This window comes from Sparus aurata, chromosome 10 (genome assembly GCF_900880675.1).
Source record: "Sparus aurata chromosome 10, fSpaAur1.1, whole genome shotgun sequence".
NCBI classification, from domain to species: domain Eukaryota; kingdom Metazoa; phylum Chordata; class Actinopteri; order Spariformes; family Sparidae; genus Sparus; species Sparus aurata.
The window spans coordinates 31,503,520-31,791,877 of NC_044196.1; the positions used below are offsets into that span (position 1 = coordinate 31,503,520).

The 288,358-nt window shown below is 43.6% G+C and overlaps 2 protein-coding genes across 32 annotated transcripts; one reads left to right on the forward strand and one right to left on the reverse strand.

Moving 5' to 3' along the window:
* Positions 1 to 2,739: 2,739 nt before the first annotated feature.
* On the reverse strand, positions 2,740 to 207,615 carry LOC115589634 (adhesion G protein-coupled receptor L3). 20 transcript variants are annotated; one of them, XM_030430645.1, is made up of 25 exons: positions 206,832 to 207,612; positions 183,970 to 184,055; positions 151,283 to 151,502; positions 128,113 to 128,326; positions 99,281 to 99,390; positions 86,705 to 86,719; positions 83,174 to 83,983; positions 69,175 to 69,528; positions 65,879 to 65,982; positions 62,493 to 62,678; positions 60,441 to 60,479; positions 50,133 to 50,316; positions 45,216 to 45,338; positions 43,123 to 43,328; positions 40,630 to 40,806; positions 31,520 to 31,729; positions 29,344 to 29,564; positions 24,887 to 24,953; positions 22,848 to 22,939; positions 14,475 to 14,643; positions 14,172 to 14,297; positions 12,202 to 12,298; positions 8,238 to 8,363; positions 6,857 to 6,874; positions 2,740 to 5,514 (listed from the first exon to the last, which is right to left on the reverse strand). In XM_030430645.1, the coding sequence occupies exons 3-25, from the start codon at positions 151,335 to 151,337 to the stop codon at positions 4,565 to 4,567; spliced, it is 4,653 nt and encodes a 1,550-aa protein (XP_030286505.1). In that variant the 5' UTR covers positions 151,338 to 151,502; positions 183,970 to 184,055; positions 206,832 to 207,612; the 3' UTR covers positions 2,740 to 4,564. The 20 variants fall into 20 exon arrangements, with proteins under 20 accessions (XP_030286505.1, XP_030286507.1, XP_030286509.1 ...); XM_030430647.1 differs by having other exon boundaries at positions 83,174 to 83,974; positions 206,832 to 207,611; XM_030430654.1 differs by having other exon boundaries at positions 5,061 to 5,514; positions 6,823 to 6,874; positions 206,832 to 207,615.
* Positions 207,616 to 222,899: 15,284 nt separating this feature from the next.
* Positions 222,900 to 272,116, forward strand: mpdz (multiple PDZ domain crumbs cell polarity complex component). 12 transcript variants are annotated; one of them, XM_030430866.1, is made up of 49 exons: positions 222,900 to 223,196; positions 226,783 to 226,868; positions 228,537 to 228,703; positions 231,794 to 231,955; positions 232,837 to 232,976; positions 234,694 to 234,907; positions 235,001 to 235,123; positions 235,359 to 235,559; positions 236,187 to 236,289; positions 236,892 to 236,980; positions 237,842 to 238,076; positions 240,281 to 240,367; positions 240,686 to 240,765; positions 240,988 to 241,134; positions 241,829 to 241,999; positions 242,674 to 242,859; positions 243,175 to 243,384; positions 244,426 to 244,584; positions 245,110 to 245,262; positions 246,997 to 247,335; positions 247,698 to 247,809; positions 248,631 to 248,829; positions 249,853 to 249,894; positions 251,252 to 251,365; positions 252,024 to 252,104; positions 252,306 to 252,483; positions 252,648 to 252,758; positions 255,287 to 255,379; positions 256,985 to 257,050; positions 257,307 to 257,378; positions 258,069 to 258,258; positions 260,318 to 260,514; positions 260,615 to 260,706; positions 261,822 to 261,900; positions 262,204 to 262,272; positions 262,909 to 263,004; positions 263,087 to 263,161; positions 263,320 to 263,515; positions 263,614 to 263,759; positions 264,422 to 264,505; positions 265,513 to 265,706; positions 267,519 to 267,666; positions 267,755 to 267,841; positions 267,935 to 268,028; positions 268,330 to 268,493; positions 269,194 to 269,298; positions 269,590 to 269,687; positions 270,126 to 270,249; positions 270,360 to 272,116. In XM_030430866.1, the coding sequence occupies exons 2-49, from the start codon at positions 226,853 to 226,855 to the stop codon at positions 270,504 to 270,506; spliced, it is 6,435 nt and encodes a 2,144-aa protein (XP_030286726.1). In that variant the 5' UTR covers positions 222,900 to 223,196; positions 226,783 to 226,852; the 3' UTR covers positions 270,507 to 272,116. The 12 variants fall into 12 exon arrangements, with proteins under 12 accessions (XP_030286726.1, XP_030286733.1, XP_030286727.1 ...); XM_030430873.1 differs by having other exon boundaries at positions 263,407 to 263,515; XM_030430867.1 differs by having other exon boundaries at positions 256,988 to 257,050.
* Positions 272,117 to 288,358: the final 16,242 nt, after the last annotated feature.

Sequence of the window (288,358 nt, forward strand, 5' to 3'; positions counted from 1 at the left end):
TCACATGCACACAAATACTAGGAATGATCACAACTTTTGCCAAGTTCAGGGAACTTTCTATCGTCAGGTATCTTAACAGCTCTGGCCAAGATTTAATATCTCAAGTCCAAAAGTCTCGAACACGTCGGGCCCCCAAAGTGGCCAACATTGACAAACCCCACCTTCTATCTTAAATCAATGTTATCTTGACTAAAAAAGCCAGAGAGGTATTTTCTGTTATGTGCTAAGGCTGTCAAGTTGTCCCAATACACAAAGCTGTAGATGACATTGATTCACCTTTCATTTGGAATTCTGCCAGGCATTCAGCCATTGATTTTTCACGAGGTGGGCGGGCGGGCGGGTTGGGGCAGGTTGGAGATATGAAATGTGCCATTTTATGTATCACATCTGAGCTGCTCGCACACCGTTGTTCACACGGCGTCTCTCCGCCTGGCCACTTTCTCTAATTCACTTTCAAATACAACACGAGCACCCATACACGAACACACATATTCCAGACAGTGAACGGTAGACGACGGTTTCCCTCCAATTCCATCTCCTCAATCAGTCAGCTTGCAAATGGACGCTGGTCCTGGTCCGGTTTTGGTTAAACTTACAGAAGATAACATTTGCTTGGAGTGCAAAGGAAATTAAAGGTGCAGTATGTAAGAATTGGTCACCTGTCAAATGTATACTGTATACTTTAATGTATACTTTACCAGAGTCACCACCAGCTGCTGCCAACTGTAGCTGCCATTAGCCAGTTAGCTTAGTTAGCTGGGCAGTGTTGGCGTCAACACAGCTAGCGCAGGAGCTTATTTGCAGCAGGTTGGGCCGGGGCTAGCTGGTTAGCATGCTAATATCAGCAGTTATCTTTGCAACACAATATAAAGATGTCATGATGTCACAACTCTTATTTCTGTACATTGATATCTTTATTTGATTTCAACAAACATCCGTACATGTTAAGGTGCCGCGAATGTTAATGAAAATGGACAAAATGATGCTTTTACGCTCGTGATTGATTTAAAGAAAGTGACATTGGATGAGTGAAATATTCGTATATATCGACTGGAAAATGACAGAAGATCAGTTGTGCATTCGGAGACGGTGGAAGTGGAGATTGGTGAGGGGCTGAAGAAGGGATGCGAGGGGGAAACTGACGTCGCCCTTTACTGTCAGCACCAAGGATATCTCCCGTCACGAAACGGCTCGCCAGTGAGAGCTTCCTCCGGGGGCTTGAGGTGTGTCGCTCTTCCTATCAAAAGCATCTGCTCCATCGTCTGTTAAAAGTGTTAATAAGTGTTAATAAATGTACATCTGCCATATGTTTAACATGCTCGCTGCTCCAACAGTATCATCAAATCACCAACACAACACACCTTACGAATGAGACAAAAATAAAAAATAGCAAAAATGCTGTATATCGACCGTGAGTATCTTCAAAGTGCTCTGCTTTCAGAGCATTGAGCACATGTCAACACTTACTTTGTGGTTGGAAAGGTAAGCAGAAAACCTTTAGCAATTAAGGTTTTCAGTCTCAAGTCTGATGGCCCTGGCTAGGAAAATCAATACGCACTGTGCTAGTCAGAAAATATTCTCACTCGGGTGAGCAGCGTGAATAAAGGATCCAGGCTGACTTCAAAATATCATACGCCGACTGCAATCTGTACGCTTTTATGTGCCAGTAAACATCTGAATGGCATTAGAGGGGAGCGAGCCGCAGCACTGCTTATTCACCGTGGCACATTTTTGTGCCGCGCAAGCATGTTCCTGGGCAGCGTCAGGCGCCCGGGCCGCCTTATGAGCTTGCGTAACAACTCATTAATAAAGTGGATAGGGACCAGAGTCACATCTTCAGCACATTTCATGAACTCGCCCGGGTCTGCAAATGCCAGTCAAAGTGATGCAGTGGTGACGGCCGGAGCTCTTTTCTGTCCACCCAAGTCATATCTCTAAGTGAGGAATCCACGCTAAAGCATATGGGGCCCGAGAAAAAAGCCCTGGAGCTCAGACCCCCTGCCCCCCCCCCACCAACGCCTCCGCCTTGTGACGCAAGATCCAGACTGTAATAAGAGAAGCCGAGCATCTCTGGCAATTTTTCACAATGACTCAGCCATCAATCACAGCACCAGCTTCGTGAAAATGGGCTCAATTCTTCCTTTCTTCCTACAATACTTTACATGGAGGATACAGTGGAAATAAAAAGGCGAACATGGCGAGAGAGAACACACTCGTGACTCATCATCACACGGTAATCAAATGACTTTATCGGGCCAGTGGGAAAGTGTAGAGCACTCAGATTGTACATTTAGTTGCCTGTCCGCGTGTGGTTGAAATGCTGGATTCGAAAAGTCACCTGGTGATCACTCGCGTTCCTTTTAGCTCTGTTTTTGGTCTCCACCAACACCTCGAGGGGAAAAACAAGAAAAATATCAGACTCTTCAGCTGCCAAACGCTCGATTATCAGTCTTTTAATCCATTATTATTATAAAAATATTGACGTGTTCAGCTTTAAAGTCAAACAATTTACAAAACGTATCTCTCGGTTCCCGAAGAAGATGTTGATTACACAACAATCAGCACTTACACTGAACAACACTGTGACCGAAGAGGTGACTTAACGGCTGACTTACCTTTTTTCCTCATGTCTTCTGCCTGGATGAATGAGTCCAGGTGACTTTCATGTCTCCCGCTTAGCTTATCAAACCCATGTAAAACATTCAGTATCCGTAAAGAATTCATTGGTTACACCAGCAGTGATATTGAAATATTTATTACAGCTTATGAAATCACTGCTTCTATTGTAAAGCAGACCAGAGCATACAGAGCACATCCACCGTTGCTGGGCCAAAATTCATTTGGCACTAAAATGGACAGAGGGCTAATGAGGGATATTAACTCATAATTAAAAAAAAAAAAAAATTGGATCGTTCCATCATTTGGAGGACCTTCGCTGTTATCCATATAAAAAGTGTTCCAAGACCCAGACAAAACACCAGAACTTTTGTCGTAGCTAAGTGATGAATCTTAATCAGTAATTTATTTGTTGGCAAACAAGTTTCACTGTTACAACAAATATTAGTTATGAGGTCATTCAACTTGGAAACCATTACAAAAAGGAATAAATAAGAAGCCATAATCATAGCCAATAATAAAAACTTATCTGTGCCACTAAACTTACTTCCGTCCTCCGTTTTATTACCGTTTATTTGAACAAATAAATAAATAGACTTTCTCCTCGAGGAAGAAAAAAAGAAAAACACTTCCAGTTTTTCTCACGCCAAAAGCTCTTTCTTTAATAAGTAAAACAACCATCTTTTCTTTTGCATACAAGCGCCGAGTGCTCATCAATGTTCCATTTGTTCTTTTTTCTGAGAAGCACAGGCGTTTCTGAATGTCAGTAAAGAGGCAGAATGCACTATGAACCTTTCTGAGGGACATCTCCTGATTAACTTGGACTTTATTCTGTCTCCTCGACGATCTGTGAACCAGAGCTCAGCCATCGACACAGTTTTAATTTTTTTTTTTAAAAGGGAAAAAAAATCAAACTGGAACAGGAACAAAAAGACCTGAAAACAAAGGTGATTATGTTGCACAAAAATGCCTGTACGATAAGTGTTCTGTTGTGATATATTTTTTTTTGTGTTATTTTGTTTCTGTTGAGATGGTAATTTTCTCGGAAAGTGATAAAAGAGGAAAACAAAAAAACAGACCGGTACCAGAAACCCATAAAGGCCAGCACAACAGAACAGAATTGCTCCTAACCACTACATTTACAGAGACAAAGGGTTTGCTCGGAACAAAAAAAGCATACTATTATGTGCAATGCTAGTTATCTGTACAATTACATAGAAATATCTCATAGTTCTCTTATTAGTTTTTTTCTCCCTCTTTTTAACAACTGTTATTACAGTAAAATGAAAGAAAGAAAGAACAGCTATGCTTGAAAGCATACGATCAATAATTCCTTCATGGTAATTGTTCAAAATGTGTTGTTTTTTGTTGTTTTTTTTTTGTCTTTTTTTTCATTGAAGGGACACTTCAGCAAACAAAATGTGCTGCAACTCACCAAAGAGGAAGAAAATCTTTCAAAAAGTCAATATAGATACAGAAGTATAATAAAATAGTCCTTCTTTTAAATTTTCCCATTTACTCTGGTGAAGTCTATAGTTTAGACTCGTATAGTGTGGGGCTATGCAGCTCCTCTCGACTGTCAGACTACGTCTCTGAGACCAAGAAATCCTGTGTGGGTAATTGTCTCTTTTCACACCGAGACAAAACACACCAAACCACACAGGGTTTGGGAGGAGGGGAGGAGGAGGAGGGGACACACAACATCAACAGATTCCTGCAATGTCTAACCAGATATAGTCGCGTATTAGCCCCCATACGTAGTAATTATCATCCTGTTTGTGTTCAGCAACGGCGGAGAGAACAGTTAATTGCTCCGCGTCAGTCTTCGGGACACAATAAAAAGAAAGGCTACCACTGCCAACGACTGATGGAACGAGGGAACACGGGGAAGAGAAGAGGACTACAGTAATAGGGGGACACTGGAGGAGTGAGGAGGGGGGTGTTGGGCCTATAGGCTGGTGACCAGGTGCGAGGGCTCCTGGTGGGCCTCTTCTGGAGATAGATCCTCTTTGTTTGGGGGCACGATAAAGCCATCACTGCTGCCCCGCCCTAGTTGGTAGTAGGAGTGCAGCTGATGGAGGTGGTTGCGTGAGCCCAAGTTGGGCATGCTCTTGTAGTAAACGTCGTCCAAGCTGGCCTCCGGGCTCTTGGCGTCGCCGCCGTCCTTGGAGCCGTCGGCAGATTCTGCAGACGCGTCGGGCAGGCCGGACAGCATGGGCATGCTGGTATAAAGGGAGTCTCTCTGGTGGCTGTGGCTGGGTGACGAGCTCTCGTCCTCGGTGTGCTCGTTAGTGAGTAAGGGGAAGAAGCTTTCGCTGTTCTCCTGGGGGATCCTCCTCCGGGACGAGGAGGAAGTGGTGGCAGACGAGAAGGGATGGTGGGGCAGTGGGAGGGGTGGGGGCACCGACTGGTGGAGGTGATTGTGAAGGTTGTCCACCGCCTGCAGCGTCGGCGGCGGTCTTTGAGGCAACAGAGGGGCGTTGGACTCCTCGCGGATTAACTCCAGGCCCAGGCCTTCGTCGTGGTGCGGACCAAAGGTGGAATGGTCATCGAGGCTCAGCGCGACATTCATGCCCATGCCCACCCCCAAGCCCATCCCATAGCCGCTGTCCTTGCCACCGTTGCTCACGTTATTGACCAGCTTATTCATTAGGTTCCGGTTCTGCTCGGTGGAGCGCTCGTGGGAATTGTTGAGGTAGGAGGGGATATAATTGGAGGTGAGCTCTTTCAGGATCTTCTTCTCCAGGGTGGTCTCCTTGTGGTTGTAGCCCCGGTCAATGATCTGGACGCAGTCACTCATGTAGTCAGCGCTGGCGATGCTGTAGCTGTTGCCATGGTTACCATTCAGTGGTAGAGTATCCATGACACTTGTATCCCGGGCATTGTTCAGGATTCCCTCTGGAATGACAAACATGGGTTGGGTCGGGGGGTAGAGTGGGCGAATGAGTAGGGTGAAATCTGATGGGATGTAATTGCCAGAGCTAAATGTCAGCAATTTTTACAAACACAAATTACTACAATACTGCAGCGCTTTTATTCTGAAATTTGTCCTGACCCTCAAGCGCTCTCAGCAGGTAATGTCGGCTACAATTCTAATAAGTGCACTTTGTGGGAACAAAGACCCTCAGTATTTGTGTTAGGTAAGACATGAAGCACAATATTTACATTAAAATCCTGTGTAATGCAAATGATGAACATTATACACACTTACCTTGTGTTAAAAGAATACTTTCTACGACTCAATTTCATCTTATAGATTATTCTATGGCGCTGATGAAAACACTGATATATGTGTGACACAACCACGACACAAAGCTCAAGCACAGCACAGAGACACGACACTTAAAGCACAGAATTCAAGCAAAGACAAAAATCACAGCCATGCACTTCACACTTAGAGTGAACACAATCCATAGCACCAGCTGTAAATTTGGACCCCAGCCATATTGTCCCGTATGAGCACTGCATTGTATCATCTAAAGATAATTTAGGGACGTCGGCTCTGTCCGTAAGAACACAGCCAGACGTCTCATGAAACATGAATTAGTTAACATATCTGAGAATCAGCCCACACTGAAGGAGGGAGCCTTTCTGTTCTCTCTGCTGCGTGAACATGTAGATTTCAGATTTTATCAGTCCGGCCGAGTTCGTGCCATCGACATCAAAGCAAATGTTTGACGATAATTCAAACTAGCCCGGACAAGGCCAATCCACGCGGTCAGACCATTTGAAAATTTGACATGACGCATTTTCTGAGACCTTCAAGAAGTGTATTAGCTTGATCAAAGTGAATGGTGGAAAAAAAAAAAAAGCACAAGTGCGTGTACAAAGGCACGGATGTTCAATATTCGCTGGAAAGAATACAGATCAATTCCTATTGATGTGCCTCATGAAATGTTGAGGTGAGTCTGGATGTTGACTGTAATTGGATTGGTTTCTTCGGTGTGTCGTAGCAAAAAAGGGCCGGTGTATATTTTCCCCGTACGGAGCAGCAGATGCACTGAAGTCTACATGGAGTGGTGCACACTACGGTGAGCAGAGGAATTCAGAATGTGATTTTAACTGATTTTAGCAGCAGCTCGATCTAAACTGGCGAGGGCCTTTGTCATAAAATAATGCTATTACTTCCAAAGGGAATGACTTCTTTTTTTCATTAGCCCTTTGTCAGCACTGAGTGAAAAGAAAAGTAAAGCCAAAGTCAATTACATTTGATAAGCAATGTTTAGTTTGACTCCCATACTTGTCTCTCTGTAGGGCTCTTTTAGGGACAGCATGAGGGAAAGGAAAGAAGAAAAGAAAACACAATAAGCATAACAGTGACAGGTAGAAGAGAAATGTGCACATACAGTATGCTGATGACGCATCAAGAAAATGTTTTCTGGGATGCAATTGTTGTCTGTCACCATGCAAGTCTTTGCACAGAGGAAAAACACAAGATATCTACTAAACAAATACAGAAGAGAAGACTTTGTGCTGGATCATCGTGCTAAAACACGGCACTGGTGCTTGTGCATCAAATGCACCAGTAAATCTTTTGACGCATTAGCATTTTCATCCTTTCAGATATTTCTTTTTACATCTACGGCAATGTAAGTGAGTTACAGCCCTCTGTCACGGGCTCCGATGCAGCACTTGTATTGCATACATAAATTATCAGCTGATCAAAGCTCGGTTTTTACACCAGTTTCTCCGTTTTACAGACTCGCAAAGTTACAGCAGCCTCATACTGACTGCCGAGAGTTGGAATAAAAATTGTGCACGGGGGAAAAATAGCAGCCCGACAGTCGAACTGATCCCCGAGTGAAGTGAAATTCTTGTTGGTGGATTAGAGATGGGTGCTAATTTGTATAAATAATATATAAGAATAATAAATTGTAGTTGTGTAATAGTAAAAGATCAATATATAAAATCATGTGTAGATAGATATAATCAATATATTAAAAACTCAAAGAACATCAAAGTAACCGCCGTCCTCATGTTTGTTCTTCAGAATATTCTTTTTTTGCATTTTAAATTGCGATCGATGACATTTATCGTGTACAGCGATGTTTAACGTACAAACAGCAGCATAAAAAAATGGAAGAACTGCTAAAACTAAAAAGAGACACAGAAGAAAACGGCACACAAGCTTCACTGACAACATTAGAGCACATTTAAAGTAATGACTGGGAATGTATCCGGCTCGCGGAGGGCAACCACTCTCGATCATTTTTTTTTTTTTTTTTTTGCAACATTTATGTCGGCCAAATAGCCGTGTCTGAGTGGGACTTATGTAACCGAATTGCATGCCCCGACCCAAAGCCGAGATACACCTCCAATGAAAAACCCCACAGCAAAACAAACCTGCGGGGTTTTTGTGATAAAGCTACAGTTTGTTCAATGCTAACACAGAACATCTAGAGCAGTGTTTTTTTAATCAAAGCCCTGTAAAAACCCTCGAGGGGGGGAAACTGGCATCTCAGCTTAGTGCAAGTCCATTACTTTTAACTCTCCAGTCCTGAAGTTACTCACTGTTCCCGGGTAGGAACAAACATGTGCAGCCTCACAGCTTCTGCAGGACCAGACATTAAAAAAACACTGCCCCAGCCACAATGTAAAAGAATGAAAAGAAGCTAGCACACCTTGTGTGTTGTACATGCCCAGAGGGTTGTTATAGACTGCCGATTCCCCAAGCAATGTATTATAGGGATTGTTAGTGCCATGAGGACGTAGGAGTGCATTAGGTATAAGATGGTTAGCCATAGCCCCTGGAGCAGCCAGAAAGAGACAGAGTGAGACAGAGGAGAAGAAGAGCATAGACAGGAAAAAGGTAGGTGGGCAGATAAATTGAGATATAGACAGATAGAGAGAGAGAGAGAGAGAGAGAGAGAGAGAGAGAGAGAGAACATACATATCAGTTGGGCAGATGCAGCTGAGCAGTGACAGCCATTAACATCCAAATGATCACATGATCATTAATGTGAGGGGTTTTGCTACATGAAAAGTGGCAGAGCTGAACTGACATGGCTAATGGGACCGATGGAAAGTGTGTTAATTGTGTTGTTAATGCCGGCCATTAGTGTTAAGCCTGTTTTTGTGCTCCACATACAGGCAGCGCACTCCTGTTAACAGACATAAATTACAGAGAAGCACCGACAGGGCCGACGCGACACACGTGCTGTTACATTTCTACTCAAACAGGACACGCTGCAATAATGGGATCGCTTTTTAAAGGCAGGGGAAATAAATAAAACACAAGCTCTAAATGCAATGATTAGCAAAGGTAGCTAAGAGGGGTTGGTCCTGTCAAGATCTGATGAAGTGGTATGGTGGGCTGTAGTTTAAGTGAGAGGTTGGGGTCTCTTCTAACCTTTTAAAGACTAAGAACCAAAGCAAAAATTGGTGTAAAGATGCAATTCTTAGCATGTTTGGGTGACCAGCTTGCATCCACAGCTGTAACCTGTGGACTGTATGTAAAGATGGACGCCAGGAAAAATCCCCCAAAGGGAAGCCAAAACATCTCAAACGCCCTCTGGGAGCATGTATGGGATGCTATCAGAGTTGAGGCTAACGTTGGCTAACTTACAAAAGAATGAGATCGCATTAGGTTAAATATGAAGCACAAACACACCGCTCAGAATATGAAGTATTTGGGCAAAGCAGCCAAATGTTGGTCAGTCGCCTCGCTGACCATCGTAATTTCAGCCTACAAAATCACCTTTTTTAGAAATGAAAGTCCTGCTTTTGTCTCCCTCCTCCTGAAACCACGGGTGGTAAATCTGCGGTTTCATTTTTAAACTGCATACTGTACGTGCAGTGTGAGAACGGATAGCTTGAAAGTCATGCAGACATGGTAACAGCCTTGCGAATGGCCACATACTGCACTATTACTATTCCTTTTTTTTTTTGTGCCAATCTTGTGAGCTGGTATTGGTTCCAGTGGTATAATATTTCCTTTTTTCCACAAAGAGCAAAGTTCACATTCTGTCTGATTCTCTTATGTGCCATCGCTGAAATAACCTCTGAATGAAGTGTCACGTCCTCTCTTTAGTCGAGATTGGTCATTACTTTGCTCCAACCTCAGCTCCTTCTGCACAAACAGAACGGAGGCTCATTTTCTCCTTGTGCGTCGCTCGTGCTCAGATACTTGCTGCCAGGATGTTACCCGGGTGATTCATCAGTTTTCCCAACCACATACAAACCCACACCAAAGAAACCTTCACAGACCGAGCCCTGTGATTAGCTTCAGATATGAAGGGCTGCAATCTGAAACATGAATGGCGCAGATTCCCTGATGTTTGTTTTTATTTCTTAGCTGTTGATAAAAAATAATTTATCTCCGAGCGTTTGAATGCATTATGCGGAATTTCAAGTATGCCGAAAATATTTGCGACTCGCGCTCATTTCCTGTTTACAAGTTGTTTTTCCCCCTCCCTGTCAACATGATATGATGCTATTATTTTTAAAGCAGCCAGATTTCAAGATGTCTGAGGGCGGAACATGCATGTGGCTTCCTCCAGTGCAGGTAAACACCTTTTATCTGAGGTAAGAGTACACGGCAATTAGATCCTCTGGCAGAGTGTACTGTTATTTTCTAATGCTCTGAATCTGTCATACCGATAGAGAAAGTTTTTTTTTTATTACCTTGTGATCACCCCGATCTTTTGAAAAGTTCTGCTTTTTCCTTTCACTTTTTGACAACACAACTCTTTTCCGTCCTGAAAGAGTCTCCTTAATAAAATGTTAAAAAGACGCTGTAATCTTTCAGCGTTCTTCACATTTCTCCGCTCGAGTTTCGTATCAATTAGGCGTATTATAATTTTTGCATGGAAATCAATGTTGTTTTGATTTTAAAAAAGCAGTAATTTGTTGCTGCTGCTGCCGCCGCTTCCCCTAATTACAGTGCATTCCATACGCATTCTTGCGACGACTCTTCCCCCACTTATTGTGTCTGCGTTTGATAAATTGGACAATTTCCAAAACCGCACTGATTGTGTGGTGCAATAATCCCGACTGCTGGGATAAATTCAACATGCAAACGCTATCAAGATGATTGCATGACTCTGCTCTCGAGGAGAGCGCAGCCAGAGTGTCAGCTGCGAGCTCACTCTCAGGTGCAAAGCGGTGGTGGCGGAGAGGGGGGGGGAAGCTGGTTGGGAAGGAGGGGTTTTCTTTTTTTTCCAGCAAGAAAAAGTCTCTCCTCAACACATAATTCCTTAATAACAACACAGGAGCAGCCCGGCCACGGGTAAGTGCAGTTCTATTTGCATCTGCTCCTGATGACACTTGTGATGGGGAGACACTCTTGAGCTCTTGCGAGTGTTGTCTCTATCAGATCCAGCCTGGTAAGAAGCCAAGGGGTGTAAAATTAATAATTTCTATCTCCGCCTTTTGCCTTTATGGAAGATCCGTGTAAGCTTTTTTCTCTTCAACGAGCCGACCCACCGCTCCACCTCCCGGCCCAATTCAGCCTCTGTGCGACTGAGAAAGGCTGCGTCTGTTGATGGTGCTGAGCTGAGTGCCTAATTATTGAGATCCTGACACTTCCTCCCTGTGTCGAACATTAATCCATCATTGTAACTATGCATTAGTGTCTATGCAGGCAGGCGCCCGGAGCGAATTTAGCGAGTGAGCAGTGTGGAACTCGAGCCCTCCATCAAGAGATGCGATGAGCGGAGAGAGTGTTAGGGAGGGATGCCAGCCAGGACGGTATTTGCCACTTGATGTTGGATGCAGTCTGCTATCTATTTTCTGTGTAACCTGACTTGGAAGTTAACTCTATTCACTCCGCTGCTGTCAAACGCATTATGGTAAAACACTTTTTATTAACGTGTTCCTGCGAGGGAATCCCACTGAACTGATTTTTTTATTTCCGATTTTTCATCCCACACTTTCCCTCAGAGTACGCCCAGTTTCAGATTCAAGGTTTTTGCAGTCAGCTAACACGACTGCAATTTCCATAAACAAGCTGATGAAATGCATGATGCATCAAAAATAACATTTACTCACTTGGGTTTTTCTGTATTGTTTGGAGTGACAGCCTGTTCTGTAGAGTCCTTTAAATTACCAGACGGTGGAAATGTCTTTTTGATGCCTCAAAATAACAACATAATAAACAATTTTCCTGAGCAGCATGACACCAAAGGAGGATTTTATCCCTTCAATCAATGCCTTGTATTCACAATCACGCTCTCTTTCAACCAGGCAGACATGGCGACAAACACACCCAGCTATGTGAGCGTGACATGGTTATTGACAGCAGTTATGATGCATCTCATTACTCATATTTAAGAACTGGCTTCAGCATTTGGTGATAATTGACAGCTGTGAGGAAGAGTGCCTCTTTTACTTTAACATTTTGACTATTTGGAGCAAACCTTTTGGAAAAACGACTTATTTTGCCTCGAGTTGAGATGTCGCGTCCCACCTTTGAGGGTGAAAGCTTGTCAAAAAAAAAAGAGGATTTTCAAACTCTAAAGCTGTTTGCGTGACATTAAGTGGAAAATGACAATTCAAGAAAAAGCTTTTATGAAGAAAGTGCGGTTGCGGCATTAGTCATGTAGTCTAAGGTTCAGGCCAGTGCAGGGAGGAGTCATTCATTCGTACCTCTGTTGAGTGACGCGGAGCTGTTGATGTCTCCGGTCATGAAAGAGGACTCGGACTGCTTTCTGACCGTGTCGTTCCACATTCGACGGATGCGGCTCTGCGGGGACAAACAACATGTCAAAACACATCATACTCTCACTCTGAAAGCTATCAGTAATACAGCTAAAAAAGTCTGCACATGGAGGTTTAACTGCAAGTATTTCTCCTCGAAAAGGGACATTCACCTACTTTCTAACACAGAAAAGGCGAAGACGTGACGCTTTAAAAGGGACTGTCAGCTTTCTAACCTATTTAAACCATGAAACACGTCAGCTGTGGGGATAAGTAACTCCAATTAAAGATGAGCATTAGTACTGGGATAGGTGAAGTCAATAATAAAGTCATCAGTCAAGCTCTTCGAATCAGTGTCTCAGGGTTGCAAAGGCTCAATCCAAGAGGGTTCATCCTGGTTAATTATGATAGAGTCCCATGGGCTGTTGCACAAGCTAAGGGTCTGGATATCCAACCATGGAGCTGACTGCTTTCTGTCCTGTGCCAGTGGGGTTTGGCAGAAGATGTCAGATTATTGTATAACAGGTTTGGTGACGGTGGGAAGAAAATGCAAGCTGCAGAAAACGCTGTGCAAAATGGATGCTCGGGGCCTTATTCTTGTAGTTTTGGTAATATCAACACTCTGTTAAAGTATCATCCTCATACTGACACAATCAAGTTTGAGTGTAAAGGCAACACTCTTAAGAGCGCTTTTCTTCTGCGACTGCTTTTTCGACACCTCAGACAGATTTCAGCCTAATTAAGTCGTCGCCGCCGCCATTAACTGAACCTGAGGCAGCTGCCGCAGCACCTCACCTCATCGCTCCCTGAGATTCTCCACTGAAGTGTGACATTCAGGCCGTGAACACAAAAGCTTTACTTCTCACAAATGATGTTAGAGAGAACGCGAGACGGACGCGTTGTTTTCGGGCACGTCGTTGTCGACCCCCCCCCTCCCCGGTGACGCGCGGCTCACATATTCTGACAGCAACATATACTGACACAGCTGATCTCATTAACATATTGTACATGGCGCTGTCCCCTCGCACTGGAGGCACAGATGGGTCGAAAATGACACTGCTGTTTTTTCGTGTTTTTTGGACAGATAAAAACCGCTCACAGCCAGCGGCCTCGAATGTACCTCGCTGATTACACATTCATTTAGAAGCCTCGGCGTTAGCAATAAACAACCGCATCTTTCTGAGCGTTTCCATTCCTGTCTGGCTCATACAGAGCGACTGAGGTTAGAGCCGTCTTGTCAAAGCACTGTGTATAATTAAACACTTTGATCTGTCGGCAGAATCCAGCTTGTATCGTGGGCTGCCACTGCATGCTTGACTCTGAGGACTATTTATAATTGAACACTGGAAGGAAATCACTCTCTTTAGAATATGGATATGATGTTCAATTATAGTGTATCATGGCAACACATCTTATACTTCATGTCAATGTGGGAGGAATGCATCAACAGTTGACTTTACAGGGAGCCTCGCCGCATACGCACGGAATTCACATGTTTTGGCAGAGACAGCTAAATCTGCATTCGTGAGCGATCCCTCACAATAAGCTCGAGCCAACGCTTCCGTCAGCGCCACTGTACCAACGTGAAAATCAATCGCAGACCGACTTCAACGTTCAGCTTACCAAGCAGCACATTTCCCCGCTATCGCTTCCAAACAAGGACATATGTTGCGCTCCCTTGAAATCTATCACGCATACCTGCACAGCCACCTTTAAAATCTGTTCTCATCTGTTCCATCAGGAGGTGCGCATCTGTGTAATGTCACAGATTATCACCTACGAATAAGTAACCCGCGCCTCTGATAAAGTTCAGTGGTATTCCAAAACCGAGCAAGCATTAGTTGGTCCAGATTTGCTAAAGAAGACAGACTCAAGGATGTAATGGAAGAAAAGAAAGGGCATTTAAAGTGTCACGCCACCTGAGACCCTGTGGAATAACGTCCCGGAGCACGAGAGGCGGTGCCTTTTCCAGAGCCGATGGAGCTGTCCACACTTTTGCCACTGCAGCAGTGAGTGCGCAGGCACTTCCCATACTCCTTACGCACCTGTATGAATCAAAAGCACAAGTACACGCTGAACATTAGACCAAATCCAAGGCTAATAACCTCATTTCATACTTTTGGAGATGCTCTTCTGGCACACTCACTGAAGCATGAAATGAAGGTAATGATATGTGCAGCCAACTGATGTCGCGTCGCACAATTTCAGGAATGAGTCGGTACCTTTTTCTGCAGCACACAGTGGAAGATGAAGATGAACATCCCCTGCAGGGAGTTGAAGATGGTGAACAGGTAGGCCATGACCACCGTGCTCTCGTTGACATACATGAGGCCAAAGGCCCAGGTCAGGCCCAGCAGGCACAGCAAGGCGATCGCCCCGATCACCCACGATCTGCGAAATAAACAAGCAGCCATCTTACAAACCTGTAGGCAGATTTAATCCTCAGAACGTTAAAACTGATTTTGATGGCGGGATTGAATAGCAGCTACTTTATTTGTAGTGTGTGCTAGCACTCAATAAAAAATAAGGTCATTTAGTCAACAGAGAGTCTAGGTGAGAGGAGGCACCAAACGAATGAGGAGGGAAAAGAATCTGATGAGAAATGACAACGACTTCAGGCTTCATTTTCAGTTTTCTGACGATAGCTTCCCCTCCTCTCTCGAAGCGACGCCGCTGACTGTTTGAAAAGCCATGAATGATAATAAAGCTGCTGATTCATATATACGATAATGGAGGTCTGTATAAATGGGAGGGGTAACAAATATGGCATTTTCATTAGCAGACTATTTACATGAGTACATCACATGTTGGATTCTATCGCCAGAGGGTTGGGGATAAGTGTCTTGTAAATTCTTACTCCAGCTGAAAGGTTGAGCTGAGATAAATGCCCTTGAGCGCGCCGAGTCTATTAAGAATAAAGGGCGCTATCTCTGTGCGGGCGCACTGCGCAGAGAAGTGGCATTTTTTCTTCACCTGCACCCTTTTGGCATTTTGGTGACTCCCTGCGCGCCGCAGTACACGAGGCGGAGTTAAGATTAATATCTGATTCTTGCCAGCATCTGTCATCCACAACAGCCTGCATGTATGAAGAAGATCTTCACTCTGGCTTGATTAAACCCTTCTGATCCAAAGGAGGCTTTTATGTCGTCCTTTTGTGCGGCACGCTTGGTCAAAGCACAATTACACACACCAGAATAATCAACTGACCTTGGTTCAGTATTGCACGAATAATACGCATCATAACACCGTCTAAGATAGAAGCAAACTTCTCTGTTCTTGTGCGTATAAGTGGTTGTAGTTGATCAGAATCATGGCTGTGCAGAGAACTGATGTGGAATCATTTCACAGTAATATAAATATAATCCTGCTCACTGCTAATTTACTTCTAGCATTTACCCATTACACTGAGCTCACTACTACAACCATATATAAAGTACATTACTGGTTGCAAACTCTACTAAAAATGATATTTTAGCTTTAAACTTTTTAATCTGTAAGCTTTTAAGCCATATTTTTAAGAAAGAGCTGTACTTTGTTACCAATTTCAACAATGCATCCATTACTTTTAGCTAACTATGTTACAAATAATCTTTTATCTTACTTTTAGCCAACTATTTTAACCATTTTTTAGCTATATAAATCATTTATACATTACTTTTAGATAACATTTTCCACCATACGTGCATTAGTTTGAACTATTTCAACCATTTAGCCTCACTTTTAGCCACGTCAACCGTTTATTCACGTTAGCTAACTGTTTCCACTGCCCTATATCTTCAAACACAAGTTTCCTTGCCTTTACCTCTTCAGACAAAAGTCCCCGTTATGAGAGGAGGCCTACCTCCGTGTGGGATCCCGTGCCGTTCACTTTTCATTCATGAAGTAAGCTCTTACAGTAAGCACGTATACAGACGGAGCGAAAACCGATTTCTGACTCGCAAATGTGAGTGCTGCGCGGAGATTATAGCACTAATATATCTATAGAGTGTGTGTGAAGACACAGGTGTCATTTAAAACTAATCTTGCTTGTCACATCTGTGGGCTATGTATATCTAAGACGGGAGCGCCGTGTTCACACTAATGCGGCCTTCAACATGACTGAGCACCGCGCGGTAAATCACGGTAATGATTCAGAGAGGCAGCTAGATGGATTTGGGAGCGGATTTGTTAATATGGGGGAGTAAATGAAAGATGGCATTGTGGGAAGAGGGGCCCCCTTCCAAATTTGCCTTACTTGATCTCAGGTTCATAATCCTGATAGCTGAGCAATGCGGCAAGAGCAAAAAATAACAGAATGAAAACAAGGCAGAAATAAATCAAATCACATAACAAGGAGAGGGATAGGTGTAATCCAGAGATGTGTGGCCGTGAATACAATGGACACATTTAGACATTAAGAGGGAAACAATACACCGAGAAGGTAGATGGCTTATTTTGGCAGCGGAGCAGATTAAAGCTACGTTCACAGCATCCAAACATTCGAGGCCAGACATTCAGACATTTTTTGGAAGGGATTTCTTAGTGATTTACAAGCGATAGGCGTAATTATCTCGCCTTACAGAAGTTTCGAGCTTGCCTCATAAATGCTGGCAGACCTTCGCATTTAAGCCGTTATAAATGGGCCAGGTGTGCGGCAAAATAAATGATTTATGAATTCACCAGGGCAACCATTAAACATAATTTTCCCAGGGCTGTCTTAATGACCTGGTGGGAGAGGTACTTCATCAAGGCGATTGCCCCCGGAATGGACACAGAAACACAAGCAGTGGGCACAAAGAGAACAAGATATCGTCCTCTAACTTGTGGCAGCTCTGTTTTCGAAGAATGCCGGATGATAGAGACGCGAGGGGTCATGAGAAATGCGTCGGAGAGGACAGGATATGAAGAGGCTACGACTCGTATCGCGCACGGCTTATCTGCTTCTGGAGTTATCAGATAAATATGTGGATGAATTCCAGAGCCGCGTGGAGGGAGCCTCGAGGCCAAACTTTCTGAGACTGCATAACCGTCACTGAAAAGCATAACGGCTCACTTACAAATGAAGAGGGCACATTTCAGTTCAGCTTTATAACCCTGTCAGTTCATCCTCCTGGTGTCGACAAGTTCAGAACTGTTGATGCGAAGTGCAGCATCAAGTTATTTAGGAATAATTCTAATTAGATGTGTGGTTTAATCTGATTTTAGTATGTCGAATATAGCATCGAGGTAATATAAGTACTTGTGCCCGTCACAAATCTATAGACCCAGCAAAATCGGTTCTGCAATATCTAGATTTTTCATCGGTCGCTGAGGGCTACGGTGGAACGCTTCTAGGCTTTTTGACGTACGAAAAAAAAGTGAGCAGAGCTTTATTGTGCTAATCGTCGAGAACAAACTCCAAAAATGAGCAATTTGGAGCAGAGAACTACTTCAGACCGTGGCATCAAATCACCGTCAATTTCCTTCAAAATGACTTAATTTGAAGAGGTGCCATTCACTGCCGTGTCAGAGATCATTTATGTATGAGACTGAAATTGGTCAATTCAAATTTATATAAAGTCATTTTATAGGCTGGCTCGAGGAGGAGAAGAGGAATAGCTGCGCTCAGCCCGACAGGGTGTTAATTATTTAAGCAAAGGTATGCTTAAAATGCTAATCACCTCAGAGTGTTTAAGACATCAATAGTGCAACGTTTTTGATGTTGGCAGAGACGTTTTTATCTTTGACATCATCCTCGTTAGCATATTTCATTTGAAGTTTCTTATCTGCACAGGGAGGAGGCTGTGCACAGTGCGGGCCCTTCTCTAGAAAGTGCTCAGTCCACCGTGGTCTAAATATGAGAAGCAGGTTCGGTATTTAAAGTCACGATGGTGCTTATTGTAATCAATGAATCACAGGGCGGTGGCAGCCGCTGTCTCCAGCACGCCGTGATGAGGGGAAAAACACATCAAACACAATATCAATTCTATTCTACACCCTCGACTGAGAAATGTTGCGTCTTACCAGTGCCATTCTACAATAACACATCCATCATAATAACGGTAGCTACAACGGAGAGGGAGAAAGAAAGCAACAAAAAAACAAAAAAACGAAGGATGAAAAAACAGAGAGATGTTAAAGATAAACACAGCATAAGATTAAACAAAAAAAAGAAAAACAGGCAGGATGTGAGAGCTAATCAAAAGAGGAAAAGCAGAGAAAGAGATAGAGAGTGAAAGAGAGATGAAACATTCACATTAAAACAAAGCAGCATGATGAAATCTGAACATAAAACGTGACATCAAACCATAAAGAGGAACCGAATGGGGGAAAGATGAGACAAAGGAAGACACACCTCATTACACTAAGCTAAATTGACTTAATTAACCTGCGGTATCATCATCATCAAACCAGTTCACCTTGATGAAAAGCTCACACGAGAAGGAAGGCGACGCCGGATCTGAAAACATTTGCTGTGATGTGTAAAGGCCGTTTTGCTTGAATCAGGTGTGATGGTGAGGGTGACAACAGACTGGTTAAACACATATCTAGATCTCATACTTAGCAGTGTTGAGATGCACACACGGATCAAATGAATTGTATTCGGTGCATGTTAGAGACCGATACTTACCACTGGTGTGTGTGTGATGAAATACCAGTTAATGACTAGTGCGGCTCAGCCAGCGACACTAAAGCCAGTCCTGTGATCGTGGTCGTGCAGTCGAGGACTGAGTAATGGGTCTTGACATAAAAACCGTGTCAGATGAATGAGGGCTGACAAAAGCAGCGCAGCTTCATCCCAGTTTCCCAATGCGCGTCTGAAACACTGCACACTGTTTGGAAAGCCACTAAGACTTCGGGGTCAGGCGGTCAGGTGTTTGTTACATTATGGGAGGCCGGTGTAATAAATCATATGACACTGAGAACTCCAGCGGTCAATATTTTGCTGCAAAACAAACTATGTATCTCGCGGTACCGAAGATGGGTAGCGTCTATAAATGGACTTGGAAAATGCTGACCGAAGCACGGAGTAGTGTGCCAAAGCGAAGAGGTAACTTTGAGGTAACTTAATGTGTTTAATTCAAATGCCAGAACAGGGTGTTTGAATTTTCCCTGATAACAGTACTTTGGATCAGTGTTTTGCTCAATATACCTGCTGTTGTCGTCCAGTTTGGAGCTCCATCACAGTGCTCTTCTAAGCAACACCGAGCCACCGAGTATATAAGCTACAGAGCAAATCAGGTGGTTGCAGGTGGCCTGCCTGTATTTCTGCCAGTGTTTGAACCTTTACTGAGACATGTGCTGTCTGTGCCTATAGAACATATGTCTGAGAACTGTATCTGAGGCTCAGTTGCGTTTCTAAAATAAGATCTGCTTAAAAACACAATCCAAACTGTGAGTCCTGACAGTGTTCTCACAGGATAGGTACAGCATGGGAAAAAGCCACTTGTTTCAATGTTTAAAACTGATCCCCAGGACCCAGACCTGCATTTTGATCACTTAAAAGTCAAGTTGTCGCTGGGCGAACCTCGATGGCTGTGTCAACCCGTCCGGCAGCTGCTCCACAATCCTCAAGCAATAACCCAATCTCAGTTCTTTCACTGCTGCAAAGTGCACGGTACTGAGTCGTGCTTTCTTTGTCACACGCAACAAAGGGAAAAAAAGGGTTGAATGACACGGCCTGTTATTCTCAGAAAATGATGTAAACCCTGGAGAAAACATGTAGCCACTGTAAGGTAGAGGTGTCAAGTTTGGATAACCATATTATTATTAATATTGCAACACAGTATAAGACCTCATTATGGCATAAACAACGGGAGCACATCAGAAATTGACAGGATTGGCTTGCAGCAGCTTTTAGTAATATTTTTTAAGTCTTAAGTTTGATTTAACAACCCTTTAAAATCCCTTATGCTCACTCACCGTTGCAAGGAGGGCAGCAATATGTTAGATTTACCTGCCAATCCTTTGGAACTGTAAGTATAACTTTAACTTAAATGCACATACATGGAAAATTGAGAGTTACCTCCACAGTTTAGAATGAGTCTGCGCAACCCAGTCATGCTAACTAACTTGCTTATTTGGTCTTTGGTGTTTTGTCATTTAGCTGGTCCGCTGAGATGTAATTCAAAATCTTCAAAATGCAAGTGTTGTTATTATATTCAATATTTATATTTATAATTTTGAAACGTAGAGCTGCTAAATGTGTTTCTCAACATCTATCCTATTCTGTTTATTCAGCAATGCACATGTGTAGTCAGTAAACCCGTACGTTATTACTAAGTGTACTTGAGAGCCGATGCAACCAGCAAGTTCACAGGAGGATAACAACAACAACGGCAGAAATATGCCAACTTCTGTGTTTCTTGGGTTGTGACAAATCTAGTTAAAGCTAAACATCCAGTCTGTCTCCCACGACACGTCACCTTGAGATGACTGCCGTGTAAGTACAGGCCACACTCTGGCCCCGCTCAAAAGCAGCACTTAAAAACCATGGCTGTGCTCGGGAACATCCTGCAGTGCATTTGTGATGGAAAAAACACATTGGCACAGTACAGTGTGCCCCGGCGCCGCTAAAGCAGGCTATGTCATGCTCGCAGAAGATTGTTTTTTTATGTGTGTATCACTGTGCTGAGAGGAGCGGGGCAGACGGGGCCACTGTGCTGAGACACAACCAGCGATGTGATGCCACAGAAAAAACAGCCGGAACGTCGGCCATAAAGTAGACTAATGTGTCCAGAGTGGCTTCAAAAAAACAAGGCAGGCTGCGAAAACGGAACAGGGAGCCTTATCCATCATAGCGAACAGGCAGCAAAACAACTTTACACCGGCTATAGAACGAGTCTGCCCTGACACCAGGTTGCCTCAGCTTACGTCAAAGACAATGACAGAAAATGCTGTGTCATTCTCCGGGGTACAGGGACCTCTGAGACTACTTTCTAAAACTCTTTTCATCTGTAGTCAGACCCCTTCTGGATGAAACGTGTACAACTCTAACTCAACCACACATATCTGTCATATTTAAAGGTAGACTACTCGAATGTGAACGGGGTCGCTCGTAGGGGTCAAACCCACCTCAGCTCCTCAAAGCATTTCAGTGTCTTTTAGCTAATTGTTTAGGCTTTGTTAGAAGTTACTTAACAAAAAAAAACACAGATAAATAATTAGCTTGTGACAGTAGTGCAAGCCTTTAGCTGCTAAAGAGGGCGAGAGATTTCCATCAGGAGCTGGTGGAGAACAAAACGGAGGTAAAAGAGGGTGAATACAGGAAGTGTGCTAACAAGTTCGACAGATCGGTTTTGGGGTTCATAACATGTCAGTGTTTGGTTTACTGCTTCTTCAATATTTAATATTTTGCTGTGTACCATTGTTTAATCCATCACAGTGACATCAGGACTCTTATTCTTTTCTTTTTTTAAATTTTTTTTATCAATGTTACGTTAGCGCTCTTATTACCCGACATCTCTAAAGATGGATTACAACACTGACGCAAGTTTTACACAAACATATCGCTCCTCCAAATATCTTTGCCTCGAGCACAGCTATTTCATCTGTAACTTTAAAGGATACGTTCACACGAAAATCATTAGTTGCTCACCCCTCATGCCGGCTGGAAAGTCTAGTGAAGTTTCGCAGCGCACATTATTATTTTTTCGGAGCTTCACATCAAACCGGCGTCCCGCAGCGCTCTCTTAAACAGCCGAAGTAGACGGGGGGGCGGCGTAAACCACTTGGATTAAGCAGGGCGGGATTTTGTTTTTCCCCTTCAGTTGTTTTGTGGACTACAAAACCCGACTTTCTATCGGCATGATGGTGAGTATGTAGTGACTGTACTTTCAATTTTAAGTGAACCTACCCTTTAACAGAAAAAGCTAAAAATGACTTTAACCTTTAAAGTGAATTCATATGTAAATCACGCGGGATTTCAACTTACCAGCAAACCTGTTGAACACCAAGGAAACTTCACGTCTGACTTTTAAGGGTTTATTATTGTCACTTTAGCTTTCGTATCATCTGGGAGCAGCCAGGCGTCGGCAGATAAACAGACACACGCAACACATAAAACACACACACACACACACACGATATGAATATTCATCTGTGGCGTGTTGACACCCAGATAACACCGGGTCAGGTCTCCCAGATTGTCTCCTGGCCCTTTTCTTCCCCGCGCAGACAACAGTGTTCTTCTGATAATGATGGAGACGCCGACGAATACCTGTTTGATTTTAACCCCGCCTGACACAACCTTTCAGCGTAATGGGAGGCGCTTACCTCGCAGGCTCAGACTCCCAAACCCTTGGGTTGAGTGTTCACAACCTTAAGTGCCTTTAATGAGGTTTCAAAATATCAAAAGGGGGAAGGCAGAGATAAAGTGAATTGCTCGGCTTGCATACAGAGTACCTTCCCAAAGAGTGTTCAACATATTTAACCAGGCGTTCGTTAAACTGAGGGGGAACAGGAGCGGAACAGCAGCTCAAACTGACTCATCCTGCATAAAATTCAGCTGTCGGCTGTGGAAAGCGAGGTCCGTCACACTCATGCTGAGACATTTCTTCCTTCTGTAACAAAACGTCACAAGGAGAGCTATTTCTAGGCGGCTTTAATGGATATCTGAGTGATCTGAGTGCTCTTACTTGATGTTGTCCAGGCAACCGGAGTCTGGTTTCAAGATGGCCGTGTGATGGAACATCTTGTAGAGCGCGATGCCCAGGAAGATCACATTGAGCTGAGAGACAGACAGAGATTCACAGAGGCGGAGATAAAAGAAAAGCAAAAAAGAGGGGGAGAGAATGGGAGAGATGATGAAGTTGGGATGTTTCCTGTTTCAGTTCCATTCATTTTAAATCAGAGCACTTTGTAGCACAAAGCTGGAACGCGGCAGACGGACTCGGCTTCCCACTTTGCCAAACAGAGCGCAAAATCCTATGAAACCTCCGTGGTGGTACAACAGACTAAACAGGGGACGGTGAGACAAGACAGCTGCATACTTGTATGAGGGAGCCTTTCCATCTGACTTATTCACACTTGTCTCATCATATTCACACTTAGAGGCAGCCACAGGGAATAACTGCCACTGCTGCAGCATTCGTTTGCTTTTACAGTTCCTGCTACATCTGGGAAAAAGACAAAAAAAAGAATTGGCTTTGGTTGAAATATTTGTCAAACACTTGAAGAACTTCCAGCATTTATAACGTCGCGCCGCCTGCGATTTCACCCGCACTGACAGAATGGGTAGAATGCAATTCTATTGTTGGTGCGCCTTATTTGCCACAAAATAGAAGGCTCACGAGTTCACCTGTGTTCCTCGAGTATTTCTGTGGAATAAAGCTTAAAAACAAGCACGGTTTTGGTGTCAAACTCATCTCAAGGAGTTTGAACTCTTTGACTCATGTTTGACAAACAAATTGTAATAAGTCAGAAAAATTAAAAATGACTGCATGTTTGTTTACTGGATATATAACAAAAAAGAAAAAATTCAAAAGACCCATTTTGGTGTCAAATAAGAAACAAGAATAAAGAGAATGAGTCAGATCTGTTGGCGGCGTGGGGGTCTATTCAAAACAGCAATTATCAAGCTCTGACTTGCTCGACTGCTGTTTACAGGTGACGCTCAGCGAAAATGAGGTGAGCGGAATCTTTTTTTATTCGCCATTTTTAACTGCTTGCGATGCACCCCTGTTCAAACCCTCATCAAACTCCCAGAGGCAGCGTTGGATCGGAGCTCTCGCACTTCTTCCCAACACAGAGATTCTTGTTTTGTAAATCTAAGAAAGAAAAGTCGTGAGTCATGAGACGCACAGAGACGCTTTGTGAATGATTACACCAAACTGGAGCGTGACAGCGCTTTATGCATGTTTCCATTTAGCATCCAGAGTCATCATTAAGATTTGCTGGTAATCCATATTTTGGGTTCTGTGTGACAAGAATATATATTTTTTTTAAGCTATTACGGATATTTAACAACAGCAAAGTTGATTTACCGACTGGCGCGGTATTTATTATGATGGCTGATTGGTGTCCTGGAAAATCAGGAGCACATCTCCTGTGCCAGAGCGATATTTACAGCTTGGCATTAGCTTAAATACTGAGACGAACACACCAGCCTGACACCAGATTTAAAGCGGTTGGATCAATAAATGAGCTGCTCTTTCTTTTTCTTTTTCTTTTTTTTTCTGAGAGAAAATTAGGGCTGTCCTAGTTGGGAAAGAGACAGAAAGTGTGTGCGTCCTCCTCGTGTATCTGCCCCCCTGAGCTGCCTGCGAGCCCGGGAGGGGGAGACGGGAAAAAAAAAAAAAAAAAGGTAGCGGAGTACGAGTTGGAACGGGAACAAAATCAATCATAATCGCAGTGCGGATTACTCCAACACTGCATACTGAGCAGAGTTCACTCTCTTTCTCTCCGTCTCCCACCCCCCTCCACCCTCTCCCTTCCACAAAATTGTCTCAGCCGGTGACTGCAGCGGGGTGACAAACTGCAATATATTCTCTACACCCCTCATTCGTTTTTCTGGACGGCTCCTTGCCCGGCGGTGGCATATATGCTCAACAGGGCAGAGAAAAGAGGGAGGATAGGAGCTGGAAAAAGGGATCTCGGTGGACCATTTAAGCGACGACCCGCAGGCTAAGTAGGGTTAATGAGCAAAAGGGGGGAAAGTAGGGGGTGTCACGCTTACCATAATTATCAAGGTTGCCGGTCCTATGAAACTCCAAATGAAGTAGGTGTCCAGGCGAAGCCAGCAACTGCAACGGAAGAGATAGAGTGAGATGAGAAAGGGGGATAAGAAGTGCAAGAGAGGACAGTGAATGTGAGGGGTGGGGGAGAGAGAGGGATTCGAGGTTATGGCTTCACACTTCTGCTCGGAGGAAATACATCAAGTGGGAGGCCGGAGTGACAGAGAGGAATAGGCACTTCAAAACACAGATCGCCGCGAGGGGCTCGAGAATTATGACCACCGGGAGGAATTTTGGAGGAAAGGCGGCTTTTAGTGTCAATGACAGGCTCTCATAAGCAAAACAGGTGGAGCATCAAAAGGTGCAGATGAAACAGGGGGAGAGGACGCAGCTAAAGAGTGCGAGTGAGCGACCAGACAGCTCAGTTCTGTTTCAATTTGTCGTGGTACGGCGGCAGAATTACCATTACAGATGATAATTTATGGATGATTCAATTAGCGCTCGATTCAGTCCTCACTGTATCACTTCAAAGGAATTGGACTGACCTTGACCCTGACACAGGCAGTCCTTAAGCACTCAACAAAGTGTCTTACATGTCCGTGTTAGCCGCGGTGACACCGCAGGACTGGTATAATTATGTCAATAATTAAATAGGACGCTCCCCCTGACCTCACACTTCATATCCAAACATTACAGATAGTCTGTTCTTCTCCATTGAAGCGGACTAAACACAGAAGAGAGGCAGCGGGGCCAGAGTGGAAGGTGACAGTGCGCCTGAGAAAAAAAAATAAAAAAACTTTGATTCATGACCTGTGGTTGAATTATTAATCTTTTAATCTCCGCTGCTGCAGCAGATAGACGCCTCCATTTTTGGCCACTGGAAAATTATAGTTCACGCGGCCGTGTTGTCATTCAGGCTGACGGAGAGGGGGAAATGGAAGTGGCGGAGAATTAGCTGCGAGCCGGGAGCATTTTAAGGCAAACTGAAGCGTGCGGGGCACTTTAGAGCAGCACAGATAATGACCGTGGTACAAAGTGCTGACGTACAAAAACGCATGCATCAAAAAAAAAAAAAAGTGCTACACTGCGGTAAAACGTGATTTCAGATAAAATGTGAATACCTTCTTTTTTTTTTTTTCATCAAAACCTATTCTTATACTGCGCAGACACAATGGGGTGGCTAAACAAAGCTAGATACAGTGATCCATGATATGATGGATGTTATTCTGGTCCCATTCTCTTGGAGGCAACCCAAAATGAGGCATTCTCGAAAGCCGAAAAATGGAAGAACTCAGACTGAAAAAGCTCAACTGCGACGGACAACTTTGTGCATGTTTCAAGAACTCGCTGACAAACAAGAGATAATACGCTACGAGACGTGACGGGACGAAAAAATTGACTGCTCCTTTGTTGTTCCCGTGCCAGTCAAAACACAAGCCGTGCTCGTGCCAACAGCTTGTGCTGAATTTTCTGGCGTTGGTGCCACCAATCTGCGATCTGACACAGGCTGTCCTTTGAGCCAAGGCGGCTTAATCTGCAAAGACATCTTTGCAGCACAGATAGTCATTTCGCTGGTGTGATAGCGGGCTGATGACCAAGCAAGTTGCTGAGGCAATGTCAAATATTTGGATCAAGGAGATCACCTGGGGCTCTTTCATTTAATCCGAGGCATTAAAGTATGATCTTCGAGACGTGCATTGCGTTTGATAACGCAAATTAAAGGTAACCTGTCAAGTTTTTGACCACTAGCGGTGCTATTGAGCCGGATTTGTTTGGCGCTCTGTTTTGTCCGTATCTTTCGTTACTCAAGCGATGAGAATTCCTTCAATGGGGTCAACAAGGCACCAAGAAATGTAGCGTGAGGCATGAAAGACGACAAAGACAAATGCTGGTGCATGATTCGAGAGAACGCTTCGACATGGATGGCAAGGAACACGTGAAACACAGCTAAGGGCGTCAGTAGGCTACTCTCTGGTGGCCCTGCTAGCCTGTATGTTACAAGACACTAACCAGTGAAGAGGTGCAAAACACAGCTTTCATTCAAAATGCATTGTGGTTTTTTTTTTTAGATTTCAGTAGCTGAAAAAGAAATCACCACAGGGGACTTTTGACAATACCCCCCCATTATTCTGCACGCTCAGTGGAGCAGACTGGACAACAGACTGCTACAACAGCAACTACTGTAGGAAAAAAAAAAAGGGAAAAAAAAAGCCAATTGTATGTCTCGAGTTTACAGGTGGTTTGATGTATTGCTTTCATTAAACCAGAGAAATTACACAGGATCACACCCTTGTTTTGCTGACCTCAAAGCACCGTCACTGGACTCGAGACGAGTACAGACGCCGTGCTCAGGGGGACAATTAGTTTAATCACCGAGACATAATGATCGGAAATCCCACTTGCCTTTTCCGAGGATCCGACATTCCTCTCTGATCCCTGACTTTGAACAGGTGACTTCAACAAGCTCGCCGACCTTCAGGCTGCCGCGGCCCTTTTTAATGTGCTCGATTATCACGAGTCGCCTGGACATCGCTTTAGCCATCTACCAAACCTGGGTCACTTTTGACAACTGCCTGCTGGACATTTCTCCGCTCAAAGCGAGACCACCCATCATAGCGCTGCTTTCGGTCCCCAAATCAATTTGCGCCTTCTGCTATTCACCACGTGTCACGCCTTGTCCCTTCCCTCATCCTTCAAAGGCTGCGTATAATTGTTCCACCGGTGGCAGGCTTTAATTATTCACATGATGCCATGGCTCAGGCGGTGGCAGCTATCACCTCATCCATCACCAAGAACTATGGCTCTGCCAATCTACAAATGCACTGTCTACCAGTTGCGTCGTGTGTGCCATATTTGATAAACATCTCGGAAGCAAACTGCTGATGCTGGCCTTCATTATTTCCAGATGAGGCTGAGATAAACGGAGGGACGGAGGGGGATCCTCTTACACTGGTTTATAGATGACTTTGTGTCTCAGAGTAAAAATATATCAACTTGTATCTCATGAAGCTTCGGTAGGAAATACAAAAAGCCCGTCTCTGCCGCTGCCCGTCTTTTTGTTAATCTCCTGTCACTTTCTTTCCCTTTCATTCTCCGTCATCCTGTTCCTTCTCTCTCCATCCCCGCGCTGTGATTTGAGTGTCCTCAAATGCTCAAGGCGTTACCCACATTTGCAAGACATCCGTCCAGCAATACACTCTCCTGAAGTTAGCATTTTTCACCGTCAAAACACTGTCAATTCAGCAGCGGAGGGGAGTGCACGCAGCTCGAGTAACCGCTCTGCTTCATTAAAAGTTGATGATGAGCAGTAGCTACTGGAGCGTCAGCTGCATGGTTGTTAAAGCCCCTCGAACAACCACGACCAGTTGTCAAGGTGTTTGCAGGGTGTCTGTGTAAGCGAGGAAAGCATATGTCTGTTGGGCCTCCGGGGATCCACGCTGAACGCCACCTCATCGAGGTGCGACGATGTTGAAGTATTATTTTCTTGTCTTGAGGTGAAATATCTACATTAAGTTGCTTTCTGTGGTATACGAGTCAAGTCAAAGGTCATATCTTAATGTATACAAATAATTTAAATAATATAATACATCTACATTGATTTTAGAAAGCTGCTTTATAAACATCTGTTGTCCATAAAACTATATTCTATCATTTTAAAATGTTTGTTGTATCTAAAATGAATGTTGTGTTTATCTCCGAGTAAGACGGTTGGTTCTAGCTTCTAAAAAAGGGGTTTTGTGGAAAAGACAACAACACATTTAAAAATATTCATAGTCTGCGTAAGCCCACACTAGCTCTCTTACAAAAATGTTTGACCCTTGAAAAAGGACAAATAAGTGTTCACACTTTCAAAGTTCCTTTAGTTTGATCTCCATATCCAAACACCTGATGCAACACTTCCTTTCACTTTCAAATGGTTAAGGGGCTCGCAGGAGACAAATTAAAACGAAACCGTCAAAATAAATAGAGAGGAGGTCAGGATATCTCCGCCTTTGGTCATTAATGCGGGTCAAACACCGAAAACAGTTCCGACACTCAGGCTGCCTGGAAAACAAACAGCAGCCTCTCTGGTGTAAGACAAACTGACAAACTCCAGGCTTTTTTTCTTGGGGTTCACAAGGGTTTTTTTTTTTTTACAGTTCTCATCCACAGCAACAGAAGACATTTACAGCTGTTTTTGCAGGCTGACTGAGTGGTACTCTAAGGGCTAGTAAACAGATCTTGGTGTAAATTCAAGATGTAGTGAAAGGATCCGTTGGTTAAGTGGACAAATGCACTTTGCAGAGCCGTCCGTGTACTCTTCAGTTATTTTCAAAAAATGAATGTCAAGGCAATTATCATTATTCTTTTAAATGGACCATCTCAATAAAAGTCCATGATCTTCAAGTATTGCATGCAAAAAAAGATGCTTCTGCAGCATTCACACAGTTTGTGAAGACATGTGTCACAATGCACTCACATTCGGTCGGTGCCGTAGCTGCGGTAGTCCACCGCAGCGGAAACGGCCACGATTAGCGCGGGAACCCCGTAGCCCACCAGGTAGAAGTAGCGTCGGCGCGAGTGCTCGCTCTCAAACACCTCCACCAGCATGATGTAGAGCTGCACGCCCTCCAGGAACATCCACGTGAACGCCGCCAGGAAGAAGAAATGGAGCAGGGCGGCAAATACGGCACAAGCAATCTGTGAAGGGTTTAGAGTGGCAGGAATAAAGAGGGAAGGAAAAAAAAAAAGGCAGATTTGAGAATTCGAAACATATTTTAACCGAACACTTTTGTGCATTTCGCTGATTTCCTGCAGGGCTGTAATGCCTTGCTGAGGAGCATAATATGACTAAGATAATGGCAGAGACGGTCATCCGAGCGGCGTTTTTTCTGACCTCCGCGTGTTTGTATCTGCCCGACAATTAGCATTGCTAAGCTATGTTTGGCTGCGGCGACTGGACGTTTGCCTGTAGCGACTGGCAGAAGAACGCTGCAGCCACTGCGCCCATGTGGTCTTGTTTGCTGTAGCTGGCATGGATGAAAGAGAGATATGAAGAAGTGAAGTCAACAGTCCAAGAGCCATTTGGAGCTCATTGCATTTTATACCGCGGGCCAGGTGCGAGCACATGATGTAGTCGTACACTTCCTGGGCTGATGCAGATACCTGCAGGCGAGACGAGGACGGGAGCAGACTGTGATTAGCATGTAGGCACGTTCCGCGCACACTTTCCAACAATAATAAGATACAGTACTTACGTGGATTGATCTAATTATTGGCACAGTTGAACATAACTGGTGTATTTTGTCACTGAAATGGATTCAATTAAATAACTAAAAGGTTGAGTGGACATTAATTGCGGTCCAGGAGAGTGATCTTAGAGCCGGGCTGTGAATCACACCCATAAAATGTTATGGAAGGGAAAGGTGTAGGCCAAAGCATTATCTTTTAACTTCACAGGGAAGCAGCTCTGCGGATAAACTACGATGTGTGAGTTTTTGGTTCTGGTAGTTCAGGAGATATTTGGAGAACAAAAATAAAGACGTGTTCTTTTACTTCTTGGCGAATTTAGTATTTCTATCAGTCGCAATTCGCCTGCAGTCGTCACCTAAAGGCATGTGTGGGATTATATGATCAAATACCAATCAAGTAAAGACTGAATGTATAGACATAGAGATTATTCCACATCACTCCAGCTAAGAGAGCAAATCTAACTGTGTACTCGGCCTCATTAGTAAGCAGAAACAGCATGATTGCGAGAAGCTGTAGGTGGGGACTTAAAAACAAGAAGAAAAAAAGCCCCTCCACCATCCTGTATACATGTAACGACTCCACATTTGTCTGCTCGAGCGCTGCGCGCTTGAAGCCGACTGCGCGGTGACAGCATGCCTCCTCCACCTGCTGCCACAGCTGAGCTCTCGCGAGGAAAGAGATGCCCTCCAAACTACCGTCATTACACCGGGAGATGGATTAGTGTATTGAACAGCTTAATCCAGATGAAACTTGAAGTGTTTACGAATTGGAAAAGTGCACCGGGAGGAGGTTGGAGGAGGGGCGTGGTGGTGGTGGTGGTGGTTGGGGGGGGGTTAACAGATGAATTCACGGCTTCTTGTGCAGCGTAAGAATGATCTGAGGATGTAACAGTGAGATGGCAGTGTGTGGGTATGTGGGAGCTCTTTCAAGTGTGCGTTTGCGTCTGTGTAACCAAGGGAGCGAGCGTTTGTTGAATGAGGGACATCCAATTCTTTTCTATCAGCGCTTCTTCTCAGTGAAACAGTTCAGGGCTCTCACTGCTTTTGACCGCTCGCAGCACAGCCGGGACACCCAAGGTTACATTTTCGTACAAATTTTTAGGCTCTTCAATCGAGAGACAGGACGGTGAAGAGTCCTCAGCGGAGGTGAACACAAAAGATTTCAGGGAGACGGGCTGGGAGCCATGAGGGACGGAGTTTTGGAAGAAAAGATTACGTTCCAAGTATTTGTGCAAGGGGCAATGAAAGAGACCCTCATTCATTTCCACTTATTCCTTAAGTATTATATTAGTGTAAAATAAAAGACGGATTTTACTGAGCTAAGCCAAAAATACAAGCTACTTCTCAGCATCATCAGTAGCACAACACTGAAGTATCCTGCAGCAGCAGCAGAAGCAGTCTCACCGGCTGGTCCCCCCGATTGATCCCCACCAGGAACAGGGACTCGGCGATGAACAGGCTGATGCAGAGGTTCTTATGGATGGTGTTCCGGTCACTCTGGAGGCCGCGGAAGAAGCAGAAGGTGAAGAGGCTGATGAGCAGGCAGACCAGCGACAGGAGGATGCCGACCCAAGTGATGACGTCAAGAAGCATGTCGTGAACGGGGTCCGTGTTCTGAAAGAGAGGCGGTGAGAGAGAGTGGTCAGCGACACAGGCCTCGTACGGGGCTCGTTTGTAAAGCACAAGGCAAAGCGGTAGTAACACAGAGAGAAAAAAAATGGCTGTAACATTAAATTACCATTTCAGTCCAGCAACAACCCAAAAGCTTTTATTTCCATTGCTATTATTATTTTTTTCTATTTTTTTTTGTGGGAGGGGGGTATAGTGCATTCACTCAACCCTTCAATAAACCAGCACCCTGCGAGCCACAGGTGGTGGATATGAATCATGAATTAGTCGTCATGAATCAATCTAAAATGCCCCCCTATTGTTTTTATTTTGGACAGGCAGCAAAGTGAAACAAAGTGAGCAGTCCGCGGGGCCGCAGGTGTCGGAGACCAGCGCAACGGGAACACAATCAAACCGCAACATGCTCGATAACTTTCACTGTTGCCTTTAGATAATTTCCTCTTTTCAAATAGTAATTTGCCACCACAGCCAGTTTTGGCCACTAAAAAGCCTTTTGCTGACGGTAAATCCGTGGGGCTTTACGGGAGAGATAAGGATCAACGGCGATTCCACCACAGCCATGAAAGAGAATTTACATCAGTCCATAAAAAGCCAAGTGCACATAGGGATTCGACGAGAGCTGCAGGAAAAACGGCAACGCACGCCGAAACAGCGGCGTCTGCAGAATGACTGACTTCTGTGGCCTTAAGCGAAATAAAACAAACACATTAGGAGCAACCTCCTGCCAAAAAGCTGCCACGGGTAAAAATGGGAGCCCGTTTGAATCCGAGCCTAATTAGGAATGTGTAATAGGTGACATCTTGTCAATAAGTTCAGCACAAAATTTTTGTAGGCGTGCTTCTTTCTTGCTCGAGCAGCAAACTTCAAGGTGGCTGTCGTACACCACAGAGTGTATGGAATGACTTACAAGTAGCTCAACAAATACGATAAAATGGAGACTATTCTTTGATTGAAATACATATATATCCACCACATACTAGTTCGCATGTGAGCAGAGAGGCTGAAGCAGCGTATCCATGTTCCAAATGAATCCAATGAACACATTCGGAACATGACAGGTGGAGGCGATGAAGGGTTCCTTTGGGTTCATCTGACGCGGCTGTGAGGGCACATCTGACAGAAAGGGTTGGAAACCACCGCGTTGAAAGATTTAACAAGCGCACGTCACTGAGGCAGATGCCCAGATTCCCTGTAATATCTCACATCTGGTATAAGGAACTGCGCTGTCATCTGACAAATTCTGCATCATGCCACCAGCGGGGAAGGGAAAAGACTTGCCAAAGCATGACACGGCTGTTAAAAAGGCGTCTTCTATATGTAAAACACGGGGACAGCCATCAGAGAGTGACATCTTGATTTATTAACCAAACATAATTACTGCATCCAAACATTTTGGTCAGCTTCTGAGGCTTCCTAATTTCCCAGCGGAGTAGTCTTCTTTTTCAGCCTGCTGGGCATTGATTTAAAAAAAGAGGGAGGAAGAAAGTGGGAGTGGGGGGAGGAGGTGAGTAACTCTTAAAGAAATCTGCCAACGTCCTCACGACTGACTGTCATCCCTACCGGGACTACCTGGGTGGAACTCCTCGGTGTACATATGACAACTACGTCTGAATGCTAATGAAGATTAAAATGAATGATGTTATACACGCTCCCCTTAGCTGGACACACATCAAGCACTGACACCGGATGTTAAGCACCCGACTTGACGCACAGCTTGGCATTGAAACACAGTTAAAAATGAGCACAAAGCCCGAAAACCTCAAGCTAAGCAGATCTCCCTTTAACTGTGTGTACATCAAGCACTGACACTAGATATTAACTACCCGCCTTAAAGCACAGTTTGGTTGTTTGATATCAGAGGACGTGTTCGCAGTCTCAGCCTCTAGGGTTAGACTCTGAGCTATAGTTCAGGACAAACCCCAGAAAAATATTGCTTACGTTGAGAAATGGCTCCTCAAAAGCATACTATATGTCTAATATGTCTCTCAAACAGGCACCTCTTTAAATCATATTTCGACCACAGTCAGTAGGATTTTCCACGAGGGGGGGGAGGGACCATCAACATCCACGGGGGGGTTGTTTTCTTGCTTTTTTCATTTCTTCCCTTCCTTCCCCCCCGAAGTCAAGTTAAAGTGAGAGAACTTGGGGGATGGAGTGTCGCACAAAAGCCTTGTTTAGTGGCAGCTCTGCTAACGCTAGCAGAGAGGGGGAACAGATGCTGATCATTAAGGGGCTCTGGTACAATAACAGCCGCAGTGCTCCTTGAGTCTGGGGAGAGCGCTCTTTTGATTTTCCTGCCTGATGAGCCGTTGTGTATACGTCGGACGAGTTCGGGGGGGGGAGGGAGGAGAGGAGTAGGCTGGCAAGATGTTACATAGAGCAGACGTCTGTATGTGTATGTGTGTCAGTCCGTGTGAAAGTAACTTCAGAGGGGTGCCTATACGTCGTGGGTGGCGACAGATGTTGATGTTTGTGCCTGCGTGCTCTTGTAGGTGTGCGGCGCTAGTGACACAGAAGTCTGTTTTTCAGTCGGCTGCATTACAGAGGCATTGGTGCGGTGGGTGGTGCTGGCTGCGACGCATTGTGAGGGGACCCTAAGGTCTCTCAGGCGAGGGTGATGCGCAGTGGCTGCAGGCTCTATCCATCACAATCTCACCTTCAATTGGAGAGAAGGGGGGGGGGGGGGGAGTCGGGTCAGAGAGAAAGAGATGGTAACAGAGGAAGAGAGAAAAAGAGACAAAGCTGTAGGAATGGAGAGAGAAGGGCAGGGAGTGTATCTACACCTGGGTGATGGATTTACTGTGGAATGATTTCTTTGTTCTGGGAGGTGGATGATGGCTGAGACGTCGCCAGACACAATGTCTCTGCTGAAAAGTTCCCTTTCACTGCGGGCTCTGTCCGGGCAGGATGGCAAATGATGTGATCTGCAGAGCCTCTGCGCCGAACCTCAAGCCGACAAGCCCCCATGATGGGAATCGGTATAGGGGACTCGAAAGTGGGCCGACGTAATTTGCTCTGAAATTCACTCGCCGTGTCGCAAGGGCGGCCGAGTCATATAGCATCCGTGTTACTTAGCGGGGCGAGGCACATTTGTGCACATTCGATTTGTCTTCCAATCTTTCTCTCCTACATTTTTCTCTTATTTCTTAAACACACATATTTTTCATTCCAGACGGATGCCTTAGGAGATTGGCTTTGCCCCTGATCTGCTCCCACGTAGCACAAAATAAGGTTTCTGGGCACTCGAGCAGTCTGACAGGGAGGAGCAGACGTGGCAGCGAGCGGTTTTTTTGCACCGCGCGCCGGTCATCACAGCCAAGCCATCTGAACCTGACATCGCATCATACACACTTAATTACCATAACATCCAGAGCCAAAGTCTCCTGAACCAGTTCTCTGAAATGCTTAGGAGGGTGAAGTAGTGAGGAGAACAGAGCGTCAATCCTTTATACCTCAAAGAACCGCTCTGAGTAAAGGGCCATGAAGCCAATCCAATTAAAATGCATAAATCTCCCTATATGCCTCTGGAGCCAGGCTTTGACTCATGAAATACGGTCAGGCAGGGCAGACAGTTGCGCTAAGGGGTAGTGGCCCACTGCAGGGAGTCATGTGACAAGTTCACCTACGGTATGACCAAGGATTTATGATCTGCACGGGGATGAGGAACAGTTGCAGAGAGGGCACATGAATCAGGGGTCCTGGCAAATTCGTCACATTTAAAAGAGCTGGGAGAGAGGTCCCAGCTTGCGTGGCAGGGGTTGACATTCAGCACATGCACCTAATGTCACACCGTGTTCTAAGCTACAATAACTATGATATAACGGCCGAGCCCGCCTATCGGTTGCTATGGCAGTTAACGTCGTCTCCATCTCCCTTGTCTGTGCCCTTAAACGTATAAATAGATTTGTTTTGAGCCCTCTCGCTCGCTGCGTGCACATGCACCATGCTTATGTGTAGCATCGTACAATACACAACTAACCTTGACCGTCCTTTCTCATCATAGTTACTGTCTGATGGTGCCAGCGTGGAGATGTTCTATGAGGACAGTGATGAATGGTACCCAAATATCACCCTCTCCATCATCCAGTGGGATGCGCCATTGATTTATACTTACTGGTCTGTCGGGAATAGTGCCACTTACCAGTAGCTGAATGCTTCCCTGGGGCCGATCTGAGCACGCACATCTACTACGTAAATAATGGCCTGTAGGTGGAACCAGAGCGGGTCTATATGTCATGAGCTGGGGTTGTGTATTTTAGCCCATATTTAAAAATGATTGTCTTGTTTTTTTACTAATTTCCCATGAGCTTAATTTCAAAGGGAGCCTCAGGAGCGTGAACACGAACCATCAGGGTATCTTGACCCCGATGACAAAGTGGTCCTTCAACTGACCCAGAAAGGTTCCCGCAAGAAAGAGGCTAATCTGCAAATGATCACGTGATTTAATGTGCAATGTTTGCGTCCAAGTTCAACGCCACCAGTCCAAAGGCAAAATCCTGACTTTTCAATATCGAGCCGTATGGAGTGAATCCAGTCCCCAGACATCTCAAGCGTCTTTATTTGCAGCAGATGTCTGAAGGTTCAGTAACAGGACATCTCGAGTTAAAAATCATTAGCGTTCTCTGCAAAGTCACATGAAAGTAAAACCACCCTCACGTCACTTGCTCCGAAAGCTTGCAATCACTCGGAAAAAAAAAAAGATACAAAAGAGAAATAATCTCTCACACGCAGCTGCCATCTGTGAGTACAGTTTAATTTGTTTATGCGGCCAACGGCGCTTCTCGGCTCGGTTTGCAGGATCAGTCAGAGGCATCAGCTCTCTGGCTAGATAGCTCAAAATTTGCAAACAAAGGGCTCGAGTGGCGACGCAGGCGGCGGTGACAGCACTCCATGTCCTTGTGATCATCTAAGTGGCGGTTACCTGAAACAACCCTGTATATGACGGATACTGTTTGGAGTGGGCCTACTCCTGAAACCCAAGAGGCTTGGCTGCAGCTATCTGACATTAATGAGTTCTTGTGAGCCGGCGAGTTGAAAAAAAGGTTTCACATTTGGTTACTGGGCTGAGGACACAGCTTTGGAAACCACCAAGGCTCCAAACGTCTTCAGATAATCACTCCAAAAAAAAAAAATTCTAACGATGTTCAAACATCTACAATATGTGAATTAAAAATTATTCCGAGGAACTAATTGACTTCAAACATAATTAATCCCTGTGAGATACAGTCTGGAGTTCCTCCGCTGCCGAGTGTGTCTAACAATCCTGCATACAGTGCTCTCGAGTTCAAGGGTTTCTTTTAAAGATGAATGTGTGGGCCAGGTTTTTACCTTGCCCACACTCACAATCAATGTCAGGTGGAGCCTGATTACAAGGCACTCGTGGTTAAAAAAGTATTTCAGCACACAGATATTGGGTTTTTATATCAAATGTATGGTCTTACTGTTGAGTCAGTGAGACCGTGGAAATGCAAAAGTTCAAGAAATTGAGTGATATGGTTTGATTTGCTACAATGAATGTATAATGATTGTTACGTCATGATGTATAAAAATCCAGCTCGGAGACAAATCGATGTCCTGAGATCAACTTTCCCAGACAGAGCTGGCTTCTTTCTCGCTGTAACATAAAAACGCGCTTGAATCTCGCTTGTCGAAACCGTTCCGAGCGCAAGCGTCCGCGGAAAACCACGCGGCAACTTCAAAATCGCCGTCGAGGACAAAATGACAGCGTTTGCAATGTCACGAGCGCGAGCGTTTTGCCACTTGTAATTGGCGTGAAGTACGTGGCACTTCGAATGCAATCACGCTTGAAAAAAAAGCAACACTACGAGCGCGACAGGGCTGACATCTTATCGAGCTGAACATAAAGATCTCTGCATGTAGCGCCGTCATTATTCCAAACTAGCGTGCATACGATCCATCGCCCCCCCCCCCCCCCCCTCCACAAAAAAAACCCCAACAAGATGAAAGATGATGGTGTTACTGTAGCGAGCCTCGATCCTCCGAAGCAAAATTGTAATTACAGCATGCCTATCTGTTTTTTTTCTTTTTTTTTTTTCTCTTTCAGAGATGCCACTGAGAAATAAACAAGGTTAGAATATAATCTGTTGCTCTGAGGGTAATGAGTAATAACAATGCAGAGATCAGTGGTGGTATGCGCTGTTGCCATGGATACAAAAACAGATAGTCTCTTCAATTTATGAAATTTTTTCCCCCCTTCTGCTCCTCTCTCTCTCACACACACTCCCACTTTCCCTCCATTCACTGTGTTCTCAGCTACAACACGGTGACAGTTTGTCAAATAAAAAGCCTCCGTATCTCCCATTCAGTGGCACCTTCCAACGAGCTGCCTTTTATAACATCCAAGTGGAAAAGATAAAGAATAAGGGAGGGTGAGAAAAAAAGAAAAAAAAAAGAGAAAAAGGAAAAAGCAAAGCGCTATCACTCAGAGATGGGGTGTAAGTACTGTCCACTTCTTCTCTGCCGAGGAATGTTTGGGATTGACTTGACTGAAAGCGCTCCTTTCACTTGCCTCCTTATTTTTTTCCTTCTCTTCTTCTTCTTCTTTTTTTTTTTTGCTGCTTTGCTTTCATCGCGTGAAGGCTCCCATTCTTCGCGACTCCCTCTCTATTCCAGACTCGGCTTCGGCTCTGCAGAGAGCTTAGCGGGTCCAAAAGTCACGCTGCTCAGTGACAATCAGGGGCTCTCTCTTGCTCGAAGGGAGCCACACAATCCCCGACCCCCCCCCCTGGAGTCGTCTCACTCTGAAAGATTTTTTTTTTTTTTTTATTATTGAATTTTAGATTTCTGTGTGTGATTATTGGGTTAGGTGCATACTGTCTGTGTGTGAAAGATAGAGTCGGACTGGCCATGAGAGGGAGGTGAAAGAAAGTCTAGTGGTTTCATGGAGAAGAGCCAACTGGGACGGAGCTGGAGTGTTATTTTATTTCATTTTTTTGCGACTGATTCAGAAGAAAGGCTCTGGAGACACAGATGCCATACCGGATACCAAGAACTAGTCTGCTCTGTCAGCAGCGAGCTCCTCAAAACTTCTGGTGACAGAAATAATAAAGCCGTCCGTCAGCATCAAAACCACGACGCAACTTCTTCCCCGACTGGCGATATTCTCCGACCTTTCCCTCCTTCAGCTCTCCTGAGTTTTCTGTTCACCCACCTCCTCTCCCTGTCTTTGTTTTTTTTGGTTTTTGTTTTTCCAGTTTTGTAAGTGCTGCCCACAATAATCACTCCACACAAATCTCACAGCCAACTAACAATTTCTTTAACAGGTTTTTTTCTGTGCGAGAACTTCCATTAGCACCTCCCAATCAACTTGCTCTCCAGCACTCCCCACCACGCTCGCTGTGCTCAGTTTCACTTTGCTTTGCTGTGACTCACCTGAAGGCAAAACAGACACTGTGCACGGAGAGAACATAGCGACATGGGGGAATGATTTCTTTGTTCTTCCCTTCTGTCTTTACAAAGCAAATTCGTGAATCAATAAACACGAACCCCTACATTAACAACGTAAGCGGACCGAAAAAGTCCAAGACCCAAAAGAAAATCGGTCTGGCAATCAGTTTCTCTGCCTCCTGTCCTCTTCTCATGCTGATGATGTTTTCACCAAACTCTTGGCAATTCAGCAAATAGACATATATCTGAAAACATCCCTTAAGGAATGACATTTAGAGAGCTTAAAGTCAAATACTGAGGCTTTAAAGTTTTCCTCTAGACTAAACACCTACAGCGGTTGTCCTTTGATTATAAAATAGAAAGAAGAAATAAGAATCTCTGAAAGCTTTCACATTCGTTTGACAAATGTGTTTATAGTACTGACTTGGAATCAGATCTAAAAAATAAAACACCAAAAGTCTCCATCTACATCTCCAGGTCAAGGCTGTTAGCTTAGCACACAAATGAGTATATGTATATTTTGTGTTTGTGAAAGAATAAAATCAGAATCTTCACTACGTCAAAGTTTGTTCACAGTACGGCAGGCTGGCTGAACCTCTCTACTTCTACTCTTCATGATAAGCTAATCGTCTGCACGACCTAGCTCCCTAATTAGCGCACGCGCGAGGTTGGTATAAATCTTCTCCCAGAATGACAACTGATAACTCTTTGTCAGGGATTAGATATTAAACATTTAGCTTAATGACTACCTGCAGTAAATGTTTTGCGCATTAGTCTTCGTTAAGGAGAAAGTGAGATAAGGTAAGATATCGATAAGAGATTAATCGGATTTAGACGTATCTGGTTATTATACAATTTCACCAAAATTCCCACCTTTGGTCGGACAAAGCGAGGCAGCAGCAGTTTAGATAAAGAGATATTGCTGTTGTAGTATAGTAAAGGCCTGTTCTGATGCTTTATGAAGAGTTTCAAAAAGGTTCAAAGGCCAAAACATTTTTTTTTCTCCCATAAAAGCAATGTATAAAATGTGTTTTCAACAGGCATTGTATAGCACACAAAACACCAATCGTATATTTGGGCTCCACATTGGAGGTTTAAAATGGCTGCAATCAATACACGCTTCACACTGACGGGGTCTTTGTCTGACGCTATATGAATAGGGTGTGTACGCTGGCACTTTAAATGTTAGTCTACAAAGTGCTGCGAAGGTCAGAAAACTGCTCCGTCAATTTTCTCCGTCTGAACTAAAAAGCACGGGAAACATCAAACATACATTCACCAAACAGCAACAGAAGGGATGGTTTCTGCTTCACAATGCCTTCCACCGTCTGGACCTTTACTTTTCCTGTCAGCCAATCATCTTGGAATGGACTGGCGGAGTGAACCGTGATGGATTAATGCCTTTTCATTTCTCTCAGCTGCATTTTGGTGAAATTGCACATTTCTGAGGACAAAAAACGCCCCGTCGAGCGGCTCACCTTGACATCCACGTGGGCCATGAGGACTGCAAAATTGGTGAGGTGGGTGCAGGAGCATGTGGTGTGCGTCCTGTTGGTGCCCAGCAAGCGGCAGTCCTGCGTGGACCAGTAACCGGTCATGGTTCTCTTGGAGTAGCTCCAGAACGAACAGTTGGGGTTGAAGTTCTCCTCAGACTGCTGTTGAAGGAGGAAAAAACGATAAATCATGAATAAATCAGTGCAATCAGACCATCCTGGAGTAAATCACACATTAGCTTCGTCTGCTCTACGTTCCTTTGTGTGCACTGTAATCTGTATCCATTCTAAAGTGAATAGCAGGTGGTTTTACGGTCATACGGCATCGAGTGGCCCCATGCCTGTCTTTCATTGTGTTCTCTGACCTTTCTCTTTAACTTTCACTGCGTGAGAATGGACTGCCCCACTGTTTAATGGGCACCACCGCTGTCCGCGCCGGGCTAACGACAAGCACGCCTCCCCGCTATCTCGCCTGCCATTTCATAAAAAGTAATCCGCGACGTTGGGCAACACGCAGGCACGGCGGAACATAACCGCTGATAAATAGATGCCTCTGCCTCTTGAGCCCACTTTTCTTTTGTAGCTCCGGAAAACAAAGCAGAGCACACTCACACCCATCCTTCCCTTTATGACTTACAGCGTCCAAGGTTAAACATATCTGCTTTCTTAACCATAAACACCGCGAGGAGCTGTAGTTGTTTAAGAGTTTCACACTCGCTGTCAGGGTAATTAGCCTAATAAGGTTTATCCTCTGTGAATGTAAATTTGCAGCTGATTGAGTTTACCCTTCACACGAGCGGACCCTGTGTAAAATATTCCACCGCAAAGAGATAAGATGACCCGCTGTCCCATTAATGGCTTTAATTGGTCCCATTAAGTGGTGAGGCAAGGAAGCAAAACAATAACTGGAGGACACATCATCAGCCTAGAAGAGTGGTGATCCAAAACCTCACGGTTGGGAGGGGTACATAAATGTGGGAAGCCATAAAAATAGAGATGTTTAGGGATTATTTTCAAGGGTACAGTTGAAGTCGACTACACATGCCTGAGATAAACAATTACTGTCTGCAGGTACAATACATATTCTACTTTAAACACACTATTTCCTCTATGCATAATCATGTTCAGTTCATCTTGGGCCGCGTTATTGTGTCCAAAACTCAAAACGATTAACGCAATTATTCCATTTTGTCCACATGCAACACCAGAGCAGCATGCACCGAATGAAAAGGCTTTATGCTTTAACAGAAGAGAACAGGGAAAGGTTCTAGCTTGCAGACACAGCTATTCCCTGAGAGGCAGAGAATTCTCTTAATAACACCTCCGACCGCTTTACCAGTTAACCAGAGAACAGGGAGCCCTTGAGATGATGCGCCGGAGAAAGCGCTCTACATGCAAAACATCAATATTGCATCCAATGACGTCGAATTAATTGCAGAAGCCGTGAATTGCAATCATGATTAATAAATGATTAACTGCACGGCCCCATGTGTGCACCAAATGCACTCGGCAGTGTACGGAAATGCCTGTGTGTTTACGGCAACTTCGGCGCGATGAAGCGACAGATCCGGCAGCAGCAGCTCTTCGAGGTGCAATCACAGTGTTATGAGCGAAGGAAGCTGCTGTACAGAAAACACACTCCTTCCAAAAGGGCACTGTTTTATTGAAATGACTCGATCGGAGCAGGGAGAGATTATAAAAGCGCCAGCGCCCCAACATTAGAACAACAGTAAAATTACCGGATGCACAGTCCAAATTACAAATTACACTTAAGGCAGGTGAGTCCCAGCAATAACTGCGCTGACACTGCCCCCTGACATTTTCCCACCATTTCATTCTGACATCCATGAGCTACCGTCCTCTTACTCTCTCATCCCTCTGCGCTCTCTGTGCGTCTTTAAAATTCTGCCGTTGTTGCTTCCTTTCCAGGTCCCTCCTACACATGAGACCCGCTGCAGTTCCCTTATGGATGCTCAGCATCCCTGATAATCGCTGAAGGCGCCGTTCGTAGACAAAACAGGGATATTTCGAGGGTAGCAGAGTGTGGAGAAGATAATGTAGTCAGGAGGGAGAAGTCGCGACTCCCCACAATGACTAAGCGGCCTCCGCTGAGCCTCGATATGACTGATATTTGTTCTGGAGATCTGGCAGGTATTTGTTCAAGCTAATAAACAACAACATGCATCACCTTGTGAGCGATTCCGTTGTCACACCCTTCTCCGAATAAAACTTCTCAACATTAACTTTGTTTTCTTGGTTGGAGATTGGATTTGTACAGTTTTGTTGCACTTCAGGGATGAAAAAATAAAACATAAATATGATGAAAGACTTCCATCACAAAAGTGTGTGCGCCGGTGTGAGTGCGTGTGTACGTACGGGGGAAATAGATAAAAAGCACATTAAATGCAGAGGCAGTAACATCAAAGTAAAAACAAAACACGCCTCGACACAGACTCACATAAAGAGACAGGAAATTACCTGTAGATGTCTGATGGTAAATATGACAGGGTCAGACAGGTAGACTTTGTTGGAGTCCTTGTTGATGGCAGCCGTGATAACCGGTGAGTTGACGATGACAGAGTAATTGGTGGACATGGCTTCGCTACCCAGCTTCATGCTGGCATTCTCCGTCGAAAGGTAGACGCCGATGTGTTTGTACAGGACGAACGCTATCCGGATCTCACCTGCAAGAGGACAGTCGGGGGGGGGGGGAATTGTTCAGTCTTCTACAAGTGACACTTGAGTAAAGAAAATGCCACGCTGCCAGGAGCATGTGGACACCCCGACGCGGCGCGACTGTTCCGACTCATCCCAAAGGTGTTGGCCACTCAGGATGTCCAAAATGACATTTAAACACTAAGCTGCAGCTGCCGACAACGCAGCTGCCATCAAAGGTAATTATGCATCAATGGTTTTCAAAATGTGCTTCATGTTGCTAACCATTACATCAAACCTATTTAAGCCATATCTCGTTATAGGCAGACAGCAGCAACCACATGTAGAAAACCATTTTGGTGACACATTCAATGTCATGTCTACACATTCATACATATTACAATTCAGTTATAAGCTATAACGTATCATAACAGTATAAATCATCAGATTCTGAAATGGAATAATGATTTATAAAACATCAATAATATTTCATAGCCTACTGCTGTATAGGTTTTTAGCAATTGTATGACACTATGACACAATTATGAGGCATCATACATTAAGCAGTGCAGCTGACTGCAAGTTTATTGCAAAACTTAGAACCTTGTAAAAAGTTGTCATGCTCGACTATAAACACTTATAAAGTTTATAATGCCTAATAAATGCATTATGACGTTATCACCGTATGCTGTAGGATTTCCCTTAAATAGAACCAATAATTTCACCTAATCTAGAGACAAATAGGCCTAAATCAAAAAGACAAAATCCACTGCATTTGCACAGTGTCCACACACTTTTGGCCACACAGTGTCGACTAAAGTAATGTGGGTAGAATGTGTAAGATGGTCAATTTGGGACGGTTTCTTCCACGAACAAGCGCAGCTTTGTTATGCTAGTTAAATGGATGATAAACGCTGGTGAACTTCAGAAATGCTGGCGAGAATAACAAAAGCAATGCTTGAAATATTTTCACTCATGACTCAGTAACTGTGCATTGTAAAACTGTCCAGTGTCAAGTCTGCCAAAATATTTCCACAGGAGAGAGAGAAAAAAATAAAGAAGTCTTTTCTGAATTCGACAAACGGTAATTTCAATCCAGCATTCCATATAATGTGGTTAGCGCTCTGCTACTGGCACGGACAAAGACGGGCATTTTCCCTGTTAATAATCTCCTCCTCTCCTTCTCTCTCATACGCATTTCTTTCCCCTCCTGCCGTCTCACTTTTGAGCACTGATATGAAAGAGAGTTCCCTCCCGCCGCGACTGAGATCACTCACTCAGATGAAAAGAAAACAATTTGGGTGCTATAGCGCTGGATGGCGGGAAAATATCCGCCACCCTGCTATAATGATCCGCCCGGGCACGGCTGGACATTGACTTAGTCATCCAGCTGAGAGGCATCGGGCGCAGCTTGAGTCGATTCTGATTTGCATGAGCTGATAATAAAGTCTAAAAACGGGGCTGCATTGCTCCTGACGATAGCTGTGTATTGTGTCTAACTGCCTCATTTACAGTTTAGAGGCAGTGCTCGAGTGTAACTAATTCTACAGCCAGGGTCCTATTTGAAGACTGCAGAACGGTCCCTGTGCTTTTTATGCAGCCCAACAAAGGATTCGAGAAGCAAATTGAAAGTTATTCAAAGGCATCTGTAATGGAATTCCGACAAAACCCCTGCAGTCCCAACGCAATGCCACATCCAGATGTGAAAAAAAAAGGGAATTTTTGATTAATTACAGCGGGTGCCAGAGAGTTTTTCAAGTCCTACACCAGTTTTTCTATTTTAGCCAAGTCACATTTAGTCTATTTTATCACAAGCCTGAATAACACCCTGACTGGAGCTGTGCATGAAACATGATTACACTTCAAATCAACAATAGGGGGCCCATAAAAGCATGTTCAAAGGTTCGACTACTCACCGTTTCTTCCATGCTGCTTCAGCGTGTTAGCTGAGAGGTGGATGGAGTTGCCCTGCCCACCCGTTTGTGGAAACTTCAGATCGGGCAAGTTCCCGTCCGTGCTCATCCTCGCCACCTCCAGCTCTGCACACAGAAGGACAGAGCAAACCCAAGCAAAAACAGCATTAAGAAAACAATAAGGTTGTTTTTTGTTTTTTTTAATGACACACAAGCTCATAGACATTAAAAAGAGCTGCATACTTAATATTCAAGGAACTGGAGGCTCACAACAGGGTGCAATATTCCAACTGAGGTCTTAAAAGAAACATTCAACAACATGAACAATATGGCTGTTAAATTTCATGCTAAGACTCGAGAAGACTGAAAGCACTCTTGTTTTCTGTGCAATGTATATATATAGCCAGAGCCTGGTGGCCATTAGCTTAGCTTAGCATAAAGATTAGAAGAAGAGGGAAACAGCTAGCCTGGCTCTGTTCAAAGCTAAAAACAATATTTAATAAAACACAATGTTTTAATAACTTTAGCGGTCCTGGTTAACACATTTCTAACTATTTCCATAAGCTGTGTCATCAAAAGCAGTTTCCAATGAGGCTCTGTCCACATGTTCACAGGTATTTCCTAAAAAAGGAGTGTTTGTCCCTCCTCTACTCATGTACACGGTACTTTAGGCCTCTGACAGTTAGGGAGATGATGGAGCCTGAGATGTTTGGAATCAATGATGCATTCAACCACGTTAGCTTTAATTAGAGTATTTGAGTTTGTGGACGAACGAAATTGATGTCTGTATTTAGACGGACACGAACGGACATTGATAATACAATCATGGGAAACAGAGACAAAAAACGCCTGTCGACGGTGTTTTATTAAAAACATCACTATCCAGGAGGAGCCTGGTGAGAGCAGTCATTTCCCCGCCTCCTTCGTTGTGTTTTCTGTAACAAAGTATACAATCTGCATCCTCTTTACACAAACTGTTTACACATAAACTCTGAAAACAGCGTTTATGAATGTCTTGTGAGCGGGAGGCAGAAGCACAGAACAAACACATTGTCATGATCTGCTCTTGACCTTTCCGTGACTTATTCCTTATCAGTGCCATTAGGTAAAGCCCTGACGAGTGCAGCACCCAGCAGCCGTATGTAAACCTTCAAACGCATTTCCAATCACTTCACTGATTCCAAAAGCCATTCTCCTCCAGCAGCTGATTTCATTAATCAATGCATCTCCAACGAGCACTAAATGCAACACACCCTTTTCTTGATTCACGCAGCTTTGAAGCGCTGCCTCCCTCTCAGCTCTCCGTGTGCAGTCGTGGTTCGCGTCTCGCTACGGGCCTCTTAATCAAGAGACTATCGAGTGTTCAGGTGACATTGTTTCCTCTCTAAAAACAAAGGGTGCCTTTGCCCTCTGAAAAAAAAAAAACAAGATGCCATCATTTCAAGGAATCTTTCTGCAGAGAAGAGCGAGCGAGCGAGCGAGCAAGAGATGCAAGGAGGAGATAAAGACCAGCCAGGGAAGACAGGCTTGCTTCTGCGGCAGCTCAACAGCTGTTGTGTCTGAAGCAAGCTCCTAATTTATGGTTCAAAGACTCCGGAGCCATACAGCAGAGGGAAATGAGCTGCTGATAGGAGCCGAGCTGGAATAAAAAGCTCATTCCATCAAAGTTATTATAGTGGGATACAATTCAGTTTAATAAAGCGGTCGAGTGTGCTCTCATGTGAAGTGCGGGCGACCTGTGTGAAGTCGAGGAATTCCTAAATGTCACATGAACTCCCAGAGCACGGAGATGAGTCCACTGAATCACCGCTCCGCAGACGCTGCACAAATGTCAACTTCTAAAAGAAGAGGTGAGCAGGACGGACGTATCCAGGAAACAAGCTGCGACTATCAAGGTGGCACCTCAGCCGTAGATTCACACGGACGCGATGCAGTTCATGGGCAGGATGACACAGTTCAACCACAGCCTTTGTGTATACATGGGTGTAGAACTGCTGCTGTAAAGCTATCGAAACAAGAGTTCAACACTTCATCTGTGGGAGGAGGTGACATCCAGCCGTGATCAGTCCGAACATTTACACCTGCACGGTCGATGATGCCACATTCACCCCTGCCACGCCTCTCTGCCGACGGCAGTCACTGTTGATTCAACACATATTAGTCTGCAGCGGACGGCCTTCGACTTGAAACACAATCTCGTCAAGTGTGAGAAACAGAAACTTCATTAAGCCCGTAAAGATATTCAGCTGATGATCTGGTGTCAGTGGACTATGACACGTCTGTCTTTGATAAAGGTTAGTGCCCACGAAAAGATACGAAGAGGCCACATCTAATCCTCCCTTTGTGTCTGTTCTCATACCAAAGCTTCCCATACTTTCTCGTATAAGTAAAAAAAAAAAAAAACCTTTGTATTAACATTCTCTTGTGCTTTTGCAAAGGCCAGGGGGTTTTGGTGATACATTCCTATTCAACTTAGCTAAGACAATACCCCAGATAGCTCCCCATTCCCTGGATTCCAAGCCTGCCTTCGGAATAAAGGAAGCATTTTTCTTCCCCCTCTCTCCCTCTCACTCTCGTTTCCCTGTGTGGTTGTGTAAAAGGGCTTACGACGGGCTTCAGGGAATTTCTTTGATGCCGTAGTGGTAGTCAGACCCAAAGGCTACACCTTCAAAGCCCGTTTAAATAACATGCTAATCGGCAGAAATCTGCTCATAAGATTACCATGCAGAGAGTGAAGCGCGCCCTCGCGCAGACAAAGCTCTGGACGAGCACATGCACTGCGAGGTGTAAACACAAACACAGACACAATGGGCGAGGAAATATCCTTCGTCTTTGAGAGCGAGGAAAATAGATCTCATTATCGGCTCGAGCCTAAAGTTGGAACAAGGCCCTCTGAGTGTTTCCGGATTCACTTTAAAGCCAGAAGAAGCGGCTCGACACTGAGGCGGCGTTACCAGGTGAACTGTGTGCGAGCTAACACTACACCTGCACACACACAACCCTCCACCTCAGATATAAGTCAAAGTGAGGGATCAATAATTAGCTGCTGCAGTGATTACCAATGTTCAAATGGGCCTCCTTGTCCTCATTTAACTACCCTGCATGGCATGAGGGATTGCAGCAGCCAACTGGCTGCAAGAAATAAGCCGCGCAAACAGAGAGATAAGGCCTAGTAAACATGTCACCAGCACATAATTAACCAGGCTACCACTATGAGCTATAAAATCTCACTCGAGTTGAGCAGGCATCGTCTCATTCCCCTCTCCAAACGAGCCCAGAATCTCCTTAATACCCAGATGAATTGTGTGCCAGATACAATAAAATCCTTTTTATTAATTCTCCTTACGCTCGCTTCCTTTTAAGTCAGTAGACCTATATTTTTAGGTTGCCATGGCAGCAGGAGCTTGGGAAAAAAAAACCCCCACTTGTTCAGAGAGGAGGACGATACATCATCACATTATTTTGTTTCCTTAATTCCCCTTGCCCTACTCAACACCATAGCTTATTTCAATCAATTTTTATTTTATGCTTTGTAAATGCTTCTCAGTGTAATAAATTCTACTTTTCTGATGTAACCGATTTAAACAGTTTGGAAAAGCACGACTGGGGAAAATGACAGAACTTCCATTATCTGTGCTCACTTGGTATTTATACACCGAATAATCAGCGCTGCTCCCCGATCTGCACGACTAGTAGTTAATTCCGACTATTAATTGACATTAATATGAACACAATCGTTTGAGATAATTGTCAATTTACAGCTGACTGCCATCAGCCATAAGCAGCCCTGCCAAACTTAACCTCCTGTGAGGGAGAAGGCATTAATCCAGTGACCTTCACACTTGTTCCACAGTCTCAAGAGCTCTGCTGTCAATATGAGAGCACCCTGGATCAATAACAGCACGGTGAACTTTGTAACCCCTGTACAACCGGCAGGACCAGTGAAGGATGAAACACTCGAGCAACACCACCAGAAAACATTATGAAGAGCGAGACCGAACGTTCAGCTCTTCAAACGCGACGCTGCTCTAAATGCCACTATTGCATCTAGTTTTCTGAATATCGTAATTGACAATGTCGAGTCTTCCCCGGCTGAGGTAATCATCGGTTTCCCAGCAGCATTGAGTAAAAAATTAACTTAATTCTGTCCAAGACGGTTTACTCATGCAGACGAAGACAACAATATTATGGTGCAACTTGCTGGCAAACAATTGTCATAGCACAAAAACATGAATCAGGATATCTCAGAACCCCACTCCACACTCATTCAAGTGTTGTGCTTAAGAATATTTGACTTGGATATTTGTATAGAATGATGCATGTGCAGAGTTTGGACTTTTAAGAACTGGTATCTTTGGAAATGAACAACAATGCATATATCATCTGGATCCAAACCGAACCACTCAGAACACCAAAGTCACATATTAACACAAACATGCTGACTGATTAAAGCAGATGTAGATATGTAGATCGCTCTGCGAGGTCAGATTTCTGTTTTTGTCAGCAGAGTCGGGTTGCTTTGAATAGACAGATCTTACTCTTTAACAAAGATGTCTATCTCTGTAGGGGTCCTTTCCATAATGGTGTCAGACACTTAGAATAACAATCTGAGCCTGTCGGTGGCAAAAACAAGCACTTTCAGTGGACCTACTTTGACAAGTGCATTTGTCCTCAAGGATTAAGCTGCAGCCTGACTGTCTTCTGGTGGCTGAGGTGATTTAATCAAACAATTCCAAATTTTGTTCTTCTTATTTACAGTCCAAAATATGAAAAAAACAAGTCCCAAGTTTAAAATGATCAGAATTACCCTGTAATTGGGTAACCTGACCTCTCGTGGGTAGCAGCACTGAGACACCACAGTGGACACGCTTGGTATTGCAGTATCACATTATGCAAGGCACAAGCAGAGGATATACTCACGGATGTTTTCGGTGTTCTCCTGCACGATGTCCGTCTTGAGCAGGTTATCCGCCAGGACGAAGGCCCCTTGCTCCACCGTGTCCAGCAGCATGGTGGCGGCCCTCAGCTGCTCGCCCGTGCTCAGCTCCTTCCACGCTCCCTGGGCCAGCGGCTGCAGCAAATTGTTGACCGTCTCCACCATGGCCTGAGGAGTCCAAATCATCGATTTAGTGAAAAAAGAAGCTTAGCTGGCCCGGGACTGCTTTTCTTTGACACGGTGATTTGGTAAATGGTATGATACGAGCGAGAGCGAGATCAAAGTGGAGCTCGGGACTCGAGAAACAAATCACACAATCCTGCGGGATTGCGCAAAAGACGGAGCGTGAAGCGTCGCCTGTTTCTCATTTGAGCTGGAAATTTCATAATCATCATTCTGCCGAGCAATTTCATGACCCTATTTCCGATTCATTTACAAGTTCTGCTTTTGGACATGGATCATAAACTAGCAGCGGCAACACCTGAATCTGTAATGACACTGGATATGGTCTTAGGTTGCTTTTGTTTCCTTTATATCTAAGTAGAAGAATTAATTATGCAAATGAACCGGAGCCAGTTATTACAAGACTAGAGGCTGCCTCTTACATGACTTGAGGCTAGAGTCCGTAATTGGAGTGATTAATGTTCCTCCATGCAGACAATCCCAATACGCCAAAGAAGTACAAAAAACACTACAACATTGAGACATTCCAATGGATGTACAAGGTGTTTCGCCGGTAGCAACTATCACCCCTGCATATTAATAGCAGAGGACAACTATTATGCCTTCCTTAATCTCCGACACAACAATGCCGAAGCTGGTCTGCATGGAAGAAACAAAGACAAGATGAAAAATTAAGAGCCATTAAAGATTTAAAAATGCCAATGGCAAGATTTATAAGTGGAATACTAATCGGTCAAGCGAGCAATCCCCTCCTGGTGCCTCTGCTCTGAGGCACAAAACGTAAAAAATAAAATAAAAAGGCCATTTTAGTATAGTGCTGCAGGTGGTCAAACACATAATTATTAAAAAGTTCCTTCACTGCTGAATAACAGTGACGCTTCAGAGAGGGAATCACACATCTGACGAGGAACCGCTCAGAATTTTGATATTGCTTTCGCACTTCTTCAAAAGCCGGTTGACACACTCGTAATCCTGAAGATGGAGGCTGTGATGTATGTTAAAGACGGGGTGCGTCACGGCGCAGAACTTCTCCCTGAGCTTCGCTTAGATCCCCCCCTTTTTTTTTTTGATCAACGGATTATGAAAGGGAGTAAGAGTTTTAGCATGACTCCAAAAACAGCACGGGGATAAAGCCGAAAGGCGATAAGAGAAATCATGTGCTCGAGTGCGTCAAATGAATTCCTGAAAAAAAAAAGAAAAGAAAAAAAAGAAAAGGGCTTTACAGTCACAAGTGTGATGTACGACCCAATTACCTTATACTCTTAAGTTGTATGTTTGTTTCAAATGACTGTGATAGCAGGAGAAGACGGAGGACTGATTGTGTTCAACTCACTGGCGCTGGCAGAGAATTTCAAACAGCACCAGCTGGCTTTCCCTCATTCAAAACATACCCTGCACACATTAAGCCGCCCACATCCAGGCACATGCACACACACACACACACACACAAACACACACACACACTGTGGAAGACTGACGCAAGAGTGAACACACACCTCTGCACCTGCTAGTATACGGCACGTAGACAAACTCCTGTGCACAAAAACATCTCCACGTACGCACGCGCAGGCAGCCCCGGCATCTTTGATGTAATTATTCATTATCTGCAGCCAATCTCCAATCACACCTTTTGACATTCAGCTCGAGGCAGAGGTTGATTCACTCTCAATTAAGGAGCTATTTTTCTTCAGGCACTGACATTTCTCTTTTCCCTTTGTTCGCCACCGCTACATTTTTTTCCCCCAACAGTTCTTAAAACACTGAAGTAACGGTTATTCAGAGAAAGGATTGATGGACTCACACAGGCGGCTGTCTTTTTTTTTCTTCTTTTTTTTTTTTGCATGCAGAAAGACAAAGAGCGAAGAATAGCCCCCCCCCCCCAAAGCCACGGGGAGGGGTCAGAAACTTGATGGTGAGGGAGTATACAATGGATAATTGATAAACAAGAGTAAATAAAACAACCGAGGGCAGATACAGTATGCATCAAAAATTAATATTGGAATGGAGATCAGTTTTCTTACTGGCCCCTCTGGCATTTATACGATCATCCGAAGAATGCAATAAAGTGGAAACTCACTCACGGTGCAGCACTTGGACATGCAATAGATTTCTGTGTTGCAAGTTATTCATTACTGTTATTAATATGCGTGCAGCGTGCCAGTTTCCCCTCATTCAAACCGGAGAATGAGATTATGATATAAAGACTGGAGAGTATCGGCTCCATGTTGGAAAGCAGGTGACTCAATGATACAGGCACTACATATCAAGTGTAGGCAAAAAAGTGTCTCATTTAGAGTTATAATCATCAATTGGAAGTATTTATTTAAAACTACTTGTTGCCAACAATGGATACTGCTGTTACCAACAATTTAAAGAAGTAAAATAACTGTAGGCACTGAGGTACTGAGTGAAGAATGGCCTTTTTGTGTTATTAAAGTTTGTCTCGGAGGATTCGTGTGTCTTTCATATCTTTTTTTCTGGGATTTTTCACGAAACACATTAGTGCGAGGTGCTAGTGACATTTTGTGAAATATTTCTACTTTATTTGCAGGTGGTTAAATAACAAAATTGATACCATCATCATCACCAGCATCCAGTTAGCTTAGCTTAGCACTATTTATCCAAGTACAGATCAAACAAACAACTTATCATGTGTTCATTTGTGAGGTTTAGAGGTGCTAGCATACATATTTGAACTTTTAGACACAGAAAAGCAGCTGTTTCCACTGTTTCTAGTTCTGTGCTAAGCTAAGCTAAGCTACATTTAGATTTAGGGCATTTATCAGACACTTTTTGTCCAAAGAGACTTACAGTAATCCATACATACATCCATACACTGATGGCGGCACAAGCAGTTTGGGGTTCAGTATCTTGCTCAAGGACACTTCCAAATGCAGACCAGGGTAATCGGACCAGCGACCTTCTGATAACAGGACGCTGGCTCTCCCCCTGAGCCGCAGCGACCAAGCTAACTGGCTGACAGATGCTGGCTTCTTATTTACTGCACGGACATGAGGGTGGTTTTAATCATGGTTTAATTTCAGCAAAACAAGTGGTCTATTTTCAAAAATGTCAAACTACTTTTTCAAGAACACATTTTGTTGTTTTTTTTGGCCTAATTCATCTGCAAATTCTTCAACCCCCCCCCCCAAAAAGGAGCACAGTCCTGACTTTATCAAAAACATGAGAATCATCCAAAGTGAGGTTGTTTTTTTTGTTTTTTTTTAGCCTGATTCTAATATTTTTCAAATCTCAATATTTTCAAAATCCCACCTCTGGCTCTGATGCCAAATACACGTCAAATCTGCGTATTTACATGTGTTTATACCAAAGCCTCCACTTCCTCTATTTATTAGGCGTCAAATTATTTCTCCTGACAGATTTTGCACCCGGGGGAATATGCTGAGAGCCTTTCCAATAAAATATCATCATAGATTTTGGATTGGTCTGGCCAACCCCTCATTTCGCATCAAACCTCTGGGTAAGTGTTTATCTCTGAGCTCATGAGCAGTGTGAAGTGTGTCAAAGATGTGTTTTTTTTTTTTCTGGCAACAGCATTGCCAAAATATCTGGAGCTGTCAAATGAACACGGTCCGTCATTTCACTCCTCTCCTGCTTCGTCCATGTAGACCGTGACAATAACAATCTAAAAAACTAAAATTGTGCCCCAACCGGCAATTTAAAGGGACTCTGTGTAAATTATTTGTAGCGTTCTACATGTATAATTCACTTTGTTTATGGACACGTGTGGCCAGTCAGAGCAGCGAGCGGATTGTAACAAGATGGGAGAAATGAGACCATCCCCGTCTCGCTCGGTTGCCTTTACGAACCCGAGTAAGTTTAGAAATGGACTGAGCCAACATAAACTAACGGCTAGGACAACACAGAGTTCCACAGAGCCCCTTGAATTGAATAAAACAGAAAGAAAGAAAAAAGATCTAAAAGCCATTTTATGGGACATTAAGGTAATGGATGGGTTTAGCTTAATCCAAGTGGCGACATAGAAATCCAAAAAGCCCTTTTATGTCAGTGCTGGACCAGGTGAATTCTGGAGTGGACTGCTGAAACATAAACACCACATGACAGCTCATGTTTACAGTGTTTTAGTTCAGTTCCAAAGTGGCTCACTCACTCTCTTGGTGAAAGACGGATAGAAAGATTGATACTACTCCCCATTGGCTTGGTTTAAGAAACGGCCTGGAAACACTGGGAAGCGGCTAGCCTAGTGACGCTCACTGACGAGCATGTTATACCTCTATCTGACCTATATAGGCAAACGAGGCCATCAGCAGGAAGATTGGCTATTTCTATATGACTGTTATAGTTATTTTTAATGCCTGTCCCTGGATCGGACTATCCACAAAATAATAAGTCATTACGTTACAGCTTTTGAAAGACGCTGCTCTGTCGTCTGTTGGTACATTAGCAGAATAACTGGTTAATAACGCAACAGTTATGTTGGTATTAATGCCGTGCTTTATCTTTGTGTTGCTTTATTATCATGAAGATGTAATATTACTCAGGAATGTTGATGTTGTGAGCTCAACAAAGCTCAAGCTTACTTTGTTTCACTACCCTCATATTGCAGTTAATACACTTAAACTTTAACTCGTGGTTGTTTGCTTTGGCACACCAGTCATGTTACTATTAGACATTTGACATGGGGGGGAGCAACAGACAGACAAGCAGATCCTAATTCCTCCGGCCACGTTATATTGAAGATGGTGGAAACAATACCGCTTTTGTCCACAGAGGGCGCCAGAATCAACCACCAAAATGGAAGTTCTTCGTGGGTTTAAATCTACGCAAAAAAAGCTAGCTTGACCAAACAGTGATCTCTTGGATATCACGTGACTTAAAGTAATGGGTGGCTGGTTGGTTAATGGTTGAATAATAACATTTTATTTTAGTTTGAATATATTTACATGAACCAGACAGCCATCGCCATGATGAAATTCCATTACCAGAACACTGCCTGTTTCTATTTGTGCTCCCTCCGTGTAATCCGCCGCCATATGGGGAATCGTGTTTCTCTCAGTCTTCACGCACAGAGCAGGATAATTGCATTTTGAAATCGTCGGGCTCATTCTACAAAAATTTCATGAGATCTGTGTGAGAAATGCATCATTTCCAGCCTCAGTGGGGAAAACGCAGATAGAGGGGAGGGGGGGGGGATGTACCCAAGCAGCACACCGCCGCCATCATCATAGTCTGTGCGGTTGAGTCGCAGAGACCTGATGGTGACTCGCTGCTATTTTACTGCTATTAGCACACTGCCACTCCATCTGTCAAATGCGGCAGCTCGCTCTGCTGCTGCTGCAAACTCCCAACCATTTTCTAGCCACTTTATTTTCCTGCACTGAAACAGCGTAAGCCAGCAGTAAAAAGATATAGATATATATATATATCTAGGCTATATTCTGCTTCCTGGTACATCAGGAAATGCTAATCATTAACTGGACTCACTGCTGGAATGTTCCACTTGGAACAAGGATGATGACTGGGCGTGAAAAGCTGCAGTGCACGGGCCATTTGTACCGATGCAGAAGGAAGGAAGGGAGAGGTGGACATCAGCGTGTGCTTGGCAGGAGTCCAAGCCAACCCGCGGTGTGTGTGCTTCTATCTCTGTGCTGATTGATGAAATGAACTCTGGGTCTGGGAAATTGATTCTGGCTGAGGCTGATCTCCCCCTCACCCCCTCTGCTTGCTGGTTTTTCCCCCCTGTGTCCCCTCGCTCCTCGTCACTCCTGCCTTCCCGTTTCCCGGTTTGTTACTTCCCACTTGTTTCCTCTCACTGAAGTTGAAGGCTGATCTCAAAATGTCTGTGTGTGTGTTGGAGGGGGGGGGGGGGACAACACAAACAAGGTGGGATTTCTTGTTCTCGCTGTCCTCTTCTATCCGGCTCGATGTCTCTCGGCACAGGTGAAGCCGTTGCATCATTTTTCTGTACTTCATTCACGGTGTTTTATTGTACCTGCTAGTCAAATCATCTGTCTTCTTTGAGAATCCCTACAACCGTCTTGTTTAATATTTCATGAAACCTCTTCTCTGTCGTAAGCGGGGTGCATGTGAGTTCCTGAGGGATTACCTTTGTGCTCTTTGTCTTATGTCTTCGGTTTAATCCTTCATTTAACTAAACGGCAGAGAGGGGCAGACTTTCATTTGAAATCTGAAGACATGACTTTATTGCAATGTTTCCCTGTTTCATGAGAACATCTTATTTGATTTTCGAAGAAAGCCTTTCCTCAACAGTCATGTTAAACATCAACGGAACTTGACATTTCCTGCAAAGACGTTTCACATTAAAAGCCTTTCACTGCCAAAGGGCATCTCTCTAGTGTCTACAAGGCTTTTTTCTATGAAAAATGACTTTGGAAAGGTATTAATGACTGCACCTCGCTGCGCGTGCACTTTTAAGTTGAAACATGTGAAGGATTTGTCGGGTTAATAACGCTGCTCAATAAAACAGCATCTTAGAGGCGAGTGGATTTAATGAGTGAACGATCATTTTCCGACACACCCGCAGCAGATTGGTGAGTGTCTCATGTCTCTGTAGCCCTGCTCAATATTGTCAACCAGCCAATCACTGTCTGTTTGTTTTTACTGGCCATCTGAGTTTTATTAGAGACGACCATTATTTGAATATTGGCTTTTATTTAGGAATTTACAATATCTATATATGAACTGCGTGAAGACGAACAGATCGTTCAAATATAATGTGAGATTATGTGAAGTTCATGAATGTAAATGTAAATTCCGGAGCGTCTGAGAGATCTTCCCACTCTCCCCACCGGCTCTCACTCCGGCTCACCCGGATTATTCAGGCAGAGCTCTTCTCTGCAGGCGAGATGAGGAGGTCTCTGTTTATGAGGATGTGGTTATCTTCATCTTCTGACAAATTGACTACCAGGGAAATTTTATCATCTCGTTACAACCCCGAACGAGGAGCCTCCCTCCGTTTCGCCTGCTCTAAGGTCATCCCGCGCTGTGACACTCCCCCTAGTCTTCTTTGCATGCAAAGGTGTCATTTTAATGAGGGGTCGGAGCTCAATATCCTCCCTGTATCCTGCAAATTCACTCTCACTTGGCTCCTACTAAAGCACAAGATATTATCTGATCTTTTTATGCGTTGAAAGAGTGGTATTCATGGGATAATTTGCCGTAAATCCTACTATCTTTCGCTCCCCTAAAAACAAAATAAAAGCCAGCAGAAGAAGCCAATCGTGGCTAGCGTGTTTGACTTTAGCCTTGGTAAAATATAGATGGACATAATCACAGTAATTGGACGACCGTAATGTCACTGCCTATGAAAACGCTGCCATTAATACAACCAAAAGGCACAGGAGGCAGGCCGCTATTTTTATCATGTTTGTTCGAAAATCAAAGGGCACAACAGAGAAACATTCCTGCAGGGGAAATGTTGAACACTGCGAGTTGATCATTAGACACTTTGTAGCTTTATCGGGGCCAAATCCTGCTCGCTCGGAATAAACCGGCTATGACACGTGGCGGAGAACGCTGTTTGTGAACCGCCGAGAAAGATTCCGAAGTAGTTAGACTTAATGATTGTTTCATCCGCACAGCATCAACAGAGGCGGGGAGCTTGTGAATATGTAACCGAGACGGCAAAACGAGGCTCTTTGCATTTAAATTCCCTAACGAGATGAAGACCTCAGCACAAGGTGAACTCAAGTGTCATCTACGTGCTAGTTCGCCACTCAGGCGAGCTAAAAGCCCTCAATCTCATTAGACATGAATCTCAAGTGTTGCATTCTGTTTTTTGCAGTACTTCACCACAACCACACCTGCGCTAACACACTCTGCCGCTTCCCAAAGTACCGGCGAAGTCTTTTTGTTCTGCGCCGCGCGTGGTCTCCGAGCAGAGGGACGACAGAGGCAGGTGCACCTCTCATTTGCTTTGTATTCCTCTGATAATCCCACTTATGTCAACCACCAGGGCCCGCTTGGAGAAAACACTGCCAAATTTCCCTAATCAATGAAAGTCCCTGAAAGGCAGGCGGCGCGCACAGTCAATGCCTGTGTTTACCTAAGGCCACAGATGTTGCTCCATTATTCCGGTTCGTCAAGTGAAAGCTCTTCACTGTTGTTTGAATTTGTCGACCCGCCGAGGGAACGGAACGGAGGAGGAGGCGCACGGCTGAGCAAGCGTGTACAGTCATGAATGGTAGTGTACAAAACACAGATGCACACAGTTGCACGCACTGGAAGCAGAGGAGAGGTGTGCATGTTATTTCTCTTTGTTTTTGCCTAAAAACAGCGACTTGTGGTATTCTTATTGCATGTAAATGTTACATCTAATTTGTATTACATGAGTTCAAAGTTAAATTGGAGCACTGTCACTGTCATTAACCTCCTCGCTGTACAACTGTTGTCAATATAAATCCTGCATGCTATACATAATGTATATGTACATATTCCATCCACCCTATGTACACTTTATAATTATTTATTCTTTTGTCATTCTTTTCTTTTCTTGTTTAGTTTTCTTAGCCTTGCTTGTTAAACGTGTGCACGCATACTTGCTCAATAAAAGCCGATCCTCATTCTGATATTAATGAGCTGTTATGAGCGTGTTCGTTTTTAGCAAGCTCTGATTAATTTGGGAATAAGATTGTGATTTGCACCTTTTCAGTGGTTTTTCTATATTTGTATTGCCAAAATATCCCTTGAAATCGCTGAAACCTACAGTACACATACTTCTTTTTAGACTTTAGAAATGTCCCAGCCACGCTTGTATGCAATGACTGATTAAACCTAATGGGTCACAGTTATATATAAATATATAAACTTAATCTTTTAAAAAAAGACCTATTTATTCCTTCAGCTAAAACAGAAGTAAATACTGCAACATGTGTGGAGGATTTCCAGCTGCGGATTGATGAACCTACGCTGCCGTGTTTGTTGTACTGCAGTGACATATCATCCATTTCAATGTGGCAGCTCAATAACATGCTTTTTCTTTCCTTTGGTCTACAACGGAGGCGTAAGGCACAGAAGAATGAGCTGTTTCAGGCTTCGGCTACACAGATAGTCGACAGGTGTCGGTTGATTGTTGCTCTTTCTATTGCATTCACTGACAATAAGAAAAATACAGAATACCATCAGCCTTATCCTTTGAGCATCTCGCCCTCACAAACCCATCTGCACACGTGCAGCACGCTCAGCCGTATACAGACGTGCATTTCATTTGCCTTCCGACATGCCTGAGGGAATCGGGGCAAATGCATGTTGCTCAACACGAGCGCTGCGGAGCATACACATAAAACAACATCTGGCTCTAATGTGCCGCTTTATTGGAGCCATCTGTATGGAAGACAGGGATGTCAACTTCTTGCACAGTTCTCTCGTCAAGGTGGAAATGATTCTGATGACAGCCAAAATGTCACCCCGGGGATGACAAAATCACTCAGTAGCCCGAGAAATAGCTGAGTGAGGGCGATAGAGACCCCCCAAAATTAGGACACGTATGTATTATGCATCAGGGGGAATCATAACATGCCATGACTTTGGCTGACTTAGTAGTTAGAAGCTGACTTGTGAGCATAATGAGGTCACTTCTTTTGGCTCTTAAGCATTTGCTGAGAAATGTAGGAGTGTGTTACACGCCTGAGAGCTCAATTTTTTGACTGATGTTATCCACTTATCAGGGTTATTTCACTGGGAAGCAGTGCTGATGTGATAGTTTTGGGGCATTCTTAACAAAATTGGGAAACCAGAGAACTCCACATTTATAAATTATAGAAATTCTCAGCCTCGTGCTCAGGCCAAACGTGTTAGTAACCGAAGCGGAACACCACAACATCTCCATGCAGGGGAAATCGATGACATATGACACACACATGTAGGTGTAAGGACATGGTGTTATTACTCGGACGCAAATGTATATAATGAAATTTGACCCTTTGATTTAACATGAGCATTACCAGAAATCCGCAGCTCCGCGGCTTTGTATTTCAATACTTCTATTATTTTTTTCAACCTCAAAAGGTCAAACTTCTGACAAATCACTTCACAAATTATGTGGTGAAGGTGAAAATGACGGCACAATGAGGGAGAAAAGGGTATAAGAGAAAATCTGGTCCAAATACCTGAACATAAAAGCGGCAAGAGCGCTCTCTTTTCTGTAGCTGCAACCGAGAGAAAATGCAAAAGTTAGCAAAAGGTCAGCAACTCAAACAATTCCAAATACATGTCAAAACCCAACAGAACAGACTGTTGAGTATACAGCAACAAAATGTGACATACAAGACGTGTGGAGTACACCTGAAATACTCTTACATGTGAGTTCAACACTGAAGCAGAGTTAGAGCCCGCAACATTTTAGCACACCTGAAAAAACGGCAGGTAGCACGGGCACAAAGGAAAGCGAGTGAATCATTTTAATTGAGTTTTGATACAAGCGGCGTGGCCAACGGAACCACCGTGCAGCTAAACAGCTAGGTTCTGGTACCGCGCTCAATCCCATGCAGATTAGCTCCAAAGAGTACCGTCCCCCCCCCCCCAAAAAGGAGCCGCTCGCTCGACATCACAGCCCACTCCTCTGGAAACAGTCCCATCCGTACCGTAAGCCAGCAGCCCCCTTGATCATGAAAACGACACTGATCTCACCGTTTGCCAACTCAATCCTTTCATTGTCTGCTGGCAGAGAGCATTGTGCTTCGCTATCAGAAAAAAAAAATCTTTAATTCGCTTAGCTCTCTGCAGATTGTGTCAAAAAGATTGAACTCGGGAGGTAAACATCAGCCACTGTCGGAGCAGCGGGGGAGAGCTCCGTGGGTCTCGGGGTTTTCCTCGGGGAGGGCTCTCATTAGCAAAGGAAGTCGAACACAAGACAAAGCTGTGAGGCCATTTTTCTCCTAAGATGCACCATGCAGCAAGAACTGAGTGTGTATACGGGGACAGAGAATTATAAATCACAGGTAAGCTGCTGACCTCTTGAATAAATTATCCAGGTTTTAAAAGCTTTTTTTTTTCCATTCCCCTCAACAGCACTGCTTTTATTCTTCATCTTTACAAGGGAAACTTAAGACTACACCGACAATCTCAGCCGCAGCAGCCGCCTCTACGCTGAATGCCTCATTTTATGAGAAAACCCTATTTTTTTTTTTTCATTTTCAAGAGGTATTATAAACTCTAGTTGCTCCTCAATGTGAATTTACTTGCCACGTTCCCTTCTGAGGCCCTTTTGGCCATCTTTACTGCCTCTCCTCTCCATTGGAGAAAACTGGCACTAAAATCTCAATGGGGACATCTGTGTCTGTTGCGGCAATGAAATAAAAAACCCGTCCGGGAAAAAAAAAAAAAAGCTATCTGAGAACAGGTGTTCGTGTTCCTCTACAAGTGAAGCCGCTCCAGCAAATTAACGGCTGACATTTTGAATTTCACTGATGTTTGCTTTTCTGTTGGCTGCTCAGCAGACAGAAAGTATTATTTTAGCTCGCTTTGCCTGAGTGCCCCTCGCTGTGCTCTGCTGTGAATCGGGGAATAAATGCATTAGCTTCAGGTTCAGCAAAAATGAGAAACTCTGCACTCCCGCAGCTTAGATCCAACCCTACCACAAATCTTTACCCTGTCCCATTACTAAAAATCAAGCGGTGCAAGTGTAGTGCTTTTGACAAGCATGACATATGGATAGCATCTTTTAAACGAAATCAAAGTAAAATTGATGGCATAATACATGCTACTAGAGTAAGAGATGTGCCTGAGCTATCCTCTGAAAATCGAAGGTGTGTTTCAGTATGCGTCGGACCACAGGGAAACGCTGGATATCATTTCATCTGACAGCACTGGGCCAAATACTGCATCATTAAAAGAATACCTACTGTTCAGGTCTGACTGGATTGAAGTCTTAAAGGTAGGTAGGTCTCCATTTTGGAAATTCAGAAAGGTTTAGAAGTCAGAATGGAAACGTTGACTTACAAATTGGCACTACTGAGGCAAAGACTTCGCCTTAGATTCCCTACATGTTCTCTTTGTAAAGGCTGATCTGAACAGTGTGGACAAGCAGGGGCGAAGGTCGCCATTCCTGCGGGTCATGGTTATCCAGCCTGTTGCCTAGTCGGGATATTTCTTTTAAAGCGAAGGAGAAGGGAATGAAGCCACAGTTTGGGTATTTCTCATCAAACAGCTTCTTCCTCTACCTTATTGAGGCTCCGTGCTGCGCTATCTTTGCCGCCCGGCGTGAGGTTCCTCAGCTGCACGTCGAGAAGATCCACCAGCTGAACCATGGCCTTCACCGTGTAGGTGATGTCCCCTGCCTGAAGGTTACGCTTGGTTTGCTCCGCCAGTTCCCTTGCGATGACCGCTGCTGTCTCTCCAGCTTTTAGCTGTAAAAGAATGACAAAGACAAAAAAAACAGGGGTGAACAAACATAATATATGTGAACTAGGGATTTAGCTCTCTGCAGCTGAAGGAAAACAAGGCTGGCAAACTTATTACCAGCACCCTACACACCGGAAACATGGAAGTAAACATGACAAATTGCCACGTACAAATGCGTAGACCCTTAAAATGAATGCCGTTTAGCCTATATGCATTTTCACCAACTGCTGCTACATTGCACACAATTAATGTGGCGAGGTGGTACTCAGCTGAGTGTGCACCAGGGCAAATATTGTATCTGGAAGCAATTATGAAATCAACTATTGAGGGAATTTCCCCAGGTAGCATTACAACTTTATGAAACTAATGGGGAGCACTGCAGCATGAGGGAAGCAGTGTGTGTATACGTTGTGCGCAGAGAAAACATCCAGTTGGATATTTGTTACGTCTAAAAGCTTATGTGATTTTTGTCTCTGAGGAATTGTTAAACAAAAAAAAAATTAAGTATATGCCTTTATTGTTTTAAAGACCTAAAATAAGGTTTGCTGATTATCTTACCAAATTAATTTCTGGGGTTTAGAAATTAAGAGGAAAAGAAAAATGTTCAAGACATCTGAGGCGTGGTATTTATTCCCAGTGCAGTGGAGCTGAAAACCATCGTGGTTTAGGCTAACTTTAGCATCTCTCTCTTGTCCATTTTGTGGACTGGGAGATGTTTTGCACTCCAGCAACCCCGTCCAAACACATCCATTAGACCTAATTCTAAAAGCCTTTGAATCATAAACTTGTGAGGGTTATGACTTCTGCCTGTTTTCCTGGAACCTGTTAGCTGAATTCTTCAGGATGTTAGCATCATATGTAGCCATTACATTAGGGTTACATTGTTCTTGTTTTTTTTTTTTTTTTACATTGTTCTCATTCTAAGTGTTTGAAAGTCAGATGTCACACTGCATTTAAAACCACTTCATGGAGCTAAAGGTAGCTTCACTAGCTGATGCAATCTGCCAGCTATGTTTAGCATGTCAGCCGACAAAACCAACAGATACCAGTGACACTCTATGTTTGTCTGAATTGAAGATATGATCATTTTAAAAAGGTGCAATATGTAAGAACTAGGAACCTGCTGAATCCATTCTCAAAACCAACAGGGTGCAGCATGTCACCACAGTAAGCACAAACTGTGGCTAACTATTGTGGTCATTAGCCTGTTAGCTCATGTAGCAGGGCAGCTAACGGTCCAGGCTGTGAGCTTTGCACTGGGGCAGGTCAGGCTAGCTGGTTAGCATGCTAACTTCAGCAGACATCTCTTAACAACAGACGTCATAACGTTAAAACGGTACCAATATAAATGTGCCTCTTACATTTCTTTCACAGGGGAAAGAATATTATCTTTACTTGGGCGCTTTGGAGGAATCTGTTTATTGGCTAATGAGACTTCCCATTACCCAAATTACACTGTACATTTCAACCTCCATCTAGCTAGCTAATTATATAAAGAGATGCCCCTAGATGTCAACCTTTTTCACACTTTTAATTTGCAAGTCTCTACTTGCCACATGTTGGAATAAATGCTCCTTATGCAACAACTCAGGAACAAAATTAACTTTTTCCAGTGATATCTTTTTTTATATTTTCCATGTTGAAAACATATCAATATGCACAGTAATGACATGAAATACGTATAATTGGTCAAGAAAGAATCTTGACCAGCAGTCAACTTGACTAAACGCAGGACACCCTTTTGGTCTGCTGCAGGTCACAGGTCAGCTACCGCCAAGGTTTTAACTAATAGACCAGGCACAGCAAGATGAGCCTCAAAACCGCAGTGACACCAACTAAAACAGGCCAATGCTGATTTACTCTGGCATCACCTGCCATCATCGTCTGTGAGTTTATTAGTCAAGCCAATTACGCTGCTTAAATTGGTCTTCGCAGAGGTGCATGCAGGGGAATGTGTCTTTGGGAGATGTTTTTCTCTTTTCCCTCCCTGCTCTTGTCTCTTAATGAGGGGAGCTGAAGATGCAACATAAATAGCTATGTTTTCTTTCCCTCCCTCTCTTTCTGCTTATCTTGTGTCACGTCTTTCTTTTTTATCCTCTATATCTTCCTTTCTCATTTCGTCCATCGAACCATCTGGTAATGAGCAGTGCCACATACAGGAGGACGGCCCTGGATCTAAAATAATGAAGTGCCAGATGGAGATTTCCAGATCTCTGACACGTTGATCTTCATTAGTCTTCCTCGCTGCTGAAGTGTGATTTGCTTTAAAAAAAACAAAAAAAACTGAGAACACTTTTTTGTTCAGAATACACACACTACTTTTTTTTGTCAAGTACAGGTAACATTCTGTCAGAGCCGCAGTTACTGCTGCATCAACGCAACAACATGGCCACAGCAAAACAGCCCCAGTAGCTAGCTTGAAAACAACAACTTTGCTTTAGTTAATTTCTCAGCAGCCTGTATAAGAGCTTTATTGCGCTGCTCAAATGGTGCTGCACCGCACAGAAATGCACCTGATCATTTCCCCCCCCTTCTATTCAGCCATTCTCCATCCATATCTGCAAGCCGCCGTTTGTTTAATGGGCCGAGCATTGTGCCGTTGAGTACATCATAAGTGTTATAACGTGCACGCCTTAGGCTCCTATGAGTTTAAGGGAGAACATTTTCAACATTGCCCGCAATTCATAACCTGGAACCTCCAATCCCCACTCGCGGTTACCTTCTCCTCTTCTGATTTGATTCTATTACCGATTTAAACATAGAAAGGGTTTTATATGGGGCTTTGCATAATAACCTGCCCGTGGAGGAGGAGATACAAATCGTATGTGCCGGAGAAGGATGGAACGCAACCGACTGCTGTATCATATCGTGGACAGAAAGTGGTCTATATTAGCCGTCCATTAGACTGCGGTGTTGTGGTATTGGTCTTCACTCAGGCACCCTCCAGAAATAAAGCATAACCCTCCAATCAGATAAAACGTGTGGCTATCCATGACTTAGATGGACAAGTTAAGGAGAGACAAATAACAAAAAGAGTAAACACACAATAGCTAAAGCCCTACAAGCAATATGTAAAGAAAATAACATTTAAACTCGGCGCCAAATCCTCCGATGGTAAGAGAAATGTGTGATGATGCAAACACCCCGACTGTGATGTCAGTTCAAGTAGCACAACTTCTGCTCAGGATATCGGGCAGCTTGGTACCTTCTGGCTGATGAGGTTGACCCAGGGGGAGGTGCAGTTGCTAAAGTCGGGTCCTTGGGGGTCCCAGTATCCCTCTGGACCCACGCACGCGTATGAGGCCACACCTACAGAGAGGAGAAAGACAGCAGCTCAGTGAGAACAACGCTACGAAATGTATGTGAGCACAGACAGAAAAGCTACACTGACATGTGTTTGGCAATCTCTCTCGGCGTGTGTCTTTCTTAAAGATCAATTTTGGGACAATCAAGCTTAGCCACATTTCCTCGTTCCTCTTACTCCTGTTTTCCATTACAGAGTGATGAAGCACACGTTGCTATCAGTCTGGTCAACTAATGCCCAAATCTTCTGCGTCTGACTTTTTCTTATTTGCAAAACGCGCCAAAATAAAACCGCAACGTCCTAAGACACACACTTCTTACATGATTAAATTGATGGATGTAGCGAAATGTAATTGGATGGGTTTATCTTATAGCGAATGAAATGAAGTTGCTTCACTCGAGGCCTGCCGAGCTCGTCCCAGACAGCGTCTGTATTTAAATCATTAAAAGTCAGACGGTGTCTGCGTGCGTGTGACAGTTCAACTGCTGCATGAGAAAGAAAATACACCAAAATAGGTGCCAATTAAGTCTGCCATAGCTGAATTCATCACGAAAGGTCAATTAAGCTCGCTCGAGAGGGCTGTCTCTGTGCTGACAGAGATGTGGTTCATGGAGCGACTGTCTTACAATTTTCCATCTTGATTTAAGTGCAAATATACCTCGAGATGTTGAGTCAGATTGAACGGTGTGGCCATCAATTTTTTAAGGGGCCTTTACATATTATGCACAGGTTCATACTTTTATGTTTAACAGAAAATGCTCACGTGCTTTAATGTTCAAAAATCATACTTTTCTCATAGTGGCCATTGCTGCAGCACCTCTATTCACCCTCTCAATGCTCCGTTTTAGTGCCTGTCGCTTGTTGCTCTGATTGGTCAGCTCTTGCAGGCCTGAGCAAGAACCGCCTACCACATTAATGCATGTATATCTATCTATCTATCTATCTATCTATCTATCTATCTATCTATAAGGACCTGTCTGACCTTGCTATATCTACCCAACCTTATTAATCGTAATTAATACATTAAACACTTTTAATCAATGCAGCATAAACCCACACTCTTTGTGGACACCTTATATTTGCATTGAATTCAATATGTCCACAAACAGAGTGTCTTTCGCTTGTTCTTCCAGGTACCTCAAATAACTCGCATCTATATTTTCACGGCTGACATCAGCAGGGCTACGCGCTGACATTAAATCGCCCTTGCTTGTGCTTAGCGGGAGGGTGCGTTAGAGGGCGAGACGAGCAGCATTAACAGATATAAATTTTGATTGACATATAATTTCCTTCCCCGGTCCACCTTGGACAGCCGTATGTTTGATGGGTTTATAAGATAAGGGACTCTGCATTTCCTCCTATACTGAGCGGCAGGAGAAGGAGCATGAAAGAGAGGAGTGAGAGAGGGAGTCGCAGGGGGGGGGAGACGCAATGACAGCGAGCCAAGTGAGGTAGATGGAAGGGGGGAGCTCGAGGAACTTTCAAAGAGTGGCAGAGGAAGCTCACACAGTCGTGTTCTGCTTGGCAGTGTCGTCTGAAGAGCAACGGCTTTGAAGAGCACGCTGAGGGGAGATGGGGTATGTGTTCCTCTTATCTTGCCATATGAGGTCTCGACGGGTGCTGGTGGTGCCCATTAATGAACCCTGTACGTACTGTATCCGTGTGTGTGTGTGTGTGTGTGTGAGTCTGATGGAATGATTTCTTTGGGCTTGGAGCCAGATTTGATTGTATGATGTCACTCCCCATTCTAGGTTTGACTGGCTCCATAAGAAAATCATGATGGGGAAATTTCAACCATCTGATTTGCATGCTCTCTTCTTCTGGGTTAGTAATAATGTATCATCGCCGCTTGTTTTATTTATGCAGCGATATCATCTGACAAAAGAGAGCCCTTCATATCAAGGTTTCCAGGTTATAGCTGGTACAGTTTAAGCACCATTTCTACTCTCATTATTCATCATTTGAGGAACGTAGTGTTATTTTAAACCTTATAACATCAGAGCATAACATCAGGCATTATACTTATCATTATCATGTTATCTATTATAAAGCAGACAGCCTGCCATGCCCTCAGCACAACCCTGGTTGCAAACAAACCGGCAGAACTGATGTGCAAACGCAGTGGGCGGTGCCTGCTCAGGCGTGTGAAAGCTGACCAATGAGAGACAAGGCTTTTCTGTAGGCCTTATAGGGACAGGCACGAAATTTGGGCTTCAGGGAACGGGGTGAATAGAGGTGTTGCAGCAATGGACAGTGTAAGAAAAACATGTGTTTACTGAACATTTAGGCGTGTTTAAGAAACACAATCTTGGAAATAAGCATATTATTTGACCTTCAAAAAGTCTAGACTGAGCGGACAGGCCTCATTACAATAAGAACCGCTGTGAGATCAGCATTGTGCCTTCAGGGGAAAAGCTTCTTTATCTAAAGCAGCCAACATTTTATCTTAATGCACACTTGAATCATTCTCTCAGTATTCATACAAAGTCAGAACTGGAACAACGTTTATTAAAACAAGTGGCCTGACGCCTGGTGAACAACGCTCAACAAGCCGCTTCACATAAATGTGTTTAACCAGTAATTAATTACACCAACTGTGTCCTGAGAGACAGGAAATAAATATGGCGGTGTGTGGTGTATTAGTTAGTAGTTTGCATACAGAGGCAAAGCTAAGCTATCTCTTGGCTCGCTGCATCAGTGAGTCAGGAAGCGGGGCGATGCTGCAGGGATGGAGTAAACATAAACAAAACACACACCGGCGACCAACATCAAGGCGAAGAGCCTCACAGTAGACTGTGTCTCCTAATGAGAGTATTGACATCCTCACAGAGTGAAGGGATAAAAAAACATGTACACTTCAGTAGCAGACTTTTTCATTTGTGAACAGAGGGATGTTTGATGTTTATGGAAGATTAATCAGGTTAACTGCATGCCATTATTTGAACTGACGTGTAATGACACACATTGTTCTGCTCTATTGGCGCTCCACACACTGTAAAGTGGTAGAAACTCCCAACAAAGGAAACGGTGGGCAGAGAATATGATTGAAGCCTGCTGCCACCACAACCTCCAAATACTTTTGGAGAAACTTTTAGGACAAGTAAAATTTAGCTGTATGTTTTTTTTTTTTATGTTAAAATGAAATGTAGTGAAGTACTCCCTTTAAATATTTGTCATGATGGAAGGATCGACTGTACCTATGGTTCCAGGTGGACATGGCATCTTGGACACCATGCCCTGCTTGGTCTTGGGCCAGGAGATGTCCATCATCACCAGGGGATTGCAGTACTCCACCCTGATGGTGGGCAGCTTGGAGGAAGGCGGCGCCCTGTTGTCGTCCTCTGGTACCAATCCCTCCACCAACGTCTGGACAGGGGCCACCACTGTGGACGTGGTCCTGGGCCACTGGGCCATCGCGGTTGTCGTAGCAGGCATCTTGGTAGTGGTGGTCCTGGCTGTTGTGGTCGTCATAGTGAGAGTGGTCGGTCGAGTGGTGGTCCTTGTCGTCATCGTCGTCGTGTCCATGTACACCATGACAGAGGAGGATGTTTCTGTCAAAAGCAGAGAGAAGAGGGTAAACTGATGTACTCACAGAAAAAAAGTAGAGTTTGGAAAAAGAAGACTGAGCGTCAATGCCTTTCTTTTTGCCCAGTCACCCTTCATTAATGTCTGAGAGTGAACTTATTTTGGCGCTGGGGAAAAATAAAAAGACAGAGTGTTCGCAGAGGGGTTTCTGTTCTTGCCTCCTTTCCACGTGTCACTTTAAGAGAGGACGGTTCAAAGAGGATCAATTGGAACTGGCAGGTGTGACTTGCATGGGCATGCGTGGTGTCTGCGATGGGACCCCCACCGGCTGAGCTAACACTCAAACACACACTATCCGTACACACACTTATAGCTGTGCAGTCTAAATAGAGCTGTTGAAGAGGGCATATCTCTGCGAGTCAGACACTGGATGTTGTAGTTACATACTATTTCTGGGTCAGCCAGGATAAACTGAAATACCTATTTCCTCCCTGTGGATACACTCCAGGGGGTGCTTGCTAATGACGCTGTTTACCTGAGCTGTTGGGGACGAGGGCTATCATAACACAAACGCACAAGGAGACATATACTGGCACAGAGATCCTTTTTTCTCAGTGTCTTTGACTCCCTGTCATCAATCATCCCATCGACTCATCCATTCTGTCCCCTTTATATTCCTTCCCCTGCGTCCCCGATTGGAAAATAAGAGCCCCAAATGAATTTAGCGACAGGCTTTTTGTGAATGTGTGGACCCTGTTAACCCACGCCGGGTCAGAGGACACACAGAAAGGTCACACCTCGTTATATATCTTCAGAAAGTGGCAACAAGCTGTTCTCTGTGGAAGATCTTTATCTAAAAAGATTGCTCTGTGCTACTCATTACACATTTGCATCGCATTGGTATTTCGGTGCGATAATTCTTCAGTATGCTACGCTGACATTTCTATATGTCGTGATCTTATTACTCTGTGTGGTTTGGAGGGAGGCAGCTTACTCTAGGCCCTTTAAATAAGTTCCCATGAGAGAGCACTTCCACAAACACTCACACACAAACACTCCTACCCAACCTGGGCCTTTGCAAAAATGCAATTTGGGATAGGCGTCGTTTCCGCCTAATGCGGAGATACAATCAAAATGACAGAAGTGACAAATGGTCCCAATCTCTGTATGAAGGGGGAGCAAAACAAAATTTAATGAGGGTCGATTTTAGGTTGGCAGGTGTAATGGACGTCACACATCCAGAGAGCTCAGATAACAGACATGACTGCAGAAATCCTGTTCAGTGAGTTTCAAATTGCAATCGGACGATTTCTCTGTATGGGGAATTTGAAAAGCGGCGAAATAAGATGGCATAAATTAGTGCCACGGCTAGGGAATCGCAGAGACGCCCGGAGGCTGTAATGACACAAACCAGACCGCTATCAGCAGTCAATGCATTCGACGCTAAGCAGCCTCAGCGACAGCCAAGGTTGATTAAATAGGTTGCAGCCACAGCAAGAGTTCCAGGCTGATTGAGTATTTGTTCTTCAGAAAAACAAAAAGGTTTGTTGTGTTCCTAAGATCCACAGGTATCGTGGACACTCCTGTGGAGGCAGTCCATCAGTAAAGTGGTACTATAACAAGAATCTAATTGAATTGCAATGTGAACTAAACACATGCAGAGCCTTTTTTATCTTTTTTTACTCTCAGCTACCTAGTAATGCCTGCCGTATAACTTCCAAATCTCCCTCACAGACAGGAAAAAAAGAACAAATCGGCAAAGTATAGAGCCGTAAATGTTAAGTGGATGATACAAGAGCTTGGAAAAGACACTGTCACACCGGTGTGTCTGGATGCAAACATTGGAATAAGCAAGAATAAATGCACAGTCACGTGCTCACACACTCTGGCAGCCACACACTCAGTCACAAACCCTCATCGGCCAACATAAACTGACACCACCACCCATCAACAGGGCTTTAAAAAAATCACATGAATGCTCAAATAGGTATTTAACATTTCCACCAGCCACCAAGACATCACCATTTACATTCTATAACCACGATTAGACATCATCATCAATCTGCGCCGCAGCAGCCCAGTGGCTGCAATGATCATGTTAATACGAGGGAGAAATATCTTCAAGGACACCAGCCCATTTATTTGATTATTTATGAGAGAACTTATTTACGCATGTGTGTGTTTGAAGAAAAGTGATGATAACCTTAAATATGTCAGCCGCACTCTCGGTAAAAGGGAAGTAGCATCAATTTTGGTATAATTGAAATCAGCTGGCGGTGCTTAAACAGCATATAGTAAAAGGAGACCATTGGAGTGGCTCATGGAAATCTGATCATGGAAATTCACTGCTCATATTGAGGTCAGCAAAGGTCGCGGTGCACAGGCGCAGATAAGCTGGTGGCTAAAAAGGTGTGCAGACGGGCCCGTTAGGATAAGGCGGTTCTCGTGCTGGTCAGGACGGCTGATGCAGGAGTGATTTTGACTGTGACAGATTTCTGCTGAGGGAGCGTGTTGCTTTGGCGGCCCAGAATGCAGAGTAAGTAGTAAACTGCACAGAGACGTGAGATTCATATAAAAACATAATAGCGGTAAATATATTATATATTAAGTTTTTCAAGTATTTAATTCAAAAATATCAGTGACATCAATTATCAGAATCGAGAAAGGATAATTATGTAATTCTTTTTTACTCACTTATATTAAAAGTTATATTTATTTGTAAGCAAGCTTGACTAGCTTGTGGTGGCTAATGTTAGCAGACTATTCTGCATATTTGGGGGCGGGTGGTTTCCCGAGGAAACTGCATGTAATCAGATACATTTTGCCTCCAGTGATGTCACTCAGTGGCTAAGTTACATAATAGGTAATATAGGCACCATGTTTGTACACCGCTATTTCTGTACTGCACTCAAAAACAAATGATCAAGATTAATAGAGCAGGACCAGAGATAGCAAAACATGTTGCCTACATTACCCATGATGCACCTAAGTCACCCAGCGTAATCACTGGAGGCAATTTATCATATTACATGCTTTACACTGCTTGTTTTTACATATGCAGTAGTCCTCTCCAAGACCGGTCAACACACTTTAATGTGTAAAATTGCCGAAGTTACCCTTTAATATCTCTTCTTGTGTTTCTGTTGAACTAAGAAACTAAGAGGCACAATCACAACATAAAAACACCTCTCCACTTGTGTTCAGGAAAACTTCAACCGATTTGGACTGCACAGAACCAGGCAACAACACAATACTGTCTTAAGTGAGGTGCTTTAAGGCGAGATCACTCATTACCTTCACATCACGTCACTCAGATCCAGATTAGCAGCGGCTGACTTCCAGTACATTACACCGCAAAAGTAGCCAATTTAGTCCAATTTAGATTTTAAATGACGTGACTACAAGACTAACAGCAGGGGCAACCATCTTGAAAATAATACTCCTAAGACAGAACAGAAGCTTTTCCTGTTGCTCCTATTCTGCTGACACTGAACGCGACATGCCAGCACGATGGGACAACAGGCAACAAACATGTTCCTGGTAACATACGGAGAGTTCACTCGTCAAACTGACTCCATGACGTCAGTCAAGTAGCATTACCCATCTTTCTAGGTTTGCTACCATAGGCTAACATTAGCCACCATAAGATACGATGTGCTACGATGTTGTGTTGTATTGAACTTCTCTTAGAGGAAGACTGTGCTATCAATATCCAGATTTGGTTATGATTTCAAAGAAAACTCGATAAATTAGTTTACAGATCCTTTTAAAATAATAATGACAAAGGTCATCATATCACCTTCTTTAATACTGGAGGTAGTATGACAATGCAGCGGAATATAGCTGCAGGAAATCGCCATCGCAGCATGAGGTTAATTCAAAGTCACTAGGAACCATGTCTAGAATGTAATTCCATACTTCCGGATGATCCCGTTGAGCCCACCGTTGAATTATTTTTTCACCACGCAGCATGTTAAATACGCCACCAAAGGCTCACACAAGAGACAGAGAGCAGGAGTGGAAAAAGAAAAAAGTGTCCTTGAGCAAACTTGTATATCTTTTCCATGAGATGAGCACGAAAAAAAAAAAAAAAGGAAAGCCAGCAGCACACAGCAGCCACAGTCTGCAGGCACTATCGCCTTGGAGACAACACAAGGACATTTTGTTTTGCTTTGCCAGCTTTCTCATTCTATCCAAAAGGGATGAAGGGAGGAAGAAACTTTGCTCAAGAGCACCAACGAGGTGAACGAGACTTTGGTTTGCTCCGAGGGACTTGTAGTGACCTCAGAGGAAGATTTCAATGTCTGGTTGTGAGTTTTTTTAGAAATACAACAAAACCATGGTCCCAAATGAAGACGAGGATAGATGAACATAGATGGCTGAACTCTTCTTCAGCTCCTGAGAATCTCGTATTTCAATATCTACTTAACAAGCACTTCCTCGTTTGCAGTATTGTTAATAAGAATTGCCTCCTCGGATGCATTCAGGTATTCCACGATGATACCAGGCCAAGTTTAGAGTCGTAATTCTAAAAACGGCCTCAAACCTCAAAGTAATTTATCTTCTGTGTATTAAAGATTCAATGCTTTCTCAAAGGCATTACAAAGTCGATTAAATATGAATAATGCTAACAGCCAGCGATCAGATATTCATGATTTCTAAGCCAAGGGTTCCTACACCTAAACAGGCGACCTTTACATTAACAAGCCAGGACAAACGTCTGTGGGCACTCCTCCGACTTCCTCTCATCGAGACTCGCTCATCATTTACGCTCAGCCTCTGTTGCACAAAAGTCCCCCTCAACAAAACGCGTGACGTCTGTTTCCACCGCACATAGAGCTTTGTGCTTCATTTCAAAGCATTAATTTCTAACTAATTAGCCTCTCTCTCTGTATCCCAGGGCTCGTGGCTTCCACAATTAGATAAGCCCACTCTACTTCGCTCCAGGAAAAAAACCTGCTATGCCATTATGAAATGAATCCGGTTCATATGACTTGCCATTTCCGCACCGAGAGCGGGCTCGACGGCTCTGAGAAACTTCTGCAGACGCCAGATCAAAGGAGGTGGAGAGGGCTTTCGGGGGGGGGGAAAAAATGAAATGAGCCTCAGACGGTAAAGTGACTCTACCAACCTCGTGCTGAACCCAATTACCTCCTAATTTTAGAAGTCGAACCTTTATGCATGGTTACATCTTCAGTAGGGACTTTCGAAAATATCTGACAGTCTTTGTGTGATGTCACCCATTAACTTTTTCACAAAACGGTTTAAAGCCTGCAAAAAGGGATTTCTGGGTGCTGGGACGTGTATTTTTAGAAATAAATGTTCTTGAAGGCCAAATTCGTGATCACACCCATTAAGGGATGAAAAAAAAGTTCTAACCCTGTTCTTGGTTCACTTGGTCGTTTGGGCCGAGGGTGCTGCTTCCACTCTGTAGCTCAACCTGCTGCTCTTAAAGTTTGCTCTGATGTCGGCACCTCTCTCAGAAACTACCTTCACTGGAATAAACTATATGGCAATGCTGATGTTCCTCTTCATCGCGAGTTTTGACAGATCCAGACACCAGTGCGAACTGGATTTTTGTATGGATTTAATAAATGAGATTGAACTCACATCACTAGGCATCTTTAGAAGTGGGGGTAGGCAGATCTTGTCACTGTTGGGCAGTCCTTATGTTCAGCTAAGCTAATTTGCAGCTCTATATTCATCGTACAAATGTAAAAGTGGTATCAATCTTCTCATCGAGCTTTCACAGTCATGTAAAAACAATGAGATTACATTAAATGTATCCCAATCTGACCCTATTCCTACAAAATAAAAGCAAAAGAAACTGGAGAGAAGCAACTAAGGCTTTGACATGTTAACCAATGAGTTTCTTATATCTCAGCCATCAGCTAATTAAGCATTAATTTATAAGACACCATGTCAAATGTTATCTGTGATGAGAAATACATACATACCTATACAGAACATATATTTTAAGCTATCTCACACAATCAGCAGCCTCTTCACAACGGCATGATTCACTGAGCTCCCAAAGCTTATCAATTCCCCGATGTTTACGTCATACGATCCCGCTGAGAGCTACACATGTCGTAGTTGGCCGAGGAGAATGGTGGGAAAGCAAAAAGAGGATAAAAGTCGCGTCATCTAATGGAGCCTCTTGTGGCAGGGCCCACAAATCCATCAGAGAGTGCAACTGGGATGTGGGCAGTGGAAGGGAGGTGGTGGCGGCGGCGGTGGATGTGGAGGGGGTGCGGTAAATTATGCAGCCAGACATCCGGTAATGCTTCGATATCATCTGACATGATGAGAACCGTAATGGATGGGAGCTATGCATTGTTTGGCAATTAATTTCTCATTCCCCAGCTCTCTTGCCGGGACTTGAGAGGGCATCTATGGAGGTCACACAGCTCTGGGAGAGGCGTATGCGCCGGGGCTGATATATATGCACACGTGGAAACAGGCCCGCAGAGACACTCGCAGCGTTTGAGTTAAATGACAGAGGAGATGTGAGCAAAGCCTGTTCGCACATGCACCACAGTTAAGTACCGTATGTATGAATTCACGACAGGGAAATACATGCAAGACACAAAAACACAAGCGCGTTTTGACTAATGTGTATAAATATTCGCTCATCTGCATTCAGAAAAGAGGATTACACTAATTTGAGATGTATTCATTTATTTTAAATACTCTCAAAACCTCAAAACCCTGAAACCAAATCATACATCATGCAAATTCCTCATGCACCTACATACTATATATATACGCAGTTCGTACATACTGTACTGGTGTGCATAAAAAACACAGAAAATCATATTTAGCAACATCTCTTTGAAGAAAAACTGAGGAATTTTGGATTCCGTTCTAGTCTAATGAGCCAAAACTCAAGTCTCTCAGGCTACTGACGAGGCCAGTCATCGACAAACGTACCAAGAGAAGCAAGAGGAGAAAAGAGTAGAGTGGAAGGACATGAGCACAGGGGATTTCAGACTCACAAAGAGGAAAAGGCACTCTCCTCCAAGGTCTCACCATTTGCCAGGAAAAAAAAAACCGAGAGAGGCTTTTCAAAAGACTGTCAACCAACAGTAGAATGGGCCAAATGGAAAGGGCAAAGCTGTGCAGAGGAACTATGACACTGGTGATAAAGAGAGTTAAAGATGCTTCAGAGGCCTCCAATCAGATTTGGTCGGCTGATTGGCCAAAAGAAATCACTTCGAGCTTGTGTGTCACCGAGCTTAACGGGCTTGGCGACGCAGAGGCACACCCATCTAATGTGGCAATTTCCAGTGGCTCTAGAGAAACTGGTAGCCATATATTCAGACACACTCTCACACACACACTTCAGGAGAGTGGAGGAGAAGACCGACACACTCCAGTGTAACAACCAGCTGAAAAGTGACGAAGCACAATTGTATTTTTTGGCTCTAGACTCTCGAAAGAGTTGGAAAAGCACAGCGACATATGAACAGACGTGGGGAAAATGCACCTCTGTGCACCTAACAATCTCCATAAGTTTCACATTACACAAAAGTCTTTGATTTTGCACTATAAGTATGTTTTTTTTCCCATTTCTGCACATGTCAGGAGAGATGGATAGGGTGTTGGCCTTAACTGAGGGATTGCCTGCCACCGCTCTCACTACACAGGTGATCTGTGTATGATTTCTGGATCAAGGTAGAGCCGCCAAGGCACATGATGGATGGCCAGTCAGGAGGAGGGACGGCAGGCAAAATCATGTGATATATATATATATATATATATATATATATATATATATATATATATATATATATATTTACACATATATATATATATATATATATATATATATATATATATATATATATATATATATACACATATAATGGGGTATCACACAGAGCGAAAGAACGCGCCACATTCTGCACCACTTGAAACGAGCTTGCACGCTCAAAAAGGGTTCATTGAGATTCGACACCAGAAATAAAATAGATGTTTACTCAGATCAGCAAAACACACACATGCACTAATAGGGTAAGAATCATTATGTTTTACAATATACTTCAAATGATTCTTACATGATGAAGGTTCAAAAAAGGCTCTGACGCACCGACAAAGTGCTCCCTGTTTCCATGCAAAAAAAAAAAAAATCTAAAGCTGCATTACTAACAGAGCCCCATTGTGTTGCAGCATTAAAGGGTTTGCAAGAAGAGCGTGCATTTGTGCACGTATGTGCGCGCGCAAGTGCTTTAGCAAAATCATTCTGAACTATAATCCTAAACCTTGCACTTTCCCTCGAAGGAAATTGCCCTATGCAAGAGGTGCACCAGGCATGTGAGGAGTGCGTAGTCTGCAAATAAGCATGTAGCCTACATTTCTAAGCCGCGACATCAAAAGGGCTTCATGCAGCATGCAAAAGACAGTTTTTATGGGAAGAGGAGCATTTAGTTTAAAAATAGTAAGTGTGTTCTCCTTAAAGCTTTGCAATCAAGAAAGACAAGGTTCTGTGACGACACAGGTCATACGATGGAATATCAAAGCATATCAATCAAAAGCAGTGATAGGTACTGGAAAGCTGGTGCGTAATTGGAACCCAAAGGTTCAAACAGATTTTGCCTTTAAGCGCAGAGTGAGTCACACTCTGATCATCTCCACGAGATTCTGCCAGCCTGCATATACTATTTAGACAGTCTTAATCAATTTAGCATGTGTCAGGCAGTTCCAGGCAGAGCCAAGAAAGGCCTGAGAGTCCAAAACAGAGGCTGTTTCTGCATGAAGGTTAGGGCGCCGTGACTGCGGACTCCCTCCGAGCTATCAGGGCTGGCACCGTGCCCCGGCCAGATGGCAACATGTGGCAAAATTACAGGGCTGCCAGACAGCGAATGTATCTATGACACCAACTGTGCTACATCATATGCACAAATCGAGCCAACAAAAGAATGTCTCCCCCGAAGTGGCGCATTCAGAAATCAGAGGTTGCCTGACTGAAATGTGCGACGGGGGGAACACCCCGCGGATACTTGAGTATCAACAGACTAATAGACACTGATTGCTGTATTCTGTAAACAGTACTCAACACACAGCCCTCAGATCACACTTGGATCTGAATATGTTAATTTGAATGATAGAAATCAGTGAAAAGTGAATTACTGTACACAGACAGCAAGCACGTCATTGTAAAGTCCATGAGAAGACTGTAGAATAAAGTGGGGATGAAGCTGAAGAATGCATCCCAGTTAACACAGATATATCGTCAGATACGCGGCATGGATTTCATGCCACAGCAGCATATTAGCACTGCTGCAGCAGGTGTGTGAGACTGTGGCTAATGTTCTCATGTGGCTGCCCTCGTCTTTGCAGTCCTGTGGAGTCGATGCAGCTAGTGACTCATGCTCGCTGTGGCAGACAGCTCAGAGGATATCCAGGTAAAGGTGAGGCTGGGGGTAACGTCTTCAGTCAAGTTTAAGGAAACAACACTGCAAAGAGCTAGTTGCACTCACTGCCAGCACATGAAGCTGATTTGTTTTGAAGTTGGATATTAATACTACCATTTTGTGAGTGACTTGGCAATCAGCACGGAGACAACAATCTCAATCTGACAGGGCGACACCGAGGCTACAATACACAGCATCTATATAAACATCATGATACGAAACTTTAACAATTCCTTTGGTTGAGTCGACAGAAGGAGTTATTTTTGAGTGGCCAAAGACAGCGAAATAATAAGTGAATATCCCAGCCAGTGAAGTTTTAGAGATGAGAATCAACAGAATCGACTGGGTTATTTGAACAGGACTAAGAGCCTACAGCCGTGTTTGGCAGCCCTTTGAGGCAAAGTGGTGCTTAGCTAAATGCTAAAGCCAGCATGCTAAAACACAGTGGTGGTGTTTTGCAGTCATCTCAGTTGTTGGGTAGCACTTGATACAAAGTGCAGCAGAGGCTGATGGGAAAGCGATTGGTTTAACAGGTAAACAAAACGGTTACAGTTAATCCTCTGAAGACCATGAATATCTGTTTAATGTGGACTCAATTTTGAAATGTGTTCACAAATGTTGGAATGCGATAAGCAGAGGATCTAAATTCTGGGATGATTCGTCTGGTTGATACTGTGCCCTGACTGGCTCGTTGATCCGTGACACTGGACAGGATGAGCGTTTAGGAAAATGGATGGATGGTTTGTGGAGCAGTAAGAAATCGTTCGGTTGTTGTGATGTACTGGTTCTGACGGAGCAGTAGTGTTTTCCCAGGGGTGATTGCCGGGCCATAAACAATTACATTACACATTATCTTGACACTGACTTCATGCAACTTATCCGCTCGGAGCTGCTTTGCGAGCCTCTGCATCCTGCTTACAATTCACTACAATTTGTCCTTAGTGGAGGGGACGGCTGAGCTGAACCACACAGTGATGGAAGAGGTGGGAGCACTTCAAACGGCGGATCTGGAGAACTGGGTCACGGACAGTTGGAAGACTATGAATTTCCACCACTCGGAAGATCAACAACCTCCAGAGAGAGGTCATTGTGGCCTTGTGAATGAGTTTGCATAATTAACTGATAGGACACATGTCACATTCTCCATGTTCCTGTATCAATGCGGGCGCTATATGTGCAGCATGTAGTGCTTTGTATCAACCTTAGGTTATTTTCTATTTGATGTTTTTAAGAATGGATCACGGCGCAATTTATTTCCCAGTTGTCCTTGCATATTCAGCAATGAATCTGGCCATGTAGAGGGGGACTAATGGTACAAGAGCTTTTATATCTGCCTGCTATTAGCAGTCTGTGCAGCATATTTTTTATCACCAATTCACAGGATTTAATTATCAATGGAGTTGTCATGGAAGCACTCTTGGGCATAGATCATCTGTCCTTGAAAAAACATCCTCTTTGGGAGAAAAATATCGCTCTGTCTGTTCGAGACACTTCAGCATCTGCGCGGATCAGCTCGGGATTATTGCGGGGAGTGTTCAAAACGGTGGAAAATATTTCATGAATGTCATAAAAAAGCGATTCACTTTTTTTTTTTGTGCTGATGAGATAAAGAAACAACTCAGTCACCTCCATCATTACCCTGCCTCCGCCCTGTAGCATGTGCGGTGTCGCGGCGTATGTGGTTCAGCATACGGCACAGGGCCCCAGCTGTGGACCCGGGCATGTCGCTCCTGCTCCGTTGCCCATGCAGCATGCTCCAGTGGCGTGGCAGGTCATGCATGCTCACGGTGGTGGAAGCACAAGTGGAAATGAGCTCGTGTCAGAGTAATCACAGAATGACACCTTTTCGGGAAGTGTTAACAGGCACTGTGATCATGACGCTGGATCAAATTTCAAAAGCTCATGTTTGCAGAAAAAAGGAGAGTAAAGCACTGGGCTCTACAGAGAGAGCAGACGCAAAGCACCACTGGTCGTTTTTCAGAGCAGCTATTGTTGTTGTTAGTTTCTGTGACTGCTATTTCCAGTTTTCCTTAATCGTATTTAGCTATTTGATTTATCTCGTCCTCACTGGAGCAGTGTGTCACCGTTTGAGACGACAGTATCCAGCAGCAAATACAGACGAATTTGTGTGTGATGAAGGGGTCTACAGTGATGCTTATTTGAAGAATTTAGTGCAACCACAATTATACAAGTGTACAATTGTGCCATCTTAAAATGAGGCACCTTACGAAACAGCTGCGTGGAAAATGTGCACAGCTAAAAATACTTTACCAGAAACAGTCTGCTTCCTCTGTATTGGGTTTGGGAGTTGATCAAATAAAATGGTTTATCACTCCACAGTCCATTCAATCACTCTTTCATCTCTTATCCGTCTGTTTATCTGACATTTATATCTGTTCTTTGACTCCATCCATCCGCTTAATGCAACATTTTATTATCTATATTCATGCAGCAGCCTCTTTGGAGGGCAGCCTGCTCTGCAGAACAGCAGCCAAACATCAAGTCAACATCTCACTGGAAAGTCTAGTGCTAAGAATGTGGGTCTCTGCTTGTGCATGTGTATGTGTGTGTGTGTGTGTGCGTGCAAGTGAGCGTAATCACTGTGTATCACTGTTAAAAACGAGATGGATCATCATTTAATACAGAAAGCAGAGAACACCACCATTTCACTTTCCTTAACTACAATAAATGATACTTCGGGTTGTCGGGTATTATCAGAACCAAAGGCTGTAAGCATGGCCAGTGAATGAGTGAATATATTACAGGGAGTGTTGAAGCAGGACTCGGTGTATAAAAAAGATTTGGGCGCGAGCAGCAGCCAACTGAGGAAAATAAATTAAACTGGCAAGCGGCAGGTAGAGAAAGCTCCCGAGGAGAAAGCAGAGGTAAAGACTTCACAGTCAAATAACTTGTGACATTTTTGACTAGAGCTGTTGATGAGATAGAGCAAAGAATTACCTTGGTGTGTCAAAACAGGTTCTTTTTGCCCGTTTCATGCTTCCCAACAAGCTCCAATTTATGAAAAGAACAATGGAGTGGATAAATTAGACTTTTCAAAAGAGTTTCAGGGAAGTTTAATCCAGACGGTCGCTTGTTCTTTTGTTACAGCAACTGCTAGAGTCGGTAAAAGATTTAGCTTGTGGCTGAAACACACAGTATGAAATATTTAGTGTTCGACACCCAGTGTGCCGTAGACTTCAAGATAATTCAGATTCTCCTTTTTTGTGCCTGACAAATGTTTTCTCATAAAAGTGAGAAAGGATTAAGCTCATTATACACATGCTAGCGATGGTTGTTGCGGTGTTTTTGTTGCCAATCACAGCTGCTGCAGCTTTATGCTACTCATTATTTGTTTTTATCCGTGTACAGCATCTATCAGAGAGTTTAACTTTATTACACTTTCATTTCGGAGACTAATTAAAATACAGAAATAACACATCGAGGTGCATAACATACAGGCAATTATCACCAGCCCACACTGTCTTGGGGTGCTACATTAAAGATATTTTTTCTGTCATATAATGTCACTCTACTTGATCTAAAAATGAAAAGAAAACAAGACTTAAAATATGGGGTGAAGAAACAACATGTGGGGAATATCTCGGTTCTTAGAGCCTTTTCACGTGCCAATGATGAAAATGTAAAACTGTAATTTATTCTGAACGTATGAGAAGATCAAATGGTTCATTATAGGCACACGGATTTATTCTTTTGGAGGCATGAATGTGTCAAGCAAATTTTATGTAAATCTATGCATTAGATTATGAAGATACTTGAGTGCAGAGGGATTTCTGCTGGTGCAAGTGAAAAGCTTTTGGAAGGGACCAGGTTCATCCTCAGGGGAGTGGGAGTTTGCATAGTAATCTGGTAATCTAACAAATACATTCTGATTGTATTTGTTGTGGCTAAACGGAAAGATATCTTTTTAGAAGAAAGGTCGAAATTTTGAGGAATTATCCTCTTGGATCTGTAATTTGCCTCCTCGGAATGAAAGTTCAGGAAGACTGGATGGACCGGCGCCACGATCCAATTATCCTGTTGCATACATGTGAGCTCAGTTCCAAAAAGAATGGGTAAAAATGAAACGTCTGGGATTTCCCGTTGTCTCCGCCCTCTCACCTGCCTCTCTTTTTCACGTTATCCGACAACATTTCAGCTCACTGGACCCACCCTGAAACATTTAACTGCAATGATCACTGAGATCTAAACATGTAACGTGAATAAGAGAACGGAATTTTAAAAAATGTGGTCTTACCGAGCCTGTTGTCCAACGCTCCAAAGTCCAGGGAGTACTTGACGACATGGTAATTGTTCCACACATACAGCAGGTTGTCCCTGGGATTGTAATCCACTGCAGCGATGTACTGATAGGAGTTTGGGAAAGGGATGTCCAGAAACCCGTCTTTACTCAGCTCTGTGTTGTAGATGTAGTCGATCTTGTTTCCCGTTGCCTCGTTGTCGTCGTCCTCGTACACCGACTTCACTACGTAGAGGATTCCACAGATCATGAAGGCGTTGGATGCCGAGCGCTTGTCATAGGCCGTGTCCCAGGTCCCCTCCACGCGCAACGTGTAGGGATTGAGCTGGCTGATGACAATCCGCCCGTTGTTCTGCTCAGTGGCATAAATCACCCAAAGGCCGTTTTCGTCGACCGCCAAGTCAATGTCTGATTTCCCTCCCCAGCGGTACGGAGAGGTGTCGTGGTAGTTGGCGTTGGCAATGATGGCCTCGCCGCTCTTGATACGAGTCCGAAGGTCAAACTTGACGATGTTGCGCGTGCGCTCCTTGTTGAAGAAGAGCGCCCCATCGTACACCACAAAGCCCGTTCCGTCGACACGGTGTGGAAGTTTGTAGGTTGTCGTCGGTCTTCCGGCGATGAAGTCTTCTTTGGAGGAATATTCTGTCAATGTGTCAGTGCGATAAGGTGTCCAGGGCATGTAGTAAATCTTATCGGAGGCTTGGAGAGGGTCTTTGCACCAGGCCCCTGACTGGTGGTCCGATTCAAAGAGGTGCTCGCTCTGGTACACCCTCCGCAGAAGCCCTGGGCACAGGAATACTGAGGAGCCAAAATAGGGGAAAGACAAGCACAGAGTTACATTGGCAGGTATTACAAACCAATAAACACAAACAGCAACTGGATGCAGCTAGAGTTAGATTGAAGTTTGAATCTGCAGCTGAATCTTCTCCACCGTGAAGGACCTAAATATTGAATGAGACCCTCATCATCAGCGTCAGGATGATCAGATGATCAGATTTAGATTAAATGCAGGAAAGATGACAGATTGTCAGACAAAGAATGTAATTAGTAATTTGGGATTAGAAGTTTGGGATTGTACAATGGATGTAAACGAAACAGAGAATAGCAGATGTGCACACACAACCACCATTATTATTAGTTCAAATTCAATAAGTGCTATTTTTGTTTTAGTTATTTATTGCAATTCAAATGTTTTCGCATTAGATACTTCTACTCAGAGCCTGAAGGCAATTATTGTACAATGTCACTGAAGGAATAGACTTTGTAGGGCTGAATAGATGAAATGAAGGTTATCTCTTTGACTTAATGTTGAGCAGAAGTAGTTATTCGAACTTACCGCAGACCGACTCGCCCACGTGCACTTACAAGCACGTTTTCCCATTTTAGTCATGAAATGTCTTCTCTGCAAATATCTTCCAAATTAAATAGAATTGCACTAGGAAAAAAAAAGAAGGCTGTGCTTTGATTTTAACAACCCCGGTGGCAGTTTTTAATGCAACTTAATAACCACACAAATCCAAAGTTAAAAGATTTTGACAAATAGCTGTGCTGTAATTATTGGCTGAGGCAGCAGCCCTTCAGGACGCCGAAAACAAAAAAAAAAGAAATACAGTAATGACATTGTCCATATAATGATTGCCTGTCCATTATTTCATCCACATGACATTTTTAGTCTGCAGCATGATTTACAGCGCCGCACGCGGTAAACTAATTATATGTGAACTGGTTTGTACTCAAATCTGATAAAGCCAGGCCAAGGCAATACAGCCAGAGCAGGTCAATAGTGGGCAGCGTTTGCAAAAGCTCATTTGAGTTCATTATGGATTATCTTGGACTGAGGCTATTATGATGTTCTGTCTCTCCAAAAAGATGACGTCTGAATTCAGGGTTATAAAGAGATCAAAATAAGGGCGGGTTAAACATTCAAACGACAAGTTTAGTCGTAATTCTTCTAAAGAAATTTAAAACAAAGAACAAGAATGACATTTGTTATTTCTATATAGACCAAAAATATCAGCAAAGTCATTAAAATAGCAAATTGTTTGGAGAAGAAAAAGGAAATACCGGTCAAGTCTGACACAAAGGAATGGGAAGGAATGCAGACAGAGCAGTTTTCCCCTCTTTTTTCCACAGGTTTGGGCCCACAGTCCATCACATATAAAAACAAAGTGTGCGTGAAGGCTCCTTTCCCAGTAATGGGCCAGCAGCCTGACACGGCGCTGACAGTTTCTAGCCGCAGATCCGTCGAGAGGTAAAAGCTGCCGCGCTCCGAGGAGAAGGCAGAGAAAAGAGACAGCAGGAACTCGAGCTTCTCTCCCTTGTAATCTCCTAAGATTAAACATGTTGTCTACCTGCAGGTGAAAAATGTGGCGAGATGCGTCCCGTTGACACAGCGCCTGGGCAACACAGCTCAGCGCTTGCTCTGCTAAATGCTAAGAGGGTCTGTTCCTACAGCTGAAAAAGATGAGTTGTGCGAGGGTACGAGGTCAGGGTAGCGTAAGCTTTGTACTGACAGCCCACTGAGCTCTGAGGAGGTTGTAAAATATGCTTTTTAAGGATGTAAGCGCAGAGATGGAGGAGTGAAAGAAATATATTAGCGAAGTGATACAAAAGCAATCATGGCTTTCATGGGGAATTTCACAAAAAAACGGTGAGGCTGCCGCTCTATAAAGTCATCTCTATAAAATGCCATCTCGTTGTTCATTCTCTTTGCCACAGATTTCAGTGGTATGTCATTAATTAATTACAATGGAACTTAAAATGTATTGCATAGCTATTACAGCAGAATGCTCGACTCTTGTTTAATGATTCCATTTCCATATTTGACTCGAATCCAGCTTTATAGTTACCATCTGACATATTTCCAGCTCGTGTTAAAAAGGTAGCTCGGCGAACACAATACTCCTGAGGCACGAGTGAAGATTTGGAATGTGCTCTGCAGCATCATGCAGTGCTGATAAGGTAAGAATATGACTGCTATGATCCGTCTGCAGTATTGACTGGCGAGTCCCTGAAGGTTATGGCCATCATCATGTTAGAGCCATAATCAAAAATGCTGACAGCTTATTGGACAAGCTATTGATCACCTCGTATAGGCCTCTGCTATAATATTATGCAGCTGATAAAGCAGAGCTGGAATAATCTGCAGTTATAACGGGGAATAAAAACATCCCAGGGTCACAGGGTGTCAGGGGAGAGCAGGTCTTTAATGACCTAACCCTGAGAGAATTAGCGTGGATGTGTCAACGTCAGAGGAGCTGTCTGTCTGTAACACTGCTGATAGACATGGATGACAGGAGTGCGGTGCAAAAAAAATCCCCAAATGATGAGGAATTTTGCTCATTACGTTAATACCGTTTCACTAACTGATTTCATTTTCCCCATGAATGACATGTTCGACCTCGGCAATGAACCATACAATGAGCGCGAGTCAGAAAACCTGCTTTAGCAACCCGTCACCCAAAAAATGCAAGCGTACGCCCCAATGAAAATGCAGATGACAAAGAAAAGTTGTTGGCATTTAGTTACCTTTTTGTTCCACTTCTATGATTAGGCATGAAGGGGAGAGAAAGACAGAAAAAAAACAATAAAGAACAGATTATTGATGTGACAACTGGGAAAGTCTTTATTTTTACGTAACAGTATAAGAAGAGCAAGGGGTTAGTGGAACAGACACACAGAACATTCAATCAGTCATAAGCTTTTAGGAAAAAAAAGGCACCGCGTCACACATGAGCCTGCAGGAAAAAGACAGATTAGTCAGGTCTTGTATTGTGCAAAATATTCTTTTTTGTTGGGTGTGTTCAGAACTTGTAAAACAAATACATGTGTGACCTTCTCACAACCATTAAATCATTCAAACATATGGCTGCTTACAGTCAAACCTTTTGAGTTCAGTGAGAAGGAAAAAAACATTTCATTGCTCACATTTCACACTGTACACAGCTGTAGTCTCAAACTGAGAATCACTTATGACCTAAACAGATGGACGAAGCTAGCATACTGTATAGTTACCAACCTAAATCATAGCACACTGCGAACGGTGAAACATAATTTGAAATGTTTTCGATGATGACTGAGATCTTTGTCTAAACCTGCAATCACTAGTATTTGGTCCATATGGGAGCAATGCTAACATGTTAGCAAGCTTTTGCAGGTTTACGCATCTAGCAAATGCTAAAAGACACAAGCGTTACTTTGAAGTCATGGCCACCTGAAGAATCTAAATCTAAAGCTTAATGTTCAATGTTTCAGCTCTGTTTTGGTCTCCACCAGCGTCTACTGTAGAAAAATCTGACTCTTTAGCTGTTAAATTCTAGATTATGTTCACCATTTTTGCTCGTGTGCTGTTTTGTGTTGTGCGTGTAGCGTTCAGTGAGTTTAGTTGAGCTTTTTGTATAAAAAAATCATCCGTCTACTGCTGCTGGAGAAGAGATTTGACCAAAACTGTAATGCTGAGGGATATACATCCAAAACAATGAGCTAAAAGACCCCAAAATGCTGTGCAGATCTAATCAACGTTCTCTTAAAACACTGTCATTTGTTCCATTGTTAACCTGAATATATGGAATAATGTGCTTTAAAAATACAGTGTGCACTTGTGTTTTAGAGTTGACTGGCATGACAATCGCATTTTCTTGATGTATGACCTTTTCTATCAAACACGTACAGCTGCAGGTTTCAGTGAAATGTAAAAGCTTTGATTCTCCAGCTCAACAAGTATCCTGAAAGCCTGTTGAAAACTACTGTGGCTATTACATCTCAACTCCCTCCACACTATACGTATTACTTCCTCTCGCGGACAAGCTTTTTATGTCAGTCATGGCATTTTGCTGGTCCTGTCCCTTCCCCTCCAGTAATCCTGGTTCTAATAAGAGAGGATTAACCTCTGTTACCAGGGCTTACAAGAGTCCTCTCCTCCAAATGGAGAGTGCAACGGAGTGAGGTATGGAGGTCAGTGGGTAGGGGCGGGCGGGGTAAAGTTTGAACGATGGGAAAGTTATTAGAGGAGAACAATATTAATGTGAGGCGGTGAGCCAATGGGGAAAAAAAAAGAAAGCGAGCGAGCGAGGTGGACCACGTCAGGCGGGGGTAAAGAGCTGAAAGAGAGAAAAATAATGGGGAGGGGAGAGGCTTTTCAACAAGTCGTCTGTGTTTGTCAGATCATAAAATTGTACGCTTGGTACGGCGTGGCACCTCATCAACAGCAAACACTCCAGCTGTCACTGAAACACGATAAGTCCACACCGAGACTGAGCTACAATAGCTTTGGGCTACATGTGAATCATCATTACCGGCCACTCAAATTTGCCAATAACTCGCAACTGCACATGGGCCCCATAGATCAAATCAAAGTAAACAGCCAAACGTCTCCAATCGAAGCCTCCTCGCCTCCCATGAGCAACGGCCACACGAGGGGGGACCTCAGGAGGCCGGCGTTTCTGATTGAGCGCTCACCGACGGTGGCGAGGGGGGAGGAGGGTAATGATCTATAGAAAAAGGCATTAGCAGACGGGATGTGAGAAGTGGTATACAACGCAATCGCCGGGGGAGATGGCGTGAGAAGGGGAGTAAAGGATTCGGATGAAATCCCTGACAAGGAAATATGCCACTCCCAGGGCTACTGTACAGTAATGCGGCCCTGTGGCTTGACCAGAGGTGGCCGCTGGACGCAGCAAGGTCACCCCTCAGATCGCTCAAACCAATTTGTTCCCGTGGCGTCGGCTCGTGTTTCACCGCAAACACAGCAAAAGCTGAGGCGCACCTGCGACAGGAGCCTCGGAGAGCCACGTTTACCCCGTCACGGATCCAAGCAGAGGAGCGGGGAGTGGGGGGGGGAAAGCAGAGTGAGACGGAGAATTGATTCATTTGAAAAGCTTCTTTACTCCACCCCACCACCCCCATTGTGACCTTAATACGATTTTGGTCACGGCTGTCATTGAGTCACTAAAAAGCACTTAGCTCCCTCATCCTCTCATCCAATCCCTTTCTCTCCTTTCTCCTCGTCTTTCTCTCCGCCCCCCTCTCTGATGGCTGAGGAGAGGGGAACTATCACGAAACACGCGCACAAAATAATACAAATTAAAAAATGAGGGTCCTTTTCGGAGCTACTCTTACCTCTGTGAAAGTGTTAACACCCTCTTCCATCACACAAAACAGCCCTTTGAGTGCCTTCATGGTAAAAAAAAAAAAGAAAAAGGATCCTATGTCTTTAATTCTGCACCGAAGCACTTGACAAAGCCTCATCCTGATATTCAAGGACACCACATTTATTGGGTTATTTACTGCACACGCTCTTACACGTCCCGCTGGGTTCTTTTCTACTATACATTATGTGTTTTCAGAAGAGCCGAGGGCAAAAAACAACAGCCCATTTCCTCACGATCTGCTCTTTCGGGGGATCGTTTGAAGGTATACTGAAAATACAATTAATGGAGACACTTCACTAAATGGCCTTAATGATGTTGTTAATGGTAATCACGCCGCTCTCCAACACATCGTGCATCAATGATATCAACTTTGAATGATGCAGTGAGCTAATTATGTGAATAAGAGATGATTAGCAATGAGTGGCCATTAAACTCTAAAGATGTGGGATTGAGCAAATGTGAAAAGATATACTTCTATTCAGTGATGGGTCCAGCCGGGTTGGGTTTAAAGTTCTCCACATCTCAGGAACATAAGGGTGGCTTGGATCGCCTCTTGCACTCATAATTTGACGATTTCACTGCACCAATTTTGACTTAAAAAGCAGCATAAGAAAAATAGCTCATCATTCTCCCTTTTGCAAACGGGCAGGACAGTTGGATGTTTCATCAAGAAACACAAGTGTCTGGCACATTTTGCTGGAGGAGAGGGAAAAAAAAAAAAAATGACCAGCTGTAATCACCCTTCCTTGGATGCCAAGGCAAACCAGACGGAGGAAATGCCACCATTGGCTAAGAGATAAAAAAAAAAAAACAGAAAAGAAAAAAGAAAAAAACCCTTAAAGTTAACAAATCTCCTCGGCTTGCCAGTTGACAAATGTTCTGTTATTGTACATCAGTTATCGGGGAGAGATTTGCTCTTTTCCACCAACACCAAGCTTCATAGAGCTGCACACCTGGAAGCAGCCCAGTGCGAGCACTCTTATCTTCTGCCCATTGAGAAAAAGTTTGCTCTAAGGCACTTTGATTCTGCTTATTTTATCTCAGGGTTAGACCAGGGACAGAAAACTGCTGCCCACACACATCTAGGATGCACTTATAAATGGGTACTTTTGTATTTTGAATATATTTCTATCTATTGCGTCAGTTTGCCTTTATGACAATTACAGAAACATCCAATCAGATGAAGATCCCTTGGCGAGGTCGGGGGATGATTCTGGCAACATGTATTCGGGCCAAAACGATAACTCACTGAACCGTGGGCCGGCAGCTTGGAAGGGTTTGGCTGCTGTATGGTCCAACCTGCCAAACACATAAAGCTGGAAAAACTCAACACGGGTGATTCTGCAGCATTCCTAATTGGCCAAGCTGTCGCACCAAATTCAATCAGCAGAACAGGCAACCTACATGTACGGCTTCCCCTTTAAGACAATGAATTTTTTTTCCTGGCGGTAAAATTACGATCTAAATAAAAAGTTAGCGTTTCAGCTCGCGTGCACGTAATTCAGCTCTGACAGGCAGACAATGCTGAGGCGCCACTCAGTTCAGCCGTACCATACCAGCTGTACAATTCAATTATATTGCCACTGCATAATGCAGTCCATACTGTATTTGTTCAGGTAATGCATCATTTCAGAAAATAATTTACACCCGAGAAGTTTCCCTGCATACTCATCCGACTCGACTTCCTGCTCCTGGCGCATGCCGAGCAGCTAACAATGGGGACCTTTGGGCGACTGTGACCCTGTCGTGTGAGCGGCAGCTGTATGGATCTTCATTTGAATAATTAACGCTTCACGATTTCACACTAATGGTTGAGAGGTATCAGAATGGTATCATTAGCGGCTAATAGAGATTCATGGTGGAATGGCTGCAATATCTTTTGCAATATTCCCCCCCCTTCCTCCTCCTCTTTTTTTTCATTCCCTTTCTCTCTCTCTCTCTACCGAGGAGTTGCAGAGTGCAAACCCCTTAACTCCATCCCATCAGCTTTTTAATTAATGACACAAATTACGGGGCTTTGAATAGCATGTGCCTAAGGATGGGGGAGGACACGCCGGCTACCATCTCTCTTTCTCCCTATTCTCTCTTCATCTCCCTCATTTTTTTTCCTCCCCGTCATCTCCCTCGGCTGGCGCTCATGAGTCTCCCATACGATCATTACAGGTTCCATTTCTCAACACCCCTCTTTTTCCTTCAACCACTTGTCTGCTCTTCCTTGTGCTCCCTTCTCGTACTTATTCAATCTCCTCCCCGGCGTCTCCTCTCCGTCTCCGTCGCTTTCTCTCTCCCTCCTACTGGGGAGCTGCTATGCTATCTTATAACCTTGACAGTGCAGGATGTGTGTGAGTGTGTGTTTGTGTGTGTGTGCGTGTGCTTGTTCTCCAGTCTGTGCGCATGTGTGTGTGTGTGTTTGTCTGTCTTTGAGGGACAGGTGCAAGGGCTTGGCGCTGATCCAACCCGCTACCCATGTGGGACCGAGCAACAGAGGGAGAGAAGACAAGTGCAGCCCAGGAAAAAACAAAATTAAATACAATTTTTTTGTGGAACAGAGCGGCAACTAGAGCAGAAATAACCTAACTGCACCTCCTAAAATATGTCTTGATTTTGAAGGACCTTGAAATTATGGGAGAGAACAGAGGGATTGGGGCAAATTGTGGGGGAAAGGAGAAAATGAAATAGAGTGTTTAGTCTGGCGTGTGGCTGGACCTGAACAAAGAAAGACAAGGAAATGGAGAAGGAGCTTTGATTAGTGGGGTGATCATTAAAAGGAGAGACCCCCTGTAGAGACCAATCTCTAATTAGTGCTGTATCCTCGACATTTGGCACCCCGATGAGCCTTTCAGACATGTGTGCCTGAGTGTGTGTGTGTGTGTGTGTGTGGGTAGCAGTCGCAGGAAACACTGAGATAAAAGCTTTTGCTCGCGTTACATAAATGGACGTGTTTATGAACATTATGGGAAGCTTGTTCGGCATGCCAGAGCATTTATTCCAATATGTTGGAGTGTGCACATTGTTGTCGCGCCGGGAAAAACGAGGGATGATCCTGTATGTATGTATAATGGAGGAAAACAGAAAAGCAGAGCAGAACAAGAGGCTGATAGATTACGGCAGCTTATTCAGCTATTAGTGGGGGGGAAACAGTTTCCACATGTCCAGATTCACCCTCTTTCACACCACCATTTATCCACATTGGTAATCACAGCGTCCTCCAGCAATTATCTCGCCACTCGGCTGGGACTTTTTTTTTTCTGCAGAAGGACCATCGTTAATGCTGTCCCCCAAGCTGCTTCTTATTTCTCTTTATTATTTTTACATTACTTATATTGTGAAAACGTAAAAGCAGATATTCAGCTTGTTTGCTATCCATAATCATGTTATTAAATCAGGGAGACTGATCTTTTATGGTCCATGTGATGATGGTAAACATGTAGCGCAGGGCGGTGAGCACCAAGGTGGCTGTGATTCTGCCTGTGCTGGTTGGTTGGTTTGTCGGCAGGATTACACAAAAAACTACAGAGCGGATTTCCGCGAAACTTGGGACGGAGCCATTATTTTTTTCCTCTACTTTCTTTAACATTGCGGGCGTTTTTTGACATTTTTGTTAATTCCTCAGGGAATAATGCATGGATCTTGATGAAAGAAATTGCGAAAAAGGCTTTTGGCCGGTGTCTATGAGTGAGCACACTTTGATGCAGATCCAAATAAAAATACCAACAATCCCCCTTTAATTCATTCAAGCCAAATCAATATCAAATAAAACATTCTTAAATCTGCCACATCCGGATCTTTATAAGGTTTTGTATGACATTTTACTCACTCATAGATACCAGCCACTTAAACATGCCGGATATTTTATCATCAACATCCATGCATCTCAGAACTGAACTAAATTGTCAGCGCTATCTTGCAATGTTAAAGACAGCGAGGAAAACTAAATACCAGAATCCTTCTGTTTATCCAAATCTGCATCAAAAAGTAGTGGGGTGTATTCCAGGCTGAGACCAAAAGGAGCAAAACATCTGTTTGCAGACGCCAGACATCTACCTATCTGCTAAACAGGACAACAGCAACCCACTTCTGCTTTCTAGCTAATGCATCCTTGTAATCTACAATCAAAGACCTGCTTGTTCCTGCACCACAGCTTGTTGAATGGTCTACCAAACAAACATCCACCGCCGGAAAAAAATGCACTGCTAATGTCTGTTTGTAGGCTAAATAGCCAATTAGCTAGTCAGGTGCAACAGAAGCACATTAAACTGTTAAATCCTCTGAAGATCGGCCAGTAGAGAAGCTGCGGTGCCTATTTCTGCGACCGAAATGCTGTCTGTCGTTGGCTTAAAAGCTGCAGATGCCAGCACACGTTGTTTACTTTCCTCTCCTGCAGCAAATGAGCCTTTTAACTAAACTGTCCGTCAAGCGCCGACGAAGACACGCCCACTCAAGGGCTTAAGGGAAAGCATGTTTATCATTTCCGGCAAGACCTCTTTTTTGTTCTTTCTTCAATAAATTGCATAATTTCTTCAATAACGGAGGCCTAATTGTGATTCTAGTTGCACTCCAACATATAAATCCTGGTAAAAGCAGGACTTGTCTGCAAAGCACAGCTTCAAACCAATGCACGGTGACTTGATCAATTCAGGCCACGACAGCAGTGCGAATCTGCTGTGTGAGATATGTGACAGAAAGTCATAGTCATCAGAGCTTGCTGTTTGGGTTAGGGAGTGGTCAGCTGTCACTGAGTGATGCTCTGGCATTACAGGCACCCGTCACACATGGGGGAAAAGTGGAGCTGGTCGCTCAGGTGGGGAGAAGAAGAAGGAGGAGGAGAGAAAAAGGCTGTCTGAACAAGAAAGCTAATGCTCAGTGGCATTTCAGCGGGGAGCGAGGAGGGTGTGGTTGTGTGATGCATCTGCTGTCACGGTGTCGACTCCCACACTAGACCTGATGAGCGGCGGATCGGAGAGCTCAAGGGCAGAAAGCCACTGAACTTGCACACAATCTGCTTAGTAGATTTACCGATAGCATCAGACCGAGTGATCCACTCCTCAAGAAGCTTAAAAGTTGCTGCAAGATTATCAAGAGCAAAGTGAGCTGCCGCGGCGCTCTGAAGGTAGCCGGCCGATGATGCTTGAATATTGAGCAGATCTACAGATCTACACTTTAACATCGGCTACAATAAACGCTAAGAGACAAGAAAACGACGGGCTGCCCTGATGAGACGGCATAACCGATCGCCGCTTCCACATTACAGCCGTTGCGGAGTGCCATCCTGGTCACGCAGGTGGTGTTTACCTTAGGCGTGACCACTGCATAATGGGCCCTGTAATCACACCACATTCTGCCCAAGCTGCATTGTAAGTGATAGCCATGTGTACAGCATCAATTTCACGGTCTCACCTGCCAACGCAGAAGGACAGAGATTGGTAGCAGGTGCTCCGTAAAACATGCCAAAACAATCTACTCCATTATTCGTCGAGGGCCTCCTGAACCCGCTAGGTGTGTTATTATTAGCAAAATGAATTAAAAACCAATTAGGCGAGTTGGAAAACAATAGAACTCGACAAATTACATGGCAAGTTTCTACGAGGTGCGAGCTCGGGATTACGCCAGATCCGTTCAAAATTGGCGAATTGATAGCGTGATTACATGTCCTGGCTTAGCTTCCGAAGTGCGAGAAATATCTGACAGGGCTGAGCCGGATCCCACTGTGCAAGACAGGATTTTACATTGCCCTTATTAGCTACAAACAGTGGGGGGAACTAGTGGCTTATGTATAGCAAAAGACTGCCAGCAGGTTTTCTTCCTTTGTTCTCTCACTCTCTTCTCGTCTGTCGCTCCCTCCAACCTCCATCCCGCCATACACACCGAAGTGTCAATTTTGAGAAGTGAACTGAACAAAAAGGAACGTGTAATTATTCCCTACCTCATCCTTTTTAGGATTAGGGCTATGACAGCTCGCCTGGACCCAATCAGTCAATTTGCCATGGAAACAACACACTGAGGTAGGTCTATTAACTGGAGGGAGGTGGCTGATGCTCGAGACAAGGACAACAACAGGAAGAGTCGTTCGGCGGCGGAGCAGGTCCGAATGCTTTCTCGTGTGACGACTCGGAGAATTTGAGGGGCCACCGAGGGGATGTAAGTGCTTCATTACTGCCGAGGAAGAACACGGGGCGGGCAGGGGAGAGACACGCACTCGCTTTGACCTCTCGTGAGCTCGACCTGTGGGAGAAGCTGTTAAAGCGAAAGCTACACAGAGAGGAAGACGGCGCGGGCGAGGCAGAGCCGTTTTAATAAGGCGCTAAGAGAATAGACGTGCGTCTCTCCGCTGAACCGCGGACAGTCAAGGTGAGAGGGCGGGGCGGAAATGGATGTCAGCCGGTGGAGCACAGTCATGTTTATGAGTCATCATAAGGGGTCAGTGCATCACTTCAGCCGGAGGGTGGCCTTACTAATCTGTAAAGTGCATGTGGGAGCATGCACAAACTGAACCAGCACAAAGACGACAGCGTGCTTTGGCAAATTGAAAAACTTGCCCTGATGTTCACAGGTCTCCTTATGATTTATAGGGTGTAAATACAAAATGAGTATTCAATTCAGCTTCATGAATCCACTATGTATCACTTTCTTTTTTTATTGTCTCACCTCTGATGCCAGATCCCAGAACAAACACAGCTCATATCAAATAATTGTTCAGACGGCGGCTCAAATGAAAAATATGATGGATCGGCTCGCGCTCCGGCACTGCCACACTGTACAGGCAAACACTGGCACACTTAGTGGTAATTGTTGTGACATTCCTTTTTTTCTTTTTCCCATTACTGACTGATGGAGCGGATCAAATCGCAAATTAATAAAATCAATATTGTATCTGCGGCATGTGTCCATCGATTTAGCACACCCCTCCGCCGTTATTAACGGGCGGATCCGATGGTACAATCTCGCCGGCTTACAAAGATATGGAGAAGAGAGCGGTAATTTATCCGAAAAAGAAAAGAAGCTCCCCAAGCAGAATACAGATAAAAGTCGCCAGTGAAGGTGGTCGAGAACGCAGGGAGGGGCAGCTGGGATTGCGAGGTGAGGGAACAGAGGGGGGGGGGGGGATAAAGGGGAGGGCAGTGAGAGACTCTTAAGGACAAAATGTAAAAAGGAAAGTGAGGGAAAGAAAAAAAGAGTGCTAGGATTGAGAGGGAGAACTCTTCTGCCGCATACAGAGTCAAGACTTCACCACTGAGGAGAGCTGGAGTCATGGGTGGCTGCGTTTCTTATTAGACACTCAAATCCTTCAGTCTGTCTCAGGAACTTGGTAAGGAGACTTGTGTTAAAAGCCCATTCACCATCGAGCAGCCACGTCTCAAAGCATTCAGAATGCCGATGTAAACAGCTAATTATTAGTCACAAATTAATGAGCTCAATCAACCCTAACCCTAACCCTGATCAGCCTTCATCATAGGGCGTCGATTGATCTACGCCACTAAGAAACGTACCGAAATGTGTCTCATTCACACCGCAAGGATCCGACTGCTTTATTTGGGCGGTGATAACAAAGTCCACTGGGCTGTCACAGATGAATTGCATTCACACCCTGCAGTAAAAGTCCGTCTCCAGTGACCGTTTGCGATTTCACTTTGCGTCCCCGCTCGATATACAAATAAACGCCTACATGACTTCTGCAATGTTTATGCATTGCCAGCAGGTTTTTCAATCCTACGATGTCTCTGGGCACGATCCATAGTTAACTGTACGCCGCGCACAAGGTGCCCCTGCCTTCCCTCCCTGGTGCACCCCTAATTGTGGCCCTCGTTACCGTTGCTGGAACAAAGCAGCCGGGAGCAGTTTTCCAACAGCTCAGCAGACTGTTTTGTGTTGCAGCTTGGCTTTGGTGAAGAGAGTTGAGTGTATTATTAAAAAAGAAGGCGGGCGGTGTTGAGGCAGACGGCTGACTGTGAATGCCATGGGTCCTGTGAGTCTCATGACATTTCCGTTGGACTATTTGCTATTACGCTGTGGCAAAACCAAGCCTCTGCATTAGACGGGGGGCTTTATATACGGTGTCACAAGATGTCTTTGATATACATGAGTTCATATAAATTCAATTTTGAGCCTTAAAGGTCCAATGTGTAGGACAGTTAATTGTGGAGTGTCACCCCAACTCATCAACCAAACTTTTGGTGTCGATACGAATGGGAACTCTCTTATAAATTGGGACTTTAAGTGAGACCGATGGAATCAGGATATGATGGGACTGGGTTCGAATAGGTGAATTTTCTACCACGGTACTGGCTAAGGTCTGGAGTCAGTCAGCTCAGCTGGCCCACTGCTCCTCCAGGATGAGTTAAATGCAGAGAAGCAGCTTTACTCCATCGTATGATTCTACATGATGAGGATAAAGATTCTTCTCCTGCTTCTAAATCCTGCACGCTGGACCTCTAAAAGGAACAATGTCGGACCAAAGAAGTCCATAAATGGCACGCAAAGCAAAACATAACTTATGTTTAATTCCCTGACAGGAACTCAGAGGGGCACGAAAAAATGGAGGGTTAATTAAAGTTGTGTTACTGCATTAGCTTCAGTCGGGTCACTAGAAAGACAGTGACACCGGGTGGCTGAGATAGCATAATGTGCAAATTGCAAAGAGCGAGGTATAAAAGAGCCATCTGCCGGCTCTGGATCACAGGTAGAAATGGTTTTTACCTCACGACATAAAAGCTCCTGTCAGGCGGAGTAGTGGGGGAGCCATGTGAGGACATCAAATGTTGGAAAGACGGTTTTGATTTGAATTATTAGAGTTCGCTTGAACCCAGCAGCTGCAGACTACACAGATAAAATGACCAAATATTTCCAGCTTCGTATCATGTTGGCAGACTGTAATTATGGCGACTTTGGTGTTCCGATTCAAAAGGTCATCAGAACACAATACCTCGGGTCATACGGCAATGTCCAAGCCACTTCCTCTGACCTCACCTGGACTTCCTCGCTGATGTGCTCATCCTGTCACCCCATGCTGATTCTTCCATTCCCAGCCCAAAAGTCTCCACTCAAGTTATGTGCAGCCTGACCTTGTTTTTTTCACCTGCTGCACTAATTAAATCCGTTTTTTTTATTTTTTTATTTACTCCCTTTAGAGACGCCTCACTGGGCTCGACATTAACTGGCGTCCGCTGAGCTGAACTGAACCGAAAAACAGCAAGTATGTTTTCATTCTGATTAAAGTCAAACGGGCCTTTTTCGCGCCGTTGTGCTAACAGAGACATGACATGATCAGACATGAATCTTCAAAGATATTAGAGTGCTGTGAACTGGGGGAGCTGATGGGGAGCCGGTGACGAGCACCAGCTAGAAATGAAAACAAGCTAACACTGTCTCTGACTGGTGACATTAACAGATATGCCGTTTTACTCTTATTAGCATGTTGCTGACATTATTCTGGAAAACAAATCTACACCGCTTTCCTATTATACTATTTCTAGAGTATATACCTATGAAATTACACCACCAGTATCCCTCAGAGGACTTTATTTGTGAGTGTAAGCCGGCAACACTGTTGACATAATTGCTGCCGTGCGAGATGAAGAAAATGAAGGGAAAAAAGCGTTGTGCTCTTGTCAGTTACAACAAAGACTTTAACGTTTGATAAACAGCGGTATCGCATCGATGGGTGAACATCACTCCACACTGATGTACTGTATCATCCCTCACATGTGCACGACACTCTCAATAATGTGTCTTGTAGTCGCGCAGGGCGCTGTGTTTTCCAGGATCACAGGAATCATCCGCCGCCGCGTCTTAATCTGCTCGACAAAACTGGATGACACCTTCTGAGATATTTTTGAACACTTGGAACATTAAGAGCACGCATGTTGATCGACTTCCTGCGTGAGTCACTGCTGTAAGAGAGGAAATGAGAAGGGCTAAGGAGAGCGTTGGGAGTGTGAGAGAAAGGAGGAGTACATACTGTAGGGTACACATTCATATTGGACTTCCAGGTATTTGTAGGTGCCCGGGCAGGGGTCAGGAAATACGTCTGGTCCAGCCACAACAGCACACTGGGTCCGGTTATTACATCTGAAAACAGAGGAAAGATCATCAGACAATCTTGTTCTTCTGAATGGCCACTTTACACAGCGGCACATTAGTCAGATGTTTAGTGTGTAGTTAATGAGGTTGAAAGTATTTAATTGTGTAGAGGAGATTATGACGATTATGAAGCTCCACTGGTGATGAATCATCAAGTCTCTCTCCTTAAAGAATACACGAACTGGGTATTTTTATATCGGGACACTTTAAAGGGGCACTCTGTCATTTTTAAAACATCAGATGAAGTTTAATCGCAGTCAGGAAATATGAGTCATCTTATGAAAATAGATATAAAACGTCGTCTGCGTCACTGGGCTTAAAGTCGACACATTTACAACAGGAAGCCTGTATTACAAAATGGGATTGTGAGATTTGTCAGACGCCGGCGCTCAGCAGGCCAGGAGGGTCTACTGACAGCCGCTATGACATTGTGTTATGTAAAGTGAAGGATTCAGTGGATAATATAAAAAAAGCCTGGATACTTTGGCGTTTGCTGCTTTAATTTTTTATCATATAACGACATAACTCTTGTGAATCCTGCAACTTTACTGGAGGTTAATCAACCGCTTTGAGTGTTTTATTTTGTACTGACACAGAATTACTTTTGGTGCAGGGTTACACTATTCATTTGCCTGCCGTTTTGTATCGAAAAGTTGTGATTCAATCTGACTGGTTAAGAGGAAGTGTTCCGTTTGAATAATATAGCCTAGCAACTGGTTGGAGTATTGAATGGGTATTTGTATTTTTCATGTGTAATCTTTCTACATGACAGTAAATAAGCAGATAGTTATGGATATAGTTATGGGGTCACATGGCTAAATAAATAAAGGCACAGCGTAAGGAATCAGGCAACGGTCTCACATACTACCCTTGATTAAGTCCGGGGAGTTTGAACATTAAGGCAATGAAAAAAATGATGTATTGGAGCACAGTTACGTAACGTTTCTAATCTTGAGGGATTGCGACGCTCACTCTCCTTTTTTAGGGTCAGGAAGCACTGTCGTTGCAAAATTCATTTCTGTTGAGGAGCGGAGTCGGACGTCACGGCCCTACAACCAGGCTTTAAACCACGTGCGGGTTATATCGTTACCGCATGATGGATGGCGGCGGTGGCGGCGGAGGGGAGGGCGGGGCAGACCCAATCAACTGAGTGCGAAATCATCTCCAACGCGAAATGTAGGTCTTCATTAAAAAACACAATTATGGCTGCCGGTGGCGTTCTCATGTGTCATTTTGTTTTTGGCAGTCATCAATCAAAGCCCCACTTCATATGCACGGAGAGCCTCTCGCCACACATAATAGCAACACTTATCCCACAACATTAACTCTTAAGTGTTCTGACAGGTATTGATCTGTCCGTGCTCTGCATCCGCTCTGCAAAATGCGACGCGGGGAATAAAGGGCGGTCCGGTTTCTGTTTGAGCGCCCCGCTGCGTGTGTGTGCCCTGCTGCTGACGAGCTACAGGATCGCCGGCCATCAAATCTATACTCATTTATGGTCTACCATTATCTGGCAATATAGGGAAAGGTTTTTATTCCCAAGCGTGGCCGTTCACAGTGTAAGTCCCGTGAAGGTCAAGGCGGGGTCTGACACAATGATTCATACGCCACAATTAAAGGATTCTCTACACCTTAATTAACATTGATTGGCTGCCGACTGATCAATCGAACCAGTGAGGGACAAGCAAAGAGGGGCCCATCTCATTTCAAGCCAACCCAGTAATGAGATATGGTCTGCCGAGTCTCTTCCATGCGAGCTTTATGGCTCCGTGAACCCAGCGCCCGCCCTCCCCCATCACCCTCTGCCACTCGCTCACTCACTCAGCTGTCTGCGGCCTGTCCCTGCGCACGAAGAGTTAATTCCCAGGCAGTAAATGCCAGTCAAATAAATAAGGGGTCAAGCCTGTGAAACTGAGAAACAATTACAGAGGCAGGCTCCTCATCTCTACACCCTTCCTCCTTACTACCATTTCTGGTTTAGCTTCGACACCCGGGGAGGGGTTGTAGCCTAATCAGCGAGTGAGAACACAAGTCAGGATTAAGTGTCACACTGAGTTAGGAGTGAGATGGATGGGAGAGATGTAACAAGCTAGAGGTCGGAGCAGAGACACACACCTGCATGAACGGACATGCACTTGTGCTCAACATACAGTTTTCTTTTTTAAGCAATGTAAGATTAAATCGTCGGCTTGTTTCGTGGGCGGACGGCGTGATGTGTTTGATTCAATAATGCTGCCCTGCGGGTCAAACAAGGACCAAATCTGGAAGTTTAATCACGGTTTGTAATAACTTCCTCTTGAGGGATTAACCATCATAATGTGTGTTTAACGTGGATTGCAGACTTAATCCCAGCCTTAACATTTATCTTGACCCATATACAAAAATCCCTTTTTATCACTGCTGTGCTGTGCATTTCCTTGTTTTTACCTCCACAAACACAAAAACCCCCACTGGTCAGTTTTTCCAGCAGCATCCAGGAGAAGAACCCCCCATCTCGAAAGCAGATAAAATAAGGTGGAGGAATAATTACAATTAAATGTATCAAGCGCAAATCAATGGCAGAGTAGGAGGGCGATCGATAGCAGGAGAAGCTGCCCACGCCACGTGCCACAAAGACTTCACAATTACCAATTAGAGGGGTAATTAGGATTTCATCAGACACTTGGCTCTGATGGAGCCCTTTGAACTAACAGGGAGAGCAGGAAATGGATTTACTCTGAGTGATGTATTCAAATATGTATAGAAATATGTGCTTTGCATATTCGCTATAGAGGGTAGAAGACAGCAGGTGGTCGGAAGCAGCCTGAACGCTGTAATTGGGGCCTTGCTGGAAGCTCAGCTTCTAATGGCATATGGTAAACAAAAGGTTGAAATGTCGTCTTTGAAGCACATACAACGGTAACAGATCATGTTGTAGGTGTTATCAGCTCTCTTCGGAACATATAATTACAGATTAGATCTGGATAGAAACCTCTATCAGGGCAAAGATTCTAAAAGAGGACACAAAACTCAAGTCTGCAGTTTGGCCACCGACCGCCCCTTTTTATCCACATTCCCGCTTTTTCCTCCCGTATAGCTTTATTCCTCCTGTTCCCTCGTCTGCTGTTTGTTATAACTGGCAGATTAGAGCTCAGACTGCCAGCTGACGAGGGGAGATGTGGCACAAAGCACAAGAGCCCTATGTAAGCACAAACTGTAATGACTGTAATCGCCGGCTGATCCTGCTGCTGCCTCTGATGTAAGAGGGGCTGAGTCCCCTGCAGTCCACTGACCACCGACATAGGACCAAAATAAATAAATAAACAAATAAATAAACGGGTGAATAAATGAGAAAATGAAAGAAGGAGAAAACTAACCAGTCGTCTAAGACAAGGACGATGCGGCTGCTGACAAATCCAGACAGATATTATGTCCATATTAGAGAGTAATAAAGGAGAAGTGGTGTGCACCACTGTTCCCTCTCAGTGCTACAGTGATTTATATCTAATGGAGAATACCAACCAAGTGAAAGAGGTGCAGAAAGGTAAGTTGGCTATTTAAAAGTTGAGGAGGAAAAAAAGAAAAGAAAATGATGCAATGCTGGCTTGTTGAGTGATTTTCCATAGGAATCATATCAAAGATGTTTGCTTGAGGTGCGTCGAATAAGACCGGAGACGGTTCAGCTGGCGTTCTGCATCGAGGGGAGGTCTCGCCGCAGTTGGTGTATGTTTGACGAGAACGTTCCTGTCAGGGAGCGCAAACTCTCCCATTTGCTTTCAGTTAAAGAGAGCAAACACGTCCAGAGTGCCCCGCCTCCACACACACACACACGCACACACACACACACACATACACACACACACTGGTATTGGTCCATGTGTTAAGATGAGAAAAAGATGCACATGGTGCTTTAGGGAGTGTGTGTGTGTGTGTGCAAAGACAGAGTGCATGTTGTCTGATTCATGTGTACACTGCAGTGTCTGTCTGTGTGTGTGTGTGTGTGGCAGGCTGTGTACACACTTGTGAGGGTTTGTGTTTGTAAGACCAGAAGGGAGGGGAGCCGGTGGGGGGGGGGGGGGGGGGGGTGGGGGGGGGGGGGGGGAGGAGGGGGGGAGTGACGGACGGGTCAATATCCCCGTCTCTCTGTTGGGACCCATTACGCTTTAGTGATGGTCTTCGCCACCCACGGTCGACTTCATTCATTATCTTTCCCAGCTGCACGCCGCAGCATCCATCTTTTCTCATTCAGCCTGTCTCGTGGCGCAGCACAATAAAAAAAAAAAGAAAAACCTTTAAAACTCCCACGAAAAACCTAAAGGAAATGTTACAAGAGGGGAAGCGATGGCCTCGAGCCCGTGCGTTTATCTCCTGAGTAAAACCGAGAAGTATTAAAAGGTAACTGTTGATTATTGATTAGCGTAGCTCTTTTACAGGAAGAGGAATTATCAGTTTAAGCCCGTGTGGAGGCCCTTTGTTCATATAGACAAGCCAGTTAAAGAGCATAATGCATCAAGGGTTCTGTTGTGGAGCTGCTATCATATGTTCTGATAATTTGGCCTTAATTCAAAGATACCCCGAGCTGGGGATTATGAAACAAACCCTAACAACCATGCTAATGCTCTCTAATTGCTGCTTCCACTTCAGCTCGGGAGGCTGGGGTGTGTGTGTGTGTGTGTGATTGAACTCCGTCAAACTACACTGATTTGATTATCTCTTCTGCTGAAGTACAGTGGACCACTACTTAACAGAGAGGTGTTTCAAGCCAGAGGATTATCGCAAACATGTTTTAGGTTTTGTTGCAGGTTGCGACGTGTGGCAAAGCAGGCAACATTATTCAGGTGCTGCAGCAAGAGACAGCATTTCAAAAAAATGAATGTGCTTTTCCGACATTAGAGCACACAAGCAGTAATTAATACATTGTGAATGAAAGTGTTTTGCACAGAAATGTAAATGAAAGGAGAAACACAAAAAAGCAGCCTTGGCGTTACAGCTGTTCCTGCGAGCACCGTTAATCACTGTCCCGATTTAATTCAATGAGGTACCTGTTTACCATCCAGCCTTTGATGCACGAGCTGCCAGTCAGCCGCAAAGACTTAGAATCACTTTTAAAGATTATATGATGGTCCTCTTTTCCAACAAAATGATCTAAAGCCAGGCTGTGAGACTGCTGATTGTATCCAAAACAGTGGTTTCTTTGTCTTTGTAGCATTTGATTGTATCATCACAACAGCAGAGTCACGATATATTCATCATACCAGAATAAATTCGACATCTTCATATGGCGTCTGTGAACTGGGAAAAGGCTGACTTGCTCATTTATTTTGATCCTTATCTTTGTGCGTATGTTTGTATATTCCTGTCACAACCTTCGATATATATACATATGACCTATCTGCACTGAAAGCCCCCTGTGTTACACAGTATACATGCAGTGTCAGGGGTTAAAGGTCAAACTTGGGAGTACACATCGACGTGCTCTGGTGAATCAAAAGCATTCCTTTTAAACCCAGGTTGCATGTGAATCCGCATCGAGGATAGGCGCATATATATTCAGCCGATCTACACACAGATCCCCTGCACTTGTACACAAACACATACCGCATTCTGTACATTCTGAGATGATCTATAATGGCCCCGCTGTTGTTATTACCGCTAAAAGCAAGTAAGTTTTCACACACCGCGAGAGCCGCTTGCCGCTGCTTTAAAAGCAGGAGAGGAAGATTGGGAGTGAATGTATACAACACAAACACAATGACTGAGTGTGGGCGTGGAGTGTTGAAAGGAGCTCACTGTTCTCGAGTAGTTCGCGCAGCACGCCGCAAACACGGATAAACATCTACACTCGAGCGCATAAAAGCACCTACGTATCCAACAGATGTTTGTTGATGCGATTCATCGCATACGGAGGCGATTGAACGTCAGATTAACACATCGTCGGCGTGGCCCGCTTGCTCGGTGGCATTAGCAACGTGCTGCACATAAAAAAAAAAACGAAACATCAAGCTGTATCACACTGTTTGTACACACACCATGGGTGACAAAACATCAGCCATATTCATATTTTCAGAGGATTAACTGTGTGTAACTAAGCAGAAATGAATAAACCGCCAAGCGGCTGTCCGGTATAGAGAAGATGGAGCGTTTATGTGCATGAGCTATATGAATGACCTTTATCAGGCTCTATTAAGTATGGAATAAGAGTTTCATTAGGGCTGGTCAAACAAAGGTCAAGCTTGATCAACTCTCATGAACTACTTCCACTGCTTACATAAATTCATGGCTACTTCTAAAAAAAGAAAAAAAGAGGAAAGAGCATCTCCAGCTTGTTTTTTTCTCCTCCTGACAAGCATAATCCCTCTTAGCCATTCACACAGATTAGCAGCTTTCATAAGATTTTTACATCACACAGTCCCCCCCCCCCTTTCTAATATTGTATTTGGAAGATAAGCCGCACTTCATCCCAACGCAACAACAATCCGAGAAAAATACAGTGGCACTGAGGCACTGCGGCTGGATGTGGAGTGATGATCAACCGCAGTACGGACTTTCTTGAGTATTTTTTTTTTACAAGTTCCTGCTGAGAATTTATGGATGCGGGCTATATGTGGCGGTACCGTGTTTGGAAACGGTCCAAGAGCCCAAAGTGAGGCTTGATAAACACATGCTTTTTGCTGCTTCGCCGCGTGCTCGGACGAGTGGGCACTTCCACCGAGGTGATGACTAAAACAATGTTCTGCAACTGAGAAGGGAGATTGGGCTTGTTTATAGCTCACGATGATGGATGAGACAAATATAAACACCGGTCAAAACATTTCTATCTGTGATTCGTTCTATTTGTACATTTCTGCACTCGCTGCGGCTCAAAGCGTGAGGGAATCCTGCCTCATAATGCATTTTTCTTCATAGTTTATGTGCTATTTATTACCACTTAGTTTGGAGAGGAAATGTATACAGGGTTTGTTTTTGCTAACATATGTGGCTTTGTGGTAACTGTGAATTCTAACAATGTTTACTATATGGTCACAGTCTGTAGGGCAGAGGCTTGCGTCCGCCACTGCTGTCATGACAAGTTCAAGTTGCTGATGTTCAGTCCTCCAGCAGCATCGAGACCCTTAATGCAGCACAGCAGCAAAACCCAGACTTGTTTTTTTCCGTATGTTTGTGTGTATATTTTGCTTAAAACTACCCATTTACGTAAGTTTACCGCTCTCTTATTCGCTGATTTCAAACGCAAACCTGTAATTAAACATGAAACAACAATTAGCAGATCTGAAACAACAAAATGAATCATGTAAAATGTCAATTTACCCCTTGTTTGAAATGGGATCCGTGCACATTTCTCTTGCAGTTGCAAGATAATTGTGTCTTTGGGGCCAAATAAAGAAGGAAAACGGGAGAAAAACTAAGACTCGGCTGCAAAGACTTTTCCGGGCTGTTACTTTGTCAGGCAACACATGGATTTGAGGTCGAGCCAGACAAAGGTTATCACCTCAGGGTACGCGCTCCTCCCGTGATGAGTATTGCTTCCGAGGAGGAATTTATTTACCTCGGGTTAGGCTGCTGTTCTCGCTGAGGCTTGAACCACGGGATGTTTCGTGAGAGCAGAGACATCTGTGCTGACACCAAAGGCTAATCAGCTGTGGTAAACATTTTGTAGTCAGACAACTCGCACTAGTGACTAAATCTAAAAAAAAACCTTAAATCTCAGACATTTTAGACAAACCTTTGTGCTCCTCGGAAAATGTTTTCCTCACCTTTCAGTCACCCTAACAGCTTGCTCCAAACCACACTGTGTGGGAGAGCTCAAACAAAGAGAAGTGTGTTTTAACTGCGTGGTGAATGTGCATTAAAGCAGTTGTTGTAGTAAGAAATTAAGTCTGACGCCACAGCTATATATCTAAACCCTGGGACGCATCAAACTCGAGAGCCGCTGCGATTTCTTTGCTACAGCTTTGAATACGCCTCTTGTTATTTTGGAGGAGAAGTAATCCGGCTGCAGACGGATCAAACTTGCTCAGCTAGCCTCTTTGAAATTAATCCATCTATTTCAGTGCCACAACAGGTATTAGGTGATGCAATTTCTCTCCCCACCTGAAAGGTCAATCCGTGATTCTGCACATGCTGTAGACATCTATCTGGCTGTGCACACCGAAATTCCATTAAAGTTGGAATGTGGCAGGCGCTGGAGGAGCGCGGGGGGAGTTTGACGCTTCCAAATTCAACATTAGGGAAGACGAAAGAAAAAGAATCCAAATAAATCCAGTGGAACTGCTTTTATAGGAAGGGGGCAGCTAGAGTTTATACTGCGTGCATTGTTTAAATTGTACAATGAAAGCTTGGCCCTGTATGGTAATTCATTTAAAATGGGCGACCTCATATTGCCGCTGGTCAATTGTTTTCCTTCACTCAGTGGGAATACAGAACCATTATTTTAAGGACAATAGAGCTTTTGTACTGAATTCCCCTTTGACACCACTGCTAGACCCATTTCATACATGCGTTCACATGTACAGCTTATCTCTGCTTTCAAGGCAGGGACACAGCACACGAGTGTCTGAGTTCTATCTCCAAAAGGGCAAAAGATAAACTCAGCCGAATAATCCTCCTCAGCCGCTCTTCCTTGGATGTCAGGAGATACACATCTTGAAAATTGCGCGGAGCTCGAACGGAGAGCAAAGAACACTGTTTTGTTTAAACTTGATAGTGATTCCAAGTTCTGCCAATATTAGTTTAAATCTCTCTCTCTCTCTCTCTCTCAGACACACACACACGCATAGATTGAACCGCAGCCTTGAAGCCGGAGTGGAGTGTCCGATAAATAATGCATCATCTGCGCTCTGTTTTCTTTGTTTTACACGTTGAGCGAGCTGGATCCACCACAAACGCTCACTGAAAAGATTTTCCATTTATCATTATTGCCCCTTTTCATACTGTGGCCACAAGAGAAAAAGCAGGGGTGTATGCAAATCATATCATCATGCATGCAGAGATATGATTTACATGATGCAGAAGCCACGGCGGCGGTGGCTAATTAAGACACAAGCATGAGCTCTGCTGTCAATATTACCCCCACTTAAACAAGGCAACTGGGATTTCTTTCATGGGGGACTGACAACTCAACATACAATCTGCGACACTTCACGAGATACGGTCTAATGTATGGGGCTGCCGTTTCACTGTATGATCCGTGAGTAACACATCATCTGTCTTAGAGGCTTTCGGGTTGTCCCATTTGGATGGCATTTAATTGCGCAAAACAAATAGTTCTGAGAAACCTTAATAAAAGGCCTCAACCTGGAAACTGATATGAATTTAATTAGCATGCACAAAGTCATTAGAAGCAGCAGGCTTTATTATTTGGAGACTGGTTATTACTAAGTCAAATGGGCTGAACAGAAAAGTTATTTCCCCCTAGCTTGAAGAAAAGAGTTAATTAAGACGTGTTTTGAAATCTGTTGCTGCGAGAAGAATAGGCATTGATTGGAAAAGCACTCCTGCTCCACTCAGACGCACCCACACAGTGAGGACCAACCTGCTGACACTGATAGTCGTTACACAAGCCTAATAACACATTTCTTTTTTTTTTTTTGATGCATTTCCTCCATTACTGGGAAACAAATAAATAAAAAGCCGGGTGTGTGATTTGAATATCTGTCACTCTGTCAAAAAACAAGAAGCCTCTAATCTCCAGGTATGTAAATCACAGACGCCCACGGGGGCTCTCCAGGTGCCTGTAAGGAGGCTGAAGGGAGGATTGAAATGTGCAATAACTTCAAGAATCGATTTGTTTGGTGGCTGAGGCTTATTCACCGGGGCCTGCCTGTCTAATGATTTACGATTTCCGGGATGAATTTTTCTATTCTCGCCAACACATGATGCTGCTCCCCATCTTCCTGGTGATGCTTGATTTATCTTCCGGCGGCGGCACTAGGGACTCTCAGCCCGTAGGCCCATTTTAGGCTAAGCCTCATTCCAGAGGGAACATGTAAAATTGAGGATTGGCTCATATTTTTTTTACAACCGCAGTCATATGAATATTAATGCGTCACATATTGAAGAAAAACGATCATTTGATGTGCGAGCTGCGAGGGGAGATTTCTGATGGGCATGTGCACACGTATGTGCGTCTGTGGCTAAATTGAAGTGATGTATGTATGAGCATCTCTGCAGGCAGGCGGCAGGCACACACTCGATATACCCTTCCTGCAGCATCAAGGAATCCATCCTGAAGGATTTCAGAGACAGGCCCCATTGAATTGCTGACCAGGGTTAGCCTTTTGAACCATTCCTGCTGAGATTCTAAGCCCATCTCAAGAGCATCTCCGCAAGCCTCAGATTCTTCGGCCAGATACCCGGGGGTGCCACTGCTGTGCTGGCCTTCTGACGGACGGACGGGGAATAAAAACAGAGAGACAGAGATGCCGCTTTGACTTTTCAAGGCATCGAGTCCCGTTTGTTGCGCACAAAGAGCGACGTCTGCTGCTGGTTCCAGTCGAAGGAGGGCTTTGAGGGAGGCTTGTGTGGCTGTATGCACCACACGGTGACAACAAAACAGATTCTAATCCTTCGCTTGGACCGTTATTCAATCTCTATTTTGGAAAATTGGAAGAAATTCTGAGGCTTGTCTGGATAAAGAATACAAACCCCACTCACACCAACACACAAAAACTGAATTGCACTCCATTCCCTGTATTTATAATCTACACACCAATCAATAAGCACACTGTATCCCCGATCCGCCAATCTCTCTCTCTCTCTCTCTCCTTTCCACACACACACACACACACACACACACACACACACACCAAGGCCTGCCTTTAAGCACAGATTTTTCATTTCCAGTCGCTGTCACCATGGTAACTTCCAATGTCCGACTTGGGCCAGTATGTGCTTCCAGCACTTTCCTTCTTCAAAGCCCTTTTTTCAAAGCCTCAAACCACATTGCCTCTCCAACGGTCACCCAGAGTGCTTAGCTTCTTGAAGGGGTGTTTGGCTGCTAATTACCTCATGTGACAAAGGGACGCACAGGTGCCTTTAATAACAAACCACTCTATCTATACCAGCCACAAGGTTTACCAATAAATAAACCCTTCTGCACAGCTGCTGTTTCATAATCCTTACAGTGAAAGAACTGAATTAAATAGGCCAAACATGACCTTGCAGGATCTTACCCAGCCATTTCAAACCGGTGTGTTTTTGCTCACTTCAACCTTTTTTCTACATTCAAAATGGCCACCTTTGTTGCCACAAAGAGGAGTGTCTTGGCAGAGCCGCCCGAGCGACAATCAAATATTCCTGTGTTGACCGATCGATGAACGCCACCCCTTGACCTTCCTCATTCATGTCTCAATAATGAACGACGAGCAGGGGTTATGAGTAACTTCAGCGCTCCATACAGGAGGGGTCAGGCGTCGATACCTCGGCAAGGGTCCAGGCGTGCATTGGCATGCAGGAAATCGCCGCGGGTCTTAAGGAATTGTCCTGAAAGAAGCATGGTTGGGATTAAAAGCTTGGGCTTGACTGAACTCTCCTGTCTCCTCTGTGTCAATATGCCCGAGGTACTGTCACTCACGACTTAAGTCTGAGAGGAAAGTAATTTAGTTGCACAAGGGTGCTAATTCAGTACAAGGTGTATCAATTTTGTTGATGGGAGGATGGCAGCAGGGCCAAAACACGACGGTGCTACATTACAATGTGTTGAATTTGCAAATACGTTTTGAAAGGCTGACGTTAATTACAAACCTGTAGAGGCTGATAAAAATCACTGTTTTTTTTATGTTATTTTCAATTAATGAAATAACTCCGTGCCAGATGAAACTAAGAGAACTGCAAACTGACATTTGTCTCTTCTGTGATTTCTACTTAGATGCTTGGCTTTTATTTCAGTACTGATACTGTAGAAAATGATAACTTCGAGAAGTCTAAGTCAGTCTTGATCCGACAATATGTTTGAGTCATAACTGTGAACAGACAGGCATGACAGAGAAAGACGATGAATTTGGATGTGAATCGTGGCTCACGCCTCGTGTTCTTTTTTGTTTCTCAAACACCAAAAGACATTTAATTAACAAAGACACACACGCAAAAAAAGAACAAAGCAAATCTTCAAATCTGAGTTGGGACCAGCAGCAGTAGTTGGCATTTTGGCTTGAAAACAACTTAATCGACTCATCAAATGAATCCCCTCCTTGTCAATGCAAACAGTCAATTTTCTGTTGTAAGAATGTGTGGAATCTTTACAGGTTCTTTACCTTAGTAACATCTACTCTACAGCTTTGATTCAGAAGCCAGGCTTCACCAACATGCTGTGACTGCGTCGGATTTATTCAGAGCTTGTTTTTGACAGACCAGGAGAGCAAGTGAGGTGAAAAAGGAAGGAACAAGAAGTACAAAGACTGATATAGTGCTGGCCCCTTCCTGGACTGGTAGAGGTGACGAGGCGTTCCTTGTATTTCACCCACGCAGCACCGCTGTCCCATTGAATTTGTCAAGGGAAGCCAAGACATTTAGCTGTCTTTTAACTTCTCTTCCATACCAACAGGTCTCCTGAGATACAGCCTGGGGAGGAGAGGAGTCGCATTCTGCTGGAAAACAAAGTCTAGAGTGTGTCATCCTGTCTGTTTGTTTCTGCTCGGCTTGCTTCCCAACTACGGTATGTATTCGGTGTCGACGTCTGTCTGTAGCAGAAGATTTATTGCAAAACACTTTGAAAAATGACAGATTTTTGGAGCGCACTTTGTTGTGCTGTTGTACCGAACATAAAATGTGTTATCCTCACCTAATTCCATCATTTATGGTATCTGTTATGACAAGAGGCCCGTCTCGTAAAAAGGCAGGATTAGCGGGAAGGCGAGCTAACCCTCACTGTTTCTGACAAAGACGCGTCAAGTTCAAACTGAGCTCTGTTGCCATGGTTTCTAAAGCCCCCACACCAAACCTCCAAGTGGCTGCTTTTGTCCCGGCTCGTGGACAGACGCGTAGAAAAAGACCAACTCCTAGCCCGCTGAGCCTCACTTCTACGGGAACAAAAATCCTGCAGTCACGTGGAAGGACAGAGGAGCTGAGAGTGACGCATTTCCTGGTCTTTGACAGAAATGACACAATATTTGGAGAATTCTTGTAGATCGTGTGTTTCCTCAGACTATACTTTTAAATGCTAAAATTGCTCCTCACTTCATAAGTAAAGAGCAGAGCTCTAGGTCTACTTTAAATATTCCATCATCCTGCTTTTAACATTTAAACACTGTATTGTTTTCACCCTTTTTTATTGCTCGTATTCCATGTCTTAACTTCGCAGCATTTTATTATTTTATGCTGCAGCAGCAACCTAATTTCCCAACTGGAGTCAACACTTCCATCATATCTTTTATTAAATATACTGCTGTCAAGCGATTGGCTGTCTGCACAGCCTTCACCTCTTTCATGTGAACTTGCATCACCAGAAACAGGCCCCAGACGCAACGGAGAACGAGGTAATTGGAGTACTTTCTTGAAATGCTTCAGAGAAATGTTACAAAATAATAAGTAAACAGTGGAAGGTCAAAGGTGGACTGGCGAAACTTATAACATCTAAATAAATAGACCGTGACCGAGCTTGTGAGAGAGGATAAGAGACATCCTCGCAAAGGCAAATTCAAATTCTGATCTTGCAACCAATCAAACACCGACAGATGTCCGAGCTGCGAGTCAACAGCGTTGTAAACAACAATTCAACTTCTCAAGGTGACGTGAGAAACTTGATTGTGCGGTGACACTATCAGCAGGCGAAAAAAGGGAGAAAGGGTGCAGCGGAGCCTCAGATGAACCGTCTTTTTATCTCAGCAGCATTCCCCTCTGCCATTCTCCAACTCACGGAAACAGTCGCGGTTTCCCTCCCTCCGTCCCAAACTTTCTGAGCGAGTCCTTGAACCTCTTTGCTCCTCTGACACAAATACAGATTAAAGCCACAGTTTTTAGATTCTTTAACCGTTTTCAAGTTGTTTCATAGTCAAGTCCTCTGAGTAAAAGAAGGCAGATAAAGGATTTTCTACTAGTGAATTGATGGACCAAAATTGCTTCCTTCCATCTATTATATATATTACAGACAAAAATCAAGTCATTTTATGACTCTTCTGGAGCTCGCCAGAACGCAAAAATGGAGATACTAACGAGGCTGACTGGGAGCTCTAACACTTGATGTGGGCAGAGAGGGTTCTGTAAATGTTTTTCAGCCGTTAATTTCAAATATGCAACTTGATTACTTTCCTTGGGGTTTGAAGAGTAGCCTCAAACTGCTTGAACGAATTGTAATTTGAAGGATTATATGATATGAGAATACCTTGATTGAACGCAGGTCATATGAAAATAGCAGCTATAAACCCTTTGGTGCAACTACATGTTTTTTCTCATCCATTTGGTTGAACTTAAGCCTTTTTTTTTTGTTTTTTTGCAGTGTTGATAAGGTACACACACACACACGCCTCAATGAGCATGTACATGAAAAAATTAGGCCCCCACAAAAGCCTCCCTCTGGCTTTATAAGCACCACTTTTCAACATGCTCACAGCAAATGGCGAGAGGGCGGGCCTCGACGCCACACTCCTTTATGGGGATAGCATTTCTCCGCGGCGGCGACAAGCACTTCACTCAAAAACAGACTATAGCGAGGAGCAACCACGGTCCAGTGGCTGAGGAGGCCATTGATGGAATTAAGGCTCATGAATAAGAATGCAGCGCGGGGCGAGTGAGAGCTCTCCCACTGTGTAATATTGACATGCTCCCCAGTCGGAAAATAGCCTGGCATAATTAGCTTTCAAAAGAGGCCAAAAAAAGGAGAGGCCACTCCAGACACAGACGAAGCCCTCGACAGGACGTGTGAGCCACTGAAGATGGGCGAGCAGCGGGGCGAGGCGGTGGAGGACAATCAAAGGCAGTTCTTTGTTGCAAAATTTATGGGGGTCAACTGATTTGCAAATGGGTTTGTAGAAGATTTTTGTGAAAATTACACTGGTACAATTATGATACGAGAAGTAATGACGCTTGAAATAGTTGAGTTTCATCGGAAAAAAAAAAAAAAAAATGGAGATCATGTGTTACGGTGGAAAGCTGGAGAACTGCTACCAAATGAACCTTGAGATGAGATTGTTTTGCCGTTAACAGCGTGGATGACAATCAGTGGGGGAAAAATGGGAATTTGATCTACATTTGCGGGACAACTAGGCAAATTGCACCTGCTGATGAGGACCACGTGCTCCAATCAAAAGCTCTGAAACAGAACAGATAATAAATTGACCGTGAAGTGAAATAATCTGTTGTTAAATGCTTGAAACATTTGAAAATGTAAAAAAGCAGCGTGCTCAAATTCACATTACTGATTTAGAAAACCTTATTCGTCGGGGTCTCAGAATTTTGGAACATAGAAATAAGCCAACGGGCCAGAAAAGGTCGAGGAATGTTGGCTACGACAACAGGTTTATTTTGAGACCGAACATATAGTATTGCTGCCAAACACTGCTTTTAAATTTTATTAAAACTTATTTTTTCCAAATAAAAACAAGAGAAAGTTTTATTTTCAGTTCTGGGAAGAGTTCCAGACTTGACACTTGGTCTTGAGTCAGGCTTAAGAAACTAAATCTGTGGATTTATTTGTTAATATACTTAACTCCCTGAAAATTGAGACAAGACAATAGTATTAAAAGGCTCCAACTAAAGTGAAACTTGTTTTGCAAAGACTTTAGACCCAGGACCTGACCCACAACATGGAAAAACAAAACTAAAAACTCTGGTAGTAGGTTGTGAGAGGCTCCGGTGCTTCTACGACAGTTTCAAAGGCTAAAATAAGGAAAGGAAAGGTGAACAGTATCTCTAAATGCCTTTAAATGAGGACACCCTTGATTATAAATGGCCGACTAGCCTGATGGTTCTTATTAGAACAATTTAGAACACGTCAGTCACTCGAGGCCAAACCAAACGCATTTACTGTCATGAAATCTAAATGCGCTGGAAGTCTCAAATAGCTTAGTATCCCTAAAGATCCCTGCCCGCTAAGTATTTCTATATGGATTACTGGATACGTATAGAGTTCAAGTGGTACAAACTCAATGAATATTCAGCTGCTTGGGCTTGATCAAAGTGAATTATGCAACCGTGCCATGAAACATTGATTACGAGAGTGTCATCAGTTTTAAAGCTTAAAGATCGACGCATTATGTTTTCGTTTTTTTCCGCTGCATATTAACTACGCAGGTGCGTCCAGCAAGCCGAGGATCAAACAGAGGCATAATTGCACCGTTTTAATTGGTTAGGATTTAAAGTTTCAGGCTCAGCCGAAAGTGCTCCTTTTTCTATTTAGCAGAAATACACGAGCACCACGAGCATTTATCAGGAGAGCAACATTTTTCAAACTTACGTCAAACGTAATCCCAGAGATGTACTTGTGGAGAAATGGGGAGCAGTGACCGTGGGTGAATGAGACCGGGCTAGAAAAAACGGTCCTTTGTGAGGTGCTAACCGTGTGTGGCCATCGGAGAGTCACGGAGGAAACAAGGTGAAACCGCTCCTTGTCTCGCTCTCTTGATTTCCAAGGTTAGAGGGCATGTGGCCTGAATGTAGATCCCACTCTCGCCGCCCTCGCGAGTCTCCCAGCGCACGGAGAATTTGGATTTTGTGGCGACTCACTCATGCCCAGCGTAAGCCCATTAGAAAAAAAAAAGGGCTGATGTGACAAAGACACGAAGAAAAAGGGAAACATTAAAGTGAAATAAATCAAACGGAGACATTGGGAAGAGGAACGCTGAGGAGGGCAAAAGGGATTAGGAGTCGAATGGTAATTGAGAGACAGAGAGAGGGGACGATAGCGGGATTAAGAGAGGTAGACGGTGACCTGCGATGCCGGGCTGAGCGACGACGGGAGGAGGTCGAGCCGTCCGCCGTTTCAGGGCGAAGATGAGTCGCTTTCAAGCGATGCTCGACGTCAACCAAGCCAGATGACACACACCACCCCGAACAACACGACGACAAACACAAAGAGCAACCGCACATTATCCGTGACAAACGCTGGGAATCGAGAATTGTTCTGCAGCAGCGAAATACTCGAAAGCCGTGGCCTCTTTTTGTGAGACTGAATAACTTTGACTCTTGAAAGTGTAACAAAGAGCTGCCTCGTGCTTAGAAATGACTCAGTGCCCTAACATCAGTAGCAAATGATGAAGACTAATCGAAATGACAAACAAACAAAACAAACACAATCAAAGGAAAGCATGACTCATCAAAAGGTCACCACATTACAACAAAAAAAAACAAGATCTAATTGATCATTTCATACTGGAAATGCACATTTGACACCGGTCCACTGAGGCCACTCTGGTTGGGGAGTTGGTTCAATGACATTTAAAAGTCACTGACACCAAAGCTCAGGTGAGTCTCACCTCAGGTTCACTGGTCGGGAAGCGGATGCACGTCGGGAAGATCATTTGATTGTCTGGGAGGTTAAGAGTGGCGAGCTGCGACTCAACAACACCCCAGGCAGGTAATGTGCCTTTGTGTTCGCGGAGATACTTAAAGTTTAATTTGGCAACACAATCATCCCCCAGCTGCACGCCGGCTCTGTCGTAAAAACTAAATGAATTATGTATCGCATTATTTTGATGTTTGCCTTTGTTTCACTTAAGTGATTAATAAGGTTGGATTCAATTAGATATGCTTTTATATGCGACGATAACGCCACCGCTGCCAAAACCAGAAGACTGAAGCAGTTTGTTTAAGCTGTTTATATGATTGCATAAACAGACAATTCCGCACAATAATCCTGTTTACATGGCTATCCACAGAGAGTCGTGGATGTTTGTTTTTTTTTTCTCCTCGAAACGATAAATTGTCTGCTCACTCCTATGATATTCCATCAAACGCGTTCCGATCGCGACTCCCCCTGCATGGCATTATTCCGCCGCTTAAAATGCATTTCAGCAATTATAAATGCAAGGATAGTTTTTGCCAGACAAGTTGAAAGGGAGGTGGTGACTCACACAGCTGTGGCCTGTGGGTTTTTTGGATGAGAATATGGAGAGGAGACTGGTGGGAACAAACAGCCTCCAGATCATTCAGCAACGTGGAGGAAGAAGAGAGGAATTTTTAAATTTGACTTAAGAGTTTTCACTTTGAACCGCGTGTCCACTGATGCGTCCCTCAGGAAGTCGTCCTCTCCCTAAGCCGATCGTTTGTGATGCTTAAAATGTGAGAGTGCCGAGTTGGACAGGTGGCACCGAATGATTAACGAGTGGTTCTTCTGTAGCAGCGTGGTGTCGGTTGCGTCTGACTGAATGTTACTGTCGGAGAAAACCGAATCAGAAAAAGGCTGAATGATGTCAAAATGTGTTTGTAAAGGTCTCATACTGAAGAACGTGAGTGACAAAACTCTCAGTCGACGGAGAAACCGCTCAGGCCTGCGGCAGCCGACCAATCAGAGAAAAGTGTGCTTTTAGGGGTCTTAAAAAGACAGAGCATTCAGACAGAGGATGAATAGTGGTGCTGCAGCAATGGAGGGAATGAGAAAACCAATATGTTTTTCAAACATTAAAGCAGTCTGACATTTTCTTGTTGCAACCCAATAAACTACCAAATATGAACCTGCTAATTAACACAATATTGGACGTTAATGTGTATCTAATTGTGACTACATGCCGGAAAATGTCTGATTTATTAAATAAATGATTTAACCAAAATGTTAATTGCATAGAAGTTGAATTGCGCTGCAGCTTTTGTGGTGCACGAGCTGCTCAGAGAACCAAACTACAAAGGAATATTCTTTCCATAAGCAGGTGCTGTACACTGGATATGAATCACATAAAGATTTACTTAAGTTTGTTTACAGTCCTTCACGCTGGCGATATTTCTTACGATAACTTCATGCTGTAAAGTTCCTCAGCTAATACACTGTATCTCCACAATTGCAGATGTTAGGCTGCAGGAAAGTCATCAGAGGGAAGTTGTTTTTAACGGCAACAGTGGTCGGCTGAAGGGATGAAAGAGCCACGAGACGTTTCGGAACTCATTCCAATAATGAGCCATGAATCAGCATGAAAGGATGTTGTTTGTATCTTGAAGGAGAGATGATGAATAGCCGGGAAAGTAATTAAAGGTCAGAAGAAGTTGCATGCCCTCTCTATGTTGGAGAGAGAGAAAAAAAATGGATCCAGCGCTTCGGGGCAGAAGGAAGAGATAGAGCAGTAGACATCAAATGTGTATGATGCCAACTCCCACCTGCCAATTAAAAAAAAAAAAAAAAGACGAAGTAGTGAAAAACTAGAAGAACAAAGATGAAAGACTACGGAGCGCGGAGAAGGGCAAATATCAGATAGAGGGAAGGAAAAAAGCCTTGTGCGCTCCCTGCTCTCTGACTAACCACCTGCTCCTGTCTGAATTAGCCCTTTCTTTACTGTTTGCACTCATCCAAGTGAAACTCAGTCCCCTAGCCGACAAATGGACTGATCCTAAACCCATGTTTAGTGAGCCACCACTGTGACGGCTATTAATCTGACACCAATGACCAGAGCGAGGCTTCCTGAGGGTAATATTAAAAGGGGCACAAAATAACATTTCTTGCGAGAACTCCCAAACTTCTGGATTCTTTGGCAAAGAGCTCAACTTATAGGGCCATAACAAAGTCTATGGGGCATTCAGCTCAGGAATCCAAAAATGGACTGCGTTACGGTCGATTCAAACCACTGGCCTGGTTGGAGCCAATCCGCTCTTCTTTTATCTCTATTTCCTGAGAGGTCCCATCCCATTCGTACAGGGGGGAGATGTCCTTAAACATTTCCCATTTGCCAACTCAGGCTTCCTTTCTCGTCTAATCACCACAGAGGTTTGTATGGCCTCGTCGGGAGGCCCGGGCTGACCGGATAGGCTGCCAGCTCGAAATTTACAGCAACTAATTGGCCAAAATTGAATGCGGCAGGTTCTTATCAAAGAGGATTGGAGTAGGGTTGGAGGCAGAACGGGCTGAAAAATGAGGCAGGATAATGAATGTCAGGTGATGTCATCCAACGCGGGGACAGAATGGAACGAGGAGGAAATAAACCTCTCCGATTTCACGGAGAGACGGGGTGACGTGAGGGCAGGGGGGGAAACGTGCGGAGGAGAGGTCGGATTAAAATCCGCCGGTAATCCAGAAAACTCGGAAAATGTGTTTATTACTTTGCAAGTTTGCTTTACAGCGAGCGGAGGTCTTTATCTTCCCTTTCTGTCAGAGAGCTTTTATTAATACCCTTTTGCATATTAACGCCGGCTGCAAAAAACCACCCACCATTCTCTATTTGTTCATACTATTACAACAGGCAGTTGTCCCCCCGCTGCGCTCATCGGTCATGTTTTTGTTCTGTAATTGTCAGGTGCTCAACACATAATTGTATCATGGAAAAACAGCCTCCAACCAAGAGTAAGCAAGACGAACCAATGAAACGAACGGAGAAAGACTGGTAGGAAAAAAAAAAAACTCTGCTGGGTGATTGATGGACAACATGCACGCGCTATAATCTACTATGCTGTTAAGCGAATGGTTTCAACAAATTGTTCATACATGTGTTTATCCCTGCTTATTGTACTTCCCGGTTGGGTGCCCAGTTGGAATCCATTTGCCTGAAGTAGTGTCAGCGGTGGATCATTCCATATAATAAAGTACTATAAAGTCTCTTAATGCCATCTGCCTCATGGAACCCTCAACATAAAGCAGACCCCGCGTGATATTTGCACCTCAAACATTTAGAGTCGTGAATTCATTTGTCTGAAATCTCTTTGTTTGCGGGGTTAAATGTTTACGCAAACCTCGACTTTAACAAGGAGCCATGCATGAACGACGACGGCACTCCTCTCGCATGTGTTCAGCATGATAAGGTCACTCTTGATGCCAATGGCAGCTTGTATTTAAGACTACATTAAGTATCAAAGGCTAACCTAAGAATACGCACTGATGCCAGCTTTCTTTAATGCATTATGAACCGTTACAGTAATACATTTCTCCGTGTTAACATGGGGCATGCGTGTGTTTATTATAGCGTAGCCTATAACTTCTTTAAGTCTCCGTGTGACTGAAATGAGCTTAATGATGAAGCCTAATCCTCCGAGGGCTCTTGCCCATGGGTTCCTCGTTCTGTGGAATAAGATAAAAGGGATTGAAAAAGAGATTCTTGTCATGTCATTATAAGCTGCATTATAGATGGTATAGGTCGGTTCTGTTTCATATGACTGAGCCTACAATCAGAAATGTTTACTTATCCTTTGTCTGCCTGCTCATCCCTGTGTCCAAGGCCATTTGCTTATTTAAAAAGATCTAGGCTTTTTAATTGATTTATAAAGGCTATTTGGGCATTTACTAATTACTTTTTGCAAAAACAGTTATAGTGAAAGAAAGAAAAGAATGCAAAAAACAGTCTGGAATTGCAAAAAGCTGTGGAGCGAACTTGAAAACGGTCACAACTGAACCACGGTCGCACCAGCATATCCAAACTTTTACCTGGGTCAACCAGAAAATACACCTGATCCTTCGTTTCCCATAATGCAACTTGATAGAGTCTTTCATGAGATGTACGCTGTCTGTTGAGTGCACCTTTAAATTCTCAAACTCCGTTAATGACACGATGCCCTATATTGACATTTCTTTTGTCTTTGATAATAAGTGAAGCTCATCTTTAAGGGCAACGGTTGTTTTAAATGAAAATATGCAAACATCTAAATTATTTTCATGGTGACCTTCTACGAAGTCATTATTCAGTTCTGATGAAACACCGTGATATCGTCTCTGATTTTGAAAATGCCAAAGTAAAATGAGGTATTCTAGGCAAATTTAGGCACTATATAATGCTACATGCTACAACCAGACGGGGGATATGTGAGTATGATCAGTGTTTGTGTTTTAAGTTGTTTAGAATTACATCGTGTTTGCAACTAATATGTTTATTCGTACATCGGCACTGCTGACAATTTGCAGTATTTTTTCCTTTGTTGCTTTAATTTGTTGCTCAACTTTTGATATTAAACCACACAAATTCTAAGTTAATAGGATTTCATAAATGACATTACACATATGTATATCTTCACCTCCTCATGACCGTCGAGCCGTAGTATTTTTGGCAGCAGGCAGTGCACGGACGTCAGAATTTGTTTGCTTCCCCAGAAATCCCGTGACATCCTGATGTTAGATGAGGGGATTTAAATGAAGATGGGCAAAAAAAAAAAAAAAAAACCTGAGGGGATTCTTCAGTTAATCCTCCTCTCCTGCTAAAACAAATATCTCATCAAATCCTTCAACTCTGAAATAAGGTCAAAAGCCAAGGATAATGAGAACTGGAACGTATGGGCAAGATCATCAGCAAAGGAGGAAGGATCCTCCCATCTGCTTCCCTCTTCTTATCCCTCAATCATTCTTGTCCCCTCTGTCGGCACGTGTTTTCATCCATCGGGAGAGGAGCCGTTCGCCTCGTGCATTCCAACCGGAGCGCCGTGGAGTAAACAACGGCCTGGAAGCATTTATTTCCGGCATAAACGTCATTAACAGGGGGGTTTGTCAAATGTCAACTGTCACGAGGCCAGCAGGTTCAGATCACAGGTTGCGCTAATTTAGTTTTATCTTCCTCAAGAGACTCATCAAGCTGTGATATCTATTAACCTTCATCATTAGTGTCATGCCCATTATCACAAAATGCTGGTATACAAAATTATGTTTTGTTCCTTGAAATGACAAGCGTGATGACACAGCAGTGGAAAGAATTTTTAGAAAGGAAATTAAAGTGACACAGAACAGCAGCGTCAGGGCCGACAGGGACAAGGATGTGTGTGTGTGTGTGTGTGTGTGTGTGTGTTTTGGTGTGTGTGTGTGTGTGTTTTGGTGTTGTGTTGGGTGGGATGGGCTGTTTTGCTCCGTGCTGACCTGCTTTTCTCCTTCAGGGGTCATGCACAGGCCTGCCACAATGCTATCAGCTGTCCCTTAAGGTGTCCGCTGAGCTCTACCGAGATATAAGGTGATATATAGCTTTGATATAGCCTGTAATTACTGGCCGTGAAGGCCACACCGCCTTGGGGAAAGGAAAAGGGGAACACAAAAAAGGGAGGAGAAAGACACCGAGGCTCTGATGAGAAAAGGGTCACTGTTGTTTGATAGCACAAGCGCCCGGTCTCTCCAGCGATTCCACTCGATGGGAAATGGCACTAGATCTATACAGGTTTTTTTGGAGAGAGGTAGACTCAAACAGACGCCTCAGCGCCCAAACAATGAGCTCCAAAAATATCCCGCCAGGGAATAGCAACGATTTGCAAAAATCACAGGCTGCAGTGTGCGCACACAGGCAAATGCAAATGGCCTCAAATTGTGCTAAATTAATCCTCGGTAGCATGCTGCAATTACAGCATCATTAGCCTCCGTCGCGCTTGCAATGCGACACCACCTATAGGTGACATGTTTACCCAGAGGCTGGGGATTCGGCACTGCCATGATGTTCACAGCACAAAGGGAGCGATAGCTAATGAAAGAGGGCCATTCATTCCATCCTGTCACAGCGTGGTGCGAGACAACCTTCATTTTGAGACGCATTACAGCACTCACAAGCTCAGCGGCGTGATATCACTCAGGTGCAGGGTGCTATTAGCTCTCGCTTAGAAGACTGTAATGGAACCAAACACCTTGCCGAAGTAGCCCAAGTATACAGCTTTATAAGGGTGCTAAACTGGAAAAGGTAGCACTTGGGTTTGATAGCTGAATACCAATGGAGAGCTCTTAGAGGCTGGGGGAGCAGAGGGATTGAGCCGCCTAAATGTATATTGACAGCTTGCGAGAGCTGGTGACATGGCCGGGCATTTGCCGGTGATGGATGTGAGCCTGGCACGGAGACTAAGCTGGCAGCAGTGTGGCTCATCTTCAGACGGGATGTGAATGCTAACTACCGCGCTTGCCAGTCACCGCGACTTAACCGGTGCCAGCAGGAGAGGCAGGTGGTACACAGGCTAGGGGGGGGAAAGAAAGGGGGCCACAAGTCCCACAAGAGGAAATTACTATCAGTGCATTCAGGAGCATGTTAATTCGATTTTTACGGTAATGCGCAGATTATTACACTTTAACCAGTTTGTCTTTGTTGAATTAAGATTGAAATTTGGGTAAACATAATCAGATTAGATAAATAAACGTCGGCGTGTTTGCTGACCCTGCTGCGTCCCGCGTTTCAGCTTGTGTGCTTTTGGTTTTAGCAGTTAGAATACAAACATGCTCTAATATTCCAGACTCACAGGACATGCACGCGCTGACGCTGATTAAATGGATCAAAAGCGAAGTAAGAAGATGTGGTTACATGTGTGTTTTAAAATGAATATAACGCAGAGATGGCCCTGGCCGACAAATCCAACGTCTTTAAATGTAAGACAAAGTGTTTGTCTGGTACGGATGCCAACAAATGTCACATCGTCATGATTTCAATACTGTTTGTGAGTGAAAATACAAATCCTGATTGATATCGCAATCGTAATCCGTAAAAAAAATAGCAACATAAGTTCTTTTTTACTGTATCGTGCAGCCCAAATAATTAGCATTCTATTTGTTCTTTTTTATTAAGCGGGCAGAAGCGTCTTAATTACCTTGTTTTGACTTGACGTCATATGAACCTGATGCAAAGCAGTGTGTCCGGGCTGATATAAACTGCAGGCACGTAAGAACAAAGTGCTGATCTCTGCTCTGCTTTTTGAACTCAAACGTGTCTTTGTAAGTGTTTATTTTTGCCCCAATCCTTTTAAAAAAAACAGATTTAACCTAAAGTGTCTATACACACACGCACACACACGCGCATGTGGTGGTGTAATTATGCAAATTCGTCGCCACAAAGAACAAAACACATCACTGAATGTGTCTGTTTACTGTCGCCCGTTTGTTTTCTGCAGTCTGAGGCACATTGGCCCTGTAATCAAACATCTCATGGAAACCACCGATTATTGGGGAAATCAGGTTACCGCAAAACCCACTTAAATGCTTTAATCACACTATTACAGTGTTCGGCTTGTTTGATTGGGTTATAGTGCGCATGTAAACATACTGCTTGATCAATAGATGGGGGGGGAGAGAGAGAGAGTATGAGACGAGGGAATAAAATTCGCCTCAAATATTAATGACAGACTGCTGATACTGACTCACAGACGATTACGAAGTAGACAAGAAAAAGAAAACAACTATTTTCTGTGGCGAACGTGATAACGACTTAAAGATTGTGCCGACGGTGGCTTACAGGCTGCGCATCCGATCAAAGCGAGCTAATTGTAAGTCAGAAAAGGGAAAGCAACACTGTAAATCCAGCGTGTGACACTATGAGCCGTTCATTCTATTCAGGCGTCACATTTGCCACATTATCCTCGCTGAAATCATACTGTATGCATCCAGAGACCCAACATATCCAGTCAGCCCTGGGTGCCCCTGCTGTCACCTGGGCCTTATCACACAGCCTTTGAAGACTTTCTCTCTTCAGATTGCTTGTTTTCTGTTTTGTTCTCGTTTTCTTTTTAACCCTAATGAGCTTAGCCGCAGGTTCCTAGCAACGGCGCTGACAGCTCGACAATGAAATAGTCGGGGGTGGCGTTCGTTTGTTGTGCTAACCCTCAGCATGCTAATGCGCGGCTGTGTCTCGGCAGCCACAAATATCATTGAATCCTCTCGCCCCGTCCCTACGTTGGCACCCTCCTTCCCCACCCACCCTCGATTCAAACCGCCCACACCTTTCATCCACTTAGCGACTTCCTCTTCCAAGACAAAGTGCTCTGGCTCTGAAATCGGGTTGTGGTTACCTTTTAGCATAGTTGAAACGCCCCCCAGTAGCGGCGAGATGCTGAAAAGACTCGCTTTTTCCCTGGCACTTTATGGTAGTTTTGTGTTCTTGACAGTGGCAGGACCCGTTGATTCATTCCTGCGGGGATTTTTAGTCTGAGTGGGCGGCTGGAGAACAAGGGAGCCACAGGGTGCATCAATTATCTGACAACATGTTTCAAACTGCCTCTTTTTACCATCAGCTGCTTTTCACACAGCTGATTATCTGAACTCTATGGCACCCGACGAAAAAAAGCCGAGAGCAATTGTTTGATAAAGCCCCGCAGGCCCATCAGTATTCTCAAAGGGGTCCGTCTTATGTGGAACCAAAGCTTTGGACATAAAAAGAGTTGGACAAACGGTAACGCAGGCTCGCTATTTAGATTGAGTCCATGCCTTCTAAGTGCTGCAATAAGTCAACAGAAGAGCTAAAACGGACTGCACATACATTCAGTCCACACTTGTCTTCAACCGTGCATTTTCTTGAATCCAGCCTGCTTGGTTAAAACCCCCAGAAACTTGTGTATATATTACCTTAATGTTAGCAATCCATTACACCGCAAGAGCCACAGCACAGTAAGACTATACTCTGTCTGCCCTGACAAATAGGTCTCCATGTCCCGGTTTCTGCACAACAGGGTCATAACTCTGAAAAGAAGACTCACATATGGCAGCAAAGCTCATCGAGCACATTTTTATTTTGACAAATAGCTGATAATGTTATTCATACCAGTTCAAATGAACATGGATTTGTGTCGGAACGGATTTATGACTAATATAGATTAGGAGCCGGGCGTGGTGAGGTTACGTTTGAACGTGTTAATGGCTTACTGGGACTCTTGACCCAATTAATCAATAACAGGGATATGTTACTAAACCATACACCACCCCACAGGAGGGCTTTTGTATTAATCTTCTGAAACCACTGGAAACTTTAAACATGGCTCTCGTGTTTTCTACTTTTTTACAAACCTCAAGGGCCGGACCTCATATTTATCACACACATAAATCATGGACACACTGAGTGTGATACTCGGCACCAGTTTTCCGCAAAGCCACTAATTTCCATATTCTGAGGCGAGATCAATAAAAACAGTTGTTTCATGGAGGGAAAAACACGTCCCGAGGAAAGCGGCGTGTAATTCCATTTGGGCTGACCTCAGGTGTGAATTACAGCGTCTCTCATTAACTGATAATTATGTTTTCCAGATTTTCTAACAAACACAGCTCCTTGAGTCAATTACTTAGAAGCATGAAGCACAATTTGTTGGTGATAGTGGCTCTATGTGTACATCTGCATACATGCAAATATTCCTTTATTAAAAATGCGGCTAAGAACGAGCCCTTTTCATCACGAAATCTGTTTTTATTATCTGTAGAGCTTTAAATTACAGACAAATAAACATGCAGGACTTGCGTGATATTGTTAATCACGTGTTCAGGCCACAGATTAACTATGATGAATCTTTTGTAGTCAATTTAAAAATAGAACGTCCAAATCCAGGTGAAATGCATTACATGCTGCAAACAGCTCCATCACCTTAAATGACCGATCATCAATTGATTTATTGAGCTTCGCCCAATTAACTTAGTACTCAATACTTTATGTCAACTTTCCTAGAGGGAGATGCTCATGTCACACACTTATCTATCCATTAAACAACAACACTTTCCTTTAACCGCACCACCAATTTAGACAAAATCACTGATGGCAACAGCTAAAATCTACGCTTTCAAGGAACGAAAGCACAGTCCAGGTGCAGACTGCAGAAATAATTACATCTAACAAACCTGACTGCATATCACACATACGGAGAAGTTCCACTAATTATCTCCTCTGAAACTGCCAACATATTGTTCATCACGCTAAAAGGTCAGAGAATGAGGTCGCACCATGTCAAAATATAAAGCTGATCGTCTCCACGGACGACACCACGCTTCATCTCTCTTTTGTCTCTCTCTCTCTCTCTCCCCCTGTTTCTTCTCAGCCTGTTTAGTAAAACTTCTTTGCACAGTCTTAGCAGTTCTGGACACATTTGATCCGCTCTTTCCTCCATCTTAAGAGCTTATCCAACTATGGAGTATCCAGCCGCTGAAGAGATCAACGATTTAAAAAGTCTGCTCCCGCCTTCCTCTCAGCTGATATGTCTCGTATATTGTCCATTGTCGACTCCATACTAAAAATGACATGGTGCTGTCGATTATAGTTTGTACTAAAAAAAGATTTTTTTTAAAAAGACCATGTTTCTCTCCTAAAGTGCCTGAGGGTTGTGTCAGGATGAACATTGGGTAAGACGAAGAAAACATTTTAAGGATCCACAGATGCCCTGGTAAACTATTTTTGGATAGGCCCATCTTTGTGGAAACTAAAAGATCTGCCATTAACTTCTGTAGCGTGCTACTAGCTGGAGGACCTCATGGCCTGGTTGCCACTGAATATTCATTTGCAACAATAACATATGAAGCATATGTTATGTCCTTTCAGCCATTTAAACAGTCTGTCTTCACAACATTCAACATTTGGGAGGACCCATTGTACGGTCAAGTATGTGTTCCACTCAGAAAGTGGAAGCTAGCAGTGAAGCTAACTAGATTTTACTTTTCCAACATGTTATATTAACATTCGCTAACTCACCTGCTGCTCTTCACAGGTAAGTGTTGTATCTAACTTAGCCATCTTTTTTAAATCACGCTGGTTAACTGCCTTTGTGGATGTTGGAATTCCAAACTGAAATATCTTGTTTCTGGTGATAACAATTTTTTTCACCACGTCAGTGGGAAAGTCAAAACAAACACTCAGGATACTGATTTCTTGGCAAAAAATTAGACTCAATTTCAGCCCAATTAAGTCCAATGAAAGCCCCACTCCATTTAGCAAAATTTATGCAAAAATGTCCAAATAATGATTGCAAACACGTCGCTACCTTTGAGACATGATCTTGTATGCATCCGGCAGGTAACACCTCGTGTTCTCCATCTGTGCCGGGTCGGCGTCACAGATCTTGTCATCGGTGCGTCCGTAGTTGGCGCTCTCAATCATGATGACGTCGGTGCCCGGGCAGCGCAGCTCGATGGGGTAGCTCTCGCAGGACAGCTCCCTCCTCACCACCGCCATGGGGATTGGCGCTCGACTGAAGGCTGCAGAGAAAAAGAAACAGAATGTAAGTGTGACTTATTCTGATTCCTTCCCTTTTGTTTCACTGTGGTTAAAGGCTTTAACCATGCCAGACTTTATCGTGGATACAACTATATCCTGGTGTCAGGGTTTGTAGAAAAAATAAGCCTGAATATTCCTACAGGAAAATACAAGAACAGACGAGAGGACCTGCAATCAAAAGGTCCGACATTAAGACATATGAGGAGAGGTTGTCCACCCTGGTCCAGAGAGTGTGGGCGGACAGGACGCTGCTTGCTTGGAGTGGGTGGATGAGCAATACCACAGGGGCCCTTGAGGAGCCAGGGGGTTGTGGAGAGAGAGAGCGCGAGATTGACACGGATCAAACATAAGGAAATAGACACGGTGTTTGCATTCGGCTGTGAGAAAATAAACATTCATTACACGAGCATTCAACTGAGAAATTAGAGGACCGACAGACACGCAGAGACAAAGAAAGCCGAGCGGAGTGCGTCTCATGTAAATTGGTACCGTTTCCCTCAAGAGCTGAATCTATAAATCATAAGAGCTGCCTCATGCTTTGTCTTTTAAGGTGACACAATGCACTTTGGTTAAACTACACGCCGGCAGGAGGCAGCGGGTCAAAAGGTGCACGCTGCCTCAAGCCAAAGCTGAGAGTCTGTTTGAGTTTGGCGAAATAAAAAAAAAAAAAAAAAAATCTGCTGTTTACCGCAGAGCCAAAATGGCCAGGAGGACTAGTGGGACCGAGCGGCGGCAGTTCGGGAGGTTGCGTTTTTTTTTTTTTTTCACCCTCTCCTTGACACAGGCGCACGCACGCACGCCCACGCACGTCTGCGGAGGCTCACACTCGCGCACGAGCGGGCATGTGCACGGCAGACTGCAGGAGTTCTGTGTTTACAGCGGGAATAAAAAATGAGCGAGAAACGTAAACAGTGGCCTGAGTGACTGTAGGAGGACTGTGGCAGTTATAGATTTTTATAAACATCCCCTTCAGACGAGCGTCTGAGCTGAGAGAGCCACCGCTGGGCACACACATTCATCACGAGGACAGAGAGAGAGGGGGACGGGAAAAAAAAAAAAAACAGTGCAGAGAAAACAAAGCTAGGCAACATCACCTGAGAGCGATATCGTGATTAATTGTCACATTCGCCTCTGTGGCAATAAATGACACAAACGTGTGCACAAGATTTTAATTTCCATTAAGTCACAGGATTGGAAACTCAAAACTGCCACGAAATGGACCTTGTATCAAATCAAAACGAGGCTCAGTTTCGTTTTCGTGCAACAAGGAAAATATTACAAATACTCGCACGCGGAACTTTGTTTTTGTCCCTCAGGATCATTTCCGCTGAAATAATGTCACCTTGGAAACGACATTTGTTATCATGTTTCTGATATTTCAGTAAACAAAAAAAAAAAAGCTACCTTAACTGGAAATTATTTTGTGGCACAGAATGGAATTTGAAAGACACATTCATGACATCAATCATCTCATTCTTTCTGTTTGTTGGAGGTGTACGAAATGGCAAATGCAAAGTGACAGACTTCTCTGTCTGAAAATTGTCTCGTTAGCGTGACATTTCCAGTCCTTACTTCTTACTCAGCGGCGCAATCATCGCGTTATGTAATGTTGTTGTGATTCAGGTGATGGAAAAATTGCTCCCGTTTCATCTTGAAGCTGTGATAATGACTGTTTTCTGACAGAAGTTACATGTAACTTTGTTCGCGTTGACTCACGTGGCATTTCCCTTCTGCACCAGCTCATCCTGGTTGTCTTGCTTTATCAAAAGTTATACCGGCCATCTCGAGGGTAATTGCATATGTTAAAGCAGCTGCAGTGGGCGTTAATAATGTGGACACGACTAAATCTACCAGGAATAAAACAGCACAAAGACTCTCACTTTTGACAGGAAAGTACTGAAGACTTTTAGCTGAATACTATTTATATGGGTGCCTACCAATGACTTCTGGGTACTTCTAGTCGTGCATTTCGCTGAGTTTATGCTCAAAAACTTAAATGTGTCTGAAGGAATCTGCCGAACACATCTACATGACATTAGATAACCACAGTTTAAACTGATAAAGGTAATGTAAAACCACGCAGATCATTTTCCCTCAACTCTGCATCTCCCTGCCAAAGTGTTTTGGCGTCTTTCAGCTAACTGTTTTGGTTTCATAGCCTGCAACCTCTGTTTATAATTCACTGTTATCGCTCTTATTATTTACAAAAGGGAGCTGGAAGAGAGAGTGGACATTGGACTTGCTCGGTCATTTGCGAAAGTGAGTTTGGGAATGTTTCAACATATTTCTTAGCCTTTATTTAAGGAAACGTTTCACCAAGATACAGATGTTAGCATACCGCATTGCCTGACACAAGCAGGTTTAAATCCTTACAGAAAAAAGCACACACATTGAAGAGTTTGGTACACATGAAACACATGAAGCTCATGAGCTATACGATATTACATGTGAAATATAAGATATTGTATATGAAAATATCTACTTCCAATTCAGTCAAAGAGCCTTTTGGTTCCATCAAAAAAAAGCACACGTTCTTTTTGGGAAAATAAAAAGTCATAATATTTGTCACACAGGCACAGGTGGTCGTGCAGATACTCCCTCCCTGACAATCAACAAAATAAAAAAAAAAAAAAACACACACAAAACACATTTAAAAAAGAGATGCGGTGGGGTGAGACGACAAAAGAAGTCCCTCATTATCCTGTCGTTTCATTTGGTTTCTCAAAAAATCATTCAGACCTCAACGCGGTAAAGCGCACTTGCCACAAACATCTCAGGTTGGAATGAATTAATTCATGCTGGTGATGAAAGCCATCAATTATCCCCCTCTTAATAGGAAGATTTATTCCGCCCCCCCCCGAGAAGTTCTCATCTGGATCACACTAAACTTCTCTGAAAGTGACAACGGCAAAGAAACAGGAGAACACACGCCGGCTGACTTAGACAGGTGCACTTAGACAAATGAGCGAAAGAGACCGATATTGTGTTGATTATCGATCTTCATGCTTCTGTACTGCTTCCTTTATCTTGTAGATATCTATCAAAAACACACAAAAGGCCTGGAATGGGTTCCATTACATAACCTTATGTGATGAATCTTGACTTATTTAATCGATTTGCACAGCAACTTTACAAATTTGCAAGCTTAAAAAGAATCATTGTGGTTTTTTTGGGGGGTTTTTTTTCTACAGGCTGCGGCTCGATTCAGGCCAGCGTCCCCCAAAGAAGCATTAAAAAAACATCAGAGAGGAGTGACGCCGTCAACACGGCCACCAGCAATCCTCCTAATGTAAGCAAGTGAACGCATGCCAGTGATGTCTCGGATTACCCGGCTAGTCAACAACTGTACTGTAATTACATTTGTGCCCGGAGGCGGTGATTGATGGGGCTCATATTCCTCGGGTGCCAGAGCCAGCATCCTGCCCCGCTCGCACGTACTGCTGCCGTCTACCTGTGCACATCACCGCCGCAGCTATCGACAATCGAAAATACTCTTATCGAAGGTCTTATCTGAGTTCCCATGCTCTGCGCAAGTCATCTCTCTTCCCCCCTCTCCAGTTTATACTTCAGCGGAGTATTTATATGCACTGGTTTTTTTTCCCCACTGAAGATTCTCCCTGGATAATTCCTCTGAGTGCACCGCCGAGTATGGGAGGAGGGAGGAAGGCCTGCAGGAGTGGTAGTTTGGGGAAGGCGAGCTGGAGGGGTCACGCTGGATAGTTCCCATTACTTTCAGTGTTTTCAATCACGATGCCCCGCAAATGACATAACTCACAAATGAATATTTCAAAAACTGCAATTACTCACCAAAAAGGGCAGCAGAAAGGTCAGGAAGAGAATGTTCATTTGGAAAATGTCGCACCCCCACAGAGCTTTTAAAAACCACTCCGAGGCGTGGTGGGGGGGGGGGGGGGGGTGTTAGAGTTCTGATTGTGGGTTTAATAGTAAGGAGGGAGGAATTTAGCTGTTTAAAATCAGAGCTCATTCTTAGATCACTGACACAAAGCGAAGACCCATTACCTTCTCTGAACCACCGGGCGTTGAAGTGCAGGCGGAGCAGAGCAACAATGACATTTAAAAGCCATCATTAGTAACAAAACAGCGACCTTGGGGAGCTTGTATTTCATTTCATCTCTCAAGGAAAAGTGTCAGGGAGAAGGAGTTAAGGTCAACCACCATGAACAATGACAATGAGGCTGACTACATGAGCCACCTTCACTCGGATAAACACATGTCGGGGACTTGTGACGGCTCGCAACACAAGAGGAGCGTGGTTTTAGATCATTCTCGGGCTTCAGCTTAAGTGCGTAAGCTCAGACACAGCGGAAAATATCTCGATAAATAATAATGCTCTCTACAATTAGGCAGCCGGAAAGTCGGGCTAAGTGCCAAATACGTTCCGAGAAGAGGGGGGAAAAAAAATGTTTAGGCTATTAGAATGTGAAGATACAATATTTTATTCTTTTAAAAGAGGCTGTGACTCTGCAGCGGATGATACAAGCTGAAAACTTAATGTGTGCGTGTTCGAGAGGGGGGGGGGGGGGGGGGCTGCATTCAAATGAACTCTGACTTCATTGAATTAATGGAAGATAGATGGAAGAGGGCGGAGGAGACGGCGAGGGAGCTGATTCAACAGATCAAATGTCTCTTTTTCCACCGAGAATCGCTGGATGGGTTCGGCCCCCAGAGCTAGTGATTAATTAGCGCATGAATCTGGATACCGTTATTTGATTAGAACTGTCTCACCCACTTCCTAGTTTGCAACAAATTACATTTTCTGGAGGGGGACAAAAAAAAATAAAATAAGTCATTTGCAAGACGACTTCGGAACGAGGGGGAGAAATCCTTGTGAACTGCGACTCGTGGTGAAAGTATCGCACTTTCAATAATGCATGAGGGATTATTTATCTCGAAGTGAGGAACAGTTCAGGCAAATTGTTCTCGCAAGTAAATTACGTTTACATATGGCCTAAGGCAAGCGAAATCTCAAAGGCTTTTTGCGCAGAGTGCGAAAATTATCCAAGAACTTAACTGTCAAAGAACTCTGCAGATAGAGCATTTAAGGGAACACCATCAATAAACAATGTTTATGCTGCGCGAGACGAATTCGTGGCTTGCGATCGCTCTTGCCTGCGTCGCTAGAAGTGGTCAGGCAACCTCGGAAAAAGTTCGACTGAGTAAGACATTTTGTGGAGACGTGCAGCCGGATGACAGATCCACGCTGGGAACCATCGTGACAAACTTCTTAAACCCACTTGATGGCTTTTGACACTTTGACCAACGATGCTGCTAAGCACAATTAGCATTACTCATCATGACAGGGCCCAGATACCCATTCAGCACGGCGCATGATCGAGCCATTTGTTTTGCTTCCCCCTCGCATCCGCTGACACACATTTGAACACATTAATTGGCAACGCACCACACGCCTGCAAATTCCAGCCGAGGGGAAAGACTGATGGGGTGTTCTTTGCCGGGTGGCAACGTACAAACGCGAGTTTCAAACCGTCAGTCAAACTGCCCATGATGCCTGTGGGGGAAATTAGCTCTTCAGTGTTGACAAATTAGCTCTGAGGGAGGACCAGATACAGTGCACTCATAATAAACTACTGCAACTTACTGGATCAACCTCCTCACGGGGTGAATATTTGATCCGATTCTTCCGAGGAGCTGCACGCAAACATCCTCCCGGCGAAATCAAAAAGATAGCCGTCATGGCAGGGCAGAGATGCACTGACACAGTGAAAGTTAATAACTGTGAAAGTTAATAAATTGGTTGCGAGACTGAGGGAAATCTGCAGAGCACAGCAGCTTCGCTCCCTCCGTGATACGCTCCCAGGAGACAGTAACCTCGTGTTTGCGTACACGCGAGTAACAAACACAAGAAGCGTGCCACCTCTCCATAAAGGCTTGATTCACATACTCAGAACACAGGGGTGACGCGTCCTTCCATCCAGCAAGCACTTTCTTTTAATTAATCACCACTTCAATTCATTAAGTGCATAGCCGTGGCAAGAAGGGGGGGGAAAAAAATGAGGAAATGGGAAGTAAGTTTCCCATCAAGGTCTTGTGTTTAAAACCACTTCCCTGTGCAAATTGCAACATTAGTTTCTTAGGTCAAATCCACTCCAGTTTAGGATGCGTCAGTGATTCCCCTCACAGTGGCTCAAAGTGTTTGTACATTTAAAGTAGCTCGAATTGATCAGATTTAAATGGAACTTTTAGAAAAGTATCCCTTTGGTTACGGTGCTAAATCAGTGCAAATGTTGGTCATTTTCCAATTTTCCTTTTCCTCAGTGTAAACAGAACAGAGGCGCGTGTCCTGCTTCCTATCAGCGGAGTGGCGTTTTGTCAAGCCGGAGGTGAGTCTGCGGCGGCGCTGGCAGCTGCGGCTCCTGACAGCGAGCTGGGCTTTGTTCAGCTCTCGTCATGTCTGACATCGTTTTGCTATTTCCTCTCCTCTCATTGCCTCCTCCATCCTTCCTCCTTCCTGTAACCCACCCACATGTGCCGACATCACTCAAGGGAGCATCTCAGCCAAGACTAATGCACCTTGGCCCCCACCTACTGTACGCTGCCTCCTAGGCTCAAGTGAACACAACTGCCGTCGCACAAACACACACACACACACACACACACAGCTCCCAGAGCAGGCATGACTCAACATGCCCCTATAGTAACACATGCCCTGATGGTAATTGAGGTCAAAGAAAAGAAACAACAGGCAGATTTTTCGTCCTGCGTGAGGCGGGAGAAGGTCTTTTCCTCACTCCTCCTTTTACCCACATATTATCAGACGGAATTGCCTAACAGCAGACCGGAGGGGAGAGCTCGGCTAAGTTTAGCATCGTGAACTGAGACAAAATGCGGTGCAACCTCGCCAATCTGAACCTCTCAGGAAAAAAGGAGGATATTCAATGTTCAGAGCAGGAAAACGCCAGAGTACAGAGAGCGAGGAATACAATTAGAACACGTGCCTACATCTAAAACATCCTGGAGGAGCTTTTTTATGTTAATTAATGTTACAATGTTAATGTTGTAATGTTGTACATTGAAGTACATTATTTTGAAGATACTATTCTAACACACCTCCTTATTGTAGTCCTTCATTGAAAGTTCAGCTTTAAAACCAAAATGTACAGACTTTCTTTCTTTTTATATACAAAGTATCTGTAACACTTTATGTTAACCATCATTAATATATGGTAGCCTAATATTATGGGTACAACTTTAGCTAATCTTTATTAGGCTAATGGTTTACAATCAGTTGCAACTGTTTAAAGATTAACTACACAGTATTAATGAACCACTTAAAAAGCATTATGACTTTTTAAGTTTATATTTTAGGATCAAATCCTGCCTTTCCTTTAACTCAAAAAAGAGACTGGTTACGGCCACTTTTATGTCTGTTCTGGACTATGGTGATGTTTTATATATGCATGCCTCGTCTCAAAGCTTACATGCTCTTGACACTGTGTATCATGGAGCTCTGAGGTTCATCACTGGTTTTAAAGCACTGACTCATCACTGTACGCTGTATGATCGGGTTGGATGGTCGTCCTTATCAACACGCAGACTGAGACACCTGCATATTCTCATCTATAAGGCAATTTTAGGTTTTCTTCCTTCTTACCTTTTGTCCTACATTAACCGAAGTAACGCTGGGACTTACAATCTTCGGTCTCAGGATTTGCTCTTGCTGTCTGTCCTGGACCATGTTGCAAAAAACTTTGAAACATAATGAGTTGGTGTCGTTGAACTCTTTTAAGGTAAAATTGGATGACCTGGAGGCAAAAACATCTGGTTGTAGATGTTTTGCCTGAGGCTGTTATTACTGTAGCTGACATTCAAATGTTGCTGTTTTGGATGCAAAGTGTTTTTAATGTCTTTGTCTACCATGTGTTTGTGTGTATGTATGAATATGCTGCTGCCTGTCTTGGCCAGGACGCTCTTGTAAAAGATATCTTTAATCTCAATGAGTCTTTTTTCTGGTTAAATAAAGGTTAAATAAAAAAAAAAAAAAAAAAAAACGACCACCATTATGAACATTCATTAATACATAGGTAGAAAAATTAAAATATTGCCATCATCCTCAAAGACTGTAGAGTGAAAAGTATCGAACCATACTTGAATAAAAGCACTTAAAAGAAACTTTTACAAAACTGGTAGCAGATGTTCTATTTTATCTCCGTTTAATGTGATAATCACTTTTTTGATGAGTCTGTTTTTCCCGTACGGCTGCTAAAATTAATATTTGACTAGCTTGTTTGTAACCGCAGCCGACAAAAAACACATCAAATAAACTCGAGTTACGGGCAGTGTGTTTTTCAAACTGCAAGGAGTTCTTACCTGAGTTCTGCTTTTTGCTTAATTTAGTTTCCAATCACACTGTTTTCTGTGAGCATCCTCTGAAAATATGACACACTTCACGACGTTCCCATGTAGCAGGGGATTTTAGATTCACCGTCTAATGTAAAGAATGCCTCTGCATCTCCTTTGACACTTCATATGAGTAACCGACTGCACTTCCTTTATTGCACTAGCACAACACGGTATTATAAAGGCTCCGGAGCTTCTTTTACATGAGACACGGAACAAACCGGTGAAAGAACACATAGAAAATAGCTTCTGTTGTAATGAATAGGAGCCAGGCAATATCGCCGTCTGAATGGATCTCTAGGGCTCTACTCATCATCGTATTAATAGCGAGTGCATATTGAGCTGAACTCCAGCTCTGACATCAGGTGAGCGCCACCAGACTGGTAACAGCGTTCTGCTCTGACAGAATAAGATGATAGTGGTGAGAGCGAACACAGCACTCAATCTGAGATGACCCCGATCGGTCAACGACGGCAAAATAATGAACACAGCTCCGCACCTCATCAATCAAACACACCAACAGGCGGTAATGTGTTGAAGGCTGCTAAAAAATAAAAAAAATAAAATGTATTTTTCAAGCAGCTATTCAAGGAGAGCACATTGGTTGCTGATGATATGTTGAGGTAGAATTTCTCCTTCTGTTCGTCATGAAGGCTGAATAAAGAATTTGGCCTTGTTTGGAAGTCGGGATGATGCGAAGTACGGATGAGCATTTTTCCATTTCTCGTTATTTGAGGATAAAAACAGGAAATTGGCGCTCGCTCTCAGAGCGGCCTTGTTTGAACTTGTTTGCATTCTGTTCTATCAGAAGCATCCTCACCGAGGAGGACCGAGCGAACTCTCTAAATTACACCGCGGTGATTTGTTTTCCGCGGAAATAAACCTTGGCCCATTCTCCTGCGAGTGTAATTTTTTTTTTTTTTTTACCGCAGTGTAATATCCGAGGGCCAAAAAGCATGAATTAATACCAATTAAAGCTCGGCGCTGTAATGTTTACTTACATAATGAAGAACAAGAAATCATTCAAATTACAAAATTAAAATGTGATTTCATGCATATGCATCTGTTTTCTTTTTAGGTTAACAAAGACATCACTTCATATTTCTCTAATTATTTGTGCCAGTGGAGCCGCATTCATAATATCAAGCGCTGGCCAGAAAACAACATTTTTAGTCAAGCATACAGTAAAAATGTTAAAAAAGAGACTCTTATTTGAGTGTTATTGCAAAAAAAATGTTCATTCCCTCCGTGGATGATAAAACTAGTTTAAGCTAAATCCCTGATAGGTTTATTTCAAAGGTATAGAACGAGTATAGATGACAGTGAGATGAACTGGGGGTTGGGGGTTGGGGGTTGGGGGTTTGCCCTATATACTGTAAAAACCCAAAGGGTGGTGCAATCTGATGTGGTGGGTGGCATCAGCAGATTAAAGGCTGTCTGTATCTGTACTTAAATGCAACCCACTTCTTTTGTTCCCTCCCCTGTGGTTTGTTCATTCTTACATGTGTGTTTATGTGTGCCCGCTCTAATACATTATGCATTGGGTGGGGGGTGTTCCTCCCTGGGGAGTCTTGCTATCTGGCGCGTACACCTACGCGCTCCGTACGCGACACCGTTCAAGGATGACAACTTTTAAATCAGGCCCCCTGCTTGCTCTGTTGTGCTGCCTCCTGCCTGAGCTACGACATCGCCGGCAAGGTGTAGCGCTGATTCAATCTCATGTCGATCCTCTCCCGGCGCCACAGCACGTCCTGTGGGACGGCACGAGCCGCCTCGTAGGCCATATCGTTTTCCCCCTGCTCTCTGGAATATAGAGAATTTTTTCAGCGGGGTTACACTGGCTAAGGTGCTAACTTGTAGCAAAGCTTAGCAGTTACCGTTGACATGCCGCCAGTCAATACGTTAAAGCGAAGAAACAGGAGTGAGGAAAGGGAATGTGTGGGTGACACTGCTGTAAAGGTGGATCTGAGAAGAAAGATAAAACAACAGGGGAAAAGTGAGATAAAAAAAAAAGAAAGGAGATGTGTTTGACACAGAATCCGAGTGTTTGAAATGGAGGTGAATGTGAAAAAAAAAGTGATTCCTCAAACCACCCACAGAGTGAGGAGTAATCTCATTCCACATGTATGCAATCAAGGCAGTGCTGCCGAAATTAGGCTGGGTGGCTACGCTGCATCCGAGACACACGGCTGTGATGATCTGCTTTGATCGTCTTTTCTGCTTGTATTCAAAATGACAGGTATCAGACACGGGGTTATTGTGCGGAGGTAATGAGCGCTGAATATGTATGAAGCAACGTGTACCAATCAAACTCATCTGGCCCCAACTCTTAATATGTGGCACGCTGGAATGCGACGACGAGCGTGAGAGGCAGGCGATGGGAAGGAATGCGAGATTTTGGGCAAAACATGCCACACATGGTTTCACACAAGCAGGTGTAGCGCCGTAAAGCGTGACACAGTATCACAGCGAGGCAGGCTTGCACCTCAGAAAACAATTAATTTATCTGGCAAAGCTGCCACTGGAGAACTGAGCAGCTTCAGCGGTTGCATACATTAATTTGAGATTAAACTCTTCTTAAACATGCATCTCAAGCAAACTTAGATGCGCTTGATAAAAGGGTGCGTAACGCCTTTGGATACTACAGTTTGCACCCACCCTTCTTCCAGGAAGGGTCAATATGCAAGATGACCTGTCGGATGTCCCTCCAAACAAACAGGAGGCAGCATATTACAGGAGCAGCTGGTAACTGCTGCTAGCTGTAGCTGCTGTTGACTAGTTAGCTCAGTTAGCCGTCCAGCTAGCAATCCAGACCTGAAGCTCAGAGTGGTAATACAAGACAGGATGGGCCGGGGCTAGCTGGTTAGCATGCTAACTTCTGTAGATATCTCTGCAACACAAACAAAGTCTTCGTCTTTGTGCATTTCTTAACATTCTGTTTATAAATCAGCTAATTTTTTTGAATTGTAAGAAGCCTTTTATAACTTCGGCATGATTTTTAAAGTTGCACTCCGTGATTGATGCACTCGCATTCCATTTGACTCATTTACAACACGAGATACGGGTCAAAAAGGCAACATGGGTGAAATCCAGACCTCTGAGTTAAAGTGTGGCCCCCCGTGAACTCCACAGTGACCCCGGTGCAAAATACCCACCATTGTACGCACGGAGCTAACATGCGGCTGAGAAACATCTGCAGCCGGCCTATGAAAATGGCACGCAGTATTGTTTGATGCCGTCGCTCGCTGTGGAATGACATCGCTCGCTCTGCCTCTCCAGTTTCAGCCCCGTTCCTCAGTCCATCTCGCGGCAGAGAAAGGAGCGTATTATCAGAGTGAAAAAGGATCTCCCTCTAACCCCCGCCGCCAAACCAGGGAGCCCTAATCGCAGAGGCAGAATGTGTGTGCGCGCTCGCAAGTGTTAATACTGTATGTGTGTGGAACGGGGGAGGCGAGAGGGAGTGCACCACTGGGGAATGTGCACCTGCAATTTCTCTCATTTGACACACTTGGTCTTTTGTAGGGGTCTCGGGCACAGGGAGATGTCTGAGAAAGTTATGGCCCCTGCCCCCAACTCACCCCACAAAAGACATCTTCACTGTGGTATTCTCAGTTTTAGACGGGGGGGGGGGGCTGAACAGAAGCAGACACACAAACACACACACACACACACACACACAGACACACATCTCATCACTCGAGAGCCATCAGATGTAAACAAGTCTTGTAACAAAGCTGCAGGTCCATATGGGAGAGGGAAAACAAAGACAGCAGTGGAAAACATCAAAATGAAACATATGGTTGGTAATAAAGAAAATAGATGAAGGTCATACTCAACACGTACATTCATTCACATAATTAATGGCTTTTGTATTTTTTCTTTACACAAGATGCCGTTAGAACTTGGCAGATTCATTTATAATGAAGCAAAGAGAGTCATAGGGTAGAAATTACATTTGAATTAAAGAAAAATGACCATATGTTCAATTTAATATCGTAGCTGGGGACTAATCTAATTTTAAGTTGTACTGCCCAGAGTAAAGTGAAGAGAGTAGAAAGTCCACTTTATTAAAAAGGGGCATTATTTTCGGTATTTCAGCCGTCCTTTTTATCAGATACACTGACTCTCTACTCACCAAAATTTAGAGATTCATCCATTAGTCGATGGAAAAGTAACTGCTGAATGCTTTGATAATTGGTTTATCGTTTCAGTTGTTTTCTTCAAGCATGAATATCAAACATTTGCTCTTTCTTAAATGCAAGTTGCCGCTTTTCTCTGTCGTTTATCATCGCAAACTGAGTCTGTGGGGGTTTTTTTTAGCAATCTGACTTCACTTTGAGCCCTGGGAGATTGTGTTGGGCATTTAACAGACTCAAAAAATGCCATTAATCTGGAAATAAATTAGCAGATTAATCAATATATCAAATAAACTTAAGCTGCAGCGCTTCGTGCTGGAATCAAGGAATGTGGCTGTCCAATGGGGGAACAACCGGGAGAGGTGAGAGGATCGTACGGGTTTTAAACAGACTGTCAGGTGAGCAAACTGCTGTAAACACACTGTCAACTTTCACTCTCTGTACACAGTTTTTTTTTTTCTTTTTGACTGCTTGTTTTTTTTTTCGCCCCATCAGGCTTGTCACCCTGTTCCCACATCTCGTAAATGACTTCAGAGAGAACCGTGTCAGCTGAACTGATAAGACATGATGGCAAAAAGTACAAAAAGAATTATCCTTTAAGCAGAGAGTTGCAGGCTTCTTTAGGGAGTATGTTTGGTGATCCATGGCCTAAACTGACGACTCCTCCCATGTCTGCTGTCAGCTGTGGTGTGAGACTGGGGCCAGGATGAGCCCCCCAGAGTCTTGATAATGTACATCTGTAGTGGATGCAGTCGGGGCCGGTGAGGAAGATTTGTGTTCTTGTGTGTAGGAGGGCCTGAGAGGATGGAGATAAAGGGAGGGATGGGTGCTCGTATCTGTGTGTGCTGTGCGTGCAGTACATAAAATACATAAACTACAGTGTATTTTCCATCCAGCGTAAAGCACCAGAACTGTAAACTACTTGACCCTGGCATGTGTCCAAACAAGAAGGCCACGCTGAAGAGCTACCATTACTCTGGTGCTATCCATTCCCCTCTCCCCTTCCTTTTATTTTAATGAGAGCACAATTAATAAGGAAATGGAACGGCTTCCCAAAGGAGGCTGGTTCCTCCACAATGGAAGCCTTCTTTTGTCAATGGCTGTATTGAATTCCCCTACAAGGCCACTGGGCCATATTGAAGGCCATCTCCAGTATCACCCCACCACCACCACCTCCCTTTTGCTCGCTCCCTTTCTTTCTTATCCTCAAGGTCTCATGGGCTAATCTGTGCCATAGTATCATTTGATCCCCCAACCCTCACCCCCACCCCTCCGCTCCAAGTGCAGACTTTACAATACTTCGTATTGATTTGCTGGGATGAAATCACCATTTACTGTGCATGCTTGGTTTGTTCGATGACAGAGCTGAGGGAAGAGGGAGCTGGGTCACACACCATCTTGCCGATAATTGGTGCCGCTGCGGTGGACTTGAGATTGAGGGAAGCGGTATCAGATCTTTAGTTGTCTTTGTTTGTGTACGGACACATTCAAATTCAACCTGATAGCTCGAGCAATGCGTAGGAAAAGGAAATCAAAAGGACCAACAACTAATTAATCCTTTGCCCCTTTTTGTTTCTCAATCATTCCTTTTTTTTTTGGTAGAAAATAAAGTTGGTACCGCTTCATCCCATCCTCTCAATTGTATCTAAGAAGGCAGGTCTCTAATACCCTCAATTGCTCCAGGAACAGTGACAATCACTCACCGAACAATACAAGACTATTTATTCCAAGATTAGCCGCCAACAGTGTGCAAATGAAAGTAGAGAACTAGTTGTTTAGGTGCTCACTGTTTGCTGCTGTGTGGCAATTAAGCCACATTTGAAATAAGCTGCGGTCGGCATGCACAGGCTGTCCTGGACATATGATCTGCATGTCTCAGTGTCAATGAACAATGCCAAAAACACTACAATGACATCACTAGTCCCGCTGATGTGAAAGATGAGTGGACACATATACTTCTAGCTAGCTAGATTGCTAGCTAGATACAAAGAGCAGGAGTGAAGATCAATTCTTTTTTCGATTCTGAAAACCGATAAAAGAATCAGAGATTAATACATATTCAACCCAAAGTCTGTGTGACATTCAGAAAAAGTGTTGATGAGGCCGTCAGCAACCTTTCTAAGAAGCTCTTCTCTGCACTCTCCTGCTATCTGGCTACGTTCCCCAATCACATACCCGATTTCAATGTATCCACCATCATGTACAATCCTGAATTTCAATGGGGGAGGTGAGGAAAGTAGTGGAGTGCAAACCAATAATCGACATTCTTTCAGTCGAAAAAACTGATGAAGATTGCAGTGGCTCTGATAATCCTCTGGTCCCATCCCTGGGCGACCTGGCAGTCCACTGGGCAACCAGCGGGATGAAGGGAGGTCAGTGGACTACGTGGATTATAAGTTTACAGAAAAGAGTTGGTTAGCTAGAGTGCTCTTTCCTAACTGTTATGTTCAGAGATTGTCTGGTGGTAAAGCTCCTTTGTTTTTCTTCCGGTTGGTTTGTAAAACAAACAGCAAGAAATGGAGCTGATACAGCAGACTGTGAGCTGTAGTTTCCCCAGTAAACACACCGACCTATGTGGCTGTTGCAGCTGGGCTAGTTAGCAGACCAGTAGCAGGGCAGCCAAGCTTCGGTATTTGAAATAAAAACAATTGAAATAGGTTGAGCCAAATTTGTGAAGATCAGAAAAGTGAAGCTATCACAGCCGACTCGGATTGTATCGAACGGGCTTTGCATCGCAGTTTATCACGGCATTACACATTCATCTGTGATCTTGGACCTGGATATGCATCTGAGAAGGAGGGACGCACATCATTAACAGATAGCCCGGCAACTTAACTCCTACACAGAAAAGCTAAAAAGAAAAAACATACACAAAAGATCTAATCATTAATGCATTTTATTAGCAACATGTGCATTAAAAAGGCGGAGATTCTAATCTAAATAATTAGCACACAAGCATACAGTGGAGCCTCGAGGCAAACATCATATGCTGCTGCAGTAACTATTCATCATGTGGGTGGGCAAGAGCACTGACAGCCTCACTCACACACCCTCATACTGTCGACCATGATTGTGAAAGCCTTACGGTGGGAACAGAGCTCACGGCGCCCATCCTACAAAGCTGACATATTTGCATATACGGCGCTATAGTGTCTTACATTGCAACATGCAATCATCTGCTCAGTCCTTCAGCACCAACTGTGTCATCAGAATGCAAATATGTCACATATGCAAACAGCTACATGCATGTGCTGGATTTTATATTTTACAGGCGAGGGATGAAAAAAGCATATAGAACGTGTGGCTCGGGAAGAAAAAAGTAATTAATTTCACAAATTGAGTAAAGCACAGGTCGCCACATTGTCTCTCTGTGTGGTTTCTGTTTGCCCTTCCTGCTCCGCACATTCCGCCCACACCCCAAATTACTGCCTGACCCCTGCTGTTCTGCAGTGTGGGAAACCCTGTGGTATCGCACGCCCACCATTTTTGCCCTGTGAGCTGGTCTGTGGGGTTACTAAGCGATTCTCTCTCCACTGTGCCAGACACCGCAAACATATACGTGCACTACCGCACACGCGCCCATTATGCGGGCCTAATGTAAACCAGCATCCACTGCCACTTGACCTCGCTGTCAATATCTGTCCTCATTAAACACCATTCGGCCAGCTGCAAGTCCACTTTAAATGGCATCATTCAGCGCTTACCAAATTATGCCTGTGTAACTGGGCTGAATGAATGGGGAGTCGGGCTCATTTATTTGGAAGATATACACAGGTCCCACTGTGGACACCTATAAAACATGCAGAGGTATTTAACCCCACCCCGCCATTCTTAATGTTGCTGTCATTCATTCCTCTTCGGTTGCAAGTTCTGACAGCAATTTGGCAATGTCAAGCAGTCGCTACGGATGCCATGGGCAGCAAAGGCCATTCTTTTATTCCCCATATCAAGCAGGTATTGATTTTTCACTCATTACAGAAGAACGTAAAAAGGGAAGGGGAGTTCTGAGCACCATGCCAAATGCCACACAAAATGTTACTGGGGATAAGGGGGAAGTGAGAACTGGAACGGAATACAAAAAAGCGGATTTTTAAAGCAGTTTATTTACTTTAAATTAAAGTACTTCTTTTCATATAACATTGCTCGTCCTGACAACAAGAGACCCGGTAAAACTGCTATACAAAAAGCAAGGAAAAATTAGCATTCAGAAAGAGGCTATGGAATAAGCTGGCATCCAAATGACAGCTGTGGAGGCCACCCTAAGGGTGGGTATAAAATCGAAGTAATTTTTTCCATAAGTGCAACACTATTATCTATTTTCAGGAAGCCTTGTGTGGCTTACGGGGAAAAAAAGCATAATCCATTTGTAGGAATAAAGAGAGGCAACTAAAAAAGAAGATCTGGTGAAGCATTAAACCCAAGGCGTCTTTAAGAACATCATCAAAACCATTTTCAAAGCGATCAAACTTTTATGTGGAAGTCGAGTAACAAAATTATTTAACCGTACATGTTGCAGGGGATAAATTGCTCTATCATTAGATCAGATATCTGTGGATCTCTATGCAGAACACTCCTGCAGTGCTCAATACAATAAATCAGGCTTCCGACTAAACTGAATTATGTTTATCATCATGTCAGGAGCTATAATTTCATGCCCGCACAGATCAAGTGCAGTGACCGTGCACCAGGGACGCGCTAATGTCAACGGGTACAAGCTGTGTTCCTGCCTTTCGTCTGTTTAGTACTTTTGTGGCCTTGCCTTGACATTTATTGCACCAGTATGTGCAGAACACTCCACATTCCAAGCGCCGGTTTGAGGGATGTTGTACGCATTATCAAACCCTCATCTAGTTTGAATGAGGCGTACTACCTTGCACAACTAGCACTGAGCTCTGACAAAACAAACACACAAACGAGGCTGGAAATGAGGGTTTTCAGCCAGAGCGGTGCAGCTCTGGGAATGGCGATGTCGAGCAGTCAACCACTTTGGTCCAGATGGAAATATCTCAAAAGCAATTGGCTGTATTTTAAGCAATAAAGTAATAGCTGTTTGTTTTCTGTGTATGTAAATGTCATGCACTGTATGCAGAATGTCCACATGAGCACAATATCTGGCCATAATAATGCAAAACAAAAGACAGACAGAGACTCGGTACGCTCATGTGCAAAACAGATATGAGCGGCGCATAATGGGTAAGAGATCTAAAAGAACTGAGTGCTGACCTGAAACACTTTAAAACCCGCTGTGGTAATGAGAAAATGGGTTCGTTATGTGTTTGTGCTTAAAATTGGAGCTCAGCCTGACACCTGCCTACCACTAGGAACCATTATTGGACTAATTTGAGATTAAGTGCCTTGTTCAACTGCACCTCACCTGCAGTCGCGGTGAGGCACACACTCAAAAAAAAAAAAGTTCTCTCGGTTCACTTCTGCGACTTTAAGCCTTCCACCTCCCACGTCCCACTCACTCTGCACCCCCAACTGTAACATACAAAAAGGCCGTTTTTTGTCTCATTGACAATTTGGCTGTACAAAACCTACTGTCATTAAACTGGTTTTCTGTTTACTTCCACCAGAGAGAAATAGTCATCGTACGGTAATCATCCCCTTTCCTCACCTTCATACAACACAGGCACTGTTCAACGTTTCCTTAATCGTACGTCGCATGCGAATGCATACATAATTTACGAGCGGCGCTGAGGTGCTGTGTCTGCCCGTACATTATGCCGCTGCAAATAAATGATTGACATCCACCCACTCCAAAGCCCACTTATTTTCAATGCTTCAAGAGGCATCTCACAGTCACAACAAAACAGTACATGCCTCAGTAGGCTCTACAAAGAACTTCCTCCCGCTTTGAAATATGAGCTCAAATAAATCATTTGTTTAATTAATTAAGCAAATTAGGCAAATCCAGGGATGCCTTGGCGGATGGAGTCGGTGCCCTGGCACAAGGAGATTAATTAAGTGGATCGGGTACGGGAACACTGAGACTGACATTGGAGTTTAATGCTCTTGTTTGGTTAGATAAGGCTAACCTTAGCATATTGATGCGGATGGCCCTACGTGAGCAACGGAAGGTGTTTGTGAGGTGCATGTTGGCAAGGATTCAACTTTGTGCAAGCAACTGGATTCTTCTTCTTTTCTTTATTTCATATTTACTGTATATTTCTTATCAGAATTTAGCCTTCCCCCCCCCCCCAATAGCTTTCCTGTAATGTGACTGTTCACTAATCACATTGGAAAGCTAATTTCCTCATTTCCTTCATCATTTTTATCTTTTTCCATCAGGCTCCGTCTCTCCTGTCCATTTTCTTCGTCTTCCTTTAAACCGGGAAACCATGATTTCTTTTAAAAATTAGGGGTAACACTGAGAAAATGGAAGGAAAACACAAGATGGATATTATATGTACCCATTTCATGCAGAATTGCCACTTACCTGTCATTGTTCAGAAAGCTTAAATATAAAAAAACAACAAACACACACATATGCTGAGCAGATGTGTCGGCACACATCTGCCCGGCCGTCTCGTTCCATCCCTCATTACGTGCCTATCCCACCCCGGCAGGACGTGATCTGCTTCCCGGCTTGATGTATGCACTCGTATCTGACCATGAAAAATATGTGTCAGACTTCACGCTTTCGTCTGCTGGATTGGTCCACGAGCCGCCATCCATTATAGCCGCTACGTCTCAGATTCCATGGGGTAGTATTAAGTGGAATGAATATAAAATCCTTCCTGGAGCTTTTTTACGTGCACAGAAACACATGATTAATGTGCTGCTCAGGCGTGGCCTGAGTGTTTTGGACGCTGCTTCTCCATTGTTATTCACCGTTACCAAAACAATGACAAGGATGCGTTTTACTTATTTGTCAACCCACTGACTGCATCTGTGATAGAACTTTCTATTAATCTTGTAAGACTTATACTTTCATACACACACACACACACACACCACAAACAAAAGGAAACTTGAAGCCGATGCACGAGCAAACGCACAAACAAAAACACACATGCGTCCGCCCACACATCCCCCACTGCTCCCTAGGCTGCGTTCTATCATTGACTTTTTTCATGTTGCTGCTGTGTCACTTGTCCAGAAATATTCCTCATTTTTCCTCAGTTGAGAGTAAAGTGTCAGACAGTTCGGTACGTGCTGACATACAGATAAAGACACGAAAGGACAGGATGCTGTGAAGCTCCAAACGCAGACCCTCAGCCCACACCGCATGTGTCTGCACACATGTGATTATTAAACGGGAATATTGGCATGTGTGTCAATAGAAAGGGTGCTATTCCCTGTGTTTGAATCCAGTCATCCGTGCATGCCTGTGCCTGACTTGTGTATAGACAAAAGGGGCTATAGATCCCAAAGTAGGCCAGCATCCCCTGGAGTACACGTTTCCAACACTCTCAGGGAGAAACATGCACAATGACACCGCGGTGAATATTCCCACTGCAGCTTCCCCAGCTGCAGAACAATTCACTGGTAACATCTGGCCGTGTCCACTTATAGCATCGGGGTTGGGTTGGGTGTTAAATGATTGCGTTTTATTAATAAAACTGCCATATTATTTATTCGGGATGTCACGCCCAAAACACTCGAATGCAGAGTTCCTTCATTACTTACAGCACTGAACCACCACCGCCACTCGATGGTTTGTCCGTTCGATGTCACCTATTCCTACGGGATCGATGAGTGATTGATCGTTTGGGTATGAGGAAGGAAGTAGAATGATTGATTTAAAGGACTGTGAAGCTGTTTTTGCCTGTTTCAGCCCATTTATAACACATCACACATGCATTGTGACCATTTCCCACAACTGGTCAATGATTTTTCCCACCTTTTCATACCACACTGACATGAGCTACACGCAGTGGCAGTCTGGAAGATGGGAAAATTCTACCATAAATTCAGAAAACTATGTTATGCTTGGAAAAAAGCAATACTGCACTAATGTGAAGTGTATAAGATTTGTTGTAAATGGGCTAAAAAATGCTAAAACACATCTTGGGCCTTTCAATAAACAACAACGGGTACATGGTGTCCATGGTGGACACGTCTCAGCCGCATTTCACAGACATATATCTTCTTTAAACCACTTCACATCACTCCCCTGTGACACTTTCTAATTGGCTGAGGCTGGTTGTCCTCCAGTTAGAGTTTACCCAGCCAAATGGAGCATCGATATGCATCTCCCTAATCCAAAGACATGCTTGAGCGCTTTTGGTTTCGATGGTGTTTGTGGACAACGGATTTTGTATTTAGAAGGCAGCGTGTATCTCCTCAAAAACATTACAAAAACCTGAGAATAACGTCTGGGAGTGCAGATTGAAATGCGCCGAAGATACACATGGATAGGTCAGGAGGTTCTGTGTGACTGACACATCTGTTGTACGCAGCACTTTAGAGTCAATGCTAATCAAATAGAAGGTCGAGAGGTTAAAACAATAAGGCTGTCTGCTATATGGCTCCTGCATGGATGCACCCGTGCGTCGTTCCTAACAGAGGGCTGGATAGAGGGTCACAGGAAATCTCTGTACATTTGGTACTAAATTGTACTGGTCAGCAATAGATAGTTAAATATATCAGCTTTAAAAAGAGCAATTGTATGTTTGGGCAACACGTACCTACATCTCACCTAGCACTTTTGTAAGATTAATACTGTATAGATTTAAAGTGGATTGCAAGGTGAATTCTCCTAACATACTCCAGTAATTGCAATTGCAAAATTAGGCTAATACAAGATGCATGTCTGTCCTTTTCCATACAACATTTGGAAGGATCCATCGTGCTGTTTATTTGGTTTTTCCACTCAGAAAGTGTGAGTTAGAAAGCTAGGCTAACTAGCCTCCATCGGGAAAGAGGAAACTCGTCAGCCCAATTTGCCAACATTAGCGCTGATTTCCAGAGGACACCACATTATAGAGAGGAGGGGCTCTAGTTAGCTTTAGCTGCAGGGTCCAGTTGGCAAACGGCCTGACACACAACAACGGGAAGCCCTGTGACCTCAGGCCTCCGTATGTTACTCGATGGTTTCAATCAAGACACGGAATTAGCGCACAGAGGCTCGTTGGGAGCGCACAGATGGGAGCGCGGCATAAAAACATCAGTCCCCAGCTGGTTAACTGCCTGTGTCGCCATTGGAACTGACGCATTATTATGAACCAAAAAGATATTGAACCAATCAAATTACCAGTAACCACATCGTCAGTCAGATCCAAATGCTCATAGGTTGGAGAACACCAATGTTGGGTATTGCTGGTAATTACAAAGAAACCGAACAAGTCCACGAGTCAGACAATCACTGAGGATATTTGGTGGTTTCACAGCGAAAATGATTTCTTCATTCCAGTCCTAGTTTCAAAATGCAACCCTCACTCCTTATAGTCCGTCCTTGTAGCTCTTTTGGCTGACTAATGTAAAAATTAGCTTCTCCATAATGTCTTGACCTCTGTTCAAAAGATCTCCCTAAAGAAGATGTATGACGTGTCGCTGTCCCCTGACCTCGTCGTATCGAGCATTAAGGCAAAACTAACGAGGCAGGAAAGTAAGCGTTCATTAGCGTTAGTGAGCCCAGTAGTCACCGTCCTGTAAGATATCGCAGCACAAAAACTATTCAATTTGCTTCAAATCTCCCATAATGATTTTACCCATATCAAATTAACACTTCTATGGGCTGTATGCCACTCCCCACACTTCCCATATTATTAAACCTTCACTGACTGTGACCAACCACCCCGTCCGCACAAACACACACACACTTCTTCGTACAAAGAAACCGCCCGACCTAAATGACTTCATTTAGTCTGTTTTTGAAACAATCTACCAAAGGCCAAAAGAGAAACGATGCAGAGCTACAGCGGTTTCCGTTTACAGAGACGAGGGGAACAGAAAGACTTTGCAACTTAATCTTAAGATCTCAATGCGTGAAATGACAAAACACATTTTTTTCTCCTCCTGCAGTTCCCTCTATCCTAAACAAGGCAGCGACACAAAGCTACAGCAGTGTTAATGATTCCTTGAAAGTAATTTCGGTTCGTTTTCCAATCGCCAGAAGAGCAAGAGACTGAGACAAGAGACAGAGGGACAGATCTAAAAATAGGTAGTAAATCACAGAAAGAAACAGAGTGCAAATAAGAAAAGTGTAGAAAAAAAAAAAGTTTCAGGGGGTTTAGAGAGTAAAAAACTGCTAATTAGTGAGAGGAGCGAGATAGACACCGAAGAGAAGAGATGTCAGAGGCTTTCATCACATTTGTCTGACAGACTCTGGCACCTAAATAGCAAAAAGAGGAAATTGTGATACAGCCTCAAACTACGCAAGTCACAAAATACAAGAGGTGTGTTTTTGCGCCCGCATCTGCACACGTCACATGGATACAAACACAGACGCACAGGCTCTGAAGAGCCAAAACTCACCCAGAGCGGCTGGTGCGAAGAGGCTGGCGAGGACAAGCAGGCGTGCGGTCCACATGGCCTCCTCCTCTTACCGCCCCGCTGCTGAAGGTCCCAATTGAGGTCAGTCTTTTGCTGGCGAATGCCCGAATCGGGTGCTTCCTTTATGGCACGGTTCCCTCCACCGCGCCACTCTTCCCACAAGACCACAAGTACAGCTGCTGTTGCAGATGCTGTCGAAAATCTGTCAGAAGCAAAAGAGAAAACAACAAGAAAAACATACGTGTTAGCTGCGCAGGACTTTTTAGGCAAATGAGTTCTTTGTTCATTTCCAGGAACAATGGGCGTCTTTTTTTTCCAGTAAAGGAACACAACAGATGGATGCACCACAGCTTTATCATGCTCATGCGCGGTCCTTATGGCATCGTGGGCTTCAAGTTGTCATCAAGTGACTGGGTGCAAGTTGCTCAGTCTCCAGTCATCTGAAGTCATACCGGGTGCGATCAACCAAACACTAAGGCGGTGCGAACCACTGAATGTATTTTTGGATTTTCTGTGGTTGTTTGCTCATCAATGTGTTAACTCCCCCACCTTACCAACAAATCACTCCCACAGAGCGACAAGGAGGGAGCGACGAAGCGCACGCTGCTTTGGGATTTTGGAGAACTATGCATGTGTTTGCCGTATAACCCGCGTACGTGCTTGCACGCGCATATGTGCTCCGGACCTCGTGTGTGTTACTGCAAGAGCCGATGGTAACCGACATAAGAATCTCTGCGGTGTTTTTCCCCTTCCTGCGGGCATGTACCATAATTTCACAGTTTGAGTCTTTGCACCTGTGTATGTACCCACACGGGCTAAGAAACTGCTACTGTGCTCGCAGGCTTCGCTCCAAAAATTCCAGTCAACAAAATAGCTAGACAGCTAAACAGCTACGCTCTGAAGCTACCCTTGACCTCCTTTAAAGCTCGTGGGAGAGCCGTCAGCGGTGCACGCCCGACGCTGGATGAAGTCATCGTTGGGATCAAATTAATTGCAGACATCACATGTGATTTACACGGTGTTGGCTTGTGACTGCTGCGAGATTAACACTTCTCAATGTGTCGATATAAAGGGGCACTCATTTTCATTTCTTATTGTAAAAGAATTTTACAATATTAATGAGGTATAACACACAAACTCGTGTCTGTCTTTTCCTGAATAAACAAGCTGCTCTCAGAGGAAAATAGAACATTGTTTGTAGCTAGAAAGGTGGCAGGGTCCGCCACACACAAAGTAAAACATCATGAAGCTGTGTTCTCCTTTGAGGTCAGTTTGTTTATTCATTTAGTCAAGAAAACACAGAGTTTATTTGCTTAGGTTGTTTATTTAGAGCTCTTTTCTTCCGATTAAAATGTCTTCCCCCTAAACTACACAGTGCCCCTTTAAAAAGAAAACAGTGTGCCGACGTTTACGACTCCACACGCCGTAAGTGAGGGATGACTCGAAACAGAAAAACGCTGTCAGATGAGGGGAAATTTTCCCTCCATCTATATATTCTGATGAGATTATCCCCATCAAACCCGTATCATGATATTAAGGTTAAGTCTGCTTTAATGATTAGGCAATCCAAACCCCTCTATTATCCACTATCAACCATGATCTGCGGCGGAAATATAATCTCTGCAAAATGACACAAGCCAAAGAGCGCGCACACAACGCTAACCCTTGCACATTAGGCATTCCGCGCCGGGTTTAATATTGCAGGCGGTTAATTCCGTTGTGGGTTGCCAGAAAATCTGGTTACAAAAGGTCAAAACGTGAGCGCTGCATCAAAGGACAAGCCACTGGGGGAGGGGGGGGAGAAGCTGACTGACATCGAAATCTCAAATCATACCAACACTACATTTTAAATACACCTCCGTCCTTTTTATCATGCGGAGTTAAACGCACTGAATTCTTTGGTGGCAGTGGTGGCGTTCCTCCCCGATCTCGAAAACTCTCGAGCTCTTAATCCCCCCCGTTTATGAAAAAAAAAATCCTACATTAGAGTAATCAGATTTTTCTTCTCTTTTGAGCAGATATTAATGGGTTTAAAGAGAAGGGCAGCAAGCCTATCATGAGATTCTGCATAAACAGACCATTTGGGCAATATTAGGCCGGGTGCTCATCAGTGAAGTCTTGGCAGGAGGCCATGAGCGAACAAAACCAGAGCCTTAAAAACTCGTCTGAACCACATCTGATATATTGTTGACTTCAGCCCTTGATATATATATATATTTATATTCTCATACATATGGTGACAGGACTTTAAAGACATTAAAATAGCAGTGTAAGAGAGTGAATTCGATCAAAGAAATATCCTTGCGAGTAAACAGCGCTGACAGCAGCAGGAGAGCCAAATAAAATACATTATGACATCAAATAAGATGAATCCTGTGACAAAAAATATATAATTCCAGGAGTAATCACATTCATATAGATTGTCACAAAGGCAAATTGGACCTGAGGGTTTATATTGTAGGACAAGTTTGAAATAAGTGGCAGACAAACGGACTGAGAAGGAGGCACGACAGCATGTTGAAATATATATATCAAACAATCTATCATCCGTTCATGGGAGGATTGTTGGCATATGGGTTTTGTTTTGCAAGTTGGCACCCCGACTGTCACACAAAATTTAGAAAAAAAAAAACAAAAAAAAAAGATGAGGAAGTAGCGGGAGATGGAGGCTGTGAAGACAATGAGAATATACAGTCGGCGAGTGATGTGTACGTGCGAGAGTGAGACTCCGATGCGCCATATCTCACAGCGCAGCCGATAAAGCAGAAGCTACTTGCACAGGTGTTGCTTAGAAATTATCACATAAAAAGAAAAAACACTTCACTATCACAGTTGTTAATTTGTTCTCACGAAGAGAAAAAAAAAAAAACGTGTGGGCTTAGGTACAGGGACCACAAAAAAAACCAACATAAAATACATATTTATGAGAGGGGCTTGGACCCTGTTCAATGCTGGAAAAAAAAAAGGGGAAGTTAGAAAAGAAAAAAAAAAAGACAGAGCAGGAGTCCGGCATTGCCAACTCGCCTTGTATTCCAGAAGGAGCCTTATGATACATTACGGTGCTGACGTTTCAAGGGTACTTGTTCTGAGGGGGATTTAGTATAACTCCCTTAGATAAGCTGGCCAACATTTAGCGGGCCCAGCAGCAGCGACCGCGGCTTCTGTTCTCAGCCACATCAAGGAGACTTCTTCATTACTGCCGCGCCGTTTCCTGAAACCTTTTTTCTAATCAGCGATGATGTTGTGTGCTTTTTTTTTTTTTTTTTGTTATTTTAGGTACCCTGCGCGTGCCAACGGGGCCCAGATGAAACCTGACAGATTTAATTAATTGACTTTTCTATCTAGTTAAAGCAAAACGGAGTCGGGTGATGTAGAAGGTAACGGCAGCAGTTTAAACAGGGGGGGGGGGGGGGTGTTGTCTCGCAGCAATCACGTGACTCGGAGATAAAGACGAACGGGAGGCAGAGAGCGATGAGAGAAATGGAGCCTATCAGCGTGATCCAAAATTAAGCATTCAAAGAGCTTGCGAGTAATTCAGACTAAAAACGCCAAATACATACAATCTTTTTTATACATGTGCCTCAAGCTCAAATATAAATTCATTATTCACGTGCGGCGATGCTGGAGATGACAAAAACACCTTTCTGGAGAGGTGTTGAAGATGCCTGCATTAATCTGAGAAGAAGATGTTTGGCTCCGCTGATTTACTACTAAACACCTTCCCGCTACAGTATGTTGACACCGATAGCGCTCCTGCGCAGCTCGGATTGGGTGAGAGTCAAACGTGTTATGTTGCAATTAGGCAACGATGTGTGACTGTGCCATGTCAATGACACAACACCTGAAAATAAAAACCTCTGGAGGGCCGAGCTGGAAGCCTAAATACATCCTACCGAATAAAAGAAAAACATAATATACACAGCTTTTTTTTTTTTTTTTTTTGCACCGCCTGTCACGGCTACAGAGTCATTTCTGTCACGGAAAATTGTTGGAGGCCATTTTATATATTTCACATCAGCCTGGCCAGCCTGTAAAGAGGCTTCCTTTCATTTCTTACTCTTCCTACCAAGAGCTCGACTGAGTGTGCCAGGAGTGAAATACAGTACGCCGTTGGTTTTGCATGCTTTTTACATGTGCTTTTCATTCTTAAATACACAACTGGTAGTTTACATATGAGTCAATGTCTCTCCACTGTGATTGCTGAGCAGCATCGCTGAGCCCTGATCCACTCTGAAAAGACATGAAGATCCTGATATATCAACTGCAGTGCATGAAATACTAATGCATCTTAGAAGTATGTAAGGATTTGCGGCTATTCTTCGTGACTTAATATAACAAATGAAGAGGCTTTGGGTTTTGGACTGTCGGCTGCACAACTGAGCCAAGTTGTGATGAGCGTTTTTCAGGTTTTTTGAGGTTTTATGGACTAAAAGGTTGATCGATAATGAAAACAATCATAGCTGCAGCCCGTCTATAACCATTCCTGCTTATTGATTTGTAACATTGCCCACAATACAACCACATTTATTAAACAGGTGGATAACCAAAGAAAAAAAAAAAACGGCCTAGCTCCTGCTGCCTCACTCTATATTTCATTATATCGCCTGATCATACCTGCAGCTATTTGCCAGTAAGTTTACTTCAGTATTACATTTTTCTGACCAACTGTCCAAAATCCACAACATCACACAAAGAATAGCAGCAAACACTGACAGCTGGGGAGCTGGAACAAGGGAAGGTTTGGCATTTTTACTTGAAAAGTCACTGAATCAATTAACTGATTAGCAAAGATCTTGCCGAAGAAAGTCAATTGTACTCCAGCTTCAGCTGTACTGATATGATTTTAATGAAGAGGCTTTCATTCCGAGCCTGCGTGCGTCCCTAACGGCCGCTGAAATGTATCTGAACACGTCTGAACATGTTTTTAATCAGCACTCATCTTCTCATACGAGGTCTGCTCACTGGCTATACATTTTCATATCGAGGCTTTTTAATGATGGAGATGGATTTCTCCACATGCAGCACTGTCAGCTCTGCAGCTCCACCTCGGGGCATTTCTCCATCTGTCACTTCCTGACCTGAGGAAACCAAAGATGATTTTCATTAATCCAGACGCGTTCCGTACAATGCCTGTGAAACTAAGTGAAACTTGATCCCTGGTGTTATCTGATGGGGGCACAGTAAGTATGATGTTACTAGTCACGCCTGCTTTAAGCCCTCCCACGTAACACTATGCAATGAAGTGCGATCCTGTTTCCGGGTTAAGTACCATGTCTCAGATTTTCAACTGTTTCATGTCCAGATGCTTATCGCGGCAGTGGGGAGGACTTGGTAATTTTTATGAGACAGACAGTGTGTTCATGTAAATGAAGTGTCTCGTATAAAATGAATATTAATCAGGCACACTGTCTGCACACAGCTTGATTGACGAGCGCTCACTCGGAAATCTTAGGAGATGAGCAACGATGATTAAAAAAGCGAGATGATCCTTTTCCTCCGAGGGGGTGAAGATTATTTTTTTCCGGTCGGTCGAGCTTCCGAACCTTAAAAATTGAGCGGTCAATTTTATAGCGCTAAATAGCAGAAATGTCAAAATCGTGCTTTTCTAATGCGAGTTGAAAGGTGTGAAAACCTGAAGGTAAATGGAGAGTGCTGCTCTTTAAAGGCACTGCGCGCATCCCTGGAGCTTGACAATGCGAGCTGCGAGGCATTCACTCACACAATTGGTTTTCCACGAGGGAGCCCAACACAGCTAGCCAGTGACAGGCAGATAATAGTGCTAACTTTAGCCACCACAGTCTCTGAATGGCCCTATATGATAGGCTTGTTGAGTGTGACTGATGGCCTGGGTTAAATAATGGGACCATCCCTCCTCCTTTCCATGCGCGCAAAAGGCATTGCAACACCTCCTTGACACACAAAACACTTTCCCAACTGCAGGGCGATACAAACACAATCCATTAGAGGGGAATTACAAACAATAAAAATAAAACAAACAGCTGCGAAACAAATAAAACAAATTACCATTACAAATATTTAACAGTACACCACAGGAACGGGTTGCATTCCCACAAGAGAGCGAAATAAAGGCAGGAAGTCCAGAGCGGACACACAGCTTGGTGAATAAATGCAGATAGATGCGTCGTTTTAAAGCCCTGAGACAGTTCTCCATTATAATGCAAAGCTCAGACACTATCCATTTTCCACGTCTTCCTTCTCTCTATCCTCCCTCTCCCTTTCTCTCTCGGCATATCTTGCCTAATGCAGCACAAATGGGTCCCAGACAAAGGACGAAAGAGAGGAAGAGGCGGAGTAAATAGGGAGGACAGGAAAGAGAGAGGGATGGACTCTCAAGAATCGGGGGAAAGGGGGGGAGCGCAAGAGCTGATGGTAGGGATGGTAGATAAGAGAGTGGGAGGACAGAAAGAGAGAAAAAAGGGAAATCAGTGAGGTGAATACAAAAGACGGTTGAAAAGGATGCATAGACGGAGATGAAGATGTAAAGTAGAAGGGATATCAGCTGATATCTGAAGGTCATGAATTGCAGGACGGGTGAAAAAGGTACAGCCTTCACTTCGGCAGCTGTTGCTATAGTGGGCAGGTTACCATGACAACCTTACCTGTTGGCCATTAATCACCTACGTCGGAGCGATTGGGACGCCGTGCCCACAAACGCTGCGAGTCACTCCGCGGCCGTTCTCAGTTTTGGCGGCACATCACATGACTGCAGTGGCCTAAACAGCAATGTGCATGTTGCAGAAGTACTCACGGTTCGGAGATACTATGGGATATGCATTAGAAACACTGTGACCTCAAAGGTAAATCCAGCAATCTGTATGGATTTCCTTTTCAGACAGCTGTGTCGATGTATAACCAAAGTGTTATGCTGACAAGAGCAATTTTTAACGATACATCTGACACTATTGGCAGGGTTAAAACATGACCTCATCTGTAGTGCTCCAGTCTCAGCACAGTCCTGCAACTTTGGGTCCAACCCATACAACGGATCGAATTGAACTGACCTCAGTGAAGACCTGAAAGTCAGTGTTTTGGTGAAATATCCCCACAATTATTGGGTTGATTGTCATGAGTTTGATGAATGGTGATTACAGGATGATTCCTCCCAATGCGTGATAATGGGATCCAATTGCTTTTTATTGTACCCACGCAGCACAGTATAATGGTACCCCAACAATATCCTCATGACTTTTCCACTAGAGCCACCAGGAGGGTCTACTGGAATACTTAATTTGGTGCAAACATTTAGGGCCACAACTAATGACAATTGTCCTCACCATAGTGATCAATTGAAAAACATGTTCAAAACATATACCCATGAAAATGTCCCCAACGCCCAAAGCGTATTAAGAAGCTAAAATCAGGAAATATTTGACGTTTTTGTCTGAACAATAAATTAAACGACTGATTGACTATCAAAATAGCTGGTGAGTAATTACCTTTTGAAATATATTCAAGCCCCCCTCAGGCTGATTGTAATTACAGCACTAATGACAGCCCCAACATCTAACTTTATAGTATGTTATGTTGTGTTATGTTATGGTATACTTTATATAAATGCTATTAGCATACATAGCATACATTATGAGTATGCTATCATGCAATATCATGGCTGCAGACTGTGAAGAAACTCTGTTGAAGCTATAAATATATCTGATTGAGATGATAATTGCTTTCAATGATTGGCTAGCAATTATACAAACCCCCTGTACCATTTTCAAAATGGACGACATATGGCCAAAGGACGGTTGCAGCACTGTAAACATGAGCTCCGCCGCACACAAAGAAACACAATCCAGGCCGCACCCTTTCACACCTGAAACAAAGCCGAACCGAGGCGTTTTTCTAATTACTGCTATCATTTTTCAGCACAGCCTGTACCTAACAGAGCCACGTATGGAGGGCATCTGCTCGAGAAGAAAAACCACCTGCATTTATTTCCTTTTTATTTGTATTTGACTCTTTCAGGTCTCAATTTCCCTCAAGTTTGTATTCCCACTCACTGTATTTGCATAATTTTCCAATAGACACTTCCCAATGCCATGCCAGATTTGAGAAGGTAGATAAAAAAAAAACCTCTCTCTCCCTCTCTCACACACACACACACACACACACACACACACACACCATTGACACAAACAACAACAGCAATTTCAGCTCAGCCGCCGAATCAGAGGTACAGCAAATTCCAATGTCAATAACACTGATCCCAATGGCGCATGCATTTCAATATCATTATCTGATGCTGAGCCAAGTGCACAGAATATAATGAAATCTTAAAACATGAATTGCACAGCCCCCCTGGCTAGCCTAATGTGCAATACATTATGTATCATGCAGCATGCACTTTCTACAGAGTTGATTACAATGTTAATTCCGCCTTCCATCTGGTCCTGCATATCTGCGCTAGTGTTTTTGACCACAAATTGCTCCGGTGTGTCGAGGTGGCATAATGACTGTGGAATGAGTGTTACCGATGGCAAGAATATGTTGCAAATGGTCTGGAAATGAGAGGTACGACTGTGTCACAAGGAACCACAATGGTCACGACCAGAGGGAATTCAAATGGCTTCCACCTGGACTCCACTCACAGCTCAATTAGACGGAGAGGAGGGGGGGGGGGGGGGGAGAATTCAGTGGTTTGAACAGAAGGCAGGTGTGTGTACATTTGCGTATGTATCAATCAATGTCCACCAAATGTTCAATTCATACATATAAATGAATAGCTGAAGGGAGGTGGCGCACATTAGCAAAACCACTGACCAAAGAATAAGCAAGGAGGGAAGTCAAAAGCTGAGGAAACTGCGGAGGCAATTTAGCTAATTCACTGCCGTTTCATTTTTGCTCACCAGGAAGCCAACTCATTTATTCCATATCATACTCACGCAACAGGCTACAGCTTCCGCCGAACAGTGGCCACTGTGACAAATGACAATACAATTACAGGATCATATTAAATGTTAATAGGTAAAGCACATGCAGAGAAGAGCCTATTATCCAGCAATTTCTATCTTAAGGCTGCTTACTGGCTAGCTAACATGAGCCACCGAAAGCTACTGCTCAAACTACTGCGCAAAACCCCTCCACAGGTTGAAATGAGATAGATTTACTATTTCTGTCCATAAATAATCTTCCTTTAAGTTTCAGAAAATTGCAAACTCGTGATCTGACGGAGATAATACAAAAAGGGACTCCCTCTAAGGAACGTGGTGGCAATTTGATTTGTGGACAGAAGACTTCACAGACCGCTCCACTGCCGACACTTGAAGGGTCCTTTCATTGAGGCTTAACTGCTGACATTTCAGCCCAAAACATCTTTTGTTGGAGCCTCCCCTGCATGTGATTGTGTTAAATGTCCTGGTCCTTGCAACCCTCCCAAATGTGCAAACATCAATATGAAAGTGCGAACAAATAATCGATGCAGCGATATATTGTGTTTTGTTCCAAGACAGTATTGATTCAATGGTGCCAACACTGAAATACATTCTTTTGTGATCGCTTTCTTTGTCCTGCCTTTTACCTCCGGTGTCTCTGTAACTGAAAGCGGGTCAATATGAGAATTGATTAATACTAAATACTAAATATTCTGGCTTTTCAGAAATTACTGTCATGTTTATTTCAAACACGATGTATCAGGTACTGAATCAAGTCTTGTGCTGTGAGGTAACATTTACTCCCAACCCAAACCTTGCTAGCAAAGACCTTTGAATTTAAAAATAATACCACTGTTCTGCAACTCTGCAAAAGATTGGTCTACATTCACCGACTTCATTCTCTGCTGCTTTGACCTGGATGAGAGAAAATCAGCCCTGCTGGAAAAAAAATCCACCTTAAATACCCTTTAAATGTACTCCATCTCTATGAAAATAGTCAGAGGAGGTGAAAAGGGTGAAACATGCAGAGAGAAAACAGAGCAAACACTCTTGACTCGGTCTTTGTGGTCACCGATAGTCTGTTTCCTTGTTGAATCACATGCTCGCATTCAACCGCTGTTTAAAGGTAAGTAATCATCCAAAACATGGTTGACACAGAGGTCAAGGGTCATCGCGGTGAACTGCTTGAGTTGTCGAGCAGCTTTTTAGAGAAGGCTGGCTGAAATGTGAGAGAGCTTCTTTTGTCAAGACCTCAGTGACCCGGCTTAAGAGTGATCGATTTGCGGGCAAGAATAAACTTGTGAATGCCTGGTCGAGCGCTCGAGGACTAACTTTTTCAACTGAAAAGTATAAGAAGAATGTCGCTAATACTAGAAGGCTTTCGAAGCAATAATAGTTCAATTATCTTTACTTTAAACTGTTTATCTTGGTGGTTTATACAGGCTGCACAGTCTGCACACGCAGACCGCTGTGAAGAGAAACAACCTGCATCCAGCATGGAGGAGCCCTCCTGGTTGCCAACACTTCTTCCTCCTGTCTTCCTCGGGTCCAACCTATCACAAAATGCTCAGCGATAATGATCTTTAATTACGTATTTTGTTTTTTCCGAGCCACGGGGAAGAGGTGCCTGCCCGGTTAAGTATGGAAGAAGTGTGTACAGCTCGCGGGCTGCGGGGTACCCTCAGTTCTCACTCGGACTTGTATAGAATGGAATTTGATGAAAGTCTGATTGGTCTGGGCAAACATCCTCATGGGGTATGTCTCCGGACAAAGGGAGCAATACTCTCCTCTCTTGTCGAGGCAAATGCTCTCAGGTCTGACAAATGGCTGGTCTCGAGGTGCCTGCTCTTACCACGAGTTCTAAAACTTGATGAGATAGCTGGGGCCCCCAGGGTTATATCAACCTCAATCTAAATGTCTACTGAATTTCAAGTGAGCTTCTTCTTCTCCTTCTCGATGTACTTTTTCCCCCTGCAGCTCTCCACCAACTGTATATGTGCTGCGAGGAAAAGTGAGACACGAGATTTGCAGACGTTTTGCATTAACCATGACTCCAACTAATGTAGCATTTGTGTAATAGACTCAGCAGCGTGGACTCTCATGCTGAGCTGACTGCAAAAAAGAAAAAAGGAAGCTATTTAGGACGTACCGGTTTAATTTCACTAGATGCTGACTCTAATTAAGTCATTAAAGACGTAGTTTGAAGAACAAATCTGCAAACACAAGGGATTTAACGAAGTGGATTGGGGACCACAAAGAGAGAATCACATCGACACCATGTTGATGCTATCAGCGTTTCGTTCTATCCGCGGGAGGCGACTTAGTTAGATGTTTTACATGTCAAATCAAAATGAGAACGAGGAGTAGATGTAGTACGAGCGGGGGAGGGGGGGGGGGGGGGGGAGAGGACACTGTGTGACCTGTGTGTGCCTTTGTGTTTTTTTTTTTACGCATTCAGACACACTTTCGAGGAGTGGCATGAAAACCCACACACAAACACACACACACACACACAATTCAATGACCTTGCCCTGTGTTCTCTTGGCTGAGCGGCAGAATGTGTTTGGGTTTGGACTCAGCAGGCAACCTTTCTAAAATCTAAAAGTGGAGGTCTCCCGGGGTGAGGAAGCCACATAACAGTCGGGGATAGTTAGCGAATGTCAAAGTACAGGAACAGACTGTGAAAAAGGGCTATTACAGTGCTGTGATTGGAGCTTACACACATGTACACCCGCAGACACACACTGGATTGTTACACAGTCACAGTCCAGGAATTAAAAACGCACAATATGGATTCAAATAAAGGTTTTTGGATAGATGGACCTGGAAGGCCTGACAATTGTGGTATGATTGGACTGGAAAGCATAATAATAGGGTTTGCACCCAGATCCTCTGTAGAAAATGTAATAGTGTGTGTTTGTTGGCAGCTGCGATAGTGTGCTGAAGACACAGCAAGTGCGCACACACACACACACACACACACACTGTCTTATTCTTCGACTGATACTACACAGCTGCTGTGGTTTTCTCGGTCTCTCTACAACACAGTTTAATTGACATAGCGTAGAATCATCATGACTTGTGATCCAGGTCCAAGTCCTAATTGTACTCTAGTGTAATGTTACTCGTCTACTTACGACGCAGCCACAAACACCATACTGTGCCCTCCATGGAGCGGATGAAGGCGAGGAAGTCAGTAATTGCTTTTGACTTTCCAGAGTACCGCACCCCAAATAAGTGGAAATTTCGCAGACCCACTCGAAGCAAAGTCTTTTTAATGAGATTGCCTCCTGTTTATGCAGACGGGCTAACAGAAGACTCTCGGTTGATGGCATTGGCCTTTGCCCAATCAATATCAAGCGCATCAATGCTGGGAGGTCTCTGGGCGCAACCTGTATCTAATCTGGCCAAAAAAAGATGGGCCCATGAGGTTCTTAAAGAGAAGTCGTCCAGCTGGGTTTTTTTTCTTTTGTTTTTAACCCAATTATCAATCTTCACAGCGCCTCTGCAGCCAAATTAGATTAATAGTTAAACTTCTCTTTTATGAACTAGCTGCGTGGCTCTGTGGACTAGTCAGCTGTTTGAATAACTTGGTCCACACTGAATTAGCGCAACAACTCTCTGATGACATTTTCTGAAGACATCTACGATTCCAAGACGATGAATCCCAAACTCTTTCCCGCCGGTTTACAACCAAACACGTGCAGAGTTAACGACACTTCCATCAGCCTCAGTGCTTATGTTGGATGCTAATTAGCAAATGCTAACACGATGCACTAAGATGGTGAACGTGGTAAACACCCGCTAAACATTAGCATGTCGGCATCGTGACAGAGAGAATGCATTTAGTGTACTGTGGATCCAGATTGGGCGTCTGGTCATGATGGCCACCTGCGCTGCCATTTGTTTCAAGTGAGAAAATCTGAGGGCTGTGTACTGACAAATCATTTAAATATATGTCAGTCTCAATCTCACAGTGGCTCTATTTGCACCACCGATGGTCCTCTTTGATCGGAAGCCTCACACCCTCTCAGAGATGGCTGACAGGACTCCTCAGAAATGAGTCAATATTGTTCTGTCTACTTACAGCGGGGTGCCCAAAGCTCAAAAGCTGAAGCGGACTTTCCATTCCAGCCATCCTTTCTCTTTTCATCCTCCTCATTTCATTTTTATACCAATCCAACACTGGATTGTTATTCAACTTGCACAACGGGGCGTCAGAAGCGTGTGGGGGACCACCTTTAAACCCAGAAACTCTATCCTACCCACTACCTTTTGCAATCCACCTCCACCCTGAATCCCCAATGAGGCTGGGCGAGTCAAAGAACATTTTTTTTGCTTTACTTCTATATCATGTGTGCGGCGGAGTCCATTTCAATGCCATACTCTTTCTTTTGACTTGGACACGGACCAAAGACGGGTCTCTGGGACTCTCCACAAGTCTGGCATGCAATTCCTGGACCAGTTGGTTTCAGCACAGAGGGGAGTCTTGAGTAGGGGGAGGGGAGGACTCTGTTCTGACAGACGTCCAATACACACAGCTGATGCCTCAGGCTGGCAAGTCTAATAACATCATCTGTACTGGTGGATCTCATATTTATTACCCAATATGTCCATCGGGAGGAGGGTGGAAATATTGTAACAGCAGCCAACACCGCAATGCTCATGTCAAGAATTTCATAATGGATATAGTTAGGCAACTCTTGGCAATGCCGGGCATACAAATTGAGAAATGAGGGAAAATGCCTCACAACTAGAATAATTATAGTTGTCTCTGATTAACAGATGACTAAGAACTCCCAGTGCACGGGCTGCACTCCCTCTAAAAATCTGTTACCATCTTGAGTTTGAGAGGCTTCATCAAATTTGACGGATAATTCCAAACCGAGATTGAAAAATGAGTAATGGGATGCAACCGATGGGGAGACTTAAAATGATGTGAATGGCAGACCCGACTCACATCCATTTAAAACATTTTTAAATGGTATTACCTTGTCCTGGGACTATACACACTTTTACTTGGGAGGTTTTCGCCAGTAAAGTTGTGCGTAATTCACTGTAAAAACTCATATCGAGGGTCATTAAAACATTAAGAGCCAGGAGAATGAAAACTCCCACTGCCAAGCTGAAGTGTCTCTTGATTACACTCGGTGCATTTATATGAAAGTCTGTTGATATTCCATATTTGTTGACAAAAATCAACAGTGATTTGATTCTCCTAATAGAGTATTTCTCATGTACCGACCTTTATACAGCTTCATCCTTTCTGCCGTCACACCAGGCAACGTTTACTTTCATTACCATGCATGTCTGTTTTCCAGTCCATCCCACGTACTCTGACATGTTGCTGCCAATACTCAGCATCAGATGTATATTCATCCACATCTTAAAATAGTCCCACACAAAAGCACCATCTACCCCTGCCTGGGTACAAATATAATCTATTCTATCTGTCAATTTACAAATTTGGAGTGTGGCGCCGACAGGGTGGTAAAGCCAGAAAGTACTTAAAAACTGACACTGATGGTTTTGATTTCATTTTCGAGGGTCCCATAACCTGATTACGCTGCGTCTTTGTGCCCAAAATAATTAAAATGACGGTCTGACTGAACTGAGTGGAGTGACACTAAACTAAAATTACAATTATTTATTAAAGTCAGACACAGTAATGAAAAAACTGTCACTGCGCTTTCAGTTGAAATGCCGAAAAAGCAGCACCCTGTGAAGCGCCGGTAATGACTAATATCACCATCATTCATGACAGAAGTTGGCCTGTTTCAGTTCAGGCGGCACATGGTCATGGTTATATGAGAAATGTGATTGCTGACCATGTGCATGTACACACGTTAGGGCAACCATCACAGTAAATGTGTTTTTTTCTGATTTCCTGCCTCCATGCCTGATTTCCCTTAATAACCTGGATTCCTATGTGTATGTAAACGCAGTCAGTGGGTCTGTGGGATGACATTCCCCACTGGTTCGGCTCGGATGGCATCACAGCATATCCCGAGCCTGAATTTTTAACAGCCCTATCATTGCGAATCATGCCTTTCATCCTTTTGACACATCACAGCGACTGAGTCTCTCTGGTGATTGATGATGGCAACATGTACTGCTGCGCTGCTGTTTTCTGTTGTCTAAACGGCAGTGTAAAGAAAAAAAGCCCACGAGCGTGAATCGCAATCGTTTCTGCTCCAATCGCCGCAGCCTTATCTGCATACAGTCGGCATCTGCTTTGACCTCGCTCATCGCCCAGAGCTGAATCAGACATCAGCCGAAAAAGAAAATCGTTCCCACACTGTGTGCTCCTGCACAGTGCACGAGAACTTTGCTTCAGCCGTAATGTGAGCATTACAAAGATTTTGTCTGCAACATCGTGAAAATAAGGTCACGGCGACTAATGCGATTTTACGATAGAACGAGGGTAACTTTACTCCTTTAAATAAAAATAACAATAACGTGGCTCTAATAGCGGAGGACAATGTCAAATAGTTTGCACAGCTGACTGTGAAAGCCTGATTCAGAACACAATAACACGCAGCTTTATTCAAAAAGTCGATTTCATTGCCCTTTCCCACTAATGTGTGAGAAAACGGAGCCAGAGGCATTTCTTCTCCTATTCTTTTCATATTTTCACGCAGCATTTTTCTACACCGCCTTTCGATGACACGTATTTTCTAATTTAGGTTCGGCGAGGACAACACCACACAAGATATTTACACATATTTCCCAGCAGATATCCTGTCGAAACGCAGGGAACCTGTCACCGGGATGGAAAGGGCGCATGTTAAGTGGAGTGACACGGAGAAATGTCCCCGGTTCAGTCTGACTCCGCAAATCATTATTCAGATTGAAGCACACCTCAGCGATCCCGGCCTGTATCCACGCGCTAATGCTCGCCGCAAATGGCACCGATAACTCAGCGCGTTTGAGTGATTTCCTCGGCGCGAGCTGATGCTGACAGTTTCTTTGAGGATCCCTTAAAAATTCAAATGACTCGCGCGAGAGACGAGGCGGGGTGTGGGAGTGTGGGGAGTGAGGCCCGCCGAAAGACAGTTGGCAATGTGCAATGTAAGCATTCATTCAGATGTAGTGGACTAAAGTGATTATGATTTCATGACGGGTTTGATTAAGATTTGTTTTCATGCAATGTCGCCTCAGGTGCTGTGACAGAAGAACTGATGCTGCATTTGATATTTCTTGATTATGGTGTTATTCTTCGTATTGAACGTTTCTTTTATGATCTCGGTGAGCAGCAAAGCGGCCCACACACGTCTGAAATCATGTCACCCTTGGTTAAACCCCTCCCCCCTTACAGCAACCGTCCAATCACAGCGTTAGCAATTGGAGCCAAGCGCGGCAAATCTGTCGAGGTCTCTCGTTGGCTGAATTAAAGTGGTGCTTTTCTTTTTTTTCCTCACTGGGATTCAAGTGGCTCAATTTACCTACGGTGGTATGTCGGAACTGTGCAGCTGCAACCAAAACACATACGGTGTCCATGCCAAAGTCAAAGTCTGTCTTCATTCACATGGAACACGTGCACATCACACCGCGCTGACAGCATGACCCGCACATTAAACACCAGAGCGCAGTTATTAAGCCGCGGTCCAAAACTCGGCTCACGTTTCACACAAAATTGAGTGCGAGAGGCATGAATGCACATCTGTGTTCGTACGGAGCTCGTGCGCGACGGGAAACAAAGCGTTAAGCACGTACCTCGACCCGGTTCGAACGCTCTGACTGATATCGTCTGAGCTGTGAGTCAGACTTGCATATGATATTTCCCACCAAATAAACACAGCAACGCCCTGCAGGTCAAGAAAAAGGGGAAAAAAAAAAAAAACACAGTCATTTAAATTTTAATAATGTGTCATATTTGAACGATTGAAAATGAAATTATTTAGCGCCTGCAGTCTTTCCCTGCACTCCTTTATTATACTTCTGCAAAGCAATTTGTCCGTTATTGCTTTCTAATAGGGCAACATATCCTGGGTCACATCTTCAAACAGCTAGGAAAAATTGAAAACGTTGTAGTGTATTAGCAGAGACAGGGCGTCGCAGTTTGTGGGTGTTAAATTGTTTAAATATGCATATAATGTCCCGTCTACCGTGTGAAGCTCGCCCTTCCGCTAAATGAATTATAAATACAACGGACCTCATGCTAGTGTGAAAAATGAAGCACTTAGCACTTAGACGACTGCACTTTGAGGGGTTCAGAGTGCCATATGGCTTCACATCCACTTTCAGCAGTGTTGTCTGTAAACTGATGGACAAAGGGGATCAACTCAAGCTGTCGCCGGTCGCTGAAAAAAGACGGAAAAAGTATCTAGCTAAGTTCTTTTCTCTATAAAAGGTCACAACAAACACTGGCCCCTCCGTGCTTTATACTCTGACGCAATTATCATTGTTTATCATGAAGTGAGGCTCACTAAGAAATACAGTTTTCGCTTTCAGCGTCCTCCATCACTGTCTCCACACGAGCTGTAATAAATGGTCAGGCTCAGATCTGACAACACAATAGATTGCGCAGAATAAGTGGGATATCAGACAAATCCGCTCTTGACCCAATATTATTCCACGTTAATATGTATGTATTCAAATTCCACAGCTCTGGAGGTCAGGTTATGAAGTGAGACGCAGCCGACGTGTTTGTCTGGCATCCTGAAATCTTGGCAAAAAATCCTGGCTTTGGAGCTTCTTGTCACGGACGAGTAATGCATCCCGAGGGTCCCCTAACCAAGTGAAGCACATCGATCTGTTTTCCTTCAGAAAAAAAAGAGAGAGAGAGAGCGATTGGGCAAGAACATATACTTCTAAGCAATTTTCGCAATATTTCTGCACCGCTGAGCTCGTTTTTTTTGTGGTTTTTTTTCTGTGCAGAGTCATTAAGCACAGTCAAAGTCACTGAATTCTGCTGTTATTTATTCTCCCTGAACAGATCTCCCTGAAGGTCAAAGGGCAAAACCTCCATCTCCACTCTTTCCTTAGCTGCGCTTTTTCCGTCATCTCCACAGCAGTTACCATGCAAATAACACACTCTGCTGGGTTATTGATTGGCTCCACAGATGCAAGCAGCAGGTTTTAAATGGAAATGCTAAGTCTGCATGGAGGGAAAAGCGATGCGATCGGATGAGCTCGGTCTGCATGGAAACACAGCCCGTTTAATGTGTCTTTAAATCTTTACTGAGATGACTACGGAGCAACAACATCTCATGAATCTTGAGTTTCTACAAATAAAAAAATATAAGTGGGTTGGTACAAAGCGGCCAGCCAGCAGGAGCGATTCAATCTGTCAACTGCGATGGGAAGACGTGGTTTCTCCAAATACAGCTTATGTAAGAATCGTTTTAAAAATAGATTTCAAAAGCCATCTTCAAAGATGTCCGTACCGGGAAAATATAACACCATAATCACATTTTTGGAGATCTGAGTAAGTACCTTGGAAATTTGTGTAGTAGATTTAAGAAGAGAACAGAGAAACATAGCATTCAGTGTTCCTTTTCATACTCAAATCATCGGACTGAAGGAACAAGGAGAAGAACCGATAGGCTTATTATTCAATCTCGCAATTTACCTCCAGAATTCTGGATAATGGTTTCGTGTCCGCTAAACATAGCCTGTTTAGAAATTAAAGGGCCAGTGCCAAATTTCCGTCTTCGCAAGACGTCAAACAAAAGAGCCGGAAAAACATCCTTTCCCTGGTCTGGCAACGCAGATGGATTACAATGTCCAAACCGTGGACTGCTGAAATCGGAACCGGCGGACAATGCAGCGGAAAACATTCACAACCAGGATTAGAGAGAGAGGGATAGACAGTGGGATGTATGGACAAGAGAAGAGGTAAAGGGGATTTATTTACATCACCTCAGTCTTCATTAAAATAAATATAGAGCGCTTTCTCTCGGGATGTGGAACAACAAAGTTTTCTTTTTCTCCGAGGACCTCTTCCTGAGAGCGATACGCTGGAAATAACTTGAGTGTCCTCTGGTGAGAGCCCTCAGGGACACATCCACAGGAAGCGGGCTGTACGTTATCATACCCTGCTCATCTCCGAATACTTTGTCTGAGAAGCTGGCAGAGAAGATGGCTCGCAAAGTATTATTTTTAAATTTTTCATACGCCGTAGTGGCGTTATCCCGATGGGAGAGAGCGGGGAAGGCTCGGGAGAACAAGTAAAATAAATTTCCTTAGAGCTGGACACAGCAAACCTAATATACTCTCTGAAGTCTGAATTGGTTCAAAGTTTAGGTAAAGATATAAATAAAGTTTTCTCTGTTCCGTGCGGTCGTTTTATGTCCAGGCTGAAGTGCATCTATTTAGTTAAAAGCACAAGAAAAGGCCGGGGCCATTTTTCAAAAATTGATGACGGCCTTGCATAAATTATGCAAACTTTTGTCCTTGTGCCAAACGGTGCATCTACTGAATAATAATTGCGAGAGGGACTTGGGGATATGAGTATGCAGAATATGAAACACATGCCAGCGTCCCCTGTCATCTGTGGCCAAAGCAAAGGGAAGGGGACGCTGCTGCAGAACATAATGAAAGACAAAGACATGACAACAGTGGACGCAGCGTTTGATTCCTTTCTCATGTGCCTTTTCAAACGTAAGCCACTCTAGCCGGCCGCTTTAAGAATGTTTTTAACCACAGCTCCTTTAGCTGTCATATAGTTAACATCATCTGCAGGATCTGCACCAGTGAAATCCTCAGCCCTGCATGTAAATTAACAACCCATTACTTTATTGTCATGTTTAGTGGCTTGGATCGCTGTTGGACATTTACAAGGATTCTATGTAAAATACTTTTTGCCGGATATGCCGCGGCTTGATAACTCAATGAATGAGGTCGTTAAATAGTCACGCTGGGGACAACAGAGTTGGGCTGGATTTAACAAGTAGCAATGAACGGAAATCTTGGAAATTGTACTTTTCAGCAGCCAATAGCCATTTAATAAAATTAATAGTGGAATGTGTCTGTTTTTTATATGTTCGAAAGAAGCCAAAAAACAGTATGTAGATGAATGCCTTTATGGTTCATTAATTATAATACTGGTGATGTAAGACACTTTGATGGCTGAAAGGCTCTTCAATCAGACAGAGTATGAGTGGATACTGCAGCCAAATCAAACCGCTGGCAGCGACGAGGCAGCAGCAGGATAGTTGTTGGTGATTTGATATGCAAATCCCATTACTTTATTTGCTAGTCCTGTGTCCCCTCCTCAAGCTTTGGCAAGACAAAGATGTCAGATTTCAGGTGGGATCCAATCACTTCTTTGTAGCTGCAAGTAGAGAACCGGACACTGTGGCCTCGTCGAAGACACGGCTTCCAGATTTTGTCTTCTAGAAACACCATCTTGTGCTTGGATTTAAAGTTTTCCAGCTCTATTCTGTATTTGGGAAAGGACATGTTCGTACATGTATTGGGTTTTTATTCTGCAGGCAGAATGAACTCGATGTTGGTCTGCAGGAAACATGGAACCAGCTAGCCCGCTAACAAAATCCACCTAGCACCGCTCCTCGGTCAACTCAATCCGACATCAGTTTCTTCTTTACAAAACAGGACATGGCAATTTATATGCTAAGAGGGCCAAGCTAGCCGTTTCCCCTTGTTTTCACCACACAAGCTAACTGGCAAGTGCTGCTAGCTTGATATTTGGTGCACAGGAACAGGAGTGGTATCAATCATCTCACCCAACTGTCAGATAAAGAGCAAAACAGCTTCTTTTTTTTTTAATATCTCTCAACTTGAATTAACAAATAAGGTATTTCTTGTGGGTTATTTGGTCAGTGCCTTTTCAATTCACATATTGACTGCCCTTTTATTTTGAAAAACATCCCCTCAGCCATCTCATTGAATGCCGAATGAATTAGTATGCATGTTTTGTGTGGAGCTTTTTTGTTGGTTTCCTTTTGTTGAAGTGCTGACGATCCGTTTCATTGTGGGAGCGGCGGGAGGGAAACGGTTGATTGATTTATGGAAATGCATTCTGCGCCTATGATATTTTTCAGGCTGTTTTATCAATACCAATACTGACAGCAACAATGACCACTCCAACATCTACTGATGGATCCTACGAATAATAAATACACGGCAAGAAAGCAGCAGACATGAGGAGATTTAATCATGTCGAAAAATAACGCTAACAATGTTTATCTGCATTTGTCACTTTTCTGTAATTCAGGAGAGTAATCCTCGTCTTAATTTCCTTTAAAAAAAAAATAAATAAAAAGAAGTGATCGCAAAGTAGATTGACGTGCTTAAATACACACACACAGACACACACTCAAGCATACACACTCCTGAACACATCTGCTCGTCAGTGAGCCTGTTGGAAACTGTCACATGCCTGGCAGGTTCTGTAACTTGGGCAGATGGTACAGCACAATTAGGCCCGCCGAATCTCTCAATCAATCTCCTGCATGCCATATGAAGAGCGGGGTTCTCTGTGTCTGTTCAACCAACGTGCTTGTCCACTTTGTATTCCGGTGCCTAGTTTGCAAATTGCCTGCATTCTCACACACTACAAACCGTTTCTGCTGCCTTGCTGTTCCTGAAAAGTGCTTTTTTTTTTTTTGCCTCCCTGCTTTTGCAGTTTATATTTTCTTTGCTTCCCTAGTTTTCTGCACGACACAATACCTGAGACTTTTCTTTGTCATTTTCCACACACACTGTTCTTTCTCTAACCACGTCCTCTCTTGATCCCTTTCACTTTGCAACAACCCCCCTCTCCTCCCACCCGGTTTTTCTCTACCCTTTTCTGCCTTCGCTCTTGGCTTGTTTAACCACTGGCCTGAATGCAAGACTATACTGGAGACAATAGGCGAGCGCAAGTGTTTCATTCACACCCAATTACTGTGAAAGGGATTTTTCTGGCCAGAAATTCGCTGAGGAGCACAATGAGAGTGTCACAGAGGAACAAGATATCCCTGGCGCTTCGGGTTCCGTCCCATGTTCCACACACAACAGAGAAGAAAAGTGATCCCGTGTATTCAACGCCGGCGAGGGCCATTAGCCAGAGCTGGTTAAATAAGGATAGCTCCAACTGAGGCGCTAACAGAGACGGGAAACATCTGCTGCCTGAGCCGGGCCCTTGTTGGCCCTCAGGATTCTGCCTTTGATCAGCGGCCCTCGCAAAACCACCTTCCTACAAGAGCTCGGATGAAACAGCCTCTCAAACACCACCCGGCGAGTATGAAAGCAGCACACCCACCCTGGTGGAGGCGCAAACACACAAACAAACAAGCAGGCCGACCAACATATATGCACCCGAGCAGACTGATGCTGCACAGATCCTGGAATTAAACAACAATCTTGCTAAAAAAATCTTCAGCGGATAATTCTGTCTGGGCAGAGAGAAAAAACAGAGAACTTGCCTGACTTTCTTTCCCTCTCCTGCATGAAGAAATATGACATATCCACATTTCCAGCGGAAGCGAGCCAAACACCTCACTCAACAGCGAGCCAGACGCCACCTTTGGACTGCCAATCCCGCTGTTGTATTTCCCCCACCTGTGACGGGAAGATGATTCACTAGGCCTGCCAGACTGCATCTAGGGACCGTGTGTACTGGGGCGTACTCACTGCCAGCACAGACAGGGGGGGGGGGGGAAACACCACCTTCTGACTACACTGCACTGTGACCTGCAAATGCGGTTGATAAAATAATGTGGCCCGTGAGCAGATGTATCATACTCTACCTACTCGGGGTGCAACAATTCACCAATTCGAATCAAGGCATCGAGCCAAATGATTATGATATAGCAGACGGGAGCAAAACTGGGCCTTATACACGGGGAGAATGTTAAATCGTGAGCACACCAGCTGCGGGAGAAGCAATATGAGAATTATGGGTGAAATTGGATTTTTTTTTTTTTAAGAGAGAGCATGTATATGTAATTCTTAGGGCTCTGTATTTTTGGAACCCACGCTCCACCTGCGCTGCATTCCCTCCACGGCTACACAAACAGCACCGACACAGTCTTGGTTTTGACGATACAAATGGCGAGATATAACCAGGCAACACACATTTCACTGGGAATTTACAGCGAGGCGATGCTCCAAACTCCCCAAACAAAAAAGGCCGGATTCCTGCAAAAACACATTTTCTTTTTGCCTCTACTTGCATCATCTCCAGTCATATTTTTTCTCGAATTCTTATTTTCACCGTGAATTTATGTCTCATACAGGCGGGTATTTGGAGTGAATGCGCGACGCAATGAATTGTGGCGACTGAGAAAAGCTTTTTCATGCTCTGTGGCGAACAATGCATATATAGCTGTGCGGCAACAGGCTACTTGATGAATTGCTGAATAAAATCAAGGTATGGTGCTTCCTGAAAGAATCATCAAATTATAGCAATTTAATTAATGTAAAGAGTGGAGTGGAATTGGTTTGTGAAGGATTTGGCGTCAGTGTATCTCTAACTGTGTTAAAGCCTTTATCATGACATGACAAATAGGACCCCAGTTCCTCCAGCAGCAGAACCATACCTTGCGTCTTTAAATCGTTCAAAATTAATGAAAAAAAATACTCAAAGGACTGCGAAGAAATGGAGAAAAAAAAACGGCGTGTAATTATGAAGGCCACACGAGTTCAAAAGTCTTAATGGAATGACTTGTGCACGCGCCAAAGTAATTTTTTTTTTTTCTTCCCCGCTCTCGCTCCTCGTCCATTTCCAGGTGTTCATTATTCAAACCATGGAGAACATCCTGAGGGTCGTGCCATGTTCTAATTCCTAATTAACTGGCCAGAACAGAGATCGTGGTCGGCGGTGACCCTGACCGGCGAACAGGACTGGTTGGAGTCTCAGGGCATTACTCTTACTCAGGTTTGTACCTGCTCATTCCCAATAAACCCTCCGCCAACGTAGTTACAGCACCGTGTGTCATGGAACTGCGAGAACTGGGTCATTCTTTAAGAAAGACAACCTGAGGCCAGCTGGAGGCTGCGTAGTTTCAAGACACAGCACAATTGGAGTCACCTGTGGACTTGTGGGTAACCACTGTTAAACATCCTGGCGGGATTCTGTTTGTTTATGTGCCACCTATCTGTCAGCCAGGATATAAAGAGGGGGCAAATCCAACAACAGAATAATTCCAGACTTCATGGCTAATCTCGGCTAAAGCTGCGTACCCATCACTGGCATGTTTCTACACTGTCTCTGAGATTAGTCATGTGTACACTCGCAGTGCACATACATATCGGGGCATTACCGGCACTCGCGGGGAATACAAAAGCGGCAGCGGTGACTGAATGTCTATGTTTGCTTTGGAGAGATCAGGCGTGCCCTTCGTGTTACAACACGGGCCACCTGCAGTCTGGGAAATAGGTTTCTAGGGGGGGGAATTAGAGGATTCTGATGAATGAACAAGACAGACATGAGTAACCCGGCCCAATATACCGCTTATCTACAAGCTTATGTTGCACAAAGGAGGCAGATAAGCTCAGACATGCCAGCAGAATGAAGGAATGGAGAAATGAGTGGAAATGAGGCCGAGGGCAGGGGGGGTTGAAGAAAACGTACCCGGGTCAAGATCTACAGGAGTGCGGTCAGTTGCGACAGAGCCTGGATGCTTTGAATTGCCGAACAACAGTTAACCATTGACTAGAGGGACTAGTCAAGCTACACAGCGCGGGATCCATGTCGTCCATGGTTATTCTATTCCAGAGAAAACAAAGCATAAAGTCATTATTACGACCTCTGCCCGCCCTGGGCAGTGAATGCAACACTAATCAATGAGAAAGAAAGGCATTGTGGTCGGTCTTAGAGGACAGGTGATGTTATGTCGTGTGTGTTGGTCTGTGTGTGCACGGATGGATACGATTATCCTGTCTATTAGAGTTCTCTTTGAGGTAGGTGGTCTGGACGGCGGCAGCAGCGAGCATCACGTTGCAGCTGTTCATATAAGACGTTGGAAATATTTCATCACGGCCTTTGTTCCTTACAGTTTCAATTATTAACTCTATTAGCCGTGACTTTAACCTGTACAATATGTTTACCCGCCAGGCGTCTGAAACTACTTCTACAAAAGAAATGGTTACACTGATTTCTTATTCATTCCCCCTGCTCCTTAAATTAAAGCCCCTGTGTATAATTTCGTTTGTCGTTATTGTTTATTAGAAGGTTTTTTAATGGCCTTAGGTCTTGTGTGTGCATGAAAAACGCAACAATGTGCTTTGTTTCAGCCAATTTATTCTTCTTATGGTGCCTTTTTTGGACACTCAAGAGTAAATAATCTCTCAAATCCAACCCACAGAGAGAAATATGTTTCTCTGTCCAACAAAAGGTGATGATTGTGTTGTCCAACACTCACACCAAAAAAGAAATTTGTTCCTGGCCAGCCTCACAACTTCCACCCAGGGACCACACAGAGCGTCCTCTACGGCTGCATTTACTGTCTACTTTGGGAATCGCAGCAGCGCCGAACAAAAATCTCTACAGCTGAGAGTGAGGACAGACGAGGAGATCGTCAGAACCAACACCATTCACTTCACTATATTACAGACAGCTGCACGGACGGTGCCAGAGCAACCGGGTCAGGACTACGAGACTCTACAGCGGCTTCTCTCCTCGGGTGGTCAGGTTCTGCTGCATCCTCCTTGACCCCGGCGCTGACCCGTCCCCACACACAGCCTCAGGATGGACCACAAACTTTTCAATCCGTCACAATAATTCCAAAAACACAACCTAAAAACAGTAACAGTTTATATTCTCTCACGCTACGACACAGTTAAACCGTCCTTTTACACTCTTTCACTTTCTGTCTCATAGTCTGTGTGCATAGTTCATTTTGCACTGGTGCATTCATGAGCTGGCGGCTTATCACCTTCCTGCCACCGCAGCTTTTTTCGCTTTTTAATTTCGACGCAATTCTTCATGTTCGATAAAGGAAATGTGTTTGGGATTCAGAAGATAAGCAAGCAGACAAGCAGACATCACCCTGGGTTCTTGGAAATGTGCACCACTTTGTGATGCTTTACAGACTGAACAATCAATCAATCAATCAAACAAATAAGTAAAAGTGGTGCAGGTCGTTGTCGGACTGTAGCTCATTTGGCAGATCCGCCCAGCACCGGACCATCACGTCCTTGATGTCAGTGCTGAAATCAGTTTTTCATGTAGCGACAGAGAATAGAAACGGCGTTCCCGTTTCTGATCAGTGTTTGCAATTGTCTGGTAAATGAAAAAAAGCCACATCCAGTTCCCCACAACCCTGTTTGAGCACTTCACAATAAGCCACAAGTGACAAAATTGAACTTCACTTGTCAAGTACCATAATTCCATCCCCGGTGTATATTACGCAATCATCCACGGCGCCAGGAAACAAATCCCATTGACTTGATTCATATTTAATTATTCTACTTGAAAATCCTTTCTGCTCTCTCCTTCCTCTGAACCTGAGGAAAAAAAAAAAAAAAAAAAGAAGACAGAAATTGCCTTACCCATTAGAAAAAGAAAGAAATCTCTACCTATTCGAGAATTGCATTTCTTCCAGCTTGTCAGATTCCATTGCCGAGAAGCCACCTTCAACACTTATTTTATTTAAACCTGCGCAAATATGGCACACAACACAATGGGGGTATCGCTGGTGGTAAAATAATTGGCTAAATACAGTGTGACAGGGGAGGCTGATTCATTCTGGAGAGAATGCTGCCTGTTGAGAGAAAGCGTTGAAAGAGTGGCAAGAGACAGAAGAATGGAAGGAGGAAGACTGAAGAGAGGCACGAACGGGCCGGCGAACACTTTCCATCAGCAAACAAAACACTACATATTTCTTTGAAAGACAAAGTGTTAAGTTAGGCTACTCTGCACGCTGTCAATAGCAGCGTTCATCATAGGGCCAGCCGCAGTCTATATATTGATTAAACCATCCATCACTTAAACTCTACAAGACATTATTTCTAATTAAAAAGTAAGTCATAAATTTGAGGCTTTATTGCCAAGCTGCGGCTGTAAATAAAATTCAAGGGAGGGCGGAAACAGATTGCAGCCCCTGTCCGCGGTTTAGAGCCACCGTAAAAAGGACAGACGGGTGCGATGGCACCTTTGGGATGCTCGCATCCAGCCCGCCGGGCCTGACAGCGGGGAGGTGCTCGGCTTCCTCCCGCATAAACAGATGCAAATCAATAATTTCTCCGCTTGTGTTTTTATAAGACAGGCGTTCCCCTCAGATGGGGGCTGGAGAGAGGGGCCATGCATATGGAGAACAGATATGTAAATCCTTTTTTTCATAAACCACTCGGGAATATGCGAACGGAGCAGCGGTCGGCGCGCTTGAAAATAATGTATAATCATAAGAGGTCATCAAAGTGTATGAAAGAGTCCCATCTCACGACTGGGTTGGCCGGGGAAGGCTGGCAGCGACAACAAGCTCCTATTATCCATCTCTGTCTCCATTTTCCTCGGCGAAACAACAACTTTCCTGCCAAATATGCAGTCGCAGGACATTATTTAGTGATCCCTGTTGATAAAGAGGCTATTAGTGCACCTACACTGTAGCCAAGGCTCGGGTGTTGGAGAGGCAAACACATAGCGCACCCGCAGTCGTAGAAGAGGACACTTCACGTTTGACAACTTCTGATTACCTCAGCGTGCACGCCGGTTGTATGGCGGCGAACTCCCCTGACAGCTGGCTGCAGAGTGTTGGTTATTTTTTGACGGGCACAGAGGGATGTCTGATTTCACAGGTACTCGCTGAAGAGAGGTAGGAAATAGAGGGGAATTGAGGGGGGGGGAGGTGTAGAAAGGGTATGTCACAGGCTCCTCAGCCTGGACCGCCAACAAAAGAAAGCATGTGCAGTCATTATTCATCTGTCTCCCTTTTCCTCTCATGGGCCGATTTTTTTTTTTTTTCCTCATACCTGCCAGGACAGGAGCCGCACGGACCACACGAGCGCCTCCCGACTGTGACTCGATAATAACGGAGAAGGCCGGGGATTCATATTTGGTTCGCCGAGAGCCAGACAGGTTCCTCGCCGAAGTGAGGGAGGTGGCCGTGGTCGTGGTGAGAGACAGAAAGAGAGAATCGCCCTCCGGGGGGAAGCGAGAACTAATGAGTGAGCTAAAAAGGACAAGATGGAGTGATCCTCTATAAAAAGACCAGCAGTAATCTCTCCCTCTCCTCTCTCTCCTCTCCCCTTAATGTCCTAAGAGATCTTGGCTCCTCCGTAAAGCCCGCTGCCTCTGCACATCAAACAGGGCTGATTAGAGCTGCACACCTTGCCGGTGCAGGAGCTTTGGACAGGGTGCCGACCAAGTTCAAGGGAGAGTGAGCGTTAGAAAAACCAAAGAGGAAAAACTCTTCAAGTTAGTGGACATCTCTCTGGACTATACAAATTTGAACAGCTTCCACTGAATCAGCATGGCCGACTTCAGTATCCACTTACCATATCTCTAACCCAATGCCTCGGAGCTCAAATAACGGCGGCGTCTTTCAAATTAGGGCCAGTGTGCTGCTTTGGATTCTTCTGTCATGTCAGATGATATCAGCGTAGCTCCCCTAGAGGTGCAAGCGGCGCTTGAATCTAATCGTCATCAACAGATCGTCCTGTTCATTCACATTAGCGTAAATGGTCACGGGGAGGAGGGGGAGGAGGAGGAGGATGGGGGGTGGTCGGGGAGTTGGCAGAAGATGATGGAGAGAGACCACTGAGCTGCTGTGTGAGTTCGCTGTCAAGGGTGTTGTTTTATTAAGACGCCCAAACTGTCAGGGCAGGTATCAGGAGAGCAGCCGGCCACATGACAAGACACTTGTGCTAACATCCCCGGTAACCCCTTCTCGGACAGAAATAGCTCCATCCAAATTCACCGGCGTCTCCGTCCAGACTGTGGAGGTGTGTGGTGACAGGTAATAAAAGTGTAGACTCGTGTGTGTGTGTGTGTGTGGGAGGCAAACTGGAAGAGAAAGAAACTACAAACTGTTATAAAAAGTAAATTCTTCCAAAATATCCCCCCATTAAGCCAATGTTGAAGTAACAGTTAACCAGGAAAGTGACTTCTTAGATCAATTTATAATGTCATGATATGAGAGTGTATATCATCTCGTTTTAATATTTTGTGAAAATATCAAAAAGTCATTCCTACAATATTGTCACTTTAATTATATCGAGGTATTAGGTCAAACATTTTACATACATATGATGTGTTGTGACATAGGTAAGGACGCAAATAATGATTATATTCATTGTTGAGTCATTTATTTTCTCAATTAATTTGTTTTTTTGTCTAGTTCATCAGTTTTTCTAAAAGCCCAAAGTGATGTCCTTAAATGTCTTAATGGAGCAGTTTAGAAACCTTAAAATATTCATATTTGAGATGCTGAAATCAGAGTACGTCCTTAAAAAATGACTCAAACTGATTTATCAATTATCAAAATGGTTTAACAACTAATTAATTGATCATTGAAGCTAGATAGATATAGCCTAAAAATATAGCAACAGCATTTTAAGGCCAATTCATTCGCCATTGGTTTCAGTCTTTATGCTAAGCTAAGATAAGCTAACAAGATGCTCACTGTAGCTATATTCTGAATGGAAAGACATGAGAATTGTTTCAATCTTCTCTTCAAACTCTTGGCCAGAAAAAAAAAAAAGATTCATTTCCCAAAATGTCAACCTCTTCTTTGACCTCTTAACTTTGAAATTAACAGCAGCTGAACTATTGATTGTTAACCGTAGTGTGAAAACCCCTCTTAGCGCTGTGAGATGTCTAAAAATATTCCCTCGTGAGACCGACAACTCGGATTCTAAACATGCATGGATGTATGCAGAAAATGAAAGGAACTTGTAGTGTGATAATGCAGTTCCTGAGAGCGATGTAGAGCCACTGAAGGCATGAATATTGTATTGGGAGAGGTGGAGGGGGCGGACACGCACAGTGTCTCAGCAAACACCACGTTTGAGCGGTAAATGTGCATTACGCGCATGCACATTTACAGCATGTACATATACACACCGGCTGACGAACGCACACATGCTCATCAAGCATGACCACCACACACAGTTAAATATATCTTCTAAAGAGGAAGACAACACTGTGAATAATTAAGGTTACAGCTGCTTTAAGTTCAGAACATAAAAGGAAATAAATAAAGTGCGCTGTGCTGTGAGCTACACACACACACATGGCCTAAATAAAGCTACGCCTTAAAGAACACATTTGACGTTAAAGTCAACAATGCACTCGCATTTTTGGCATATCGACACATTCTTTTTCTCAATTTCATCTCTCAATCCCAGTATACAAAAGACATTTTCATGCAGCTGCACTAGTGTTCCCACGTGAACTCTCTGCACCTGTTGGGACAAAATGACCACAAACATGTCTGAGCAGACACATTTCCAGGACGATGCTGTTGTCAAGACAACACCAATCTGCAAGGAGGGTCAACAAATTTGTCATTATCAGCCGCGCACCGCATCCAGCAATGTGTGCCTTTTAAATAATTTGGTCGTTTAGAGGGTTTCGACGCTCTGCCCGGTATCCTTGAGCCGGGTTGCTCTGGTGTCGACCGTAGTTGCCCAAGTAACAGGACACGACAACAAAGACGTGCAAAGTCAACTATCTGTGGGCGGGATTCAAATTCAAGAACACTGCCGACATCGGCCAAAAGGATTTCGCTCCTTTTCCATTCAAATGACCTGTTTTGCATCATTTCAAGAAGTCCGGGCAGGATCGCGCTATGAAAACAAACGGCAGGGCTTTAAGATAACAGAACCAAAAACTTGGCAGGGCTAATGTCATCACAGGCCATTATGGTCAAACTAACTTGAATGGCCGATGCTATGGGCAACCGTGTTAGGTATGCAAAGCATTGTGGGAGGGTGCGGAGGTTCATACTCTCCAACGAGACTGAAAGGAGGTCTTGTAGTTGAACAGGGGTCTACAATTTTCAAATCAAATATCTTGCCTTAAAGGATAAATTCACCCAAAAAATGAAAGATCCACAAAACATCTCTGCTGAAGTAGATGGAGACTTGATACATGCTGCCTGTCCAGCTTGATTCAAGTTATCTGTAACTCATGACAAAACATCGTGCTGTAAATTTGGCCTCTCTAAGCCCTAAAAAATATCTTCCCAAAGTCAATTAGACGTAATCCAAAGTGACCGCAAATTAGGAAAAAAAGGGGAAAAGAAGGTGCATCAAATGAAGGTTGTAATTTCACGTCGGGGGGCATTAGGATATTTATCATCAAAGCGATCCCCAGCTTTTAATTCATTTGACATCTTTCAGCACGAATACAGTCTCTGATTCCTGAGAAGCACCAGAACACGGTCACGCAGCGTGACATCTGGAGGGAAAGCAGCGGGTTGCCGGACAAGTATGCTGAAGTGTGTTCCTACACAGAATAGAGACCATTATGTCTGTACCAGACGTACGCTTCATATCTGAAAAGCACGAGCCAACACTGCGTTTAACTACCGCCCGCTGCTCTCAGTGTGATTCAAATGACAGCACAATTCTATTTTCACCTTGCGACTAATGTGACCGTTCCTCCTCTGTCAGCAACATTTACTGTCCTCTCTTTTGTGCCGGATTTGCAAGCGAAGTGGCAAATTAATTCTAAAAATGGGATTATCCTGGAATGTGCGCGGAGCAGCCGGGATTGAGCTCCGACGTGATTTCCAATTACTCTCCTCTGAAATCTCCCGTCCCATCGACTCTCGAACAGCCGTATGGAGAAAGACGAGCCCCTGAGGCCTCATCAAAAAAGGTGGTATGACATATTCTTTTCACGCGGCGAGTTCCTATGGCTTAATCTCGTTGAATACGATGGCGTGAAATAACACAAAAACATCAACAGGGGCTCGAAAAAGCAATGTCAACAACGTGCGCGCACGAAAGAAAACATGCACTGCCGCGGGGAAGTTGTTAGGAAGAGAGAAAAGGAGGGGCGGCTGCATTGAGTTGGATGAAGGGGAACTGGGTTAGATGGATGTAGCAGGGTATGTTTGTGTGTGTAGGTGTGTGTGTGTGTGTGTGTGAGTGAAAGAGAGGAGGAGGGACGACAGCAAACCTATCATCCACGGAGCCCACCAGTAAACTCTGGAGGGCAAACAATCTCCCTAATTGAATTCAATCCAGGCTCACCACAGGAGGCACGGAGGCTGGTGGCTCCATTAAGTATGGAGAGGGCTGGTGGAGGCGGCGGCGGCGGCGGCGGCGGTGGTGGCGGAGGGGAAGTGTGCGCCTATCGACGGGATGAGGGAGGGAGGGAGGGAGGGGAGGGCTTTAGCTGGCATGACAAGTGAGCGAGGAAAAGGGGAAGGAGATAAGTAGGAGAAGCAGAGAGCAAACACGGGGTTGCAAAAGACAACAATGACAAACAGACAGCGAGAGGAGAAAGAGCTTGGCGCGTGAAGGTTTTCTGGGTGGTGGAGGGGTGGAGGGGGTGTGTGCAAGGAGCAAGGGGACTAGAGGCGAAAGAGAAATGGAAGCCAGCTGCGCTTTTGCATGATTACAGCGAAAACATCATTTGCATCGGGGAATGAAATCCAAACACGCTCGGCAGATAGGGACCCAAAAAAAAAAGCCCTCCTTGTCGCCGGCGGCAGAAATTAAAGGCTTGCCGTTCAAGTCCCACAGATTTGCATATGAAGATGAGGACCTATCCAGAATCATTTTCATAAACATCCTATTGCACACAAAGAGCGAGCCCAATTGGCCCACATGTATGCTCTTCATTAGTGGTGTGTTGTTAGGGGAGGGGGGAGGTCAGGAATCTGTTGCGTACTCATGACATGTAAAGACACAAACGGTGATGAAACTGTACAATACCTGAGTGTGAGGAGGAGCGCGATTCTTGAGTCTTCTCCGCACAGTTCCTGCGTATCACATTCCAGACAATAAAACCATGTCCTGCCCTGTGAGGACACAAGAGAGAGGTAGCAGGTTAGGAGATGGAACAGGATAAGTCTTGCGTCAGTAGAACAGTTTTTCTTTCAAAATGGGGCGACAGGGGACATAATTAAAAAGCCCAGCGACTTTTAATGTCTGCCAAAACGACTCTAGGTCACCGTTAACTGGTCTGTGCACATCCAGGACATTTACTTTGACCACTTTACTTTTCGCCACGGAAAATAATTACTTTTCAATGCCAGAAGTGTGAGTTTGTCAAAGTTGCATCACACACAAACTCTACACTTCGGCCTCTTCTGGGTCGACCCTCATTAATTGGCGTCTTCATAAATTTTTCAGCTGTTGTCCGGCTCCCACACTGGCGATGGAGCTGGACCGCCGCTGTATGAAGTGCTATTCAGGTCACATCAGCTTTTAATGGCTGATTTATTAGGGCCCAACAGCGGCTTGGTGATGGGCTGCAGGACAAAGAGCCTGTTTTAAACTGCATTAACACTCTGCAGTAAATATCCCATGCAACATTAGCATTTTGATGACTGCCTCCTCCAGTCACCTTTCGCGCCGTCTCGCTTTCCCCCCCTCGCACACATTTTCGCCTCCCCTACCCTTGCCTCTTCTTCGCCTTTGTATCAATCCGTCTTTCCGCGTGCGCCGGTTTCTCCCCGTTAGCCGTCCGCGCCGGTCGGCTCATTGCGTTTTTCACTCATTAGGTTCAATATGAACCTTTGTTGGGCTGATACCGGCGCGTGCAGGTGAAGTGGTTACATTTAATTATGGCTGAATTAATGAGCGACATGAACGGTTTCACAGAGGTAAATTCAAATTGTATTCAGCGAAAATTAGAAAGCTTGTTTCTTTCTCCCCCTCAAGCACTGGCAAACATGTCCCCTTACTCCCTTTCATTATTGCGATGCAAACTCCCTTTACCTGGTTTCTAATTAAATCTCACCTGCAATCATACAAGTGATAAAAGCTTTTCTTAATTGGGGTGTCTAAAACAGGTTAAGGTCTTGAATAATACGCCAAAATTAAAAAAGGATTCATCAGTGGTCCTGTGTTTACTATGCAAATTAGGTAGATATTGGAAAACACAAAATAAAAATACTTTTTTTTTTTTGCTCCTAACCTATTTGGGGAGTCTATTAATATCATTTATAAACACGGACACATGCTTTAAAAGCCAAAAACCAAGCACAGACATAAAAAAGCCAATTATTTCGCCACAACTTTCAAATATCATCCGGGCACAATGGCTGTCCGATCTTGGCTTCCAAACAAGTGTGGGGGACGTGAAGCGTCAAATCTGCTGTCCGTTATGTTTGATCAAATTTGAGACTATGGCAGAGAAGGCAGATGCCACAGGTCGATTCAGCTGAGCCACTGAAGCTAGTGTGGTCAACAGAGCATCTGCCAGTCATTTAGCAGGCCTGGAAGTGTTTGGAGAGGAACACAATCACACCACACCGCAATGATCCTACCCACAAACTGCAGCGCGAGAGGAGCGACCGAGTTCACAGACAAAATAAAATGAAAAAAAAAAAAAATACTTCATTTCACATCTGTACCTCTTATAAAACCCATATTCACTGCTCCTCTCCCTGAACGGCCTCACTGAGCAGAAACACTGTCAGAGCCCAATTCAAGCCTCCTCTCTTATAATCAGCAGTGTTAAAGTGCTGCCTATAGTTGAGAACTGAAGCCTCCAAAGTCTCTTCAAAGGGTTCTGGGCCGGAAAAATTTACACCAGGCTGTTCCAGGCACTCAGGGCTATCTTGTACCATTACTTCTAGGATGTTCATTCCAAAGATATGCAGTCCTATTGAAGTGCTACGCATGGATGACCCGATGTGACACTGTGAGAGATAGCTGCTTATTAACGCCAGGTTGCTCATTAATGAGACAGCATAGCTGTGGAGTTACTCAGGGCTGTGTTAGGTTTACACTCTGACACCACGAAGCTGGCATTAGGGCTAAATTTGTTCTGAGAAAACAATTCAACCACAATCTTTTAAATTAGTTAGAAATTAGACATAAACTGACAAAAACTGACCAATTTGACTCATATTTATACAGAAGCTGAGTAATTGGCTTTACTCACAGGTATTACAATATAATCATGGCTTTTTAAAAGTTGTGTTATATTTACAGTTGCAGTAGTGAAATAGTATTCTAATAAAGACAAACCTGACAATGTTATTAATGTTGTACCAACAGAAGCTAATGCTTGACCGTACTTCCCTGCAGCTAAGAATCGAAATGTGAAAAGTGCAATATCCAATCAAACAGGTAAAATGTGTCAAAGTGTTTAAATGAAATGTTGCAGGGCTGCAGAGATGCTCTGGCCTACAAAGCTTGTTCTCCAGATGATATAAAACACGTTTGCTTGGCAGAGAACGGGAGAAACGCCCCATCGTCATGATTTCACTAGTTTTGCAATGACAATAAAATATAATATCACTTTTAGACCACGCCGTGCAGCCCTAGTTGCTGCTACGTCAATGTTAGCTTCACAGAATTTATGAATCCTGGGTGTTTCAATTCAGCACAAACAGTGACGCCTAAAAAGGTTAGTAAGTAAAAGATTCCGACAACTTATTTTCCCCAGATCTTTCATATCTAATGTTACACTTGAAAATTGCAGAGCGGCAGTACCCCATCTCTGCATACTGACATTTGAGGGTATTGTATTCTTATTTCCATGTGAAGGCCAAAAAATATTAAAAATATAAGATTTTGCTTTCACGTCATGTTTTTAACTTCTCAGTCACGTCTTATATATTACAGAGGGCAGAGTTTTGTTGGACTGCCAGCCAGGACCACATGATATCTGTGAGTGTGAGTGAAAACCAAGAGGAGACTTTATGGCGTTAAACACACACACAAAATGTCTCTTGGAAGGGCGTCTTCGGCTCTTTTTCTTCTTCCCATTATCTACTGTACTCCTGTTTTTCAGTTCCCATGGTGAGAGGAGTGTTTCTCTAAATTACAAAGCGATGAGACACAGGCGGACCGTCCAGCGTTCACCGCCGTGAACTTCGTAACCGTAATTTGATTTCACACCCCCGAAGTGATTCATTGTGGTACAGTGTGGCTGGACAACCACTGTTCACTGAGTCTGGTCACAAGTGCAACGGACCGTACTGCTGGCCACGCCCGACAGTAATGTTGGGTGGAACAACGCTTCTTCTGCCAAGAAAGATGCAGGGTTTAATCCTTAAAATGTTCATTTCAACAAAAGCACCGAAAAGGGGTTGAAATAGGAGAGCCGCGGTGGGTTAACAACGAGCTGAAGCCGGCCGCTGTGGACTTTCATTCATGTACATATCTAAATAAGTACATAAAGCGGCAGAATGCAAGCGCAGTGTGTTTAATCAGTACAAGCACTGGAACAAAAGCACACAAAATAATCAGTGTTTTCTTTTTTTTTTCTTTTTTTTTTTCTACAACTACTTACAGGGGGAAGAAAAAAAAAAGGGAAACCAGCATCAGGGTAATAAAACTCTACTTAAGAGTGACAATGAGAAAGAGATTGGATTAAACACTTAATGTAGCCGCTATTCACATTACAAGGAGGGTAATACAAGGTAACAAACAAGACTAAAACTACAATGAACAACATCAATTTTTAATTTCTCTGAGGGGGGGCGGGGGGGGGGGGGGGGGGGGGATTGGCTGCACCCGCCGTCTGCCACTCTACAGCCTGCGATGGCTCTGCAGCTGTTGGCCACCACACCCTCAGGCTTCATGCTGTTTCAAGGTAGACAACTAATCGTGATGAACGGTGCACGGCCATTAGTTTGACCAACTGAAGAGAAAACAAGGCGGGATTGACTCGAGGCGAAGGGTTCCATATTCTACTTTAAAAAGGCATTCTTGAAATATATTAGCGGCTCAAGCGCCGGCTTCTCACTGTGTGTCTAAAAAAGAAAGGAAATCAGGAGACAAAGGGACATATGAGAAAGCGGTGGACGCATGCAGCCGCGGTATGACTGATCCAAGTCGACAGCCTGTGGTGTGTCTCTATAAAAGCATTTACCGAGGCACGGCACCGTGGCCTGCCGAAAGCTCATCAAAGAGTGGCTTATTTTATCAGCCAAGTGGAAAATGTGCTGAGAAAGAGAGGGAGAGGCAATAGCGAGGAAGTCAGCGAGAGTAACTAAGCTATTGTGCCCATCGCTGACCCAAACACCCGCGTTACAGTAGTCACGGCCGCTCACAACAAAAGCACTAATCGGCGGAGCAGGGCTTTAAATTAAATGACCCAGTCGTCGTGACACTGTAACTGACAAGCCGGCCTGTGCACACCGAGGCCAAAGGCAAACGAGATACGGCTAATGGACAGAAAAATGTATTGAAATTGTGGCATCCTTTACAAGAAGAGCCAGCCTTGAGTAACCTACATACTCCTGTGTGTGAAGTGTGCAATATGCACCGTCTGTACTTATTCGACTACTCGCAGCTATTTCATAGATTATACAGACTTTCAAATGAGCTGCTCTGAGAGACAGAAATAACCGGGCTTCATAAAGATTTGGCTTGCACCCTCAGGTAAGGCGCACTTCTAGGAGAACACACCGTGACTTTCACCAAATGTAGCTACACCTCTCATGCTGGGAGGACAAGTCTGTATGTATTAAGGGTCTTAATCCAAAAAAGGTAAAGGCAGGGGAGAACAATCCCCTTCGCCGCATTCAGGTTTGAAATACAAACAAAGCTGCCTGTTTATGAAATGTGACTTGTAGGAATTATGCCGTGCTGCTACAATCAGTTGGGTAATCATAGCCAGTCAGGGATCGCTCACTCGGAAGGGAGGAAAAGCCTACCAGCTGGAGTCAATGGGCAGCATTTATAATGCATGGGCAGCATCCTCACCCCCCAAGGGTCACATTAAATTCAAGCAAGCTGATAACAATTGACTGAGGTTTCTGGCAACTGCAGCAAGATGACGTATACTACCTCATTGTTTAGCCTCTCTCTAATTCTCCGCCTGGTCACTTTCTCAGCATCCACTCGTCTCATCGACACTTTTCTTCTTCTCCCTTCATCTATCATTATGTTTGTTTTTTTTTCCTCTGTCACTATTTCTATCTCGCACTCTGTGCTGGCAATACCAATGAGAAGAGGTGATGGGGGATGTACACCACCAACCTACAGTCCCTCCCCCGAAGACTTCCTTTTACACGGGCCCTAATTGGCCTTAATTGGAAAGGGATGAACCGTGGGATGTGAGTCTGTAGGTTACCATGCCCTGTATGCATGAGTGTGTTCTCCACTGTGTCCATTTGTGTGTGTCTGTGCAAACGCGCAAACGACAGAAGGGATGAGCACGCACAGCCTACAGGATAATGCATTCAGCCAAAGTGGTACACAGCACCTTCGTTTTGAATTTTTATTCCTGGATGTGTGCAAGCTCATGGGCTTGAATATTTATGTAAATATCATGTTTTTGTAGTCCTCGAGTGCTAGATTGCTTCTTAAGCCCAGGCGAGATTCATGTTATCGCATGATGTCACCACCAATCCCAGCTCAGAGATGGTTCTTAAAAGGCTTTGATGTCCACGACGCCCAATACTAAATGCATGAAATGTATCGTCAAAAATAAGCTGTCACAATCCCCATACATTAGCAAGGACGTTCCCCCCCCCCAATTTTAGGGAGCTGCTTACCTTAGCATGGGAATATCATTATGATAATCACGCATGTCATACATATATATTCCCCCCACGATGACCAACCTTGCAGCAGAACATAAAAGTCAATAGAGGGGAAAATTGTGTGGGTGACACTTGTGGGACTTGACACCAGAGGTCCTTCACCACCGTGCACGTTGTGTGCATGTACAATCAGCCATTTAGCATTTTTCTGTGATGGTGAAGCCACATGGAGAGGCACTATGGCGGGTTACCGGCCGAAGCCACGGAGAGACACTTACAGGGGGACAGAGAGGATGTACTTGAGATGAGTGCGGCAAGACATCAAAAATAAGGATTACCTTCAACGGGTCATGAGTTACATTGTGCTCTCAAAATGTGTCATGTCGCTCAAAATAATGTCTTTTGGAAACCAGGGCTGCAACTATTTCATTTGCAATTTTAATGAATCTGTCCAACATTTTTTTAAGATAAATCAAGCAGTTGTTTAGTCCATTAAATGGAAGATATATATATAAAAAAAATGAGACTAATGTAAATTGAAAGGTGTCATCTTCAAACTGCTCATTTTGGCTGAAACACAGTTAGAACTTCAAAGGGATCTGGTTTAAAGTGATAATAAAAAATAACAAGAGTGAAGAAGAAGATATTACATCTCACACCGGTGCAGCAGAAACACTGATAAGTTGATTTAGGGATGTAACCAACGATTATTTTAAGATCAATTAAAGTGCCAGTTATCTTTCTCAAATAATGGCTTGATGGTTTTGCATTAAATATGTAATGAAATAGTGACAAACATACATAATCATTTCACTCTAAAGGACATCTTCATGTGTCTTAATTGTCCAACCAAGTTCAATTTTTTTACCATAGAAGACTATGCAAAAACTTCAACATATGTCATTTTCAGTCATTGAACTTATCGATTAATTAGCTAATCATTAATTATAAATGCTACTGATTTCCCTTCAGTCATTTCAGCACTAATGTAAACCACACATCGTGCTATATGAAGGGAAAGGACACTGTGTCCCCCGGTGGTTCCCCCTCAGCTCAAAAACAGAAAACCTGCAACTGATTGAGGCGGCGGATCGAGTTACGAGTAGTTTACTTCTGAATCCTGTTTCCATGTGCGAGCGTGTGCACCTCAACCAGCCTTCTGTGCCCTTGCCCTCCCCACCCTGACAAATATGGAACTTGACCCCTTCTGAATACTGAGGCCGACCTACACTGAATATAACCTTAGCATACGCGAGGGGAGCGAGGTGTGTTTCCAATAAAGTCGAGCCTTTGAGTGTGTGCTTGTGTGTTGCAGTGTGTGAAAAGACCATGTATGCATACTCTGTGTTTATGTGAAATTCAATTGTGTGTGTCTCTGTATACACGTTTGTGACTTCATAGAGGTCTGCCTAACCACATGTTTATTTGTTCCTATATGGCTGCTTTAAGGTGTGTGTATATGTGTGTTTGCATGGTTGTGCGGGGGTTCAATAACCATGTGTGCAGCAGGGGGGCTCTGGAGTGTCTCAGCACCCAAGGCGCCAAGGACATGGCTTGACAGGTGTGTGTGGAGGACCTAGTGGTCTGCAGAGCAGCAGCGGGCAGCAGCACAATGTGCCCATTCAGGCCTGGAAGGAGACAACCGAGATATCGCAGGACCCCTGTGAGGAGGGGGCGGTCATCTGGGGGCATGTCAACCTTTCACTGTGACTACAAAGAAAGACATAACTATAACTGCATCAAGACGGTAATGGGCTGTGGGACCCCGTGCTGGCTAGCTGTCTACTGGCTTGTGACGGATTTAGGTTGTCGAAAATGTCTACGGTAGACAGGCTATGCTGAAATATCTGTGACTATTAAGGCCAAAAATTGGGTTTGATGTGGAGCTATAGGTCTTGAACAGTGAATAGTCGAGAACTGCAGTGACATTAAGAGTGGAAACGCTTGGGAGACTTGTCAGGATTGATTATTATGGCATGTGCTGTACACTATAATGTAGCACAGTGTGTTTCTATTCCATCCATCCCCAGCATGTGCCACAATCTGCCAAAGGAAAGCAAGCTATTGAAAGGAGGCTAAATACATCTTCCTGTTTCTAAACATCACTTAAAAAAAAACAATTTTCACCAGACATTCAGCAAAAAATGAAATATCCACATGTAACTGGCTTGATACATTTCTAATTTTGTATTCATTCCCCGTCTTAAACGACTGAACAAAGTGACCATTCAGGTGGTGAAAGTTATCTCTCAAATTAATAAGTCTGGTAATTTGAGTCATTTAACTACTAAGACATGCATGTGCACTGTCACCGAATTATGGTTTCATATTCAACTCAGCGCACACACACACACACACACCAGCACAAACACACACTGAGACACTAGACCAAAAGAACTGGCATGACAAATCATAGTGATACACAAGCTAATGGCAGGATGTGACAGAAATGGCCGGTGTCTGGAAGAATGGCTTGGCTGTGCTGTCCATACGTCCTTAACGCGCATCTGACGAGAGCTTTTAAAGCACACACAATGCCACCGGCGCCGCTATCCATGCAGAAAATGGGACAGCCATCCTTCAGCTCCGACATAAATCTGTGGGGCAGCAACACGCATCGCAGAGCAATATTGTATGAAACGAGTCTCCGCTGAATCCAAAAAAAGTAATTGAATCGAGGATGAATATAGACAGGGCGGGATGAGATTTGAGGGAAAACATGTGGCAAAGATTCGATGTTCTGCAAGAGGATGCTTTCAGGAAATGTGCAGGAGGAATGAGTCCGCTCAAAAGGGATAAACAACAAATTATCGCTGAAGAAAGAAAGAAAAACTGTGGCAAATCGTGAAATAATCGAGGGGTTTTGTTCCCTGTGTTGTTGCCCTTGTTGGCGAAGATAGAGGCCTTGACATTCACGTCTTCTGTAAGAATCCCTCCGCTATATCCAGTTCCACAACATATCCAACATGAGCAAGATAACCTTAGCCTACATACGTCGTCGCCATACACTACACAGCAGAGGTCTCTGCAGCAGCAACCCCTCAATCCCAAGGCTATCTGCCCACTAAATCACATTTGTAGGGTCATATTAAACACATTGCCCTAAGGAGAGTAAAAGCTCGGCAAAGAATGATAGGCATCTTTCTATCACTGAAAAACCTGCACTGCATTATTCCATGCAAGTGGCCGCGGCGATAGCATGTGGCAATCGTCTCCTTTTAATGTTACAATATGGACTGAGGGAAACGTGTTCAATTCGTCTTAGGCACAGCGAGAGATAAGGGCCATGTTCTCATCAGCTCACCTGCAATGAGAAAATGTGACTGAACTGAATGGGTGGGAAGAGAAACAATGGCTGGGCTGGTTAATGCGTGGCCACAGTGTGAGTGAAAAAGCGGTGTGCTCATTCTTATAATTACAAGAAAGGGCCGTATAGAAAAAGAGGGGGATGAAACGCCTGGATGCTCGACGGTAGGCGCATTTGCTGGCAGTATGGAACAAGCTATACGTGACCTTTTTTACGCGACACTGTGAAGGCACCCCTGAAGCCTCCCAAATCCCACCTCCAACATTAGACTGTCACCGCAAATTTGAAATGTAGTCCTCTGAGCTAGAGATGGAACTGCCATGCGAGACAAAGAGAAGGTGTGGTGGCGGTGGGGGAGGAAACCAGAAACAATCAAACCGGCGAGCAGCAGTGTGCTGTGGTTACCAAAAGCTCAATGCTCAACTGAAAGGGGGGTCTGCGCGATAATGGAAACACGGATCTTTGAAGCAGCTAGCATATTCTCAGCATTCTCCTGCTGGTACTGTCTTATTGGATATATTCCAAGTGCATATCCACAACTGTCTAACTCAGCCCAGCATCCTCGGAATTGCATCCATATTAGACGGTTCCTTGTGCCTGGGAGGCAGCTGGATTGACAATATCGTGCCATCACGTGATCTTGCAAATCCATCTAGCCGAGGTTCACGCAATGTGTATGAGGCTGTTGTAACATCAGTTATATCAGGGGTATAATATATATATCAGGGTGCAATTAATTGAAAGAAGAGCAGCGAACTGCATCGAAGGCTTTCTCTCTGAAAAATTTGTTCCACTCTTTTTAAGTTTGATTTTCCAACTGGCTCTGCTGGTGATAGCACTCTCCTAGTGTCTGACTGGTTGATTGACAGTGATAGACAGATGGTTTCGTCCAATCACCTGCGGAGTGTTATTTTTTTTTAACGGAACCTGCCTTTTTCCAAACCCTTCCAGATGGTTCTGTGTAACAAACCATCTGGCACGTCAGGTTACCATTCACAAGATTAACATCCAATGCAATCCAATGGAAAACCTGCCGAAAGCTGCCACCTTGCCTCAATAAATCATTTTAATTAACTGCAATCTCGCCCTTTAAATTAACCGTAACCATGCCCTAACCATAGCAAAGTGGATTGGTTGCCTCACCCAAACTTTATCGTAAGAATAATGTTTTAGCTATAACTTCACCTTTCTGTAATCCTTTCGTACAACAATTGTAGCTAGCAAGAATTTGAGAAATGTGGCATTGGATGCTGGGGAATGGCCGAACAGTCCAGCATTGATGTTCTTGTCTAGCAGGAGGGTTTGTTTAATTACTCACTTTGCGCTATTGTGTTTAAGTATTCTTATCAGTATGCACCAGTTTTCATATCGTCAGTTGAGTTGGTGAAATGGAGAAATGGCTCCTGAATTTGGTTTCCCTGAGCAGTTAGAGCCGGACCCCTCTGACCTCACTGCTTTTGACTTGTTATGGTTTGGCATCTTGTTTTTGTCAGGTCATCTAGGAATCAGGTAGGGGAGGTCAAATTTAATTTTAACTGGGCATAATAATTCATCCCAGCTATCCAGTGGAGGTAACACTATAGCGGAGCACCAAATGGCAAACCTTTCCCCCGGTCTCAGAAACTATATATGTTGACAGTCAGTATATTTTCTGGTTTCTGTTACGTGGGTCACGCATAGGTCGGGAGCGAGATTTTAGAATGAGGTTCGGAGGTCATGATATTGGTTCTGCATATTTTGCATGCCATTAAAATTGTATATGGGTGATGGGGACGAAAACAAACTGCCGGTGGATGGTAACAGACACAAGCAGACAGATGGCTGCCGGAGTGGGGTTTCTTATGCATGATGAATTGTCGCATCTGCTGGTGTGAGTGTGCAATGCACGCGGTCAGGGGAAGTTCTCAAGAAAACAGGCGGAAGCGTGATCTCAAAAACAAGCAAACAAAAGCCAGGCTGTCATCTCTTTCCAAAGAAACTGATCTTTTTATAGTCCGGAGTCATCCGCAGTAGCCAAGTCAGGCAGGAATCCTGTGGGGACCTGAGGGCAATCAAGGTGGCAGTCACTCTCCCGGTACCCAGGTGAGGTGACATTCTGCCAAAATAAAGGCTTAAGATTACTGGAAACAGCACCTGAAATGGGCATAAATCCTGAGGGGGAAGCCGTCGAAAGAGCTCAAAGGATCCATCCGCAGGCCTTTGCCACACCTTGTCATCCAAGTCACAAAAATCCACACTGAACCTTGGCCAAAGTTTGTCAGATATCAAAACAGATCACAAAAAAAACATCAAAACTCCATCAAGGTAAAGTGCTTGTGTGGCCCTTTTCCAGACCTGCCCGAGTTCCCTTTCAATTCAATGGCATTTCCTAATTAGATGAGAAGGATGGTTTGATGTTCATGCTCTCATTGTATTAAAAATAAAGCCAAGATAAAAAAAAAAAAAAAAAAAAAAAACGGCCTATGCATGGAGCGCCCCTTGTTTGCCTGCAGTGCAGCGATAGGGAAGGTTACAATTGTCTCTCCCTCTCTCCAGTGCGTCCGCAGATGCAGAGAAAAATCGATGCACAAAAAGCACTTCATTCCTGCTCAATTTCATCCTTTACTGCCAGCATAATTAAAAGTGGCTGCTACCGACTTTCCAATCCAAATTTCCCCATCAGCTGGAGGTGGCCCGCTCAAAGTCATCCACGCTGAGTTCAGGGTAAGAGGCTTCTCTTGGGACTGTCACGGCATCACGTATGCAGAACTTGATTGTATGGAAGGTTGGGTTGTTGGCATCTACTCTGTGGCAATTCACTGGATGAGCATGTGCACTCCACACCGTACAGCTGAAAACAGCCAAGCCAACAGGGGGGGGAAATTATGAAGGCACTTACTTCAAGATTTCAGGGGGTCATGTTTAATTATTGTACTATCGCAATTGAATTCCCCCCCTTAACGATACAATCGAGCACTATGAAATTGCGACAGCAGGACTTGGCACAAAAAAACAAACAGCGGCTTCTTTTCCACAAGTTGTTTGCCCCGCTTCATTTCAAATCCCATCAAAGCAACATGAAGAGAATTAATCATTTTCATACACTCTTTCTGAAAAACCGCAGCTTCCTGCGCTGGTTAACACCAGCTGAGAGACAGAAATTAGCAAATTACCTGTGTGTCATGGCCGCATCCAAGTTGCAGGACCAATTATTTCTGCTCTGTTGCAATTGTAGAGGCCTCTCCAGCTGTGTCTGACACAAAGCTGGCTTAGGAAGGCTTACTACTGACCAAAAACATAAACAAGATTACAGGAGCCTGACCTTTCACAGCGCTCACGAGCGACAACAGAACCCCTGCTAAACGGCCTTTCGGTCGCCAAAAGGAGTCGGATGTCTCTGTACCGCGTTCGATATTTCTTTGGGAGAGAGTCAACTGATAAGAAATTGTGGAACAAAGCAATCCTTGTTGTCCATACCAATCAATGAAGGGCTGCGTGCACGGCACACAAAATTAACAAGAGAAGGAAGAACAATGCATTTAGAAAGGGAAATCCTAGAGACGGGTGTAATGAAACTGGATTACAGCTCAGCTCCAGCATTCCACTGATGACTTCCAGGGCAATAACTACACCTACCTTATTAATCATTATGGGCAGAAATTCCATAAAGGGTTGACCTACGTTGACCTGAGTGAGCTCATTGTCTGATGGCATGCGGCAGTTTTATATTTTTTCCGTGCGGAACTAGCATGCTACTGTGTTAAGCTATTTGCACTATGTCAGCCTGACTTTTAGCTACATTTATTATGTATGAGAGAGTAAAAGGGGTCCATGAGAAGATTATAAAAGCTTAACATTTTGATGAGATTAATCTTGCTATCAATCTGTGCATGCATACAGTAGTGAACCAATTATAACGTGGCAGCCGATGAACAAATAACATTTATATCTCTGCGACTGTGCGATCTGAGCCGCTGGAGAACCTTAAAAAAAACATTAATTAGAGGCAGAATTGCTCCGGCGCTATTCGTAGGAAATTTATATCACGAGCATGTCAAGCACACCAGCAAGGTGCTGAAGCGGGAGGATTGCCTCTATCAATGCAGCCTCTGTCAGAAGATAGAGTATCACTGTGGAGAACAGGGAGGGAGTGGATGTCAGTTGCCTGGAGAGGACGATCCGACATCTCAACTCCTACTGTCTGTCACTCTGTCTTCCCAGTGATGTATGGATGTTATACGGCACCGCTCACCCAGCAGAACCAGTCAATAGCACCATGCAGAGGAATGCTATAGCGAGACAATGGCAGACTGTGACCCTTGTTATGGAATGACAAAACTCCATGAGGGCGGAGGGGAAAGGAATGGGGCTTAAAAGGGGGAGGGTGGGTTGTTTTTTTTAATGCAATATCACAAGCTCAGCAGTCCTGTGGTGGCACTTTAATTATCAGACATTGCAAGAAAATATCTTTACAAATGTTGAAAAAAAGCTCATTTAGATCCACCTATGGCAAGATATCTAGAAGGGCTGCACCGTGAAATCAATTAGTTGTTAACTATTAAATTAATCAGCAACTATTTTAAGTCTGAGTCATTTTTAAGGAAAAAACAAGTAAAAATTATCTTATTCCAGCATCTCAGATGTGATTTTTTTTCCTGTTTTTTTTACTCATCTATGACAGTAAACCGAGTTTCTTTGGGTTGTGGACAAAACAAGACATTTGAGGACGTTATCTTGGTTATCTCATCGACATTTTTCACCACTTTCTGACATTTTGCAGATCAAACAACTAATCCATTCAAAGAATATAATCCATAGATGAAATCGAAAATATTTGTTAGCTGCAGCCCGACTAGACACAACCTTTACCACGCCAGAGACATGCTTTCATAATAAACTTTAGAAAACAGCAACTACAAATGTGAAAAATAGAATCGTATCTACAAACAGAAGGCCTTTTTAACAGTGTTGAGGATGCATAATGGAGATCCAAAAGAGAAAATGATTGAAGAAATGCACAAAAATCACATTGATAAAAATACATTCCATCAGGAAATAGACATTTTAGCATTTACTTTTGTGGTGCCTGCAGCCATTACACAAAAAAAAACTTTAAACACCTGCAATATCCAGTCGGGATAATTTTTTCAACTGACCCCACACATTCCCCATTAGCCTCTCAAGATGTGTTTTCCATTAACTGCGGGGAGGGCTGTGTACAACAGTCGTAATGCTCTGTGTATGAAAGGCTCAGTCCAGCCCTTGAACCAAGGTGACGTCCCTGCGTAGGCAGACGAGAGGAATAGGCCCCCTGTTTTCTCGCTCGCCTGCGGGGGCTCTGTTCCTGCCTGCACGCCAGCGCCGTTATCTGCTGCTTATTATTTGGCTGAATGAGCTGGAGCGGGACTCACGGGGCTCGCTTCTGACATAATGACTGATTACAGTCTTGTGGCTCCCCTCTAAGAAATCCCACAGTTGCCACTATTGCGCCGCGGCGGCACAGCATCACAGGCAAGACCAACGTACGAGCAGATGACGAGGTGGTGGTGGGGGGGTAGCTGGTCTTTTCCAATGACAGCATAACTGCTACCCAGTCCTCCAGCTGTCAAGACTGAAAGAGCGGCTAGTGGACACCCGGGTCATCAACTGACTCGTCTCAGGCACCTTGTTAACGACTGCTTCTTCTCACTAAAAGGCTGAAACAAGAATAACGACAAAGTCACGATCCATATATTAATTCACCCTTGAATAGTAAGGAGCACATTTGCCTCCTCTCCTCCCTGCAGAAATGTGATGCATACTAATGCATACAGACATTAAGCCCATTAGGAGTAATACGTGTCACATGAACCATCCATAATGCACGGCCTTATGAAGACACCACCTATCGTCACTCATGAATGTGGCGCACAGCTGCATGCAGGTGTGACAGCAGTCTGAATAAACAACAGAGAACAGGCTCCGTCAATAGCTACCGTTTCCAAACGACAGGGGAAGTCACTCTGTCAGCACTTTTCAAACGCCAGCTTTCAGGCAGTCAATTAAGTTCAAGGTGAGACAAAAATGTGTTGTCATTTAAACCGTTTTGCTCCACTGGGGCGGTGCATCAATTCAGTCATCTCCATTCCAGAGGTGACAAAGGGCTGGCAGGGAAGTTTATATTTGCCAGTAGACGCACAGTTCTGCTGTCATTATACCAACCTGAGATGAAGCGGGATTGCACGAAAGCACCAAGAATTATAATTCACCGTTCCAGATGAACAGGGCTCATAAAGACGGGAACAAACAAGGGACTGCTGCTGAGGAGCCTGCTGGCTGAGGCAGGCGGTCCTGCCAGATCCCACCCCCCACTCCCACACTCCTAAATCCAATCCTATGCTATCGATTAGGAAAATCAATTTGGTCTAAGTCACAAGCACGGAGGGAGATGCTGAAATGCTGCAATACATTTTGAAGACACAAGTGGAATCAGATTCTGATCAACTCACCCAGCATGCCCCGATTTAATGCGTGATGAATATCCCCTCCCTTAATTGACAAAAAAAGAGGAAACGACCTCACATGATAGCAGCATAAATCCTTCATTGTGGAGTTATCCACCTGTGCGGAAATACTTTAATTATCCACCTGCAAAAAAATGCTTCCACCCTCTGTAAATCTTATCAAGTATGAATGGGGAAACGGTATTTTAATTTAAAAAGATTCAGCGGGATATTGTAATCAACATTTCTGCAAGGCATTCACGCTTTGAGTTCCATTACAAGCTCTTTTGAAGTGGAAGGCGGAAAATATGGCAGAATTAAAAAAGGGAAAAAAAAAGAGGTTGTAATAGAATTTTTATCCAAATACAATATTAACACTATTAAAAAGTCTATGTCTTTTGCTGTGCAGCCATGTTTTAAAGATGACAAACTGCTGGGGAGCACCGATGGATTACTGAACACGTATGGAGGCTAAACGAAACAACTACACAGATTTTAAAAAAATGCAAAGAGATGAAAAACAACTACAAAGAGACTACACGATTAGTCGTTTTATATCTCTTTCAGTTTGTGGATTCTGTCCATTGTTCCTGTCCATCCAAGTTACGGAGCGCATTGTCTCAACAGAACTGTTACTGTGGCCAACTCTTTATCAAACCTCAGTCTAATATAAGCAATCTGACAACACACAACATGAATAAACATGACCTTTTGGCATCACTTCATATTATACGTACCAGTTTTTATGTTGCTTTGCGGTAAATTGAAAGTGCCCTCTTAGATAACTGACGCAAAATTTGGGTATGCAAAGTTGCTCTGCGCAGATGTGCGCCTGATATCTGCAGATACAGCAGCCTGTAAACAAGGAAGCTATCTTCATTTCTCTTTGCCGGCCAATTAGTGGTCAGATCAGGAGGTCCCAATGGTTTAGGGAGGCGTAAATACTAACCGTCATTTCCATTCATTTGTATGCGGCTGCAGGTGCACTACCTTATTATGTATTCAAGCCCAAACCTGCCTCCCAAACAGGCCATAAATTAACTTCTTTTAGAGCTTCGGTCTCAGAGAAGCATTGCATCTTTGTTTGACTCCTCTTCACTGGTCCAAAGTTCACGAGGAGAAAAAGAAAAAACCTCGGAACAAAGGAAGGCCATCAATATTGCTGCAAAAAAAACTTGGTGTCATACTGTAAAATGCACATAGACAAATGTATCAGATTTTACACAGTAGTAAAGAGGTTGATGTACTGCGGCTCTGTCAGGCTTTGTCAGTTTCATAGCTTTTGGGTACCTTTTAACACCACCAACAGAGTCGTAAGAGTGGCTTGGATTGCTTTAAATGCTAAGTTGACATTTTTGGGTCCATATCTGTACTCCGGCCGAGATGTATCTCTTACACTTGTAGCCCTTCGTTTGCCTTGGGCCGGCTGTGTCTTGGAAGGGCTAACACAGTTACACAACAGACTGTTCTTTTAGAATACAGTTATTATTGATAAAAAAAAAATGTTTTAAAAAGCAGTGCAGATCTCAACAAGGGGCAACTGATTTGATTACTGAACTGTTTCCTGGTTAGATATACTGCAGTACCCCTTTATCTGCAAGCCACGTTCTTATATGAATCATTGCTGCATTACACAGATGGTATCTCCGCTTCCACTCGTATAATAAATGCATATCTGCATCTGCACATGCTAGCTAACGCTTTGCACTTCCATACACTTGGCATGCAGTCTCTGTATCTCTGCCTGCCGAAGCTGTGACGTGTTAAAACACAACTGCTAAGTGTTTTGACCCCCCTAGGGACAACTTAACTATGTGTTAGGTTGAGGGGGGGGGGAAGGGTGCCTTGCAGATAATAGAAACTGCAAACTACGACATGATGATTTTTTTTTTTTACAGCAAGCTGTCACCGGTCATGCTAGCATTTACTCTTGAGCTTGACAGTGTACCAGCCTCGCGGCCCTTTATTAAAATGAAATGCATAAATTAAAATGGCGTGCTGGTGGAGTTCAAAACTGTCGAGGCCGAGTGTGTTCTCTGAATGCAACTGTAAAAAAAATGGCGATGAACTGACTCTTACAGCAATGTCATGTCCTTGTTCGTATCCGCATTTGCTTTCTTACTCATTGTCATGACTTCAAATTGGAGGTATAACTAGTGCAATGTTTCCGAGGCCCCCTCCCCATCCTGCACAAAGCACTGGCTCACTGGAGTGGTACAAAATCCCCTGCAAATCCGTTAGTGATTTAAAGAGGCTCATCAATACGCCGCACAACCTTTCTCTCTTATCCGAACTGCTTTTTTTTTTTTTTTGGTTGTAAACCAGCCACAGAGAAAGGGTCTGGGATTAATTTGATAATCCCCATCATCATGCTGGTTAATAACAGGTGTACTGGTGGAAAAAAACTGTTGGGTTTACACAGCAAGGGAGAAGAACAGACTCTTGATTTTTCTCTTTATCTCAACAGAGGTACTTGATTTTTTTCATCTTTCTTTTCTTGAGTGTGATAAATGCACAAATAAATGTGCCAAAATCTCAACATTTTCCCACGAAAAGCTCAAAATATATACACAAGTTGTTTCAACTTTGCTGCATATGCCATTTTGAAGGGGGTCATCTGTTGCTTTCTTCGACTTTTACACTTCAAATGATCCCAGACATTGGAGTCAGTCTTCACAGAGCCATACAGAATCAGGAAACTAATTGTCTGCTCTTTCCATCAAGCACCAGCTGAAATCTCCATCTCAACTGTAACCCCCATTTCCTGCTGGGGGGTTGTGAAAGCTTGTGTCAAAACCTTTGTGTCCAAGCTCTTTATGAGGCAGGACAGCTAAAGTGTTGAGAGGCGTAGACCTTGAGGACCTTTCCTCGGCCGCGTGCTTTCCCTTTTTTTTTTTTTTTTTTTTTCAGCTTTCGCTTTTCTTCTTTTGTGACATTCCTGCCAGAGAAAGGGCCCCAGCAGACCAACCTGTCTCACTCCTAACAGCAGGATAACTCCGGTCTTTGGGACCTTACAAAAACCAAGGGCCTCTCTGTAGCCGTGGGTGAGATTTAGCCCAGAAGAATGTGGATGGATTACGGTAGGTGGCCTGCCTAAAATCATTTGCCACTGGTTTAGGTATTATGTTAAAAAAGAAACACAATTATAATCATATACAGTATATATAAATCATATTAACTAGTGTAGTTAGCCACCCTGTATATGGGGTCACATTGGAGATTGAGCCCCCTATTATTGAAAAATCACAGGAGAAAAAGCTAAAAATCAGCCAAAAAACACAAACCACCGTCTCCCCTCTCTGTGACGCTCAACATGTCAGCATCCAGCCGCGGGGATAAACAATCATTCAACTGCAAAATAAGTTTTAAAAAATCCATCATTTAGACGGCCTGTGTGCGAATTCAGAAAAGCTCTTCTTCTGCGGTGCTCTTACTTTCTAACATGTCCAGGATCTCTTACAGTGCTGCCTTTGATAATGAAAAAAGGAAAAAAGAGAAACCTTCTAATCTTTTGAGGGCAGTCATGTTTTGTGCGGGGAGGTTTAACAAAGTTTTTTCCATGTAAGGGATCTAGGAATGCTGGAAACCGTGGCCTTGAGGTACTAAAACTGCTCCACGCTCAGCGCTGGAAACACAACGTGTGAGAGTGCTGCAGCGATTTGTAGTCAGGTAGTGTAATATTTCACAAAATAAGGCGATGGCGCTCCCTCAGAATAATGCCTGACAGTCCTTCTATTGCAACACGTCCTCATACCCAAACGACTTAATACATCGTTTGCCACGTATTGCTATCGTATATGACAATTGCACAGTACCGGCGTACAAAAAGCATTCTCCTGAGTGAAATTCTGGTTGTGTGTGAGCCATCAAACCACCCTTCAGACTGAGGATGTGCTCTTCTATTGGCCAACAATGAATGAGCTAATTGAGGTCGCTGAACAGTGAAATCCACAATATCACACCAATACAGAACACTATTGCTGCAACCAGCGACTACTGATTATTCTCTTGATATTTGTGTTTGTCAAAACATAAGGGGAAGAAAAGGCAGATCATAAAAGGGGCATCCTCAAATGTCGTCTTCTGACCAAAAGGTCCAAAACTCAAAAATGTTTAGTTTGCATTAAAGAGGCTGGGAACAGTTGATGTTTATCAAGTAATCGTTTCAGCTCTACAGGATGAACAAGCTGTCGTAGTAGCTTGAATTGAAGTGACCTTATATTACTGTGCATATTCAAGCCAGCAATGTTGCCGATTCTATTCAACAAAGAGGCTTGTGATTAGTAGCCATCTAATCATCAACTTCGAGTTGAACTGCAATCTATCCGTAATCAGCTTTTGTCATCCGTCCCTCTACTGAACTGTTTCTCTGCCTTAGATGGATAAGAAACGCTTTAAACATACAACTTCCCTCACTGGTGCTAATGCACAGGGCAGACAGGAGGAATATAAAAACTAAATCACAACCGGTCCACAGCATGTGATCCCCGGAGAGAGACAACCGTTCATTCAGTGCGAGCAAATTTGAATCAAACATCTGAAAAAGTGCGAGCTGTGCTACATGACCTCGGGCACTGCATTTGGTTTTACAGCGGCACGGCAGATCACGACGGACACAGCAGTTAGATGAAGACATAAAAAGGGAGTTCATTCGCTCAGAGATTGTGCTGTAGTGCTCTTCAGTCCAGAGTGGATTCATATTCAGGCGTAGTTGTAAGGCTGGTTTTTAAATTGCGTGGACAGCATAAGGACAGTGCAGGGTCACTCCAGGGGAATACAGAGTCTTCACAGCTAAGAGCTAAAATAAGTGCCTCTCATTGCAAAAAATAATAAATGCAATTCACCCCATTCACTTTGAATTTGTAGTACAAAAGATATTGACAGGAAACGTTCAAACGTTCCTCAAATGCTACTCCGTGAAGAGCGGTTATCCAAATTGGTACACCAGCGAGAGCCCCCACTGTACATAATACGGGCCGTGACGCTGTACCCCACAAAAGCTAACCTAATGAAGAAAATCGGAGGCCGTGTCTCCATTCATACCGCGACGACAAATTGGATTCCTCCTGGCTTGCAATCATGTCCAAAAAAAGGGGAGGGAGAGAAGAAAAAAAAAATCAAATCAAATAAATGGGACTGCCAATGGAAAGAAATCCACTGCCTGAAAAGACTACGCTGCATCAGCCAGACTAAAAAAGGGAAAAAGGGGAACATCACAGAGATACTTCAGAGGATTGATACGACTGACCGAGTGAAGAAAAAGCACGCCACTTAATGAGAGCAACAAATTAACCCATATTGGTGTAAGACGATACATCAGGACGGAATATGTGCCAGCACAAAAAACATATGATGGAGTGAGTCACAAACAGACAGAAGAGAGTGTGAGAAACACTCCTGAAAGGGCTTGATTGAATCCTAAATATGAAGTGTTTTTTTTTTTCTTAAGTTTGAGTTTAACCGACATAAGAAGTTATGGTGAAATTAAAAGCTCAAGTGCTTTGGATCAGTGCATGCTTCCCCCACGTATCACCTCCATCTCGGTGTGATTCTTTACCCAAGACGACCGATTGAATCGATACGTAGCACAGTGTCTCTTATTTCAGCACACTGTTCTTCCTGTAATAGACTGCCACGGAACAACAGCTCCGAGTAAAGCCAGGGAACAATTATTTTATTTTCATACAGCGCCATCCCACCAGGCTTCACACCAGATGCTGGGTTCAACCGCTGTTACATTAAATGCAACCTAGATTCTATTTTCCACGAGGAGCATTTAGCTGGAATCAGAACGGATGAGACTGATGAAAACAAAGTGCAGGTTGGCATAACCGTTTAGTCAGAAAGCATCAAATGTCCTCTTGAGTTTCCCCCCCCCCCCCCCGGTGGAGAAAGTCAAGGTTTTTAGTGTTCGTATAGAGAAAACTGTGTGTGTGTGTGTGTGAGTGAGTGAGAGAGAGAGAGAGAGAGAGAGCAGTGTGTGTCTGTGTGTCATCTGCTCGAGGGCTCTTCTACCGATGCAGATTATATGACAGATGGCACTGCAGTCCTGGCCGTAATGAATGTAACTCTCAAATAAGGATACAACCAACAATAATGTTAATGATATTCTGAGGGAAGTTAGTGTCACATCTGAGTCACAAAGTCAAATCACCCCCCCCCCCCCCCCCCCCCTATCAAGACTCCCCTGGATGAGAAGCTGCTAATGACAGATCTCAAAGTGCACAGCTGTTGTGTTACTTGGGATTAAAATGAACGGATGAATCGGATAAGGAAGGGGGCATCACCGTGCGGCCATGAGAAAACTTCAGATGCGATTCAAAGCGATAGGCTCGGTTACCTTTCCCCACTTTGATTCTGATGTTGAAAGACAGTGTGATGTCCTCACATCAAAGCGTGCGGGGGTTACAGCGGCCCTCGGACCCTGCACTTCTCTCAGAGACAGGGCAGGATGTCTTCCACGGCAGCCATCCCCCCCTTCTTCTCCTATGTGTGCAATAATTAATGGTTCGTGTTGTGCAGTGTTTTTTTTTTTTTTTTTTTTTTCTGACTGCAATGGATCTTCTGCCAAAAAGCCAGGAAATGTAAATGAGTGCACTGAGGATATTCTGTGAAATATATATGATTTTTCTCCCCCCCCCCTCCACACACACAGCCAATACCAATAACTTGCATATTCCATTCCTAACACAAATTCAACCTTTCATGAAAAATGCAGGCGCTCGCAGCACTGCATCCATCCTCACACTCCAGCCGAAGGAACTGCAACAGAAAACACAGGCCTCCTTCATCGAATCACGTTTGAGAGACGCACAATTTACGCTTTACAGCCAGCCGCCGTCTCAGCTCTGCCCTGTGGACGCAACCTACTGAATTCAAAATTCAAAAGAGGTCAGATGCAACTAAACGGCGTGACTTTCGAATGCACAAACTTCACTCATAGGTGTGGATACAATATGCAACTTCTGTTTTGCAGAGACCACATTGTTTCCAAGCGCCATGTGAATGGCACAAAAAAAAAAAAAAAAAAATTCATGGGACACATTGGATCATAATCCAACCTTTTCCAAACAGAACGGACGAATCAGCGCAACGGAGAATTGGAATTTTCGTATCGCCTATCAATATGTTGCGCGTTGATCGGCGCTGATTACACCTGAACGCATCGATAGCCCAGTTAAAGTAATTAAGAGTGGAGTGCATGCCAAGACTGACATTACAGAGCACGTCAACGCCGCTGCAGGGGACTCATCCGCGGGCATTATTATCGCCCCGAGCTGGATCATGCAGATAATTGAGGATATTGCGCACAGGCAGGATGGATGATGTGTGCGTTCTGTGCGGGAAAGTCACACTTACCGCGGCTTGTCTTTTTCAAAGAAAGGACCGGGTGAGAAGCAGCTGTAGCCCACGTCCTTCCATTCAAACCATTTCCCTTTCGGAACTGTCTCTCAGGCGTCGGGCACCGTCCTTTACGCGAGGATCGGACTTGATGAAAGAGGGTCGAGGAGAGAGAGAGAGAGAGAGAGAACAACGAATCCCCAAATAGTTGCCTCCTGTCGCTGCGTTCAATATCCTCGTAAAAAAAAGAAGAAGAAAAAAAAAACAACACACACACACACTCGCACACGAAATCGCCTCGGTTGAAATCTGCCGTGCGTCCACACAATCCCGAGTCCCGGCGGTGGTGGTGGTGGTGATGATGAGGAAAAAACAGCGTTGTATCCACGGTGCTGTCACCCACCCCAAACACCTTTACATCCCTTTAACGGCACAAGGCGTCCTTCTGTGCGGGGGCTACATCACGTCCCGTACAGCTGAAGAGGCGAAACGCCAGCAGCACCGCGCCGCTCACGCACACAAACACACGCGAAAAACAGAAAGAAGAAAAAAAAAGAGTATCCAGAAGAATTTGACAGGGAGGAGAGGAAGAGGGGGAGGGAGGGAATCTTGTGAGAGAAGCTCCGCAGGGGGAAGAGGAGAAAAAAAAAGGGAAGTCTAAGTTGTTTGGGTCCAGAAACTGAGCTCTCTGCGACTATGACAAACCAATTGTGCGCACTGGCTGGGAGTAAATCTGTATGGAGACCGAGGGCTTGGAGAGCCAGTGAAAGGTGAGAGGAAAAACTCGGATGTGGATTGCCGCTCTCGCCGTATACTCGGGCTCCACCTAGCAGCAAGCGGGAGATGACATGCTCCAGACCCAGAGCCTCTCTCCACCTACAGTGGAGCTCGCCCGAGGCTGCCGAGGAGACCTATGTTATATATTACATTCTGATCTGATATCAAATCCACTGATGCTCCCTCTCAAAAGACTTCTACAGAGCTGATCACCTGACAGATGAAGTGAAAGTGGACAGGAGGAACCTTCTCTCCTTCTTTTGCTCTCAAGACATATGCATGATGATTTTTCTTTCTCTATTGTATGCCCTTAAAGAGGAGTTCATGGTCATCCCTCTCTCCTGGAAACCTATTAATCACAGATCAATGTGCTGAAGGCTGTTGTGGAGCTCCATATATTTTTTTTTTTCATCCCACCATATAATCCCAGCTGTTCCTTCAACTGCATTTTGCAGCTGGACATGCAATAAAACACAAGTTAAAAATGGCCTCACATAATTGTGGGCTAAATCTACAGACCACGCACAGTTTGACGAAACACACACACACAAATGGTTTTTTTTGTTTTTTTTCTGATGGCCTTTGGATGCTGCACCAGCTGCAGCATCTCCAGCTGGGGCCAGCCACCGCTCAACCCCCTCCATCACGCTATAGCCTATTAATCACTTTAATAATCTTAATTGCAAATCAAACAATAACAAGTAATCAACCAATCGCTCACCCGGTGCTCCACTAATGAGCCCACGCCAACACAGACCCGGTAAAGCTCATTTTTGCACTTGTTTCCTGTCTGAGGAACACCTTGAACTCCTGAACGCCCCGATGAAAAACAACCCAGGCTGCCTGCGTTTGAAAAAGATGCAGTGTTATCTCTCCCTGGCACCGCTTTCCATGCACATCCCCCCCCCTCCCAACCCCCACCCCGATGCAAATGGATTTCTCCAGGTAGAGCACTGACCAAAGCTGCCTGCCTTTATGCTTGCATAAACCAGGTAGCTTCAAAGCGATACCTTAAGTGCCGTGCGACATACTGCTGCCTCCTTGACTACATAAAATATACAAGGACTACAAAATAACAGTCTTCACATTAGCAGTAACACGACTGCTTCACCAATATTAGAGATGCAGATGCCTAGAGACTAATAGAATACTAGTCAGATTCAGATCAGTTCCTTTTTATCTTCTGAATAACACGCTCTGCGCGATTAAAGTATAAACAGCTTTGCACATCCTCCACCGGAATGGAAAAGCATTTCAAAAACATGGAAATGAAGGCGAGTGAGACCCTAGTATATCGAGTTTTACTGCAGAAAAAGACAGAAAATCATGAAAGAGATTGGAAAACGTCCCTGAACCGCGCAAATATATTGCGGTTTCCTGTTTGAAAACGGGAAAGAGGAGGGTTAGTGAAAACTCTAGATCAAAAATGAACCAAGAATGAATGGTTTTACTATTCGATACTTGTGATTAGGAAGTCTGATTCAATGTCGTATAACAAAGAAACAGCTCCGGTCTGAGTACTGAGTTTAAAGGCGATGAATATTCAGACATGTTGGATTTTATGCTTCTAAAATATCCTCATCAGAGGCATTAAAATACCTTATATTCTATTAATGCCAGCTGAGCATCTACAGTGAGCGGATCAGCTCAAAGATTTGTTCCTGACTTCATGCTTGAAGAGATTTCTTCATGTTAATTCTAAACTAAGTGTCCTCCAGACAGAGATGACATTACTGCTGTCAGATAATATAAAAATAATTCCCTTTTCGATTCAAATGAAGTCTCCTTCCAGGAATTAAAAAAAAAGAAAAGAATACAGTCATTTTCAGAAACAGCCTCTTCTAAACTGCAAAATTAGAATGGGTTCAATTTTCGAGGTGAAGTGTTTTTATTGAATCAAATTCAACGCCCACACGCTCATCGTGATATAGACATCATCATTAGAATTCTGATTATAAACAGGAAAACAGGGTTTGAGACCTATTTCATCGCAATAACCTAAACCAGGCGACGGAGCGATAAAACGTTTTCCATAAACTGAACCCTGAGCTGATTTACAACTTTCACGCTGCTGCAATCAATATGTGATCACATGACGACTTACCCTCAGCTCTATCCGAGCATATTTCAGGTCATTGTTTTGTTGTCCGGACCCACATTTTTCCTGTTGTGTCTCACTCTGACAGCTCGTATCGACAGCTGTCTTACTCGACAAAGCTTTCAGAACCACCTGTGCTCCACCTGCCCAGCGCCAAGCGGGCCGAGAGACAAACTTAGCTACTAAGACCAGTTTCCAGAATAAAATAAATGCATTGTACAATCGTGCAAAACACATACACATTAACATTCTAAGTTTAATAAATGAATTAATATGTCTACAATATGTATCATATTGCTAAAGATTGCGTGTATGTGAGCTGACTTTCATGGCATGAGCAAGAAACTTCTTTTCAAGATGGCATTTCGAGATTTGAGAAAGCCCCCAGGAAATGGGGGAGAAAAATGTAATATAAAGAATAAAGAATTCAATCGTATACATGTTGATGTAATACAAATTTAACATATCCTTGGTTTTGCCGGAACGCACAATGCCAACATTTATTCTGGTGACTGGGTTGAGCAATTAGCGGGTGAACTCATGGTGAAGCATTCAGTAGATACAGTACATACCCAAGGATTTAGTTTAGACGCAAAACAGAGTTAAAAAGGAAAGTAACTATTTGAATTGCATTCAACAGGTGGCCAGAAAAATGAAAGATGGATGTGTCGGCCAAATCCACCTTTGAAAAAATCCATCAGGTATCAAAAGACTTCACAAAAGATTTCATAATACAACTGTAGTGTCACCAGCGCGATGACTGCCAAGGATAAAATGCATTCAATAACATACTGTAAAGGCCTTTTGTTGAATGTTTGATTACTCATCTCAGTAAAAAGACGACTGGAGCAGTTTTGATTCTCTGGCACACATTCAGTACCAAAGCTAATTCACTCGCACCACAAAGCAGCACTCACTGTGCCTTACTGGGTGCCGAAAATACAATATGCATACTAGAGCATTAACAACAGAACGTGGCGGTCACAATGTAGTGTGTTATAGTTCAAGCGGAATGTATTTGGCTACACAAACTTAGTGTTTCCTGAGAGCAAAAAGGAATAAATCACATTGATAAAGCAGGAAGAGAATATGATTTGTTTACTACGTATTATTGTATTTTAGTTAGCTACGCGCTACCGACTATACAATGTCGACAAATAAAGAAATGTCCACACAAAGGGAGGAGAATGTAACAAACATAGCTTCTGAGCCAAGTCGTTTGTATAATGACAAACTCATTTCAGTGTCTATTTCCTTGTAAACACCAGCATTTCAGCTCCAAGGCAGTATGTGTAATTGCATATGTAACATGCTAATGCTAAATTTCCAGCTGCCAACAATGGATTTACTAAATACGGAGAGTTAAGCACCTGAGACACAGTCATAATTGAACACCATAAAGTGATGCACGACACCATAAAACCTCTGTACAGCCACTCACCATGCTGTTGCAAGAAGCTCCTGCCAAATATAAAGCTGTTCAGGAAAATTAAGGCTTATGGGGACAGTTGTTGTGCAAAGTGAATCCAATAATGCACAAGCCATTTTCCCTGTTTATCCATGCTAGCAAGACTAGGAATTATCATCTCCACAGTGCTGACACTTACATATGCAGCAGTGCTTAAAAGTGCTTAGCCAACTAGACCCTCTCCTTCGGTTGTTTGTGGGGAACTGTGTGGATGTGCACTTGGTTCAGGAGGGTGTGTTTGTGATATTAGGGGTGAGAGTACAGAGATGGGTGTCATAGGTACAAGTTTAACACATGACAACACAAGTTAGACTGTTCTTGTTCTTCACATGAGCACGTCCCCATGCTTAAACCGCTGAATGGGTCAATCGCAAATTACTTTTGAAAGTGATGTGACCTGAAATGACATCATGGTTAGTTGAGGAAAAGATCAAGGTTGCGTACCTGACGTAGGTTAAGCTCATTGCATAATTAAAAATACGTCAATTTTGACTTTTGTTCTCCTGTCATAATTTCAATCCCCTAGAGGTAACCGCCTAACAATGAATGTGAATATAGGACGTTTTTCTAGTTAGAACGGGCCTTTGAACAGAAAAAAAGAGAATAATATGAAATGGGAAACCAACAGCAAAAAAAAAAAGTACCTTACATTTTGGTCTTCATCAGATATGAATGAAGTTCCTGAGCCTGAAGTGCCCTTTTGTTACTTGAATAAATAAAATGCAAGTTTATCTCAGGGAAGACTGCTGAGCCATCAACGCAGGTGAATCAATGCGTTCTGATGCTCACTAAAAAGCTAATGCGAGTCAGCCAAACTAAGTGTTTGCCTCTAAAAGCTGCAGTCTTTTCAGTTCAAAAATCCCTTTTTTGTGTGTTTCCTGGTACACGGCGAAGTTAACAGCCGTGCCGGAACAAATCGACAGCAATAAAACTAGGTGAAACTTCCAGGAAAAACATAATAAAAATATATTATAATACGAATACTCATATTAGCTCGACCTGTGACCAGTAACTCTCACCATACAGTACATATTGTAAGTTTTATGAAGTAAAATGTGGCAAAATTAGGCAATTTATAAAACTCATTGCCTTGCTAAACCTATTGTGTATATGTTTCTTAACATTTTCAATAGTTTGTATTCAACTTCAGTGCGTGTAGGCACATGACTACCCACAGTCAGTGGGCACAAAACCTGCCTACATGTAACGTTACATCAGCTGCAATAAACTTCACCAAGCAACACCTACATTTGTTTCACCCACGGCAGCCTTAATTCTTCCACAAGGGAACGATCCAATGTTTTTTTTTTTTTTGTAAAAAGCCTCAGCAACAATATAAACTGGAACTTATTACGGTTAAAAAGAAATGTCATACTTAATGTGGCACAATGTGGAATAAGTCCACTTACAGCTGACTAGAATTAATGTCAAAGGTGGTCCAGTCACGAGTCGGTTACCACGACGCAGTCCAACAGGCTGCTGGTGATTGATCGTTTCTGTGTGTGCGTGCGTGTCTGTGGGTGTCCACGCAGCCTCCTTTTGGATCAAGGTGGATCTTTCTCTTTTAAATCTTATTCATACGATGACTAAGACGTATTGGCGCCAGCTCTAATAGAATTTCTCTAACAGTGTAATCGACGGCAACATTCCTCCCATCACAATATCGGCTGCTATCCACTTCGGATTAATTTGCGTCCTAATGAATAGTGGTAGAATGATTTCGACAGAAACTCTAAAAAATGGGCGTGTAATTCAATGCGCTCAAATTAAAAGCCGGATCGATGGCTCTCTCTCCTCTGTTGGACGAGCGGGAGCGTCTGTATGTCTGCAGTGAGAGAGAGAGAGAGAGTGTGTGTGTGTGTGTGTGTGTGTGTAAAACAAGAAAGAATATCATAGGTGTTCTGCAGTTTTTCATTTCAATGTTTAGTTTCTGAGGCTTTTCATGGCACATAAATGAGCTGCTGCAAATAATACTGATGTTAATCTCAGCAAGAGTTGAGTGTTTGTGTTGGGATATGTGTCAAAACGCCAAATATATCCAAATACGATACCGACAATATGAGTGCTAATTATAGTCAAACATACACCCACAGCCTATCTGCGTATTCCTGGAGATTTGGATTTGACCTTTGCTGTGTTTTAAACCTCCACATGACTGAAAATGTCAATGCAGCGAGAAAAACACTGCAGCACATATAGAGACGCCACAAAAAGAAGACGCTGGAGCTTTGTGCTAAAAAAGAGTTTTCTCAGCCCACATGGCTGAGTTTCTGAACACTTACTGCTACTTGAAATTATATAGCTTTAAATTTGCACACTTGTTAAAAAGTTTACTCTGCTGCTACCGCTGTTGGTGTAGGGAGCAAATAGATCAAATCTGCAAAAATTCGGAAACAGACACGAAGAATGATGTACACGTCCTACATCTACATCACCTGTTTCACAGTTCTCACTGGTTTGCCTTGAAATTACATCATTTCAGGCCAACACAACAGACTGGCACATATCATGAATATATTTTCACTCATGATTGTTGTTGTTGCATGGAGTTAAAACACATTCATTACCTTTAAAGAGCCCGAAGTGTAGAGAGCTGCTGTCAAGTATGGGGAGGCGATCAGGGACAGTCTAAACGGAAAAGAGCAGAAAAATACAGACTTATATTTTGGATAGTTGCTTTGACTGTCACTGTAAAAGTAGCTGTTCCAAATGTTCCATGAAAAGACAAATATAAGTCCTGGAACTAGCTCACCGAAATGGAATGCAGCCATCATTAAAGCTTGGAATTTCACCTGTTTTGGCCAGTCAAAATGTCTGCCGTGAAATGGGTCTATTAGCTGAATTGAACAGCTAGCCTGGATAGAGCTAGGCTAGCTGCCTTCATGAGCTAGACTTAGCCTAGGCCTAGTGTTTTAAATGTTTTATATGCTAACACTCGTAAAGAAAGCTAAAAAGGTTACACCCTACCTCAGCTTTTGTTAGCCGCTGAAGGAAGATAAACGTCTCCTGTGATCTACACTAGCTATTTGAATTTGGCAGATATTTCACTCAGGAGCTGGGGACCAAAACAGACCTAAAAAAGATGAATATTGGACACATTTAGGTGGCCAGACACATAATTTGAGATGCTAATATAACTCTATCTCTGCTGGATGTTTAGCCTAATTAACTTACAGCTTTGCCATTACAGCTTTATAAGCTGAAAATATGCTAATGCAGCGTCTACATTGAGTTTTCCGGAATGCTAACTAGCTGCTTTTAGCTAGCTTAACATTAATTGGTAGAAACTGAGACAACAGCTGATTGAATTAACATCATAAACGCAGTTGACTTAGAACTCATGTATTCTCCTTTATAATCGCAGGCTTGTGTATCATTGTGGTTCATGTTTTAAGATAGAGTAAACCAAACCATAAACCACAACAAGAAGGCTGTAATCGTATTCATGTGTCTCTTTCTTCAACTTTATGACGCACTCATCAAAAAACAAGCATGCATAAACTATTTGCCGCATCACCGTGGTGGGTGCTAGCACTCATTCAGCGTGTCCCTATCAGTTTTAAATTCAACTGCACGTCTAAAAAAATGCTCAGCCTCCGCCAGTATGAAGGTGCTCATGTGTATCACTACATGAAAGATCAGTCAGTTTCTCGCAGAGATTCTTCGCAGCACTTTTTTTTTCCACCCTGTCACACATACAGTGTGGCAGTCACTTCATCAGCAATTAAAAAAAAAGGCAGTCCCACAAACAACGCTACATTATTTATCATCATGACAGGCATCCGCAACTTTTCCTTACTTAAAGTTTGCTGTGGAAACGTTGACAAGGACAGTCACAGTCACATTACATTATTGTAAGCTTGTCTAAAAAATGCCTGGGAAATATCCAAACGCCTGTAGCTGCAAGCGTTCTGCATAATAACCAGAAAAAAAAACATCTTGCTATTTCTTGCTGCGTTGTCATCCTGTCAGTTCAGAATGACAAAAGCATAATTATAAACACACACAAGAGAACATTTATTGCTACAGCTGTGCAAAACTAAGGTTCTGAATGCATCCTTAAAAAGTTTCATTACTGGCTGAGAAGAAAGAAGAAGGGACATTGTATGAACAGCTAGCCTAACAGTGTAAAGAGCATCAAACCAAAACATTTGCAAAGCAAAAAACAATGTTACTGCACAAATTCACTTGGATGCATCCTATCAGCCATGTTGAAAACACAGCTAAGTACAAATTTAGCCACTCCCTTCTTCTTCTCTCTGCTGCAGTCCCTGCTTTAAAGCCCCTCCCACAAAGGAGCCTGCCGCTTGTAACCACGGTAACAGAGGAAGCCAGATACCCAAGGTGGGCATTCAAAATAACAACAACAAAACAAGCCCTTTTCTGATCAATACAGCTAAATAACAATGAGGAGTGCCTGATGTCGATCACTGTAGAGTAACAAACAGTATTCCTCACATGGCGGTGGGCGGAGCTACCAGGTGATCATTAGCAGGTGCAACATTTTCACCATGCTGCCTTTCTGAAGCATGAGTAGTTATTTCTCTAAACCAATTCAACCACTTCAGAGCTACTGAGCACAAACTAATGTTATTATAACTGCCCGCTCACATGAAAGACACTTTTGCTAACCAGTAGCCATAGAGACAAAGCTAAACACCGGAGTTAGCATACAAGCTAACAAGCAAGGTAACTGCCACATCATATGGCAGTATGCACTATTGCCAGTATTACTGTAACCACCACCACCATAGCCTTGTGGTTAAAACATACAATGAAACATATATGAAGCAGGTCCCCCTGTCCCACAGAAAAGTCCTCACAACAGCTTCCTCCACCTCTGAAATGATGCTCTGACATTTATCCTTGTTTTCTCTCTGGCTCGGTCCAATTCTTTCATTTCACACTGCTTTTCTTCGTCAGTCTTCTTATTTCTTCTCTTTGACCTGGACACTGGTGAGGCCGCTCTGTAGTTGTATTCTGTTCTCCGCCATTGTGTCCTGTTTGGGCTTGAGCTTGAACATATCTGACCAGGTGAGAGCAGGAACTGCACCTGCCCAGTAAGCTGCGCGAGGGATGGGGGGCTGCCACACCAGTGTGACTGACACTTCTCAGACACGCCCCTTGGCTCTGATTGGTTGTGTTGATCCAGGAGTGGTGGATTCCTTCAAATCAAATTACGGCCACTGGGTGGAGCCACAGACAGCTGACCTGTGTCTTATTCTACTGTGAGATCATAATGACAATTTTAGCAAATATAACAAAAAATAGTTGCAGACTACAGCTTTTTAGAAGCTGGAGAAAGAACTTCACGCAAGCATCTTCTGAAAACAAGAGCTGCAGTGATGATGAAGTGAATATCATTTTTTTGCAGCTTGATAGGAGAGACTTTTAGGAACCAGAATATGTCTTCAAAACAGCAGGACGTGCGCCGACTGGCTTGCAGTTCCTCTCTGAGAGAAGCAGCTCGAGCTCTGCGACTCATATTTGAGAGTCAATGCAGCCGATGGAATGTAGCTATATAGCCAGTGATTAGATGAGAGACACAAAGTGGTGCTGTATTATGTAAAACGACCTTTTCCTCCTCAGCATCAACCAATGCCTGCACTTAAAGAATAAGTGGACGTTTCATCCGTTCATCATTCATTCATTCATTAGGTTTTGTGCCAAGCTCATCACTGCTGCTCACCTCACCTGTTGGCACTCATTCTGTCTTAATGGGACATTCAGAGCACGACAGAAGCAGTCCTCACTATTGGATATTTACTATAGGGCCTCTATTTCAGCGGTTATGATATGAAGTCAGATATTGTGCAGATATGGGTCGGATAACAGCTCTAAAAAGCTCTTTTGAATAATGCAAGTTGTAATTTCCTGGAGGCGTAATGCTTCAGACACTTGAAAAGAGGAGGGAGGCAATAAATTGTCTAAACTAACCTATTGTGCCAGGTTAGCAATCAGCGACCTCCAGCAAGCAATAGCACAGCTGCCAACCCGCACGCATTGACTGCAAGTGATCCTAATCACATTTAATCACACCACACTTCATATCTATCGCAGCAAAGGTCTGAAATAAGGTCTTTTTTCCAATACGGCTCAAATTATATAGCATTCTGTGTAAATGCACGACTCAGAGGAGGGAAAGGAAAAAATAAGTCTATCATTGCGTTAGTACGAGAATATATTCAAGAAAACTTTTAGAGGACTTTGATGAGCAAACGCAGCATTCATACTTTGTGCACAGTAACTCCTTCCAGTCAAACATCAGGCCTGAAAGCCAGAAAAAAAACCCAAGGTTACAGTTCAGTTGTTATCGCCGAATGTGTGCTATTGATTTCGATTTAATGCCTGAATTGGCATGACATTCAGCGTGCACATTCGTGCTCAAAAAGATTTACTTTAACCAAACTAACGACCTCTCCTCAGAACCAAACCCCTCCGTCAAACTTTCTTCGCGGCTGACAAAGCCTCTCGCAGCCTTCGGAATCTCCAAAAGTCGCTGCTAAATTGGCATTTCAGTTTCATCTGCACATTCCCAACAGGAACAGACCTATTGATTAGCTGTGACCTGTGTGACCTCTGCTCTGCAACATCACGAGGCCAAACTTTCAATTTTCAACCCCCTGACCGCGATTGACTTACCATCACAAAGCAAGAATTCCTTGAAGGACCAGCATCCGGATAGCCTTCTAGGTTTTAAACTCTGTAACTAAACTCTGTTAAACCTGCAGTTGTTCTTTCTTGGTGAATGCCATTTAGTGCCGTTGACCCAGCACATTAAGATCAGACCTGTAGACATCATTTAATCAGCTCTATCTATCCCAGTGGTGTGACAAATACAGTCATAATGTGTGATTCTTTCCGCTGAACCCTTTTATCATCTGGGAATGTTTCCGTTTCAAAGGCTTTTTGAATGTTGATGGATTTATTGGCAATAAATCAAGACAGGCGGACAATGCCAGCTCTCAGTCTGCCAACACGGCTCAGTCATTGGATTTGTGATTCCTTCAGGGTTCCTCATGTGACTTCAAACACCTAGCTAAGCTAGTATCTAATAAAGGATGACATCCGAGAGGTTCGTTCAAAGAAAATGTGTGGTTTCCGCTCAGGGATGTCATTCTGACTGCAGGTTTATAGGTCGCCATTTTACTGCCAAATCGTTGTGACCTTGAATGACGACCTGCTCAATTAATCCCCACGCTGCACTGCAATCAGGCAGCGTCAGCCATGTGAGCGTGACCGGCACAAAGTACTGTATATCATCTATCTACAGAGCGGTCACACAACAAGTGTTTCAAACAGTATCAGTCATGATGCTGCGCCTTTGTTAATGTTATCAGATGCACCTGTAGTCATGGAGAACATCCCACACCGGCCCCCCGTAAATGAGTTTAAAGCTGCACTATGTAGTTTAGGAGAAGACCATTTTAATCTGCCTAAACAAACTAAATAATCAAACTCTCTTTGTTTTCATGACTGAGTAAAACTGAATAAACTGTTTGAAACTGTTTTACTTTACTTACATGTGGCGGACCCTGCCACCTTTCTAGCTTCAGACAGTGTTCTGGGGATGTACTTATCCTATGAGAAAAAACAGCTTGTTTACTCAGTTATGGTGAAAATACCTCATTGATATTGTAAATATTAAAATTCTGCGTTTAAATGTAGTCTCCAAAACTATAGCGTCCCTTTAATGGGTGTATTATTGGGACACAAAATACAGCCACTATTAAAAATGCATGAAATGAACAGAGAAACGTTCAAGGGGAAAAAAAAAACACTGAACATTTGGATCTAACAAACACATTTCCCGTCACTAAGCGGTCTCAAGCGACGACTACCGCTGAGGGCCGGTGATGGGCAGGTATAAAAATACAAAATGCTGAAGCTGAGATGTCTTTTTATTCCTGCATTTCTTTCTTGTTTCAGTCTCTTGTCTTTTCCAGTGTTTGGCTGAGTCAGACCTCCCACATAAAAGTGGCTTATTGTCAAAGTGAGATGGGAGTTATTGGCTGGATAAGATGGAGCTAGAAGTAAAGATATAAACGGTGGAGGGATTTAGTCTGTATCAGCTCTCTGACAGCAGCTGGGATCCCTCTCCCCTCCTTGTTGAAAAATGACTCCTTACAGAGCGACCCTGCTGCCTGCTCCTGCTCTCAATCTGAGACTCGATCTATGGAAACTAAAAGTTTTAAAGTTTGCGGTTTGGCGGTTAAAGGGCTGACACCTGGCCAGTCCCTCTCCTTTCCTTTACGCTGAAGGGAACAATGCAAATATAATCAGAGCACTGCTATTTTGGTGCGGTTTCGATCTGAGTCATGAGTTAACAGGCAACAGCTTCCATCCCGGCGGGCATTTTGATACATTTCATTTCGAGTAACTGCTCATATCAAATTTGATAAGCACGGCGCATCACCGCCTGAAATGGAGAGCGTAATCCTATAAACAGGGCACAGACAGAGAATTCAGGTTTTATCAGCAGGCTGTGTCCTCTTCCAAGGTGCTTCCTGGGCCTACTTTACCTTTCCCGCGCAATCAAGATCACTCCGTATGTTTTCCTCCTGTGCGCTTATAAGTCAAAAGCATTCAGTGTCTGGGCGTATTAATAGTATCCTGCTCGCACAGTGTGTACAACAGACAGTAAATGAGCATCATGCTTTATTAGCGGAATGAGCCACACTGTTCTCGCCTGACCGACATCCCTGAAAAATTGTTTATAGTGGCAAAAACACAAGAGGCGTAATGAGACACTGATGAGACCTGAATCATAGCGCGAGGTTGCGTCCGTTCTGCCAATAATGGATCCCCCTGCAGCAATGTTAGTAGTAGGCCTTCATTAAGAATTTAGGTCTAGATCCTCACTCCTTTGTTCTACAAGGAATTCAGTATGTCTACAAAGAATGACTGCGGTGTTATTATTCCGTACCTACAAGCAGTTCATAAAAGATGCTGAGCGTTAAAAACATTGCTTAATCCCAGGATCCCATTCGTAGCTCACGCGCCTGTGATCTATAAATGTATAATCAGGTTGATTTGCCGGGACCTGCCTGGCTTTTTTATCTCCCTTCTTGCATAACGCTAGCACGATGATGGTGGCGGAGGTCGCCGAGGCCGGGCAACTCGTATTATGTCGTGGGCTGACAAGTCAAACACGCAGCTCCGGAAGCGTGTCACCGCTGCTGTGAACAAGACGGGGCAAAACCAGAGACCTGAGGCTGATATTAAAAAGAAATGATCTGTTAATTCCTCACACCTTTAATTCCTTATCATGTCAAAGGTCAAAGTAAGGATTTATAAATATCTACTGACACAGTAGATATCATACTCCGGTGTGTAGCAGCCTGTAACAACTACTGTTAATCTAACCAGTGCCAATAACAGAATTTGACTTTAATGCAATAATTTATCGATAATGTAATTACATTTCTGAACCACGAATGTAATAACTATTTGGACATAATCTAATAAGTTTAATTTTAATAACAGTATTTATTAGACTGTCTGCCCTCGTCAGGATATCCGTTGGGATGTATTATTGTGCTACAGGGACTGCGTGCTGCTTCCCAGAGGTTGATTTGTATCATTTTGACTTGTCAAAGCAGGGAAAGCACAGATGTAACTGATAACATTAACAATGGCTCCGTTCTATTAGGTGTCAGAGAGCCCTGGAAGCAGCTCATCTAAACAGAATACAGCCGTGTTTTAAATGTAATGAAACTTCCATCTTTGCCTTTCCTGCTCTGAGAAGTCAAAATGTCCGCCGTGGAAAAAGCCTACGAAAGTCTCAGGCTTTAAAGGGTCAATTCAGCTGATTAAACAACCTTCTCTCTTCAGTCTAAGCTGCACTTTGTCAGGTTTATACGTAGCCTCAGCAGTATTCTGAGCTGAACGCTAACGCTAGCATGCTAACATGCTCACGTGTACAATTTTGAAAAGTCAGGATGTCACGAAAGCAACTGGAATTCTGACTGTGCTGGATCTGATTTTATGCAAATTATGTGACATTATATTTTGGGGATATTTAATATGCATAAATCTTACAATCCCCCCCACAGAGACGTCCAAGACCAAAATATTTGGCATCTGAAAAAGCCTTTACTTTATATGGTTCAATTAAATCAATACTGAACATTCCTGGTCCTCCTATACAGGTGTTTCCACCTGCCTCATTAGACTTCTCCTCAGGAACACAGTGTACTCTCCTGTTGGAACTGTACTTGCGCAACCTCAAACTTTTTTCTTTTTTTTTCTTCTATAAAAATGAAGTATGTGGAGTTTGGGAAATGCTCATTCTCTCAGATAAAGTGCTTCTGAGTTTGGTAGACACTCAAGTTTCTTTTGCTCAAGAAATAAAACTCCAACCGAAATTACTGAGAAATCTTCCACTTATTTTTGATGGCCCGCGCCCACGTCAGAGGGTGTTAACAGAGTTCAAGCTGTGAAAATGTCTGCGAGTCCCTGATTGTTAGGTGACGCGTGACACCGCTATGTCTGCGCAAGGGAAGAGGACACGGCAGCACCTGAGAGACAGAGAGGGACCTGAGATGTGAACGTTTGTAGGTGCAGTCTATCCACAGAAAAAAAGGATTGAAAACTAAGCGAGGACTGAGTTCATGATAAAATACTGCAGCTGTTTGACAGGCTTGGTGTTGAAGATTTTTATTGTGGTTCTCAATTTTAGCAAAAAAACAATTTACAAAGAAGAAAAATGTGCTCTCAAGGATGCCCGAGAAGTGTTTGTTACTGTTCCACCATGAATGCGTCAGGACTTTCTTTTATATTGTAGCAGTCCAATTGTTTGAATGCTTAGGCCCTATTTTGTTTTCTTGGCTGCCCACATCTTTCTTTGGGGGGACGTTGTTTATTTGGGGAACCCCTTTAAACCCAAGCCCCCTCACACCTTCAGTTTACCATGTTATTCCTCTGGGGCTTGTGGGAGCACATCTGTTTATTATACCCAGAAGAGGAATTTGTTTATTATAGTAGCGGTTATTGGGCTTTCCCATAGTTTTACATGTATTTGTTTATATTTCTATGTAGGTTGGGCTGGCCTGCAAGCAATTCACAGCCACGACCGGCCACAATATTTCTTATTTATTTCTTTATATTATTATACACCTTTTTATTTTTATTTTCTTCCTTTATTTCTGCGATATACTGCTAATGCTTAAACTGTGTTTTTCAAAAATGAAGGACCCAGGGACGCATGAGTTAGAAAGGCAAAGCTGCTGAGATTTATGAGTCTGTACTAAAGACATTGCAAAAAAAAAAAAAAAAAAGGTTAAAATATTACTTTGGTATAAATGTATGTCCCCCATATGAATAGCAGGCAACGTGAGTCAAAGTCTCAAAGTGTCTGATATTAAATGTGAGTAGGATTAAATCAATCGTAGCAAATGTTATATATAGTTTCATGTAGGTATCTGATCATAATCAGAATCAGTGTTGTGTTTTGTTTTTTATTTCAGATTTAAAAAAAAATGTATTTGTCCTGCTTTGGCTCTGATGCAGCATGCAATCTGCACAGTAACTAAACTTTTACATAAATGTAATGGAGTAAAAAGTACTAATATTTGCCCTCAAAAATGTAGTGGGGTGAAAGTATACATACTCAAATAAAAACACCCAAAACTTGTACTTGATTACAGTATTTGAGCAGGACCAGATGTTTATTAGTTACATCTTATCACAGGTGCTGACATGGGTTCATTTTACAAGGGGGCACCCGTAGTTTCTCCTCAGTGTTTATCCTGGACCTTCGCTCTCTCTTGGCGCTGAAATAACACACAAGTTGAGTGTCTTCGCTTCATTCCAGGCAGCCAGGCTTGACATCTCAGGCCTTGGTTGTGTGAGGGCGACCAGCAAGCGGCGCTTCAGCCCCGGCTGGACTCTCTGCGCCGCTGTCGCCGAACATGTCCGCAGAGGATCGGGTTACACTACGCCCCATCTTTAAGCCCCAGTCAGTGCGCCGTTAGCCGCAGGACAACACAGGATAGGCACTGATACTGGCCGCCGGGGGACGTGAAGGTTCCACACTCATGTAAGTGGCAATTTTTCTGACAAGTTACCCTCGAGGAAAGCGTCAGCGAGGATTTATGGATGTGTTTTAAACTTCATCTTTGTTTTTTTTTGGAGGAGGGGGGGAAGAGTCGCCTTTGTTCGCTAACGTACGTTATCGCTAATGAGACGTTTGTAGTCGCGGTGGGTTACTAAGCGAGAAAGACGGGATTTAAAATGGCTTTAAGGGTTTCTACTTAGTGTTTTATTTGTGCTGTAAATGGCCCGCACTGTTTTGACTCAAAACAAGCGACTCAAGCTAACTTCTTCACCGCCTCCTTGTCGGAAGCCTGTTGCTCTCCTGCTCCGTGGATGAGATGGGGAAGGAGGAGGAGGAGGAGCAGTCGAGAAAAGCGGATTGTCCCAAGTGCCTTGACGACTACTATATTCAAAATACAGGCAAACTATGACATTATCACCAACAATTCACGTTTCTCTATTGTAGGCAACGCTTTATTAAGATACGCGAATACACCTAAAACGGAGACGTTGGCTGCCTGACCGACATTTTCTTCATATTTTCAACTGCACGGCAAAATGACAACCTGTCGTTACAAGCTAATTGTGGTCAGGGATAAGGCCCTGATTTTAAAGTTAATTTAAAGCTTTAAAGCTCTCACGTTATGGGTTGAAGTGTAACTGTAGCTAATGAGTTTCGTCGGGCCTTCAATGAATCATTACAAGCCACTAGATATGTGCAACCCTGTGAGTAGGAGTAGGGTCTACACATCTCCAACACATTTGGGGGTCCCTGAAAGCAGCACCTGTAATAGCTTATATATAAGGTTATTATAGCCACATTTACAGTGATATCATAAGAAAACAAGACAAACTAACTGTCTACTGTATTGGAATATTATTTAGCTGTATCTGTATTAAATCTCAAAAGTATATATTGAATATCTTAAATTATCTTTTAGGTGGATGTACATGTAAAGAAGTAAAGAAAGCCTGACATAGATTTACGCAGAGCTCATATCCTTTCCAGCAATAGTCCACAGAAAGTCAGACCTACTCAAAAGTAAGTTTAATTAGAAATGATCATTTTCAAGAATCAGACAAAAACATAACAAAGCACAGCAGCCACATACTGTATAAGAAAGCTCATTAGAAAGTTGTAAAACACACAGTGAGCGAAGCAAATGAAATGAACATAAACAAACCAGTGCTGTGGTGATCCTCCTGCCACATGCACTGTTGCTATTCTAAGAGTCTATGTAGGGCTTTTAATTATCCCACCAATCTCCTTTAATCGTGTAATGTCTGCCTGAGTCGTGTCATGCTCGTAACAAAGCCACTTCTAAAGTCAAGTATGACGTTCCTGAGATGGGAGCTGACAGCCATCACGCCATTAATCAACCCATTAGTCAAATATAAGAGACATAACCATATGTTCGCATGTTACCATTAGGTTTTGATTAGAGACAAGGCTTTCACTGGCTTTGTTTACACAGTATGATTTTTTCCCCCCAAGTAGTTTGTTTTTTGTGCTTCAAGCCAAGTATCTCATGTTTAGTAGATTTTATAAAAGGATGTATTTAGCTTTACAGTGGGTCATGAAAGAACAAGGACTTTCACTACATCTTAATATATCTTATTAGCTGAGGAGCCCATGTAAACTGTGAGAAAAATGTGTCTACGCACAGAAATAGAACTATTTTGATAACTGAATAATCGTTTCAGTTCAAGCCTCTCAAACGTGATGTTTTTTGTGCTTTGCTATATGCAATAATAGACTGACTATCTTTGGGTTTTGGATGGTTCATCCAACAGCGCAAGCTTTCGCAAGAGATGACTTTTGGCTTTGAGAAAATTCTGGCATTTTTAAAAAATGTTTTCTGACATTTACAGGCAAAAATATTACAGTTATTCATTAAAACTATTGAGAATAGACAGATAAAAACATGATAAAAATATCTGTTATGATGTAAGCAGGGTGTTGCCAGTTTCAAAGTAACTGATAAGACTGAATGTGATTATTAGTCATATGAATGTTGTTTCATGAAGAAATGTGGCTATATTTATCTGATTGGAGTGAAATGGATACTCATATTTGATGCTGGCCGCAAAAGTGTAGTGGAGTCCCAGGAAGGATGAGAATCTCTGGACACCTTACAATATGGTTAGAATTCAGAGGGCTATGATTTAATTATAAAACAATTATCAATGCTTTTTGATGCATCAGAATGGTTAATTCGTCCAGATATTTTGTTTCTCTCACTGTGTTATTCTTTGCAAAAACAGTATATTTGTGTTGATCCACAATAACTAGAATGGCACTCAGTAGAGTGCGTACCTGCAGCCAGGCCCAACAGTCCGCTTTGGTTCAATCGAGCCTTATCCAAATAAGACATATTTAAATCTGCTAAATCGGGGTGTGTATTATTACCTGCATCGAATTGTTCTCACTGAGTGAACCACCCTGTTGTACCAGATGTTTTTTATCAAGAGCGACGCATTGTTTCCTAAAAAAACCTACAAAAGTCAATAACACCCTGTCATGCAATGTTAAAGAAACTGAGAAAAAGATTCCTGGATACGTTCCTTTATCTGGATCTGCACCAATTTTAAAGGGGTCTCAGTGGCACCTCAGTGGTGGAACGAACCCCCGGCCAATGTCAGGACAGCAGAATCACTCGCCATCTTCCGCAAAAGACTCAAGACTCATTTGTTAAGACTTTAACCCGACCCTGCATAGCATGACTCTCCATGACTGTGTTGTGGTTCCTTTCTTGTGACAAATGTACTTATTGTAAGTCGCTTTGGACAAAAGCGTCTGCTAAAAGCCCTAAATGTAAATGTAATGTAAATGTCTATTCTGGGCTGAGACGCATTCTTCATCCAAGTTTTGTGGAAACCTAATCAGAAGCTTTTATTTAATCCTGGTGACAAACAGTCACGGGCGAAAACATAACCTCTTTTGGGAGATACTAAACATATGAATTTACTTACATCATCTTCGCTCCATCCTCACCAAAACTCATAAATAACACGACTCACATGTTTACATCCCTCATGTTTCACCATCCAATTGTTTTGAGCCCTAAGGACAGACAGTCTTACAAGACAGAACTCTGTGTCAAGATTTGGCTTTTAGATTTCTGATTAGTGACTTCGCTGTATCAAGACAAAATCCTTCCAGAGAATTGTGATGCATTCAAGATTTGCTTTTTTGAGTCCCGCCCATTACCAGGTGTTAATCCATCGATAAAAACATTAGTCAAATATAAATGCCAGTAAACTTCCAGTAGATGTGTGCTCAAACAGTCACATTGCACAGTTGCTGAGTAAATAGCCTGCAGTTCTTCAGCACAATGGTAACTCTCTGATGTTATGGCGAAGCATTCTTAAGAGATAAATATGGCCCCCCAAACTGAAGGGAAATAAATCCATTTTCCCTTTCATGTTGACCTTTTGAAAAAGAGAGTCGGGTTCAGCCAAGAAGGAGCATTTCCAGCTCTTACTTTCTGTTTGCATAGATTGTGGAAGTTTAAAAAGTATGTGTGCCCTGATATGCAGTCCTCTGTTTGTCAAGTGAAAGACATAACACATGGCGTTGTTCTCTGCAGGCCTTGAAAAAGGGAAGCGCTTGGAATTGCTGTTGATGGGGAGAAATCGCATTCACCTGAAGTTGTAAAAATGATAGAAACAATGGGTAAGTAGTCTTTTATTATTTTATGGCAACCAGATGCAAGTGATTGAGTCATTCTGTTGTCTTTGTGTTGTGTGGCTGTGTATCCTCTGTATCAATCAATTATTCATTTCTGTCCTTCCTCTGTCACTAATTTAACTGGCCAACCTTCAGTGGCTGCGATATCAAATAGTCGGTTCAGTTACGATTCAATACTACCGTAATAAACAAGACAGAACAAGAGATATTGCCTGTTTTTATTTTTTTGATCATCATTTCTAAACAGAGCATTTTTTTGCAAAGGGGTTTTGGTCTAGTCATTCGGGTGACCGTCTTTGCTGGCACTGCATTGGTATTTGGCTCCCGCTGTGAGTTTCTCTCAACCAGTGTAAGAGGCCCCTGGATTTAGTTCAAGGCGCGCCGGACTGCCAATGATGCCATATCTGATAATGTTGCCATATACTTGATTGTTTGTTTGTTTGTCCCCATAGAGATTTATTTGTCCAACTGTCAAGCGTGGAGCCAAATCGGGGCTGCCTGCTTCTGTCTTTAAGGCCCCAATCTGTGGTCACTCTCAAGACTGGCATGTTGACCATGTACTTATGTACTATCAACCGTAACATGCCCGTGCCAATGAGAAGTGAGGCTTAGATAATTCCAATTTTACCTCATATTGAATTTGGGAGTACAGACTTCAACATCAAATGTGATTCCTTTTCAATGGTGTCAAAGTAGCGCTTCACTTTTGACTATTTCAACCGTCTGTCCCAGCAACACACACAAATACCAACAGACTGACGCACATACACGCACCACTCTGGCGGGACCCGTCATTATGCACACTGAGGCGAGCGCACTGAAAATGATACACTTACCTGCGTAGGACAAGTGGCGAACAGGAACATAAAAAAAAATCCACTGAGTCTCCAGCGTTATTGGCTTGTTTACAACCTTTGTTCAAACAACAAAGCGTCTAAGCGCAAAAAGTGCTTTGGACCTTGTGCACGCCCTATTAGGTGTTAGTCACAGTTGGTGAGCCTGGGAAATTGCTTCATTTTTGTCCAGATGACGTTGGGCTGGCCCATCCTCACTAACAAGCCACTCTGGAGCTGCTCGATTGTAGGGCTTATGCAGGGTCCAGCAAGCAAACTGTGGAGGGCCGTCTTCCTTTATCTTTTCCTCCTGATAGCCCCGTTCTATGCTCCTGTGCAGCCCACCATTGACCCTAAAGGCAGAAAAGGAAACATTGCTATTCCGCATTCAAACAGCATGTTGAAAATTGAGTTTTTTTTCTTTGGGTACAAAAGCTGATTCTATGTGATTTCGATATAGTAAGGTCTGTTGAGCACCAGTCAGCTTTAACTAAGCCCACAGGTTTAAATGTGTGACCCTCTCCATCCTTCCCTGGTGCTTTATTTACATGTTGCTGTTGAACATAAGGAGGAAGTTAAAGCCAACCAATAGTCAATAGCCAAATATAGGCTATAGAATATTGTATGTTTTTAAAAATCATATTACATTTTTTAATGAGGCCATATCCGAACACCGCTCCCAGTCTGCACTGATAAAGCCTCCGTCCTCATCACCTCTCTCCACCATCTATCTCTCCCACATGCCTCTCCTCCTCCTCCTCCTCCTCCTCCTCCTCCTCCTCTGGCCGGCGCTGTCACTGAAATATGCGACGGTTTGCAGATACACAGCGTGCCTTGCAGGCGGTGGAGCGTCTCCAGGCCAAACTGAAGGAGCGGGGGGAGGTGCCCAACGAGGAGAAGCTCAGCCTGCTTAAATCGGTGCTCCAGAGCCCCCTCTTCCACCAGATCCTGGCCTTGCAGAAGTCCGTCCAGCATATCAGAGACCAGGTAAACTCACGGTATCCACTTTAAGCCACTGTTAAACAATCATTGAAAAAGTTTGTTTTAATTTACATGTACTCACGGCAGCACTCATTATAAGTGGCCTAATTGGGCCTGTGAGTCTATGAACATGTCAAATTAGAATAACAATGCTTAATGCAAATGAGGGATGAAGGGCTCTCACGGTGCTCGTGCACCATGAGAGGTCACGAAGAGATCACAAGGTTATGGTCATGCAATATTTGTGTATGAGCCAGGTTTTATGTGCAGAAGTAATAGAGCAGTTTTCTTACGAACAAAACAGCCAAAATTCTCTGTTTCCAGCTTCTCAAATGTCAGTATTTTCTGGTTTCTTTCCTCTTTGATGTCAGTAAGTAAGTAACATTTTTCACAATTTGACATTTTATAGACCAAACAACTCATCAGTTAAAGGTGCAACATGTAAGAATTGGCCACCTGTTGAATTCAGACTCAAAATGGCTCCAGAGTAAGTGTAGATTGCTCAGTTAGCTGAGCAGCTAGTAGTCAGAACCGGTAGCTCGGGGCACCGGGGGAGTGTTGGTGTTTACATCACCAGTATTTTTGACTGGGATGGGGCAGGGCTAGGTGCTTAGCAAGCTAACTTCAGTGGTCAATTTTTAAACACATTTTTTTTTCATGTTTTCAGCTTAATTCTTACATATTGGATCTTTAATCTGAAAAATAATGGAAAGAGGAATCAACAATGAGATAATCATCAGTTGCAGACCCAGTTGACACCTCAACTAGCCTTCAGGCATCACCCAGACCCAAATTTATCTCACGCTGATACCAGCATGCCCTTATGTACACTGACATAGGTACTGGTTGCAGTAATCATTCCTTCTGTTGATACTGGGGGAATTTCGTGCTAAAAAGAATGTGACCCCTGGAAGATACCCTCTTAATTAGACTAACTCATACTGTTGAAGGCTTGGCTTTGGCTGAACATTTTTGCACATAAAGAGGACTGTGGAATTAAATGAGAAAGGGAGCTCTTAACAGCTGGTATGGACAAGTAAAACAACTGCAGCAAGCAATAATGCCTTTGATGAACATATGGGCATGTGGGTATTGTTGTAAAATGTTGTCTTTATGTCATTATAATCACAACATCAAGCAGAAGAAGGTTGAATTGAAACTTCTGCGTTACCTGCATGTCAAGTTAGAATACTTTCCATCATCCATTCTCTCCACTACTGCCTTTATCACTAGAGGTCCCTAGGTGACCTCACTGAATCTGCTTTTGGCTCGTGTCAGGACACACGCCCCCACCCCTGTCTCAATCCCCATCCCCAATAGTGTTGCTGCTATGGCCAAATTGCTGTCAGGGTTCACACGAGCCAGATATAATATGGCTACATGAGCAGAGATAGTTGGTCTAAGTCAGGAACCCTTTTTCAAGCTGATTCCCTCCGTTGAGAATTGAACATTTGAGAGGAAAGGAAAAGAGCTCTTAAGTCGCAGTGGAAAGGGGCCAGGGCAAGCATTTGAGAAATAGAGACGAAAATATGTGAGCTATGCAGTGGGAGGCAGGGATGCTCGAGCTTTTTTACCCCTTGTGGAATTTAGATTATAAAAGCCCTGCTGGCATTTTTGTGTTCTGGCGATTTAGCTTATTTCAAAAGAGGTACATTCCTGTGTGTGTGTGTGTGTGTGTGTGTGTGTGTGTGTGTGTGTGTCTGTGCTGACACATGTGCATTTGTTTTACTAAGCAAAATTTATCAGGCGGCCATTCATGGTAAAGTCCCTCTCCGATCTTAATGTGGACCCATTCCACGTTGTAACAATAGTAAATCGACCCATTTCACAAACTGCAACAAGTCCGTGTTATGTTTTTATAGAGCTTCCAAACCCAACTGCACTTGTCTGACCCCCTTCAGCAGAACCAATTTGGAGAGACGGTGCGTTTTGATGTTTTGTTGTGAGACAAAAGCCAGACGCATAAACACACACACTGTCCGTCTTCTGGCTCTGCTAGTTAGGCCTTGCGCGGGCCCACGTAACTATGGCGACAAGGCCCCGCTCTCCAATGAGAAAGAGGTCGCTGTGTGAAGTGGGGCAGAAACAATTTCTTAAATGTGCAAGAAGCAGACTGGAACTTTAATCCTCTTAGCCAGGCCCCAGCTAACAAAGCTCATGCATGAGGACAGCAACTTAGCAGCATGCTACGCTAACTTAGCCCGGCCCATAGGGTTTTGTTTGCTGTGTGCGGCACTAATGTGTCCTGTCCAATGGAGTTTTGTTTCTCTGGACTAATCTGGGACTGTGTATAAAGGAGGCATAATTTACAGTGCATGTTTTCCTGGGCTCAGAAAGTTGTGCAGTCAACTTCCTAGTTCACAAGGACAGCTTAACTTGGCAATGCCATATGCCAAATGGAGTGTTTATGAAATTATTGCTGTGTATTATGTCCGTCCTTTTGAATCCAATTCAGATGGTCATAAACATTATGCCCTTTGGCTAATGAAATCGGGAAAACACTGTTTTATGTAGTTGTCGCTTTCATGTAATTCATCTGTCACACAAGTAAAGTCATTGCAGTAATTAAAACCCGAGCATATTAAGGCATCCAGATGGCCAGTGATGCTTTTCCCCCCACCATGATAGAAATATTATATTTGGAGCCTTGTGATTGTTGGAACATCAGCTAAGAGCCATTATCTCCTGAAGGATTAGGCTGCCATAGATCCAGCTAATCGTGGTGGGATAACAAACTATCTGGCATCCCAGGGGTTTCAGACACCCAGACTTCAGGGTTTTGGTGACTAAAATTAAATTTGATAAATGTTTTGACGTTCACAGTTGGAATAGATCATGATGCTTTTTTTTTCTTCCAGTTTTTAATTGTTTTTAGTTGGATTAGCGCCAGTAATTGCTGTTCTCTGTGGGAGCATTTTGTAGAAGTCCAAAGCTGTATTGTAAACAACTTTTATAGAAGTTCAATCTTTTTTTTTTGTTTGATCTGATTATTGAGTTCCTCCAACCAAGTATTGTTTTACCCTTGTGTTAAGTGAAAATGCATACCAGGAAAAAAAAAACCTGTCACACAACGTGTACATTTCTTTATTTTTCCAGGGGAGTGTCCCAGCACCACGTGGGAGTGATGTTGGTGAACACGCCACTGCAGTCAAGCCCAATGGCGGCCATGTTTCCTACTCCGACACATCAGCTGCTACATCTGTCAATGGCAAGACACCATCTGAAGAATTTGATCACATTATTCAATCAATGGCACAGGTAAAGTCAAAGCCAAGGCAGTCAGTGTGCTGTTTGTGTGCGGCTTTAGTTTAATGTCAGTGTTGTAACATAGTTAAAATAGTGACATTCCCAATAGATGTCTTTTTGTTTATTTATACATAAATCACCTCATCGGCACCTCGTCTGTAAACAGGTAGATCACCTTGAATTGTTTTGTTTTAACTCAAACCAAATATCCTAAGATAGTCAAAGACGGGAATCGCAGGCTGCATGCTGCGTTCTTTTCTCTTGAGGCACTTCAAATAGACTTCTAAAGGCTGCCTGTGGCTTTGATGCAATAGTGAATTAGCACAGAGCAACACTGTATATATATAGACTGGTGACAAATTAAACAAACCGGAACAAGTGAGTGGAGAAACATAGCAAGTAGCATAACAACTTCCATACAGGTTCGCTCCATGTACTCATGCTCTGTCGGCGGATAAATGCTGAGCAGGCCTGGTATGGTTGACTCTGATGTTGGATCAAGAAGGGAGGAAGAAAAGATGTAAGTGACTTTGAAAGATGGGTTCACTGTAGGGGCATGGATGGCAGGAGCTGCAGTCGCAAAGATTGCTCAGCAGACTAGTGTGTCTACTGTGACGTCTGCATTGCATTATCTATGATAAAGACTTCAGCAAATATGGTCGCAAAATCTTGATCGAAAGCACATTTGATGACCGTGATGCTCATGCATTAGACAGTGTTAGACCGTGCTCTTCACCACCATCATCAAAACACCAAATGAATGAATATCTTTTGACAGAATGGCGTTCCATCTTTCCAGTTCCTGCAGCATGTGGTGGTCCAACACTTTACTAAGACACTTCTATGTGTATTTTCCTCTGTAACCCATCTGCATATATCTGTGTATGATCCAGGGGCGCATCGTGACCCACGCAGAGCTGGAGAAGCCGACTTCAAGAGGTCTCGGTTTCAGTGTGGTGGGCCTAAAGAGCGAGAACCGCGGAGAGCTCGGCATTTTTATCCAGGAAATTCAACCAGGAAGTGTGGCTCACAGGTATGCAAGAATCCACACGCCATCATTCAAAGAGCAATGAGAACAATGAGACTTCAAGAGTGATTGAAATCTTATCACAATGAAGTCGATATACCAGAAAGTTTTATAACATTTGGCAGATTGCTTCATTTGAATTTAACAAACTAGTGCAGTGCCCGTAAGAAAAGTGTACTCCTATAAAAAAGTGGGAGGTTAAGGAGCTTTTTCATGGATGGCCAAATGAGGCTGTGTTTGAAGGTGGGGCGTCAGGGATATTTAGGTTTGTTGTGAAATCTGATATTCCAGGGTATAATTGGCTTTTTTTGACTATTTTTGATTTTGCCATTATATTTCATCTTAAAAGCTATTTACTTGGTGTCATTATTTTCAGCACAACCTCACATGTGTGACTGTACAGTTATTTTTTTTATTTTGACATACTGTATTAACACAATGGACCTAAAATCACAAAAAAAACATGAAATTCGAGTAGGAAACTGTTGTTTATCTAAATGTGTGCATACATTTAAAAGATTTACAAAGTTATATGTAACTATTTACATTTAAATGCAGGCAATGCTCAGGTCTGCCTGTGCTCCTTCCAGCTGAATGAAGAGCTGCACTGCCTGCTCCACATTCAGCTTCTCCTCATTAAACAAAAAAACGACTCCACTACACCAAACACTACATAACACACTAACTACACACTCCAAACACGCTAAATGTCACAAATCTCTCAACTCTCACACACACCGACCGTCGTTGCATGTCAATCATCCGCCTAGGTCCCTCCCACAACTTCCTGTTCCTCAACAACCAAACTTGCTGCTTGGACATTTTCGTGACAAAAGCCCGTTTTTACCGTTTCTTCCTGCACCAGAAACAAAGCAAACGTGACGGCGATGTTCGCGAAAAAGCGTGGCGGACATTATTTACCCTAGATCCAGTTTTGGACGTGCCGATGCTTCCGGTCCGTCGCCTCGAGAGGTGGGCCGTGTAGCTAGCTACACACGAACATCCACAGATCTGATTCCACTTTGTTGTCCGCGCGTCTCCGGATCTCCTCAGACCCGAACAGACTCGGTCCGGACTCGTTTAATCTCATTAATCCACAACAGTCAGTTTAGATGCACAGAACAGAACAGAACGGGACCGAACCGCCCGCAAAATCCCGGTCCAGCTCGCGCCGCTGCAGGTATAAATCTGCTTGTTTCTTAAGGTGGGGGGTCGCGGTGGGCTCTGCAGTGATTGGCTCTGGTGCGCGCCTGGCCACGGTGTGCGCGTGGCCACGGTGTGCAGTGATTGGCTCTGGTGCGCACGTGACTGTAGTGGCTCCGGTGGACAATGCTCGTGGAATTTGTAAAGCATTTATGAAATAATTTATTAACGGTATCACTGCAGTCCAAACAAATGCGAAATATCACACCATTGAACCACGCAGCAGCCATGTTGAAACTCTCAGGTCAGTCTGATCCTGATCCGCAGAGATATTTGAGGCACACACACATACACACACACACACAGACAGACAGACAGAGGTTCCGTGTATTTATAGATAGATAAATGTAACAAATTTTGGAAAAAAAACAAAACATTAATGATTATTTTACATACTATGTATGAAATGAGGGAAAGAAGCGACAATACTAACTTGATAACTTGCAGATTTAGTTAAAATCTCAGAGGCTCTGAAGCCATTTGACAACATGATGACAGTCCATGCTTCTTTCTCCGTCAGTGATGGGAAGCTCAAAGAAGCTGATCAGATCTTAGCCATCAATGGCCAGCCCCTGGACCAGACGGTGACCCACCAGCAGGCGATAGGCATCCTGCAGAGTGCCTCAGAGAGGGTGCAGCTCACGGTGGCAAGAGGACCAATCCCTCACCTGCCCAGTCCTGTCGTGTCCCGCACACCCTCCGCTGCAAGTACACTGTCAGCCAACTCCAGCGCGGTATAGAAACATTCTCACCCAAACATCGGTGTATGGCTGTATAAATAAAACCGTTCTTGTTCTAAAGTTAATTTATTCTTTACCCGTGCTTAGTGGCAGCATGTGGAGACGATTGAGCTGGTCAACGATGGCACTGGTCTCGGCTTTGGTATCGTGGGAGGAAAGACCACTGGGGTTATTGTGAAAACCATCCTTCCTGGAGGCATAGCTGATCAGGTAATGTCTGCTTTCTTTTCAAAGAGTTTAGCATCGTTTATACAATGATTTTCATAAAAAGATGATTTTTGAAATATTTTATGACACTTTGAAAGATGACTGCTGTCAGTCAGGTATAATGAGAATGAGTTCATTGCAGACAAGCACAGAATTAACTGTCACTCTGTCTTTTGTTTGTTACCAATAGTGTCATAATGAGTTTCTGTTGAAGCTAAACAGACTTTTTCCCCCACAGGATGGCCGCCTGCGCAGTGGGGACCATATTCTAAGAATCGGAGACACTGATCTGTACGGCATGGGCAGTGAGCAGGTGGCCCAGGTCCTCAGGCAGTGTGGGAACAGGGTGAAGCTGGTGGTCACCAGGGGTCCTGTGGATGAGACCCCCTCCGTCTCTGCTATCATGCCTGTGGTGCTGCCTACTGTCAATGAAGACCAGGTGAGAGGAGGCTGTTTCACTTTAAATTACAACTTTGACAGAAATGTTTCATATATTCTAACAATGACAAAATGTTATACATTCAAATCAATTTCATGATTTGCAGCGTCATTATAAGAAAGTAGTCTCTCTATAGAAAATAATCAAGATAATAATCGGTTACCATTTACAACACACACTCCGAGTTATACACCTTTAACAAGACACTTCAGATCTACAGTTCAGCTCTCTCATCTCCTATTTTATCCTGTTATAGACCTGACAGGCCAGGATAAATGGAATTGTAGGAAATAGCAGATTGACTCACCTGTGACTCACACTTTGGAGAGCACATATAGCTGAATTTTATCAGAAACTGTGGTTATATCCATGGTTATTTTCGACACTCAGCCCCGTTTAGGCATGAATGAATTTATGTGACTCATGTGAATGATGCACATATCCTGTTGATTTTGCAAATTAGCTGTGTTGCTACCTGGATTAGAGTGCTCATCATCAATGCTGAAAAATGTATCTCTGTGAACCATGTGAAGTGCCATTACTTGCCTTTCTGCTGTTGTCAAAAGAATAATCCTTTACCTGTGTGTGGTTAATGTTTACCTGTGATTTGCATGAATCTGTTCACAGGACTTTGAGGAAGAGGATGCTGAAGCATTTGATGTGAGCCTTACCAAGAACACCCAGGGACTGGGAATCACTATTGCTGGCTATGTTGGAGATAAGAATTCAGGTGAGGAATAGCAGAAGAGAAGAACATTCAAATGTGTGTGTGAAAAATACATTTAAGCTGCTATGATTCATATTTTCCTAGTCTGTAAACCATGAATCAAATATGTAAAATGAATGGGACGAACCCAGTGTTATCGTCTAGCTCGAGAATTTTAGCATCTTGTAGCTAATTGTTTTGGTTTTTAGGCCAATAAACTCGACCCTCATGAGCCCCATTGATAAACGCATGTGTGTGCAACCTGTTCTACACCAAATGGAGGACAGAGTTAGCTTGGTGCACTTAACATATAAACTGTTATTTCCTCACATTCTGTATATAATATTAATGAATAATTGAATGTTTTGAACAAAGATTCTTACACATTGCACCTTTTTAGATTTAACTGAATACTGAATTTCCTTTGAGAGAAAGTACTCCTCATTCTTTATTAAGTGCACTCATCCCATCATTGTTTATGACATTTGTAATATGAAACATGCCGACTAACATAGAATTTTAACATCAGACTGAAACATCTGTGTCTCTTCTCCTTGGGTCTTGTGATTCATATGTTCCTTATCTCTTTAATCTTTTTTTTTTCCCACTCTTCACTGACTCCTCAGAGCCCTCTGGCATTTTTGTTAAGAGCATAACAAAAGACAGTGCTGTAGATCAAGATGGCCGTATTCATGTTGGAGACCAGATAATAGCTGTAAGTACCCAAATTACGCTCTTTCTCACTATTACTGTTTTCTCAGTCTTCAGTGTCATGAGGTAAAATATGCAGCGAATGTTTTATATAATCTGTTCTAATGATCGCATTTACTCATTTAGTCAATGGAGGAAAATTATCATGAATAATGAATAATTCACAATTAACTGATAGTTCATGTATTTTAGTTTCATCACTGCAGGACATTAACACCGAAGTAAAACTGTTTAATTTCATGCATCATTTGAACAGGTTTTCTGGGGATTCTTAAAAGTTTGTGGAAAAAAATATGCCCCTCAAAGGTTTTGGAAAATAGACATAAATAGGCGCACAATATTTAAAGTGTCTTCTGTGAACCCTGCTAGTTCTCATAACAAACATATGTTTGTGTTGGTCCTTGAATCTGAAGGAAATTGGCCTGTGAATTCATCAAAAAGTCCCGAAACATTAGTTAATGCTGCCCTCTGTTTTCTAAGGTCCTCACAAACTCTTGTTTTATTCTGGTCTGTGTGTGTGTGTGTGTGTGTGTGTGTGTGTGTGTGTGTGTGTGTGTGTGTGTTTGTGTGTGTGTGTTGAGCTTAAGTGTAGATGATGATGTGCTTTGGGACCCAACTGAAGAGCTTAATAAAACACTTAACTGCCTGTGAGTTCTTAAAAAAATAAACAGTGTTAGAAATTATCCAAACAAACAAAGTCAGTGCTTGAAATATATTGCATTCTGTTTCTATGCCTGCTTGAGTTTTGAATCACTTTGAATGATCTTACCCAATTTTACCTCTGTCAAACCAGTATACAGAGGGCAATCCAGCACACAGTGTCCCTTGTTTAATCCATGGGCTCACAAATGATCGCCCTCTGCAGGTTGATGGTGTTAACATCCAGGGATACACCAATCAACAGGCAGTGGAGGTGCTCAGACACACAGGCCAGACAGTCCACCTTAAGCTGATCCGGCGGGGCTTCAGGCCTGAAGAGATCCCCCCCGCCGTGGCCCCCAGTGTCACCATCCTGCCTCCTTGCACCACCATCCCCACCACCACCACCGTCATGAGGGAGCTAGAGTTGGAAAGGATGGAGGCTGAGGAGGCTGCTCAAGGTAGGGGGGATAAAGTGAGAGGAATTTAATGAGGATAGGCAAAAACACATTCCTTGTCACTGTCAAAAAAGGTGTCATTTGATGTTTAAATGTGACTCAGACAGGAGTTTTCATAATGCAGTGACAAGTGACTCCAATTGGAAATGTAGTGTTATTAATATATTTATTATACAGAACAAGAAGTTTCTCCGGTGCATAAGAAAAACAACTCGAGTTATACTCGAATACAGTCCAAATGTGGACATCAGGGGAAACTGAGGATGACAAAGTTGGCCCACTATTACATATGTAGTAGGTGTATTCTGCTAGAGAAGGACAGAGAAAGGACTTTACACTCATCTGAATTTTGAAAAATTAATTACTACTTTTTTTTTTTTCCTGTTAAAAAATATCAAGTACGCCCACATTACTGCCCATCTTTCCCTAATAAGAGAGAAAATGCACTCATTATTAATAATCACTGACAAAGGCCACAAAATATTTTCTCAGATATGTAAATAAAGTTTCGCACAATTTCTAAAGCACTACGGTTTCTGTATAGTATTATATTGCACTGCTTGAATAATGCACTGCCTGGACTGACCCAACCACCACACTTCTATTTAAATTACCCAAAGCCCTCCATTGTTGTTTAGACCCTGGATTATATTCAGTAGTGACTCAGCCGGTGATATCTAACATTTGTCAGGACATCCACACAACTAAGAAATTGACAACTGAGTTACAGCTAAGGCCTGCATGCATGTGCTTGTACCTGTCATTTTTATTATTCAACATCATAAATGACACCACATCAAACAAGTTAAACTGAGTGCAAACAGAAAGATTCTGGTGTCCAGCTGCACTGACAGGACCTCCGGGCTGTTGCAGATGCTAGAAAAAGCAACTTGCATGAGTTGTCAATAGTGATAGATGGAGCTTGAAAGTGATTCGATTTGGCAACGGGGAAGTTAAAGCCCAGAAACCTGCAGAAGAAAAGTAGCTGTAGGCAGGCAGAGGAGGCCAGTTTTTTTTCTTGGCTGCTTTAAAATCTGTCAGAAACAAAACAATTACAGATAATAAATGAAGAGGAAGGAGTCCACATCTGTGTGTCTCCATGGGAGGTGCGCCATTAGTCGATTAAATGTTTCTTCCCTTCCTTGCTTGTCGGCCCCAGATATACTAGTTTGTTGCAAATTACATAATTAAAATTTAAATGTTAAAACCTTTTATAAAAAGACTGCAAAAAAGCATAGGTCAACAGTTGTGTCTAAGATGTTAAACAGCCATGACTGTAGCTGTTGTTTCACTGTTAGCTCAGTTAGCCATGCAGCTGATTACTGGTGGAGTGTTGGTGTTCACACTGCTAGCACAGGAGCTTTGGACCCCTGGGAGAAAGAGGTTTCTTGGGCATGGGGCTAGCTGATTAGCGTGCTAACTTCGGTAGATATCTCTGCAACACAATACATAGCCGTCTTTGACTTGACTTCAAAACTGATATTTCATCACATTCTGCTGATAATTCTAGTTAGATTAAATTAGAACATATTACCCCTTTAACCTTATTGATTAAATTGTGCTTAATTTGGGCTTTTTTAAGTATTTTCTTCCTTTACTTTACACTATTCCGGTTAAGTTGTCAGGGAAATTAGTCATTAAGAAATTTCCTGATGTACAAAGTTGTAATTGGTTATTTAATGGCTGTGACAATAGAAAGAAATGTAACTCCTCACTTAAATTGTTGTCAAGTCAGTGTTAGGGTTTGTTGAGTTCCTTCTCAGCGTACCACACCAGCTAGTATTAATTTTATGTTGCACTTAAAAGTTGTTGTTTTACAGTGTAGACCATGGCTTGCTTGGGTGCGTGGGTAGTAATTTCATGGTTGACTAGTTTGGTGCCCTGTGGAACTCCAAAAACATTAATGAAGTTGTAAAAAAAGTTACTGGGTTCATTAAGCAGATATTTGAAGTCAAGATAGACAAATTGGGAAATGAGATAGGTGCCTCTTCTAAAGTGAAATCGATGTTACCACTATTTGGTGCAAGTAAGCATCAGAGCATCACATAAGAAGATACTTTCCCATGTTTATTTATGTTTTTGGCATGCGTGTGCTGTTAGAGGAGAACAGATGACTTTTTCTGGTGGCTGTGTGCCGACGCTGTCGTGTGTCTGTGCCGCTGCCTGCTTCCGCCCGTCTCACTGCGGTTCTCATTGTGTGTTTACAGTCACCACAGATGAAAAGCCGCTCCAGACAAAGAGTGAAGGATCTGATGTCAGCCCAGCCACGGATCAGCTAACAGAAGACAAACATGGTAGGAGGCTGGGATTCCTCTTTAAGCACACCAGCAGAGATACTGGGCGTACATCTGACAGATAAGGGTCATTGTTGTCAGGACCAAACAGACGGGCAAAACACTCTGTGAGGGCAGACTGATGGCTGCTGCTGCTAGCTTCACAGATAGAAGCAAAATTATTATTTTTTTATAAATAGGTGCTGATGTTTTTTTTTTTTCTTCAAACATTAGAGACTTATCAGAAAGGTATATTGCGTTGTTGGCTGTGAATGATTTAAAACATCTTTTATGACATTTTGTATATTAACACAAGTACCTTGTAATGTGTTTTTCAAGCGATGAAGCTGACGCCCTTTGAAGAGGAAGAGCTAATGAAGAAGTGGCAAGAAATTCTGGGTCCAAGTAATGAAGTTGTAGTAAGTTTCCTTTTTAAAGGGAATTCCTTTCTCTCGTGCATCACATTATTCTCAGCAGAACCTGGTTCCTGGGCATTTGCTTTATAATAAGCAGCTCAAAATTGGTATCTTTGAATGAAGAAAAAGTCATCGAACAAAAGAGAGCGTTCATTGGAATAATCTGTTATCGTGGCCATACGTTCCACATTATTCCTGAGATCTAAGTCCTTGTTTCCATGGCAGGTGGCTCAGGTGGAGAAGTTCAGTGAGAACAGTGGCCTGGGCATCAGTCTGGAAGCCAGCAGTGGGCATCATTACATCCGCTCTGTTCTACCTGAGGGACCTGTGGGTCGCTGTGGCAAGCTGTTCAGTGGAGATGAACTGCTCGAGGTATGTGCTCCTGTATTTAATTAGCCACAGCGTTGTGTGTTTGATTTGCTATCTTGCCATTAATACATGCAGAGGTTCAACTTCCTATATGTATGTTTTGTATGTGTTTTTGATATACTTTATATACACACACTTAAATGTGCATAGATTGTCCATCATAGTGCCTCAGTGATTAGCCACAAAGCAAAAACAGTATGTTAGGTGTCAGGACGTTGAATTTCAGCCACCAGAACCGATTTAATTTAAGTATAACACCCAAACAAACAAACCCAACTCTGCAGTCCAAGTTTTAGATTTTCTCAGTTTGTCGTTTGTGTTTTTTCACATTCCAAAACTTTGCTGTTCTGCAGAACAACTCTCAAAGTCCACTGTACCTTACCTACGAAACACTGAATGGCAATCAGACAAAGTTAACAGCTACTGGGTGTACAGAGTGGAACATTTAGCAGGTAATGAGCCAGGTATATCCCTCCGGAGTTGGTAGAGACCAGATCAGAGCTAAAGGGAGAGGGAATATTGGACTTTTCAGGTGGCCAGAGACACGACTCAAACTAAAAACTATGTGCTAACACATTTGTCACCACAACATGATTGCATGAAAATATGTCAGTATTGAGTTTACAACTTGTTCCAGTGACCTCAAATGGACAATTTATAAATCAGGTAACGCTGCTTTAACATTTTTGTGTCACAGGTCAATGGTATATCCCTAATTGGTGAGACCCACAAGGAAGTAGTCAGAATCTTGAAGGAGCTTCCACTGTGTGTATACATGACGTGCTGTAGGCCCGCCCCTCACCTGCAGACTGACATGGATGCAGTTCAACCAGAGTCAGAGGCTTTGGTCACAGCACCTGAATTAAAGGTACTGCATTTGCATTTCTATACATTAGAATATTCAGATTTTAGCAAGAGTTTTCGATTTTTAGCTCTATCATCTTTGTTTTTCTTGAATGTATCTTCTCCATCTTTTAGGATAAAAACAGTAAGGCAGTTTCACTGACAAGAGCATTGCAGCAGATGATGCATAAGTAAAGTCAGACTCCCTCCATCTCTTTGACATGCAGTAATGAATCATGAAAATGTTTCCCCGCCCCTGCATATAAGCAAGGGAATATGATTGGAGAGCAATACTCTTTAGTTCCTCCTCCTCCTTTATAGCCCATCAACCGTTATTAGCTTAGCCCGGGCTGTCAATCGCTCCATTGGCTTTCCACGTTGCCAACCATGATGGATTAAGACTTAGCGATAAGCAGGGGAGTCGGAAAGTTTATTAAGACCAATTCTGGTAATACCTCAGCGGCAGTAGCCAACAACATTTGCTCAAGATATGAGACATCAAAAGCAGCTTCCCTTTGGGGGAAAGGGATTTCATCTCTCCAGCTTTATCTATGATAATGTAATAAGGCCCCAGCATCCCAAAGATTTCCCCCTTTTATCCGCTGCCAGAAACCTGAGCCAGAAACACAACTGGAGGGAAGCAGCCTCTGGGTTGGGAGGCATACTGTTACATAGAGATTTTGGGCTTTTCCTCCTCAGAAACAAATAGACCTGAGCGCCATACTGGTTGCTGAAGACTCAGAGGTGAACGCAGCAGCAGCGTCACAGGATAATGTGACAGAGGAGGCGATAGGATCTCCTTTGGCGATGTGGGAGCTGGAGATCCAGAATATCGAGCTTGAAAAAGGAGAAGGGGGATTGGGATTCAGCATTCTGGACTACCAGGTGGGAAATCTACCTCGGACTTTGTAATGAATTAGACAACTGTTTTTGTTGTTATTTACAGTAATGTATTTCTACTGTTTTAAGTTTTGTTACAGTTTATTTTTTCTATCATAAATGTATGAGGCAGTTAGTTATGTGGCCAGGAAAGCATTACTTAGCATTCATAGTTAAAATCTGCTAAACTTTTTGGCATATTGTTTTATTTTTCCATCTGCATTTTATATCATTTCTTCAAAAATTATGCTTTTGATTATTATATAAGTCTAAGTTTACCTGCTGACCTCTTCTCACCGACCTGGACCGGCTCTGCCATAGGACCCACTGGACCCTGCCAAGACAGTGATTGTGATTCGCTCTCTGGTCCCCAATGGCGTAGCGGAGCAGGATGGCAGACTGCTGCCAGGAGACCGACTCATGTACGTTAACGCCACCAACCTGGAGAACGCCAGCCTTGAGGATGCTGTCCAGGCCTTGAAGGGCGCCATGCTCGGCAAGGTCCAGATTGGAGTAGCCAAGCCTCTGCCTGTAAGCATGAGAATTAGTATTCTTGCTTTCTTTCTGTGCCTTGAACCTGTGAATATTAAAGGTAGATTGTGAATTGCGCTGGGGTAAGGTTTACTAAGCGTGTTATTCGTACTGCTTTGAAAATTTGTTCAGCATGTCAGGCATTTGTCACTGCATGTATGTGAGGTTGTGAGTCAGTCGATCTTTATAGCCTGTGTCTCAGTTTCCATTCATGAGGGCTCAGCTTACGAGGGCTTGAATTTTTCATGCGGGAAGGTAGTGGAGGTAGGCTCGATGGTTTAGCATTCCACCCAGTGTTCTTTCAGAGGAGGCGACCTGCCTAAAACGTTCCGTGCCCTTTGTTTCATATTATTATATAATTGAATTTTCCACAAGCGCAGACCCCTTTGAACATTTAAACACATCAGGGCACCTGTCAAAATATTGGGTCCATCCACAGGTTCATCGCTTCAGGCACCTGTACTCTTTGTACTGGACATTTCTCTCTGCAAAACTGCCCCGCATTCTTTCGGCTTTAGAGATGCTTTTCTCTTGTATTGAGTCTGCTGTTGGATTACACAGTGAGACCTCTGGGCTGCCGAGGTTAGCTGGATTACAGAGCTGTAGGAAACCTCTGTGGAGTTATCCAACTCTCCTGCAGGACGAGAAGTGTTCATCTGTGGGGTATTTTGTTGTATTGCTTCTCAAAATTGAGTCTGACAAGTATAATCCTCCAATACCTGTCTTGGCTGCATGCTTACACATAAATCGATATCAGGAGCTCTTCCTAAAGAATATACGTGTGAAATGTGAGAGAGATTTTCTGTTAATTCCAGAAAAGTCATGAATCTGCCTTTTTCGAGGAATTTCTCTGCTTGAACGCTTTTGCACCAAGATCAATATTTAACTCTAGAATAGTACCTTAAAAAGTCTCAATACCTCCTAACATCTTTCCCCATTCCATACTAATTTATTTGTCCTTGATTTGGTCACAAACAATAAATCAAGAAAAGAAAATCACATAAAGCTGGAGACACTGAAAGCATTTCTCCACTTTCCTAGGGAATATGTGGATATTCCCACTCTCCACACCCATATGGTGAGCAGGAAATAACTCCATCATCCACCATCCATTCATTTGACTTCAACAGTATTTTGGTTGAAGAAGGCGAGGAAGAAGGACTGACTGAAGGCATCGTTTACCGAGCAGAGCCTGCATTGGTCAGTTAGCTTTTGGGAAAAACTGAAAAAAATCAACCAGAACATCCTGAGAAAAGGAAAACAAATTGTACATTAGATGTTATATTTTGCTCCTGTTTAATTTTCTACCAACAGAGGTCTGTTGTTTGTAATCAGGCATCAGTTATATATGAGCAGTATAAATAGAAGCAATTAATTAAGGGCTATGTTGTTGTTATATCTGCAGTACGGATGCCCTGAGAGGAAAGTGACACAAAAAAAGTTTTATTAATATGAGTGTGTGTCTTTGCAATACTCATTTGGACCAACAAAGACTAAAATGCACCAATACCCCATTTTCTAGTGTTTCGACACTTTCTCATTTGCCTCTCACAGCTTCCGTACAGCATTATTTTGCAGTTAGATATGTTTACCAGTAGTGACGCTAGGGTCATAGAATATCTTTGTAAATTCAGCTATCTGACAGTGGATACGACCAAATTGCTCAACAATAACGGCACGCTTCACGTCCCCGGTTGGTTATACTACTTCCATTCGTTATCACAGATTGACACCAGCGAAGCAGACCTGTCTGATGAAAAGGTGTTGGATCACACTTACTCTGGAATGGAGGACGACACTTTCCAGGCGTCCATGATTGCTCTTCATGGAAGCACCTGCAGCACAGACCTGGATTACCTGCACTCATCTACACCCAAGGTAAGCAACCATTTTCATTGTATGGCAACAATCAGAACCAAAAATTACTCCCCCATTTCATTGAATGTTACTGCAACACTAACTGCCCTTTGTCACAAGCAGCTGTACAGCATGTAGTCATTATTCTTTGTCTGTTATCGGGAGCCCAAATGTCATGAGAAGTGTTTGTTATTCTTTGCCGAGGCAGTAACATTGCTGACTTATATGAAGATTGTAGCTGCGACTGCTGTTGTTGCTCAGGGTGCCTCAAGAACAGCAATTCCCCAAATGGATATTAGATTATAAGGAAAATAAACAAAGAAGAGCAAGGGGCACACAAGCAGTTTTCCGAGGGGTATGTGTGTGCTTCCAGTTTCCCCAGAGGTCACAGCTGACCTCATTTGTCGGGCCTTCCTAAGAAGTTCATGTTATAATAGGCAGCCGAGAGGGACAGACACGCTCCCATTTAACTTGGGGGGGGCCTTCCTAGTGAGGGATTTCACAAAACAGATTTCAAATGTTTGTTTGAGGTCAGACAGCTCGTTCTTTTCATGATGATGAACATGTTTTCCCCCCAAAGCTTAGAAAGAGGCAACAAGTGTGTTGATAAATCTCATATCGTCTTTGGTGACATTAAATGCTGGAGCAGCTTTTCAAACTTGCAGACAGTATCTGAATGGTATTTTTTTTAAGGAGTATGGTGGTGAAGGTTTAGTCTTTCTGGTCCACACCACAACACAAAGATCAACCGGGTGTTGAGCCCACCAAGACAACCTTCCAAGTCACTGTCAATGAAGCAGTGACCGCTCTTTTTCTCATGTCTGTCGCTGATGGATTACAGTTGTGCTTGCACTGTTCAACACCAGACCAAAATATATTGAATTCTTTCTTTTTTGGCACTTGGTACTGGTATCTCTGCACTAAGGAGGACTGTGCCCTTCTGAAGTAATGTGACCAATTAGATGAATTCACCAGACCAAACCAGGCCAACATAATCTTTTATTGCTATGAAATAGATACACTTTCAAAGTTTCCTTCATGGCATCTTGAGCTTAATTCTGCTATGCCTGGAGCGTGACAGTCAGAGTTTAATAGTTGATATTTGCTTTTATGATGATGGTTCAATGTCATATGAAATACATTTTAACAGACACCAGAGGAGAAAACTCACATTCTGCAACATTCTATTACAACTCACTAATGGTGTGAATTTACTATATACATACCATATACAGATATATTAGATAATATACTATGATATTCTGTTGTCTTAAACATACACGAATAAATTACAAACTATGAATTTTTACTGTAAAGTGTAGGTACCCTGCCCTCCTTTGTAAAGAGCCCAGTTCAAACCATATTTGTTACCTTATTAAGATGAAAGCTCCTTTTTCTTGCTTTACTCCTCTACTCATGTCTGCTTCCTGAGTCCCATATTTGCATATTTTAACTTTTTTTTTTTTTTACTAAAGATTTAGACTTCTGTTCTGGCTCCCAGGGGGGGATTCATCACTACTCAGTCTGGTTCTAATAAAGTCTTAAATGCTGTTATAATAAAACTATATTTTGCACATGGCAAGCTCAAGATCACCAGTAATTCTTGCTGTCCTCTATTGGCCACTGATGGCTTTTCTATGGCTCATTACAAGGAGGGCAGGATGGCGACAGAGCAAGATGAATCCCCCCGCTGGGCAATTGTCTCACTAACAGAGTGGAACGTTCATTCGGCTGCTGTGCTTTGTTTTACCGCAGCTGACAGCTCGCCTGGACTTGCTGGAGGAACATCCCCACTTTGCGGCACCGTCCGGCCTCACAGACGACACTGAAGCGTTCTCTCCGGAGAAACGCTTCAGTCCTCCGAGTTTTAGAGGTCACGTCCCGGATTTTAATGCCATGCTGAGCGGTTCTGATCAGTACCTGGCAGAGCACTCGACCAACGAGGAACCAGTGGAGAGCTCAAACTCATACAGCCCGTTTGCAGAATTAGGGACCCGATCAAATATCCCAGAAGAACCTGTGGAGTCTCTCCACTATCAGAAGGAGCCAGCCTTGTCTTTTGGAGATATTGGAGACATAAAGATTTTATTGAAGGTAAAATAAGCGAGCTACTAACAAACCATAGATCAGTGAGCATTCAAAATATTATTAACCCACGGAAGAATAAGATGAGTGATGAGTCTAAGTGACTGCCAAGGTGAATTATAACCACTAGAAAATAATCATCCTTGATCTTCCTCTAGAATTTCTGAAGGGAACTTCTAACCTCTCTCCTTTCTGTTGTGAGACTCCTTTCAAGGCTGCAGTTCAAGTTCAAAGCATATTTGTCTTGAATTCATTCCCAGAGCCCATTCACCGCACCCACTTCTTCTCTAGAGACCACTGCTTTGTTTGGAATCCTGCCTTGTATTTTCATTTACTGTCACAAATAACTGTGTTGAATTATCGCCCTGAAGGACGAGGACGATGGCGTGAAAGAATCCGCAGAAGACGGCGACAAGGAAGTGCTGACCTCAGGGAGCAATTTTGAAAGGACTATCACAGTTGTCAAGGGCAACTCCAGCCTCGGTTTGTGTTAATTTCTTAACGTTCTTTTATTTGTTTTTTTTTATTTATTTATTCATTTTCACCATAGCCTTCACAGAAGTGTAAATGAGTTTGCGGTACTGAAAGGCGTGTTGGCCTTTCCCTTCTGTGTCATGTTTTATGAATGCCAGATTTGAATTGAAATGATAGAAAAGATTTTTTGGCTGTTTTCCAGTTTGAAAGGGTAATTTCATTGCTATACCGGGTATTTGCATTTCAAAACCTGCCCATGGGACTACAGTTGAGCTCAGAGAATACCAAGTTTTAACTTCTAAAACAAATAGGTGTTATGAATTGTAATCCTCATGTGCCACATTGAAAATGAAACTACCTCATTTTGCCTTTTTAATACCCTTTAAAGGGCTCTGTTTCCTGTGTGATTCAAAAATTCCGCAAAAATACATTTGGGTATTCCAAAGATGAACATACTTTTGTGATTTTTATGATCTTTGCAAAAGAACCCCTGTACACTGTGCTGTAAAAGAGTTTGAGTGTTTTAGATTTATTATCTATGAATATATTATGCCACACTCTGAAGTTATTCCCTTGAGAATGAAGTGAACACCAAACCTGTGAATACTGTGAGCGTTTGCTTTTCTGAAATAAATGTATTTAAGGTTGAATTTGTCAGTGAAACTATGAAGTTCTGTCGCATTTTATTTAAAACGGAGTTGGTCTCTTGAATGGAATTTAGGTTTTGTTCTTTAATTGAGGAGTTCAGTTTGCGATTGCCCTTAAATGTGAAAAGTCTAAACTGTTATTTAAGGTGTGTTTTTAAGTGTTTCTTATAATCTGCCTCAAAGGGATGACAGTAAGCGCCATGAAAGATGGTCTGGGAATGCTGATCCGGAGTATAATCCATGGCGGGTCCATCAGCCGTGATGGACGTCTTGGTGTCGGTGATCTCATCCTGGCCATCAATGGGGAGCCCACAGCCAACCTGACCAACGCTCAGGCTCGGGCCATGCTTAGAAGACACTCACTCATTGGACCAGACCTGGGGTAAGATACTATGACTGGACAGTAATAATCCAGAGCTAGTAGCATTAGTAGTAGGAATCTCAAGGCAGCTCATGACTTGATTTGAATTCAGAGGGCTACGATTGCCTAAATCATGTATTTCTACTTTTCTCACTGTGTGATAACTTTCTACTAGCGTATTTGTAATGATCAGTAATTAAAATAAACAAATAAACTTTCATTATCTTTGTTCACGCTCAGCCATCCTCACCAAAACGCAAAAGGCAGCCTGGCTTAGGACTGAAACATTTTGTCACTCAGCTGGTCAGATTTCACGTTTACTGTTTAGTGTTTCAGGTTTTATTGCATGAGACATTCGCCCTCACAGTGCAGTTGTTTACATTCCAGTTTGCATTAACAATAATACATTTGAGAGTTTAAGTTCTTTAGTTGTATAGCTGTGTTTTCAATTCCATCTTATACACACATGATTTGAATTTCTATAGCAAGGTCTTTTGGCAGTGTTTGTTGCTTTTAATAAATGGTGATGAGATATTCAGAATTGCTCAGTGTTACTATGGAAACAAGCTGAGCTGCCTTGTACTTTTGCGAGTCATGGCCGAGGGGTGTACCACAAGGTCCTACCTCAGTAACATCCGGATTGCTTAAATGTAGACGGTATTTGTTGATTTATTCTATGTATGTATCAAATATTCGTTTTTAAGCATTTGATATTAGTATTTGTACTTACAATGTTCATAATTTTGTCTTTAAACAGGGTATTGTTCAAGGTTTTGCTTTTTGTAAAGAGAAGTTGTAATTTAACTAAACCTTCAATGCTTTTCTAAACCTGAATCCAATCAAATCAAAAGTGGTATTAAGTGATTCTAAAAGCAAAGTAAGCTTCTGTTATTGCTGCCAAAGTCATGTTTAATTAAAGGAGTCACCATTCCTTCCACTTATTTAGAGGGAAACTGGTTGTGGTATTTCACAAGTTCTGCTTGCTGATCTAAACTTGGCAGTATGTTAGCTTCCGTGCATAAAAGCCAACTCTCCAAATTCTAGATCTGCTTGTGCACCTGAGGACGATCTGTGCCCATTTTATGTGTGAGTATGACTAACTTCCACGCCGGCGGTGTTTTTTCGGCGAGAAGCTGCCACCTCGGTTTTTCTTTCCTCTTCGTTCCCTCCATCTGCTGCCCAGGCTTCATCGCAGTCTGTTTGAGAGCTTTATCCAGACACAGAATTAGAAAGTCAGATTAATTTAGTCGATGTCTCAAACCAGCGATGACAGCGAAATATAAAACGCTTTTGGAATTTTTAATTGGTGGAGATGCTGTTCTTACTTTCAGTCAGATGTGTTGATTAACATTATAATTATGCTGTGGCACCGCACTCCATTAACCAACAAATTTTAAATGTGCCGAGTGGCAACAAAACTTAAAGTGGTGTCAGTACACCTCCTAATACACATGGTAGAATCATATCTGGATAAACCTTGACTGACTGCATCACTTACTGACTGTACTAACACTTGCTGCAACTTCTTTCTTTTAATCAACATCTTCAATCATCACCTGGATTTTTCATACCATTGACGTCACACTTTACTAAGTCCCTGTTTTCACATGAATCGTTGGTATAGAAGTGCCGTCATGTCTCTCACTGCATGCTGTGATGTCCTTAATGATCCCACTCATCCATTGCATTATTTCACGGGGATTCTTTCCCTCTCTTTGTGCATGTGTATAAACCAAATCAACCCATCTGTTGAGGATCTGTCAGCTCCACTCGAATGTGTTATTGTGCCCTTCAGAAACAACTTCACTCTGAATCGCTTGGAAACGGGGCTTTAAGTGGGTGTCAGCGAGCCTTTGGTTCATTTCCCGACACGAATTAATAACCAACTCATGAATTCAATGATTGATACGGCCTTCATATTTGTGTCACATGTTCATCACAAAGTAGCTGATAGAACGCTTGATTTGCTTAGACATTTATGGAGGCAAACATCTGTTTTGATCAATCAGGCATGAAGAGCTTATATTGAAGAACAGCATCTGACCTTGGCCTCGAAAATGCATTTAAGATATTACGGCTCAGTGTTGCTCCAGTCTTGTGCTTACTCACAGGTATGTTTGCTGGATAAGAAAACATGCTTTGAATTTAAAAAAGCAGATTTCAGAGGAGTTCTTTTTTTTAATGAAAAGTGAGAACTTTCAAACCCATTTGCACCTAAACGCCAGTTCCTCTTTTCCTTTGGTAAATGATCATGCTAGTTCATAGTGAGCAGGAACATAATTACCACTGAGGTGGGAAATTGAGTTTCTAAAAATAAGGAATGCCAAATTGTTTGCTTCAAGAAGTGTTTGACTCATTTGTGTGCGTGTGTGTGTCCGTGCTTGTGTGTGTCCTTGCTTGTGTGCGTGTGTGTGTGTATGTGCACGTGTGTGTGTGTTTTTAGCATTACATATGTTCCAGCAGAGTATCTGGAGGAGTACAAGGCCAGCTTAGAGCAGACTAAAGATGATGTCTTCCCAGAGACGGCTCCAGCCCCAGTTGCAGTTCCAGTCCTAAAGTAAGTCCTTGCATTCTGCCACTTTCTAATAACACTTACTGACAAGTGATCACCCCGTTGAGGTTCCTTGTTAACAAACCAGTTATGTTTGTATTAAGTGTATCTCACTAAAACACACTGTGTATCTGTGACGTCTTGCAAACATGTATTTTCTCTCAGAAAACACTGCAAAGCTGTGGTTGTGGATTCGCTGCGCTTCTTGTGTCCACATATATTTTGTGCCCACCAGTGTTTCTTTTTCCTAGTTGTACCCAGTAAGTAGACAGTGTATGCGGCAGCAAGTGGCTGCCTAGAGAAAAAGCTCAGAGCGCTTCCAGTTGAAAATATATGATTTCTCAGGAAGGCACTGGGTAGTAGCAGGGGCCGGACTCGTTATCCGTCACCCTGGTAACCCAGTAAATGAGAGGAGAATCTTGCATTATCTCTCCTGACTCCTCTTGCACTCAGCTTCTTGTTAGCTGTGTAGTCAACCCTCTGTTAACACAGAATTAAGTTACCCAGCTACTGTCAGATTAGACACACATGTAGCATTTTTTTCTGTCATCTTACAAGCGCTTCAGAGTCTTACCGTTGCTTTTCTGAGAGAGAAACATGCTATATGGACATAAAGTGAGGCCAAATTCTATTGAACACCTTTCTTCCATTTGTTTCTGTTTAGAGATATTCCTAACCTGCCTGAGCGGGAAGATGGAGAGGGAGAGGAGAGTGCCACTTACAGCAACTGGAACCAACCCAGGAAGTGAGTTCACCTTTTATCTATGCTTCCAATGTAATTCTGTGAATGTGTCCATGACAGAGATGGCTTGAAATAAGTACATGCTCTGTCCAGCATGCAATGAAATTTATAAGAGTATTATAAAGTGTCAGATCAGGAACAGAACCACAGCTCTGAGGTGAAGAACTTCTAAATCAAACATGCTGATGTTGGTGTCTTCCTCAGAGTGGAGCTCTTCCGAGCGGCAGGCAAGTCCCTGGGAATCAGCATCGTCGGGGGTCGAGGGATGGGCAGCCGCCTGAGCAATGGAGAGGTGATGAGGGGCATTTTTATCAAGCACATCCTGGAGGACAGTCCTGCCGGACAGAACGGGACCCTGAAGACTGGAGACAGGATCGTAGAGGTGAGGGAACACGTCAGATTACAGAAATATTTCTTTTTGCAAGATTTGAGTTAATCAGAAGACTCCTTTTCAGACGAGTAACTTAATCCAGTTTATTAAGAGAGTCTGAAATCCTGAAAGATTTTAGATGCCTGACAATCTCTCCCCTGGTATCTCCCTGACAGGTGGATGGAGTAGACCTGAGAGATGCCAGTCACGAGGAGGCTGTCGAGGCCATACGCAGGGCAGGCAACCCTGTCTCCTTCTTAGTCCAGAGTATTATCCACAGGCCCAGGGTAAGTCTGTATTACTGTCAAACCAATTGCTAGTAAATACCTTATCATCTAAAGGTCACAATTTCCTCACTCTGTGCCTTTTTTCACCTCAAGTAAAAGTTAAGTGTATCCGCAGAGGCCATTCAGGGCACTTTCAAATACTAAACTGTGCGATATACATATATAACCCCTGTATTATCTGGTTTGCTTTTAAATATTGAAAGAAAGTCATTTTGAAATCTTTCCTGAGAGCAACATCAAACCCAGCGCGGCATATTAACTATATTGGCAAGTTTTAACCTCTAAGTGCGACACTCATTGAAAATCCCTGTATCGACAACATCGTTTGTTGTTTGAAAGTGCCCTCCGGCTTTTAAAGCATGACTAAGTAGTTTCCTGCTGGGGCTGCTCCTGGCTCGGCTCCAGTGTTAGATCCCTCATAGTCAATGACTTTTCATGCATTGTTATCTGTGAGATATTCCCGCCTGCCTTCCTGAACATTGTGGTTACTCATTAAGCCTCGCAGCAACTCATAATGTGATGTGGCACAAGCAGCGTAAGGACACGATGAGGGGCAAAAAGTCGTTATTGGAGCATCTTACTCAAATGTGATGACTCTTAAAAACACCCTGACGTATGATAGATCATATTTCAATATTTTTATAACAACATATTGTCTCAGTCACATGAAACCAAACACAGCGTCTTAAATCCATTGTATGCTAAACGTCCAGCACCAGACAACAAAGTTAGTAATTAGCTACTCGTAGCTTAACTTCAGCCAGGAGTGGATGAAAAATAACGTGATTTTTTTGCACAATATTGACCAGATATAAGGACGGCAGCTAAAGCAAACCTAAGGGGGCAGACATCCTTAATTTTCACTTTCGGTTATGTCTGCCCCCATAGGTTCACTTTAGCTGCAGTTCTGATACTCGGTAAATATTGTGCCAAATGTTCTCGTTATTTTTCCTAATGACAGCAGTCGGTAACCTCGATCAACAGGGATATGGGTTAAAAACGGCTGAAGTTCTCCTTTAACTTCAGTCAGGAGTGGATGAAGACCCGTAACAGAGCTGGACTGAGAGACCCCTAGCAACAGAAATGACATACTTTGCATTGAAGCTAACCATCTGTTGCTGGCTGTAGCTTCACATATATACATACAAACTAATAAGTAATATTTTTTTCCAAAATGTACAAAAAAAACCTTATGTCCCCACGTTTGCTTAACTTCATTTTTAACCTCAGTTACTGCATCATGAGTTGCCTCAAACCTGCATCTCTGTTCCTCCGCACTGCTCTCCCAGCCTGAGTCAATATATAGACCAGCTCCATCACGTGGCGTACAGACACACACCACCGCTTTCACATGCATGCCACATCCCACCTGTCAGGTAATCTGTCTTTCCCTTTTTGTCTCTCTCATTTCTATTGCATCAGCTATCCATCACGGTTAATCTCGGTTGCATTATCTCCCCTGACTCCTCTTTCTTTCTGTCTCTCACACTGTTTGCTGAGTCTTTCTTCTTAACTGCGTCTTTGACTTTGACATACACATAATGTGCGCATTGATGGAAATGAAGACAAACTGGAATTGGAGATTCCGTCTGGGAGAAAAAAGAACTCTGAGGGTTTATTTTGATATCCAGACATCTGTTTTCTAGAACCGTAACAATGACATGACCCACTCTGATGTTTTTAATCAAAAGGTTCAGCGAATGGTTGATATCAATTTTGTCACTAGCACTGCCGAAGTGTTTTAGAAAACGTCTCTGCTGAAGGTGTGCTGTGCTGAGATTCAATACACATCTAGACTAGACTCTTAATGTAATTTAACCACGGGGTTATTGAAATGTCTTTGCTGTATCTAATAAAAGAACTCATCAAATAAACAATAGAAAAGCAAATAAGGACATCATTCGTGCCTCTGTGGCTACACAGCTGTCAACATATACTCCAGACTGCTTCTACCCAGCAGAGGGGAACAGGTAAACATTTAGAAAGAAGACATATTCACAATTTACTATAAAATCCCTGATATTGAGTTGCAGCTCCACTAGAACTCTTTAACAATGGACTGAATAGTTTCAGAAATATTATTTTTGATTGGCTGATATATTTCTAGGTGCTCTCGGCAGGTCAGTTATGCCGTTTTAAGATGCAGCCACCTAGAGAGTATAATAGCACATCCTTGCTGTTTCCCTTTAAGTTTCAAATCCTTCTCTTGTAAGCGGTGAATAATCTCCAGCTAGCCTGGAGGAATCTATGAAACATTTTGTTAAAATATTTCAGAGAAAGAGGCTTAGCTCTGATTTTTTTCTCTCTGGTTTTTGATGTAGAGGAACCGGCTGTCCTAAAGGAAGCGGTTTGCTTTAATGGTTCCTCATTTGAATAAAACCTGAGGTGCCTCTGTCCTCCACACACAGTCCCCCCCTTCTTTTTTTCTCTCCCAGACGGCCTCAGATTCAATTTTGTCAGAACAACTCAGCCGTCATATTAAATATTCGTCATGTTGTCAGCTTGTTGGTCCTGTGTGTTGCTTCTAGAAGCCGCCCCTGCCCTTTCCGAAGCTAAATAGCCACCGCGGGTCAAGCCTCTTCTGCACTAATCAAACCTGCTTAGCGCCTGCCCTCCCTCAGGTTAGAGAAGCTACCCTGTGTCTTTGTCCGCATGCTCGTGTAGGAGTGTCTTTCACTTGACCCTCTGACTTGTTGAAATTGTGTTAACAATGACATGAGGGAAGAAGATGGGGAAAGGAAATCTGCATGCGTTTGTGTGGATTGTTTGTGTTAAAGATTTCAAATGAATTGGCTTCATTCTGCATGCAGGTTTGCCACATAGTATTCAGAGTCAAGAATGGGCAATGTGTAAGATATGGTCTGAATTGAGGTTAAAACACACAAAAAACATCAAGAAGAAGAAACAATATTTGTGATATTAAAGATGTCTCTGTCTATAGTCCATTCCCTCCTTTCTACTGGGAAAACACAGTTCATTAGATACACTCACAAAATGTCAAGAAAGGAAACATTTTTACACCGGTTTGCCTTATTGAACAAGTACAACCGTATGCCTTCTGATCTGAACACGAGCTTAGCTGCGTTGTTAACGCATCGGAAAACACTCTTCAAACCAAAAAACTCTTGATTTGTCACAATCACCTCTGGTTTTGGTCCAGATACATCCTACAGTGTCTTGTCTGCTGTACAGCAGACTGACTGCCTCTTTAGAATTAAACACTGTAGGGTCACTAGCTCCACGGCTAATGGAGCTAATTAGCTAACAGCAGCTAGCTGGGGAGTTTTGCTGTAGTCAAAGACTCTGCTGATGTGCTGCCCAGCCATATCTTAAACATTGCCCTCTTAATTGCTGCAAGTATCAAACCTTTTATTGTCCTTTGTGGTGAAGCTCTATTGTCACACATTTCAGTTATTATTCTTTGAGCTCTCTTTTGTCTTCTGTATACATGTGCTGTATGTCTATATTGAATCTGTGCTTCTCCCCTCATCTGTTAGCATGCATCACCATATTTATTTCTCTCCTCCTGTGCTTTGCTGCTCCCGTCTGTCACACAAAACAAGAAGTAAAATCCTAGCAGAGGCTTTTACTTTAAGTGCATTTTATTTTCCTCCTGTCCCCGGCTTTGAAAGCCCAATTTTCTCAATTATCCCTCAAACGTTGTCCCAAGTGCCTCACTGCCAATGTAAACAAGACAACTTGATGCGACAGTCGGCACTCAACACAGACACTCGCACTGTTTTGTGAAAAACTATAAACTGCAATATGTCTTTTTTTTTTTTTTTTTTTATGCCAGACTTTCTGGCAAAATCTTAAAGGCTCAATCATTGTAGATAAATGGTCGAGCTTGGATCGGGATGTGGTGGTGGATACCCTCTTCCAGCCTCCACATAAATGTTCTGGCGTGGTTGAGCGTGTGTGTGCCTTTGTTCTTACTCTGGCTTAGCCAAGCTTCAAGTTAATTGAAGAAAACTAATCTTTTCTGTTTTAAGAATGTCAATTTTTCCTCAGTCGCAACATTTATAAACAGATGGTTTTCCATGGTACAGCATATGGCGCACGAGAGCATCTTTTGCCATTCAGAACACTTATGACTTTGTATGAACTTATTAATATTTATGGGATTACTGGATTATGATACACTATCTTGGCGACACTGAGGTGAATATTATGAATTTGTTCTCTCATTTGTGAGTGATTGACCTTCATGTCCGTCTTGTACGAAGCAGTCATCGATAACAGACTCCAGCGAGGAGAGAGCCGCAGCCATGACGAAGGAGAGCAAGGACAAGGTTGGTGTTTCCAATTACCCTCCGCCACAACTTGTACCAGTGCTTTGTACTTGTCGTCAACTCACAGTCAACTTTCAATAAAGTGTTGCTCACTGCAGGAGGCACCAAAGTCTGAAATAAACTGTTTTCAACATTTTCACCGTGAACAACGTGAGATATGTCAGCAAACGCACCACTGGCATATGTCTGTCGATAGACGTGGGTGTGAGAAATGTGTTGTCTTCTAAAGTTGTTGGCCTTTGTCTCTTCTCTGTAGGAGGGTGACAGTCACAGTAGACTTTTCCTCCGCCTCTCCCCAACTAACCCTTTCACTCCTACCCCGTTTAAGGTTTGTGGGTCTCTGTGTTGTGCCTTCCACTTTCCGCTCTGTGTGTGCTTGTACAGATGTGTCGATAGAAACTGCGATACAGTTCAAGTAATGAGAATACTCCAACATGCTGTACCTGCACACACTGTACACGTCCTAACATCTCCTTCATCCGTCTGAAATCCTTGGTGTGTTTTTGTGAAATCATGTTTCCTCTCTTGTTTTATATCACTAAAAATAACAGAATGACTTAAATGGTCGACAAAAGCAAATTTTTAGATTTTTGGCCTCGTCTGTTATTTGTGGATGTGATTAAAAAGACATTTGTGGCGCTTGATTCTCAGGTAAGTGTTCATATGAATGTCTTTTGGGTGATTTGATTTCAAGTGCTATTTTAATGATGTGTAATTACATTAGTCAGTATTTTTTGAGTCCGCAAGCAGCATTTTTCTGTAACTTAAGGCTGCATCGAGAGAAGGCTGATTGACCTAGTTATGGAACCATAATTATGTCTGAGCCTAAAACTAACCTGCTAAAACAGATGAAGCTGTTAGCGCAAACCAAGCATATGCCTTCTGTTGATCACTTCAGCTCTCAAGTGCCTTCCTTTGTCTCTTCACACTTACATCAAGTTGATTCAAGCTTTAACGCACAGATACCGCCTTCGTCTTTCTAATAAACTATTTTCAAACTCCATCTGTGGCGTGACAGCTAGCGAAGCGTGAAGCGGGGAAGGCATCTCCCACCAGCGCTGTCCTCCTCCTGCCAGTGGTGCCCCATGTGGGAGAGACTGATACAGACACGCTGACAGAGATTCCTGGCAGACCTGCTGAGGCGGAGGAGGAGGAGGAGGAGGTGGTGGAGGAAGAGGAGGTGGAGGATGAGTTTGGATACAGCTGGAGTGAGTTCATGTTTCTCTATTTCTACAGGGCGCAATTATATATTCTGTTAGAAACAATGGTGAAATATTTATTTTGTTATATTTTTGTGATTGATTTGTTGAATTTCACACGGGCCTGAGTAAATTCTGGCAGTACATACACCTGGAAGATCCCCATTAATAGGATCAATTCATAGCAGGGTATCAGCAGATACTTGAACACGCCTTAACAGGCCTTGAATTAGATTGTTCAAATTTAAGGTATTTGATCTTAAAGGGGCACCGTGTAGTTTTGAGAGTAAAATTCAAGCTCAGAATTTTTATGTTTACAATGAGGTAATAATACTAATCTGTGTTTTTCCATAACTGATAAACAAGCTGTTCTCAGAGGAAGATAAGGTCCCCAGAACACTGTTTGAAGCTAAAAAGGTGGCAGGGTCCGCCAAATCTAAACAAAATAAAACAGTATGAATTTGTGTTGTCCTTTAAGGTCAATTTGTTTATTCTGGTTATTATAAACAAATAGACAAATTTAGGAAATTTATTCTCCAAAACTATAAAAAATTATGTTATGACCACATTGACACACAATTTTTAAAGTTACTTGTGAGAATATTTAGTATTTTTCTAATTTAATGTAATTCACTCGATGTTTAGTCCAGTTTTCATAAGGCCAGCACCTCCTGAAAATGTGATATTTGTTATTTTTGGTGCTTTTGACAACTCTTTCAGAAACTAGTTTTGATTATATTTTGGTGGCTTTATGGAGAAACATTTCATCTACGGATAAATAACTATATTCAAATTATAACTGATTTAAATGATAACACCCAGCCCTCATCTGCATCGTTCCTGCAGTTTCTTTTTAAAAATGGGATTTTTCAAAAGACAATATACAGGGTTCGTACGGGTGCTTGAAATCCTTGAAAGTGCTTGAATTTCAATGTTGTGTTTTCAAGGTCTGAAAAGTACTCGGATTTTAGTTTAAGTGCTTGAAAGTGCTTGACATTATAACTCTGTCTTCCACAAAATTGGGATCAGACTGGATAATTAATTTCTGAAGTTTTTGCTATTATGAAACATAATTTTAGATGTTTACAGCATAATACAATGTACATAATTGTGATAAGAAAAAATCACGAGTATGTATATTCCTGTAGATACGTATTTTACCCCAGCAAAAAGGTGCTGGAAAATCTTGAAAATTACCCTTAAAAGTGCTTGAAAAGTGCTTGAATTTGACCTTAAAAAATGTGTACGTACCCTGAATATATTTATCTGAGTGTATCGTGTTTTGTCGCCTAACTGCCACTAGAGGTCCCCCAAGTTGCATGTTGGTCTCCCTTGCTCATAAATCCACCCTGAGCCTGCAATAAAAGATCACTGACTCACATGCTCGAGGTGGTCGTACCTCAGCAGAACCTGAAGGACTCGGTGTCCCAATTAAGCCATTAGTATCCTGTAGATGTCAACTGTAGGATCAGCTCCACGTGCAAGGAGAACAAGGTCACATTCAGTCAGTCACATTTAGCTCAGGGAACCAGCATAAAGGACAGACTTCCAGCCTGCACACACCTGGGACTGTGGTGAATATATATGTGAGTGTGTGTGTGTGTGTGTGTGTGTGTGTTAGAGAGTGCGCCCGTCCTGCGGGGATAAGATTGATGAGGCTGGGCCCGGGAAGGTGAGTTGTGGAGATTAGTACAGGACTGATGGTTCAACAATGGCAGGGCGCCCAGAACAACAGGAGCCCATTGGTCTGAACAGCGGCTATCTAACACACCAGAGACAGGAGAGGTGGATGGAGAAAGAGAGGGGGCCTGGAGTGAGGAGAAGAGGGATAACAATAGAGACAAGATTGAGACAAAGAGATAGAAGGTGACGCTGGAAATAAAAAGTCAGCAATGTGACATTTAAAACTTTTACCTTCCGTGACCATGCATCTCACCAAATCCAAGTACCTGCCCCTTCTGGAGCATCACGGTGACAAGGAAGCGCAGGCCCAAGACAAATCTGGCACTTTCCTGCAGTATTGTCAGCTTACATCAGTCTGCTTTGCCTCTCATCTGCCTCTTTTCAGAGAACATAATCCAGCGCTATGGCAGCCTCCCAGGTGTCCTGCACATGATCGAGCTGGAGAAAGGCAAGACCGGCCTGGGCCTCAGCCTGGCCGGGAACAGGGACCGCTCCCGCATGAGTGTGTTTGTGGTGGGAATAGACCCCAACGGGGCGGCCGGCAGAGACGGACGTATGGTTGTGGGGGACGAGCTGCTGGAGGTAAGATATAATGGTCACGGTGGTTCTGGACTCAAGTAAACAGAGCTGACAGGATATTTGAAAACAGTGTGTGAAATTCTATATTTTTGTATCCTTTCAGATCAACGGGCAGGTTCTCTATGGCCACACTCACCAGAATGCATCCTCCATTATTAAGAGCTCCCCTTCCAAAGTCAAAATCATCTTTATCAGGTACAAAAAATGTTTTAAATTCCCTTTTTAAAGTTTTCATGACATAATAAACTTCATTTTATTGTCGGACAGAGCTAATGATGAAAACTGACGTGAGATTTTCAAGTATATTGTAATGTTATACAAAAGCCAATAGAGGGAGCTATTGTAATTCAACAGAAGTATGTACTCAAAGGTAAAGTGGTGTAATCCATATTCCAGTTTTCCAGTAATTTGTCAATTTTGGATGAATGTGTGAAAATCTACATTATAAATATTTTAAAAACCTTAGTCTAGGCTGACATTGGACTATGAAATCAGTGATTTACCCCCCACTGTTGCTCCAAATCCATACTAAACAAAAAATAAATAAAGAGTTTTAACCTAGTTTTGTGCATGTAATGTTGTAAAGAAACTCTGCACTCTGTTCCTGAACCCTGATTTTAAATATCGCTGTTGATCCATGCTGTTCTCCAAAAATGAAATCAGGGCTGCAACAAATGATTATTTCCATCATTGTGTAATCTGCTGATTATTTTCATGATTAATCAGATAATCATTTCAATCTTTAAAATGACAAAATTGTGAAGAATGCCCATGACATTGTCCCAAAAGTCCAAAACCTGAAGGCTCTTCATTTCCTATAAGAAATGGCAGAGAAAGCAGCAAATCATAACATTTATCGAAACCAGAAATTTTGTTTAGATTTTTGCTCAAAAACAGCTGAAACTTTTATGAGACTATCAAGATAGTTAGCAGTTAATTTACTTTTGATTGACTAATTGATGAGTCAACTTACTGGTGTACTTACAAGTCAAAGGAAATGGAAAAGCTAAAGGAAATCTGTTCGTTTCCCTCATTAAGAAGATATAGCAGAACAAACTACATGCAGATACTTATTAGTTATTTTGAAGCAAAGCAGCTGACATATCAGCACAGAGTCAGACCCGTATGACCTTTGACCCTCCTTCAAACAGCCTCTGCCAGGATCACTCTACTTAACCCTCTACTTAACTCACATCCTTTTCCTGACCTCCCGAAAAGAGAGACACTGTGATCAGCGAGAGTAAATCACAGCTCTGCTGTCACGAAGCAGAGGAGCGACGATTTATGTGAGCTATGACTGTTTGGAACAGGAACACGGAGGCGCTGAACCAGATGGCCGTGGGACCGGTGAAAGAGCACGAGGGAGACACAGTGGAGCCCCACGCTGAGGTACGACTGTGGCCACGCACACATTGCACACATGCACCAACTCCACAGAGCTGTGACACACACACCCAAACCATTATTAGTACTTGACTCTACTCTATTTATAACCTTGTGTCATTTTCCTGAGTTGTTTTCATGGATGTTTGCCTCCTAAAACTCTCTTTGTGTGGTCCTGGAGATCCCAACCTCCCATGCCTCTGAGAAACTCCCAAGACAACCAAAAACCACAAACACTCAACACTGTACTCCCACCAGCACACAACTTTCAGCTACTTACTTCATACTGTACCAACTTTTCCCTCCCAGCTCGAAACGACGGCTGCTAACGGCGACGCCGACGCTTCAAAGCACGTGCATCACATCATAAACCTGAAGGTTAGCCACCCCGGACCCCCCAAACACACATCTCGCACACATAATAATCCTTTTGAAACACCAAAATAAAGACAATAATAGAGGGAAAGTTGGAAACAGTGCAATAATGAGGGAGGTGTTCACAAAAAAACTCAATGAGGTATGACAGAGAGGGAGAGGCAGAGCACACAGGAGCAGTCAAGTCTGACAAGCTGCCAGAGGAGAGAATAGAGACAGAGCATTGTCAGATAAAAGGGTGAATACACTGAGCAACAAATGAATGGAAGAAGAGCAGTTCCAAAGGGATGTAAAGGCTCAGTTCACCCACACAATCAAAAGAGGAACTGAGTTCTCTCCTACTTCTTTAGTCATGCAGATATTTCCACTTTTACTTGTCAGAAATCACATTCGAAAGACTCAGCAGCAGAGTCTGGAATATGTTTTTTGTTGAGTGCATATTTCCACCCAAGACCTTTGATTCTGACCCTTTGGAAAACAGCGAATGATAATATTAATATAGAAAATAAGCAGTAAGAAAAGGAAGAGACAGGGAACACAACATTGCTGGAAAAGCCGTATCACCTGGATGAGAGCCTTACGTAGGACTCACTGCATGTTATAAACTACTTCTAAAATTTTGTCAATGTTGTCCAATAGGAGGACGGCGGACTTGGCATCACCTTTGAGGAAGGCAACACTGAGAGCGGAGTTGAGATTCAGAGCATCTCTGAAATGAAAGGGCATACAGGCAAAGTATGTAATGCATACTGCAGCAAATGCTCTCTGTTCATTATGAAGCTGATTTCTTATTAAAATCATGGTGTGCTTCATGCAGGAGGGCTGCATGAAACCAGGGGACAAACTCCTAGCTGTGAATGGCGAATCAGTTCTTGGCTACACCGCTGAAAAGGTAAATTGCCAGTGGAAATAAAGTGCAGTCATCATATTGTATTTCCTCTCAAAACAAGGATTTGTCTCGTGCAATAAAGTTTCAACAATCAGACTGTTTGGAAAAGAGCCTCCAGGATTTAAACTAAGAGTCTGATTAGTAATTGTACTCTGTTTTAGGTCAATTCTCTCCTGAGAAAAGCCAAAGGTCCAGTGAAGCTAACCTTCTCTACAGATGAGACCCCCTCCTCCTTCTCCTCTCCCCAGCCAACCTGCCACGACGTTGGCTGCTCAGACGACGTCCTCATGAGCCTGCCCAGCGTGCCGAGTGCCACCACGGCTACTTTGAGTCAACCAGAGGCGGAGGCCGGCACAAGTGAGGCCGCTTACAATCATAGGATCCATTCTTTGACTTCTTATTCATCAGGATCAGTAATAACTCTCTTAATAATTCTCTTTCTTCCTCTATTTAAGGTCCGAGTCGCTCGTCCACTCCTTCCACTCTGGCCTGCGACCCGACGACCTGTCCCATCATCCCCGGCTGTGAGACCACCATCGACATCTCCAAGGGCCGCACGGGCCTGGGCCTTAGCATCGTGGGAGGCTGTGACACTCTGTTGGTAGGAAACCAAACACATGACTCTGCTAATGAGGCTTTATCACTTTACAGAGACAAACTGCGTTGGAGTTAAATATGTCCAAAGAATGTTACAGTTTTTACAATCTACAATGGTTTGTGTTGCAACATACTGTGTATTTGTAGTATCTTGAAAAAAGTTTAGTGATTGTACTTTCAAGTAAAAACTCACGATGCCACCCACTTAGAATCTTTGGTGGTGGTATTACTCAGGTTTGAAATAGCCGTGGCGGCTCAGGAATGTAGGAAATGATGTTGTCACAGCCCTCCTCCTCCTCCTCCTCCTCCTCCTCCTCCTCCTCCTCCTGCCGTCCTCTCCTCAGCCCCATCTATTTTGTCTGCTCAGTCAGGCTTGGGGGAGGCGGGGGAGGCGGGTGAGGTGGGAGGGCAGGGGAGGGGGCAGCTCTTTGTCTGGCCTCGGCCGCAGCAGACAATATCCAGCCCTGGAATGTAACCTCTGAACCCCAAATGACACTCACACTGGAACGCAGAGAAAACACACTTGAAGTCAGGAGTGCACACTCACACTCTCACAACCACATCGTTTTGGAAACCGTTCTTTTTTTTTTTTACCTCTTCACTTTCCTGTTCACCTTCTCCTCCTCTTCTGTACTTATTTTCTCTCTTTTCTGCTCTTTTCTCCAGGGCGCCATCATTATCCATGAAGTCTACGAGGAGGGGGCAGCCTCCAAGGATGGCAGGCTTTGGGCAGGAGACCAAATCTTAGAGGTGCGGCGCGCTATAATGAGCACCGGATAAAAAGAGGCTGGCTTGTGACATGAAAGCTACAGTCTCTATAGTTCGACTACAGTGTGTGTGATAAATTCCTCTATATATAAAATCTCAAACATTAAAGCAAGCACGATGATTAAATCCATGTCCGTATTACGAGGAGAGACGAAGGTGAAGTATCTCGGCTCAACTTGGATTTGCCCTCCGTTCGACCTCGTGCGTTGTCACAGAGGGAGGGGCAGGGGTGGAGATCAGGAGTTTAGTTATGCTAGCTCAATCAGTAGACCTGAATTGAAAGGCACACATGCATGCACGCACACACACACACACACGCACACAAACGCACACACACCCGTTATGACTTAATTGCCCTCTACTATTCCTTTCTGTCCCTGGGCCAAGCTGCTGTGTTTAGAAAACAGGGTCAGAGAGGAGAAGTGAAAAGAGCCGGTTCCCAGTCCGCAACCGTGCTGTCAGCTGGGAAAAATGCTTTGCACGTCCATGGAGGAAGCTAATGGGGTATTTCCCCCCTTTAATGTGGCAGAGCTGGACGTCAGTCCTTTGACTGACCACTCGAGCTTCTCAGAGACTTTTCGAGGGAAGGCTGCTTCCCTTCAGTGAGAACTTATGTTGTGAAACCACCCTGTGATTTTCACATTATGAGCCAGTGTTCAGATATCTCAGCAGTTTGGGTTTCTGGAGAGGGAATGTGACCTCATAGGTTATTTGATACTATTTATTATTTAATTTAATTTAGTTTTAATTAGCCCGTTAGCCCTCTGCTTCCCTGGCTTCCCTTTTCTGTGTTTGAAATGAACCTCTGACGAAGCGTGGCAGATATCTTTAGATTTAAGACGAAATCGAACAATAGTTGTGAATTTTTGGACATTTGAGTGTAGAAATTGGCTGTTTTCTTCTTTCTTAAAGATGTTAATTTGTCGCTGCGATAGGACTAGCCTCGTTTCTGCAGCAGACAACCCAACCTCCCCTTTGTCTCGTCGCAGGTAAATGGAATCGACCTGCGCGAAGCCAGCCACGATGAAGCCATCAATGTGCTGCGGCAGACCCCGCAGAGAGTCCGGCTGGTGGTCTACAGGGACGAGGCCCAGTACAAGGAAGAGGACTTGTGGGACTTGTTCACCATAGAGCTCCACAAGAAGCCGGGCCAGGGCCTGGGCCTGAGCATCGTAGGGAGGAGGTGAGCGAGAGATTTCTCATTAGTGCTCCAGTTGCATTTTCAGAGCTCTGCAGTTAGCTTCACGACGTGCTTTTTGAGGTGACCAACAGAGTTATCGTTTTAGAAAGAGCAACTCGTAGCATGAACAGCAACATCATGAAGGTAACTGTGTGAATTTTCTTTTTTTAATGCAGATCACGGGACCAGAGGTAATGGTTATTAAAATACCTGTAATTTTAGATAGTTTGTAGTGTGTAGAGAATTAGAGAAATATTATACATCCATTAAACAAAGATTTGTTAGAACTAAAGCACTCCTCATGGTCACAAATATGTGAAACGCATCAGGACCAAAAGAGGGTTTTTAAATCTCATTTTATGGTTCAGTAAGTGTTCATGTCCCTGGGTTTAGCCATCAGATCATTTTCAGTAGCACTAGCGGAGATCGTGACTCAGGTGTGTCGACGAGCGTTGCTACTTTTTGTTCCCACGAGAGCCGTCGAGGAAGATTTACTCGGACGTGAGCTGGCAGACTGTGGACCGTCTCACACACAAACTCAACACAGGTTTCTTTTCCTCGCAGTAGCATTTACGGCTTCAGGCACATGTGGGAAAAGGCCCGCTGGCCCACACGCCGACGGTCTGTTGCTGTCAGGTGTGTGTGGAGTGTGGTGATTGATCTCACCTCTGGGATCACCCTCAGGAATGGCTTACACAGATCATACTTAAATATGCACTGCAGATTATGTGTGTGTATATAACAGCTGCCGGGTAAAGGGCTCAAATTTAAGGTCATGGGTTGATGGTTTAGACGGCAGCCATCGGATCAACTTTTAATGTAGCTGTAAATCTTTGCCTCCGTGGTTTTTCTACACGAGTGGAAAAAACAACTAAAATGCTCAATCGGATGGAAAAGACAGCGAGAGAGAGACAACCTAAAACCCTCGGCTAAAACGGAAAGTGCAAGCTAGCAGTTAGTGGTGAGGAGCTGTGACAGCCAAGTGTCCCTGGCACTGGGGATTGAGCGGGATCGAGTTGCCGAGCTTCACAGCTTCTGCTTGTGTTAGTTTTATCCACGTGGAGATTGGCACTTCAGATATGCAAAATCCGCAGCATAGATGTGCTTTTGGAAAACGGACGCGGGCCGGGGATTCATCATCATCTTCTCTGCGGTTAACCTAATTTCCAAGATGTCAGCCTTCAGAGCAGCAAGATCCGTGGATGATAATGACCTCTGACTGTAGACAAACAAGGACGTACTGTATTTTCCTGTGACTGGTTCATGAAAGAATATTTGACATACCAAACCCACCAAAGCTGACCTCGGATGGTTTAAACACCTGTCTTTCAAGCAAACAAACCCCAAAACACGCTTCTAATACCTCTAATATCCCTCCAGTGTTAGAGTGAATACCCTAAACTTGTTGTCAAATGAAAAAGAGCAAAACTATGATATTTTCTTTTATAGCTTTTTGTGTTTGGCAGCAAAATGTTCACAAGTGAGCAGAAGCAGGATTCAAGATGGAAAACACATCTATTGAGGTCACAGTTGGGGGGTAAACACACTCTTTGCTATTAAATATTCCATCCTACCAGCTGTTTGTCTGCCACTTCCCAAAGGAGCGTAAGCCACATTTGTGCAGAGGTCCACTGGAAAAATGTGAAATTGCTGGATCAATAGTAAACCATCAATTACATGCTCAACAACAGCCGTCAGCAGTATGATACGATCAAGGTCAACTGGTAGAGAAAAATACCGTGTGACTCTTGCCAACATGAACACGGATACAGTAAAAGATGTTCCCTCACTGTCACTTCTTTGTTTTTTCCAAAGGAATGACACAGGAGTGTTTGTGTCTGACATTGTGAAGGGAGGTTTGGTGGACACCGACGGCCAGCTGATGCAGGGCGACCAGATCCTGTCAGTCAACAGTGAGGATGTCAGGTCGGCCACTCAGGAGGCCACGGCAGCGCTACTCAAGGTTCGTCTGGCCCTCAAGAGGAAGTGAATGACAAGTCGGCTCTAAACTTTGTTGGATGACATTAAAGATAATGTTCCCTGTGTTGCAGTGCTGTGTGGGGCCTATAAAAATGGAAGTAGGGAGGTTCAAGGCGGGCCCCTTCCACTCCGAAAGGAGGCTGTCTCAAAGTAGTCAGGTGATTAACTGGAATTATGAATGTTGAATAGAAATTCGCCATCATCTAGTCCTTGAAAGCAAGGAAAACAAACACTGAACGTCTTTGTTTCAGATGGAGGAAACAGGCAGCTCCAAGGTGGCCTCGCAGTGTTCAGAGTCTGGAAACCTCCCCGATGACCCTGAGAAACAAAGCAGGAGACCAGATTGTAAGTGGCCTCAGAGCTGATATAAATTCAAGAATATGAGTTAGGCAGCTGTAGGAAAAACATAAAGAAGCATCTACAGAAGGTCAGAGAGGCAAGGAAAGTTTTAAGTTTTGGTTGGATAATTTTTCTTAATTTGTGAAAGTTCTGGCAGATGTGTCATATATAAAGTTTGTACCACAGGTGCACCACTACCCCATGTTCTAAATTCACTGAAAATGGATCATTCTATTTATTGTTGTTTCACTTTCCTCTCAAGGCCTCCGCAGACATCCTGACATTTTGCACGTTTGCTTCCTTACAGCTCCGGAGAAACAGGACACCAGAACAGTTGAATTCACCAAAGGTCCCAATGAATCTCTGGGTATCAGTATAGCAGGTGGCGTCGGGAGTCCTCTGGGTGACATACCCATCTTTATCGCCATGATGAATCCCGTCGGCGTGGCTGCTCAGACCCAGAAGCTCAAGGTAGGAGATTTACGCTCCCTCTCAGTAACGTCAACGCTGAAAAATGTGCACGGCAGCAATTCTTTTGTGGGGTTTGATATGAATCTCACTTATTCTTCGCAGTGATGTCATTCCCACTCACTTGACTCAGATTGTGAATCTCAAGTCCTCCAAAAGGTCAAGAGCCTACAGCCTTTAGCAGTGACCTCCGCAGTAAAACAACAATTGCAGCTCTGTGTGACGCAGACTGGAGGAGGACAATAGCCATCGCTAACATGGGATAATAAATCTCCCACTCCCGTATTCAGATCATTAAGCCTACAGAAGGGCTCATTGAAATGAATAGGGGGGGGAGTCTTGAATAGTATATTCACGCTGCTTTATCTTTTCAGCCGGAATGAAAGATGAGAACGCTGCTTAATGAAATTACTCAGCCGAACACGAGCATGGTTTTACTTTCGCGTGGCGCTTGGAATTACATTTTCTAATAGTATGAGCCAGTGTCTCACATCCTGTTATCATGCAGAGTTCCTCCAGACTTGGTGAGGTAACACTGAAATTAGAGAAATCACTCTCGCACCTCTGCACACTGAAGAAGACACTTCAGAGTATCTCTGCTCTGCATCTGTTTTTCCCCCAACTTTCACTGCTGAAATTGTTTTTTCTTTCTTTCTTTTTTTCATGCATCTTTACTGAACTTACTGAACTCTCACTTTTCCAGATTGGAGACCGCATCGTCAGTATCTGTGGAACCTCCGCTGAAGGAATGAGCCACTCACAGGCTGTCAACCTGCTGAAGAACGCCACGGGCTCCATACAGCTGCAGGTTGAAAAGACACACATACACACACACACAAACACACACTTGTTCTCTCACCCTTTGTATTATAATTAGATAAACCCAGAGACACAGTTAGATAATCTGCAGTGGAACATGCACTCCATTCTTCACTTTATCTGCGTACAAGGTTTTACCTGAAGAGAACAGCCGAAGGCTGCCAGCGGCAGACTTTGAAGTAACATAAAACTCTGTTCCCACATCCACCACTACCACCATGTTATCAGTCTTTATCTTGCAAGTGTTGCATACCATAAAAGCGTTGCCATGCACCTGTAGGTGGTTGCGGGCGGTGACGCCACAGTGACGGGTCCCTCTCAGGAGCAGCCGGCAGCCGGAGGTCTCACGCCCAGCTGCATCTTCCAGGATGACATCGGGTACGGACATGTTGATTCTGCTGTCTTAGCACTGTAATGTAATCCTTTTCCAGACTTATTTACCCCACAAGCACAGTTCATTCAGTCAAAGACAGTGTAAAAGAGACAGTTTCCGTCAGTCAGAATACATATTTTTCTAACCTTCTTCCATTTAAATTGTTTTGCTGTGAGTTTGTGAGTTTTGGAGATATCAGCCGTAGAGACGTCTGTCTGATCATCCATGAGTAGACGCATGCTTCCTTTTGCGTTATGACACAGTGTAGGTTGGTAGAAAGAAACAGTTCCTACATGAAACCGCTCACAGCAGGAAACCACGCCATGACTTTTGAAGGCAGACAGGCAGACATCTCTACGGGTGATATCTCCAAAGCAATCTCGATTGATGAATAGTGCTCTGATAAGAAAATTCAGTCCCTAACTGCCTCTTTGTTCCACCAGCCCTCCTCAGTATAAGACCATCACTCTAGGAAGAGGACCAGATGGACTGGGATTCAGTATAGTGGGAGGCTACGGCAGCCCGCATGGAGACCTGCCTATCTATGTCAAAACAGTTTTCGGAAAGGTAAAGACGGACAGATTGCTGCATTTTATATTTACACAATTAACCAAATTGTGTGTTATTAAGCCGTTCCTTGCGTGTGTGTGTGTGTGTGTGTGTGTGTGTGTGCTTAGGGGGCAGCAGCAGAGGATGGCCGTCTGAAGAGAGGAGACCAGATCATGGCCGTCAACGGGCAGACTTTGGAAGGCGTCACACACGAAGAAGCTGTCGGCATCCTGAAGAGGACCAAAGGAACTGTCACGCTCACCGTGCTGTCATAGACACACATATGCAAACACCCACAAACACACACTGTCTCCACTGTTTTTCCTACTGCTTTGTTGCACCCGAAGTTATCCACATCTACACAGGCTGAAACTTTTGAAGGAGCACCACACCTCGCGGGTGTGACCAGCAATATTTCACAGCTAGAAAACTGTGCACACTCAAGCATGAACCGCCGTACACTGATAATCATGAAGAAACGTAATGCTCACTGTAGCTTTGAACACTGTGATAAAGCCGACTTCTGAGAGGAACCTTTCTCACGGAAACAGTAAACTGGAAATAAGTATGTCAAGAAGATATATGAATTCACAATTTTCAGTTTTAACTAGTTATGCTATGAGAATCTCAAAGAGGTTGTAAATAGTATTAGAAAACCATAGCTCACTCGTACATTCCATTGCTATGGTATGAAGTATTCACACATGCGTTTCCTGTATTGAAATGGATTTTCAGATCATTATTTCATTAGTATTTTACAACAGATAGAGTATTTCTACAGAACAGAGGCCTATTTTTCAAGGTTTTTTACTGTCTGGGGTCTTTTTACAGGGGTGACCTCCCTGTAAATTCAGAGCATGATATGGCATGGAAATGCCCTTGAGGCAATTAGCAGATTAGCAGGATTTAGTTAATGGCCATATTAGCTGATAATAGCATTATTGTGTCTGTTTCATTGCACTGCTGTTGGCAAATCACCATACTGATTTCCCGGAGAGGCTGATGCTGCTGTAACTGGTGTTAGTCAACTTTTATCATGAAGTCACTGTTGTTTTAGCAAAATTGGCCAAGTGAGCATTTTTTATGTGCTGAGGGCTAGAAGTCTGATATTGTAAATACACAGTGTGTTAACACTTCCCTGGAGGGAAAGATGTGAAATCCTTGATGTCTTGGTCCTTAATCACAGAAGTGTGGTGAGTTCACACTCGGCTAGATGAGGAAGTGTGTGTGTGTGTGTGTGTGTGTGTGTGTGTGTGTGTGTGTGTGTGAGACTGACAGATTTACTGGGACCAAAAATGCTGGACCCCATGACGTAAATCATGAATTTTAGGGTGAAGTGTATTGGATAGAAGTGGTTAGGGTTTGGCTCCAGGAAATGAATGGAAGTCTACATAGTGTCCCCAAAACTGATGAAAACAAGTGTGTGTGTGTGTGTGTGTGTGTGTGTCTGTTATCATGTGTGTGTGTGTGTGTGTGTGTGTGTGTGTGTGTCCTACTCACTGAAAACATTGTGCTGCTAAAGCCCACATACATATAAGGTATTATGTCACAGTATTTTTTAAAGTATTAAGTTTTTGTTCACTTGATGAAAGATGAAAGTAAATCACCTCCTATTCTGTGTGGAATGGATGAGTAGTTTAACCTGTCAGGTGATTATATAATGGACCTGAGCTCAATCTGACCTCATTATTTACCCAGAATGAAGGCATCAGCAGTAATGTGTCGTTTCCAGAGTCATTAGGTGTGTGTTGTTTGGTCTAGCTTCAGAAGAAGTCGTCTGTTCTCTGTCTTATCACCTTAAATATGTTGCTCTAGTACTGTCAAAGTGACAGTATTGAATTTATTCACACTGAATTAAATAAAAGTGACCTTTGGATTCCATAAACGTGCATTCTCCTGCGCTTTATTGTGTTCCTAAACCAGACAACATTCTTATTTCACCATCCTCTTCCAGTAATTGACACAAATATGAGCGCATAATTAAATCCCCCGAGAAAAAACTTCTTGTTGAACCTCAGCAGAGCGACTATAACATAAATATAAAAATATAATGTTCTTAAATGAAACGCAGGGCAACTCTCCAAATGCACCAGCTGTTAGTCAATCTAACTGCTCCTTACTGAGCGCTGGGTTTATTGTACAGTATACATCACATCTGCCGTACATCACCCGAATACGTTTTCTATCTGGGAGATAAAAGCAATTTACTGTTGCCGGAGGTCACATTTAAATGGAAGGCGAGCGGATCTAAATCAGAGGCTACAACAAGTCGAAATGAAATGTACATGAACAAAGATTTATAGAGAAAGGATGATTTGGCGATGTGGAACAGCAGCGTGTGCTCTTTCTTCAACAGACTCCCCGTTGTCACTCGAGACTTAATAAAGCCTGGATTGAGAGAGGCAGAGCTCTCCATTAAAATACGCCATCCCATCTGTCTGCTCACTGACAGGCACAGCTGCCTCGCAGGCTGTCACATGGTTTGTGTTGAGTCCTGCGCATGAAGTCCGCGTCTTAAGTCGGTTTACAGCAAACATCGGGGCTCCCAATTAATCACATGAGTCACACAAGACCTTTTGAAGTCCCGTCTAATGAGGTCTGGAGATGGTTCAGATTCACCGGGCTGCTCGAGAAGAACATTGTTGTCCGTATGCGCAACTGCTGGGTGACTCCTTCACCCTGAGGCCGAGACCCGACACAGCTACCTGCAGCTGCTGCTAGCAGCTAGCCCTCGCCTGCGCCCGACAGCTGAGCTCCCCTCAAGCACCTGTTGTTTTAATGGCCCCAGTGGGGTTTAAAGGTTACCCAGCCTCCCCCCGAAGGTCCAGGGGACGCTGGTTGGTTTACCTAAGGCTTGTCTGCACAAGCCTTTCAGACGCGAGATCAGATGTTACCACCGCGCCACGCTTGGCTTGAATGCGGGGAAATGGTGTAACGTTTCCGCAACAGCGGCGCCAAAGCTGAATCTCTTTAAAAGGCCGAATTATCAAGATGCCAGTCAAGCCTCTGTGCACATTTTCAAGGGTTTTTTTTTTTCTCCCATGAATGAGACTTCCTTTTTGACCTCATAAAGAAGAGTTATAACAAAGACACTTTTTATGTCCCGCTGCACACAAAATGTCGACCGCGGAACTAATGCGTTTGACCACGCAGCTTGATGCGGCCCGTGAAATGAGCCTGTCGCCGCCTGTTCAAACATTTCAGAGCTCAGTATCGCCATGACTCATGCTAGCCCCATACCGGCCACTAAGAGGTTAAGCAAACAGAAACCTTTAGTTGATGATTGGGCCGTGATGACTCAGCAAACATACCTATATGGGATACCATAATGGTTAATAATGTTAAAAAGGGGCTCTACTCAATTTCTTCTATCAGGGCAAGTAAGGGGGGTGTAGTGGAGATTATTTGTGTCAATCCAATCAGTAAACACAGATTTGCTTCAGGCTAGAAGCAGGGAATTTCTTTGGAAATGCAAGGACTGATCATCCAGGAAATTTGGCCAAGACCTTGTGCAAGACCTTCAAACCATCAACGACATGCTCGAACTGGGTTTTTATCATCAATTTCCTGTCCTGTGTATCAACAAACAGTGTAATTAATACTTGATAAGGGTTCAAATATGTTGGGAAAACAAATGAACAATAGAACTAAAGTCACGCTTGTTTTGGCATCAGATGTTTCTTAAAAGTTTCACAATCATCAGCCCGTTCGTACTTGCTGCCGCAGATCCCTCCCAACACCCAACCTCCTCATCATGTGGTTTTATGATTTGTTGATATGACCGACAGTGTTGTTGATCTATGTTTAATAGCAGGATTAGCTGTCTCAACAGAATTTTAGGCAAATCAGAAATGTCAGTTCCTTGACACCACTTTCTCTGATGGTGATGGAAGAGGGCTCAGGTCCCGCAAAGACAGAATTGGACCTGGCGGAAAAATGTCCTAATTTATAGTCATGTTAGCAGCATGTCCATAATCTCCAGAGGATGAACCCTAAAGACAATGGCGATCCCCTGACTTTTCCTGTAGCTGCAACATCCTGTCAATGAATATGACTTGTTATTTAAAATATATCTACATCCGCTGGACTGATACAACAAGTTTATGCATACGTTCATTGTCCCAAGAGGATGAATCTCACTGACTTTTGTGATCCTTTGACTGTTTGTCTAACAACACAAGCAGGTTGACTGCTTTGTAGTGACCTGTCATGCCAGCTATCAGGCAGATTGTATTGAAATTGTATACAAATGTCCTTGATGCCCTGAGGATGAACCCTTGAGACTTAGGTTACCCCTTACTTTTCCTGTGGCGTACCCAGCCTGTCAAAGATTTTGACTTACTGTTTAAATGATTTCAACATCTACTGGACAGATGGTTAAAACATTTTGAACAGGCATTCATGGTCCCCAGAGGGTGAACGCTTTGGTGATCCACTGACTTTTCCCAAGTGAGACCATTAGAGTTACATTTTTGTTTTTCTGGGGTGAAATCTCAACAGGAAATTGGATGGTTGCCATGTTTACACTTATTCATGTCCCCCTCAGGATGAACTAAAATGACTTTTTGTCTTGTTCAAAACTGGCAGCTCACAGAGGCAAGTCCTCGCTTGACGGCATGAGGAAAGTGAGTATTTTCACAAGTTGTTTTTCTTGCAGGTGCTTAAATCATTTTGCCCCTTCTCAAACCTGCCCTGACAAATCAAACTGTCACAAAGAACACACACATGATCGAGCAGACACGCTTGACACGACGACATCAGTCATCTCCCGTGTATCTGATCCGCCTCGTAGACTCTTCGACGTCTCGGAGAGGAGGCGGCTATCTTTTGCATTAATCAGACATCTCATTTACATGGCGAGTGTCCCTTTGTCTTGGAGAACAGAGGGCACTGAAAGGTCATCTTTCCCAGCTCGCCGTCACAACGATGCGCTCATGCATGCGCAAACAAGCGACCGTAATTAAATTTCCACTGCGGCGGTGGGTGTAAAATTGCTGCTGGATGGAGACACCGCTTTGTCCCTCCACCCGCTTTGAAGGAAGGAGCCATTCAAACAGGTTTCTGAGGCAATCGTTTGACCTTTTCTGCACGGTGACTCCTGTTGCCTCGAGTCTTTACTTAGCTGTCAGAAAGATTAGCACATCACAGGCGCGCACAGTCCTCTGCATTGTTTGAGTCAGCAGACATTAGTCGCTCTGCAACACACCTTCCCCTCAGCGCGGCGGTGTAACTGCAAACAGGTTGGCTGCGGGGGTTTTGCGGTAACAGAATCTTGTGACAAATTTGATGCGTCTCATTGGACAAATCCGTGTGATTAAATGACTAATTAAGATTGGAATGAGGGCAACCGACTCATCGTGCGAGTTTCTTGTTTTTGTAAGATTAGTACGTGTGATAAAACTTTATTAAAGTGATAATGAAGGATGGCAGCTTTCCTCCAGACTGATAAACAAGTCTCAGAGCTCAAACTGGGGATGAGGACTTATTGTTGGGAGGATTAAAGGTGGCGAGGTTTGCATGACAAATTGTATCCACCCCTGCTTATACAAGCTTTTCATTTGTTTACTCTGGTTTTACATATCTCACTCTGGTGTCCTGTTTCTAGAACAAACAAGAAAGATATAACCATCCTCCTGTATTTAGACGGCAACCATCATATTTTTCTGAGTAAACAGTCACGATACAAACAAACACATACTTTCCTTCCTCTCCACAACCCCAAATTATCCCAGAGTCATACTTTGCAAGCAGGAAGCTGGATGTTATCGTGATTTACAGTGGGGTTTTTTTTTTTTTTCTTCCTCATTGCGAGGATAGCTGCAGCTCAGCGCGCCGTCTTCGCTCCCTTTTAAAATAAAAGCAGGGAGTTGAACCGATGACATCATGCGAGATCGGATTTCCTCTTCACCTTTGGCGTGTTTGCACAAAGGGGAGCGCGAAGGCTGAGCGCCGTGTTGACACAGACAACAGAGCACATGTTCGATGAGGGAACACCAAACACTAACATTAGATGTTTGACGTCGAACCCTTAAACTGCAGTTATTACATGTGAGCAATACAAACAGTCGACTCAGCTCAGACACTTAGCGGCTCAGCAGACGAGACGGCGTTTAACGACCTGTCTCGCACGGTAAACTACACTCCATCCGACCGTCGGCCTGATAACACGAGGCTGCTGCGCCGTAAGGCCACCGCTTCTCCTGCGCTCGCTCCTGGTATGTTTGCATTTCGGTTACAGCTTCGGATTACATCACCTCGGCTGAGGCCTGATAAGGCCGGAGTGTGTAATCATCCTTTTATGAGCTGTGTGTAAAGTAATGCAGTGACACAGCCGCTGGGAAATGTTTGCAGAGCTGAGGGTTGGAATCGCCGGTGTTTGCCTGTGTGAGGTGCACATGTCTGACCTCGTGGAAGGACGCGGCTGCGAGGCTGTTGAACCAGCATTCATGGAAGCATCAATAAGAGCAGCATTCCGTCATTTTAAAGGTCCAGTGTGCAGGAGTTGGGAGGATCTATTGGCAGAACATGAAGTGGAGTAGAGTGTTTAATCACCTGAAACCAAATATCTTGTTTTATATCATCAGATATACAGATACACTAACAGAGAGCCAGTCCACAGCACTTCTATATGGCTGAAGTACTGTGGTGCTTTCAGCTAAATGCTAACATCAACATGCTACACAATGATAATGTTTATGTGATATCATTTTACCATGCCCGCCATCTTTGTAGTTGTTCAGACCAAAGAGGACACTGCATTCAAGCACAGAACAAAGAAGGCGTTTGCATTGATGGGCACATTGCTAGGTAGCTACGTGGCTAGGTAGCTGAAACACGATCCAGGAAGTCAAGTTTGTGACACTGTTTTATGGGTTCAAGATTCACCAGACACCTTTGCACTATTTAGTATTTTATAATACTCTGAAAGGAGATTTTACAACTCACCACAAAGTTATCACCACAGCAGTTAGGCTATTGTATCTCTCCTAAATTACTTCAGCTTCGCAAGTGTTTTGTCATAAACCGCGAGAAAGGTGTCGACGGGTGGCAGCACCAGAGGGAAATCCAGGGCATCACCGAAGTCACTATCGATTCAGTTGATTCTCTATGTAACGTGAAAACGTGTACGAAATTTCACTGTAATCCATCCAGTAATTAGTGAGGCATTTTCTATGGTGGTGCAAGATTAAAAAAAGTCCAGAGATGGTCAAAGACAATAGGGTTCCTCCTCTGGCAACCATGAATGTCTGGACAAAATTTAATCGCAGGCTAAACCATCTGATATTGTCAAGACATTTCCCTCAAAATCAAAACCTCATCTTGGTGCTAGAGGAAAAGTCCGAGGATCACCAAAGTCTGCAGGGTTCCTTCTCTGGGAACCATGAATGTTTGCATGGAATTTTATGATAATCCGACCAATATTTGTCAGGCTATTTAACTCAGAACCGCAACCTTACAGTGGCGCTAGACGAACAGTGCTGGGATCACCATAGTCTTTGGGGATCGTCCTCTGGGGACCATTAGAGTAAATGCACTGGCGACCCATGCAGTAGTTGACTACACGTATCTATGTGAACCAAAGTGTTCAGGCTGACAGACATGTGGCTATAAACACGACTAGGACTGTAACCTAGAACAAGGTCTCGCAAACACAATGCAGCGTGCTCGTTCCACGTTCATTATTGGTCCGTATTGACTGCAGTCTCTCTGCACCGCTGGTTAAAGAATAGAGGCCCCCTATTGATTTTAAGGCAGGATGGAAAAATGAGCCAGCGATGAAAGCCCATTTACGCCTCCGGGCGCCACCGCTGTTCGAGCACATTTTCCATCTTCGTTCAGCGGACCTGCCCCTGCCATTACACCGAAACGAGTGTCAAATCAAGTGAAGCGCCGTGTATAAGCTTTTTCTCCCAAAGTGCTACTTGCTCAGACTTGAACGTGTAACTTTTGATTCATGCCGAGCTCCCTTTATTATTCTGTGGATGACACTTGGAGGGCTCCTGTTATCGAACCCACAATTACGTGTCAGGCTTTAACCCCTATTTATGACTGGGTCACAGTTGCTGTGATTTTTGAAGTGAGGTGGGAGGGCGAGGCGTGCGTCATCGAAAGGCTGTCAACCCCTGAAAAAATGAGATTCTTCAAACATGCTGACCCGGAGCGCTCTCTGACGTGTTGGATCTTGGCCTGTTGCCACGCCGTTACTTGCATCATGCAGCCATTATCTCACCTTAACCTGTAATTGTCCTCAGACTGGAACAATGGCGTTATAAAGCCGTAATTTCAGCCTCGGTGGAGTTATTGAGCTGTTTATCCCTTTAAAGCTTGGAAGGTACATTTGTGCTTTTCTATCATCATCAGCTCATCTGTTTAGGGAGGGAGGGGCCTTAAGTGATGGGCTGAAGACGCCAGACAATGCTGGTGAGGTGGAAGTAACTAACAACATGTACGTTTCAGGAAGTAAGCATTAAGAAGACGCTGCTTCGAAATGCATCACAATATTGGAAGAATTACGGTTATGAAGCCTCCAAATGTGACTCGACAATATGTTTTCCTTTTCCACCCAACAGATGCAATAAATGAGGCTGCCATGTGCCGAAACATACCGCCGCTGTGACAGTACTTAAGGCGCTGCACTTTGCATCCAGCTCTCCTCCTCCTCTGCTTGATTTACGAGGACTTCCACTTGCCCCCAAACGAGAGCCACAACAGGCTGAGCGCAGACCTCAGCGGCCAAATGACCCTGCAGGTGAGCGCGTCCCCGCGGCTCATGTCTGGTTCGTGCTGGCAAAGTGTTTGCTGCCGCTGCACATTGTTTCTGCTCCTCGACCAGATCGCAGATGCCAGATAGCTCTGCTGGCTGACTGGCTTGCTTTTTTTTTTTTTTTTTTTTTACTTCCTGAGTGGATTCCAAGCTTTAAACAGGTGTAACCTTGTCCTCTGGTCATTGTAAAAAAAAAAAAAAAAATCAGGCAAAGAGGGAACAGAAGCGTGTTCACTCTGTACAGGCTGTCATCAACCCTGCTGCACATTTGAAGAAACAGCCCAAGGTGCTGCAACGGTGGATTCTCGGACTGGATGGATGGCGGTCTGCCATGCCTTTTGGTGCCACTGTCACATTAGTAATAAAGAAAGAAATGCGACTGGGTGACAATGCGGCACTCCTTTTCAAGATCGGGGCCCATGCTTGAGTTTGGCTCGTTCTGCAAACGCACCTCAGGGGAGAAGATTTTAAAGGGCTCTTAAAAATGTTTTTGCATGACAAGAACATGAAACGGCGAGGAATGGAATTTAAAAATGAACACCTGTCAAGTCAAACACAATGTAAAGAACGCGGCCGTGTATGCATACGCGCTCATTAAAGCGCCGTATCTCATCATCACATCCACGTGCAGCTCTCCTGCACCGCTATAGTGTAAATTATCCGTATGTGAACAGTTTCTCTCGAGCTCTCCTGAACAGTTAATGCCCCTCAGCGACTTCTGGAGCACTCCCAGTTGTTTGATTCGCTCAGCGTACACCTGAGAAAGTGTCAAAAGCACAAGCGTCGGCCGCCTACATCCTCTTTCATCGCCTCTAAAGCTGTAGGGTACTCAAGAAAAAGCTCCCCATCAGACCTGCATGAACCTGTTATTTGCAGGCACCTGAGCTGATTTGTGCATTCCTGATACGCTGCCGCGTTGAGCTACTTTCCTGCAGGCAAATCAAAGGACAGAGGCGTTCGCGGCGACGCAGATCTGATTAGTTTTGGAAGAAGTTCCCACCTGGCTTGGAGGATTTACTCAGTGAGTTCCAGGACAAACAAAGCGACTGGCCCCCAGTCAGTGCTGCTGCTGTGAGAGCCATAAAGTCAGCGCATATTTCTCTTTGGTGCGAGCCGACAACAGACATGGCTGCGGGGGCCTCGCGAACACATGACATCATTAGCGGGCTTGTTCACACGACTCGACAAGCTTCGTTTCACCGAAGTGAAGTCCCTGACATACATATGTGCAATTTACAGGTAGAAGAAAATGCATTGTCACAGATGTCTCGTTGCAGCGGCGGACTCAGGATGTTTGAGGGTCAGGGGCGGAAAAATAATAAGGGCACCAGCGCACAAAAACTGAACCGCAAGGACGCTTTCAAAGCAGTTGTCCAACATCTTCTTTGCAGCTGCAGATTTTTTTTTTTCTTTTACTTTCGGCCAGAATCCTTGTTGCGAATTTATGTTTAGCGATGAGCATTTCCCTTAGTAACGACTCGTCGTTTGCATAATGTGTTGTCTTTCTGTGATGCCGTGTGTAAAACTCATCTTTTTTCATGTAAATGCCGACGTGCCCAGGGACGAGTGGTCTTTGTAATTCAAACCATTTTGCTCCACTTCAATCAGCGCTCAGAGAAAACACCTATCTTCCGCTGCTTCGCATCAATTTAACAAAATGCGGGAAGTAAAATGTTTTTCGATGGTGCACCAAACCAAGCCGTATGCACTCGTTTATCACGGGAAAACAGACTTGCAGCGCTCCAACGTGTGCGCGCGGAGGTAACCTCCACATTACGTACGCTACGGCGGGCGCTACGAAGTTTTTTCATCTGGAGATGGAATGTCAGCATCTCTGCAACAAAAGAGAAAATACTTTTGCAAAGCCTCGCAGCCATGCATCCATCCTCCCACTGTTTTCAGAAGTGGGCTGGAGAGGAATCCCTGCAATGTTGCATGGCTTGCCAAGACCTGGAGATTCCCCATGAATTCCAGTTTTCAGCACTTTCGTGGAGAAAGAGCCAGTCGTTGTATTTGTTTGGTACATTCTGACTTCGAACCAACACTGGGATAGATTCCTTGTGATCATCGGGAAAACTCAAAATGTTAAGGTCAGCAGATATCTCTACCACACATCACATAGACTGAATTTTTCTATGTTTTGAACCACAAATCTTACAGCAGTTTGTAAATCGGGGTCATGGCAGCCAGATTCCTCTTTGATGACATCAGCAAGGATTCACTGGATCTATGTAGGGTTCTAATAATGTAAAAGGATAGGAACCTTATCTATGCAAGTGTAAATGGATGAGGAAATGTTCCTTAGAGCCATTAGCAAAGTAATTCACAACCGAATGGATTCACAGTTTTACAGGCCAGGGAGATCTATCTTGCTCTTCAAGCACTTTTACCCTATCAGCAATCTGCGCCATCGTTTGTCTTCATTAGTCTCTTACAACATCCTCACCTATGTGGCTGCCGCACTCAAGAGGGGAAGGTGTGTGTGTGTGTGTGTGGAGGGGAAGGGGGGTGGGCAGAACACCCAGCCATCTGACTGCATAAGCTGTCAGCGCGTCGTGCACCGGTGATTCAAATGATGATCTGTGCAGAGGCAATCATTAACGCAAACTGCCGGCGGCCAGGGCAGTTATCAGTCTCTGCAGCAAGTCGCTATACACTGCGGTTTAAAAGCTGGTGTCACCTTGGCCGGCCTTGCACTGTGCTATCGCCTGCACGGATCGACGCAGACCCATTTGAAACTTAAACTTTATAAAAATGGATCCGCAGCGCTTGGTGATGTAGGAAAGACAGTAGGTGAACCACGTCAGTGTAATACACTGCCCTGACAGCAGCAATCTCTGGAGTCCTATCAGTAACAGCCTGCTAAGAGGCTTTAATCCCCCCCCCGCCTCCCTCCAGCACAAAGAGCTGTCTGTTAGGCCAGGGAGGCATCCCAGGAGTCGGAGGAGACAGGTGGCTATCCCCACAGGGTATGTATGTGGGGGCTGGGAGGCTGAATGCTGGAGTAATCAGAGACAAGTCAAGACAAAAGCACGGCGTTATTTCAGCAGTGTGGGTTTCCAACTGTTGAATGTCTGGGTTAAATGTTTTGGTGGAGAGGAAAGGCACCGCAAAGGAAGAGGAATAAGAAAAGCAGCTTTTGTCCGGCCAAGATGTCTGTTGTCCCTGCAGCCGGGACACGTGGGAGTATTAACGCATTTGATGTGGGGTTGTGTACAATTTCACCTTTTTTACGGTGCAAAAATACATTTTATTTCTTGTATTCCACAAGATTTATTGCAAGGAAAGTCTTCAAATACATGCAGGCTTTTGTGTGTGCAGGAATTCTGTTCCCGTTTTCACAAAAAAAGGGGGGAAAAAAAACCTTTCATGCACCCAGCCTGTATTCTTTGTCATTAAAGCTCAGCGTCGCACACTGGACCCTAAAAATATAGTTCCTAACTCAACATGAGGAAACTCTCTGCCACTGTTCCTCCACATTTACACCCTGGCTGTTCCTCGTGGACGCCTAACTCTCAGGTAGGAGGGTTCCTGGCGGTAATTCAAACCTTCCGTTATTACGCCGTGTGGCGGAAGACCATCCAAATCCTGCTGGAGTAGAAATGATCTTGTGTTTTCACTGGAGCTCTTGATTTGAATGAGGGGGCTTTAAGAGGTTGCCAGGGAAGCCTTGCCAGTTTTGCATCCTAATCCCCAAAGATATTAGAGGTCCTTTACCTCTCAGACCAAAGCACTTGAGCGCAAAACTTCAAGGTCCAGTTACACCACTTTTGAGATGGAGAAAGGTTTTAGTGACAAGTTTGGAGATTGGGACTTGAATGCCCCTGGTAACATTTTGTTCATGTAAGTGACGACAGGTGGGAAAAAGAGGATTTAATTTATTTATCACAGGTGAATAGTGAATCTCAATTTGTGCCCAGGTTTAGCACATCATCGCTGAAAGAAGGGCTCTGTCTAAGGTTGCATGTTTCATGGTGATCAGATAGAAACATTTAGAAGACAGAATGAGCGGAAACACTGCAAATTACTATGTGATACTAAAACCAGATGACAGCGAAGAATGCGTCTTGTTCGGCCACAGTAGGATTATGAAACAACTGTGGATTCTATCGATTGGTAACATAAGAAAAACATCCGAGCTGCAAGTTTTAGATTATACGACTAATTTCCCAACAGGACATCAGACAACAGCACGGTGCCGTGAGAAGACCATGGGAAGGTTTTGTTGCTTTGTAGGACAGTTTCGAAGGGGGGGGTGGGGGGTTTCGTAATTTGCCTCTTCCCAAGAGGATCACGTCTCTTTCCCAGGGAGGATGACACCTCATGAGGGAGCGCGGACAGAACGACATGGCGACAAGAAAAGCCGCGATAATCTCGTGAAGACAGAGGAGCAAATTCAGAGAAAAGGTCCAGAACTCCCGGGTGGGAAAAAAGCAAATTGATGGAAGGACTGCACAGCCTCGCTCTGACTGAAGGGGAACAGTAACCGTATTGTGAAGATCCTCAGCAGAATTCTTTATGAGAGGTCCCTCTGGTAAACACAATCAACACGAGTCATCGGTCAAGTCATCAGATCAACGCCTCTTGACCCCGAAGGGCCGATTGATTGTGATGCTTTCCTGTTGACCCCAAACTGCCCTCAGCTGACCTGAATGAGTGTCCAGGGAATTACAAAGCAGCCGTCCACAGGGAAACATTATGATCAAGCATGTTTGCCAACCAAAGGGCAACCCCAGCCGCGCTCCTTTAAACGTCATCTCGTTGCCAAGAAACGCTTGAAAAGATTGTTGACATTTTGTCTTCACATCGCCCGTTGCAGGGAGGGTTCCCCAGGAAGTAATCTTTAAAGGCTGTGCCCAGTTTTGACTTTGTAACTATCTTATTTCACTTAAAAATGTAAAAGCACAGGCGTGGCTATTCCAAGGACAAACTTTCAAAGCAGCCGTGATGACACATATCTCCCTCAGTCTCTTTCATGGCTCACAACTTTTCTGTCAAAGAGCAGAAAAGTTCAATAGCTCTGGCAGGGTCAGAGCCTTCTGTAGAAGTCCCTTTGATTCCTAATATAGTCACGGAAGAGGCTTCCTGGCCCGGATAGAAAGAGAAAAAGGGAGTGAAAAAAGGGGGGATCAAATGGGATAGAGGTTTGTTTTGTTCTCTCCTCTCTATCTGTTGAAGGTTCCTGGCTGATGCAGCCTGCTGTTTAATCTCAGCTGGCTCGACGGCACGTCCTGCGATGGTGTGGTCAGGAAAAGGCAGACATAGACTGCTTTTATAATCCAACCTGCTGTACAACTGTGCATGAATTATTACCGGCTTACGGATTAGCTGTGATGCCCTTTGATAGGTCGAGATATGGTGTTGGCTCTGAGCAAAGTGAAGGTGAAACTTGCTGATATTCAGGGCAGGGGCGAGACTCTTTTAGTGACTAATGCTGACTAATTAGCCAGTCCTTACATCTGAACATGAAGGACAGAAAATGGACTTCATGAGAATACATACGCAGTTGCTGGGAAGTCTGTTGACACTAGCAGCGGTCACAGAGTGCAGAAGGGCTTTCACGCCCAGTCAGTGACTGTGTCTGCATCACAGCTTCCTTAAATGAATGGTTTGGTTTGGTGGAGCGTCTGGGTGTTTAAATATCTTCAAGTCCAAGACGGGTTTCCTGTTTTGTCCTTCTCACTTGTATCAACATTTGGCTGCTGGAGCTTTATGTGTAAGCCAGTTACTCTTTGTGTGTTAAGTTCTTGGTGTTACCTAAGCTAGCCAGCGACAGTATCACCTTTTATGTTGATATTGCAAAATTGTTAGCAAACTTCTAGCAGTTATGGCGCAAAACTAGCATACATTTGGAGTCGTGTTTCTGTCCACTTCATGTCCAATAGTCTCTCGCTTTTTTGCTCCGTGTTTGGTCTCCAACAGTTATTTTGTCTGTCTTTTTAACAGCTAAAATCTCCACAATGTTCACCAGCTAGTCTTTGACTAGGGGTTCTTCTCCGTGGGTTCATCATTGTGAATCTCATTTAATACGCTATTATAAAAATATTCATTATAGTTACTTTAAGTCTCAGTATTTAAACTAGGAGTCAATGTAGCATCATAAGCTGCAGCATCGACTGCCACAAACATATATATGTATATTGCTAATGTGACAACTAGCCAATAATGTCCAGAAAAGTTTCATAACAGTTCAAAGTGTGGACAGAATGTGAATAACAGTTCTGAATTTTCTGTCTTTGTACTGTGTTGTAGAGATACCTGCTAAAGTTAGCATGCTAATCAGCTAGCACCAGCCCGTCTTGGTCCAAAGCTTGTGAGCTGGAAGTGTTCACACCTACACCCTCCCGGTTCTCTGAGCTCCCAGTCCAGACATGGAAGCTGCACCGCTAGCTGAGCTAACTAGCTAGTTAGCTGCAGTTAGCTGTTACCCAAGTGATATGCTGCCTCCATTTGTATTGTGTATGAATCGACAGGTTGCCAGTTCTTACATACTGCACCTTTAAGGCTCACTGAGCCACTAACACAAAAGACTGTAGAGATTCACAAATAGTCCCGAGACATTCCCGAGTATGAGAGGAAAAATGGCCCCAGAGTGTCTCATGTGCTGATTTGTAATCTTTATAACTGTAACTACATCTGATAAATAATCAAGTGCTACTTGTGTTTATGGTGATTTAAAATAACCCCATGAGCTATGTGTGGAATGCAGCCTGACCAGGCTGGAGAATCCTCTGCTCTCCGGCTGGCCACGCTCTCTGTTTGGGTTTCTCAGATGTTTGCGGTGTCGTGTTTAGAGAAGCTTCCAACGGGTGTTTTTTTCCAAATCTCAGCTGAGACAATTTATGAGAGCAGAGGCACTGGCCATTGTTAATGTCCAATATTTGCACTGAGGGGAGCAGTGCCGCTGGGTTTGGTAACGGCGGTTCCCAGGAGCAGAGAAGTTTCCTGAGGTTGTTGAGCAGTGACTCACAGATCCACAGCTGGGCATGAGGCCAACCGAGAGACTCTTGTCTTCCCAAAAAAAGAAATGTTTCCCACATTCTCATATAGACATATATGACTTCCACTTATGTAATAATCTAATCACCATGATATATTGACTTGGTCTGAAGTCGAACGCCCTCAGCAGCGCCTGTGAAGAAAATCGCCTGTGAAGCACCGCATTAGGCCTGTGGTTAACCTTGACATTCATTAACTATTTTTCCTAGACGAAACAAGATATTCATGCTATGGGACAGGCCGTATTGAGTTTTCCACATCTCCATAAATCTCCCAACATGGAGCTCCTCACGTCTGGAAATGTAATAAGGCTGACATAGTTGATTTAACGTGCTCGATCCATCGCAAGTATTAGCTCGACTGCGCAGCACACGGAGCCATCACAAACATTCCCTCTGACTTACATTATCTTTAATTCAGCAGTCATGTTTATAGGGTTTCTCTGGTCTATTAGAAGGCTATATGGAAAGTAACAGCCCAATGACAGAGAACCTAATTAAACCAGAATTAAGTAACCTGACTATTGTGTATATTTACTTGGTATCTGTGGCTTCCTGTCTCAGGGGTCCACTGTATCTCTGGCTCTTTTGATCCCCCCTCTAAAACCTACCCCAGTAACCCATATCCTGTATCCTCATTTGGTAGCATGGTGACAGTTTCCCAGATACCAGACGGTATTGGTTTCCCTTCATCCCGTGGCACAGGCCCAACCCCAGTGTCTAATTTGCTAATGGATCCCTGCTGGAAGCCGCTGTCTCGACTGTACGCGGGTGTAATTATTTGCGCTCAAGTGAAGGAACCGGGGACTAACTAGGAGAATGAATAAATCATTGTTTTGCACTCTGCACCCAGACTCGGGCGAGACTGCAGCTGATTTTGTGTTTGTTTGCTTTCCACTAAGCCTGGATGTCATTCGCCCCCAGAGTAGGCTGGCTATAATTGCTGACAGAAGACAAACTTTGAGCGACTTTTCTTTCACTCTCGCTTTCGGAGGGGAACAATTTAAATGGAAATACTTTGCCTAGACCAAGATAAAAATGGAAGTTTAAGCTTACAACTTCCATTTTCGTCAAATGCAGCTGGATAATTCGCTGAAAGACAGCACGATCGTGTGGGAAATGCACACTCTTAAGGCCAAGGAAAGGCAACTTCTGTTTATGTGTAGTGTAGCATGGAGCCCGGAGGAATTTTGACTCAGACGTATTACAACATAAAACTCGCAGGACCTGTTTTGTATGTCCAATTACTTCAGGGCCACTGGCTGAAGTCTCAACATTTTCCCCTGAGGGATATTAGTCATGACATGGCTACATTTGTTAAGACATGAATGTTTGAGGAAGTTGAGGAGAGAACTTTTTGTGATTTTAATTGAATCGCTGACAAGGAAGTCATGCTGCCATTCACTCGGCTCTTTGGTTTAGTGGACTCAGCTTGGTTCAGCTTGACAGGGAGCTTAAGCTTTTTAAAGCCTCTGGGAGGTAGAGATAAGGAAAGGCAGCATAAAACCAAATAAAGCTGCTTTGCACTTGGAGTGAGACAAAGTTACAAGAAAGCTTAATGTGCCCTGGATAAAGTGATTATATCTGTCTGGAACTAATGTAACATTAAAAGTGTCCAATCTTGTCATTTTGTGTATTTAGTATTATGCAACAAGACTGTCATGCTTTCAGAAAACATCCACAACGATCCTTCATGAATAGCACTTCCAAAGAAGATGAGATCCTATCATGCAACAAAGTGAATAATTGAAGACTAATCCAACAAGGCGGCATTTCCAAAGCCAAGTCCTGATGTCAGCTCCCAGTCTGAGAGCTACTGAAGTACTGTGGCCTATGGCCACTCATTCATTTGCAAACCAAAGAGAGCGAGGTTCTCATCTTTCCTATAATGACTTTCCCTGTATAGTCTGTCTGGAACTTCAATTATCTCATGAAAGATAAGAAGCTAGAAAGATGCTTATAAATGAAAATAACAGAGCGGACTATCAAACATTGTCCACGACTGGCATTTCAAATCCAATTCTCTTTTCGTTTTGGAGTTATTTTCAGTCCGAGCATTGCACTCTTTTGGTAACATGACTCCCATCTATGATAATACTAAGTACAGTATGCCGCCCTAAATAATATCCCAAGTAGCATTCCTCTGCTAATAGCTTGGGAACTTTAAAGAGCATAAATAAGCAGCAATTTGCCAAATTTAGAATCTTCTTCCTGGTTTTTGTGTTTTCTCGAGGGAGGTGACAAAGTGAATTAACGAGGGTAATTTTCCCCGCCACATTACACAGGGCACCGCGGCGCCCCACCTCGTTATTAAGATATACTTATTAACTTAAATTTTCCACAAAAAAAGGGAAACTCCCATAAT

What these genes read in the sequence shown, in the direction of transcription:
- LOC115589634 (XM_030430645.1), bottom strand. Translation starts at nt 151,337, where the DNA reads ATGTGGACCGCACGCCTGCTTGTCCTCGCCAGCCTCTTCGCACCAGCC. An exon ending in CTTGCCGCTTTTATGTTCAG is followed by an intron (nt 50,317 to 60,440) that starts GTATTTGGACCA and finishes TGGACTCCTCAG; the next exon opens with GCCATGGTGGAGACGGTCAA. An exon ending in GGTTGCCTGGACAACATCAA is followed by an intron (nt 14,644 to 22,847) that starts GTAAGAGCACTC and finishes TTTATTTCGCAG; the next exon opens with ATCGTGGGTGATCGGGGCGA.
- mpdz (XM_030430866.1), top strand. An exon ending in GATCTGTGCCCATTTTATGT is followed by an intron (nt 249,895 to 251,251) that starts GTGAGTATGACT and finishes GTGTGTTTTTAG; the next exon opens with CATTACATATGTTCCAGCAG. An exon ending in GTCAAAATCATCTTTATCAG is followed by an intron (nt 260,707 to 261,821) that starts GTACAAAAAATG and finishes TGTTTGGAACAG; the next exon opens with GAACACGGAGGCGCTGAACC.